Source organism: Talpa europaea, assembly GCF_964194135.1.
Source record: "Talpa europaea genome assembly, chromosome: 1".
In the NCBI taxonomy this organism is placed as follows: Eukaryota; Metazoa; Chordata; class Mammalia; order Eulipotyphla; family Talpidae; genus Talpa; species Talpa europaea.
The window spans coordinates 63001270-63289627 of record NC_140073.1 but is presented as its reverse complement, the minus strand read 5'-3'; the positions used below and the strand labels follow the sequence as shown (position 1 = coordinate 63289627).

The 288358-nt window shown below is 45.0% G+C and overlaps 2 protein-coding genes across 2 annotated transcripts; one reads left to right on the top strand and one right to left on the bottom strand.

The window, feature by feature from the left end:
• Positions 1 to 53156: 53156 nt before the first annotated feature.
• Positions 53157 to 86858, top strand: HS6ST1 (heparan sulfate 6-O-sulfotransferase 1; the record flags this gene model as incomplete). The annotated part of the gene is made up of 2 exons (XM_084241105.1): positions 53157 to 53683; positions 86150 to 86858. 2 exons carry the CDS (start codon positions 53157 to 53159, stop codon positions 86856 to 86858), a joined length of 1236 nt encoding a protein of 411 aa, XP_084097231.1.
• A 70823-nt stretch (positions 86859 to 157681) lies between these two features.
• UGGT1 (UDP-glucose glycoprotein glucosyltransferase 1) lies at positions 157682 to 267767 on the bottom strand (the record flags this gene model as incomplete). The annotated part of the gene is made up of 40 exons (XM_084253196.1): positions 267542 to 267767; positions 262420 to 262502; positions 260209 to 260339; positions 254352 to 254464; positions 252244 to 252418; positions 250201 to 250297; positions 249261 to 249339; positions 247291 to 247391; positions 246458 to 246557; positions 245300 to 245360; positions 242524 to 242615; positions 241123 to 241273; positions 237979 to 238098; positions 236647 to 236732; positions 232110 to 232245; positions 230330 to 230461; positions 221449 to 221613; positions 209082 to 209202; positions 206220 to 206318; positions 205460 to 205483; positions 204817 to 204911; positions 202786 to 202992; positions 201899 to 202030; positions 201029 to 201159; positions 196903 to 196998; positions 193049 to 193151; positions 191776 to 191855; positions 190542 to 190731; positions 188449 to 188607; positions 187851 to 187936; positions 185482 to 185566; positions 184021 to 184109; positions 183347 to 183451; positions 181741 to 181825; positions 180622 to 180804; positions 179425 to 179585; positions 177861 to 177975; positions 173190 to 173306; positions 172582 to 172747; positions 157682 to 157869 (listed from the first exon to the last, which is right to left on the bottom strand). The coding sequence occupies exons 1-40, from the start codon at positions 267706 to 267708 to the stop codon at positions 157682 to 157684; spliced, it is 4806 nt and encodes a 1601-aa protein (XP_084109322.1). The 5' UTR covers positions 267709 to 267767.
• Between the last annotated feature and the right edge of the window lie 20591 nt (positions 267768 to 288358).

Genomic DNA, 288358 nt, shown 5'->3' with positions numbered 1-288358 from the left:
TGAGGGGAGGGGGGCGGGCTGCCCCCCTCCAGCCAGCCCCTCTAGCCCTGGCTCCCCTGGCTCCCCAAGCTCCCGACAATCTTGGCCTGGCCACTGCAGGGGCAGAAGGGGCAACAGCTGTGGGCTCCACCCTCTCTGTGCCTTATTCTGACCTGTGCAGCTCAGAAGCCTGAAGAATTAAATGTAGCAAGGACTGAACAAGAGCAAAAGCATGAGAACAGGGGAGACAGCATCCGTCTGGATAGCCAGGGCAGCTGTCCTTCAAAGAAGTCAGGCCCCTGCTTGAGGAGGGTGCTAGGTCTGCTTGGAGCCCCACAGAGGTGCACAGAGAAGAGGGGAGATGAGCCCCACGGTCTCGACTGCTGGATGACCTTCTCCTCGATGGCACAGACAACGGGAGTCAAAAACAGGGCTCTAGAGGTGCAGCCTGCAGCTCTGAGGCCAGGGAGCCGTCCCTTCCAGAGCAGCTGAGGTTCAGCACAAAGAGGGGGGCAGTGCCAGAGGACAAAGGCCCAAGCTCCCACCACGTGGGAAATGTGAACCTCACTTGAGTCTCCAGACTCCTGGGGCTTCAGCGACCCAGCTGTGTGTCTCCCGTCTCCCTCACTCTGACCCTAGATCTCTGTCTGGCCAGCCCGTGAACTGCACACGAAGCACCATTTTGAAAATGAAGCACGGGGTGTAAGCGCTGCCCGCGAGCCCTGGACACATCCTGCGTTGAGGACATGCACCCTGTTCAAAGCCTTTTCCCATTCGTTGTTTATACCTTTTCAACATTCCTGGGAGGCGGTTTGGGGAAAATTCTATTTTATCCACTTAGGCAGGTGAGAAAATTGAGTCTCCGGTAATTAATGGCAGCTGCGTAACAACCCAGCACTCTGCTTAAACACAACACTGTCTCGCTTTTCATTCATGCCAAGCCCAGCGCCATGCTTTTTGGTCTATGACTCCCCTAAGAGCTCAGAGATCACAGCTCCCGCTCTTTTGTGGGAACACTATCCTCAGGGCTCTGGGCGCCCCCTTACCCAACCGCCCCGCCCCCCTGCACTCTACCAGCCAATGCCTGCAAGTTAGAGACCTACCCAGCATGTGCTTTGACCAGGTCCGCAGGTTGGCACGCCTCCTCATTTCTGCCCATCTCCCATTGGTCAAAACAGTCACATGACCTCTGCTGCACTGCAAAGGTATCTGGGAAATATAGTCCAAGCGTGCCCAGGAAGAAGCCAATTCCCTCCAGCATGGATTAGATGCCCAGGCTCCCCTAGCCCAGGCTCCCTTGGTCCGGCCTCGCATTCTCCATGGGGCTTCCAGGTACACGTGCTCCCGCGACCCTCTTCGAAGGGGCTGAACCAAGACTGTTCAGATTGAAACACTCGAATGTAGCTTCAGTTACTGGATGTTTGATCAATTAAATACCAGAGAATTGTAAAGAGACAGGAAGATATTTCCTTTCACTTAAGAGGAAATTTCAAGGAGGGAAATTAAAACCACACTTGAATTATAAAAAGAAAATAATTGGCAAAGTTCCTGGAATCCAAGTGTGTTCCTGTAATGAGTTGCTACGGGTAGAATTCTTTCCCCAATTGCAAAGTAACACGGAGTTTTCGATTCCAGGAGGCCCGACTTAATTACAATCTAGGTGGATATTAAAACTGCAGCTACTCAAGTACAGCAACAGTTGCCTAATTACGAGGTCTCAGGAGGGGGTCTATAATCAGTTTTTAAAATAATATCTCCTACACGTTGCACCTTTCCACAGGGGGCCCCTGGAATCTTTCCAAACATTAATTAGGGTCCCTTCAGGAGGTCCTAGGCATGTGGACTTTGGTGATTGACGAAACTTGGAGTCTCTATCAGCAGAATAGGTGTGACTCAGACACAGGAGCTCTGGGGACATTGGTTCAATGTCCAAACTCCGAAAGAAGAGGAAAATATTTAAGTTGCCTAGGGCAGAAGGGCGAGTGCATCCCAAAGGGCCCGGTGGTGTAGTCGGGTGAGGGGGAGCAGAGGTCTGTCTCAGTTCTGGCATCTTCAACTCCAAAATAGCCTGTGTTTTTTCAAAGAAGTGCCTCAAAGTGAGTCAGGGATCATCCCTCATTGGGGTGTCTCAGAGCAGCACTAGGATGTGAGGACTCAGGACATATCGAGGGCCATAGAGCATGGCTCACAGCCTCAATCTGGAAGGAGAGCCTTCCAGAGTGACAGGATATAAGCCCAAGAGAGGCGGAAATGCTGCCAAGCAGGAAGGAGAAGGGTGGGGTCCCTCCATCTCGGAAAAGAGACACCGCACACTTAACAATGACAAGTGTTGGTCCCAGGATTATTCCAAGGGGTGAAACTGCAAGAGCAGTAACGGCCAGGGAGGGGATTGGAACTGGAGCATCAGAGCCTCACAGTCAAGCCAAGCCAGGGGGTTTAGGCTTCCCCACACAGGAGCGCTTCCCAGGACTAACCCACCCCTCTCAGCACTTCGGAACAGCATGGAGATGGCCCAGCATCCTCATTCACCCATCGCAGCCTCTAACAGGTACCCAGTCCTAGATACCAAAAGTCTCTCAAGAAAGTTCACCTTCGGCTCCCAACACCTTCCCACCCCCGAGGGAAAGTCAAACAGCCAAAGAGAGAGCCTGAGTCCACAGCCCCCTCCCAAGTGTCCCCTTCTTCCCCCAGTCTCTCCACCTGCACCTCCTTGCAGGCGCTCCCAGAAAGCCTTCCTCCATGGTCTTCCCAGGCAGGACTTATGGTCCCCTCTCTCCTACCACCTTGACCTCCCCCATGTAGAATGCTCTTCCACCTGCCTCCCCCTGGGCCAGCACTGAATGTTGGGATGTTGGCCAGAAGATGTTGAGTGGATCACATGAAGGAACTAGTGAGCCAGTGGGGAACTGAGAATCTGGCTTCCTGGTGTGGAAAGTTTTCACAAAAATACCACTTTCTTCTTTCCTAAACTCGCTTTCGAACCATTTTTAGTTTCTGTCTCTATGACCCAGGCTTTGTTTGGAGCTATAAGGCAGACAAAAACAAGAAAACATAGGAAAGAATAGAGCCCTCATGTTCTCTGTGGACAGAATATGTGGGAGCACCATGAGTTCAAGCACTTTTTTTTTTTTTGGCAAAACCGTTTGTGTTATGCAATGTTGTTAACAAGTTACAAAATTAATAGCTTCGAACAATACATGTTTATTATCTCAGTGGGTCAGAATCTAGATTCAGGCTAGCTAGGTGCTCTGGCAAGGGCTCTCACATATAGGTACTGTCAAGCTGTCAGCCAGGGCTGCAGTCTCATCTGAAGGCTTGACTGGGGACCTTTGCCTGCAAACTCTGTCTGTGGTTTTTATAGGACGTGGTCCCTTGCCATGTGGACTTCTTCACAGAATTGCTTCAAGGCATGAAGCTGGTCTCCCCAGGATGAGCTCCCAACAGAAAACAGGAGGAAACACCAAAAATGGAAGCCACAGCTTTTTTGTGACTTCATCTCAAAAATGATATCCCATAATTCTGTGAGTATAAGTGAGTCAATGAGCCTGACCCACATTCAGGAGAAGGGCTTATACAAGGGCACAAGTCCCAGGAGGAGATGGGGTCATCCCTGTGGCAGATCTTGTTTTCCCAAACTAGTTGCAATAGTCTCTCATCCCCCCGCCCCGACACCATGTAGAACCTGGCTACCTCCCCATCAAGAGGGAAGTCAGTTGCCGCAGACCAGCACAGCAGTAGACGATGAGGCCACCTCAGGGTTGAGAGAAGCGTGCAGGGTGGTCAGGGAGTCGGCGAAAGAAATGACAAACAGACACACTTCAAGAGTGAAAATCTGAGTGTAATTTTCTTTGAGTTTGTGACCAGTATATATATGTTTTCCAAAAGCACAGGAGTGAATATCAAAGAAATTAGCTTGCTCATGGGCTCAGTCTATCACCATCAGGGAGGTGATCTACATAACAAACAATGACCATTGTAGAAGAAAGGAGGAAGTTTAGAAAGACAGATAAGGGATTAAAGTTTTGGGATAAGATTTTTTAGCATTCTTGTAGTGGTTCTTGGTGGTAGTTATCTATTGATAAGCTTCTGCCTTTTCAGGGAACTTCCGCTGCACTTCCTCTGCTTCAGGCTGTTCTCTCCCCGCGCGCTGGGCACCAGCCGGATCTAGGGACCGTGGCGAAAGCCATTCCTAAAGATCACTGCGGAGAGAGGTGCAGCAGGTAGGGTTTTGCTGTTCCCCCCCTGCGCGCTGGTTGCCCAGCTGGACCTAGGGACGGTTAGCCCTAAAGGTCACTGCAGGGGGAGGTGCAGCAGTCAGTGACCCCCTTCTTGCACCTGGACAACCCTTTGTGGATTGGTGGAAGTTATGTGATGTGGCTTTGAAGGCTTCTACCCTGTTTTCTGGAGATTCTCACTATTGGAACCCAGCTTTCCTGCTTCTAAGAAACCTAAACAGGCCGTGGAGAGGAGTGGAGACCAAAGCTAATGGCCAGCAACAAGTGCCATTTTAGCACATGACCAAGGGGTAGCCCCAGGACCTCTAAACTTGCACACAGTAAAGGGGTCCAGCCATTTGTGTTGACAAAGGCGAAACAGACTCTTAGTGTGAAATACCTAATAGAATTATTGTACCTGGAGAAAGAAAAGAAGAAAGAAAATCCCAAATGAAACACCCCAAACAACCCATCCCCTCATGGGTAAATGCCCCACCAAACAGGGTGAACCCCAAACAGGCCTCACGAGGGCAGCCTCTAGCAGATAACCACAGTTAAGGGACAGAAGGGGCCAATCAAGTCTGGGACGAAAGGAACAAAGTCAAAGCACCAATCAAGATAGTGCCTGCCATTGTGTGCATCCCCAGAGTCCTCTCACAACGTGCTTCTTCCAAGTGTCTCTATATGTCACTCTCCATGTGTCCCCTCCAAGCCCCCCCAGTCACTGGTACAAGTCCAAAGCTGAGAAGCAAGCTCCCCCTTCTTCTTCACTTGTCTCCCCCTGAGTCCACCGACCTTCCAAGTCATATGACAACTGATCCCACCCCACCCCTCATTCAGTGGGGGCAGGGAACACATCAGCACCCCTAACACCATGAGAGTGCAACATGTAGGAAAAGACCCCTTCCTATTGCCACAAACAGCACAAAATGGAGCTTCACGAGAAAGGCAAAGTATTGTTATCTTTAAACTACTAAATCTTAGGGTGGCTTGTTCCCCAGCAATAGAAAACCAGACAGTTCCTCAGGGGGAGGTGGGCGATGCTAACAGAGCCCAATCTACCCCCGAGGGGCAGCACGGGCAGGAAGACATCCTGAACCTGGCCAGGAAGGAGTGGCCGTAGAGAGTCCCACACGTGCCAGGCTGCGATGCCTTCAAAGGAGGAGATTCTGCTGGAGAAAGGAGTGAGGTGTCACCCGAGGAGGCACCCTGGGAGGTCATGACTGGGGCAGGCAGGGTCATGCAGGCAGCAGGAGGAGCCCAGTGGGAGTTTTTGTGCCCCTGGGGCTAGAGTGGGCAGGATGTGGCTCAGGAGTGTCTAAGGGACACTCAGATGCCACCTGTGGCAGGTGGGGGATGTCAGAGTCCCTCCACAAGTGCACAGCCCCCGAAAAGCCGCCGTGGAAGGCAGCAACATTCAGGTGGGACAGAGGAAAGAGGGGCCTTCCGGGCAATATTCAGGCTGGCCAGGCACAGAAGCACGGGGAGCATGGAATCTTAGGGGAGGCACAAGCCCCAGGTTCCCTCTATCCAAGTCTTCACACCCGCCTCCCCACAGGTGGCAAGAGAGCCAAGGTCAGGTTTCAGGAAAACCCTCTCACTTCTCCCGCATCTCACCAGGGGCCCAGTGAGACATCAACACATGCAGATGTCCTTGTGTCTCACCCACCTCCCAAATCTTACAAGAAAAATGCAGGGTATGCACCACATCTTCTTGATCCAGTCATCTATTTGGGGCATTTGGGTTGTTTCTGAAGCTTAGCTATTGTAAATAGTGCTGCTATAAATATAGGGGTGCAGGTGTTCTTTGGAATTGATGTTTCTGTGTCCTTTGGGTAAATACCTAGGAGTAGCATTGCTGGATCATAGGGAAGCTCCATCTTTAGCAGGTTGAGGAACCTCTACACTATGGAATATTACTCAGCGATCAAAAAAGATAAACTCATGCCATTTGCAGCAACAAGGATGGAGCTGGAAGGGATCATACTCAGTGAAATAAGCCAGAAAGAAAAAGAAAAATACCAGATGGTCTTTTTAGGGGGCAAAGATGTTCTGAGCTAATTCCACGCAGGCTTTGTGGACTCCACCCCCACTCCAGACCAAAGTCATCAAGACTCTGGGAAAGACAAATCCCGTCACCACCAAAGGGAAGGTGGCTGGGACCTGAGGGTGGAGTTAAGCAGCCAGGTTGGTTATAAAAACCAAACACGTGGGCCTTGGGAGGCTCTCTCGCTCTGTCGCTCGCCTCCTGGCTTCACAGCTCCTGGCTCGCGGCCAGCTCTCAGAGCTCCATTTGGGATTCCAGATCGGCGGATTGGGTAGGACGCATTTAAAACTTTGTCTCCCACTTTTCTCCCTGAGTTGTACATGCCCTCATTTGCCCTTCCCTTGTAAATAAACCTTTTATTAACCTTTCATGTGTGCCTGCAGTGGAGTATCGATAAGTCCTTTAAAGCGAGCGGATGAGGACCCACAGCCAGGCAACCAGTTTTGTATCGGGGCTGCCCTATAACAGTCTCACTCATAGCAGGAATCTAGAAAACCTAAATAAGGGACCAGGAAAAAGACTAATTATAATAAAATCAAAATCAAAATCAACAAGCAACTATAAACCAGAGACACACTACGGGGGGCTCCAGATGCTGGAAGGGCTTCCCCCACCTCTCGTCACAAAGAGAGAGAGAGAGAGTGAGAGCGAAAGCAAGAGCAAGAGAGAGAGAGAGAGAGAGACTGGTGGGAGGACTGGGAAGGGCTGGCAGGGCAGAACAAGCTTCATCTGGCAACATTTTGGAAAGATCCGCCTCCATACCTTTGGCCAGAGACTCCACAGGAGCCTGGAGCCAACAGCCTGGAGCCAACAGCTCTGCATAGCTCCTGAGCAGCCTGGAAAGGAAGCAGACTTGCTTGGAATTCCAAAAATGCACCCCTGTCTCTGGCCTCTTTTGGCTTCCCCAGCCTCTGGGGACTGAGAGAGCCTGGCTAGCAAAGCCAGCGCACTCCCACCCCAGTCTAGCTTGGGGATTTCCTCTGCTGCCCAGCTCCAAAGCTGCCTGTGTGCCTAAGGGACCAGCTCCAGGGAGGAATGAGGTTCCCTCGTTCCCCAATAATTCAGCCCACCCCAGGGCTACGATCTTCAGGAGGCACCCCACCCAGGCCATCCGCCTGTGCCCAGAGCAGGCACAAGAGAGAACGCTCGAAGGGCCCCTTCCCCAGTACAGCCCCCTCTTCCTGACACCTGGCAAATTCCCGTTTCCCTGAAGAGCTCCCCTAAATTAAGCTCATCCAAAAGGCCTCCTTGGCACTGGCTCTGAGAAGTCAAGGTCAAGAGAAGGTCTCATTCACCAGAAGTCACATGTCCCTGATTAACCCCCACGAAAGGCATCTGATGCTTGGGATGGGGCGGAACCAACCTCTGAAAATGAGTTATGGACCTGAGACCTGGCTAGACTAACTGCAGTGGGTAGGCAAGCGCCTAACACAGCAGACGCGGGAGAGCAGACAGGGTGTGGGGATACGGCCACCCACGCAGGCCTTCTCCTGGCCTGGCATCTGCGCCTGGGGAGGTGGGAGATGGAAATTTACGCATTGAGCTTATTGCCTATGAGTCTGAAGTCTATGGTTTGAATACAAATGGTTTTATTTCTTCCACTCACTGCTTTCAGTCATGTGTGCCAAATCGCTCTTTGGACACATCCAAATATTTAAAAATCTAGTCCAAAAGAAAAGTGTGCATGCTTCATGTATCATCAATACTCGTTCTACTATCCATGTCTCCCTCACTCCAGAAGGCAGAAGATTAGGGCTGAAGGAAAGGGCTCCTCTCTGAAGAAGTGCCCAGCAAAGCTGCTACTCCTAGACTGTGTGGGTGCCCTTCAGGGAATTGGTCCCAGGGATGGCCTCACCTCCTCCCGATCTTTTCCAGAATCAGCTTTCCTGGCCAGCTCAAGGCCAGCCATGTTCTCTGAGGCACACAGACTTGGGAAGTCAAGTCCCCTCCCATGCCAAAGGACAGCCCCTGGGTGCTGACCCTTCATTAATCCTCTCTTTGCTCAGAGAAGCTCAGACCAGAGCGTAACGCATCTCCTGCCACTAAGCATGGAAGGTTCGGATCTTTCCTGCAGGGCCCTCCAATTTCCGTGTAGGATCCTCTTTCCCTCCAAGGGCACTCTATGTAAAAAAGCTCTAACAGTTCTCTCTTCTGCTTGTCTTGAAGCATTTGATAAATAAAGTAATAAAAAAAAAAAGAAAAGAAAAATGGACATGGAGTCATCACAAGGCTGGGTAATAAGCACAGCGAGCTGGGCTTTTATTAGGGATCAGGTCCCAGGCGGGTCCAATAGCCCAGGCATTTGGGGACATTCATGGACAAAGTCACCACGGAGAAGAATGAAACCACGCTGGCCAGCCACACCCAGGACTGAAATTCAACTGAGCATCTCTTGGCAAACTTTCCACCAATCAGCACTGCACAGACTGAAAGTCCCATTTGTGTAAAACATCTAGCCCGCCCCTTCTGCCTGCCTATGTAAGTGTGCTCCTCAGAGATCTTCTCCAGCATGGAGCACAAATGCTTCTTGAGTGTATGTCCTGGAACTGAAGACCTGCAGCACTGCTACTGTGTTACGGAATCCCAAGAACTCAGTATTGTGGCAGGCAGCTTCAAGCAGCCCCTGTGGTGATCCCCATCAAGGGAGTACATTTAGGGGTCTGTCTTACCCTGCTGTTATAAAAGAATACCAGAGACTAGGGGCCTAGAGAGGATATTGATTTCTCACAGTTCTAGAGTTTGCAAGTTCAAGATGAAGGCAGATTGGGTGACTGCTGAGGACCTGGTTCTCAGATGGCTGTCTTATTGCGGTGTCTTCACATGGCAAGAGGAGGAGAAAAAAGGGTATGGGGAGGGTGGGGGAGAGGTATTGCCTCTAGCGTCTCTTTATAAAGACACTAATTCCATTCATGGGGCTATACTCTCCTGCCCTAATCACCTCTCAAAGGCTCCACTTTCTACTACCATCACGCTAAGTGTTGCAGGAATTGCACAACACAATGGGTGGCAGGGAAACACATTCAGTCCATAAATATTGTAAAAAATTACGATGAGCACATCACAATGATAATACATCATATCGGTTAATATGTCATAAAGCGAGGCTGTGCCCCACCAGCCATTCAGCCATGGGCTAAAAGACTGACCCCCTCGTGCAAGCCAAGGTCTGGCTTCGGCATTCTACCGTCTTGCTTCTATGGGCCTCAGAAAATCCCCATCACCCCATCTCACAGATGAAGAGACCCTGTTTCCTGGTTAATGGACAGCTGTCTTCTTGCCATCAAATCACTCAGTCAGCTGGGGTAATGCAGAGTCTGACCCTCATCTATCTGACTCTGTACTGGAGATTCTCAGAGTATGGCCTGGGCAAACCTTTGTGACTATTTCAATGCATATGGAATGGCAGAAGTGAAGTGACGTGGTTTGTAAGACCTCTGCTCTGTTCTCTGGAGATGCTAACTTTTGGAACCAGCTGCCCTGTTTCAAAGAAGCCCAAGCAGCCCACGGAGAGGAGTGGCGCCCCTAGCTGGTGGCCAGCACCAATGTGCCATGTGAGTGCAACATGTAGGAAGAGACCCCTTCTTAGTGCCACAAACAGCACAAAATGGAGCTTCACGAGAAAGGCAAAGTATTGTTATCTTTAAACTACTAAATCTTAGGGTGGCTTGTTCCCCAGCAATAGAAAACCAGACAGTTCCTCAGGGGGAGGTGGGCGATGCTAACAGAGCCCAATCTACCCCCGAGGGGCAGCACGGGCAGGAAGACATCCTGAACCTGGCCAGGAAGGAGTGGCCGTAGAGAGTCCCACACGTGCCAGGCTGCGATGCCTTCAAAGGAGGAGATTCTGCTGGAGAAAGGAGTGAGGTGTCACCCGAGGAGGCACCCTGGGAGGTCAGGACTGGGGTAGGCAGGGTCACTCGGGCAGCAGGAGGAGACCAGTGGGAGAGCCCCTGGGGCTAGAGTGGGCAGGATGTGGCTCAGGAGTGTGATTCAGGTTCAGCTCAGACGCCATCCCCAGACCCCGTGGGGGTGTCAGAACTCCCGTGTCTTGGGATCATGAACCTTTCCAGGACAGTTGAAAGGTCAAAATTATTTTCATAATATTACTGAGATCCTATTTGTCTTTTTCATCCTCTGTCCAGGATTTATATGAATAAATGAACATATTCAGAGGTCAGTGACTTGTAATACATCCTCGCGCTGATGGTTAATGTGATTCCTAAGTTTTAAAATGTCTCAATTTTGAACTGGAAGATAGTGATCATAGAGCAATATAACCATGATCTGCTAGTACACGTTGACCAAGTCTCCAAACAACTAAACCCTGATATGTTGCAGTTGTCAGTTTCCAAGTATATATATTCTCACCGTGGCTGATCTTAAGCTACCAAAGGAATGTCCATGACCACAGAGGGGCCAATGAGAGAGACCCCCAGCATAGCATCCTCTGGTTGGAACACACATACATAGGAATCTTCTGGCATCCTCAGTTATTTTTAAGAGATCCTTTTATTTTAAAGGGAGCCTAAGATCATAAAAGTTTGAGAATCACTGCTCTGCGTCACCTCTGACCAAAAATGAACAAGAGTTGTTTTGGAGAACCTCCCCAGTGGCGCAGCGGGTTGAGTGAGCACAGCACTGTGACGCTGCCCACAGCCTCTGCAGCGCAAGTTCAATTCCCAGCCGGCCAGGGAGCTACCCATATGGCACAGCAGACCTCTCCTGTCTCGCCCACTGCTCCCCTCAGCAGTGTATTTCAGTCAGTCTGCCTGTTCTGTTCCCCACTCTGACTCTAGTGAATCCTCTCACCCTCCTGAGCATCTGGCCTGTACCCCAGTTCTTGTATAAAAATAAATGAATCTTTAAAAAAAAAAAAAAAGAGTTGCTTCGGGTACCATGGGGACACGGGTGGTAGAAGGCCAGTCCCCACTTCCCAGAAGCTCCAGCCTAAGGGGAATCCCTGGCAGAAGACACAACCAAGAGAAGGGTCAGTTGAGGATCAGTCAGAAAGTGCAGCAGGAGGGCTACAAAGGGGGTGACGACCACTGTGGCAGAGTAAAACCCCAAGAGCAGGCCCACCGCTAGGCGCTGGCACTGCAGGAAGAGCATGGGCTCTGCTGTCAGGTCAGCCTGATGAAATCAGCTGTGACCTGCCCATGGGTATGGCTACCCTGGAAGCTCAGACCCACATTCCTCACAGGGGTCCCCAGGGCCTCACTGTCAACGGGCTTATTGAGCCAGAAAACAAATGGAGCATCAGGAAGCCTGGTGGTTTGGTGACGATTATCAGGGGAGACCTCTGCAAAAGGTAGCTGGGCTGAGCCAAACAGGAATCTTAAGTTTATCTCTGACCCTGAAGCCACACTGTGGCAGGAATGACGCTCTAGAGCCCAAGGGCCAGGGGGCCCCCAGACCATCCTGACCTTGCCACTATTACTACAGTTTTTTCCTAGCATCTCTAGCCCTGGTCTAGGAACCCAGTGTCCAAAGAATAGAGGAATAAAGTTGCCTTGCCCTTGAGCTGCTGGAGAGACAGACAGGAAAACCCACCCAAAGGACAGAGAGCAGCTGAGGGTGCCGATAACATGGGCAGGCCCTTTGGTCCTGTGGGTGCAGGAGGGGCTCCCCAGTGGAAGGAACACATGCCTGCTATAAAAAAGCAGCAAGAACACCCAAGCTCATGAGGATGAACTCGGGCCCACAGGTAGGAAACAGCAAAGGCACAGGTGTGAAAGGCACAGATGTGAAGCGGCTGTGAGACAGGATCTAGATGCAGCTGGGCCACAATAAGGCTAGAAAGGCACAGAGGATGAAGCCAAAGCAGGGCATGGCTGAGGGACACCTTGTGCAAGAGACCATAGCTGCTCGACGTGCATTCCTTTTCTCACTCTGTCACTCTAAGACGCCTAGGAGTAAAATGACCTGGTCCTTGTTTGGCTCACAGGTTGGGGTGGGCCCAGAAAGTTCTGTGCCCTACTTCCAGGAGAACTATGTGGGCATGACCTTACCCCCACATAACTCTCCTCACCTAGGACTTTCTATACCTCACTCTTGTGGGTCCAGGCTGGGAGATGGCAGCCCAGCGCTGCTGATGGCCCCCTTCCCAGCTACAAGGAAGAAGTAAGAGCAGCACAAAGGGCAAGGCAAATGGGAGGGCCCCGGTGAACCCAGACACCACCCACATAGGCACCTGACTGCTGAGTCCTGGGTGTCCTGGGTGAGAGCCAGTGATGCCCTTTTTGCCCAAGCAGTGTGAAGGCATTTGGTTTTAGGCAAGGGCTGCTTGGGCACCAGCTGGTCTTCCTGCAATGGAAGACAATGTTGTTAAAATGTCAATACTCCTCTGATGGCTGTACAGCGTCCATGCTCTCCCGATCAAAACTCCAACTTCCCTTTCACAGAAATGGACAAGCTGTTCCTAAAATTTAACAAATGGTACTGGGACATCCATATGCAACAGGACATCCATATGCAAAAGAGAGAAGTAGGATCCCTACCCCACACCAAATACAAAATCTAACTCAAAGTGCATAAAGTCCTAAATATAAGTGCTAAATACAAAATCCTAGAGGAAAACAGGTATAAATCTTCATAACCTTGAACTAGGCAACTGTCTTTTAAAATGACATCTAAAGCACAAACAACCAAATGGGGGAATAGGTAAATTGGAAGTGGTAATTTGGGCTTCAAATTAAAGATTGTGTCCACCAAAGGACACCGTCAAGAAAGTGAAAAGAGGCTCCCCTCCCCCGCCCACAGAGGCAGCACTCTCCGACCGGCAGAGAGGAGGGAAACAACAAACCAAAACGGCCACCAAGAACAAACGACGCAGCAAGCGGGACTGTGAGTGGAAAGGAACTATTGCAGCCACCACACCCCTTGAACGGGAGCTGAGGCGAACCCTGCAGGATTCGCCGCGGCGGTGAGCGAATGGCTCTGGGCGCCATTAGAGAAGAACAAAGACCCCGGGAGACGTGCACACAGCCCGGGCTGCCGGTAAGCTTGCGCGGAAAAGGGCGCGCGGCGCACTTGAAAAGCAAGTGCAGACCAGGATAGCGGCTGCCCAGGTCCCCGCGCCTGCGACCTAGGCTTGGGAGACGACCTAGGCTTGCGGGGAGACGCGCGGAGGTCCTCACTGAGGTGAAGGTCCCTCCCTGAGTAAGCAGGAACCAGGCGCCCAGGCACGGGAGCAGTGCAAAAGGCGCCATTCCCGCGCCACTGAACTGGGCTACAGCCCGCGTCCTGGAACTGAGGGCTTTGGAACTGAGACCCGGGGCACGAAATTAGGGACGTGGGTTCCCCACGACGGTGGGGCACAAGGCAGACACAGCACCCCAAAGCCGTTGAGGTGTACCCTACCATCCCCGCTCTGCTCCCTGTCCCACGGGGTGGAAAATCAGCTCCCCAAGGGCTCTAGGAGAGATCTCTGGCGCCACCTAGCGACTTGAAGCCAGCACAGGCTCCTGAAGGAGCTAGTGGCCAGCTGGGGAGTTAGCCCACACCCGGCCCCTTCCGAACAAGTAGTCTGAGCCCACAGGGAGAGCGAGCACCCACAGCCAGGGCAGACCAGGCACGCAGAAGAGTGTGCCTGACACCGGACGCGCAGGGAGTGTGTCCCACATCACCATTTTAGAACAGGGACATTTCTTCAGTAAAGACTATCTGCAGAAGGCTTCCTCAGGAGCCAGAGGTGAGCGGGGGAAGTTCACCCATGACAGACCCCCTCTGGCCTGCAGTCCAAGCCCAGAGGGGGAGCAGGAACCTACCGCCGGGGCAGACCAGGCGCACAGGGGAGTGTGTCCCCACATCGACATTTTAGGACAGGGACCTTTCTCCAATAAAGACTGCTTGAAACTGACAGATGACTCCTGGAGGAACCAGAGGGGAGCAGAGAAGTTCACCCAAGATGCCGGCCAGTCCCAACAACACAGTGTCCCAACGCATACGGCAAATTAGAAAACAGACAGTAGGGAGGAGAAGAACCACACGCAACCTAGCAACTCTCCAGAGAAAAAGCACACCACAAAAAGAAAACCAGCCTCCAGATTGCAACGACAGTAACTTGGAAGAACTTCTGAGCCTTCCAGAAAGAGAATTTAAAATTGCCGTGATTAAAAAACTGACAGAAGTCATAAAGGAAAACAATGATAAGGGAAAAATAATCAACGATCAGAAGAATGAAATTGAGTCCCTAAAGAGGGAAGTAAAAGAAATGCAGGAGATCAAAGAATTAGTGGAAGAACTAAAGAATTCTGGGAAAAGCAATGAAAGCAGAATTGATGAAATGGAAGAACGAATAAGTGCTCTTGAAGACACAGAAATAAAAAGAACCAAAACAGAAAAGGAAAGAGAAGTACGAAGGAAAAAGAATGAAGAAAGACTTCGGGAACTATCTGACTCCATGAGGAAAGGAAATATAAGAGTTATAGGAATACCAGAAGGAGAGGAGAGAGAAGTAGGAACAGAGAAAATATTCAAAGAGATAATTGAAGAGAACTTCCCAAATGTGAAGAAGGAGCTGAAAATTGATATACAAGAAGCAAGAAGAACACCAAACTTCCACGACGAAAGAAAAAATACAGCAAGACACATAATAGTAAAGCTCCCTAGAATCCAGGACAAGGAAAAAATAATGAAGCTGGCAAGAGGGAAGAAACAGATAACATTCAAAGGAAAGCCAATCAGGCTGACATCAGACTTCTCCGAAGAAACACTACGGGCAAGGAGAGAGTGGAGGGACATAGTCAACAGACTCCAAGAAAACAGATGCCAACCAAGAATACTCTATCCCGCAAAGCTCTCCTTCCTCTTTGAAGAAAGAATATGGACCTTCCCAGACAAACAGAAACTCCGGAATTTCATTGCAACTAAACCCCCACTCCAAAAAATACTACAAGGAGTCCTAAAGCCAGAACTTCAGAGGGACGAATAACAATGAAAGAAGGCCAAAAAAAAAAAAGTTATTAAAAGAATAAATAAATAAAATCAAAGGAAAGACAAACACAATGGCAAATACAGATGTTAACATATCAATATTAACTCTAAATGTAAATGGACTAAACTCTTCAATAAAAAGACACAGATTTGCATCCTGGATTAAGAAACAAAACCCAACCTTTTGCTGTCTCCAGGAAACACATTTAGCTACAAAAGATAAAAATAGGCTCAAAGTTAAAGGATGGAAAACAATCCTACAAGCAAATGGACCAAAAAAGAAAGCAGGAACAGCTATACTTATATCAGATAAAACAGATTTCAAACTCAAAAAGATAAAAAGAGACCCCAATGGTCACTACTTTATGATCAAGGGGACAATACTTCAAGAAGAAATAACACTCATTAACATATACTCACCAAACAAAGGAGCACCAAAATATATCAGACAACTGTTGTCATCTCTGAAAACAGACATCAGAGAAAACACATACGTAGTGGGAGACTTCAACACACCGCTATCAACAATGGATAGATCAACAAGACAAAAAATAAGTAAAGAAACCAAAGCTCTAAATAAGGACCTAGAGCAATTGGGCTTAACAGACATCTATAGAACACTAAACCCCAAAAAAACGGAGTACACATTTTTCTCAAGCGCACACAGATCATTCTCCAGGATCGATCACATACACAAGACAAACATCAACAGATACACCAAGATTGAAATCATATCAACCATCTTTTCTGACCATGAAGGCATCAAACTAGAAATAAACCATAAAAAGAAGGCAAGGAACTTTCCTACCTCATGGAGATTAAAAACCACACTACTGGAAGACCACTGGACTAATGAGGAGATCAAAGAAGAAATTAAAAAATTTTTTGAATTGAATGACAAGGAAGACACCAATATCCTAAATGTATGGGATGCAGCAAAAGCAGTAATAAGAGGAAAATATATAGCAATAGAAGCTCACATCAAGAAACAAGAAAGAACTCAAAGAAACAACCTAATCTCAAAGCTCAAAGATCTAGAAAAAGAACAACAAAAAAAACCCAAAACCAGTAGAAGAAAAGAAATAATAAAAACCAAAGCAGAAATAAATGAAATTGAAACTAAAAAAACAATCCAAAAGATCAATGAAACCAAGAGCTGGTTCTTTGAAAAAATCAATAAAATAGACAAACCCCTAGCCAGGCTCACAAAGGAAAAAAGGGAGAAAGCACAAATAAACAAGATCATCAATGAAAGAGGAGAAATCACAACGGACACAGCAGAAATCAAAAGAATAATCAGTAACTACTATGAACAGTTATATGGAAACAAATTTAACAATCTAGAGGAGATGCACAAATTCCTACAACTCTACAATCACCCAAAGCTAGATAAAGAAGAAATAGAACACCTAAACAGACCAATTACAATTAGCGAAATTGAAATGGTAATCAAAAACCTCCCCAAAAACAAAAGCCCAGGACCTGATGGATTTACAAATGAATTCTACCAAACATTCAGAGACGAATTAGTGCCTATCCTTCACAAACTCTTCCAAAAAATTGAGAAGGAAGGGACAATACCAAACACATTCTATGAAGCCAACATTACACTAATACCAAAACCGAGCAAGGACAACACAAAAAAGGAAAACTACAGGCCAATCTCCCTAATGAACACTGATGCAAAAATACTCAATAAAATTTTAGCCATCAGAATCCAACAATGTATCCATAAGATAATTCACCACGACCAAGTAGGATTCATTCCAGGGGCACAAGGATGGTTTAACATCCGAAAATCAATCAACGTTATCCAACACATCAACAAAAAGAAATATAAAAACCATATGATAATATCAATAGATGCTGAGAAAGCTTTCGACAAAGTGCAACACCCATTCATGATAAAAGCCCTTGAAATTCTTGGGATACAAGGAACATACCTCAACATCATAAAGGCCATCTATGACAAGCCAACAGCCAGTATCATTCTCAATGGTGAAAAGATGAAAGCAATTCCATTAAGATCTAGAACAAGACAAGGATGTCCACTCTCACCACTGCTTTTCAATATAATACTGGAAGTCCTAGCCAGGGCAATAAGACAAGAGAAAGACATCCAAGGAATCCAAATAGGAAAAGAAGAAGTCAAACTATCACTATTTGCAGACGATATGATATTATACATAGAGAACCCCAAAAACTCCACAGAAAAGCTAATTCAACTCATCAATCAGTTCAGTAAAGTGGCAGGATACAAAATCAACACGCAAAAGTCAGTAGCCTTCCTATACACAAACAATAAATCTGAAGAAGAAGAAATCAAAAAAACCATCCCTTTTGTTATTGAAACAAAAAAAAATCAAATATTTGGGAATAAATCTAACAAAAGAGGTAAAGGACCTATACAAAGAAAACTATAAAACACTGTTAAAAGAAATAGAAGAAGACACAAAGAAATGGAGAGACATCCCCTGCTCGTGGATTGGAAGAATAAACATTATTAAAATGGCCATCCTTCCAAAAGCAATATACAGATTCAATGCTATTCCAATCAAAATTTCAATGTCATTCTTCAAAGAAATACAACAATTATTGATGAAATTCATATGGAATCACAAAAAAACCCGAATAGCCAAAGCTCACCTGAAAAAAAAAGAAGGGAATGGAGGCATTACACTCCCAGACTTCAAACTGTACTACAAAGCCATAATCATCAAAACTGCATGGTATTGGAACAAGAACAGACATACAGACCAATGGAATCGAATAGAAAATCCAGAAATAAACCCACAGATTTATGGTCAACTAATCTTTGACAAAGGAGCAAAGACTATGCATTGGAGCAAAGAAAGTTTGTTCAATAAATGGTGCTGGGAAAACTGGGTCGCTACATGCAAAAGAATGAAGCTTGACCACTACCACACACCATACACAAAAATCAACTCAAAATGGATTAAAGAACTAGACATAAGACCTGAAACCATAAAATATATAGAAGGAAATATAGGCGAAACACTACATGATTTGCACATCAAAGACATCTTTACAGACACATCACCCAAAGCAGTGATAGTGAAGGCAAAGATAAACAGCTGGGACTACATCAAATTAAAGAGCTTCTGCACAGCAAAAGAGACAATAACAAAAACAAAGAGAAACCCCACCAACTGGGAGAACATTTTTGCACCCAACACTAATGATAAAGGACTGATCACAAAAATCTGCAAAGAGCTGATGAGACTCAACAACAACAAAGAAAAGAATCCAGTCAAAAAATGGGCAGAAGAGCTAAAAAGAAACTTCTCTGAAGAGGAAATGCAAATGGCCAACAGGCATATGAAAAAATGTTCAACATCACTTGCCATCAGGGAAATGCAAATCAAAACTACCATGAGATACCATCTTACACCAGTGAGAATGGCACATATTAAAAAAAACTAGCAACAACAAATGCTGGCGATGGTGTGGAGAAAAAGGAACTCTTCTGCACTGTTGGTGGGAGTGCAAACTGGTCCAACCACTGTGGAAAGCTGTGTGGAGATTTCTGGACCTACTAAACATAGAGCTTCCATATGATCCAGCAATTCCACTCCTAGGTATTTACCCAAAGGACACAGAAACATCAATTCCAAAGAACACCTGCACCCCTATGTTTATAGCAGCACTGTTTACAATAGCTAAGCTTTGGAAACAACCCAAATGCCCAAAAATAGATGACTGGATCAAGAAGATGTGGTACATATACACCATGGAATATTACTCAGCATTCAAAAAAGATAAACACATGCAATTTGCAGCAACATGGATGGCGCTGGAAGGGATCATGCTCAGCGAAATAAGCCAAAAAGAAAAAGAAAAATACCGGATGGTCTCACTCATAGCAGGAATCTAGAAAACTTAAATAAGGGACCAGGAAAATGAATAACTATAAGAAAGTGAAAATCAAAATCAACAAAAAACTATGAACCAAAGACACTTTTAGGGGGGCGGGGGCGGGAGGGGAGGGATTGGGGTCAGAATGGGGGGGGCTGAAATTGTATGGGGAATATAACAATAAAATTTATTATAAAAAAAAAAAAAGAAAGTGAAAAGATAACGCATAGAATAGGAGAAAACATAACTCACCCAAGTGAGCAGGGACCACATCCAGAGCATAAAAAGACAGCCTGATTTAGGAAAAAAAGACATTTATCCAAAGAAGCTCCGTGAGGACCAACTGCACATGAGATGCCCGATGTCGCTGTCATTAGGAAGATGCAAATCGAGATCACAGTGACATCCACGTCGCACCCGCTTGGATGGCTCTAATCAGACAGTAACCGCTGTTGTGAGGATGCGCGGAGGCTCAACCTTTGTGCACTGATGGTGGGAAGGTGAACCGGTGCAGCCACCTTGAAAGCAATCTGAAGCTTTTTCCAACAGCTAGACAAAGAGTTAACTAAGTAATCCTGCTCATAGGCCTACATTCAAAGAGAAATGAAAACTTGTCTACACAAACCCTGTACAAAGATTTTCACGCCAATGTTATCCATTCACAAAAGCCAAGTGTCCATCAGGTGGCGAATGCACAAATGCGGTATATCCATGAAAGGGAATATTATTCACCAACAATATTGCCTGCTGCATAGACAAGCCTTGGAAATCTAATGCTAAGTGGATGAAGCCAGACAAAAGTCTTTTCTTTTACAAGAAACATCCAAAGCAGATAAAGCCAAAGAAACAGAAAGGGGACTAACGGAAGAAAGGAATAAAAGGGGCTGCCGATGGGCACACGTTTCTCGGGAGGTTGGTGGGGGGAAAGATATAAAATGCTCTGCAATTAGTTAATGTGATACAATTAATAGTTGCACAATTCTGCGAATAGACTAAAAACCACTGAATCGCGTACTTTAAAAATGGTAAATTTTTTGGTATGTGAATTATATCTCAATTTTTGTAAATGATCTCACTATTTAAGTCAATTTGAGGTAGATTTGCTGTTTCTTAAAAATAGCAGCCTCCTCTCTGCCACTTGGTGGGGCCTGCTTTCTGCCTTTTTTCTCTGCCATGGAGGTAATCAGCTTTCTCCTGGAGCAAGCATGGGTTCAGGCCCCACTGTGACTGCCTGGGCCAACAGAACCAGGGACAGCCTGGGAAGTTGCTTGTAGACCCAGAAGCACCCCCGTCTTCTCAGAAGGAATAATGTTCCAAGCTTTTCTGCCCAAGTTTCCTGGGCCTTGCTGCCCCGGGGCTGTGCCATCTCTGGCTCTGGAGGAAAGAGAGAGCTGCCCCAGGTGCTTGCCCATGTGGTGCATGCAAGGACCTACCCTGAGCCAGAACAGCTGGGGCTGCCCCCCTGAGCAGAGGGGCATGGAGGCACACCCAACATTGGCCAGACGGCCTCCTCAGCTTGTTCCACAAGCTTATCCTGAAGGAGACAGATTTCACTGCTCACATACGTCATGGACACGCACACTGAGCGGCTCCTTTGGCCGTGGGGCAATTGGCAACTCCAGCTTTGGAGTCCTGCCGAAATCCCCCACAGTCATGCTCCATGGCGACAAATATCCGGGTCCCCACGTGCACAGGGTAGGGGTGCACAAACCCAGCAACATCGACCCCACAGCAGGCCTCCTGGGCAGCTCCCATTCAGGGCAGAAGTAGACATGGAGTCAGGTGAGAAGCAAGCTGAGACTCTCTGCCTTCTCGGGTGAAACCCCCCCGCCCCATTTCACCCGTCTCTAAAGTGGGAGCAGCAGCCTCAAGTCCACCAAGCCAAGGGGAGGACTCCGGGTCTCTGGAGCGCACGCTAAAACTCCATGCTCCAGCTTTAATCAAAGGGGAATTATTCACACAGGGTTGCCTGAGAGCCCACATTCCATGGACTCCCAGAAAGCACGCCCACCAGGGAGCCGCAGGCCGACTGGGCTTGGCCCGTCAGGATTGTCTGCTGAGCCACACTGAGAGCTGTTGAAACAGGCCCATGAAACCAGGGTTTTAGTGTTATTAGCTGTATTTGTTGTGCTTTTTAAAAAAATTTTTCCAACTATGCATTCACACAGACAAAGGCCCAAAAGAAAACATGCGCAGATAGCGTAGTGTCAAAAAAAATTGGGCCAAACAAAATTAAGTGTGTGTATTAAAGGATCAAGAATAAGGATTCAAACCCAGGAAGCAGTGGAACAGATTTTCACTCTGACAACAGTTTATCCAGCAAATGTAAGTTGGAATTCACTTTATATGGGGAGGAACAGTGAGTCATTAAAACGTAGATGTTGATGCTGTCTACAGGCGGAGAGAGGTAAATGCTTCCCTGGTTTCTAAATATGCTTGGAGATGCACAGGGCTCGCTCCCCATCACTAAGTCTTTATCTGGCTCTTGGTCATCAGTGGGCTGCAAAGCGGCTTTGGCTTCAGGCAGCAGATTCCTGCGCTGACTGCAGGTCAGAGCCTGTTTAGTGTGTGCACATGGCTTCGCACTCTTGCCTGTGGCACTAGGGAGGGGAGGGTCCCAGAAAGTTTTACAACATGTTCTCGGCAGTGGACACCCATGTAACCGTCACCCAGGTAAAGCAACAAAACATTATCAACCTCCCAGAAGCCCCTGGGGATCCCTCGCGCCACCAAGTCACTTCCTTTAATCAGAAGCATACAGTTCCCAATCCTTCCTGTGAGGCTTCTTTCACCAAAAGCTTCATGAGACCCAGTCGAGTTCCTGCACGCAGCGCCCTTCGTTGGTTTGCATAGCTCGTAGATTCCACTGCAGTGAACTGGGGTGGATGTGGGGGTCCGTTTCCCATTGGGGCTGTCACGCATCTGCGGTTAGGAGCACAGTGTGTGTGCATCCTGGTGTGCACGTGTGTGTACCCGTGTCTGCGGGGTACGCTTCTGAAGGGGACTGACTGGGTCACTAGAAATGGATGTTTTTAATTAAATCAAAAATAATAGAAATAGAAATACTACCAGACTGTTTTCCAAAATGGTCAAATGATTTCCACTCTCACCGACAGCATGAATGTTTCAGGTGGTGTTCATGTTCATCAACATTTGCTGTTGTCAGTCTTTTTGATGTTAACCTGGTGCTTAATCCTGGTGGTAAAGGGTCTTCATCATCTTTAGCCACGCGACAAATTACCCAAGGCAGCACACATTTATGATCTCAAGGCTCCTGTGGCTCAGGAAGTGGGAAGTGGCTTATCCAGGCAGCTTCACTTCAGAGCCTTCGTGGGGTCTCAACCGCACTCGCAGAGAGGACTGCAGCCACCGAGGGCTTGACAGGGCTTGGCGACTCTTTCAAAGGTGACACACTCGCCCGACGGGCAGGATCCTCAGTTTCTACTGCAGGGTCTTCCCACGGGGCTGCTGGGCCTGCGGGCACCAGCAGTGATTCCTCCTGCAAGTGAGTGGAGGAAGAGAGGGGAGAGGAGAGGAGGAGAGGAAGTGGGGGGAGGAGGGAGCAGGACAGATCAGTCTTCCTCCTGGTGAGTTTGCATCCTACTCCATGAAACTATTACTATTGTCTTATTGCGGTGGCTTTTTTGGCGTATCCACTTGACCGGCCTGAGCTACCATCCTTGCAATGCCCTTTCAAGTGATGCTTTCAATGAAAGGTTCCCTAGGGTGGGGATGACTCAGGGTATCCTCTCCTGAGACTTAGAGGGCAGGGGGACAGCAGCCATAGGGTGCACACATGCCATCTCCGGGACCCTCGTCCCACTGCTGGCCTGGGTGCTGCTGCAAAGGGACCACGCATGTGATCAGATGTGGTTGCAGTGCCCCAGGGTACTGACAGCTGTTCGCAAGGGATAATCTTCCACTTGGGCCTGACACAATCCATGGGAAGGCCTTTCAAAGAGGGTTTTGCCATTCCTGGCCAGACTGTACTAGCCCCGGGGGCTTCTTGCCCTGACCCTCAGGGTAGGATGCAGACAAGGTTAGCCGGTCCACGCAACTGCGGAAGTCGAGTAACACGCACCCGCACACACACGTGCATTCACCTGCTGCTTCTGCTTCTCTGGTCAGACCTGACTGATCTACGAATACTGCCTCCTGAAGCCATACTACTCTGCCTTTCCCATTTGAGTCTAAACCCCCACTGAGCTGATATTTTTGCGTCTTCTATGAGATGGTGGTCAAGGGCTTGATTTGGTTTTGTTGTTTCCATTATTCCATTATGAAGCACTCAGTACCCCAGCGCTGCTCGCTCAGAAGCCCTTTTCCTTTCCTACTGTTTGGCCAGCTTTGTCATAAATCAAAAATCCATGTATTCACGGACCTAAGTTTTCTACATTGATCTGCTTTGGCCACCAAGAAATTTGATTTCAAATTTGTACCCCACTTTCAATAATTGTCAGCCCATGCGACGAGGTTCCCGAGTGCCAATTTCTCACTCACTGTAGCCGAAAGCCGCGCCTTCCCTTCACCCTGTTGCACGGCTCACGCTCTTGCCATCTCAAGTTCCACTCTCGTCGCAGCCGACCAGATCCGCATGAACGTGGGGCCTTTTGCATGGTGTCACCTGAGCCAACGCACCCACCTTGTTCTCCTTCAGCAAACATTGTAACCAGGGCTTTTTGGGCTCCCGGCCCCGGGCCCAGACACGGTGCTGGGCACATGGGGGGAGATGCACCCAGGACGATGGACAACTGCATGCACCTCTGGCTGGACAGCATGATTCCTCCCTACCGGGGTTGTGGTGGAGCTGCAGAAATGAAGAAGGACATTCCTCACACGCTGACACAAGGGGCTCTACGACCCTGATGAGCAGTGTGCTATGCATGGATATTCTGTAGACTTGAGGAAGAGAAACACATGGATGCTTTGCTTGAATATGCAGAAAAGTGTGAGACCAGCTGCCAAAGCGGGAAGAGAGGCTGGTGGGAAGGTGCAGGAGGGGCCCACGCTGGGAGTTTCTGCGCTTTTTGGCGTTTGTGTCCTGGGGCTACTCTGTTCACAAACTCTCAACAATGATTTTAACACAGAAAAAGGTCAAGGCATCGCAGGCCTGAAGGAGCACAGCTCCCTGCTGGGCCTGAGGCCGGGAGGGTGAGGAGGAGACTGTGCCCCCCCCGGGACAGGAGCCCAAGCCTGCCATCTCCCCCTCCCCCGCACGGCCACCAGGCGGCCCACCTGCCCCTCCAGACACCTCTTCCCTCAGGAGCCCCCACAGGAAGGCCGCAGAAGCCAGGCTGCCAGGCCACACAGCTTCTCCAGTGTTTCTCCCCGCCTTGGCTGCTGCCAGAGAAGCTTCTGTTTCTTGGCAGGGCACCGTCAGTGAGAAACATGGTGGCTGAGGGGCTGTATCTGCAGACAGTGGTTTAGACATGGATTGAATTGGGAAAAAAATCTCTCTTCACCCCTGCACTCCACACCCTGCTCCCTGCCGCAGCCAAGCCAGCACCGCCTAAGGGAGAGGGAAAGAAGCAGGCCCTAGAAGCATTCTGACACAGAGGCGAGTGCAGGCTGAGTGGGATGCTTGCCCAGAACACAGAGACTTGTAATCCAGGTCAGTGTGGGAGCCAGGCTGCGCGCGTGATTGAACACATACCAGCATAACGGATGAGTGTGTGTGTGCATGTGTGTGTGTGCACGTGCGCTAGACTCAGGTATGTCCAGTGGGCACCTGCACCTGGGGTCCATCCCTCTGGGCCTGCAGGCCCAAGGTTGGAGGCAGGCGTTATGTGATCCACCTGAGGATTCCAACCTCTCTCCTCCCCTTACTAGCTGGACCTCTGGAAGATTCTTCTATCCTTAGCTATAGTTGCCTTTTCTGTAACGCAAATTAGGGTGGGGACTCGATGGAATAATGTGGTGAAGGCTACACACACCTTATCAGCAAGGACACCCAACAAAAATAATGGACTCCAGGAAAACCCTAACCAACATACTCCCTGCCAAGAGCTGCTCTTGGGCCTCAGACTCCACCTCACACCCCAAGTCAGGGAGATTTGGGGTCCTGGGAGGCCCACCCTGACAAGGAAGTGGGCCTTGACATGGAGGCCAAGAGTAATCCAAATATATGGCAGTTTCACTCAAGATATTCTTGGAGAGAAACGAAAACTGAAAATGCCGAGAAAACAGGCAGCAATTCAGCAGCTACAGCATGGAGTGGGGCATGGGTTTCTTTTTCTGGCTGACTCTGGAGCCACTGATGGGCCTTTCTGGTTCTGAAAATACACAGCCTCCCCCATGGCCCAGTGGAGACAGGGCTTGTGGCCCAGGGCCCTGGCATGGGACAGGTGGACCAGCACCAGGGTGAGGGATTAAGGGTCTCGCATCACCCTCTGGATTGGTATGGATCTGCCATACTAATTGGGCATTTGTGCTGAGCCTTTTGAAGTCCCATCCAGCTCCAGCACCCTGGAAGAGACCAGACACCAGACCAGAGTTTTCTCCAATTTGTTCCCCTCCTGGCCTTTGATGTGCACATGCAGAAAGTGAGTCCACCCTCCAGGACCCCCTTCTTCTTTGAAAGAAAGCAGGGCTCCAGGGAGGACAGGACCCAGAAGGAGCACCTACATGCAGAGACTCTGGGCCAGGGGTGTTGTCCAGCTCACCGGCCTCTTCTCTCTGACCCTCCTGGTCTCCCTCTTCTGGCGGACAGACAGCCCCGCAGGCTCCCTAGCCCTCTAACTTCTTGGCATCTTCAACCAGTGGGAAGTACTGGCAGGTCAGGTAAGAACAAAGAGAGATCAGACACTGAATCCACCCGCCCCTTCCCCATGGGGGCCCTAGGGAAGGGGCAGCTCTTTGGCACCCCTAGGTGCTGTCCTCCAGCTGCTGCCTGGTCTCCTGGGCTGACCACACAAAGTTCCAAGCTATTCTTCAACTTGCCTCTGTGTGTCTAGCCTGAAGGAGTCTCTGTTTATTGCTGTGTGCCTGAGACATAACCGACCTGGGGGTAGATGTCTGGGGATAAATGAAGCAGTCATTGCTTTCCCCTCTCTTCCCCTCACCCCATAGGGTCCCTTAAGATGGCTCACATCCCTCCTGCACCTCCACCACCACTCTGCACCTTTTAGCTGGCTGTGACCGCTATCTGGTCGTCCACCCCGCACCACCTGGCTTCCACACAGCAGCTCAGCAGATCACAAACTTTTTTTTTTTTAAGGAAGAAACAAAGGACAGAATAGGAGAGGAGGCTCTGTGTGCCACAACACCTGCGTTTGTTGGGTGCCAGGACTTGTGCACCCCTTGCCGAGAGATCCCCAAAAGGCCTCCTTATGAAGACATCACCCCCCCCAGGCCTCCCTGACTCCCTCAAGGTGTCAAGGAAAGCTCCTTCCTCTGCCTGGCCCCCTGAGTCAACTCCACCTGTCTTCTTCTGTCCAGTGGGTGGTGCATTTGCAGCTGGACAGAAGACAGTGGTGAGGGTCTGGCACTCACAGCCACTGTCCTACAGGGTGGCCAGAGGGGAGCAGGTGCTCTGGACTCCATCTGGACCAGACCCTCTGTGGGGCTCGGTGCGTGCCCACCCACACAGCACGACGGCCTCCGGTCAGCCTTGCGCTGCACAGGGAGGACTGTCAGATAGTGCTGTAATTATCCTTCTCACTTGAGGAACAAATGAGGCGCAACGCCCTGATTTGCCTGACTTGCTCAGGGGCCAGCTCTTCCAGGAGGACCTCCTGGAAGATTCCTAGGAGTCTCCTGTCTCCAGGTCTCAGACAGGCAGGCGCAAGGACAGGAGCGATGGCTCCCAGCGCCGCTCAGCCCATTCCACAGGGCCAGCTTCAACACAGTCCGATGGTGCCTACCTCCTGACTGCCCTTCGGGGGCTCCTTACACTTCCCAGCCCCTGCCTGGCCACTCCCCAGCCACCATCTGCCATGACTGGGGAGGGCAGAACCCAGGTGAGCCCCAGCCCTCTGCAGTAGAGCCTCCCGCTGGCCTTTCCTGTGTCTGGATGAGCCTCCTTCCCCCGCCTCCACCTCACCAGCCAGCTGCTCAGCTCAGGAGACCCAAGCCACACATTTCACATCTTCCGCCGGCCTCACAGCATCACCCCCATTATAAAGACCCTCGCTTCTGCCATGAAATGTTTAGTGTTTGTCTACTCACCACCAACAACCATACTATGAGCTCCTGAGGACAGGAACCTTGTTGTTTCTTTCAGCAATAAAGCCCAACCCCCAGAGAAAGAGTGTCCTGAAAACTTTGTTGAATGAGCGAATGATGGATGAACAAGCTAAGGTAAACCCCAAGTCTCTAGTCTATACCTGATCTCACAGTTGGCAGGAGAGACCGAGGTCGTGAGGAGAAGAGTGGCTGAGAAAGCAGAATGTGAGATCTGGAAACTTCCTCTGCAAGGACAAGGGTGTTGTTGACAAAATTGTCCCCTTAGTGATCAAGTGGAGACCAGCCTTGGGCCGCGGGGGCACTGAGTCAGCCACCAGGCCCCACATGCAGGAACCCGGGAGCACTTGCTCAGGATGGTGGTGCAGGGCCAGGTCATGGCAGTCCTGGGCCAGCTCAGAGCCAGAGCCAATGTGCTCCCCTATAGCATGGGGCTCTAGTCCCCTCCAGCCTACAGGGCCAGGACCTGTGCTCATGGCTTAGCACTGCTAGAGAGCTAATATTCTGGGTCGCACCTTTCCTTGGGCTTCAGACCTATTCGGAGGTTCTTATCTGGACCCCATAGGCCCACCTCTGAGGTCTGAGGCCAACCCTCCACTGGAGTCACTGAGGTTTGGGGGACCCACACTCTGCAGAGAGGCCAGCCCATCACTCAGAAGCCACCCTGGCCCCGGCTCCCCCTCTACCTTTGCATCCTGGACACTGCAGCACTAGCAGGGCGGGGACCGGGTGATTTGCACACCTCCTAGGGTCCCCCGAGCCAGCACTGTCCCAATCATAAGCAGCCACTCAGTCTGTGTGCAGACCCCCTGGGCCCTCTGCACAAGCCGGGGTAATGGGAGGCCACCTTATCTTTTGAAGCACCAGCCAGGACTCCAAACTTGGCTGAGCTACCAAAAAAACACAGACAGGGGCTGGGGACCCCTGCTACCCACAGGTTTCCTTCCAGAGGGAACAAAGCAAAGCCAATGACCACCATCCCCAAACTCACTGACCACGATGACCACTGCCCATACTTCTTCCTCCTCCCTGCTCAAACAGGCCACACGCCCCTCTGCTCTGGACAGTTGGGGTTTCCTCAGTGTCTTGTAGGGACTAGCTGGATTTTGAGGAGATTTGCTGATGGATGGTGATTACCCCTTGAAAGTCAGCCCTATGCACCACAAAGAGAATTGGGGGGGGGGGGTTTCCACGGCCAGGTCTTGGAGCCCCCTCCAGCACTGGGTAGAGTGCTAGCCTCTAGCTGGATTTTACACTCATGGTGACAATATCAACCAATTTGCTTCTCTATTTAAAAAAATCTTTAACACACAAAGAGGTATTTCCTAAATGTTGAACATGTTTAGATTTATCATGAGCACTTTTTTTAATTTGCATTTTCTAAAGTGCTTTCAGCTTTTTAAAAACACTTTCACACTTACATTATGTCAAACGACGGCCCTGGGAGAGCTATGGCCATTATTAATAATGCCATGATGTAAATGAGAACGCTGAGGGAAACAGCACCCAGCAACGTGTGGGCAGGTGGAGCAAAGAATCCAGCCTCAGTGAGTGAGCACAAGACAGGCATTGGGACGCTCGCTAACGAGCAGTCGTGTCTGATTTTATCCTTTATAATGGGAATGGCATGGTGGCCCATTTCACAGATGAGGAGACTGAGGCCACAAGGGGAAACTGTCAGCCTCTCACTCGGTCCAAGGACAGTAGGACAGACCCGCAGCTTGGGGTACGGAACTGCCAAGCTTTGTCACCCCTCTGGGCTGAGAAAGATCATTTCCTCACTCAGGAAGTTCTGGTACCTATGGTAGGAGCAATAGGGCTATCCATTTTGAAAGGAATGAAAACTGTCAAAGAGAAAAAACAAAATGGTAAGGCCTATCTCACAGTTACACATGCATGGCACAGTCTGGGACCTGAGAACTTGAGCACCGACCACATGTCCCTTCTTGTCAGACTGCAGGAAATCCCCCAGCCATTCTAATGTAAAATGGAATCATCAGATTTCATGAGGGTCGGTGTAGATGACTGTGGTTATCGATGCTGTTCCCGAATAGCCTGGGTCTCCTTTACCAGCACGTGGTCAGAGGCCATGCCCCTGGCCTCTGGATGAGGTGTGGTCCTGTGACTCACTTTGGTCAGTGAGAGACTTCACCACTTGCAGGAGGAAGTTTTTCCAGTCACTCTGAAACCAGATGCCTGCAGCACAAGCTGCCTGCAGGCCTGGCTTTCTCCTGCCGCCCAGCAGCTAGGCACATGGGCTCCGCTGGTGCCTGGGGGGTCCCTGTGGGGCAGCCAGTACAGGCAGCTCTGAAAGCAGCAGAAATGGGGGGCTTTTCACTACCCAGACCTCCCACATGAGCAGCCCCACTGGGGCTCCACAGTTGACCTCAGAATATACCACCTGGAGGCAGCTCCCAATCAGTGTGGACAACCTTAAGTCCTGTGCTGCTGGTTCTGGGCCAAGGGTAAGAGTCTTGGGCCTCACTGGGGCAGCTCCAGTGCTGCAACCCCCTGAAAGGTCCATAGCACGCCAGACCAACATCCTGGGCTCCCGAGGGCAGCCCACACTGCAGTCATTGGGACCCAAGTCCCAGCACTGCTGCATGCCCCCTGAATTGAGAAACTCGGCCCCACTGAGGGGAGCAGGGTAGAGTGCACCTAGGGCCCCACTGAGGCTGATCTGAGCCCATGAGCCTGCCCTAGCTTCACTACAGGGCAAGTCTTTGCTGATGCCAGTGTTTTCCCTTTTCTATCTGACACCAGGATCATAAATGGGCCAATCAGGCTCAAGCTTTCCAGTTATCCATCACAGGCTTGAGCTCATTATGTGGGCTGAAAATAGAGCACGTATGAAGAGTGCTTAACTTCCCAGTGCTACTGCCTCTGTTGCTGTCGAGTAAGGCATGCAGCCCTGTCCATCCTGACCTTCATAGTTGCTATGGACTACTGTGGTGTCATTTCAGTGGCCCCATGTGTGAGCAACTCCAGTCTTTATCATAAGTTGGATCATGATCTACCGTGCCAGCAGCTCAGGCCCTCCTTGATGGGACAGTGCCATCTTACAGGAATGTAAGACTACTTGTTTGGGACTGCTGGGCAGTGTGGATCCCGCTGGGGTGAGACAGGCAGCCACCTGAGGCCTTAGAAATTCTTTTGTTTCCCCAATCTCCTTTTTGTTAAATAAACTCCACTGGAGTTGTTCCCTGAGCCTGAGTAGCCTTGCAAGTATCAACTCATGGGCGAGAACACACAGACAGTGCTCCTCCTTGGCACTGTCCTTGCCACTGTTTTAATGCCACACTCACTTCATAATCTCTTCTGTCTTGCTTTGCTGATAACAAAGACAAAGTGATGGAGCCTGGGAACTTAAGTAAAGATGACAGCTTCCGGCTGATCCCATTTGGCCACATAACAGAAGAGAAAATATGCTGTTTTTCATTGTTGAGATTTGGGGAATATTTGCTCCTGCAGCAAACTCTAACCCATCCTAACTAAACAATAATATATTTAAAAACCATATACATTCCAGTCAAATTCTTTATTATAATATGTATCAGTCTCATTGTCTCAGCTATAAAATTGGGATATATGTCAGGAGGACTAAATGAATAAGGCATACAAATGAGTGTGTGTGTGTGTGTGTGTGAGTGTGTGTGTGTGTGTGTGTGTGTGCTTGGCAGGAAGTATACACTATATATGCAACTATCCTTGTTCTTGTTTCTCTTTTAGTCTTTTCCCCTTGTGCCCCAATCCCTAAGGACAACCAATACAGAGGTGTGTAAGGGGAGGTGTTGGGTCTGCCTGTCAGGACTGACTATGCGGAGCAAGCAGACGGTCAGCTCTAGAGGTGACCTCTCTTTGGTGTCAGTTGCCTCATCTACCACCTTTAAATCAAGATCTGTTATAAAAGTGATGCAAACTCTACTTTAAAAACTAAGAAAACATATAAAAGTATAAATACAAAAGTCAACACAATTCATAATCCCACTCCACAGATAAGTTCTTTTAATATATCTTGCTGAATATAGGCCTCGTGTGTTTTTCTTTCACTATTTCATTATTCCAGATAGCACTTAGAATGCACATAGCTGTCAAGAACCTATGTTGCCTTTCTTGTTTTGTTTTGCTTTTTTACTAAAAATATGTCAAGAACATTTTCTCGCTTTATTAAGCATTACTCTACAAAATAATCTTAGTGCAGCTTAACAAGGCACATATGACAAAGAGATGGAGCTTGGGTCCTGTGCAACAATTAAACTGCCAGTTTCTAATTTAAAATTCAACCACAAAATTATGGAGCACTGACTTCGTGCCATGCTTTGTGCTAGTGCGACCCGGATCAGTTCTCGAGCTCTTGTCAGGCTCTTGTCATCGGGGAGACATGAACGCTTTTATAAACAGTGGCCCAGAGGACATTCTTAAGCCTAACTCTTGTGCCAAACATGTCTGACTTGTGATTGTGCTAGAAGTTGGGTAAAATACAAATGACACCTTCTTAAGTGCGCAGCTGAGTTCAAACAGAAATGAGAACAAATAGCAGAGACCCAAAATGGTCAGAGACATGGAAAGCAGTTACCTACGTAGGTGTCAGTACTTCAGATGCCTGGTGGAGGAAGAAAGGGCGGTGGGGCCATGTCCCCTCAGGCTTGGGTTCCTAGCTACACATGTATACAAGGAGACAGGCCATGGGCCCATGGGGGAGGGAGATGGGGTGCTGGGGTGCTGATAGCCCTGCTTAAGGTAGCACCTCAAAATCTCACACTTGACAAAAGAGCAGATCGCACCTTGCAAAGACCGACAACAGTGATGCTTGGCTGTGTTAGCTCCAAAAGGTTGCGGGGTGCGGGGGAGGGGAGATGATCTCTGAGAATTTGTAATCTCAAGACACACCTCACATAGGCTTAGGGTTCAAATTTATTATACCTTATGGGCACCATACAAATCAAGGAATTAACTTAGAAAGTATCTCAGAGTTGGGGCCTCCTGGTGGCGCGGCTGGTTGAGCGCCACACTGTGAAGTTGTCCACAGCCTCTGCAGCACAGGTTCGATCCTGGCCGGCCATGGAGATACTCACATGGCACGCAGACTTCTCCTGACTTGCCTGATGCTCCCCTCAGCAGTGTCTTAAGTCAGTCTGCCTGTTCTGTTCCCCGCTCTGTCTCTGGTGAATTCTCTCACTCTCCCACACCTCTGGCCTGTACCCCAGTTCTTATATAAATAAATAAACCTTTAAAAAAAAAAGTATCTCTGTGCTGGTTGCACTATGGACTCCTGGTAGAAGGCAATGTCAGTTCTTTCTATCCAAGCCTCAAAGAGGTGCCATGGAAAAAGGCCAAGTTCACTTGCCTTTACAGAACAGTCAGGGAAATGAACCATCAGGAACAAGAGTCAAAGAAGCAGCAAACAGAACCAGGCCGCAAATACTAGGTTGTCTGAGAAATACTAAAATTATTAAATGTATGAAGAATTGTAAATTATACAAAAAGAGCAGAATATTGTATAAAAAGTGAGGGCAGGTATTCAGATGAACATTGAATGTCACATGTGCTCACAGCAGACGCTTCCTGTTTTCCAGGAGGATTCTTCTCTCTGCTGTGTTTGACTGCAAGTAACAGAAAACCCACCTGTCCAATGATGGCTGACACAAACCAGGATTATTTTTCTCATATAATCATAAATTAAGTGGTGAGCTTCTGTTGGGGCTGGTTCAACTGTTCAACTGTAGTACCTAGGGCCCAGTCTCTGGCCTTGCACCTGACTTCTCTTTAGTGAGCCATTTTTTATTCTCATCCTCGCTGCCTATGTGTTACAGGAGTGGCTGTTGCCGCTTCAAATTTATGTGACTGAAGAGGAGGGAGAAAGAAGGCAAAGGGTGAAAAGTCAGCTACATCTGTGCCTGCTTCCCAAGAGCCTCCACCACCATTGCCTCCATGACATCATCACCACCATCTCCATCATCCCACCATCTCCATCATCCCATCATCTCCATCATCCCACCATCTCCATCATCCCACCATCTCCATCATCACCACCATCGCCATCATCCCACCATCCCCATCATCCCACTATCTCCATCATCACCACCATCCCCATCATCCCACCATCCTCATCATCCCACCATCTCCATCATCCCACCATCCCCATCATCCCACCATCACCATCATCCCACCATCTCCATCATCACCACCATCCCCATCATCCCACCATCCCCATCATCCCACCATCCCCATCATCCTACCATCTCCATCATCCCACCATCTCCATCATCCCACATCTCCATCATCCCACCATCTCCATCATCCCACCATCTCCATCATCCCACCACCTCCATCATCACCATCATCACTGCCACTACCGTTACCATCACTAGCACCTACCTTTACCACCACTGTAACCACGTCACCACCACCAGCAACCTGCAGAAGACTTAGAGTGTGTCTCACTGACAGGAACTGTGACTCATATTCATCACTAACTCAAAGGACAGTAAGCAAGACAGTGTGTCACCTGAGAATTGGCACATCACTGACCCAAAGCTGAGATTCTTTTTGCTGGGAAAGATGCTGATGAGAGAAAACAGAGTGCCACAGGTCCTAGGTCTGACTCCCAACACACACACCGTAGGTGCTTCTGGTGATTTGGGTGGTGGGAGGCGGTATGGGACTAGATCAGACTTTTAAGAGGAATTTTTCAAATTATGTCCCCATCTTCACAGCCAAGATTCCACAATACCACCTCCCAGGGTGTGTCTTCCAAGCTCTGAGGACACACCAATCACCAAGATACTGAATTCGTAGAGGCCTCAGAGACACCAGGGCTGGTGTGAAGGTTAAAGTCATGCATTTTAACCAGTCCAGGAGGCTAATGTGCAGGTCTCATGGCACCACCTCAGTCCTCCACAGTCCCTCTGACTCTCAGAGATGCCTCTCCACTTCCCCTCAGGGACACGTCCTTCCAGATGACTCCAATGTGGAATGGTGTTGGGCTGGACTTTCCCTGACTAAGGCTAATTTAGGGGCCTGCTAAAGAACAAACAGTATATCAAAGGCAACAGCAAAAGGCGTTTAACCAACTCAGGAAATCACACTCTTCAATCATGATCACAATCGCCATTAAAGTACAAACCACATGTGAGAGGAGAACTTACAATAAAATTTCTGGTCACAAGTTCATTGTTGGCTATTATTTGAAAGTCATAAAATTTTATAAGTAGTTACTACTTTGGCTGTCACAGCTTTGGCTTAAAATCGTGAGATTTGTTGATCATGGAGATGCTATTGAAACTTCATGAGAAAGTCCAGAAACTGGCCCACAAGCCTCACTGGTGGTAGGAACAGCTGCGTACATTCACCTTGTGTCCAGGCCACAGCCCTTCATGGAATTAGACTGTGAAACCCAAGGCTATTTTCAGATGTGTGGGAGCCTGAAATCTGCAGGGAATTAAGCGATGGGCCACTGGGTCATTAAACAGCAGTTTAATTTTTTACAAAGTACGGAAGAAACTCTATCAAAGGCAGGACAGAGCAAATGAAGTTCAAGGAGAAAAATTCACTTGCTGGAAATGCGGAATGCCTGTGTCAGAAAAGACCTTGCCTGCTTAATTTTCACTAGCATTCAAAGCCTTTCTATTTCCATTTTTAAATATAAATTTCATGGAATTCTGGCTGGTAATGAGTTGAATTTACTTCCCACAACTGAGCACAATTAAGGCAGTTCTCCACGCCAAGGCTACGAGTCTGATGCCTGGTGGATTCGGAGGGCTGGGGCTCTTCTCAATAGCCCGTGTGCAGGGCTCCACCCTGCCCACTGCAGCAGCAACTCCAAGCTGGTGGCAGGAGAGGGGCAGTCCCGCCAGAGAGGGGTGGGCAGTGGCAAACAGGGACAAGCAAGATAGGGATTCAGGTAGGGGCAGAAGTAAGAAAAGTGGCCCCCTGGGCTTCCAGCTGGTCTTAGGGATGGCCCCCCCACTTGCCAGGTAGTCATCCAGGGGCCAAGGAGCAGCAGCCTAAGGGGTCCTCCTTCCATGCAGATAGTGAAGGCAGTGGGCAGCGTGTCCCACCCACAACATGCCCAGCCCCATTGCACTAGGCAGTCTATCCTGCTTCGCAGAGGGGACTTCATTGACCTCCCAGCACCCCACCCCAATCTGTAGGAGGGGCTGAGACTTTTCCTTGGACTTCTGAATGGACAAGGATCACACACAGCCTGCGACAGTTTAGCCAGTGACTGTGGCCAGGGCACCTGGCTTCTCTGGGCCTGCACTTCCTCTGTCTGTAAGGACTAGAAGCATTCCTCACCACATAGGACATTTGTGTGAAGGCCCAAAACAGCATCGGGTACTATGAAGCAGCCCCAGATGTGTTAGCTCGTATTTTTGTCATCCCCATTCACAGAGGGGAAAACTGAGGCCAAGAGAGGTTACGTGCTCTAAGGAGTCACGGCTCACAAGGGGTGAAGTCAGCCAGCAAACCCAGGCTCTTGCCGCTTTCTCCACAGCAGGGAGCACAGGCAGGGACCCCTCGTGGACCTCGGAAGCCTGGTTCCTGCCACCTCACTACTGTCCCCAAGGGGCAGGCTTGATGGCTGTGTCCCACCCACACTGACACCTAGACCTGGAGCTCACCTGTAGTCAGGTTCGGAGGCGGGCCTGGAAGTTGCCTGGCAAAGTCAGGTCCGCTTCCCCATGATTCCTCAGCTCCCCTCACACCCAGGACCTCAACCGCTCACAGCCCGCACCCTCATACACAGTCACCTTCACTCCAGGACACGGCACCTTCTCCATTAGCTGGGCCTGGATAAGGCTGCAACGCCAGTGGCATTGCATCTTGGCCCCGCAGCTGCCAAGTGCAGCGCTCACCCACACTGAGCCTCAATAAGGGGCGTGCCGGTTCCCTCTGCTAACATTAGTCTCACCGCCTAAATTATTTCGATGTATTTCCCCAATGTTTCCTCAGACAGGACTTTGCAGGGATTCTCACGGCTAGGGAGGGTGAGGTTTCCACCCAGGGAAGAGGACATGAGTGAGCACAGCCCCGACTGCATGAACACGCCCTGCGCATAGTGGGGCTGGGAGGCTGGAAGAAATGTGAGGCCAGGAGGGCACAGTCAGCAAACTGCAAGGAGCAACATACCTTGCATCCCCAGGAGAAGTGGTGCTGCTTCCCCCCAAGGAGAGAGGAGGTCCTGCAGAAGTTACTGAGGGGGTCATTTTTCCTGGGAAGTGCCTGTGGTCCACTATGAACGCACTCTCCAATGTGCTTTCTTCTTTTGCTTGTTTCTGAATAAACCCATTTGTTGCTGGAATAGCTGGTTGCTTTTGTTTGAGGTCCAGTGGCTGGGCATCGAGTAACAGGGATCTGCCAGGTAGATGCGGGCTCTGTGGACTTAATGGGCTGAGCCATGCTAAGCCTTTGCTTTCCATGCCTGAGCTCAGTGGTGGCCAGTGCTGAGAGTTTCGTAAAGAGAAATGAGAGGAGACAGGTGGCTGTGCACATGCGTCCCTTTGTGGGAAGGGACCATACAGACGACTCTTGACTTCATTTCTTTGTCTTACTAAGCATCAAGTGCATGTAGGTGCTGCACCAGAGCTCTAGACAGGTACGCCCCCTCCCCCAAGCCTCACATCCCCCCCCCCACTACCACCTGGCACCCAGTGCAACAAGAAACACTCAGAGCCTGACAAGGTTAGCGAGTCTCTTTCCCATCTGATGGCATGTTCTCAAAGGTTTCTGTGTGACTTTTAAGATAATCTTGTACTTGAGCTCTGCATTCCTACAAAAAAAAATCCTATATTGTCCCAGCGTAATGTTACTAGATCTAGTTTTCTACACTTAGTGTTTTTATATTTTCATTCAAAAATGGTCTAATTATGTGTGTGTGTGTGTGTGTGTGTGTGTGCTGCGCACGTAAGCACACACAAAACTTTACCAAGTTTTGACATCAAAAAAGTAGAATGAGAATTACTTATTAGAAGTTGGGTAGACTTTGAGTATAAAATTGCCTAAACCAGTTAGAAAATGTAAGAGGAAAAAATATTGCATATAAAACAGTAATAAAAAATAGATACCTAGATATAAATTTCTCTCCACAGTGTTTTTTTTTAATTGATGTATAATTTACTTATGAAAAAATGTACAGATCTTCACTTTGCAGTTCAAGAATTTGGACAGTTGAAAATTAGACAATCAAGATGTAAAATATTTCCATCACCCCAGTTTCCTTCTGTTCTTTTCCTGTTGACAACCCCCCCAAACACTCAGAATCACTCTTCAGATTTCTATCACCAGACATTAGTTTTGCTTGTTCTAGAAATTCATGTAAATGAAACATACTCTATGAACTCGTCTGTGTCTTTTTTTCATAGTGTGTATTTGTGAGACTCAATCATGTAGAGCTTTGTTTTGCTTTTTCCATTTTATTTTTAAGCAATATTCCATTGTTTAAATATATCAAAATTCATTCGTGGACTGATAGTGTTTCCAGTGTTTGATTACTTGAGTAAAACTGCAATGCACATTCGCATACGATTCTAAGGACTCTTGGAAAAATACCTAGGAGTGGAATTGCCACATCCTAAGATTACTGCATGTGTGGTTTTAGGAGGACCTGCTATCCTATTACACATGTCCAGCAACAATGTAGGAGCGCTCCAATTGCTCTATGCCTTCACCAACAGCTGCTTCTGTCCATTGTTTTCCTCTTGCCATCTTAGTGGGTATGTTGTGATAGTTCAATGGTTCCCATTCAATTCCCTGATGTCTATTAATGTTGAGCATCTTTTCCTGTGCTTATTGGTCACATACATCTTCTTTTGTGGGTTATCTGAGTCTATACCCACTTTCAATGGATTGTCTCTTTATTAATGAGTTTTAAGAATTCTTTACATATTGTGACTATAAAACCTTTATCAGATACCTTCATTACTAAATACAGATATATATTCAGATAATATATTGTGTGAATATAATATTAGCAAATTAAATGTACTAATATCTTGTTAATATTTTTGCTTCTATGTTTATGAGGCCTATTAGTCTATAGTCTATAAATATCGTGTCAGGTTTGGGTATCAGAGCTATGTCAACCTTATAAAATGAGTTGAGAAGGAATCCCTCCTTCCCTATTTTCTCTAAAGAGTTTTGTAGGTTTGGTATAATTTCTTCCTTAAATGTTTGCTAGACTTTCCTGGAAAAGTCACTTGGGCCTAGACTTTTCTTTGGGATGGTTTGTAAATATAAGCTTAATATCTTTGGTAAATAGAGAGCTATTTAGACTTTCTATTTTTGTGTGAATTTTAGTAATTTAAAATGTTCAAGAAATTTATCAATTTCATCTGAGTTGATAAATTTATTGATATGAATCAATCACTTTCATACTTATATGATCTGAGGTGGAAAGGATTTTTCTTTTTTTCATTGTTTTATTTTTTATTTCAGCACTTAATATTGTTCCACCATTTACTGGCTTCTGTGGATTCTGATGAAAAATCAGCAAATTATTTTCATTGTTCCTCTATATAGGATTTCTTTTACCTCTGGCTGCTTTTTAAGATTTTATCTTTATCTTTGGGTTTTAGCAGCTTGACATTGATGCACAGTTTTATTTGTGTTTGTGTTAATGAGGGTCACCGAGATTCTTGTGGGTTGGTCTCTCCCATCGATCTTGCTGTTATCCCTGCTAAATATTTTTTTCTGCCTCAGCTTCTTTTGCCTCTCCCTTACACATATATTAGGTTATATGCTATCAATCTTGGGTACTTTCTTATTTTTATATTATTTGCTCATTATATTGCAGTTTGTAGATTTTCCTTGAACCTACCCTCAAGTTCACTGATTATTTCCTCTGCTGTTGATAAACTCGGCAAATAAATTTAGCATTTCTAAAATGTCCATTTGGTTCTTCAATATAGTTGCCAGATCTCTGTTGAAATTCCCCATTTGTGTGCTCAGTTGTCTGTCTTTTCTGGTTGATCCTTTAATGTAAGTGTCTGCTGTATTAAAATCCCTCTCAGATAATCCTACACCCAGGCCATCTCTGGGTCTGCTTCTATTGATTCCTTTCTCTCTCAACCATGGCCACATTTTCTGGTTTCTTTGTCTGCCTCATTGCTTTTTTGTATTATTTTAATTTGGTTATTTGTACACTAGACTTTGTGTAGAAAGCAATAGTTGAGACAGAAGTAAATGATAGTCCCTTTCCCAGAGAGGACACCCATGTCTTTTGTTGGGCCTGTCTGGTGGAGGATTAAGCTTTAGCAAAGCTTTCCTTCTCAGGAGGGCACAGACCTCCCCTATGATTGCACAGCTCAGGATTCTAATCCACTCTGCAAGCCCAGAAGCTGTTTTCTTTTCACCCCCTTGATCTGACATTTTTCTGTTTTCTATTTATTTCTATGCATTGTTCAATTTTATGTTTCTATTTATTTGGTTGTTTTCTTCTTACCCCCATGTACAACACATTTCTTCCCTTCCCCAAGCCATATTCTATCAGGGATATTCTACCATCCGTACTTCCACTTTCCAGAATCTGCTTCATTTAAATTTCTCTATAACCTTAGTTCTCTGGCGGTTATTTTTAAACAATGATTTTTGTAGTGTATTTATTTGATCTCACTGTCAGAATGTATTACTCGATAAACGTTATTGAAAGAAATGCTGCGTGCTCGGTTGTCTATCTTCAAGCAATGAGGGGAAGCACTGACGCTTGTCCTCTAGCAGAGAATGCCCAGGAGTGGTGCCCAGGAGTGCAGATGTGGTGCCCAGGAGTGCAGGATCCACCTTGTATCTGGATCTCTGAGTAAAACAAAATGTTACAGCCAAGTCAAGCTTCCCTGAGATAACATAAAACAGGCCAGATGGCCCCAAAAGGAATATATATTACCAATTGTAAAAAGGAATTTAGATGATGTCTGGGAAACACTGTCAGACCTTCCACTCCTCCCCCTCTCCCCCCTATTCCTCTGCCAGTGAGGGAAGGGGGAGGGACTTGTGCACTAGGGTAGAAAAACTAAATGGAAATGTGCTTCTGTGTCCTTGCCTGTGTGGCTCCACCTGCCCTAGCAAGGAAGTTCATAAAGTCTTACTTCTTGTGCCCTCCTAGGCTCTGTGCCTGGTCTTTGCACTTGGACAGGTGAGTTTGTCTCTCAAAATTACTGAGAAAATCTACTCACAATATGAAAAACAACTTATCTCTGTCGCATATATTAGAGCAAAATAAATTCCATTTCAATTGACATTGAAATCAACTAAAGTAATAAAATAAAATAAAGTTAGTAAAAGAAAACAAAGATGAATATCATATAGTCTATGCACGTGAGAACACAACACAGAGGTGAGAGAATGGATGGATTTGACTGAACAGAAAATGAGTGCTTTTATGTGGCACAAAATACAAATGAAAATGTATGAATAAAATGCAGGTAAAAATTTGTGAGAAATTATTTCTAAAATCTATGATGGGGGCTAATGCATTAATATCTAAAAAATTATTGCAAAGAAATAAACAAGTAGAAAGATGAACATATGAATGGGTAATTTGCAAAAGAAGAAAAAACAGGCTAAACAATTGAAAAGTTTATTTTAATTTGTGATTGAATAAATGCAAATTGAGACACTGCTGAATACCACTTTTCACCTATCAGCCTACTATAGTTTTAAAATAACAATTGTCCTTCATTCAATTACTATCAATTCAGCATCCCTTCTTGTCAGCTCTGCAAGTAGGCCCAGAGAACTGGAATCCAGAAGGGAATTGGCATCTAAGGACCTTGAACTTGGTGTGGGAGGAACAACGCGGTGCGTATATGGGGGAAGGTCCAGGAATGGGAAGGGGTTCAGGACCAATGATGAGGAACGATTGTCCTTCAATTGTACAGGAGATGAACAGGGGAGGCAATTCTAATCTAATTCTGAGCAGAGACCTGAAGAAAGTGAGAGCCATTTGGAAATCTGGGGGAAAGATTTCAGGCAGAGGGATCAGCAAGTTAAGGGCCCCAGGGGGAGGTGTTGGTGCACACAGGACAGCCCTAAGGAAGGCACTTGCGGTAACAGTGTAAGTTCCACCCCCACTGGAAGGAAGGGAGGAGCAGGGCGGGGAGGGGAAGCTAGAAAACAGATGGGGGAAGAGGACTGAGAGGAGCAGAAGCAGAAGTGGAGAGGCTGGAGGAGCAAGAAGATTGGCGGAGCCTCGGAGCAGAAGGAGGTGAAGAGGCTGCACCTGCTTCTCGGCCTTGGACTTGTGCCAGGGACTTGGGGGACACGGAAGGAGACATGTGAAACAGACATGGGTGCGAGACCTGGGGGGAGGCTGACAATGGCAGCCTTTATCCTGATATTGATTTGGCTCTTTCCCTTCCAGACCTCTTGTGCCCCTTTCCTATGGCCCCACCAGATGGTGCCTTTGACCTGTGGCAGGCTTTTGGGCCTCACAAGGGGATGGGTAACTTTGGGTGCTTGATTTGGAAACTATACTCTCTTTCTCTTCTCTCTATTGCACACTAATTGTATTAAAGCTCTTTTCTACTGACGGTCTTACATACAAGGTTATGCTTAGTTTTGATGAGGCAGGTGGCAGAATCCATTTAGAACCTGGGGGGTTCCAGGGTGCCCCTCACTGTGCCCAGTAACAGTGTCTAGAACTGCAGGGGGGGATGCAGAGATGGAGTCAGAGAGCTGGGCTTCCAAGAACTAGTGTCTTCATAAAGTGCTGGGGGAAGTTACCATCGGAACGCCTTTTTGAAGAACAACTTGACATTAATTACCAAAACCTTACCTCACATACAATATCCTTTGACTCCAAAATTCAAAACCTATGACTTTATCCCAAGGCGATAAATCAGATGAGTGCACAAAGATATACATATAAAAATGCTCATCACAGTATTATTTACAACTGGAATCCAGGTGACCTAAATTTCCAACATTCGTGATTATTTAAATGATGGTATATTCATGCAATGAAATTTTATACAGTAATTAAGAATAATGTTGTACATTTCCGGACAAGGAAAGATGTTCACAGCATGTTATAAAATAGTAGATTAGGAAAGAATACGTATCCTATGATACCATTTTAGCTAAAATGTTAATTCAAATGCATTTTATACATAGAAAAAAAAGTCTGGAAAAAATAAATATGAATTTATTGATGGTAGTGCCTCCTAAGGGATGGGATTGCACTAATTTTTATCTTTTTTATGAATAACATGCCTAATTTTCTTGCAATCACCATGTATTTTTACATAACCTAAAAATAATACTTTCAAAATCATACAGCGAACCAAAATGATAAAGGGAAATGTCTTTAAAAAAAAAAAAGACTCAGGCAAACGCAAAGAAAAGAATTCTTCTGGCTGAGATTAAGAATTTCCTTTGTCAGGCCTCCCTGGTGGTGCAAGGGGTTAAGCACTGCACTATGAAGCAATCCGCAGCCTCTGTAGCACGAGTTCGATCCCCAGCCAGGGAGATACCCACATGGCGCAGCAGCCCTCTCCTGACTCACCCGCTGCTCCCCTCAGTGGAGTATTTCAGTCAGTCTGCCTGTTCTGTTCCCCACTCTGTCTCTGGTGGATCCTCTTACCTCCCCCCCATTTCTGACCTGTACCCCAGCTCTTGTATGCATAAATAAATAAATCTTTAAAAAAAATTTCCTTTGTCTTTCATTTTCACTACTTTAATTACAATGTCTCCTGATGTGAATTTCTCTGGGCTTGTCCTGTTTGGAGTTAACTCATTTCTCAAATCCATCAGTGTATGCATCTTACCAAATAGGAGATGTTTTCAGCCATCATTTCTCCAAATACTCTTCTATCTCTTCTCTCTCCAATGAGGCTCCGCAAATCCATGATACCTTTTGCTCTTATCTCACAGGTGTCTACCGCTTCGACTTTGTTTTTGTCTAATTTTCCTGTTGCCCATATCGGGTGACTTCTCTTATGCTGGCGTCAGGTTTACTGATTGTGTCTCCTGTCATCGCCACTCCACTATTGAGCCCCTCCAGTGGGTTGTATTTTTGTTTGTTTGTTTGTTTGTTTGTTTTTTTGGTTTTTTGTTATTTGAGACTTCTCTTTCTTTGCTGAGATTTTCTATTTTTTTTTTTTTTAAATTTGCTTCAAGAGCACCTGTCGCTGCAGAGAAGAGCACTTCCCTGGCCACATGTCGTCATCTGATCTCCCCACTCACCTGTGCCACCAGGGTCCCCTGTGGCTCAGCAGTGCTGGCGCCCACACTGCCAGACACTGGGCAGGAGCCACCAGCTTTGTTTCTTCTGTCCACGGGGTGGGGTTTATAAGCAGCCTTGCCGCTCTGGTGTTCTTCCTGTCCTGGAGCTCAGTCACCTTCCAGATTCCTCCACGGGTTGTCTCTTATGCCACATCCAGCATTTGTAGCTGCACTTAGCACGGACAAGCAGGGAGAAATGGGTCTGGGCCCCCTTGTTCAACCCAGAAGCCAAAACATTCTCCATCTGATCTGCCTGAGAGTTCTGTCACAGTGTGTAACAGACAAAACCTGATTTAGTCCCAGCCTGTCATTCCAATCTGATCTAATTATTCTTAGGGCTTTATTTTATTTCTTAGCTTTGGCTCATAAAAAAAATTTAATCCAAACAGAAAAACACGGTGTCATAAAAAGCCTGCACCTGTCCCCGCCCCCAGGTCTGCAACAGCGCCCATGCCCCTGTTCCAGGTCTGCACCTCCCCACCAGAGCAAGCAATACAAAGGCTTCAGTTTGTGTGTCTCATTAACAGTGACCCTCAAACCCTTGGTCAGCCTGGTCTCTACTCATGAGGCTAAAATACATGCTTAGTCTTCCAGAAATCTGAATTCTACAGGGATCCGAAAGGGTCCCAGAGCTAGAGGGCAGGCAAGAGTCCTTTAGGTAGAAGCTGCCACTGGCGGAACAGACACTGTTCAGTACTGGGTGAGCCTGCAGCACGTGCATGGGCAGAGGCCTTGCAGCAGCCCCAGATCTGTGATCCATGGGGAACACACAGGCCCTGCACAGACTTTGGTTAAGTTCTGCATTCCCACTTCAGGCATCAGGGCCCCTGGGCCCCATCTCAGACCATTGATACCATGGTATCAATGAAACCAAAAGAAACCAAAAGTTGCTTGGGACAACAAACCCAGACAGTCGACCCCCCTGCCAGTATAGCCCTCCATGTTCATCCTTCGGGGGCCTACCCCTGGAGGTGCAAGCTGCCCTAGACAGCAGATGGCACCCCTCGGCGCCAAACAGGCCGGGCACCTCTGTATTCAAGAACAACTTTTTCTATCTTGAAATATTTAGAGATAAAAGATTGAGAGAATCCTGTCTCTCAACAAAGGCTGCCTTTCAAACCAACCAGCCAGGTGCAAACTCAGAAAGCCGCATTTTGGACTCTGAAGCTGCAAGTTTGCTCTTGGAGCCCAAACCGCCGGAAGCGAAGGGATGCCTCCAGCAGGAGAGGGCAGTGTCAGGACCAGGAAACGCAAATGAGACGGGTGTATTAACATATTTGCAAAAATATCATTCCCATAAAAAGTGATGAGGCTGTGTGAGGGGCCCAGAGGCACACACAGGCAGGTCCCAGGGCAGAACAGCAAGTCCCAACCCCTCCACGCCAAGGAGAGCAGGACCAGGTCGGGGATGGAGGAGCGAGGCCCTGCCCCAGCGGCCCTAAGGGAGGGGCAACCAGAAGCAGGGAAGTGGAGAAACCCAAGCCAAGACTCGCCAAGTCCCTTGCTTGCTCCCAGGGGTTTCCTCATCTAGGAAACAGGCCTGGGGCGAGAACAGAATACATTCCCACACCGAGGAGACCGCACAGAGCTCAGCACAGGGCCGGAGCTGATCAACTTCTCTTATTCTGTTGCTGTTACTGAGGGTCGGCCCTGCCCTTCACCCTGTGCATACGTGGCTCACGTATTCCCCACAACGACTCTGTGATGTCGGTCCTGTGACTACCCCAGGCCGGAAGCCGAGGCGCAGAGAGGTGGAGACACTTGCCTATTTAGATGGAGCTGAACTGGGAGCACAGCAACCTTCCTCCCAGCAGCTCCTCTTGACTCCGTTTTCACGTGGACCCCCAGACCAGCCTCAAGGTACCAGGCTGATGGGGAAGAAGTGTCCCGAGCCCCAGTCACCCAAAAGCCAAAGTGAGCAGCCAAACACTGACAAGGAAGCCCTTGCCCAGCCTCAGGCCAGACCAGGTTAGAGGAGACAGGTGTTCAGGACAGGCCCCCACCTGAGACCCTCCTCGCCTGAAGGACAGCCTCTCCAGGCCTTGAGGCCTCACCTCTGGAGGCAGAGGGCTCTGAGCACCCTCCCCTAGTTAGTTCTGCCGCCTCAGCAGTGGCCTGGCCTCCCGGGGCGGCAGCTTCTCCCCTGTACAGATGGCCTGGCCACAGGGCCTACCCGCAGGGCAGCTGTGTGGGGGCCTGATGAATTACATCAGAGTCGGTGTCTTGTCACAGACAGGGTGTGAGGTCCAGAGTCGACCTTGGCTCTTGGCTGCACTCACCACCCTGACTGCCCCTGGCCCCTTCCTGCCAAAAAGGTGCCTCCCACCCACCGTTGTGGATGTGCCCCGGCAGGGCCTGCCACCAGCCCAGGCTTCCAGCAGGTAAATGCGCCCCTGGCGTGACTCCTGCCCCTGCGGCCCCGCAGCAGGACTGGTGGAGGTGCTGGGGCTCCCTGCAAGCTCCTCATCACCCTTGTGACAGCCCAGAGGGGGTGCAGCTCTCCTCCGAGGGCTGCACAGCACCCCTGGGCCAGCACCGACTGGGTCTAGGTGGCATTACTACTGTCTTTAAAGGGGGGCTGTTCAAACAAGACTAGAAACCACGAGGGAGAAAAGAGGGAGAGCAGGGGGTGAGCACAACAGGCGACTGTGGGAGGTTACGGGGGACCCAGGGTGGGCAGCCATGGTGACCGCATCTAAGGGGAAAAATTCTTTATTGTGAAATAAATGAAAAATTAAAAAAAAATGAAAAATAACAGCAGTTCAATCCAAAAACATACTCGAGAAAAATTAAAAAAAAAAATAAGGGGCGGGAGAGACACGCACACTACAGCATTCCCCCTTGCAGCAACAAGGGCGGGTGCCCGCGGAGCCGGAGCAGGTGCCGGCGCCCGTCCAGGGGGCCTGCGAGGCCTGGTTTTCAGCGTCCCCTCCCCACGGAACCCCAGACCCGCAGGTGGCGCAGGAGGCCACGGCCGGGCCAAGCCTGAAGCCGCGTCCCTACGCCCCCCCCCCACACCGCACGCCCCCCCCCACCCCGCCCGAGAGGCGCGGCCCTCAGCAGAATCAACCCCAGTCAAGCCACCCCGGGCCTGTTGGGAGGGGTCTTTATCCACCCTCCACTTGAACTGAGTCGAAAAGCGCCCGGCTGGCGCGGGAGGCCGCCCCTCCCGCAGGGCAGCACCGCGAGGGGAACTGCGTCCTCACAGCCCCGGGGCACCGCGAGGCCGTGGAGCAGGCGCTGCTCACGCCCAGCGGAGCCCGGGGACAGGGCGCCCGACCTCGCTGCCCCGACGCCCCCACAGCGCTGCCAGGCTTCGGGGCTCCTGGACAAGCCCCCGGCCCCAGGCCCACCCCAGCGGGCTTCCAGGGGCAGGACCAGGCTAACTCCCCGGTCTCCACAGGGTCCCCACCGGGGGATGTGCCCCTGGCGCGTCTCCCCAAGGCTCCGCTCGCGCTCCCCGGGGCAGCTGGGAGGGCGACCCTCTGGACAGAGAAGAAAATGACCCCCTCGGGTGAGGTCGCCCGAGCTGGCCGCCCCATGCGACGCCTCTCTCCTGCCACCTCAGCCCCCCGCAGCCAGGCGTGTGCCCCCCCCCCCCGGCACGTCTCAGGGCGCGCCCAACAGGAGAAGCCCCAGGTGTGGGAAGGAAGACAAAGCCCACATGGTAGCATGTGCCCATCCACGCCCCGCCAAGCGGGCAGAACCCCTGCGCAGTCCAGGCGCTGCCCGGCCAGCCAGCCCGTCAGCCGGGCGCGGGGACGAGGACGGTGCGCCCCAGCCTGGCCGCACCATGGCCCATGGCGAGGAGGGCCCGACGCAGCGCCCCGTGCCCGAAGGCTGGCCCCGGGCCCAGCGGGAGCCAAGCAGCCCCCAAGCAGCCCCTGCCACCGCCCGCCGGCCAGGTCCCGGAGGCGCGGAGGCTGGAGAGGGCAGGCCAGGCCCCCGGGGGAGCAGCCCCGGTCCTGCAGGGCAGGCGCTGGGCACCGGCCACGTGGGCCAAGGCGCCCCACTCGGTCAGGGCCTCAGCCTGAGGGCGCGGGCAGGCGGCCCCCCCGACGACCAGACCGGAGGCACCGGAGGGCAGAGGCAGCACCGGGGCCAGCTCGGGCGGGAGGCTCTGCTCTGCCCGGGGCCCGCCCACTGCCCGCCAACCACTGCCTGCCGCCCGCCAACCACCGCTCGCCAACCACCACCCATCCACCGCCCACCGCCTGCCAACCACCGCCCGCCAACCACCGCCCACCGCTCGCCAACCACCGCCTGCCAACCACCGCCCGCCAACCACCGCCCGCCAACCACCGCCCGCCAACCACTGCCCACCGCCCGCCAACCACCACCCGCCAACCACTGCCCACCCCTCGCCACTGCCCACCGCCCGCCAACTGCCGCCCGCCAACCACCACCCAACCACCGCCCACCGCCCGCCAACCACCGCCCACCGCCCGCCAACCACCGCCCACCGCCCGCCAACCACCGCCCACCGCCCGCCAACCACCGCCTGCCAACCACCGCCCGCCAACCACTGCCCACCGCTCGCCAACCACCGCCCACCGCCCGCCAACCACCGCCCACCGCTCGCCAACCACCGCCTGCCAACCACCGCCCGCCAACCACTGCCCACCGCTCGCCAACCGCCGCCCGCCAACCACTGCCCACCGCCCGCCAACCACCACCCGCCAACCACTGCCCACCCCTCGCCACTGCCCACCGCCCGCCAACCGCCGCCCGCCAACCACCGCCCGCCAACCACTGCCCACCCCTCGCCACTGCCCACCGCCCACCAACTGCCGCCCGCCAACCACCGCCCGCCAACCACCACCCAACCACCGCCCACCGCCCGCCAACCACCGCCCGCCAACCACTGCCCACCGCCCGCCAACTGCCGCCCGCCAACCACCGCCCGCCAACCACTGCCCACCCCTCGCCACTGCCCACCGCCCGCCAACTGCCGCCCGCCAACCACCGCCCGCCAACCACCACCCAACCACCGCCCACCGCCCGCCAACCACCGCCCGCCAACCACTGCCCACCGCTCGCCAACCACTGCCCACCGCCCGCCAACCACTGCCCACCGCCCGCCAACCACCTCCCGCCAACCACCGCCCGCCGCCCACGGAGGGCGAGCCCGGGGGAAACACGGCGCCCGCGCGCTGGACGAGCGAGGCCAAAGGCTGGAGGGGCCGCCGCCGTGGGGGGGGGGAGGGCAGGAGGGGAAGGGCGGGGGGGGGGCGCGAGCCGGCCCTGTGCAGGGGCACGGAGGGGGACCCCAGCCCCCCGCGGGCAGGCCGAGCCGCGCCAGAGGGGGCGCGCGGAGACCCGGGGGCCAGAGCGGCGCCCCCACCCTCTGGGCCGCCCCGGCCGGGCACCGCGGCCAGACCAGGCCTTGAGCCCCGCGGCCGGGCCCGGGGCCCCCTCTGCCGCGACCCGGACCCTCAAAAGTTTGTCCCCACACAAAACCCCCCTCCGCGGGAGGCGGCGCTGCCCCGGCGTCGGCTCCGAGGACAGACCCCGCCGCCCTCCTCCACCCCTTCGGACGCAGCAACGCGGGGCGCGCCGAGCAGGGCCGCGGGCCCGGGCGGGGAACCCCCAGCCGCGCGCTCAGCGCGGGGCGAGCGTGGCCCAGGCCGGCGGGGCCCGGTGCTGCCCCCGCGCGTCGGGCCGCGGCACTGCAGCCCCGGGGCGGCGGGTGGAGGGGGAAGGCTCGCTCGTTGATCTTCTGGTTCGCAGACCCTGCGGGCGCGTGGCGGGTCGGGAGGGAAAGCTGGCCACCCGGTGGCGAGGCTATTTTAGATTCAAAGGAAATTGTATTTCATTCCTAAAACTGGAATCTCATGGCGACTCGCACTTTCCAGGAGCAGAAGTACAATGACTTGTGTGTCTTTGATCCTCAGATTCTATCAGCGGTGTTTTCTTTTCTCGGATGTTTCAGCCGGAGAGCAGACTCAAAAATGTGGGCGCTGAACATTTGAACACTGAGGTGAACGTTCAGGAGAGAGCCAGGGAGCAGAGGCGCTGCTGCCGCTTTGTTCTGAACTCTGAAAACACTCGGCTGCCAGCAAACATTTAACTCTCCTATTCACGCGCAAGCTTGGGGCTGTGGGGGAGGTGGACTGGGCGATCAAGCAAGGACAGGGAGGAAACTGCAAGGGCCTAGAAACGAGTGTTGGCGGCTTGGCTGTGCTCTGTGACCTCGCCTGAAATCCACAGCTGTCCTTTAATTCGAGGGGTGCATTTCTGTCCATTCGTCAGGGGATGACGCTAAAAGCTTCAGGCAGGCAAGGAGGCGCACAGCCTGCATTCCGTCCTGCTCCCCAAAGTCCATTCGTTCACTGAAGCAACTTGACTCGTGATTAGTGGCTCATCAAACTTGACTCTGAGATAAGAGACAGTTGCCTACAGTCTGGGGTCTCCACGCACAGGTGCAGTGCTTGAAATCAAAGGCGGAGACAGTAAAATCCTATAGTCAACTAGAAAGGGAGACTTTCTTCCTCCAAAAGAATTCTGAATAAAGGGGTCCCTTTATTCAACACCCCTTCTGAAAACAGAATAAAGGGGCTGGGTAGGGGGTTCCCTATGAGTCATCTGGCAGGTGCAAAGCTGGATTAAGCAACATCCCACAGAGCAGCTCCTTCGTGGGCCAGGCTGCCAAAGAGCTCTCAAAGCTCATGGGAGTGGCAGACCCCATTGCTAGGCCCTTCTTCCATTTCTGGGCCTCAGTTTCTCTATTGGGACAGTGAAATTGTCACAAGATGGGGCACAGGCAAAACCCACATGGTTTGGATGTCTTCAAATGCTCCAGTTGGATACTCTGGACCCACATTGCTATCTCAGCAGAGACTGTCTTGGTAGCTTAGAAGCAGCCCCCTAGACCCTAACTGCCCCCCATTCTAGCCATCACTCTGGCCTGGGAGTGCAGGGATGAGGGAGGGCCAGCTCTGGAGCTGGGCTACCTAGGATTAGAGCCCCTGCTCTGCCAACTCACAGCCTGGCTGGCCCTGGTGGACTCTTTCTGTCTTCAACCAGGGCTGAGGAGGCAGGGGCACCAGGAGGGAGACTTTTGTTCAGGCTTTATCCTGCCTGCTCTCAGAGGTCAGGAAGAGGAGAGCACCAACCTGCCATGTGACCTTGGGCAAGGTCTCCACCCCTCCAAACCTGCTTTGCCCTCTGTAAAATGGGTATCAGTCTACAGTGCGGGCTTGCTGAGGGGGTGGAAATGACACCTGTACAGTACCTGCACCCCACAGCTCTGAATAAGGAGCAGTCTTCGTTGTGAGTTATCACTGGGCAGAGGATTGCTGCAGGGGAAGGAGGCCTAGAGGGTAAGCCAGGGCAGCGCCACCCTGCAGGTCTAGACTGCTGACTCATGCCACAGCGTGAGTATGGACAGAGGTGAGCAGAGGCAGGTACATAGCTGTGCCAGCCGCCCCCTCCTGCCCCCTCAACTGCAGGCAAGAGTGAGTCAGGCCTGCAAAAGTCTGACCCAGCTGCCCCCAACCTCTTTGGGCCAGGGTCAGTTTTAAAACAGCTCCAGGATGAACAGGGAGCAGTGGGACTCCAGATCTCATAGAGAACACAGCACCCCACCCCACCCCCACCTCAGGGGGTGCCACCCTCCTTCTAGAGTGGATGTTCCTCCTCCCCTTCTGAAAACAGCAGGCTCCTCCTAGCTGGATGTTGGGGGGGGGGTTCCTGGGTTGGTTTGTTTTTTTTTAATGTGTGGGTTTTTTTCCAAATGTATATATACATCATTTTTCATTTTGTAAAATACTTTATTGCTCCCCTGAGGTGTAATTCCCACCACCAATCACCTGTGAGCTATCACCACAGTCCCTTGTGCTCTTCCACCCCTTCCCTGCTGTATGTCTCAGACCTGTAGTTTGCCTGCTAGTTTTGTTCAGGTTTTTTTCTGACCCCTTATTTGGTTTCCCTGTGATCCTCCTATACATGAAACCATCTGATATTTTTCTGTTTCCTTCTGGCTTATTTCACTGAGCATCATTCCTTCCAGCTCCATCCATGTTGCTGCAAATGGCATGAGTTTATCTTTTTTGATTGCTGAATAGTATTCCATGGTGTATACATGCCACATCTTCTTGATCCAGTCATCTATTTTTGGGCATTTGGGTTGTTTCCAGGTTTTACCTATTATAAATAGTGCTGCAATAAACATAGGAGTACGGGTGTTCTTTTGAATCAATGTTTGTGTCCTTTGGGTAGATCCCTAGGAGTGGAATTGCCAGATCTCATGGTAGCTCCATCTTTAGTAGACTGAGGAGCCTCCACACAGCTCTCCATAGTGGCTGGACCAGTTTGCACTCCCACCAGCAGTGCAGGAGAGTTCCTTTTTCTCCACGTCCTCGCCAACATTTGTTGTCGTCAATTTAATGTGGGTGTTGGCGAGTCTTTTACGAGGTCTCTGAGTTGGCCTGGAGACGGCCTCGGCGCGGCTGTACACACAGCGGTGCCCGGAACGAGGCAGCCGTGACCCTCGCGGTCCACTCTCCACCCGACCAGGCCCGGGCTCCGGCAGCCCCCGCCGCCGCGGGTGTGTGGACGCAGGCTCCGGGAAGCAGCCCCTCCCACGCCGCGCGCGGCCCGGCTGTTCCAGCAGCAGCTGGGGTCCTCCCAGCTCCGGGGCTGGGTCCCCGCGCCCGAGCCCTCTCCAGCAGAGCAGAGCCCGGCCCTCCCGGGCGCGGGCGGGGCCGCAGCTGCCGCGGAGGCCTGGGCTGCCGGCCCGGGCGGGGGCTGCCGTGGCGGGGCCTGACCCGGCCCGCCGAGGCCGCAGACCCGGGGGGGGGGGGTCCCGTGGCGCCCCCGCGGCCCTCCAGCGCATGGACACGGGGGACGCGCGCTCGGAGGAGGGGCCCGCAAAGCCTACAGTCCGCGGGCCGCGCCCGCCGCCCCTCCCTTGCCGGCCCGCGGGGTGAGCGCGCCCCGCACCCCGCCGCCCCCAAGTCCGGCTGGGCCCCCGGCTGGGCGCCCCGAACGCCGCGTCCAAGGTCGCGGCCGCGCCGTCTGGTGAGGGGAGGCGGCGCGCGCAGCCGGCCCCGCGCGAGGGTTGGGGGCGGAGGGGCGCCGGGGCTGCAAGCGCCCCCCCCCAGCCCAGAAGCGGCGCTCGCGCGGGGCCGGCGTCTCCCCGCGCGCCCCCGGGGCCGCGCAGCGCCGGAGCCGGCCGGGGGCGGAGCCTGGAGCCGGGGGCGGGGGAAGGGGCGGGGCAGGGGAGGGCCTGGATCCGGGGGCGGGGCTGGGGCCGGGGGGCGGGCCTGGAGCCGGGCGGGGCGGGGGCGGGGCCGGACAGCGGCGCGGGCGGCGACGGCAAGCGGCGCGGGGCGGGCGGGGGCGGGGGCGGGGCGGCCGGGCGGGCGGGGCGGGGCGGGGCGGGGCGGCGCGGGCTGCGGAGGCCGGCGCGCGGGGCGGCGCAGAGCGTTCTCGGCGCGGCGCGGAGCGGAGCGGAGCGGCCGACGGGGCCGCGGGGGGCGCGGGCCGGGGCCGGGGCCGGAGCCGAGCCGGAGCGGAGCCCGGGGTCGGGCCCGGGCAGCCGGGGCCGGGCGGGGAGCGGCCCTGGCGCCGCGCCGGGCCGGGGCCCGCGGCGCGCCGGGCGGCCTGGGCGCCGAGTAGCCGGGCCGGGCCGGAGCGCGGGCGGCGGCCGCCCCGCGCCCCCCGCGCCCCGCGCGCCCGCGCCCCGCGCCCGGCGATGCTGACACATGCGGCGGCGGCGCGCCGGCGGCAGGACCATGGTTGAGCGCGCCAGCAGGTTCGTGCTGGTGGTGGCGGGCTCCGCGTGCTTCATGCTCATCCTCTACCAGTACGCGGGCCCGGGGCTGGGCCTGGGCGCGCCCGGCGGCCGCGCGCCGCCCGACGACCTGGACCTGTTCCCCACGCCCGACCCGCACTACCAGCGCAAGTACCGCTTCCCGGCGCGCGAGCTGGCGCGCTCGCTGCGCTTCGACATGAAGGGCGACGACGTGATCGTGTTCCTGCACATCCAGAAGACGGGCGGCACCACCTTCGGCCGCCACCTGGTGCAGAACGTGCGCCTCGAGGTGCCCTGCGACTGCCGGCCCGGCCAGAAGAAGTGCACCTGCTACCGGCCCAACCGGCGCGAGACCTGGCTCTTCTCGCGCTTCTCCACGGGCTGGAGCTGCGGGCTGCACGCCGACTGGACCGAGCTCACCAGCTGCGTGCCCGGCGTGCTGGACCGCCGCGACCCCGCCGCGCTGCGCGCGCCCAGGTGAGAGCGCCCGCCCGCCGGCGCCCCCCCCCCGCGCCCCGGCGGTGCCCGGCCCGGGCTCCCGGGCCTTGCGGGAGTGTCCCCCTGCCCCGCCGCTTCCCCCGCGGCGCGAGGCGGAGAAACGGGGCGCCCCCCCCCGCCCGCCCGCCGGCCCCGGGGCCCGAGGAGAAGCCCCCGGCCGCGCGGGGAACAAAGGCCGCGGGGGCCGGGCCGCGCGCCCGCCGAGTTGGCCGGAGCCCGGCGGCCGGTTCGAGGGCTCCCGCACCTGCCGGGGAGAGGCGGGGCGCCGGCCGCGGGCTCCCCAAGAGGCGGCGCCGCCGAGGGCCGGGACTTCCTGCGCGCCTTTTGTTTATCTTGGGGCTCGCCCGGGAGCGCTGGTCCGGGGGCTGCTGCGTCCCGAGCTGCGCGCACCAACTTCTCCTGGCGGGAGAGCTGGCCCCGGGGCGCCCAGGGGCGAAGGGGGTTCGAGCGCGCTGTGCCGTGTCTGCCTCTGCTTCACGCCGCCGAACTGTCAGGAAATTGGGGTGCTGGAACGGAGGGAGGGTCTCCCCCTTGCCCTGGGGTGCCCATCCGCACCCCGCTCCTGTGCGGCGGGCCTGGGCGCTCCGCTCCAGCCGACTGGACGGCGCAGCCCCCCCCCTCCCGCCCTGGAGCCGGGGCGCCTGCGGGTCCGCCGGGGCCCTGCGGGGGCGCGTTCAGAGCCGCCGGGGCGCTGGGAGGCTGCAGTGTGCAGAGGGGTGAGCGGGGAACCCAGCAGCCCCGGCGAGCTTCTCCTGCGCCCCGGGTCCTGAGGCGAGGTCCCTCGGGGTCCCCAGGGCCCCCCAGCCCTCTCCCCCCCCCCGGGGCGCGAGGTGCTGAGCTCAGCAGCACGTGGCCCCCGGGGAGGAGGGCGAGGGAGGCGCTTGGGCCTCAGCAGACCCCGCTGTCCTGGGTCACGGCCTTCCGGCTGCTTCCTCCCTTCCCCGCCCTTCCAGCGGCGAGACCCATGCCCGCTCCCTCTGCCGGGGCAGCCTGGGCCCCGTGTGTCTGCAGGCGAACCTGCCCCAAGCGCCCCTGCGGTGTGTGCCCCTAGTCCGCACTGTGCACACAGGGGTGTGATTTTCCCACCTGCCCTGGAGCCCAGCACTCCTCTGGTGATGCCCAGCCTCCGTGGGGTGCGTGGTGTCAGGACCTCGAGGGTCCCCCTCACTCTCCTTCCCTCAGATCCAGTCCTACCCTCTTTGGAGCCCGAGGGTGTGGGGAGAAGGCTGGGGCTGGGTGTGGTTCCCCAGCTGCCCTCACTGGGTGTGCTAGCTGCTGGGCCAGGGCCTGGGCCCTCCTTCCTCCTCTCTGTGTGTCCCCAGGGCTGAGCATGTTGGGGGGAGGGGGTTGGCAGACTGCCCCCCCTCCTGAGGCCTGCTCTGGAGCCCTCTCCCAAGCATCTCCCCGCACTCGGGCACTCGGTGCCGCGGGCTGTGGGGCCTGGGAGAGGTGCGCCTCTTGCGAGGAAATGGGGGTCTCGCTAGATCGGGCACCCCCTGCCACACACATCTGCCCAGGTCTTTCTGAGCTGGGTGTGCTGTGGAGATGAGCCATGCCTTCCCGGAACGGTTTGGAACTTGTAGTCTTCCTTAGAGCTTTCTGATTGGGGAGAGAGGAGTGGGGGTGTGAGAGAATGCTGGCTGTAGGCGGGTGACCTGCCTCACGCTGGGCCACTTGGGTTGGAGCCTCTCCCCTGCTCCTGACTGTGCCTCCCCCCCCCCCCCACCGCCCTCCTGGCATGGCCGTGGCCTGTGGCTCTGTCTGGGGGCATAGTGGGTGCTGCCCGCCTCTGGCACCCATGAGAGCAGTCTCCTCGGGTCCAGAGCCTCCCCAGGAGCTGTGCTCTGCCCACCTCTTCCCCACCACATCCTCTCCAGGGGCCCAACCTGGAGTGCAGTGCTGAGCCCAGAGAGCTTTGGGGGCCCCCTCAGTGGGGAGACTTAGATCGAAGGCTGCGGCTGCTGACACTTTCCACCTTGACTTCATGATTACCTTATTTACCGCCACGGGGCACAGTCCACGCAAGCCCGCCACGGGGCAGGGTCCCCAGAGCATGTGACTAGGGCCAGGGACCAGAGTCCGGCAACCCAGTGGTCCTGATTGGGGCTGTCAGCGTGCCCTGAATCGCCTCAGGAGGCCCTGCAGAGGCAGGCTGAGGTCAGGGTGCTCAGAATTAGATTTTCGTTTAAAGCGAACATCTCTGCTAGCTAAGCAGAGGAACAAAAAGGCAAGCTCCCGGATGGCTGCCGGCGGTCGGGGAACATGCATCGCTACGGTCTGCACTGCTCTGGGACTCGGGTTCTCACTCTCCCAGGACTTCTGGCCCACGCCCGCCACTGCTGCAAAGCCTGGGCCGTGCTGGGTGGGCAGGACCCCGGGTCGGGGAGCTGGGAGGGGGATGCGCACGCAGCCCTGACCCATCGTCTCTGGGCGTCCTGGGGCTCCTTTCCGGGCGGGAGGTCTGAGAGGCTTGTGGTCGGCGAGGCCAGCTTTGTCCTTTTCTGTCACGTCCCCGCCCATTGCGTTGTGCGGTGACAGCCCCGGGAAGCGGTAGGGAGGAAAGCACAGGAGAGAAGTTTTATACTAAAAAAAAAAAAAAAGTTCCTGGATTCTTCGCACCCCATCTTTTTTTCCCCCTTTGCTGTAACCAAAACCGTAACACGCGCTGCTCATAAATGTCACTCTGCATCGTTAAAGGCTTCAGAGCCCCAGACGCCCCTGGCTGCGCCGCCGTGGGTCCTGTGCTGCAGACGAGTAGGTGTCCCTGCCTGCTCTGGGGCGACGCCGCACGGGGACGTCTGCGTCATGCTTTGCATAACTCTGATTTCCTCTGGAAGTTCCTAGGAGTGGAATTTTTTAATCGAATAGCCTGAAAATGTAAACGCTTTCAGTGTGAATGTTAAGTTCTCTTCCAGAAACCCTGCACCTCATTTGGCTGCCACTTTTGATGCTTGAGGGCCCAGCAGCACCCTTGGGATACTCAACATTGCCATGGGTTGAAGAGTTTATTAGCATAAATCAGCACAATGTGTCAATCTGTGTTTTTTTCCCAAAAAGTCCCACCTGACAAGCACAGCCTTGGGAGTGGCTGTGCCGAGGCACCCCGCCGGCCCGCCCATCTGCTCACTGTATCTGCCCAGAGGCACCTTGAAGCACAGAGGTGAGGGATGGGGTGCAGCAGCTCAAGGGGAGGGTCCCCACAGCGCTCAGCATGTCATCTCCCCCGGTCCCGCCAGCCCACCAGGCAGGGCTGTGACGACCAGCTGCATTTCCCACATGAAGAAGGCCGAGCCCAGGAACGTTGGAGAACCGACAGCGCCTCTCAGCCTGGGAGCCGGGCAGCCAGACCTCTGTCTGTCCTGAGGCCGGGTGCCCCACCAGGCCTGCTGGATCTCATAGGTCTCTGACTTGGGGAGACCACCCGCGGGTGAGAACGGCAGCCTGACTGCCCCTGTGTAGAGCGTGCAAGCTGCCGAGACTCCGCAGACCCAGCAGCTTGCTCTCCTGGGAGATGTCTGGCAGCCTTCACCCCAGCAGCTGCAGGATGAGAGCCAGGGCGCCAGCCACGTCCTGCCGAGGGGGTCATGACCCCTTCTCCTGAGCCGTTGTTTACAGCCACGCAGACGCCCCCGCTGGAACCTCAGCCTCACTGCCAGCGCTAAGGTGAAGAGATGAGTTTGCAAGAAGGTTTTGTCTGTAGACTCTTGCTCTGGTCTTTTCTGCAGCTCAGCTGGCATTTTCTCTTGCTATTAAATTTTGTTGTGTGGTCGGGGGAGGGAGTCAACATGCAGACAGAAGGTTCTAAGTTGGACTGGAGTTTCCGGGCTTGCGATGCCGCCCCAGTCATGTAACCAGCACACCTGTGAGTGGTGACAGCGGGTGTGACCTACAGTGTCTGAGGCGCTCACGGAAGTTACCTCCACACAGTACTGCAGGTTGGGGACGAGTATGGACAAGAAGCTGCACTCCTGAACTACAGTGAGGTTTCATGCATCAGCTGAGGCCCACGGGGGTGGATAGAGTGAAAGAAGGCTGTAGGGACAGGGACAGCGTGTGCAGAGAAGGGCTCCCCTAGGGGGACAGGTCGGGCCTTGGTCTTGGTATCCAAGCAGCTCCTAAATGCAGGCCGTCCCTTTGTGGGTGTCCCTTTCTTGACTTGTGGCCTAATCTGTCTTTCCGCCCCACCCTGCTCCTTGCTGTTACGGTGCTATTCCAGGTCCCCATCGTTAAGGACTTCTGATTTGGGGAAAATGTGGCACACACATCGCCACGCATCAGAGAGAGTTAAAGTGCTGGTCCCAGACTGCCTGGCCTGGTGTGGACATAGCTAGAGAACAGCAGCGTTAGCCAGGCGACCCAGGGAGGAGTCTGTCTGGCCCTCCTAAGGCCGCCTGTTTGTGGCCTGCAGCGCTGCCTACTTGCATCTCTCTCCGGGGAGGCTGGCAGTATGAAGGCCTTATCTCTACCCCAGCTGTTGGCCTATTGGGTCACTCAGCCAAGCACCCTGGGTCTGGGGCCTACCTCACCAAAGGCTGTCTATGGGGCCTGACACCCTGAGCTCTACAAGGCCACTGCAAAGGCTTATGGGCCCTCCGTAAACAGGGCTCTGAGGCCCCCCCAGAGGGCTGGGACTCATGGGGACTCAGCCCTGGGTTCTTTGAAGGCACAGCAGGAAGCCCGAGGGGAGACAAGCCCTGGACAACCTCTCACCTTGCACCTGGGCCTCGTGGGCACAGGGAAACTGCTCCCTAAAATGGGGTGTTTGCCATTTGTTTCTATTAAGGATTTCTTGACCTGTCACCCATGACTTAATTCCAGCTCCAGGTTGTGCCCGTGTCTTGCCGTTGGCCCTCAGTTCTGCCGTCGGAGTGGTGCAGGCCTCTCCATCCCAGAGTGGGCCAGGTCCTCCAGGGAGTAGGCTCTGGGGCCATGGAGCGTTCCATGGGCCAGCTGCCAGGCTTCACTGAGGAACCCTCACCAGCACATCTGGTCTGTCCACCAGCAGCTGCCTCTATTGTTTGCGTGGGGAGCATTAAAAGGCCCAACAGGGGGAACTGGAGTAAATCAGTAATTGTCTGGAAAGACAGTAACCAGAAAGGTTGAAACTCTGGAGTTAGTTGTTTACAAAGCTGTGGAGTCTAAGAGAACCTGTGGCCATGGGGACCTGCCCTTGCTGGTCACAGGCAGGGCCTTGGGGGACGGTTGGATGCCTGGGCGCTTAGGTCAGGCTGGTGTGGGTCTGCCCATGGCCTCACTGCACATGGAGATGCTCAGAATGCTACGGGCCTCATTGTTTCTCTCTCTCCTGTGAGGGAGAACTCGAGGCTGTGCCAGGACCCAGGAGGAAGCTCCCCTGCTCCCTCCTCAGCCGGGAAGGACAGGGGTGGTCCATGGGTGGCCCAGTGGTGAAGAACCAGCCTGGGAATGGGGCACAGGTGCAGTTGTGATCAAGGCCTGCCTCAGAGACAGAACCTCAGAACTGAGGCATTACCGGCCAAGGGTGGGGCCCAGACTTAGAACCAGGGCAGCTGGGTTGAAGAATCCCTACTCACCAGCCGCCTTCCTGTGCCTCAGTTTCCCCAGCTACAAAATGAGTTTCCTGATAGTACTGGCCTTGTGGGTAGTACCGGCCTTGGAATTACGTCTGGTGTTGGGCCTCCCCCCCCCCCCCCCGCAAGAGGCAGCAGTGCCTCCCCCATGGGGACAGCAAAGAGTCCTCCAGCTCCAGCTGGCAGTTCAGTTCCCGTCTCCACTTGGAATTGGTCAGCTTGAAGGCCAGCAGAGCATCCTCCAGGCATCACTGCCTTCTGACATGATGACCTGGAACGTGCTGTGCTTCTGCCGTAGGGGTCTCCTGCTCACCCCGGGTTGTGGCATTGGGAGCCACCCTGTTCCTTCCCAAAGCACCAGGAAACCCATGTCCCTCTCGCCAGTAGCACAGATGCAAGAGATTGTACAACCACGGTCTTCTGGGAAAGCCTGGGCTGTCCAGGAATCTGTGGCCTGTGTTAGCAGCAGCTTGACCCACTTGTCCCTGTGAGAACCCTTGGGACCCAATCAAGAGGAGCTCTGTGGTGAAGAGAGGAGGGGGGGAGTGTCAGCTGTCTTCAGCTGGGCACAGAGCGGCCCTCCTGGCTGAGCTCTCAGGTCTTGCTCTCCTCTCCCGATGCCACCCCAGACACCTGGGGTGCGGTGGCTCTGCCCTCTTCCTGGACCCTCACGCCTGGGCCTGGGCTGTGGTCACCCGCCCACGGGGCGCAGAGGAAGGTCTCCAGTGACCCCTCCCCGTCACCATTGCCCTTGTGTTTCTGTACCTTTTCATACTGTTGGGAACCTGCATCAGACTAAACTCAACCTTCTTCACTCATCCTCACTGTGGAGATTGATCCGTGTTGGTCCTCGACTTGCATATTTAATCTGTTGAGCGCTTGTGTTAACGGCAAGTTCTGTCTGGACCCGTCTGTTTTTTCCCCTGTGCTTTGCTCTGAGAACACACAGGGGGTTTCACAGACCAGGCAACAGTGGCCGGGCCTGCCGATGCCTCCTCACCTGCCCCTAGGAGTTCACAGAGTGGGGTGGCCAGTCTCAGCTTTCCTCACAGGACCAGTGGTGTCCTCTGGCCTTGTGCCTTTGACTCCTGCCTGAGGCCACCCCACATACCTTGCCCAGGGTCCAGGGACCAGGCTGTGCTGGTGAGTGGGGCATGGGTGTCCTCACCGCAAAGGCGAGGGCAGAGTCCAAGAGTGAAGTCCAGTTGTATGGGACGGCCACCCTCACCGCTCCCCGAGGGGTGCGTCCTGCCCCTTCCGGGCCTCGCTGTCAGGCCCAGGCCTGCAGGTGAGGAGCTGGAGCTCAGAGAGCCTGGATAATGTTGTCTGGTGTCACATGGCAGACCCAGGGCTCCTGCAGGCCTGGCATGTGGTGCTCCAGGGTTCCTCCTAAGCCCTGCCCGTGACAAGGAGCAGGCGGGGCTCGGGCCTGCCACGGTAGAGGGGACCGTGGCTGGTCACAGAGGGACTTCCTGGGGCCTCTTGGACATACAGGCACGCTGGGAAGGTTCCGCCCACCTCCTGGGGGCCCTGCCGGAAACAGCTGAGTCATCAGGTCCGATGTGTGGCTTCCTTGAAAAAATTGAGGTAGAATGGAGGCAAAGCAGATGACCTCCCAGGGAGTCTGGCTGTCCCCATGAGGAGAGGCTCTGCCCAAGCAGGCACAAAGCCAAGGAGTAGGTAGACTAAGGGGTGAGCGCAGTTCCTGCCCTGCCTGAGAGCCGGCCCCTCGCCTGTCCAGCCTTACCTCTTGCCCAGGCCACTGCTCTCTGGCGGGTGGGTGGGCAGGCAGGTCTGGGTGGTTTGTTTTGCTTGCGCAGGTCCCGACAGCAGGCTTGCCTGTTGGTGCACCGCCTGAGTCCTGCTCAAGTGCAGGGCCTGCTGTAAAACCTGCTGGCGTAGGTGGCCAGGAAGCTCAGTCCGGCTTTGTTCTTTGCTTTCTTGGAAGTGGGGCTGGTAATGTGCCAGCAGAAAACACCGTTTTATCAAGTGAAAGATGCTCGGGTTTCAATCAAGTTGGTACAAGGTGGGTGATGGGGTGAGGAGGGGCTCCCCCAGGCCAAAGCAGACGCCATCCTCAGGCAGCTGAGTAGAAGGGGAACCCTGCAGTCTCCGCGCAGGGCTCACTCAAGGACACAAATGCACATCAGGCCAGCAGAGTCCCAGAGGATGGGCACCTCGGAGGCCCTGGCAGCCTAGGTGTGTGTCTTCTGGCTCGTTGTGTAGCATGAGCCTCCCCCTCCCCGTGGAGCCCTCAAGTTTGACCCATCAGATGCACAGAGGACCCAGCAAGTGCCTTGGGCACTCCCTCACCACACCCCTCCTCTGTCCTAGTGGTCTTGAACCAGCAAGCACACCCCTACAGACCAGGGGACCCAACTTTGGCTAGGGAGGTGGCCTCGCTTGGCACAGCAAGGCTGATTGGGTTCCTTTATTCCCTCTCCCTCGTCCAGCGCACCCTCATTTTCTGTGTCCTCCCCCAGCCTGAGCCCCATCGTACCTGGTCACTGTCCCTGTCTTGGATGGACTAGAGGTGACTCAGGGTGGTGCTAGGGTTGCCAAGTTGGGGTGCCTGACTTAGATGGTCCTCACTCGTGCAGCAGACGTGGGGAAGGGGCAGAGCTGCTGCCCATTGCAGGAGACCCCCTTGGGCCAGCGGCTACTACTTGCTGCGATAAGGTGGCCTGGCTGCTGCGCTTGGGGTCCTTGAGAATCTAACTTGGTTAGCAAGTGTTTACCCACTTTCCTTTTACAGTGTCTTGAAAGAGTCACTGAGATGGGATCCTGGCGCTGGCCCCCTCTGATAGGCCGCCTGGAGGTGCGAGGACCTAGAGGGCTCTGCAGTGAGCACCTCCTTGGGTCACTGGGAGCCTACCATGTGTGGGTAGTATTGGGGCCTTGGTCCCCACGGTGATACATCAGCCAGGCTGGATGCTGGCTTCTCCACGTGAAATCGGGTCAGGTCCAACCCCTTCACATGTGTCTTAGTTTGGCCTCAGTCTGGATGTACTCTGGACCCCCAGTCACTCTTTCTGAGGCTTGGGTCTGGCCTATAGGGGCCTGTGGGCGTTGGCATTACTCAGAGAGGCTGAAGTGGGGAAACAGACTCAGGTCAGGCAGTTTGCCGCAGGCCATCAGCATAGACAGGAGACCTGGTACTTGAACCTGGGCCTCCTGAGTCCCATCAGCCCTGCCTGCACCAGCCTGGCCATCGTCATTCCGGAACCGGTCCTCAAAGAGGAAGTGGGGCCAGGAAAGCTACTGAGGACTGTCTGTCAGGGGCTCAGCCAGCATCCGGGGTGGGGGCAGGGTTGCCCAGAGCCAGCCCAGTTGGCCCCACATGCAGCCAAGAGGACGCTCAGGGCCATGGAAAAGTTAGTGCTGGACCTGAAAACTATTTTTTAAATATTTATTTTCATTCTTTCTTTCTATAGCAGCAGTTTGTGCTGTAGCTCAGTAGCTGGCTGACGAGTTGGGCCTGGGATCTGGCGGCCCCCCCTTGAGGCCCTTGGGAGCAGCAGAGCCAGCTGCGCAAACAGGCCCTGGCGAAACCTCCAAACTGTGGCCACACTATGCCCTCAGGGTGGGCCGGTGGGCAGTCCCGGACAGGGCTCACAGGGCACTGGGCTGCCTCCCTGGCTCTGATAGGGATGGCTTGAGGCCTGAGTTTATCCAGAAGCGGGGAGCAACCTTTTGCCCTATCACCCGAATGGAAGCGTTGTCTGGGGAGGCGAGGCCCGCAGGCATCCTCTGCTGCTCATGGGCTCCAGTCATGTGGGCTGGCAGGGGAACAGGCCGTCCAGAGCAGCCGAGCCCTGAGACACTCGCCATGGCCCCACCGGTGAGCAGGCGCATTGTCTGCGGCACCCAGGCTCTGGCAGGCTGGGCCTCGGCTGGTACCTGCACCCACGTGTCCCCAAGGTCAGGACAGGTAGCTCACCTCCCCTCTGTGTGTGGATTGCATGCGACAGGCTGCCAGGGCTCTGACAACCACTGGGTCCCCGTGGGCTCCTGCCCCCCGCCCTCCTGCTGTGTACAGCCTCCCAGAAAAGGTGACTAGTCGGGGTGGCCAACCCCCCATATGGCTCGGCCACCTTTCCATTTTGATGCTCGTTTCATGTGATCGTGTTAGCACCAGCCACAGATCATCCTCAGCGGCCTCACAGCAGCAGCCTGGTGCTGGGGTTGGACCCCAGCTCACCTCAGGGGTGCCCGCCCCTCCCACAGCAGGATTCCCCTCCCCGCAGACTGGAGGCTGGAGACCCCCAGGCTCACCGCTGCCTGCACAGGGCACTCAGCCATTCAGTCACACCCCCACACCGCCCCCCTCACACCTGTACACCCCCGTACACACGCCCACACACACAGCCCCTATGCACACTCGCCCGTGGCTCCTGCTCCACAGCTAGCAGTGACTCAGAAACATGCTGGAACGAGAATTCCTGTTTTCCTTGCAAGTGGTTGGCACTTTGGGGCATTTCCTCCCATTTGGAATTCCTTCCCACTAGACGATTTGAGGAACTGAGCAGTTTTCCACTCTGCTGGACCACCCTTCCGTCCACCCCCTCAGAACAGGCCACGGGACATGAAGGAAATATGTTTTCATGGAAGATTTGCACTCGGCGCAGAAACAAGAGCGGAGGGAGGCCATCAGTGGCCCCGGAGGCTTTCAGGGTGAAAGGCCTGATGCCTCAAATGACTGCACCCCAGGAGAGGGGTCCCCCTCATATCCTAGGAAGGCCACATTGGTGGGGGTGCTGGGGTGCTCCGTCTGTCTGCCTTCACCACCACCACCACCCTGCCCCCGACGTGATGGCAGCTCTCTCTCTGGAAGGAAGGCTCAAGGCTGGGGCCGTGGGAGGCCGACCTGCCGTCACCCTGGCCATGAGTGGTGGCCTCCTGGAGTGGCTATTGGAGCGCTGAGCCCCGAGGGACCTTAGTGTCCTGGGGGCATGTGGGGGGCCGTCAGACGGGATCCTGACCCAGTGTTGCATCAGCCTGTCATTCCAGTGACCTGACCACCCCTCTGCTGTCCTCCCCCCAGCTGTGTTTCCAGTGCACCTGAAGAGGTTAGTGACAGACAGGGCTGCTAGGTAGACAGCTGGGTCAGGGGGCAGCCTGAGGGAGGGGCTGCAGCTTAAAGCCTCTAAAAACACCCACAGGCACAGTACCCCAGCTCCATGTCAGCCCTTTAGGTAGACCAGAGGTGGTTCTGCCAAAACTAACTGGATATCAAAGTCAGCTTGGAGATCCCTAGAAAAATCCCCCATTTTGCAGAAGGTGCCAGAAGGAGGGAGCCCTGGAGTCCATTTGCCCAGTGAAAGTGGCAGAGCCAGGCTTCGTTTTCCCTGACGTCTCCTGCTGCCTTGCCCTGGGCCCGGAAAGAGAAACCTGGGTATTGGTTACAGCAAGGATGGGGTGATAGGTCCTGGTCCCGAGGAGAGCTGCCACCCTCTGCCTTTGGGGCTGTGTGGGTGCTCGTGCTGCAGAGCTCGTTCCCCCCTCAGCCTGGCAGATGGTGGGTCATAGTACTGGGCGTGGTGCAGGGGCAGTGGGCTTGTTCTCTCCTCCCACCTGCTGTTGCCCTCTGTCCCGCCGTCAGCCAGGGTCCTTCCGCCAGGCATGGGCTGCTGTGACTCACCTGTGGGTCCCAGCTCTTTGTGGAGGACCTGGCGGGATAGGTCATGACCTTTGGAGACAGCCTGGCACAGGCGCCCATGTTTCACCTCTGTGCTGCCTCCGCTTCCTCATCTGTGCAGGGGGGCTGGTTTCGTTTTCCCGCACGCTCCTGGGGTGGGTGGGAAGTGCAAGCTGCTGAGGTAGCTGGTGCCCCAGAGAGGGTCCTGGGGGAGTGGGCACACACCCGCTGTTAATTCTATGCATCCTCATTTCACACCAGGTTCGAGACCCCCAGAAGCAAAACTGGTCATTCCCTATCAGCCCACTTTGGGCCCGCAGTGCCGTGCTAACTGGCGGTGTGAAGGTACTAGGAGGAGCCTGCAGGGCGGAGGCCGCCCTCCCGCTGGAAGAGCCATCACCAAGAGCAAGGCGGACTAACCTCACAGAGCACGATTGTCCACTGAGCCCCAAAGCCTCAGTGGCAGGGTTGGGGGTCGCCATTGTGGACAACAAGGTGGTGTGCGCTCCCTACCCCCATAGCGGGGGAGATTGCCTGCTGAGCCCCTGCTCTGTCCAACCGAACAGAAATAGGGTTCTTGGCCAGGTAGCCCCTGAGTCCTGGGCATGTCCAGGTGCATCTCTGCCTTGTCGCAGGCTGAGTCTGGTGTCTGTAGTCGTTTTGGTCCTGTCGTTCCCCCTGAGAGCTGAGGAAGTGCCCCGGCCACCCAGGGTCGGGACAGATGCACACTGGGTGCACTCACGGTCGTGCACGTCCCTGTAGTGGCTGTACCCAGAGAACGGCCTTCCTGGGGCACCTGCTCTTTAGCGCCCGTGTCTGGGGCTGGCCGCAGACACTCCATGGGAGGAGAGCCTTCTCCTAGGGGCGATACAGGCGTGACGTAGGATTCACTGTTCAACTACTTGTCAGCGCGTTGCTCACTGCGTTGTGTGTTCACATCATTGGACGGACATTAGCGCCGTCTGCCTCCAGAACTCCCCCCACAGCTGAGAGTGGCCAGGGAGGCAGTGACTGCCCCTCCACTTTCTGATTCAGTCCCGACCCGACTCCCGTACCTCCTGCGCCTGTCCTCCTGGGACGGGCTGTTTGCGCTCGAGTGGGTGGGTGAACCGAGCATGCCTCTCTGCTCACCTCCCAGGCGCCCTGGGGTTGCTTCTGCTGTGGCTGTGAATGGGGCTGCCGCGTGCCGGGGCGCAGACCTTCTCGTTCAGGTCCCTGCTTCTGGCCCTTGAGGACATTTGTCTGAAAGTGGAATTCCTGGCTGAGGAGGGGGAGCTGATAATCTGTGGGTGGGAAGGGGTAGGAAGCTAAGAAAAGTAACTCAGTTGCTTCAAGTTCCCCTCTCCCTAAAAATGTTGAGTAAAAGTAGAATCCCTGGATTATATGGCAGTTGCAAGTCTGAATTTCCAGGAACCACAAACCTTTCCACACCACCGTCTTATGTTCCCGCCAGAAATGTACCAGGGTCCCGTCTCTCCACGCGCTGGGTGGGAGGTGCTACCATGAGGGCTCAGACTTGGGGACTGGCATCTGGCAAGGCCGGGTTCAGACTCTGCTCTTCATGGTGAGTGTGGCCCAGCGGTGGTCGGAGGTGGACCCCCACTTGGGGCCACCCCTGGAATTCCAGCATGTCTGTCCAGCTTTGGCCTGCCCCAGCAGAACCCTGGTCCGAGGCCAGCTCTGCCATGACCACAGAGCCTTACTCGTTTAACATGCTCCTGGGCCACCTCCCTGTCCCTCCAGTCTCTGAGATTAATCCAGCACATGGGCAGCCTGGAAACAGCTGTGTCTGTGCTTGGGTGTGCCCCTCGCCTCCCCCCACGGGCAGCCTGAGGCTGCACGCGCGTGGGTTTGTGTGCAGGGCCACCCTCACGTCCTGTCTGCCCGTCTGCCGTCCCGGCAGGCTAGAGGGGGCGGGAATGTGTGGTGAGCTCTTGTGGCTCCGGGAGTTGGGGCTGTAGCCCCTGCACGGGGCTTGGAGGGACTCGGTGTGCCTGTCCCAGGCATGAGGCGCTGCACTGCACGGGTGCTAGTGGCCTGGCCTGTGTCCCTGAGGTCTTCACACACCCGCATTTCCTGACTCCCACCCAGGTCGGGTCCAGTTGGGGGCAGTGCCAGTGCCTCTGCCTTCTTACCCACTCCTCAGAGGGGTCCCCACCCAGCAGGGGGAGCAGCAGGAAGGGCCATGGCGGCCTGTGGGAGGAGAGGCACGGTGCATTGGCCCAACCTCCAGATGCGGCTGGGTCATGACTTCCACTCCGCTTTAGGAGTGGTGCGAGTGTGTCTGTGGTCTTGCTTCCGCGCCCCCTGGGACTTGCCTGACTTGCCAGGCAGTGGGACCCGGGCTCCGCATAGACCCCTCCCCTCTCGCCCCAGAGCCCATGCAGCACCAGCAAGGCCTAGAAGAGGCCTGCAGCAGGCTTCACGGCGCTTCTGAGACCCCATGTCGCAGTGCCATCCCCACACAGGCCCACCCCGCTTCACCACCCAGGCTGCACATACCTCAGGCTGTGGCCTCAGTGAGCAGGGAGATCAGTCCCCATTCCTTGGGCCCACATTTTGCTGCTGCTGCTGCTCCTCCTCCAACCTGGAAAACCCCCTCCCCCCGGGAGAGGAGGAACTGTGGTTTCTGGGAAGTCCGGAAGCTGCCCTGCTGACCTCCCCAGCTCTGTGCCAGGAAATTCCCCTGGCTGGGTGAGGGCCGCGGTGGTTACCACCACTGACCGCCTTTACTTTGGGCTTTATGGAGCGGATGTCACGCAGCTGTGTTCCAAGCCTCAAAGCCATAGCGGCCTGTTCTCTGAGTCCTCCCTCCACCCGGGCCTTGGGCTGGCCTGGCCAGCTAGAGGGAGACCGGCTAGGAGGAAAAAGCAGTGTTGGCTGATGTGGTGATGCCTCAGGTGAGCCAGGGTGGGGGGGTCCGAGGGGAAAGAGTAGGTGGTTCCGGGAAACAGCACTGGGAGGTGGGATATGCGGGGGGGGGGGGGGGGCGGGTTGGGGGGGCGCCACAACATGCACAGCAGAGCTCGGCCCTCAGGAAGGACACCCCACTGGTGGAGGGTACTGAACAGGAGCACAGCCCTGCTGGGACCCGCGGAGATAGAAACCCACAGGCCATGCAGAGCTGAGGGTCCTGCAGTCACACAGAGGACCCTGGACCATGAGTCTGGACAAGCCCCCAGGTGGTTTTGCTGGGCCCCCAGGAGCCCACTCCCCTGGGGGCCCAGCACATGAGAGCATTATAGACCATGGCCAGTGGCATCAATGGGGGTTCCCCCTTGCTCTGTCAGTCCTGGCTTCTTGAGGGGTGATGCAGGCTGAATAGGAACCTGTGACTTCGGTCGTAAAAAGGAGACGTGTCTGCAGATAACTCACAGGACCCCAGGACCCCTCAGAAATGCTGTCAGGGCCCAGGCCGCGGTGGGCAGGTTCAGCCACATGGATAGAAGGAGTTAGCCAATGGGGGTAGGGGACTGTTCATAGAACCCCCAACCCCGAAGTGTGGGAGACAGATGTGTCTCCTTGGATGGCAGTCTGTGACCGGAGTGGTAAGGGGTCCACCACCAGGGCACGTGACTGTCCTACAGCCCCTTCGTCTGGCCTGTGGACTCCCTGAGTGTCTGACACTCTGGAGTCAGGGCCCCATAGTGTCCTCATCTTAGGCCCATATTTCCACCCTGCTGCCCCAGAGACCTGCACCCACTAGTTTACACCCTGTCTGTGAGCCAGAGAGGGAGACCCCTGGGGCTCCAGTCTGCTGTCACCAGAGGGAAGGCTTGTTCTCCATCGCAGAGCAGGAACCCAGGGGCATTGATGTGGCCAGGCAGAGGGCACCTCCCTCACGAGCCCAGAATCTCCACCGCCTAAGGCACCCTTCTGTGTGAGTCAAGCTGTCCTTTCCATCTAGAGCCCATCAGCTGACAGCACCCTACCTGCCCTTGCACCCCCACCATGTGCCCAGGGAGTCATTGGCCCTTCCCCCTTGCACCATATGCCCTGCATTACAGCCGTGGAGGGGCACCCCAAATCTGGGCCATGCTAATTTCCTTATACTGCTCCCTGCCCCCTCCCACCCCGGCCCCCAATGGCCAGCCCATCCCCTGCAAGACAGCCTTTTCAAAGTACCCTTAGAGAACCGTGGACCCCTGCTGCCACCGTCCATTCATGGAGGCATCTCCCCACGCTGTGCAGGGGCTCCATTAGACTGTCAGCCTTCCCCCAAAGATAGGGTTCTAGGCCCAGACCCACCTCCAGGGCCTGGGAAGCAGGTCCCAGAGCTCCAGTGTGCAGAGCACACTGCCCCACAGTACCAGGAACCCCTGATGGTTCTGTGTCCAGGCTGGAATGGGGAGCCCTGTCTGGGGCTGAGGGAGTATGCAGTGGCCTGGCACCTCCAACCATAGGAGTCTGTCTGAGCCAGTGTCTTGCCGGCCTTGGACTCCTTGGAAGGACACCAGGTACCTCGGCATAGTCCCTCTCTCTTGCCCCCACCCCACCCTAGCTGGTCCCTACGACGGTGGAGGCCTGTGGCTAGCTCAGCCCCACCCCACTCTCCTCCTGCCCAGTCCACTGCTGTCCTTGCTACCCAGTACCACCGCCCCACCCACCGGCAGGCTCCCTCCATCCCCAGACAAACACACTCTTCTGCCCGCACACAAGGCCCTTGTCCTGGGCCAGACCCTCCCCTGCACAACTATCTGGATTCAAGGAGTTGGGAAGGCCTCATCCAGGTGGGCCACGGGAAGAGGAGAGTGCATCCAGAGCACCCTAAGTGGTAAGGTCTTTGATGGTAGGAAAGGGAGGACCTGGAGGGTCAAGTTCACTTACTGGGAGCTGTATGTGCTCAGGCGGAAATGCCTGCAGACCTCTGGCTACAGTTGATGGAAACAGAGCAGGCCTCACGGCCCTGGGCCCTTTGTTCTCAGGGCTCCCTGCAGGGCGGTTTGCGCACATCCTGGCAGGAATTGTTCTCCTGCAGGTCTGTCTGGAGACCGCCCTCAGGATCCCACTTCGCTGCCTCCTGTTTCCGCAGCACACCTACAATTCCCAAGGACGGAGAAGGGCCAGCTGTAGGCAGCGAGGAAACCTGAGACTAGGAGAGGCCCATCCGCCTTCGTGTATGCTTTCTTGGCCTGCCCTTCTCCAGGTCAGGCACAAGCCTCTGGAGGCCCTGGGTGGGGCAGCCAGGGGCGCTCCCTGGGGACCTGACGCCAGCCCGTGTTGCTGAGCTCATTCAGAAGCAGGCACTTGGGCTTACGCACCTGCTGAACTCACCTGGTGCTTGGGGCCTTTCCTGCCAGAGGCCTGGCCCCCAGGAGGCTCTGCACAGCACAGATGCCAGCGGATGAGGCCACTGCTTCTGCTTTCCTCCGATGGCTGGCTACCCCAGGGGGAGGCCCCTCAGACCCCAGTGCTCTGATAGCAACATAGACCCCTGTCAGGTGCTCTGGGACCCAGGCCAAGCGCAATGGATGTGGGAAGTAGCCTCTCTCAAGGCTGGAGTCCCAAGGGTAAGGCCTCCAGCCCATACCAGCACGCAGGGGCTCAGCAGAAATGGGTGGACACACAGGCTGCTGCTCGGCATTTCACTGCCCTAGCTGAGAGCCCAGGCACTGGAGAGTCGCGGCGGGAGAGGGCTCGTGTCTGCCCACCCTTCCTCAGGCGCGTTCTTCCCTGGGAGGACTGTGTGGGGTCTCAGTTATTCTGGATCCTTCATCAGGCTGAGGGAATTTTCTGCTCCTCCACTCTGCTGGTTTTTATCGTCAACAGGTACTTCATTTTTGCAAGCACTTCCGGTCCATCTGTATTTCATATGTGCTCATGGGTTTGACTTGATGAGATTTTTGCTTGGATTTTTTTTTTTTCCTAATCCCCATGCTTACTGAGGAGGGCAGTCATTTTCCTTTATTTTCATGTGTGTGTCTGGTGGTGTTAGAGTGATGTTGGCCTTACAAAAATTAAGTGGGGCACTGTTTTTACATCTTTAGTGTTACTCAGGAGAGTTTGCACAAAGTTGGATAATCACTTTGAAAATATGGTAGAAACAACTTGAAATTCTGTCCACCCCAATACTTTTTATTTCTATAAAATGTCAAAGCTGTAGAAGAGTTAGTATAGTAAGAAGCCTCCACCCAGACACACGGACTGTGTCAGTGTTTGCCACTTTGGCATGCGTGCCTGCACATCTGTGTCCTCTCGCGCTCTGCTCCGTGCACATCTGTACACGTACATGGGCTTACGCTTATGTGTGCACAGGTTTATACACTTAAGTGCTTGCTTTTTAGTTCGGTTTGGGTTTGTTTTTTTTCCCTTGGTCTTTTGTTTGTTCTTTTTTGCTTTTTGGCAGAACTGTTTGAAATTCAGCTGCAGGCGTTCCTCAGTATTTAAATATTTGTAGGAAAATCTTGAATCACTGCTTTGATTTCTTTAAGGCTGTAGGGGTATTTGTGGCTTTCATTTTTGACATGACTTTTCTGTTTCTGTCTCTTGCATCTTCTCCCGTCGCCCCGACCCCAACTGGCGCGAGCGTGCTTGAATTCAGTCTGACCGTTGCCTTCTGCAGTGGCCTGCCTCTCCCTCCCTCAAGTCTGGGCCGGGGTCCCAGGGCTGGGTTGCCCGTGTGGGGTGCCGCGCTGTCTGTTTCATGCAGTGAGGAGACGGAGGCTGGAGACGTTCCTCGGGGCTCTTGTCTGGCCACACACCTGCTAAGTGGCAGGGCTCTTTCTTGACAAGTTAAGACCCGGATCCTGGTTCCCCTGCCAGTTCTCAGGGCGCCCGTGCCTGCTCCTCCCCAGGGCAGACATGCATTAGGTGCAGACTCCCTTGGTACCTGGGAGACTTTGGCCACCTACCCTGAGCTTCAGTTTCCCCTCCATGGAGTGCTCTGAGCGTCATCCCCACCATGAGGGTTTGTGGGGTGAAGTGAGTCGTGACTGGCTGCTGTGCCCCACTCCCTAGACCAAGCCCCAGCATCCCTTCTCCTGCGTCCCAACCACAGAACTTGATAGCGGTGCTGGGGTCTTCTGGTTCTGGAAAGGTTCATCTTACCCAGCCCCCAGTCCAAGGGTGAGGTGACAGGTCTCCTGCACGCCCGCAGGAAGTGGTTCTCCCTCAGTAGAGCTGAGCTAGGGCGCCAGGGCCCTCGGGATGAAGAAGTGGAACATCAGTGTTAGTGTCTGGAGTGCGCTGCGAAGGCTCTGAATTTCTCTGGGCAAAATAATCTATGTTAAAGAGCACATGAGGCTGCCTTCCCCGGCCTGCTCTGTACTTGTGCAGACACTTGTGCAACACAGGATGGGATTCCTGTGGGGTTTTGTTCAGAAACTCCATTGGCCCATGTGGTAAGTAATCAGGACTCGCCTGAGCTGCAGGGGGGAGGGGTGTGTGGGGCTTGGAGCCAGCGACATGATAACTGGGTTCTCGTGGCTGTGGGGACGTCTGTAAGCCGGGCTCAGGGGAGGGGGGAGAGCCTGTAGCCTGTGACTTACCACCTCTTGTAAGATGAGATAGATCAGGGACATAAAAGACTTAATCAGTTTGTTTGTTGTGTAATGCATGCTTGGTTATATAAAATTGGGAGGGGGAAAAAGAAATACAGCAAAGCAGAAGGAAAAGTTGCCCCCGAGACGAGCCCCTTTGCATTTGGCACATGCTGTGCTTGTCTTGCCTCTGTATTTAGTCTTTTCCAGAATTGGCATCCAGTTTGACATAAACTTTGATGTGGGCTCTTGCTGATGGAGCGCGCAAGGGTGCTCTGGTGTCATTGCAGAGTTCGGCTTGCCAGGGAGGCCCCGGCAGAGATACGTCATGCTGTGACACCCGAGCTCGAGTTGTACCCCGAGCTGCTCTGCCCTGACAGGTGTGCTCCACAGTCCTCTGCCCTCAGGCCTGGCTGCGTGTCCCTGGCACGGAGACCGAGACCCAGGGGCTGGCATGTCTAGCGAAATTCGGGAGCAGGTTGAGCCGGCACGTGTGCTGCACAGTCTGCTCAGGCACGTCGCTGCCAGTTTCCTCACCCACAGGCCTCTGAGTCCCTCCATGGGCCCCGACGGCCATGTCAAGTCTGCAGATTCCGAGGTCATAAACAAGGAACAATTCAGATCCCTGGTAATATCCTCAGCCAGGGCCTAGGCAGGGTGAGCCCGAGAGCATTTGGCCAGGATGCAACGCTGATGACGAGATCCCCAGCTTCTGGAGGCAGGTCAGGCGGAGTCAGCTGGCACGCAGCCCCACCCAGGGTAGGTCCAGGGTGGCACGCTCACCACCCCTTTACCCCAAGGTGTGAGTGCGTTCAGACGGAAGTGAAGACTCATCTGCTGGTGTTGGGAGCCAGGAAGTCCCAGGCAGGTGGGCGTGGAAATGAACAGAGCCTTCCTGCCCGGTGAGCGGCCCTGTGGGCCCTAGAGACCTGCTGTGCACTGCCAGAGAGCCGGCAGCAGCATGTGGTAGAGTTGAGGGGAGGGGAGGGGCATAAGAAGGTGGCTCATACCCCCTGCTGCTCTCCCAAGACGCCCCATAGTGGTACTTCTGGGACTCTGTCAAGAGTCCAGGGCTGGAGCTGGCCTGGCCATGGTGGGTTTGGGAATAGCGGGCAGGCTTCCAGGAAACCAGTCCTTCCCTCACTAGAGAGGACATCTCTGCAGAGACCTACCTGACCTCACTGGCTTCCCTCACCCAAGGTCTTTGCCATATGTCTTCCCAGACTCTGACCTTGGGCAGGCTTGCAGAACTCCTAGCAGCTTTAAGGGGCATTTCCTAGGAGGTCTTGATATAACAGCCCCTCAGCACCTAGCTCCAGCTTTGCTCAGTGTCAGTGCAAAATGGCTTCCCAGTGCCCCCTGCTGTGGGGTTCCTGCACCCTCTCCATACATGGTGGTCTGTCCCTGCATACGGCTGGACTTGCATCTCCAAGGAAGGAGGCCACCCGCACCTTCATGGGCAGAGCACCCCGACCCAGTTCCTGTCCGTGAGGTGCTCTTGCAGGGGCCAAGAATTGGGAGCAGCCGGCACTAGTCCAGGGCCCAGTAAGAAGAACCCGTCTGTAGCCACATCTGCCCCTCACGGCACCCCAGCCTGGCTTGTGACCTGGCGCATGCTGGCCTGGTGGGGAGTCTGCAGAGTGCCTTGTGAGAATCCAGCGAGCCTTCAAGGCCAGGGAGGCTGGGAGAGAAAGCTGCAACTTCCCCCAGACATGGAGCCCCCTCCCCGGTCACTTGTAGGGGAGAGGAGGGCTGCAGGCCCCTGGGGGGCCCACCCAGCTGGGGTCCCCCGGCCTCCTCAGCTAAGCAGGCGCACAGCCTCAGCGTCTGTCTGCCGGGGTCTCCAGGCCGCGGCGTCTCAGTTGCTGTTCTCTGTCTTCTGGTGCTTGCCAGCTTGGTTGGTAAAGTGAGGAAGGTTTCACCCACCACAGAAGTGCGGGTGCTGCCAAGGGAGCAGGAAGGGGATTGTTAAGGTATTTCCTAAACCGCAACTCGTAAGGCTTGTTTTTCTTGATATTTTTTCAACAACTTGGAATTTTGAAACAAGGATGGAAATTTCATTTTTCCCACTGCTTTAAAACAATGTCCTTTCCTTATTGAAACCACAGCTTCCTTTCCTCTCTTCACGGACCCCTGCACTTGGATGCGCTCCAGCCTGCAGTGTGGGGCGCGCCCCCGGCCTCCCGCCCCGAAGCCTTGGCTCACCTCCACACAGCCCCGCCTGGCCCCGATCCACTTTGGCATTGGCCTTCATGCCCTTGATTATCTGGGACCTTCAAGCCCACGTTTCTTCCCCTTCAGATGCTGCAAGAGGGGCTACAGGGCTGCTCAGCTGGCGCTCCTGAGGCGGGAGAAGGGGAAGGAGCCCGGGCAGGTGGTGAGCCTGGAGGCACAGCGGGGAAGCCAGGCTCGCCCTGTACCTGCCCCTGCCCAGCCTCTCCTGGCTGCTGGGCTGTGCCGGCCTCACCTGCGTGGGTTTCTGTGCTGTGAGCTCTCTCCCCGAACCCTGGCAGGAGCCTAGGAGCTACGGGAGGGAGAAACTGAGACTCAGAGGAGCCAGTGATTTTCTGCAGGTGGGGGCGCTGGCAGTCGGACACTGTACCCACCCCTCCGTGAGAGCACCTGCGTGTGCGCCCCCGCCTCTGCATTCTCCACCTGCTTACTGGGCAGCTCTTTGGGGGCTCCCAGCACCACCTCTTCTGTGAGAAAGGGCCAATCCTGAGCCTACACCAGCAGATGGGCACCCCGGGCTGCCTGTATGGCCAGGAAGACAGCATTTGAAACCAGAGGCAAGATTTACCCAGCAGGAGGTGTGCAGGTAGGGGAGGCCTGGGGAGGGGCCTCCTGCTGTTGGAAGTTGCTGGAATGCCCTGTCTCAAGGTCCTTGGTCAGACAGCCCCCCCGCACACATCCTCCCCCTATGGGCCTGCTGGCACCCCTATGTCGGAGCTCAGCTTACATGTCTCTCTGTTCTGCTGGCTTCTCCCATCAGTGGGGGCCTATGCAAACCACCCCTCCGGTGCACGGGGTGCACTGCATGCTGGGGCCAGACCACCACTTCTCTGTAAACCCTGCACAGCCTCAGACCTTGGAAGTAGGAAGGTCTCAGGCTTGTGTTAGGGGCAGGGGGAGCTCCTGGGGGGACACTGGCTTCTCCCTGTAAACCGGACTGTGTGGCAGGGTAGGGAAGGGTGAACCACAGCCACTGAGGAACCAGGTGGGGTCTCCCCACCTTGTCTTCGTGGGAACACACAGGCCCCGTGAGGCTCTGGCACGCTCCCTTGACGCTGCCTCGGGGTCTCTGTCCCCCAGCTCTCCATTAGGAGTCAGGAGTGTGTCAGGACCCGCCCTAGCTCTGTGCCTTCTGCTGTCTGGGAGGGTCAGGGAGGCGGCACCAGAGAAGAGCCCTTCTGTCCTTCTGGGCTGGCCAAAGGCCAGGACCTCGGCTCTGCCCCAGCGGCACGCTGGACTCCCGGGGCCCCGTGTCAGGACAAGCAACGCATCTGAGCTCAGGGTCCGCGCCTCCTACTGCAGGCCTGGGGGGGTGTGCTCTTGCGCACAGCGCTCTGGCTCCTCCCAACCCATTGCGCCCCAGGACAGGTGCTGTGACCTGTGTCCGTAGCTCAGTCTAAAACGCTGCTGTCCGGGCTGTGCTTGGTAGGTGTTCAGCAGGTGAACCTCCTCAGATAACAGCCTGGGTGCAGGGGGGACGGGGCTCCAGCACCGCCGCCGGCCAGCTCTGTGGCCACGTTTGCCTTTTAACCTCTCTGGGCTTCAGTTTCCTTATCTGCAAATGGAAATACGTCCTTTCTACAGGGCGCTTGGCATATAACATGTGTCTGCAGGACGTACACGGCATGACCAGAGAAAAGCTTGGAGGGTTTAGTAAATTCATTGGGATATTACAGAGCCCCTGGCACCCAAGTCCCAACCTAGGCCTGGCAGGCCCGTCCCTGGAGCTCACCCCTGACACACCCAGGTCCTGAGCGCTTTAACCCTGAGCCAGATGGATTCGTTCCAGCACCCAAAATGGGTCTCTTTGAAAGGCCAAGCTCTTGGGCCTCCCTGGTGGCGCAGCGGTTGAGAGCTGGGTTGTGAAGCTGCCCACAACCTCTGCAGCACCGGTTCTATCCCCGGCCACCGGGCGAGGGTCCCACATGGCGCGCAGACCTCTCCTGCCGCCCGCTGCTCCCCTCAGCAGGGTATTTCGTCAGTCTGCCTGTTCTGCTCCCCACTCTGTCTCTGGTGAATCTTCTCACCTTCTCGCACTTCTGACTGTACCCAGTGCTTGTATAAATAAATCTTAAAAGAAAAATTTATGAAAGACCACACTCTTCAGAAGGAGCCCAGCATAGGCAGGCCAGGCTGCTGGCGTAGCCACAGGCCGTTCCTGGGCCCCAGGCTGTCAGCTTTCACCCCAGAAAGCAGGACTTCGTGGTCCAGAATGAGTGCTGGAGCTCAGACCTTCCATGCCCATCCCAGCCAGCAGGTGGACAGAATGAAGACAGTGTCTCCGAGGACATCTTGATGGCAGAGCTAGTCACAGCCACAGCTGGCTACAGAACATCCTGGACTGCTTCCTCCACAGAGACTTGCATGCTGCATACTGAGCCCCTGGAGTCACCTGGGAGCCCGTGCGCCTGTCGCCACCTGTGACTGGACTGTCTTCCCATTGTCTGAGAATTCCTTCAGCTCACTATGAGCCCAGGCGCCCCCCCCACCTTGCTGGCAGCAGCGAGGCAAGGAGCACAGCCTCCCCCTTGGGGATCCAGGTGGTCTTGGACCTGTCTCTGCCTCCCCACCTCTCCAGCTGGGATGGTGGCCCAGACCTCCCAAGATGCTGTGCAGGGTCAGCCTTTGCCCACCCAGAGCGCGCATGTACATGCTGGTCTTCTTCCAAGGGCTGTCGGCTGCGGGCTCTGGCTGCCCTGGGGGCCCTGAGGGGCAGCACCGTGGTGGGGAGAGGGGAGAGCTGCCCACACCTGCCACTATGTCTGCTTTCCAGACCCAGGTATTTTTGGAAGGAGAGTAATAAAAGTAACAACAGTTACTTCAAAGTAATGATGCTAAGTTCACAGCTGCTCTGCGGCCAGCTGCGGGGCAGGGGGCCCTGAGGCCAGTGCTTTCTATGCTGTGCTTGAAGAGCACCCCCAAGCTGCCCCTACCAGCTCAGTACTAGAGGCTCAGGTTTTCCTGCGGGCAGCAGGGGTGATGGCCAGCAGAGACTCTTCCTGCATCAGGCCCTGATTCACACTTGCGCTGCCCAGGAACTGGCCCTCCTCCCGCACCTTCTGGCTGGCGTGGCTGCCTCTCCCACAGCCTGCCCCTAGACAGGCCCTCCTGATTCAGGGGACAGGTGACCACTGCTGATGGCCAGCAGGGAGGTTGACCTCTGGGCCCCTTCCTGTCAGGAGCGAGAAGGGCACCAGCCCCGCCTAGGGCATTCAGCTACTTCCTCCTCTCCGTGGGAACCAGAGCTAAAATCAAACTTCTGCTTTTCTGAGACATGTGGTCTCTCATCCGGATGCTCTGCTGGGGTGTTTGACCACCTGACACATGTGGTCTGGGTGCCACCAGGCGGGGGCGCAGTGTCTGACGAGGTGGTTTGTGCTGGGCACCTGGTTCTGGCCACCCCCAAAAGTGGTTATTTCCTTCCCATGGCATGGAGCCCACAGGCCCTGGGGTGGGGCAGTCCCCAGAGCAGGACACGGGGTGCAGGGGCTCCCCAGGCAGGGCTGGGGGACACCCGGTCAGCACCCAGACACCAAGCACCCCTCTGCATTTCTGGGTGCATCTGAGAGTTTTTAAACACTAGCCATCTAGGTCCTGGCTTCAGTTTGACTTTTGACCTCAGGAAGACGTTAGGAGACCGAAGGACACAGGAAGGGGCCTCAGATGCCCCACGTAGAGCTTCCCTGGCTCGTTGGAACCCCACACACTCCTCCAGGGAGAGCATGGCAGCAAATTCCTGTTGCTGACTTGATGCCAGAACCCAGGACTCTCCTGTGACCATGACCCAGGCTCCTCCTCAGCGCGTGTCTGTCGGAAGTGACGCAGCAGTATTTCTTTCCCATAAAAAGTGTTTGTGATTCCAGCTCTAACACTGTCCTCACCCATAATTAGGCAGCGATCACTCGGGGGGGCTGGTTGAGAGATCCACCGTTGTTTTGGAGACTTGTTCACGAAGCCCCTTCCCTCCCATCCCGCAACCCACAAGAGGAGGGGGGGGGGCCGGGGAAAGGAGCGGGACCAGGTGAGGGGGGCGCTCACTGAACTCCCAGCTGTTCTGTCTCCTATGATCCCCCTCCTAATACAGCCACTTGCTAGCCCTGTCCATCCTGGTGGCGGTCACAGCTTGTTGCCACCTGCCTGGGTGCAGCCCTGTCTTCAGTGTGGAAACCACCTGACTCTTCGGGACACCCTGCTGCGCGTCAGCGCCCTCCCATAGCCACACCTCGCCTCGGTCGCCAGCGCATAGCCCACATCCTGCCTGGCTTCACCACATCCCGGCCCTTACTATGGGGACAGCCTCCTCCTGGAAGTGGAATCACCCTGGAGCCCCAGATTTCTCTGCACCCACCCAGTTGTGGACTTTGCACCGCCTGGGCAGGCCAGGCATAAAATTGTGCTTCTGGTTGGAGTCCTGGGTTCAAAGTAGAGTCAGGAGTTAGGGAGTCGGCGCACCCTCAAAGCAGGGAAGGCCCCAGGCCTGGCTTGGAGCAGCCCCGGTTTCTGCAGCCCCCTGTGAGGCCACATACCCCCTAACTCCTCCCAGCAGGAGCTCGAAGCCCATCCACTGGCCTTGCAGGATTTCCCAGAGGCCGGTGCACGTAGTGTGATGGAGCTGGGGCTCCCGGGCCAGCCGTCCCATGAGCGCTCAGACTCCTCAAACTTAAAAATGGGCCACTCCCATCAGTAGTGTTTGGACCTAAGAACCAAACACAGCCCTTGCCACTAGGATGGGGCGTTGGCTGGGTGCGCTGGACCAGCGCACAGAAGCATCACAACAGCTTGGGTTGCAGAAAGCTTGGAATTGGCGCCATTGGGTCACAGTCCACAGCCTGCCTTCAGAGCGTGCTCCCGGCGTGCTGGGGCAGGAGGGAGGCTGAGGTCTCTAGAGATGGCACACGTGGCTGCACACAGGTGTGCACACGGCTACCAAGGGGTGCCTGTGGGAGGGCCTTGTACCACATCTTGCCATCAGACAGAGGAAGACGTGGGCACAGCCTCAGTCGTCCCTCTGGCCCCAGCATGCTCTCTGTGAGGGCTGGGACACTCGCTGACTGATTTCTGGGCCTGTCCCAGGGTGTGGTGGGCAGTAGTGCTCCACAAGGCCTTCCTGGAGGTCAGGGTGCCACAGACACCCCCTTAAGCCAGGACATGGTTTAGGATGTGCTTAGAGAAAGTGCCAGAAATTGACCACTCTGGAAGTGCATCATTTGCCCTAAACCCCTGAGTTGGGATGGGCAGCAGTGAAGGGGTGCTGCCCCAAGTGCAGCTGGCCTGTTAGCTCTCCCAAGATCCTGCTGGATAGGAAAGCATTCCACAGAGCAGCATGTTTGTTGGTGCAGTTACCACACGGTCACCGCAGGAGACCCCTCCCCCCATCCCTCAGTGGCCCTTGCCCTGCTTGCTGCTGCAGCCGAGAGGGGCAGGGAGTAGGGGCGGAAGACTCCTGGGCATGGTGGGTGCCAGAGGCGGGAGGAGCATTGTGGACAGAGGTTTGTTCTTTTCTGTTGCTCCTGGCATCAGAGCAAAGCTAGGGGCACTAGGGAGCTTCAGGGAACCCAGAACCCCTGTTCGTGAGGATGCCAGTTCACCTGCAAGGCACGCTGGAGCCTCTTAGACTGCCCTCAAGAGTCAATTTAAGGGCCTCTCTGGTGGCACAGTGGGTTGCGCACAGCACTGAAGCTGTCTGCAGCCTCTGCTGTGCGGGTTTGATTTCCAGCCAACCCCAGAGATACCCACATGGTATGGCAGACCTCTCTTGTCGCGCCTGCTGCTCCCCTCAGCAGTATACTTTGTTAGTCTACCTGTTCTGTCCCCCACTCTGTCTTTGGTGAATCCTCTCACCCTCCCGCACCTCTGGCCTATACCCCAGCTCCTGTATAAAAATAAGTAAATCTTTTTAAAAAAAAAAGAGTTAGTTAAGCTCTTTACCTTATCACAAAGTGTCTGGGACACACAAAAGAATTTGGCAGGATGCACACTACAAGTAAATAAAAACAACAACTGTGCTCCAGCCGCCTGCCCTGACAAGGAGTTGAATGAAAGTGCCACCAGAGCCCCCATGCTGGTCCCGTGTGCCCTCCCTCTCCGCCCAGAACACCCCGAGGTTAACCTCTGGCCTGACTGTTCCTGGGTACCATCTCCGCGCTTTTTAAAATAAAAAGCATAGGTGAATATCACTGGGTTTGTCTGTTTGAAACAGCAGGGGAGGACACTTGCTTGCAGTTGGAATCACAAAGCTTTTTTTATTTAAAAGAAAGACTTTGACACCACTGCAGGAGAACTAGGGTCGTGGTCACAGAAGAGCCCCAGGGACGCTTCAGTTTTTACAAACTGCATTTGATAAACGGTATCTTTTACTCTTATACTCCTATTTTCTTAATTTGCTTAATTTTCTCTGCAATATCTCACTCATCAGCAGGCGGGGGCACAGTGAGTTGTGTTATTTATTTATTTATTTATTTATTTATTTATTTATTTATGCAAGCACTGGGTACAGAGGTCATCAGCAGCACCTGAGTTGCTGTGAGCAGCTGAGTTGGTTTTTGGTCACTGAGCAGTGTTCACCGGAAGAGCAGACCACCCTGTGGCCTGTGGTGGCATTTAGGGGCATCCCCAGCCCCCCACCGCAGACACAAGGACTTGAAAGTGCCGCTTCCTGTCCTGGCGCCCACCGGGTTTGGAGGTGGGGGCCTGGGAGCGGAGCCAAGGTCCTGGGTGAATGTGTCTGCCTTTAGCTTTTCAGGAGAGACCCTCCAGGATGCTGTCAGGAGTCACATCCCAGAGCAGTGTGGAGAGCTGGCAGTGCCCGCGTCAGGGCGCGCGTTATCTGTTGCCAGCCCACGGGCTATCCCATGGTGGCTTCGTGCTTCCTTTCCTCCGTGACTAGTGAAGGGAAATATCGTTCCTTAGGTTTCTGGAGACAATCTCCTCATTGTTTATGTTTTTTCAGTTAAGATAATTTATACACATGCTTAAAAACAAATAGTTTTAAGAAGCTTGTGATAAAAAGCTGCAGATCTGTTTTTCCTATCCAGCCTCTTCCAGAAATACATGCAGCTCTTTGTCACATTCTTCATGTATTTGTCCATGTTTCTAATTTATGCTATTTTCTTTAAAGATTTATGTATTTATTTATTTGTACAAGCACTGGGTGCAGTCAGAAGCGCAGGGGGTGAGAGAATTCACCAGAGCCAGAGCGGGGAACAGAACAGGCAGACTGACGAAGTACACTGCTGAGGGGAGCAGCAGGCGGCAGGAGAGGTCTGCGCGCCATGTGGGACCCTCACCAGCTGCCAGGGATGGAACTGGCGCTGCAGAGGCTGCGGACAGCATTGCAGCCCGGCGCTCAACCACTGCGCCACCAGGAGGCCCTGTACTGCTATTTCTTAACTCAGTGGTGTTAGTATTACCTGTTTACTGGCTGTTTTTGGTAGATGGAAATCCAGTGTCCTTATATCGTGTCTGTGCTCCCCAGCTGTCCTCCAAGCAGAGTTAAAGCTCATGTTAGTTAAATCAATAATTTACATAAAGTCTCTAAAACCAGCATTTAATTTTCAGTATAGCTGTACCCCTCATTTTTTATGTGACTTTTTCCTGGAACTAATGATTGCCTTTCTTCCCTTTCCTTCCTTTTCTAGCTTCATGGACTTGCTTTTTCCCAAGCGACTCCAGAGGGCTGCATGCACCTGCCCTTCTTCTCCCCACAAGGCTCTGTGTGTCTTGGTGCCGTTCCCTCCAGGCCCCACCACCCCTCGGCTCCCAGCACACCCAGCGGACTTCACAGCAGCCTTCGTGGCTCTCCTGGTCGGGGGCTCCCAGCTCCCTTGCTTTGTTTTCTCACTTAGTAAAATGAGACACACACTCCAGTGTCTTCTGAAAGTCGTGTTCATGGAAAATAGATTGTCTGAATCCTTGCATGTCTGAAAATATCTCCCCCTCCCTGCCCAATGGTTGACTGTTTGACTGGGTTTGACATCTAGTTGGTCACTTTCCCTCAGCCTGTGGAAGCCATTAATCTGTTGATTTTTTTTAAGATTTATTTATTTATTTATTTATTTATACAAGCACTGGGTACAGTCAGAAGCGCGGGAGGGTGAGAGAATTCACCAGAGCCAGAGCAGGCAGAAGGACCGAAGTACACTGCTGAGGGGAGCAGCGGGCGGCAGGAGAGGTCTGCGTGCCATGTGGGACCCTCCTCCGGTGGCCGGGGAGCAGCCGGGGATTGAACCGGTGCTGCAGAGGTTGCGGGCAGCTTCGAAACCCAGCGCTCAACCGCTGCACCACCGGGGAGGCCCAATCTGTTGATTTTTAAACTATGTTGTTGCTATAGAGAAGTTCGGTCCCATCTGATGACCAGTCCTCTACCTGCTCTGTTTTTTTCTGTCTAGCTGCTTCTCTGCAGTCCTATGTCTGTTCCATTATATGCTCCAATCCGTGGTTTCCTATATCACCTCCTTCCCTTTTCCTGGAAACCTTGTTGGTTAGCACTGGCATCACCTGGCAGATCCTGCTGGAACATGATGGGCAGAATACCCTATTTTATGGGGGGTGCCAGATGTCAGCACAGGAAGCGCTTTGCTCTGGAGCAGAGACCCTGCTGTGTCATGGAGGCTGGGGCAGAAGCTAGATTTGTCTGGTGGCAGGTGCCTGGCACTTCTAGGCAGGGTGTGGGACACCGTTGAGTTTGCAACTACTTTGACCCCTGCCCAGTCTCATAGCTGAGTCCTGCGCATCTCGGAGAACACACATCAGGTCGCGTCCTGGACCCGGGGCTGCCCGAGGTGGGGGGTCGGTCTTCTGGGGGCTTCTGATCTATGCTGTCCCCAGCTGCCTTCCCGCTCTGATCACTGCCATGCTTCCTCTTTAACAGACAATAGGCCCAAACCTAATGCTTTGATGTTTCTCGTGCGTGTGATGGGCAAAGAGAGCAGATCAAGGGAGACGGGAGAGAGGATTTCTGGGCAGAGCCGTGTGGACACGGGCCATGTGGCTACAGCAGAGCAAGCGAGAGCCAGGGTGGTTGAGGCAGTGGAGGCAGAGTCAGGTGCCTGAGCTCCTGAGGAGGTCGACAGCCTACAGGTGCCCAGCGGGTTCCCTCGTTGTCCAGGTAGAAGCTGGCAGTGACCTGGCCCTTCATATCCACTGCAGGCCATGTGTGAAGGACAGAACTGGAGGGCCTGAACAGAGAAGGTGCAACATGCTCCATCCTAACTCCCCTCCCGGTCACTGCAGCCATGGATGTGCTCCTGTGCAGCCCAGCCAGCATCCAGGGATGCTGTGAGCACCAAGGCCAGTCCACCCGGCACTCACAGAGAGCTGCAAGGGTCAGCATGAGCCCCAGCAGAGGGATCATGTCCATCACCTGGAGCCTGCCCAGTAAACCAGCACAGGGAGACCCCTCCGCAGTCCCATCCAGAGGGCACCAAGCCCTCAGCGACCCAGCGCGCTCTGCCGAGGCACGGGCGGGTCAAGTCCGCCAGCCTGAGCTCCTCCCCTCCCCGCCCACCCCACCCTGTAACCTGCTAGAAGACGAAGTCACACACCCGCTCTGGGCTATGAGCAGAGGAGCCTGGGATACAGACGCGTGACCCCGCCCCTTCAGGCCGGCTTCCCATCAGTCACACCCGCCCTCCTCTGGCACACAGGAATCTGGCGGTTATGGGGACAGTGAGGGGCCAGTAGCTGCCCAGACCTGGAGCCGTCCTTTAGCTGCCTTCCCCCAGGCCCTGCAGGGGGACCCAAATACCCAGGAAGGTGCTTCAGCACACCCCTGCAGTTTTCCGCATGGGCCTCCCTTGGGCTGGAGTGGCTGCCTTTGCCTTCGCTGAGTACCATGCCCCACCCGTCAGGGGCCCCTCCCCGGAAGATGTAGTCAGGTCAGGACACTGACCTGACTCTGTGCCCCCCAGAGCCCTCCCACAGGGCGAGGTTTCACTGCTCAACATAGGGAGAAGCCAATAAAATGGCACTGGTTCTTGAGGAAAGCAAAAGTTTTATTGAGCAGTTGACTACAAAGAGGCAGAAGGAAAACCTCAAATCTGCCTCTGGCCTGAAGTGGACAGAGGCTTTTTGAGGATTAAAATGGGGTTAGGGGCCTCCCTGGTGGAGCAAGGGGTTAAGACACAACCTGTGAAGCTGTCTGCAGCCTCTGCAGCACGAGTTCAATCCCCGGGCAGGGAGCTACCCACATGGCACAGCAGACCTCTCCTGCCTCGCCCGCTGCTCCCCTCAGCAGTGTATTCCAGTCAGTCTGCCTGTTCTGTTCCCCACTCTGTCTCTGGTGAAGCCTCTCACCCCCACACCTCTGGCCTGCACCCCAGCTCTTGTATGCATAAATAATAAATTTTAAAAAAATAAAATGGGGTAAGGAACCCCATGAGATCTTGGTCCTTTCACCAAGCTTCCTCGTTGTTGCACCTCAGTTTTGAGTGAACTCTGGCTTCGCCGCCGCCGGTGTTCCTGCTTGTGTTCTGGCTGGTGTGCTCTGGTTGCCCCTGGCCGAGAGGCAAGGTGTCACCCCCCCCCCGCCCCCGCACATGGTTCACTGGCGGTTCTGCTTTGCTGCATCTGTGGAAAACAAGCCTTTTAAGGCAAGTTAAAGAAATTGGGTCACCTCCCCTGTGGTCCAGGGGTCTGAGGGCAAATTTTATGGGGCTTACAGCAGCGATGGGGTTGGGTGCTTTTGTTGGGCCTTAATGGGGGGGGCAGTGTGGACACCCCATGTTGGGGGTCTTCTTGTGAGGCCTGTCAGGGCCATGGCCGTGTTGTTCCGGAGCCGTGGGGTCAGTACCTGCCACACAGAGGAGGGGGGCGGAGCCTTCTTGAGTCACGTCTCCCCCGGTGCAGACACCCCTTCGTGCCGTGTGGGGCAGTGCTGTCTTGGGGGCTGCCTGACTCCACGAGGTTGGAACAGGCCCTGGAGACAACACCGATGACGAATTGCAGTTCACCAGGGGCCCTCCACTAGGACACCACTTGTGCCCTCCCACTGGAGCCCTGGGTGGGCCCTGACACACAGTGGGGGGCCCCGACCACAGCCTGTAGCCTAGGACTGCCAGTGACTTCTGCTGAGTGGCCCCTTGGGGGCCCGAGCCTGCCGTGTGAGTGTCTATAAACCAATGGCTCCAGGCAGTGTGGGCGCTGGGCTACCCTTCTGCACCCCAGCAGGGCAGTCGGGCTGTTCCCCTTGAGGAGTAAGCAGGCAGGAGTACACTGGGGGCTCAGGGGAGGGCCCCCATGGAGTCCCTGGGCCAGGACAGCATAGCCAGGCCCTGCGGACACTGGCGGTCACACTGCAGGGCAGCTATTGATGAGGCCCTGTGTCTGCGGCAGGTCACCCCAGATGTTGGGTGTCTCACTCAGAAGTGGTCATTTTGAAAGTTAAATGTACTTTCAAAGGTGAAGCCACTTCTGGGGTCCCACAGTGTAGACCTAGAGCAGTCAGACTTGGGGCGCTCGCCCGCTGCCCCCTTCACTGCAGAGCATAGCCTGCTGCTCCCCGTGCACACGCCCTGGCCGCCTCGCCTGACTTCTGCCCCTCTCGTTGCAGGAAGTTCTATTACATCACCCTGCTCCGGGACCCGGTGTCGCGCTACCTGAGCGAGTGGCGCCATGTGCAGCGGGGGGCCACCTGGAAGACCTCGCTGCACATGTGCGACGGGCGCACGCCCACGCCCGAAGAGCTGCCCCCCTGCTACGAGGGCACGGACTGGTCGGGCTGCACGCTGCAGGAGTTCATGGACTGCCCCTACAACCTGGCCAACAACCGCCAGGTGCGCATGCTGGCCGACCTGAGCCTGGTGGGCTGCTACAACCTGTCCTTCATCCCCGAGGGCAAGCGCTCCCAGCTGCTGCTGGAGAGCGCCAAGAAGAACCTGCGGGGCATGGCCTTCTTCGGCCTGACGGAGTTCCAGCGCAAGACGCAGTACCTGTTCGAGCGGACGTTCAACCTCAAGTTCATCCGGCCCTTCATGCAGTACAACAGCACGCGGGCGGGCGGCGTGGAGGTGGATGAGGACACCATCCGGCGCATCGAGGAGCTCAACGACCTGGACATGCAGCTCTACGACTACGCCAAGGACCTCTTCCAGCAGCGCTACCAGTACAAGCGGCAGCTGGAGCGCCGGGAGCAGCGCCTCAAGAGCCGCGAGGAGCGCCTGCTGCACCGGGCCAAGGAGGCGCTGCCGCGGGAGGAGGCTGAGGAGCCGGGCCGCGTGCCCACCGAGGACTACATGAGCCACATCATCGAGAAGTGGTAGTGGCGCAGCAGCGGGGCGGGCGGGTGGGGGCAGGGGGCGAGGCACGCAGCCCAGCACACCCGGGCCGCCTCGAACTCTGCGGGTTGAGCTTCCCAAGTTATTTTGCTCACCTCGAGGTAGATGCGTCCTGAGAGAGGACAGAGCCGGGAAAGCAGGGGATGGGCAGGGGCGGTGCTGTCTTCCATGCCGGGGCCTGAGAAATCCACCAGTGCCACGCTGAGGAGCGCGTGCCAGAGGACACCCCAGGCCGCCCGCACAAGCCAGGGCAGCGGCGCCCTGCCCCTGGCCCCCCCTCCACAGCTGATGGTTGGAAGAGAACAGGATGGTCCAGGTCGAGAGTGGACCTGCCAGGCAGGCGCACACCCCACACCCACTATGCACACCCCACTCTTACTCCCCAGACCAGTTTGACACCAACTCCAAGCACCTCCCCCGGCTCAGGCCTCTTGGGCAATGCCTCAGCGCCCTGATGCCGCGGGGCCTATGTGAAGCACCCGCCTCCCCCAGCACAGTCAGCTCCTGAGGTGTCATCAGTAATGGAGCACCCCGGCTTGCCCACCTGACAGGTCAGGGCCCACCCTCCCGAAGCCCAGGTCTAGTTCAGCCCCTAGAAGTCCGCTCTCCTCCGGGCCAAGATCAAAACCCAGATCTGGCTTTGTGCTTTGGGCCAGGAGAGCAAAGCACACCTCCTGGGTGGCCCTGTCCCATCTCCCTCGGTCCTCAAACTGCAGGGAGGTGAGCCCCACACTGCAGAACCCCAGGCATGGAAGGCTGTGGCCACGGATGCTGGCACCTGTGTCTGAGGCGCCCCCCATCTGGTGAGAAGGGACTACACACAGCTCCCTATGTCCCAGCCGCCTCTGACCTTCCGCTCCACCACTTGGGCACTGTTCAGGGCACATGCCCGCTGCGTCAGGTCCCTGCGTGTAACCATCAGGCCTCCTTCAGCTGGAGCACCATAGGGGCACCCCCTGCCCATGAGCCATATTTGGAGCGATGGACGGCCAGGGAAGGGGACTCTCGCTTTCAGATTCTCAATTAGGGTTGGAAGAAACAGCTCTGGGTGGCTCCCTGGTTCCCACATAGACAACCTTCCTCCACCCCCTAGGCGCTCACCAAATTTCCCTGCACCCCCACCCCAGCTGGTCAGGACCTGTTCCTGGCCGCCTGCAAATTGGAGAAGCCATGTTCCATATCCTAGTAAACCCGCCCCCAGGCCCTGTCATTTCTGTGCTCAAGGCCTCTCCCGGGCCTGCCTCACCAGAGACAGGCTGGGTTCTGTGGGCCCTTCCCACCCGAGCTGGGTGGCACCTGTCTCAGGCGGGGCAGTAATAGCCACCTGGAGAGAACAGAGCCCACCAAGGCTCTTTTTCCCTTCCCGGCACCACACTAGGCCCAGTCGTCCCACCCTGGAGTGAGGGCCTGGGGGCTGGGAGAAGCTATAGCGGTGAAGGCAGTGGCTGCTGGCCCAGGAGGAAGCACTTTAGTCTCCTCTAGCGTAAGGGCCCTGTCTTCCAGTTTCTTACTGGCCCTTTCACCTTAGCCCACAGAGGGCAGTGGGATTGGCAGCCCAGCCCGGGCATGCCCCCAGGGCAGGCGTGTGTCATGCTGAGGACACCCCAGTGGCTAAGTGACTCTCGGAAAGGAGTGGAGGGCAGTTTGGAGAGCTGCTCTGATGCTCGCCGGGGTGGGTGTGCACCTGGGAGAGCGTGGGTGTGTTCTCCAGAGCTCTGGGCTCGCAGGGACGCCTAGGGCCTCCTGTCATGCGGTGGCAGCTCCAGGTGCAAGTGGAAAGCTCAACCCAGTTCTACCCAAGCCCCTGGGCACCTGGCCTGCAGCCTGGCTCCCAGCACCCTTGAGGGACTGCCAGTGTGTGGGCCTGAGCAGAGGATCTGTTTTGTACATATTGGAATGTTTTAACTCATGGCCTGTTGTCCCAATTCACACAGAAACACCGTCTCTCCTCGGTTGTTTTGCAGCATCCGGAAAGGGGCCCCATCTCGTGCAGCACCTAGGTGCATGGGGCCCCAGACAGAACGGCTGGCAGGGCGCCTCAGCCCTCGAGTCTCAGCCAGCACTTCCACTCAGGCTGCCTGCCTGGCAGGGAAGCATCCTGCAGCATCGCCCACAGCGCCGCAGGCTGGGGCGCCGTGGAAGGGACAGCCCCGCCCAGGGCTGAGGACAAGTGGACAGCTCGCTCCCCTCGCAGGCCTGCCCGCGTGCTCAGGGTCCTAAGACGGCAGAGTTGTCTGAGCAATGAGTCTGTGAACATTTTGGGAACTGGAAGAGTTTAACTTGAACCCAGGAGCATTTAAAGCTTTATTTATTTATAGCTTCTTATTAAAAAATAAAAAAGTGTTGAGAAGAAATTTTTTGGTTATTCATAGGGAAAAAAATGAGTTGATGGAAAAGCAAGTCATAATCATCTAAGTGTTTCTGTCGAGGTCAAGAATGGATGCTAGCACATGAAATAAACCCTGGAAAGGAGGTGCTGGTGTGCTGTGGTCTGTGGGAGCGCCACTTCTGCGGGGCGTTCAGGGGGGCATTCAGCTTGAGCACGGGGCACAGACCATGCCTGCTCGGGCGGGCGGGGCCCGCTCTCGGCCTGTGCAGGTGTGCCCTCAGGAGGGTGGCCCGTTCATCGCGGTGCTTGAGAGGTGAGCCCGCTTCAGACGAGACCGGGAAGTGCAGGCACGTGGTTCTGCGACGGGTGAGGGCAGAGTGTGGGGGCACCCATGAGCCCATCGCCGCTTAGTTTCGCCTCCATTTGTCACACAAGCTCTCTGCCTCTGGACACACGTGAAGACACAGCCCACACACATGTTCTCCTGAAACCTTGGGAAGTTGCAGCCCACAGAGCCTTCGTTCCTCAGTGTCCAGTATCTCCGAAGAATGATATACCCAAGGTAGCCCCACTATACCCCTCAAATTGAGCGTTGATGCAACAACGTCAGCTAATAAGCAGTCCACATCCAGGTGCCTCGAGTGCCCCGCGGGGTCTTCAAGCCCTTCCGCCCCGAAGGCCTGCAGCGCTCAGCTGTCATTCCCCTGCCCACTTTGGCATCGTTGTTTTCATTCAGGCCGGTCCACTTGTCTGTTGAGGACTCTGCACAAGTGCCAGTGTGAGTGGTGCTAGCTGTTGGCACGTTGCATCCTAGTTCTCTGCCCTGTGGGACAGGGAGGGCCCTTCGTGCTTCTGAGGCCCTCCTCTGATCGTGGGGCTACTTGCTTTTTCATGGAAACGGCTCCACTATGCTGAGGTGGAGCTGGCTAGGTGGGGTGGTGGTAGGGCCAGAACTCTGTGCTAGACCCTGTGCTCCCCATGTGGGGCCGCCCAGCCTTGAAGTGAGCAGCGGGCTGACCTGGTGTCTGGTGATGTCACTTGCAAGACTGAAAAGCTATGTTGGAGCCAGTGGCTCAGACCGCAAAGCCGGAGGGTCTGTCCTTCCCCTGCCTTCTCTATCTGGAAACTCCGATGTTGTACCTGTCCTGGGGAGGCTGCACTGCGGACCCTTGCTTCTTGCCACCAGCTGCCTGGAGAAAGGAAAAGAAAGGGCAGAGCAGAAAGCCCAGAGGCGGTGGTCACAGCTCAGGGGCCCAGGGGACAAACATGACCACTTCCCAGTGACTGGGGCATTCTACATATGGGGGTGTGGGGTGGGTTAGCACAGAGCGGGAGGCAGACACAGCTACCCTGTAGAACCCCAGCCCTCTTTCCTGACCAGTTCTCCCTTTTAATAACAAAGCGCGCTCCACCGAAGGAGCACGTGCAGGTTCCAGGAGGAACCCAGCATGGGAGGGCCGGTGCTACACCCTCCCAGCCACAGCCCCTTCCTGAGCATTTGCTGGGAGCCTCAGCCTGGCTCCTCCCTGGGGAGGCTGTAGCAGAGCCCCTCCCCTCTGGGTGGTCCACTCAGTCCAGCATGATAGTCTCGGTCAGACTGCAGAGGAAGTTTCCTGAAGTTTCTCCTACAAGTGGGGTTCCCCTCTGCCTGCTTCCATTTATAGTCGGAGGCCACTTGTAAGCCTCACGGAGCCTGAGGCCTGCAGGTTCCCAGCCCCGCATCACCCTCCCTGCACTTGGCTGTGTCATTCCCATTTGATGCCAGCCCGTAGGCCCCATCCACTGCCAGGCACACCCATGCGCAACTGACTTGCTCCTCAAGTCTCTGGATTTGGACACTCCCTCCCAACGGTGTGGCAGCTGCCACCTAGCCCTTCCATCCCACCCCTGCGTGCCCCTTGCTGTCCCTTCACACCTGACGTACCAGCTATGACCCCCTGCCACTTCCTGAGGTGGGCCTGCTGGGCCTGCTACCGACATACTTCAGCTGGACCCTCACCCCCAAAACCTTCAGGGGAGCACTTGTCCTCACATGGAGCACTGTGCGGTGCCACTCTGCTGGGGGAGTTGGCTGGAGTTGTCCCAACTTGCCCTGCCTGGGGGTGGCCCCCTCTGCTGCAGCTCAGAGAGCACCCGCTCTGGCCCCGAGCGCTCCCAGGAGAGTCTGAGAAGATAAAGAGCCCCAAGTGCCCTCCCAGGAGAACACACCTGGTCTGGGGGGGCCACCAGGCTGAAGGCCTCTGGCAGGACATCGGATGCTTTGAAGTCCCGCAAAGCCTTACCCAGCACTCCCTTCTGGTTGACCCTCCCCCCACACATTCTTGCTCTAGCAGACCAGTCAGTGCCCAGCCCCCTGACGAGGCCTGGCTTAGAGGGTTTCCCCTCATGGGTCCAAAGAGACCCCCCGCCTTGCTGTGGGCAGCCTGGTCTTCACACCCCACCCCACCAGCCCTCCATGCTGTACCAACAGGCCAGGAGCACAGCTTTGTTTTCAGACCAGGTTCGGATTCTAACTGGACCCCTGACCTACAGCCGGCCCTTGGCAACGAAGCAGAAAGGTTGCTAGAAGGATCCGGGAGCCAAGCCCAAGGACATTCACTGCATTCACCCCTCCCTCTGGCTCTGAGGCCCTGCCCACGGACAAGCTGTGGAGGCCGTGCTTCCACAGGACCAGAGTCCCGACCTTCCCCTCTACCACCCCCCATCACACCCACTGAGGACGGGCCTCTGCTTTTCCTTTCCCTACCAGCCTCTTCCATCCCCACCTGGCCAGCGCCATCTTGTCTCCGGCCCCAAGGAGATGGCAGGTCACCTGCCCCTGCCTTCTCTCCGGAGCCACCAAGCAAGACCCCCCACCACAAGCCTGCTGGGCCACCCGCTTTGCTCCACCCCCACGCGGCCTTCTGAGTGGTGGCCTGAGGCTTCCCTGGGCCCAGGCTTCCTGGGCAGGCCCGAGGAGGGTCGGACTTTGCAGCACTGCTCGGCTGTCCCCAAATGTGACCTTATTTTTCATTTTTTTCTATACTTACACAGTTATTCATGGAACATGACGAGCCTGCTCATGAAACGGGTCACCCAAAATAGAGACGGCATCAAATAAGCGGCCAAAGACTCACTCCTAAAAAAAGGGGCGACTTTTTTCCAGGATTACCTTTTTTTCATCTGTCACATTTGTAACATTTTTTCCAGAAAACCAGGGTTGCGTCATTCTTCTCCACAACCATCCCTGGCGCCCTTGACCCTGTCCCGCTCCTTGCTCTTAGCTGCGGCAGCCGCACATCAGTCATTATAAGTTCTTTCCTTTGTCCACTGGACTGCCGGGTCGGGGCTCCAGGAGCCCCAGCCTGGGATCCCGAAGGCTCTCAGGCTTTCCCATGTGCCTCCAGGGAGGTGCTGAGGCACGCAGCCCCCTGAGGGGCTCCCCAAGGACTTCTATCCAGCCCCCAGAGGACCGAGCTGTGAGGTTCCGAGGGCAGCTGCACGGGGCTCCAGGGAGCAGTTCGGAGTGCGGGCGGCTTCCAGGACCTTCTCTGAAGCACCAGAGAAGGGGCCCGGCCTCCGCCTGATGCATCGGTGAGGAAAAAGGCCCACAGAGAGTGAGGGCCCCTCCCAAGAGCTTCCTTTTCCCTCTTGAGTCTTGATTTGCCCCTTGTTTACCTTCCATGAAACTTGGGAAGCACAACCCCTCTCCCCGGCCCCGGTAGCCAGCAGACTTTCCACAGACTCTGGGGATTGTTCTTGTTGTCTTGCCGGGTCTTCGTGTGCTTTGGGGTTATTTATAGTCCACAGGAGTGAAACCCTCCAGAAACTGTCTTTCCCTTTCTACCTATGTCACTTCTCATAACCATCACCCACCCCCACAGCCATCCGCGTTGTCCACAAGGGCAGTATTTCATCTTTTCAGATCGCCGAGTGCTGCGCCGTGGCGTGCGTGTCCCACAGCCTCCTTAGCCACTTGCTCGTCCCTGGGCCTTGGGTGGGCTCCCTGGCTCGCCGCCAGGATCCATGCCGCGGTGGGCTCGGGAGGCGGGCGTCTCTTGGCGGTGGCGCCTTCACGTTCTCTGGGTAAATATCTAGAAACAATATTGCCGGGTCATAGGGTCTCTTCTGATGGAGTCAGGTATTTCTAGAAGAGTTTCTTTTTCCTAGATCTTATTTCTCTCTTTTCTTCACTTAAGTCATTTGTACTTTTGTGTCTTCAATTTCCAAATTCTCTCTCTTGCCAGCTTAAGTCTATTTAATATGCTTTCCATGTTTGTCCCCATTTCATCCAACATCTTTTTTGCATTTTTAAATTATCTTCAATGTCTTCAGTTTTTGCTCCTGGATCTTTTCTAAAATCCTGTGCCTAATTTCTGTGTTGACTGCCCTGCCAGGACTTCATTGAGTTTTTAAAAAGTTGTGACTCTAAAATCTTTGGCCCCAAGGTCCTTGAATTCTGCCTCCTTTATGCAGGTCTCCAGACTTCTCCGCCTCAACTTTTCCATCTTGTGTTCAGATGTTCCTTGTCTCCTGGGCCTGCGCGTTGCCTTATTTGCTTTGTCTGCTTGGGTTGCTGTGCCTTTAATTGTGCTTGTTTGCCTCTTTTGGTAAACTGGCTGCAGGTGAAGGGTGTAGCCCACGGAATCCAAAAAGTCAGCCTCAGTCTGGTAAGGAGGGAGGATATTCCAATCAGAGAGAGTTGGCTACCTCTGCTGCCCTTTCTCTGCAAAGCAGTACTGTCACTGCCTCATTGGACCCAGAATTCAAGGCCCCAACTCCTTGCTGCTTCTGTCCATGGTGTGGGGTACATGGACAGGGTGCAGCACTTTGCTGGGGTGCATGGTGCTTGCGCTGCACAATTGCCCCTCTCTCAGATCTCCCAGCAGATGGCGCGGGTTCCACCACCTGTGCCACCAGCACCCACAATTTCTGCAAATAAACCCAACAGTCCCAGTGCTGTATGAAGCAGTCTGTTCCCCGCTCACCTGCCTTGCAAGGTCCATGGGCGGGCATCATCTGTGGCAAGTCCCCAGCTTTTCTGCTCACTGGTAAGGCTTCCACCCTGGTGGCAACTCCCTCACCCTCTCCCTCTCCGCCCCATCAGAGGGTCCTGTCTAGGAGTAAGGCATCCATGTTTTGGTTCCCCGTTGCTGGTGATGACATGGTGACATTTTCTGAGAACAAATTTTAGGTTTTCTATAGTTGCCTTTGGAGAAGAGGTTTATGAGAACCTCCCGTCTTCATCACATGTGATAACAGTTCAAAGAATTTAAAACTCAGGCAGCACAGAAGAACCTGCCAAGGTCAAGCAAGCCTGCACTTGCCGGGCCCCTCACAATGAGCTGTGTCCGACCACTGAACTCCCGACAGCCCGGTGCAGGCGATGACACTTGCAGGTGCTGGAAACAGTCAGAAAGAGAGGCGCTGGGCGGCCCTTCCTCCTACCTAGTGAGGATGTGCGGCTGGAGGGCTGAACTGTGTTGAGGATGGGCCCCGCAGGAATGTGGCAACATCCCGCCAGCTTGGGGCTGCCTGCCGCAAGGATTGGCCAGTGTGAAAGAGAAAGAAATAGACATATACCTTGTTTATGCCACTACTGCTTAGGTTTCTGTCACTCACAACCGAAACTTAATCCTAACAGCGATGGGCCACGCGGCACACGCAGTGTTTCTGCAAAGGGAACACAGCTGGGGGCGGCAGCTCCTGTCCCCCGGGGCCAGGGAGGCGCTGCTCTCTCACTGTCCGCCACCTGCTCCCCGCTCCAGCGCGGGCAGGGGCTACAATGCAGGCAGGAGAGGCTTCTTGCTGAGTAACTTGTTGTTCCTTTTGAATTTTGAAACACATACATGAATTATCTGCTCTAAACAGATGGCTGCAAATAAAAACAAAAGTGAACAGAAAACACATTCAGTGATTCATGATTGATTTTTCTGAGTTCCCAGAGCAGGGGGAGGGCAGGACCCGGTCTGCAGGAAGAAGGGAAGCTCAACGTCTTAACTGCTAGAGTCAGACACCAAGCTAAATAAAAGAGGAACAACTCTTGCTCGTCGGGGGTCGCTACGCCCGGGTTTGTCCTGTCATTTATTGTAGTTTTCAGTATGGTTTTATGATTCTCAAAATAAAATCATTGAAAAAACAGTCACAGGAGGCAAGCACAGACGCTTGGGCACGTGTAACTCGGGCTCCGGCTCCTGAAGCGGGAGGGCCCCAGCGCCAGCAGCAGGCCCAGATCAGCCTGGGGGGGGGGGAGGCGCCAGGGCACATGTGCCTTGGCTTCACACCATTTTGCTGGATCGGCCACAGGACGCCAGTTCTCTCCCCGTGTGGCCCCAGCGTTCCCTTGCATGCGTCACCAGCGCCCCGGGAGCAAAGGCCTTCCTGAGAGGGTCCTCGCCAGGTGCCACACCACACCGCGCACTGTGTCACCAGGATGAGCGGATTCACACCTAGGCCGGAACAGACCGGGGGGTGGGTGGGTGTGTTTGTGTGTGTGTGAGTGAGAGAGAGAGACACACACACACAGAGAAAGAGGGAGAGAGAGAGAGAGAGAACCGGAGCTCCCTCTCTGCCTGTAGGCCTCGGTCCAGGAGGGTAATGGGGCCAGGCCCACTGCAGCCTGCCCCCAGGCACAGGGACTGGCCGTGGGGGTTACGTGATTCAAACAGAAGCACCCAGGTTCGTTTCCTGCAGGAACTGAGAACCAGGAATGCCGCCTAAATCCGGGGAACTCCAAAGAACCCACTTTCAGAGACGGGGTGGGAGGGTCAATGGCCCGCCTGAATGATGATGGAGGCCCTGGATCCTGCTGTCCCCAAGGCCGTGTCTCCCCACCTTCCCAAAACACAGCTGCTTGAGTTCCTATACGGCACTGTTGAGCTTAAAAACTTCCCGCCTGTGGGATTCTGATGCAGGGTCTGCGGGCATAACGAGGAAACTGGAGAGACCAACTGGCTGGGCCACCGAGACATCCCAGAATTAGTCATTCTTCCATGCAGACCTTTCCCTCCCGGGCAGAAAGCCAAACCACTGGATTTTATTCTAACATCCCTTCGCAAAAATCCATTTCAATGGGATGAATTCCAGGATCAATCAATTTCAATTGCTCTCCTTTCTACAGCTTGAAGCTCCTCCCATCCTCCTGAAAACACATTAATCACAGGAGGCCAACCTGGGGTACTCTGTTGTTCTCCAGTTTTCAAATTCATGGATTTGTGCTCTTTATTGTTTGCTTCCTTTTGTTTATTAGTCTATTTTATTCTTCTTTTCCTGGAATCTTGAGATGAGAAATGAGATTATTGATTTGAAAGTTTTCCTCTTCTCTGAGTACATGTTTAGTGCTATTAATTTCCCTCTTAACACTGCTTTGGCTATGTCCCACAATTCTTTATGTTGTTTTGTTTGTTTGTTTGAACTGACACAGATGCATTATATTCTTTGCAGAGGTCCAACAGCATACTCCAAACAATGCATTTTTTGTGTGTTAAAGTACTTTGGACATGTAAACGGCTATGGAATCCTAAAACATTGCTTTTCCATTTTAGCACCTCTTGAAATCAGCAAGAATCTGACATGGTACATTTGATATCTGTTTTTCTTTCTTCATGGTACATTTGATAATGTGCCTCTCATATCAGTAGCATCTTAGAGTCAACTAAATGTGATCTTTCCTAGCCACTTCTTGTAGAAAAAAATAATCTTTGATGGAAAAATATCACTACATTTAAAAGCACATGATCCAATTATTTTACTTGAGAAGTTGTTTAAACTCTCCTCTTAACAATGCATACCATGGATTTAAGTATGTACACACATATCAAGTATAGATGAGGACCCTTCTGATTTCCCTCAAGACCACTAACACTTTTTTAAACAACCATTTTGTTTTAAATATTTTCCACATTTGTTAGGCCTTTTTGTCAGTAAGACAGCATTTCAGTGCTCGGTAGGAGCCTCAATTCCCACTCAGGGTGAAACTAAGAAACAAATTTCTTCTGTCTTTTTTTCCATTTACATTCCCAGGTACTTACAGATGGAATAACCAAGGATGATATTCACAATAATTAAATTTTTAAACCTAAAAATATGCTATATTTTTCAGGTTTCTTGGACCAGAGAATTTAGATGTTTTCAGTCAAGAGTTCTAGTACAGTCATCCTGTGATTACAAAAGGAAAAATGGCAATGAAAATTTAAAAACTAAAAAGTATATAAAAAGAAAAATAACGGGCCTCCCCTGGTGTCACAGCAGTTGAGCGCTGGGCTGCGAAGCTGCCCGCAGCCTCTGCAGCACTGGTTCGATTCCCGGCTGCCAGCGAGGGTCCCACGTGGTGTGACAGACCTCTCCTGCAGCGCCCGCTGCACCCCTCAGTGGTGTGCTTCTTTGGTCTGTCTGTTCTGTTCCCCTCTCTGGCTATGGTGAGTTCTCTCACCCTCCCGCGCTTCTGACTGTGCCCAGTGTTTGTATAAATAAATAAATATTAAAAAAAAAAAGAAAAAGAACTTTACTAGTAGTATTTTATTTTGTGAGGCAAATTATCCCTGAAGTTATCAGGAGTTTTGACATATGTATAGTTTGAGAAGGCAGAAAAGTAGATTTGTTTTATTTAATCTCCTGATTTCTAGTCAGTCAGTAGATGAAAGAGAAAGGCAGTCTGTTTTTTCTTATTGATATATAACTGACACATAACATTATATTAATTTCAGATATACAACAAAATTCAATATTCTTATATATCATGAAATAATTGCCACAAAAAGGCTGGTTAATATTCATCATGACACAACATTACAAAAAAATTTTTCTTCCATATGACTTCTAAGATTGGGCCTTCCCGGTGGCACAGTGGTTGAGCGCTGGGCTGCAAAGCTGCCCGCAGCCTCTGCAGCGCCGGTTCAATCCCCAGGCACCAGTGAGGGCCCCACGGTCCCACATGGTGTGCAGACCTCTCCTGCCGTGCCTGCTACTCCCCTCAGCAATGTATTTCATCAGTCTGCCTGTTCTGCTCCCCGCTCTGGCTCTGGTGAATTCTCTCACCCTCCCACGCTTCTGACTGTACCCCGTGCTTGTATAAATAAATAAATAAATATTTTTTTAAAAAGACTTCTAAGATTTACTCTCTTAGCAAGTTTCAAATATCAACATAGTATTATTAACTTTAGTCACCATGCTGTACATTATAGTCCTATGACTTCTTTTATAACTGTAAGTTATAAGTCTCTGCATGTTGTTACAAGTGGCAAGATTTCATCCTTTTTTTTTTTTAAAGATTTATTCATTTATTTATTTATACAAGCACTGGGTACAGTCAGAAGCACGGGAAGATGAGAGAACTCACCAGAGCCAGACCGGAGAGCAGAACAGGCAGACTGACGAAGTACACTGCTGAGGGGGGCAGCAGGCGGTAGGAGAGGTCTGCGTGCCAAGATTTCATCCTTTTTAAAGGCTGAATAATATTCAACTGCATGTATATATGCATCTTTATCCAGTCATCCACACATGGACACAAGTTGCTTTCATGCCTCAGCTATTGGAAATAATGCTGCATGAATGGATATAGCTTTTTAAGTTAGTATTTTTGTTTTTGACCTATTAATAGCCAAAAGTGGGATTTCTAGATCATATGATAGTAATAATTTTAATTTTCTGAGGTCTGTTCATACTGCTTTCTACAATGACTGCCCAGTCTGTTACCACCAACAGTATACAAGGATTAACTTTTTTTCCAAATTCTTACCAACATGTTGTTTCTTGTCCCTTAGGTAATAGTCATTCTAACACCAGTGGGCTGATATTGGCCATCTGTATGTCTTCTTTAGGAAAACATCTCTTCAGATCCTTTGCCCATTTTTTAATCTAACTGGTCGGGGTGTTGGCTATGGAGTTGTGTGATTACATTATGTAATTTGGATATTAGCCCCTTGTAGGGGCAGGATGGACCAGAGCAGGATTTCTATGATCCGAGCAGATGAGACCGGTGAAGGAGAGTCCTGGAGCCCTGGGTGGCTTTCTCAGGCTTTTATTGAGCTTGTAGTGTGGCAACCAGGTACACGGCAGGTAGGGGTGCCAGGAGGCTGGCAGGCCTCCAAGTCCCTGGCAAGTCTTCACTCTGGGCTTCTTGGGCCTTCTGTTACCTTTCTCTCTCCTGCCTCTCTCCTGCCTCTGCTTCTCTTGGGGAATATCTCAATGCTGCTGCCATGGCCCACAGAAGGAAATAACACAACTGAATATAACAATGTCACAACTGCAGGTGCCCCATCAGGTGAGGCAATCCTAATGGCTGGAGGGCAGTAAAGCCTGAAACCATTCACCCTACCCCCTTATGACATCTATGATTTGCAAATATTCTCTCCAATTACACAGGTTGCCTTTTTAACTGCTTCATGGTTTCCTTTGCTGTGCAGAAGTCCTTAGCTCGGCACAGTCCCACTTGTTTGTTTTTGCTTTTGTTGTCTTTGCTCTTGGAGACAAATTCAAACAAATAATTGTCAAACTGATGTCAGAGAGCTTACTGCCTTTGTTTTCCTCTAGGAGTTTTATGGCTTGGAGTCATGTTCCAGACTTTAATCTCTTGAATTAATTTTTTGTATGTAGTGTAAGATAGCGGTCCAGTTTCATTCTATTTTTCTATGATGTTTTCCCAGCACAACTTATTGAAGAGACTGTCCTTGCCCTGTCGTATATTTTGGCTCCTCTGTTGTCTGTGTGTGTGTTTATTTCTGAGCTATCGATTCAGTTCCAACCATTTGTCTGTTTTTATGACAATACCATGCTTGTTTGATTACGTTAGCTTTGTGATACAGTTTGAAACTAGGAAATGCATCCAACTTTGTTCTTTCTCCATGTTGCTTTGGCAATTTAGGGTCTTTGTTGGTTCCATGAAAATCTTGGGTTTGTTCAATTTCTGTGAAAAATGCCATTGGAATCTTGCTAGGAACTGCATTTGAAAGGGACTGCTTTTGGGTAGTATGCGCATTTTAACAATATGAGCTTTTTCCAATCCATGAGCACAGAATATATTTCCATTTATGTGCATTATCTTCAATTTCTTTCATCAATATTTTGTAGTTTTCAGTGTGCAGTTCTTTCACCTTCTTGATTAAATATATTTTAGTTATTTTATTGTTTTTGATTCAACTCTAAATGGGACCATTTTCTTAATTTCTCTATTTAATAGCTTATTAGTGTATAAAAATGCAACTAATTTTTGTATATAGATTTTCTTTCCTTTTCTTGTTGAGTCTAGCTAAATGTTTGTCATTGTTTATCTCTTCAAAGAAACAGTTGTTTTATTGCTTTCCTATTGTCTTTTTCATTTCTATTTCTGCTTTGATCTGTCTTATTTACCCCCTTGTACTAACTCTAGACTTCAGTTGTTCTTCTTTGCTCCTATTCCCTTAAGGCATCAAGTTATATTGTTTGAGATTTTTCTTGTCTCTGATGTAGGCATTTATTGACATGTACGTCTTTCTTAGAACTGCTTTTGTTGCATCCCATATATTTTCATATGTTGTATTTTCACTTTTACTTGTCTCAGTGTTTTCTTTTGATTTCAATGGGTCAAAGTAGCATATTGTTTAATCTCTATATAATTGTAAATTTTTATTTTTCTTCTTGTAAATAATTTGTTTCCTACCATTGTGGTTGGAAAAGATGCTTGATATGATTTCAGTCTTCTTGAGTGTATTAAGATTTGTTTTGTGTAACATATGGTCTATACCATGGAATGGTCCATGTGCTCTTGAGCAGATTAGGCATTCTGTTGATTTTGGATGGGATATTTTATTTATATATATATATTTATGTATGTGTACATATATATATTTGTTAAATTCATCTGGTTTAATGTATTATTTAATGTGTTATTTAAAGCCAATATTCCTTGTTGGTTTTCTATCTGGATGATCTATCCATTGATGAAAGTAGAACATTAAGTTCCCTTACTATTATTGTATTTTTGTCTATTTCCCCTTGAAGTCTATTAATATTTACTTTATGTATCTAGGTGCCACAATTTTAATTCGCTACAATGTCATTTCATGCAGTTCAGCTTTTTCTAAAATTTCATTGAGCACATCTGTTTGACCAATGGGTATTAGATTTTGTTTAGTTTCCACATGTTTGCAGATTTTCCTGTTATTTTTGTTATGCGTTCCTAGTTTGATTCCATATGGTCAGAGAACACAATGTGTAGAATTTAGTTTTTTAAAAATTTTCTGAAAATGTTCTGAAATTTATCACCCAGTCTGTATCATGTAATTTCCATGAATATTTGAAATGACATATATTGGGCCTCCCCGGTGGCGCAACATTTGAGCAATGCGCTGCAGCGCCAGTTTGATTCCCCGCCAGCCAGAGAGAACCCCACATGGCACAGCAGAACTCTCCTGCCTCGCCCACTGCTCCCCTCAGCAGTGTCTTTGCTCCGTCTGCCTGTTCTGCTCCCTGCTCTGGCTCTGGTGAATTTTCTCACCCTCCCACGCTTCTGACTGTACCCAGTGCTTATATAAAATATATAAATATATCTTTTAAAAAAAAAGACATATATTGCTATTGTTGGGTGGAATGGCTTATAACTTTGCCAGTTTTCCATTTGCCCTATCAAATTATTAGACATTGAACTCTCCAACTAATTGTGGATTTCTCTATTTCTCCTTTCTCAGTTTTGTTTCAGGTCTTTTGTCGCTGTCTTGTCTGGTGGATACACATTTAAGATTGCTGTGTCTGGCTGGATGTTGACGTTTTATCATTATAGAATGTCTCTGGTAATTGTCTTTGCTCTGAAATCCACCTTTGATATTAATATAACTACCCCTGCTTTCTTTTTATTAGTATTTTCATGATACATTTTTATTCATTCTTTTACTTTTAATGTTGTTATATTTGAAACGAGTTTCTTCTAGATAGTATGTGGTTGGTTTATATTTTTCATTCATTCTGCCAATCTTTGTCTTTTAATTGGTGTCTTTGGAGCACTTAAAATTAATGTAATTATTGATATATTAGGGTATACATCTACCATTTTATTTATTTTTGTTCTCTTTTATTTTTCTGTTTTATTTTTCTTACTTTACCTTACTATGAGTTGCTTGCTGTAGCATTTCTGTTTATTTTTTTTTTAAGATTTGTTTTATTTATACAAAAACTGGGGTACAGTCCAGGGCCATGGGAGGGTGAGAGAATTCACCAGAGACAGAGCGGGGAGCAGAACGGGTAGACAACCGAAAACACTGCTGAGGGGAGCAGCGGGCAACAGGAGAGGTCTACCGCACCATGTGGGTATTTCCCTGGCAGGCTGGGAATCAAACCCGCACTGCAGAGGCTGAGGACAGTTTCACAGCACTGCTCTCAACCCACTGCACCACCAGTGAGGCCCAGCCTTTCTGTTTATATGTAGTATTTTCTAATGTTATCTCTGTGTATATAGTTTTTGTAGTAGTTGCTCTAGTATTATATTATATATAAATAACTTATTACAGTCTACTATTGTCATTATTTACCAGTTTAAATAAAATACAGAGGCCTTATGTCCCTTTCTGTTCCTTTACTTTTACCCACTTATAATTATCTTAATAAATATTTCTTCTACATACATTTAGAACAATATAAGACAGTTTTATAATTTTTATTTCAGCCATCAAAGTAAAACTTTGGAAACTCCAGAAGATATGGGAAACCCAGAGTACTTACTCTTATTTTTGCTTACCGTTTTTTTTCTTCCTGATGTTCCTTACATCATTTCCTATCTATTTAGAGAATTTCCCCTAGTCATTCTTTTAGGGTAGGTTTGATCGTGAAGCTTCTCTTAGTTTTCCTTCACTGAGAATGTCTTGATTTTTCCTTTATTCCTAAAAGATATTATTGCAATACTCTGGTTTCTCTTCAGATCATATAGATCTTTTGCCTTTTACTAAAATATATTATCACACAGTACAATTCTGGGTTGGTAGTGCTTTTCTTTCAGCACTTGAAAAATATTATGCTGCTTCTTTCTGTCCCCCAGGATTTCTAATGAAAAATCCAGTCATACAAATTATTTTCTCCCCTTTAGATAATGTGCTCCCCCCATCCACCCATCCAGCAACTTTTATGAATTTTTTTCTTTGTCTTGAGTTTTTAGAAATTTAAATTACAATGTGTCTTGGAAAGAATATTTTGTGCTTATCTTGTTGGGCATTCATTCGGCTTCTTGAATCTGTAGATTTATATCTCTTGCCAAATTTTTTTTCTTCCACATTTTATTTAAATTTTATTTTTTATATTCCCCATACAATTACAACCCCCTTATTTTGACCCCAAGCCCTCCTTTCCCCGCCCCCACCTCCCATTGAGTGTCTCTGGTTCATAGTTGTTTGTTGATTTTGATATTTTCTTTCTTACAGACCTGAAACCATAAAATACATAGAAGGAAATATAGGCGAAACACTCCATGATATGCACATCAAAGACATCTTTACAGACACATCACCCAAAGCAGTGATAGTGAAGGCAAAGATAAACAGCTGGGACTACATCAAATTAAAGAGCTTCTCTTGCCAAATTTGAAAGGTTTTCTTTTTTTTTTTTTTTTAAGATTTATTTATTTATTTATATAAGCACTGGGTACGGTCAGAAGCATGGGAGGGTGAGAGGATTCATCGGAGCCAGAGCAGGGAACAGAACAGGCAGACTGACTAAGTACACTGCTGAGGGGAGCAGCGGGAGGCAGGAGAAGTCTGCGCCCCATGTGGGATTCTCGCCAGTGGCTGGGGATTGAACCAGTGCTCCAGAGGCTGCAGGCAGCTTCACAACCCAGCACTCAACTGCTGCGCCACTGGGGAGGCCCAAATTTAAGAGGTTTTCAATCATTATTTCTTGAAGTCTTTTGTCAGCTTTGCTATCTTTCTTCTCTCCTTACAGGTCTCAGATGATATTAATGTAAATTATTCTATTGCAATTCCATAAGTCTCTGAAGCTTTTAATCTTTTAATTCCTTTTCTTTTAATCTTTTTTTTTTTTCTGTGTTGGTTGGATTAGGTAATCTCTATTTTTTTGCCTTCCAGTTCACTGATTCTTTTCTCTGACCCCTCCATTCTTCTATTAAGCTCACCTATTAAGCTTTTGGTTTTAGTGATTGTGTTTTCATACCTGAGATTTTCATTTGGTTCTTATATTTCTATTTTGGGGTTGAGATTCTGTGTTTGTAAACCATGTTTCAAGAGTGTTCATACTTGTTCACGGAAGCATCTTTATTATGGCTCCTTCAAAAATCTTTGTCAGATAATTCTAATACCTCTGTCATCTCAAAGCATGATTCATGATTTTCTATTGAAACCTGGACATTTTAATGTTATATATATCATCTGGATATTATTGAAACTTCCTATTTTAGCTAGCTTTCACTGACATTGCTCTGTCAGGGAATAGAATGGTGCTGCCTCATTACTGCCACATTTAGATAGGAATCTACTTTCCCGTGTGTCTTCTGTTGACACCTGAAGTTGGGGCCTCCTCATTACTTACTCTTATAGGGAAGGAAATTTATTGGTGGCCAATGTGGATAAAAGTCATGCTCTCTAGTTGGCTTTATCTGATCCCACCCTACAGGGAGGTTAGAGTCTTTTTCTCATCTAGGGTCCTCACTTGACCTTTGATAGTGGAAAATGAGGTGAGGCCATGGATTTTCTGTTGTATTTGGCTGGAGCAGGGTGGTTATTGCCAGAGTTCTTTCTTTTTTTTTTTTTTTTTTTTTTATAAATTTTATTGTTATATTCCCCATACAATTGCAGCCCCCCATTCTGACCCCAATCCCTCCCCTCCCGCCCCCACCCCCCTAAAAGTGTCTCTGGTTCATAGTTTTTTGTTGATTTTGATTTTCACTTTCTTATAGTTATTCATTTTCCTGGTCCCTTATTTAAGTTTTCTAGATTCCTGCTATGAGTGAGACCATCCGGTATTTTTCTTTTTCTTTTTGGCTTATTTCGCTGAGCATGATCCCTTCCAGCGCCATCCATGTTGCAGCAAATTGCATGTGTTTATCTTTTTTGAATGCTGAGTAATATTCCATGGTATATATGTACCACATCTTCTTGATCCAGTCATCTATTTTTGGGCATTTGGGTTGTTTCCAAAGCTTAGCTATTGTAAACAGTGCTGCTATAAACATAGGGGTGCAGGTGTTCTTTGGAATTGATGTTTCTGTGTCCTTTGGGTAAATACCTAGGAGTGGAATTGCTGGGTCATATGGAAGCTCTATGTTTAGTAGGTCCAGAAATCTCCACACAGCTTTCCACAGTGGTTGGACCAGTTTGCACTCCCACCAACAGTGCAGAAGAGTTCCTTTTTCTCCACACCCTCGCCAACATTTGTTGTTGCTAGTTTTTTTAATATGTGCCATTCTCACTGGTGTAAGATGGTATCTCATGGTAGTTTTGATTTGCATTTCCCTGATGACAAGTGATGTTGAACATTTTTTCATATGCCTGTTGGCCATTTGCATTTCCTCTTCAGAGAAGTTTCTTTTAAGCTCTTCTGCCCATTTTTTGACTGGATTATTTTCTTTGTTGTTGTTGAGACTCATCAGCTCTTTGCAGATTTTTGTGATCAGTCCTTTATCATTAGTGTTGGGTGCAAAAATGTTCTCCCAGTTGGTGGGGTTTCTCTTTGTTTTTGTTATTGTCTCTTTTGCTGTGCAAAAGCTCTTTAATTTGATATAGTCCCAGCTGTTTATCTTTGCCTTCACTATCACTGCTTTGGGTGATGTGTCTGTAAAGATGTCTTTGATGTGCAAATCACGTAGTGTTTCGCCTATATTTCCTTCTATATATTTTATGGTTTCAGGTCTTATGTCTAGTTCTTTAATCCATTTTGAGTTGATTTTTGTGTATGGTGTGAGGTGGTGGTCAAGCTTCATTCTTTTGCATGTAGCGACCCAGTTTTCCCAGCACCATTTATTGAACAAACTTTCTTTGCTCCAATGCATAGTCTTTGCTCCTTTGTCAAAGATTAGTTGACCATAAACCTGTGGGTTTATTTCTGGATTTTCTATTCGATTCCATTGGTCTGTATGTCTGTTCTTGTTCCAATACCATGCGGTTTTGATGATTATGGCTTTGTAGTATAGTTTGAAGTCTGGGAGTCTGATGCCTCCATTCCCTTCTTTTTTTTTCAGGAGAGCTTTGGCTATTCGGGGTTTTTTGTGATTCCATATGAATTTCATCAATAATTGTTCTATTTCTTTGAAGAATGACATTGAAATTTTGATTGGAATAGCATTGAATCTGTATATTGCTTTTGGAAGGATGGCCATTTTAATAATGTTTATTCTTCCAATCCATGAGCAGGGGATGTCTCTCCATTTCTTTGTGTCTTCTTCTATTTCTTTTAACAGTGTTTTATAGTTTTCTTTGTATAGGTCCTTTACCTCTTTTGTTAGATTTATTCCCAAATATTTGATTTTTTTTGTTTCAATAACAAAAGGGATGGTCTTTTTGATTTCTTCTTCTTCAGATTTATTGTTTGTGTATAGGAAGGCTACTGACTTTTGCGTGTTGATTTTGTATCCTGCCACTTTACTGAACTGATTGATGAGTTGAATTAGCTTTTCTGTGGAGTTTTTGGGGTTCTCTATGTATAATATCATATCGTCTGCAAATAGTGATAGTTTGACTTCTTCTTTTCCTATTTGGATTCCTTGGATGTCTTTCTCTTGTCTTATTGCCCTGGCTAGGACTTCCAGTATTATATTGAAAAGCAATGGTGAGAGTGGACATCCTTGTCTTGTTCCAGATCTTAATGGAATTGCTTTCAGCTTTTCACCATTGAGAATGATACTGGCTGTTGGCTTGTCATAGATGGCCTTTATGATGTTGAGGTATGTTCCTTGTATCCCAAGAATTTCAAGGGCTTTTATCATGAATGGGTGTTGCACTTTGTCGAAAGCTTTCTCAGCATCTATTGATATTATCATATGGTTTTTATATTTCTTTTTGTTGATGTGTTGGATAACGTTGATTGATTTTCGGATGTTAAACCATCCTTGTGCCCCTGGAATGAATCCAACTTGGTCGTGGTGAATTATCTTATGGATACATTGTTGGATTCTGATAGCTAAAATTTTATTGAGGATTTTTGCATCAGTGTTCATTAGGGAGATTGGCCTGTAGTTTTCCTTTTTTGTGTTGTCCTTGTTCGGTTTTGGTATTAGTGTAATGTTGGCTTCATAGAACGTGTTTGGTATTGTCCCTTCCTTCTCAATTTTTTGGAAGAGTTTGTGAAGGATAGGCACTAATTCGTCTCTGAATGTTTGGTAGAATTCATTTGTAAATCCATCAGGTCCTGGGCTTTTGTTTTTGGGGAGGTTTTTGATTACCATTTCAATTTCGCTAATTGTAATTGGTCTGTTTAGGTGTTCTATTTCTTCTTTATCTAGCTTTGGGTGATTGTAGAGTTGTAGGAATTTGTCCATCTCCTCTAGATTGTTAAACTTGTTTCCATATAACTGTTCATAGTAGTTACTGATTATTCTTTTGATTTCTGCTGTGTCCGTTGTGATTTCTCCTCTTTCATTGATGATCCTGTTTATTTGTGCTTTCTCCCTTTTTTCCTTTGTGAGCCTGGCTAGGGGTTTGTCTATTTTATTGATTTTTTCAAAGAACCAGCTCTTGGTTTCATTGATCTTTTGGATTGTTTTTTTAGTTTCAATTTCATTTATTTCTGCTTTGGTTTTTATTATTTCTTTTCTTCTACTGGTTTTGGGGTTTTTTTGTTGTTCTTTTTCTAGATCTTTGAGCTTCGAGATTAGGTTGTTTCTTTGCGTTCTTTCTTGTTTCTTGATGTGAGCTTCTATTGCTATATATTTTCCTCTTATTACTGCTTTTGCTGCATCCCATACATTTAGGATATTGGTGTCCTCCTTGTCGTTCAATTCAAAAAATTTTTTAATTTCTTCTTTGATCTCCTCCTTAGTCCAATGGTCTTCCAGTAGTGTGGTTTTTAATCTCCATGTGGTAGGAAAGTTCCTTGCCTTCTTTTTATGGTTTATTTCTAGTTTGATGCCTTCATGGTCAGAAAAGATGGTTGATATGATTTCAATCTTGGTGTATCTGTTGATGTTTGTCTTGTGCCCCAGTATGTGATCGATCCTGGAGAATGATCCGTGTGCGCTTGAGAAAAATGTGTACTCCATTTTTTGGGGGTTTAGTGTTCTATAGATGTCTGTTAAGCCCAATTGCTCTAGGTCTTTATTTAGAGCTTTGGTTTCTTTACTTATTTTTTGTCTTGTTGATCTATCCATTGTTGATAGTGGTGTGTTGAAGTCTCCCACTACGTATGTGTTTTCTCTGATGTCTGTTTTCAGAGAGGACAACAGTTGTCTGATATATTTTGGTGCTCCTTCGTTTGGTGAGTATATGTTAATGAGTGTTATTTCTTCTTGAAGTATTGTCCCCTTGATCATAATGTAGTGACCATTGGGGTCTCTTTTTATCTTTTTGAGTTTGAAATCTGTTTTATCTGATATAAGTATAGCTGTTCCTGCTTTCTTTTTTGGTCCATTTGCTTGTAGGATTGTTTTCCATCCTTTAACTTTGAGCCTATTTTTATCTTTTGTAGCTAAATGTGTTTCCTGGAGACAGCAAAAGGTTGGGTTTTGTTTCTTAATCCAGGCTGCAACTCTGTGTCTTTTTATTGAAGAGTTTAGTCCATTTACATTTAGAGTTAATATTGATATGTTAACATCTGTATTTGCCATTGTGTTTTTCTTTCCTTTGATTTTATTTATTTATTCTTTTAATAACTTTTTTTTTTTTTTGGCCTTCTTTCATTGTTATTCGTCGCTCTGAGGTTCTGGCTTTAGGACTCCTTGTAGTATTTTTTGGAGTGGGGGTTTAGTTGCAATGAAATTCCGGAGTTTCTGTTTGTCTGGGAAGGTCCATATTCTTTCTTCAAAGAGGAAGGAGAGCTTTGCGGGATAGAGTATTCTTGGTTGGCATCTGTTTTCTTGGAGTCTGTTGACTATGTCCCTCCACTCTCTCCTTGCCCGTAGTGTTTCTTCGGAGAAGTCTGATGTCAGCCTGATTGGCTTTCCTTTGAATGTTATCTGTTTCTTCCCTCTTGCCAGCTTCATTATTTTTTCCTTGTCCTGGATTCTAGGGAGCTTTACTATTATGTGTCTTGCTGTATTTTTTCTTTCGTCGTGGAAGTTTGGTGTTCTTCTTGCTTCTTGTATATCAATTTTCAGCTCCTTCTTCACATTTGGGAAGTTCTCTTCAATTATCTCTTTGAATATTTTCTCTGTTCCTACATCTCTCTCCTCTCCTTCTGGTATTCCTATAACTCTTATATTTCCTTTCCTCATGGAGTCAGATAGTTCCCGAAGTCTTTCTTCGTTCTTTTTCCTTCGTACTTCTCTTTCCTTTTCTGTTTTGGTTCTTTTTATTTCTGTGTCTTCAAGATTACTTATTCGTTCTTCCATTTCATCTATTCTGCTTTCATTGCTTTTCCCAGAATTCTTTAGTTCTTCCATTAATTCTTTGATCTCCTGCATTTCTTTTACTTCCCTCTTTAGGGACTCAATTTCTTTCTTCTGACCATTGTTTTCCCTCTCTAGGGACTCAATTGCATTCTTCTGATCGTTGATTATTTTTCCCTTATCATTGTTTTCCTTTATGACTTCTGTCAGTTTTTTAATCACGGCAATTTTAAATTCTCTTTCTGGAAGGCTCAGAAATTCTTCCAAGTTATTGTCGTTGCAATCTGGGGGCTGGCTTTCTTTTTGTGGTGTGCTTTTTCTCTGGAGAGTTGCTAGGTTGCGTGTGGTTCTTCTCCTCCCTACTGTCTGTTTTCTAATTTGCCGTATGCGTTGGGACACTGTGTTGTTGGGACTTGCCGGCATCTTGGGTGGGCTTCTCTGTTCCCCTCTGGTTCTTCCAGGAGTCATCTGTCAGTTTCAAGCAGCCTTTACTGGAGAAATGTCCCTGTTCTAAAATGCCGATGTGGGGACACACTCCCCTGTGCGCCTGGTCTGCCCCGGCGGTGGGTTCCTGCTCCCCTCTGGGCTTGGACTGCAGGCCAGAGGGGGTCTGGCGTGGGCGAACTTCCCCCGCTCACCTCTGGCTCCTGAAGAAGCCTTCTGCAGGTAGTCTTTACTGAAGAAATGTCCCTGTTCTAAAATGGTGATGTGGGACACACTCCCTGCGCTTCTGGTCTCAGGCACACTCTTCTGCGCGCCTGGTCTGCCCCGGCTGTGGGTGCTCGCTCTCCCTGTGGGCTCAGTCTACTTGTTCAGAAGGGGCCCGGTGTGGGCTAACTCCCCAGCTGGCCACTAGCTCCTTCAGTAGCCTGTGCTAGGGTCAAGTCGCTAGGTGGCACCAGAGATCTCTCCTAGAGCCCTTGGGGAGCTGATTTTCCACCCCGTGGGACAGGGAGCAGAGCGGGGATGGTAGGGTACACCTCAACGGCTTTGGGGTGCTGTGTCTGCCTTGTGCCCCACCGTCGTGGGGAACCCACGCCCCTAATTTCGTGCCCCGGGTCTCAGTTCCAAAGCCCTCAGTTCCAGGACGCGGGCTGTAGCCCAGATCAGTGGCGCGGGAATGGCGCCTTTTGAATCCCGCTCCCCTGCCTGGGCGCCTTGTTCCTGCTCACTCAGGGAGGGCCTCCGCCCGGGTCTCAGTTCCAAAGCCCTCAGTTCCAGGACGCGGGCTGTAGCCCAGATCAGTGGCGCGGGAATGGCGCCTTTTGAGTCCCGCTCCCCTGCCTGGGCGCCTTGTTCCTGCTCACTCAGGGAGGGCCTCCGCCCGGGTCTCAGTTCCAAAGCCCTCAGTTCCAGGACGCGGGCTGTAGCCCAGATCAGTGGCGCGGGAATGGCGCCTTTTGAATCCCGCTCCCCTGCCTGGGCACCTTGTTCCTGCTCACTCAGGGAGGGCCTCCGCCGTCTCCCCGCAAGCCTAGGTCACAGGCGCAGGGGCCTGGGCAGCTGCAATCCGAGCGCTGCTTTAGCGCAAGCTTACCGGGCGGCCGGGGCTGTGTGCTGGTGCTGGTCTCCTCCTGGGGGGCGGGGCTCTCTTTAATGGCGCGTGGAGCTCACCTCCGCGGTGGATCCTGCAGGGTTCGCCTCAGCTCCCGTTCACGGGGTGTGGTGGCTGAAATAGTTCCTTTCCACTCACAGTCCCGCTTGCTGCATCCGTTTTTCTTGTTGGGCGTTTTGGTTTGTTGTTTCCCTCGTCTCTGCCGGTCGGAGAGTGCCGCCTCTGTGGGCGGGGGAGGGGAGCAGGGTTCTGCGCTTCCCTCCCTTCTCGTCCTCTTTTATGGCAACTTTCTTCTTCGGGCAGTTTGCTGGAGTCGTCCGTTTATCTTCCGTGTCCCAGTTCTCACTGGGACCTGCCGCTTTTCCTCCCTATTAACTTTTTTTAATGGGAGATCTTACTCGCAGCGTCTCCTCGCCGCCATGTTGCTCCGCCCCTCCTTTATCAGTGCCAGAGTTCTTTCTATTAGACCTGACTGCCTTTTCCCTTGCTCTCTTGACTAAAAAAAAAAAAAAAAAATACTTTCTTGGGAGTTTTCTGTTTATGCCCATTGACATTTCTGCACTGTCAGATGCTTCTGCTCCAATTCTGAAATGCATGAGCAAAAAGAAAGTCCACGAAAACATTACCATGCCATTCCTTGGTTTTCCATGTGTTTTCTTTTCTTTTCTTTATCTTTTAAACTCTAGATAAATCAATAAAATATATATAACATAGAGATGTATGTTCTCTATATCTACCTCCAGATCTAGAAAATATCTAACATTTTAAGTTTTACTTAGCAGGAAGAATAGGGAAAAGATGTCTGCTCTATATTCCCAGAAGCAAAAGCTCCTATCTAGAGGAATATGTTTACCATATGTTTATGGATCATGTGAATATCTTCTCTTGTGTGAAATATGGTTTTGTTCATTTTTTAAAATTGAGTTAGTTGTCTTTTCTTATTAACTTATAGGAATTCTTTAGATATCCATTATCAGAATCCTTTGTTAGATATATCTTCTACATATCTTCTCCCCATCTTTGGCCTGCCTATCTATTCTCTTGATGAGCTCTTTCATGAAAAGATATTCTCAATTTTAATAAGTCTAAATTATTAACTTTTGTTTTGTAGTTAGTGCTTTTTATGTCTTTTTAGTAAAAAAAAATTATAAGCAAAAATATTATTTAATACTTTCAGGAACTCTCCTTTAAAAAGATAGGGTGGGACCATCACCTTTCTTTCCTTTGTCCTGCTGCCTGGAACACATATGTGATGACTGATATACCAACTTCCATTGAGACAATGGTGTGATCTTGGGAGTAGAAGTTACAAAGGAGACTGAGCCTGAAATCCCATGAAAACACCATATTAGCCTTAAAACTACTTCTGAACTTCTTTTCTATGAGATAGAAATAATCTTTCTCATATAAGCTTTTATTAGTCACTACTTTTTCTGAACTTTATCGTAACTGATATACAAGGAAAACTAGCAAACTTATTGATTGCCCTTCTGTTTTTACTTGTTTCAAATTTTATTCTTATGTGCAAATTCTCAGTTTCAAATTTTTCCTAAATCAGTAGGTCTTAAAATTGCCCATCAGAGTCATCTAGTGAGCTGACAAAAGTAGAATACCCATGATTTAGGAGGACCTGAGTAAGAGGCCTAGCCACCCTGTTTTTTAAATAAGATGTGGCCCCTAGGGACTTTCCACAGACTGTCAATGTTGAGAATTTGTGCTTCAAATTAATACTTTGTTCTTAGCTGGAAAGTGACTGAGCTTTGGTTTCTGGTGAGAAATTGACCAATGCAAACATTCTTAGGTACAAATAGAATTGAACTCAGGAGTTTTAACTCATGCGTTAACGTATAGGCAAAGTCTCCAGTCAACCAAACACATAAATTAACTTATTTAGAGCACTTGGAATCAGGAGCTAGTTGGTCTTGGCTCCTGAGGAATGACCCTGGGTCAAATAAATCATCTGTGAGCCTCAGTTTCCTCCTCTGAAATATGCCTATTAGAGGTAGACTGTCTGGCCCCCAGATTGCTGTGAGGACCAAAGAACAGAATGGATTTTGAAAGGCCTGGGATGTCTCCTCCAGGCAAGTGTCCAACATCTCCACACCACAGGCATAAACAGGTGCTGTTCTCAGTCATGCAACATCCTGAAAGACCATGCACCCAGCCCTGCTCCCTGTGGAGCTTACATTGAACCAACAGATGGAGGCCCATGCCTCCCAGATACCCAGAGCAATGGTTTTTATTTTCTTTTGGACCCAGAGGACTCAGAGAATCAGGTGAAAGCTATTGATCTACTCCTTGGAAAAAGCAGAACACACACTCACACATACATACACAAAACATGCATATTGCCTGTGTGTTACGCTGTCACCAGGAAGCCTACCAAGGACTTAATGTGAGCACACTTGCTCTACAATGTGTCACCTCCACTCTGGACAAGAGAGAGTAGCCACTCCAGGCAGTGAGACAAATGCAAATAATGGAAACAAACCTTGAAGGAAGTAATAAAGGTTAAATGAGGCCCTAAGGCTGGGGCTCTAATCTTATCAGACTGATGTTCTTAGAAAAACAGAAAGAGGGGCCTCCCCGGTGGCGCAGCAGTTGAGCGCTGGGTTATGAAGCTGCCCGCAGCCTCTGCGGTGCCAGTTCGATCCCTGGATGCTCCCCGGCCACTGGAGGAGGGTCCCACATGGCGCGCAGACCTCTCCTGCTGCCCGCTGCTCCCCTCAGCAGTGTACTTCGGTCCCTCTGCCTGCTCTGCTCCCCGCTCTGGCTCTGGTGAATTCTCTCACCCTCCCGCGCTTCTGACTGTACCCAGTGCTTGTATAAATAAATAAATAAATAAATAAATAAATAAATAAATAAATAAATAAATCTTTGGAAAAAAAAAACCAGAAAGAGACATTGGGGATACATACCCACAGAGAAAAGACATGTGAGGACATAGCAAGAGCGCAGCCACCTAGAAGCCAAGGAGAGAGGCCTCAGTAGAAAGCAAACCTGCCAACACCTTGATCCTGGACTTCAGCCTCCAGAACTGTGAAACATATATTTGTGTCTTTGAAGTGGCATTATGTTATGGCAGGCACAGCCAACTAAGACATGCCCGTGCAGCCAAAGGTTGGCTCTGGATAGCTGGGTTGGGGCCCAAACTCGAATGAGGTAGAGTCCCCCAAAGCAGACCTCCAAAGCAGTTGTGGGTCTGCTTAAGTCCCCCAAGAACTTAAGTCCCCCAAAAACTTAAGTCCCCCCAAAGCAGTCCCCCAAAGTAGAGTGTCTTTCTACCTCTCTACAGCAGGATCATGGCTCATGCCTTCTGGCCTGGCAGAGGAGGGTCCCTCCAGCATTGGCAACCCCAAATCCAGGCCCTTATCATCCCATCCATAACATCTACACATCTTTCATTCTCCTGCGTCCAATTTGGGACCCACAATTTCTTCCCTGGTTTTTAAAAGGTAAATTTACATGATAAGCTGCACCCAGAAGGAAATTATAACCCCCTTTTAGAAATAAACACTCAAATGAGAGCAAGTGAAGATTACTTATTCAGAGCTCACCACAGCAAAGAGTCAGTCACAATCACTCGCATTTTGAGAGACTCCAAGGCAGGGAGAAGAGTGAGAGAGCTTTATCATGGACTCAAGGGAAGGTTTTGGGTACGCCCCGATTGCAGCAAAGGCTAAGTGCTAAATCTAGGTAGTAAGTATATCGTTCAGTTAACAATTTTTTCGACTAGTATGCAGGTTATTAAAAATTCAAATGTTAGAGAAATACTGGCTCTTCAGTTTTATTTAAATATGGTGCTGACAGTTGTAGAACACAAATCACCAGCTTAATCAAAAAGTCTACAACTTGATTTTTATTAATATGTTCGTAGGCCTCCCCGGTGGCACAGCGGTTGAGTGCTGGGCTGCAAACCTGCCTGCAGCCTCTGCAGCGCCGGTTCCATCCCCGGCCACCGGTGAGGGTCCCACATGGCGCGCAGACCTCTCCTGCCACCCGCTGTTCCCCTCAGCAGTGTACTTCGTCAGTCTGCCTGTTCTGCTCCCTGCTCTGGCTCTGGTGAATTCTCTCACCCTCCCGCGCTTCTGACTGTACCCAGTGCTTGTATAAATAAATAAATAAATCTTTAAAAAAAATATGTTCGTATATTTCTTTTCCAAGGGTGGGGTCCAGTCAGTTGTGGCCTGTCCATGCTGGACAACCATGTCACTACACTCCAGGGGGTCCCGGATGGCCAGTCCCTCCAAGAGTGACCACCCTACTTCCTGGACCCAAGCATATATTATATTCACACACTCCACTGAAAGCCTAAGCAGTGTCCTGTTGTTCTAGCCCCAACACCCTCCTCTCTCACACATGTACACTTGGCCTCCCTCTGGGGTGGAACTGACCATCACTCCTCTGGGAGGCACCCACTCCTTCTCCAGCCACAGCTGCCCCATCACACTTGAGAGTTAACCAACTCAGCACCTGGCCCTGGGCTTTTTGACCATCATTCCAGAGTCCAGACAGTTAACCAGGAATCATTTGTGTTTCTTTCTGAGTGAATTAATTCATCAACCATGACTAGCTTCAAAGCACATGCAGGGCCCAGTATACCCTCGCACCCCCATCACTACCACATCGGTCCCCTAGATCATAGCAAGGACTTCCTCCCCAGGCTACTGGCTTCCCTCTGAACGTGTGCACTCCACAGTGGTCTGAATGCCTCTGTCAAAACCGAACCAGCCAGCTTATTTCTTTGCTCAAGTTTCTCCAGTGGCACTGAAGTTCTCTCAGAGGAAAAGCCAAAGCATAATCATAAGAGGTCAGCAACTACACCCCATGAATGTAATCTAATCCACAACCTATTTTATAAAATTTTATAAACTAGAGCACAGCCACTCCCGCTCATTCACTATCACCTATGATTGCTTTTCTGCCTCACTGATGAACAGTGGTTCATCAGGAACTGTTCTAGATGTTGCCAGAGATACACAAGTAGTCCCATGGAGAGACCTACTTAGAAAGCAGCCAAGGCCCCCAGACAGCCAGCACTACACCGCCAGTCATCTGAGAGTGCCGCCGTGGAAGGAGGGTCCTATAGCCCACCCAGCCTTTGTGTGACTATGGCCCAGCTGACATCGACACCAAGAGGAATTGGCTGGCTGAGCCTCCCACAAGTGCCTGACCCATAGATTCTATAAACATGATCTATGGTTGGTCTATGCCACTGTGTTTGCAATAGAATTGCCTATAATTCCATTCCGCCATGTTCACATGGTAAACACATCTTTAATTACATAAAAACATCTGTACACACATGTGTAAGAGGCAATTAAACACTACAGAAATACATAAACATGGGTGTATTTTAATTTTTTTAAATCCTTTTTATTTTTCTTCTTTGCTTGGCTTTCTCCTCACCCATCTATAGCTTGTCTCCCACATGTTGTCTACTAATAACCTAGTTTGTTTTTCATATATTCTTCATATTTTCCTCCATACTTATGTGTAACAATAGTCAGGCATATATGCTTGTTAATACATATGTCCATCTATACATATGTGTAATAGTTTTGGATTTCTTTACTGCAATACGGGATCCTGTCATAATTTTTGTATCTTGGTTTCCTTACTCAGTGATGTCTCATGAAAAGCCCTGGGAGAGAGCCTCCCTGGTGGCGCAAGGGGTTAAGACGCAGCCTATGAAGCTGTCCTCAGTCACTGTAGCACGAGTTCAATCCCCAGCCAGGGAGCTACCCACATGGTGCAGCAGACTTCTCCTGCCTCGCCCGCTGCTCCCCTCAGCAGTGTATGTCTTCAGTCTGCCTGTTCTGTTTCCCACTCTGTCTCTGGTGAATCCTCTCATCCCCCACACCTCTGGCCTGGGCCTCAGTTCTTAAATGCATGGATGAATAAACCTTTAAAAAAAAAAGGGGGGGGGGGAAGGGAGGGAGGGAGGCGGGGGAGGGAGGAAGGAAGGAAGGAAAGAAAATCTCTGGGAGCTGGGCAACGACTTTGCTCCCTCTGTGCACACAGACTTGCTAGCTATCGTTTATTTCTTCAAGATGGCCCAAAGTAGCTGCTGGGCCTGGGGTTAGATATATTTTGAATTTTAATAGTTGCTTCTCAACAGCTTTCCAGGTGGCCTGATGGACTGTCCTGGAAACACGTGAGGTTTCCCTTGCTGTGGACACAGGCCCCCTAGTGTACAGATCTCTCACTGACAGTTGTAGAACACAAATCACAGCTTGAATGAAATAGTGGGGACCTGGGGCCTCCCCGGTGGCGCAGCGGGTTGAGCACAGTGCTGTGAAGCTGTCTGCAGCCTCTGCAGCACGGGTTCGATTCCCAGCCGGCCAGGGAGCTACTCACAGGGCACAGCAGACCTCTCCTGTCTCCCTGCTGCTCCCCTCAGCAGTGTATTTCAGTCAGTCTGCTTGTTCTGCTCCCCACTCTGCCTCTCACCCTGCCGCACATCTGGCCTGTGCCCTGGTTCTTGTATAAATAAATAAATCTTTAAAAAAAAAAGTGAGGACCTGTTTGCTCCAGGTCCAGACCTGCTCAACACAGCTCTCTCAAATCCACATCCCATTGATTCTCCAACTTTCCTCAGGACACTGCTACATGTGAGGGTGGGGTGGGGAATCCTCCTTAGAGTTTTGTTTTCAGAGAAGTAATACCCCCTCAGTGGTCCAAGAGACAAGGGCAGCTCAGGCCTTCACTCCCATGCTGCCCATCCACATCCAGGTCCCTCTGGATCTTCCTTGCCCAAAGAGAATGTCCAACACACACACAGGTCACCTCTCCTGAGTAGGGCTGTTCCTTTCCAGAGAGCCATCCAAACCAGAGGTTCTGAAATTCAAGCTCACAAGCCCTTCAGTTCTCAGAAGTTTTTCACAGAAGAACCACCTGAGGGATCCATTTCAGCAGTAGGTTTAAGTCACTTACGTGCACATGCACTGCTGATTTCATGAAAAGTCAAACATAAGTGAATAAAGTGCTGGTTTGTTTCATTCTTTTTTTTTTTTTTAAAGATTATTTATTTATTTATTTATACAAGCACTGGGTACAGTCAGAAGCGCGGGAGGGTGAGAGAATTCACCAGAGCCAGAGCGGGGAGCAGAACAGGCAGAAGGACCGAGGTACACTGCTGAGGGGAGCAGCGGGCAGCAGGAGAGGTCGTTTCTGCGCGCCATGTGGGACCCTCCTCCGGTGGCTGGGGAGCAGCCGGGGATCGAACCAGCGCTGCAGAGGCTGCGGGCAGCTTCGCAACCCAGTGCTCAACCGCTGTGCCACCGGGGAGGCCCTGGTTTGTTTCATTCTTAAAGAGCTGCTAGACTCTGCACAGTTTACTTCTCAAATCTCCATCAGACCTGAACACACCTGCCCGAGGGGGCATAACCATGTGATACCTGTACCTACCTTTCCCAAGGTAAGCTCCTCAAAAGGACTTAGTGCCTTCTAAAGGACATGCAAGGAGATTATCCAGAACCCAAGCGGGCTAGGGTTCTGCATCCCTGGAACAGAGAGCCAGCAGCCCAGCAGCTCCTCAGAGGCCCTCTTTCTAGGCCTGTCCACCATCAGCCTGTCACCCCAACCCAGAACCTGCAGGAATCAAGAAATTTGGGAAGTAGAGATGAGTCCTGGCCTGTGGTAGTGGCTACCCAGGGAAGAGCAGGGTTCAGGGGTCACCTTCACATAGATCAGGCACTGGGGTCTATGCACCAGGACCCTAAATAGGTGTGAGAGTGTCCTCCAATGGTTGTTCTCAGGTCCCCATAGGTGATCAAAAGCCCTTAGGGAGGGCACCCACAGTGGGAATGGGCCTGGTAGTGGGACACCAGCAGCCACGGACCCCCACTGTTGTACTGGCTACCACGGGCACTTTAACTGCAGGAACAGAGACCAGATTCCCTCCATCATGCCCAGAAGCCATGGCTGAATCCTAGGCTATCTGTGGCCTCTGGGGCCCTGGGACTGGGGTCCCACCAGGAACAAGCTGGGGGTGCAGCCAATGTACTTTAAAAGAAGGGTAAAAGCAAAATAACTCAAACAGAGAAAGACAAATAACATATGATATCACTTAAATGGGGAATACAAACAAACAAAACAAAAATAAGATCCAGAGACTGGTGTGGTCGTTGCCAGAGCAGAGGGGACTTTGGAGGTTAGGTGAAGGGGTCAAGAGGTAATCCCATGATAAATTAGTCCTGAGAGTGTCATGTACAGCAGGGCACCTCCAGTTAATAATACTGTAGAACAGGCCAAGTTATCAAGACAGTAAATCCTAAAAGTTGATTTTGTAACATAGCAGATGTTAACTAGACTTGGAGAGATCATTTTGTGATATATACAAATATCAAATCTCAATGTTGTACACCTGAAACTAATATGTTACACATCAATTATATCTCAATAGAAGATTTTTAAGTGTTCACAGCTTTTACAAAGTAAAAGTATGCTTATGTAAAAATAAGTAAGTAAAAGAATGAATAGAAAGAAGAAAAGGTAAATAACATTAACAGTATTTATTTTTGAGATAGGAGTATGGGTTCATTTATTTTTTCTGCATGTTTCAGATTTTCTCAAATCTATTGTTCATAGTATTGGAATTCCTAGCTAGAGCGGTTAGGCAAGGGAACCATATAAAAGGAATCCAACTTGGGAAAGAAGAAGTAAAACTATCATTACGTGCAGATGATACAATAGTATACATAGAGAACCCTAAAGACTCCATGGAAAGCTAATTAACACAATAAACCAGTTCAGCAAAGTGACAGGCTACAAAATCAATCAACAAAAATCAATCGCCTTCCTATATGCAAACAATGAGCTAGAAAAAGAAGAAATAAAGTCATCCCATTTACAACTTTTTTAAATTAAATACTTAGGAATAAACCTAACAAAGAGGTGAAGGATCTATGCAAGGAAAACTATAAAACATTGTTAAAAGAAATAGAAGGCACAAAGATATTCCCTGCCGATGAATTAAAAGAATCAATGGTGTCAAAATAGCCTTCCTGCTCTGTGGGAGCCTGTATTATTGTGTGCCTCAACTATTCTGTGTCTTTGCCTTGATTATTCTTTGCTTTGACTGTTCTGTGCCTCTCAGTGTGCAGAAACAGGGAAAATTGATAAAGAATCTCTCAGGGCACAAGTCCTGGCATGAGGAGCTATACATGGTGAAAAAGCATGTGCAGAAACAGCAATAGATGTTACGGCTAGAGTAGCAAAAACACTGAGGCTTCCTTGTCTCTCTCCCTCTTTTCCCAACCTTGGCTGGGGCCAGCTGTTTCCCATTCGCCTACTTGCTTCTTTAATCTGTCTGATTCTAAATAAAAATGATACTGCCCTTGGAGCTGAGCTGCACCATCATGGTGTAGTCCCTCTAGGCTTCTCATTGTTCTGCACATGGACTCTGAGTAATCCTTTTTTCATCCCATCGTCACACATAATGAGACACTACTCAAAGCAATTTACAGATTAAATGCAATCCCAATTAAAATTTCAATGGCATTCTTCAAAGAAATGGAACCATTATTACTTAAGTTCATGTAGAACCACAAAAGACCCCACAATAGCCAACATTCTCCTAACAAAAAAGGGGGGAAATAGTGATATTACACTTCTATACTTCAAACTATAATGCAAGGCCATAATAATTAAAACAGCATGGCATTGGAACAAAAACAAACACACAGACCAATGCAATAGAATTGAGAGCCAAGAAATAAAAACATATATGGACAGCTAATCCATGACAAAGGAGTGAAGGCTATACTGTGGAACAAGGAAAGCCTCTTCAATAAATGGATGGAAAAATTGTACTGCTGCATGCAAAGGAATGAAACTAGACCACTATCTCATACATACATGAAAATCAATTTAAAGTGAATAAAAGACTAGGGTGTAATACCTGAAACAATAAAATACATAGAAGAAAACATAGGCAAAACACTCCATGACATAAGCTCTAGAGATATTTTTGTGGATTAGTCCTCACAGCAGAGAAAACAAAAGAAAATATAAACAATTGGGATTACTGACAGACTGAAAGGCTTTTGCACAGTGAAACAAAATGTAAACAAAACAGAGATACCCTACTGAATGGGAAAAAATATTTTCACACCTGTAGCAGCAGGATGGGCTGGAGCAGGATCTCTATGACCCAAGCAGACAGGATAAGCAGGAGTCCTGGAGCCCGCATGGCTTTTGCAGGCTTTTATTGGGATTTACCAGGTACACCGCAGGCAGGGGTGTGGGGGGCGGGGGGGAGGGTGGTGGCAGGAGGCTGGCAGGCCTCCTAGCCCCTGGCAAATTTTCACTCTTCCTGGGCTCTCTGGCATTCTCTCGTGGCCTCTTCTTCTCTGCTGGTTCTATTCCCGTTTCTCATTTGTTCTCCTTAGAGTGGTTCTGCTGTTCCACTGGTGTCCCCATGACACCACCTTTTTTATGCCCAATCTCTCAGCCCAGGTGTATCCACCTACGCATGCCCACACCCCACTCCAGGTGCCCGCCATCAGGCATGCATTCAGGACCGCAGATCCATCATCAATCCTGATGGTGGGAGGGCAAAAAAGCCTGACACTTTTTTACCTTACCCTACAACACCATACTTTGATGAGGAGCTGGAATTTACAATATAAAAAAAAAATCATACACCTAAACAAAAAGAAAACAAATATTGAAAAAATGTGCAGAAAAGCTAACTAGGCATTTTTCCAAAGACATCCAGATGGCCAACAGGTGCATGAGAAAATGTTCATCATCACTTATCACCAGGGGAATGCGCATTGAGTGAGACACCACCTCACACTAGTGAGAATGTCCATATTAAAAAGAGCAGAAACAACAATTGCCAGCAAGGATGTGGGGGGTAAAAAGGAACCCTAAGAGTTTCCCATTGATGGGAATGCAGACTGATCCAACCCCTATGGAAAACAGTGTGGATGTTCCTCAAAAGACGAAAAATGGATCTGCCATGTGACCCAGCCATTCCACTCCTAGGGATCTACCCTAAGAAAACAAAAACACTAATTCAAAAGGAAATCTACACTCCTATGTTTACTGCAGCAGTATTCACAATAGTCAAGTTATGGAAACAATCTAAGTGGCCAAAAACAGATGACTGGATCAAGAAGATGTGGTACGTATACATAATGGGATACTACTCAGCATCAAAAAAGATAAACTCAGGCCATCTGAGCCATGTGGATGGAGCTAGAAGGGATATGCTAAGCAAAATAATCCAGAAAGAGAAAGATAAACACCAGATGGTTTCACTTATATGTGTAATGAAAAGAAATTAAACAAAGACAAACATTAAAGCCAATCATGGAGAGCTGAGGCATGGGGAGGGGGCGGTGAGAAGGAGGCAGGAGAGCACAACGGACTGGGGCGCAATGGGGTCCTCTGGCGTCCTCTGGCGGTGGGAGAGCCACAGTAATCACACTTGAGGGGCAAGAAATCCGATTACCCTCAAAATCTGAACAAGGCTGTAAAACAATGGTAGGTCATTTTTAAAAATTAAGTCTAAAACAAAGGAAAAACAAAGCACATGCTTTCTCTGTAATAGCTTTTCATCAGCATAAAAATCTCTTGCTCTGAAAAAAAAAAAAAAAAGTTCACTATTACCACAACAGTGATTGCCTCCCAACACCCTGCATTCCTCTTCATCTCAGAGGACAGAAGTCCAAGAAGGGGATGCTCAAAAAATCAGATGCCTCCAGATACCTGGTGAGTGGGGCAAACCGAGAGCAGAGCTGAGCACAGGGAGTGGTGGCGACTTAAGAAAACCAACCACTGTAAAAGAAGCAAGCACCGGGGCCTCCCTGGTGGCGCAGGGGTTGAGCACAGCGCTGTGAAGCTGTCCACAGCCTCTGCAGTGCCGGTTTGATCCCCAGCCCCACGGAGCTACCCACATGGCGCCACAGACCTCTCCTGCCTCCCCCGCTGCTCCCCTCAGCAGAGTGTTTCCGTCAGTCTGCCTGTTCTGCTCCCCGCTCTGTCTCTGGTGGATCCTCTCACTTCCTGCATCTCTGGCCTGCACCCCAGCTCTTGTATGCATAAATAAATACATCTTAAAAAAAAAAAAAAAAAGAGGGCCTCCCCGGTGGCGCAGCGGTTGAGCGCTGGGTTGCGAAGCTGCCCGCAGCCTCTGCGGTGCCAGTTCGATCCCCGGCTGCTCCCCGGCCACTGGAGGAGGGTCCCACATGGCGCGCAGACCTCTCCTGCCGCCCGCTGCTCCCCTCAGCAGTGTACTTCGGTCCTTCTGCCTGCTCTGCTCCCCGCTCTGGCTCTGGTGAATTCTCTCACCCTCCCGCGCTTCTGACTGTACCCAGTGCTTGTATAAATAAATAAATAAATCTTAAAAAAAAAAAGAAAAAGAAAAGGTGTGAACTTCATCACAATTTAAAAATAAATAAATAAACAATCACCTCCTGGCTCCAGCTGCAGCCCTGGTAAGCTTAAAGCATCATTTAAAAAAAATAAAAATAAAACCAACCCTGGGGCGGCTTGAAGGGAGCATGGGAGCGGCCCAAGGTGATGCGGAGGGGCCTGGAGTGTGGCCAACGGGCTGGGGTGCCCCCTGCCGGCCGTCCCACCCCCCAACCTCCCCCCACCCCCCCTCCACCTCCTCCCACCCCCCTCCACCTATAAGGAGAGACTCGTGGTGAACGGGGCGCCTTCAGCCCATCCATCCTGTGAGTGAGCCTGGAAGGGATCCGCATCTCAGATTCCTGCAGGCCTGCAGGTGCCCCAGCGCCCACAGCTGACCACCGCCTCAGGGGACACCCAGCCAGGGGCAGCCCTAAGTGGCTCCTAAACTCCTGACCAATGTTAAAACAATAAATTTTTTTTATTTAAAGTGCTGTGTTGGGGTCATTTATTATGTAGCAACAAATAACTAACTCTTGCCTTGGCAAATGGCTTAAATATGACACAAAGAGCACAAAATATACCAGGGGGAAAAAAATCTATAAATCGGGTTTCATCAAAATCAGAAACTTTGCTCTTTGAAAGAAGCTGCAACAGGATTCCAGACAAGATGATTGTAGGGTAAATGCTTCCGTGAATGGTTTCCAGGCTTTGCCGCCCTCCCACCATCAGGATTGCCCTGCCTGATGGGGCACCTGCACTTGTTACATTGTTATAAACTGTCTTGTTACTTCTCTGGGCCATGGAAGGGGTACTGAGAGAGTCACCAAGAGAAGCAGAGGCTGCAGAGAGGCAGGAGGGAGAAGGGGAGAAAGAAGCCAGAGAAGCCCGGGGTGAAGACTTGCTGGGGGCTTGGAACCACCCCCCCACCCGGCACCTCTGCCTGCCGTGTCCCTGGCTGCTGCACTGCATGTAAAGCTCAATAAAAGCCTGAGAAAGCCGCCAAGGGCTCCAGGACTGTCCTTTACCCATCTGCCGGATCAGAAAACCTGCTCTGTGCCTATCCTGCCTGTAGAGGCAGGACACAGTGCAGGTTTTCTGACCTGGCAGACAGGTAAAGGAGAGTCTGGAGCCCTCAGCGGCTTTTCAGGCTTTTATTGGTGTTTACCAGGTACACAGCAAGCAGGGGTGCTGGGGGGCAAGGAGGCTGGCAGGCCTCCCAGCCCCCAGCAAGTCTTCACTCTACCTGGGCTGTCCGGTCTCTCTCTCTCACAATGATGTGACACCACTTCTTGCTGTTCCTTCCACTGAGGACAACTGAAATCCTGGCCATAGCTCCCCTGTCTCGGGGCTGCTGTAACAAACACCAAAGGTTGGGGAATTTAAACAACAGATGTTCTCACAGTTCTTGGGGCTGGGAAGCCCAAAACCCAGGCCATCGGCTCTGGCGAGAGCCTGCTTCTAAGTGCAGCGGCTGCCCGCCTGGGGCTCTCCCTGCGCCTCTCCTGGTGTGGGCTTCTGAGAGGGGAGGGCAGAGGGAGAAAGGGGGTGACCAGGAGGGGAGAGTGTAAGGGCAGGAATGGGCACAGTGCAGGTTTTCTGATCCCATGCAGACCGGGTAAAGGAGGAGTCAGAGTCCTCAGTGGCTTTAGCAGGTTTTTTATTGGGGTTACCAGGTACACGGCAGGCAGGGGTGCTGGGGAGCCGGTAGGCTGGCAGGCCTCCCAGCCCCCAGCAGGTCTTCACTCTGGGCTCTCCAGCCTTCTCCCGGTTTCTGCTTCTCTTGCTTCTCTCTCGGCTTCTCTTTTGGCTTCTGCTGGTGTCCCCGTGACGCTGCCCTTAAAAGCCCAGTCTCAGCCCAGGTGAATCCCATCTCCCTCTGCCCACAGCCTACTCCAGGTGCCCGCCATCAGGCATGCATTCAGGACTGCAAGGATCCATCATCTATCCTGATGGCAGGAGGGCAGAAAAGCCTGACATTTTTCCTTACCCTACAGAGAGTTCTGGTATTTCTTCCCAGGTCAAAAGGATTCTGAAAGATGGAAGCTACTCAGTGGCAGCCGACAGCCCAGGGCAGCCCAGAGACAGCACTTTCCTGCCTGGCAACTAACAGTGGACAATGGTGGGGAGACATGTCCCCCCTCACCACCCCCCCTGCCAGCCCAGCAGCAGCAGCAGCAGCAAGTGGCTCTGGGTAGAAGGCTCCTCCCCACACACGGGCCAGCAGGCGGCAGCGCCCAACTAGTAGCCACCCGCCCAGCAGATGCCCCACAGGTATGTTCTCCCCCGCCACCCACCTGCTGCTTTAACCAAGGGGAGGCTGGGGAAGTTCGGCTTCCACCCACCACCTTGTAGGGTAATTGTCAGGCTTTTCTGCCCTCCCGCTGTCAGGATGGCTGATGGACCCCTGCGGTCCTGAGTGCATGCCTGATGGTGGGCACCTGGAGTGAGGTGTGGGCGTGCACAGGTGGGTGCACCTGGGCTGACACTGGGCTCATAGGGCAGCGTCATGGGCACACCAGAGGAACAGACCACCAGAAGGAGAACAAGCGAGAGAACCAGCGGAGAAGCAGAGGCTACACAACAAGGCCCGAGAGCCCAGGAAGAGTGAAGAAACCCGGGGTTTGGGAGGCCTCCCCAGCACCCCTGCCTGCCGTGTGCCTGGTGAACTCAATAAAAGCCTGAAAAAGCCACCGAGGGCTCCAGGACCCTCCGTCACCCATGTAGGGTAGGTAAAAGGTATCAGGCTTTTCTGCCCTCCCGCCATTAGGATAGGTGAGGGAACCCTGTGGTCCTGAGTGCATGCCTGATGGCGGGCACCTGAAGTGGGTACACCTGCGCTGAGAGCCTGGACTTTTAAGGGCGGCGTCAGGGGCATGCCAGCAGCAGCAGAAGCCGAGAGAAAAGCCAAAGAAGCAGAAGCCGAGAGAAGGCCGGAGAGCCCAGAGTGAAGACCTGCTGGGGGCGGGGAGGTCTGCCAGCCTCCCGGCCCCCCAGCACCCCTGCCTGCCATGTACCTGGTAACCCCAATAAAAACCTGCAAAACCACTGAGGACTCTGACTCCTCCTTTACCCTGTCTGCTGGATCATAGAAAAACCTGCCCTGTGTCCTTCCTGTCCTACCTCTACAACCCGTCTGCTCAGATCAGAGATCCTGCTCTGTGCCTTCTGCCCCTACACACCTATGAACAGCTGAGACTCCAGAGTTTTCCCACCCCCTAGATAGTACTTGTGGAGAACAAGTAGGAAGTTTGGCTTCTCCCAATCTAGGGGCAGCAGGCAGTGCCTCTCCATCTTCCAAGCTAGAGGAGGTGGGAGGAGCTGGGGAAGAAGGAGCAGCAGAAAGTGACCCTTGAAGTCTGCTTTGGATATAGTGGGCAGACAGCTGGTTGAGCCACATGAGAAGCAGGCCGGAAACCCGCATCAAAGGTTTAGACCCAGGTTTTCAAAGCAGCCTTTGAATAGCACACGAACAAAGTAGACCAGAGTCGTGCTATAAAGACTCAAAAACAAAATTGTCATTAGAACGGGAGCCTGAAAGTAGGCCAGACGCAGCACAGTGACCTCACCAGTGACGAAGGGAAAATCCAGGATTGGCGTCTCTTAGGCTAACATGGAGTCTTGAGGGCCAACAAAGAGTAATAGAGCACAAATTAAAAGCCACAAGGGGGCCTCCTGGTGGTGCAGAGGTTAAAGTCTCAGCACTATGGAGCTGTCTGCAGCCATTGCAGCCTGAGTTCCATCCCCACCAGGGAGCTACCCACAGGTCTCAGCAGACCTCTCCTGCCTCCCCGCTGCTCCCCTCAGCAGTGTATTTCAGTCAGTCCACCTGTTCTGTTCCCCACTCTATCTCCGGTGAATCCTCTCACCCCAACCCCATACCTCTGGCCTACACCCCAGTTCTTCTATGCAAAAAAATTTTTTAATAAAATTATATTAATTAAATATATGATACAGAGGAAACTGAAACTGCCAGGCTCCCTAAATCTAGCAGACACTTCTGTGAAATTGTGTGTTGGAGCACTGAGAGACTATTGCCCACCCTTGTGGAAAAGCACCTTGCAAATAGAAGGACCATCCACCCCATCACCTGAAGGACAATGGACATGTGGTGCACATTTAAATGTCAGCCAATCATCATTTTGACAAACAACCTCTGTGCTGGAAATCCCCTCTGTGGGTTTTAAAGCTGCCCACAATTTGGAGCTATGATCAAGTGTCTGCAGGATATGGTACACCCAGGCTGCAGTCTTTAATTTTGACTTGAAATAGAAGTTTTCCCTTATTCCTAAAAAGGCCTGAATTTTCCTTAGGTAACTACTGGCAACAGAATTAGGTAACCCAACTAAGACTTCCAAGTAACAGTCCTCACAACACTCACTTAAATCAGGAGAACACCCTATTAAGAGCCATACCCATTGGCTGCAGGTACTTTACCATCACTATGCAGTATCATTTTTAGACCCAACCCCCATCAAAGGAATTCTGACCTCTCCAATGTCCCAAACCAAGAAGATTATGGAGATTTCTCAGCCTCACAGGATATGTCAGGCCTGGATCCCTGGATTTTCCTTACTGGCTAAGGCTCTTTATCAGTTTCTTAAGCATGAACAGTCTAACACTATTCCATGGACCTCCAATGGTGAATATGCCAAAAAAAAAAAAAGTGGCAGAGATTGATATATGTATATCAGATAACACAGATTTCCAGCTAAAAAGACAACAAGAGATTTAAAGTGATTAAGGAAACAATATGTCAGGAATATTAACATTTATCAATATATATGGTCCAAAATAAGGAGCATCAAAATATATAAGGCAACTATTGTCCAATCTGAACACAGACATTAGCAGTAACACAATATTGGTTGGGGACTTTAACACTCCACTTTCATCAATGGACAGATCAACCAAACAAAAAATAAATAAGAAAAAAAAGTCTTAATCAAAGAATTAGACTCTAAGGTGTTAATATTTATACTTATATATATTTCTTTTGTACTACAAAAAAAAAGTGCTCATGAGACATTCCCCAGGATAGACCACAAAACGAGTGTCATTAAGTTCATGAAGATTAAAATAATATCAAAAATGTTCTGTGATCACAATGATACTAAACTAGAAATCAAACACAAAAAGAAAGGGGAAACATTTCCACGATGTGGAGATATGGAGACTGAACAACTCTAGACTGAATGACTATTTGGTTAATGAGGAAATCAAAGCAGAAATTTTAAAACACCTTGAGACAAACAAAAATGAGACAACCTACCAGAACCTTTTGGATAGATCAAAAGCATTATAAGCGAGAGCATTACTAAGCATTACACAGCAATAAGAGCCCATATCAAAAAAGAAGATAGAGCTCAAATAATTAATCTTACTACTCACTTTAAGAAACTAGAAAAGGATGAACAATCAAAACCAAAACCAGCAGAAGGAAGAAAATAATAAAAATTAGAGCAGAAATAAATGAAACAAAAATTTAAAAGGCAGCCCAAAAAGATCACTGAGACCAAAAGCTGGTTCTTCAAAATTACAAATAAATAAATAAAATAGAGCCTCTAGCTAGGGTCAAAAGAAAAAAAGGAAGAAAACTAGTAAATAGAATCTGATGGGAATGCAAAATGGTCTAACTCATCTAGAAAATCATTTGATGGCTTTTTTTTTTTTAAATCAGCCTAAACATATACTTACAAAACAATCTAGAAATTGCACTTTTGGACATGTAGCCCAAAGAAATGAAAAATTTTGTTTACATAAATGATCATTCAACTTTATTTGTAGTAGGCAAAAATCTAAAAACAACTGAAATGTCCTACAATGAATGAATGGTTTCAAAATATCTGCTACATTTATGCAATGGAATACTATTCAGCAATTAAAAATAACTACTGATACACACATCAACTTAAATGAAACGCAAGGGAATTCTGTGTAATGAAAAAAGTCAATATCATACAATATGATTCCATTTTCTGTGTGATAACATTTTGGAAATGTCCATGCTATAGAAATGAAATACAGATTCATGGTTGCTAAGGGACAGGGGCCAAGGTGGTGGTGGTGAGAGTGACTGTAAAGGACAGTACAAGGGAATTTCTCATGGTGATGGAACAACCCCACACCCTGATGGTGCTAGTGGTTAAATAAACATATGTGAAATCAAATTGATGTAACTACACACACACACACACACACTCAGGTGTATATCAAACTAGTGAAAGCAAAGAAAGTCTACAGTCTAATTAACAGTACTGCACCATGTCAGCGTCCTAGTGTCAATATTTTACTGTAGTTATAAAACATGGCGCGGTACGTAGGGGAGAGGGAGAAAGGTGAATGGGACTCTGCATTATTTTTCAACTTCCTGTGAGTTCTATTAGTTATAAGTTATAAAATAAAAAGGCAAATCACAAATGAGAAATATTTGTTACAAATGTTTGACATGGGCCACCCTGGTGGCACAGGCAGTTGAGTGCCGCACTGTGAAGCTATCTGCAGCCTCTGCAGCACGAGTTCCATCCTTGGCCAGGGAGCAACCCATATGGCACAGCAGACCTCAACTGTCTCGCCAGCTGCTCCCCTCATCAGTGTATTTCAGTCATTCTGCCTGTTCTGTTCCCCACTCTGTCGCTGGTGAATCCTCTCACCCCCCACCCACATCTCTGGCCTACACCCCAGTTCTTGTATTCATAAATGTCTTTAAAAAAAAAAAAAAGTACATTTTAGAGAACAAAAGAGTGTATCCGGAAACTAAAAGGAGGATAGCAGAAATAGAAAATTAGTGGTATAACTAGAAGTTGGGGAAATCTCTCAAAAGTAGAACAAAAAAACAAGGACATAGAAAATGAGAAAGAAAATTAAAGAAATAAGGCCTCCCTGGTGGCTCAAGGGATTGAGACGCAACCTATGAAGCTGTCCACAGCCTCTGCAGCACGAGTTTGAGCCCCGGCCAGGGAGTTACCCACATAGGGTGGCAGACCTCTCCTGCCTCACCCGCTGCTCCCCTCAGCAGTGCATTTCGTCAGTCTGCCTGTTCTGTTCCCCACTGTCTCTGGTGAATCCTCTCCCCCTCCTGTGTCGCGTGCCTCTAGCTTGTACCCCAGCTCTTGTATAAAAACAAATATTTTTTAAAAATGTTTGACAAGGACTTGTGTCTAGAGGAAATAACTACATCTCAGAACTTAGTAAGAAGACAAACAGTCCAATGTTTTAATAGACACCTCAGCAAAGACGACCTTCAGATGGCAGCGAGCACATGAAAAGAGACTCAGCATCACTAGCATTAGGGAAATGCACTATTTACAATAGCTAAGCTTTGGAAACAGCCCAAATGCCCAAAAATAGATGACTGGATCAAGAAGATGTGGTACATATACACCATGGAATATTACTCAGCATTCAAAAAAGATAAACACATGCAATTTGCAGCAACATGGATGGCGCTGGAAGGGATCATGCTCAGCGAAATAAGCCAGAAAGAAAAAGAAAAATGCCGGATGGTCTCACTCATAGCAGGAATCTAGAAAACTTAAATAAGGGACCAGGAAAATGAATAACTATAAGAAAGTGAAAATCAAAATCAACAAAAAACTATGAACCAGAAACACTTTTTGGGGGGTGGGGGGTGGGGGGCGGGAGGGGAGGGATTGGGGTCAGAATGGGGGGTTTGCAATTGTATGGGGGAATATAAAAATAAAATTTATTATTTAAAAAAAAAAAAAACCTTGCTCCCTGCTGTGGGAATTTAAAAAAATAAGAGAGATCATTTTAGAAGCCGGCTTTGTAGATTGGCGAGTGAGCAGACCTGCAGGAACGCCCCAGCGGCGGCTCCCCCGCGCCCGCCCGCACGCGCAGGGCCCGGCCCGGCGCCCACGGCGCGACCGCAGGGCTCCCCCGGGCGAGCGGGGGGGGGGGGCGAGGGCTGCCCCCGGGCCGCGGGCCGGAGGCCGGCAGCCCCCGCTCAGCCCCACCGCCCACCGGCCCCTCTCAGGGGACGGAGTCTAGAAAGTTCCACCTTCCACCCTCCAGCTCGCCGTCTGCCGCAGGCGGCGCGCACCGTCCGGGACTCCGCGGGGACGGGGCCGGGGCGGGCAGCGCGGGGCTGGGAGCCGGGGGCGCGGGGAGCCGGGGGCGCGGGGAGGCCGGGATCGCGCGGATCAGGCGACGGAAGGAACGAGCAGGCGGAGTCGGGGGCGTCGGAGGGAGGGCGCGCGCCCTGCCCGGCCCGGGAGACCCCCGGAGGCGCAGGTGCCGGCCTCGCCCGCAAACCCGGCCGGGCTGAGGTCGGGGGCCCCGCCCCGTCCTTCTCACGGCGCGCCCCGCGGGAGGCCGGCCCAGGCCCGACCCCGGCGGCCCAGCGCCCCCTCGTCCGCGGACTTTCCTCGCCCCTTTATAAAAACCCTGCAGGTCTACGCAGGAGGCGGTGTCGCCTGCGCGGGGCGCCCCCCTCCGCCCGGCCCGGCGCGCAGCCTGCGGACCGGACGGCGCTGCCCTGGGGCCCAGACGCGCCCGCGCCCGCCCACCTCTCCCGGGTCCGCCTGCGCCGGGGCCTGCGCCGGGGGCGGGGTGGGGCCGGGGCAGGCCAAGCCGCGGGGGCGGCGCTCGGGCCCCCTCCTGGTCCTGGAAAGGGGGCCTCGTCGCGCCCCAGTGAGTGCAGCGCTCGCCCTTCGGCCAGGACGGTGGAGAGACGCAGCGCCCGGCCAAACCCGCAGCGCCCTCGCCGGCAGCCCAGACTTCCAGAGCCTCCGGCATCATTTCCCTCCTCAAACTGGGGAGCAGTTGTTTTTTTTTATTTTTTAAGATTTATTTTTATTTATTTATGCATACAAGAACTGGGGTGGAGGCCGGAGGTGTAGGCGCAAGGAGGGGCAGAGGGTGATGAGAGGGTTCGCCAGAGACAGAGTGGGGAGCAGAACAGGCGGATCTGCTGAAATACACTGTGGAGGGGAGCAGGGGGTGAGGCAGGAGGGGTCTGCTGTGCCATTTGGGTAGCTCCCTGGCTGGGCTGTAACTCGTGCTGCAGTGGCTGGCACTACCTTGAAGCGCTGAGACTTGAACCCTGCACTACCAGGGAGGTCAGCACTTTTTTTTTTTTTTTAAGATACTCATTTATTGCTATTTCTGGAAAACATTTTGCAACATACATTGATTCTAAACCTTAAAAATTTGCAAACCTTTTAACCCATTTTAGATTTTACACTAGGAAAACAATTTAACTGTTTTTTTTTTTTTTAAGATTTATTTATTTATTTATACACGCACTGGGCACAGTCAGAAGCGCGGGAGGGTGAGAGAATTCACCAGAGCCAGAGCGGGGAGCAGAGCAGGCAGAAGGACCGAAGTACACTGCTGAGGGGAGCAGCAGGCGGAAGGAGAGGTCTGCGCTCCATGTGGGGACCCTCGCCAGGGGCTGGGGATCTAACCGGAGCTGCAGAGGCTGCAGGCAGCTTCACAGCCCAGTGTTCCACCGCTGCACCACCAGGGGAGGCCCTTTAACTGTTTTTTAAAAATAGCACTTGGCAAAGTATTCTGTGAAAAAGTGGAAATAATAAAACATGTTCAACAAAATATAGGAGAAATACGGGGACATACTCCCAGTCTCAAATGCCATAGTCAGTCAAATATCTTCAAGAGTCACAATAAAATCAAAACATCCTCTGGCATCTGAGGGCTCAAATGCACTCTCTCTCTTTTTTTTTTTAAGGAAATAAGTGTTTTGGCAAAACAAGTAGGAATTGAGTGAAGGGAAGTGGAGGGGGACAGGAAGCCCTGAAGGCCAGGACAGAGGCCTCCAACAGCAGAGAGGCACAGGGGAGACCCATGTGTGGAAACAGGTGAATAAGCCTGGCCTGCGCCTCTTCAGCTGGTACTGTGGATGGAAGGTTGCAGGGCAAGTATCACAATTTGAGGTTTGCACACATTCAGGAGAGAACTGGGGGAAGAACAGCACATGGGGGAAAACAAATTGTGGGGCCAATGCTTTGAAAGTTTCAACATGGAAAACAGTCATAATACACAGCTTGTTGCAGCAGTCAGTGAATTCAATTGCTGTTGAGTTAGTCAAACAATTAAATTACTGCATTCATCTTCTAGGGATACCATAAAAAATACCACAGACTAATTGGCTTAGACAACAAAAATTTATTTTCTCACAGTCCCAGAAGCTAGAAATCCAAGGTCAAGGTGCTGGTGTGGCTGGTTCTGGCTGTAGACAGCTGCCTTCTCATCGTGTCCTAATGTGTGGCCTCTCCTCTGCACATGCACATTGCTGTGTATCTCTGTCTTCTTATAAGGACACCCATCTCATTGGATTAGAACCCACCCTCATGCCCTACTTTAAGTCCCTGTCTCTAAGCACAGCCACATAGGGGTCAGAGTTTCAATATGTTAATGAAAGTGGCAGTCACCATACTTGGTGACGAAGATGGGGAAGGAGGCAGGCAGGAGCCGTAAACTAATCCTCGGTTACCACGAGTATCAGAAATAATGTGTGAATACAGCTGAAGCTTGAGCAATGTGAAGATTAGCTTTGTCGACCACTGTGAAGTCAAAAATGTAGTTTGTGGCCGGCCTTCCATATGCCTGGGACCCACATCCATGGAGTCAACCAACCAACATCCATGACTGACCGCATTCACAAAAGCAGAACCCACAGACAGAAAGAATTCCAAGTATAAGTGGATCCATTCAGTTCAAACCTTCACTGTTCAAGGATCAACTGTTTATTCTTGAGAAACTTGAGGTGGAATGAGGAACAATCACTAGTTGAAAGATATTTGTTTCTGGATGGAGCAGAATGAGCTAGCAACCCGCTGGTTGTCCGCATACATTTTTAAACACTATGATTTTTTAAACTTTTGTAGTAGACACGGTGGTGGACTTGCCAAGAGTCACTCCCCGTATCACCCAGCTCCCCTGAAAAAGCAGCAGTAAAACTGGGGAATTTACTTCAGTTCATGGAGTGGATGTAACTGATTCCCAGTAACTGACTTTGGAATAGGAAGGCCTGTCCAGTCTCCCGGAAAGGACCCTCCTGACAGGGCTGTCAGTGTAAGAAGCCACATTCTCTTCCCATGTGGACAGGAAGTAGGTAGCCCCAAATGCTATGTGTGGCTCGCTTGATACAAAGCAGATGTGGCTGACAGCGTGGAAAGACAGGGAGAGCCTGGGGCCTTCATGACGTCTTTGAACACCCAATCACTCTGCTGGGAGACTGGCCACATTCTGACTTCTCATGTGTGATCAAATACATTGTCTTATTAAGTAGCCAGCCCTGGTTCCTCCTATCTGCTCCTAAAAGCACCTTCAGAGTTTAAAATTGCTATAATTAATAGTAAAACTGTCTTTTAAAAAGTAGTATACAAGGTTCTGGTATGTTGACTGAAATACTTACTGCTGTGATAAGAAAAGGTAAATAAAGGAGCTTGATTTTCAGCATCAAAAATGAGGACTAGAGAGAGTTCTGGCCAGCCTTCCAGCAAGGTGGTGAACAGGGAAGACCTTGGGGCAGCTCCTCCCCACAGATACAACAAAACGGTTTACATATATGTAAACTGTCCTCAGAAAAGGGCAGAGGACAGGAGGAGCAGCATTTTCACAAGGAAAAGCAAACGAAGACATCGGAGAGGCTGGGAAATGCTGAAGGGTAATCCCACCTAGAACACCAGCAGGCACCGCAAACCCAGAGATGGCAGGGCAGCAGGGGTCTGGGGCCACTTTCTGGGGGCTAAAGGACTTGCCCCCACGTTGGACACCCTGGTCCCTCGGAACCACATTAAAAAGGGAAGCACCAAGTGTGAAAAACAGAGTGGTCTTCCTGTGGGAAATAATCGGACTCTGGGGAGCAGACTCAGCAGCACGCCGGGCGTAAAGCACACGCCTTGTAAGCAATGGATTTGCACTTGGTGAATCTCCAGGAATAAGGAGGAGGATGGTCTCCCAGTGAACGGAGATGCTGCTGGTGCCCTTTTCAGGGCCTGGACGTGCTCTCTTCTGCTTGCATGGCAGATACCGCACTGGTGGGAACCAAGCAGTAGCCAGGGCAGAGAACAACACACCCTGTAACCCTGTCATCAGATGCCCCTGAGCACTGCCAAGGGGGCGCTCAACCAGGGGCATCAGCAGCTTGGGCGCACCACCCTCAGCTGCAGGGAGCAGGGAGCAGAGTGCGGCCCAAACTTGGTGGTGGAGGGGATGGGTTGTCACCAGAGGGCTTCCTTCTGTGTTACATGAAACATCTTTCCCAGCTCCCAAGGCTATTGCTGGAATTTTGTTCACCTGCTTTCTTGCTGCCTTTAGTCCAAACTTAAGGCCCCCAGGTCCTTGCAGTTCGAGCTTGCATCTCTGGGACAGGACCGATCGCGGAAGGTGTTGGGATGCCGTCTAGCTCCCTCCCAGCCACAGCTTCCTCCCAGGACTGAGGCAAGGGAGGCAATTTTCTATGGTTGGATTCCACAGTCCCTGATAAATGCCCACCCTAACAAGCCTGTGGCCATGGCCGGGACTGCTGGTTCTGAACCAACAACTTCCAGAACACATCTCCCTGCCTCTGGGAAAATTCCAGTTTGCAGAATCTACTGTGATGGGAGCTTCTTTGTAACTGAGTGTTGGGGTTAGCCTGAGGCTGCAGCAAAAGCGCTGACAAAGGAACTTTGGAGGGGTGAGGACAGAGTGGTTGGACATCTCTTTCTCAGCTTGATCACCCATAGCCCCTAAAGAGGCTTGAGCTCTTGGCATTTTAAATAGTGACTCATTCACTTCCCACGGCCTGGGCTTCCTAATGCCCCAGCTCCTGCTCTGTGCCAGCACCAGAGGCCCAGTCATTCAGACAGGTGCAGGCGCATCAGCCTATAAAGTAAGAGATACCTGGTAATCCAGGCCAACACCTTAGAGTGTTGCAACCTATAATCTTACTACAAAGTCAGCACATTAAAAAGAAGGACGGAAAACTGTTTAGCCTAACCTATAGAAATAAACATAGACTATCAAAGTAGAGAAACAGAGGATTATACACATCTGGGGTGCAAATGATGGAACAAAAAAAGCCCCAGGGAAAAAATATTAATGCTGCAGAATTAGGTAACCTAACTGAAGACTTCCAAGTAGCAGTCCTCACAACACTCACTGAAATTAGGAGAACAATTGATAAACAAGATGAGATAAAAAAAAAAATACAGAGGAGGTTTCAAACAGAAATAACAGAGCTAACTGAAAAATTCAATAAAGGAGCTCGATAGCAGACAAGAAGTAGCAAGAGAACCGGTGAGCTGGAAGCCAGGGTGGTGGAAAATACCCATGCCGGCCAGAAAAAAAGAAAAAAGAATTAAAAAATATGAAGACAGCATATTGAATATCCAGAGGAACAACATTCACATCATAGGACTTCCAGAAGAAGGATGGAGAAAGGAGTAGATATCTCATTTGAAGAGATAGTAGCTGAGAATTTCTCTAACTGGGGAAGTAAATTCAAAAGAGTTTCAAACAAAGTAAGTCCAAATGGATCCATGCCAACACGTATTATGATTGAAGTGGCAAAAATTAAAGGTAAAGAGAGAATTTTAAAATAATACAAAAGATTAAAAATAATTTGTTAATGGATACACAAGATTAAAAGATGTAAATTGTGACATCAAAAAAAAATGGATGGGAGTAAAATTGTAGAGTAACATGTTGTTATCAACTAGACTACTATAAATATCATTTGTTTCTTGGTAACCACAAAGCCAAAACCTATAATTGATACACAAAAAAGAAAGGAATCTAAACATATCACAACACAAAAGATCATAAAATCACAAAGGAAGGGAGCAACAGTAGAATGACAAAACAGGCAGGAAAAAACATGTAATGTGAGTAAGAACACACCTCCCAAAAGCTACTTTAATAAATAGATTAAATTCTCCAAGTCAAAGACATAGGCTGGATGGATTTTTTAAAAATTAAATAAATAGCTTTTAAAAACCTGTCTACATGCTACCTGTAAGACTTTCACTACCTGTAAGTGACTGAAATTGAAGGGGTGGAAAATATTATTCCACACAAATAAAAACTATAAAGAAAACTAGAATAGCTATAGTTTATCACACAAAAGAGTCTTTAAAACAAAGACTGTAATAAAGGACAGAGAAGGTCATTATGTAATTGAAGCAGGATCATTCCAGCTAGAGGATATAAAACTTGAAATATGTATGCACCCAACACAGAATCGTGTATGTATGAAAACTGAAATTTTGTCAAGCATCTTTTCTGACCACAGTGGTATAAACCAGAAGTCAACCACAAGAAGAAAACTGAAAAAAAATCCCAAACACCTGGAGACTAAACAAAATGCATTTGAATAAGTCTTGGGTCAATGAGGAAATCAAAGGAAAAAGCTACATGTAAAATAATGAAGTTAAACCCGTGTTTTATACCATATTTAAAACACTAACTACAAATGAATCAGAAGCCTAAATATAAGAACTAGAAACAGTAAAACTCCTAGATGAAAACATAGAAGTAAATCTTCATGGCTTTGAATTTGGTGATGGAATGTACGTTTGACAAAGTATATAAACAACCAAAGGAAAACAGATAAATTTAATACCATTTAAAGCTTAAAAAGTTGTTGCTTCAAAAAACAAAAGCAAAAGGATAACTAAGAGAATGGAAGAAAATATTTGCAAATTATGAATCTGATTAGAGCCTTGTATTTAGAATATATGAAGAACTCTTTCAACAAAATAATTTTTAAAACTCACAATTTTAAAAATGAGCAAAAACTTTTTCCAAAAAAAGATATACAAATGACCAATAATCATGTGAAAAAATATTTAACATCATTTGTCATTAGGAAATGCAAATGAAAACCAAGATGAGATATCACTTTATACTCCTCAAAATGGCTGTTTTATTTTCTTACATCGTTGTTCATTTTTGTACAATATTTGATTTCTCCCTCCTAGTGTAGCACCCATAAATCTCCCACGACTATATGTGCTGTGAACTGTCACCATAGTCCCTTGTGCTCTTCTTCCCTCCCGTTTTGACCCCTCTCCCTCCCTCCTGTCTGCCTGAGATCTATGGTTTGCCTGAGCAAGTTTTGTCTTTTTGACCCTTGATTCAGTTTCCCTATATTCCACCTATGAGTGAAACCAACCAATATTTTTTTTCCTTCTCACTTATTTCGCTGAGCATGATCCCTTCCAGCTCCATCCATGTTGCTGCAAATGGCATGAGTTTATCTTTTTTGATTGCTGAGTAATATTCCATTGTGTTTATATACCACATCTTCTTGATCATCTATTTGGGGACATTTAGTTTGTTTCCATATCTTAGCTATTGTAAATAATGCTGCAATAAACATAGGAGTGAAGATTTCCTTTCAAATTAGTGTTTTTGTGTCCTTTGGGTAGATCCGTTGGAGAGGAATTGCCGGGTCATATGGTAGCTCCATTTTTAGTAGACTGAGGAACCTCCAGACAGCTTTCCACAGTGGTGGGACCAGTTTGCACTCCCACCAGCAGTGCAGGAGAGTTCCTTTTTCACCACATCCTCACCAACATTTGTAGTTGCTAGTTTTTTTTTTTAAATATGTGCCATTCTTACAGGTGTAAGGTGGTATCTCAATGTGGTTTTAATCTGCATTTCCCTGATTATAAGGGAAACATTTTTCATATGGAGCATTTTTCATATGCCCATTGGTCATTTGCATTTCCTCTTTGGAGAAGTATCTTTTAAGTTCTTCTGCCCATTTTTGATGGGTTTACTTTGTTTTTGTTGAGTTGTGTGAGTTCTTTGTAGATCTTTGTGGTCGGTCCCTTATCAGTTGAACGGTGTGCAAAAATTTTCTCCCGATCAGTGGGAGAATGTTTTGGTTAATGTCTCTTTTGCTGTACAGAAGGTCTTTTACTTATTGTAGTCCCAAATGTTTATCTTTTCCTTCACTTTCTTTGCTTTAGGTGATGTGTTTTTAAAGATGTTACTGAGATGCATGTCATGTAGTGTTTTGTCTATATTTTTTCTTCTATATATTTTATGGTTTCAGGTCTTATGTCTAGTTCTTTAATCCATTTTGAGTTGGTTTTTGTGCATGGTTGAGGTAGTGGTCAAGCTTCATTCTTTTGCATGTAGCGACCCAGTTTTCCCAGCACCATTTATTGAACAAACTCTCTTTCTTCTAGTACATATTCTTTGCTCCTTTTTCAAAGATAGTTGTCCACAAATCTGTGGTTTTATTTCTGAGTTTTCTATCCAATTCCATTGGTCTGTGTGTCTGTTTTTGTTCCAGTATCGTCAGTTTTAATTATTATGGCTTTGTAGTATAGTTTGAAGTCCAGGATTGCGATACCTCCATTCCCCTTCTTTTTAGTCAGGAGAGCTTTGGCTATTCGAGGTTTTTGTGTCTCCATATGAATTTCATAAATATTTGCTTGATTTCTTTGAAAAATGTCATTGAAACCTATTGGAATAGCATTGAATCTGTATATTGCTTTTGGTAGGATGGCCATTTTGATAATGTTAATTCTTCCAACCAATGAGCAGGAGATATGTTTCCATTTCTTTGTGTTTTATAGCTTTATTTGTATTGGTCCTTCACCTCTTTTTTTAGGTTTATTCCCAAGTATTAGATTTTTTTGTTTCAATTATAAAAGGGATTTTTTTATTTCTTCTTCTTCAGATTGATTGTTTGCATATTGGAAGGCTACTGATTTTTGTGTGTTGATTTTGTATCCTGCTACTTCACTAAACTGGTTTATTATTTTGATTAGTTTTTCTGTGGAGATTTTGGGGTTCTCTATGTATATTATCATATTGTCTGCAAATAGTGATAGTTTTACTTCCTCTTTCCCTGTTTGGATTCCTTGTATGTCTTTTTTTTTTTTTTTATGTTTTTTGGTCTTATAGCTCTGGCTAGGACTTCCCACATTATAGTGAAAAGCCATGCTGAGAGTGGTCATCCTTGTCTTGTTCCAGATCTTAAGGAAAAGAATTTCAGTTTTTCACTATTGAGAATGATACTGGCTATGGGCTTGTCATATACGGCCTTTATTATGTTAAGGTACGTTCCTTCTATCCCAAGAATGTCAAGTGCCTTCATCATAAATGGATATTGAACTTTGTTGAATGCTTTCTCAGAATCTATTGAGATAATCATATAGTTTTTATTTTTATTTTTGTTGATGTGTTGGATTACATTAATTGATTTTTAGATGTCAAACCATCCTTCTGTCTGTAAATTTCTTTTGGTATTTTGATAATGGAATAAATCCTACTCAGTCATGACTTTTTGATGCATTGTTCGATTCTGTTGGCTAGGATTTTATTGAAGATTTTTGCATCAGTGTTCATTAAAAAGATTGCCTGTAGTTTTTTTTTCTTTTTTCTTTTTCTTTTTTTACATGCTGTCCTTGTTTGGTTTTGGCATTAGTGTAATGTTGGCTTCATAAAATGTGTTTGGTATTATTCCTTCCTTTTCAATTTTTGAAAGAGTTTGTGTAGGACAGGCACTAGTTCGTTTCTGAACGTTTCTGAACGCTTAGTACAATTCATTTGTAAAGCCATCTGATCCTGGAATTTCTTTTTGGGGAGGGTTTTGATTACTGTTTCAATTTCACTGCTTGCAATTGGTCTGTTTAGGTATTCTGTTTCTTCTTTATCCAGCTTTGGATTATTGTAGAGTTGTAGGAATTTATCCATCTCTTCTAGATTGTTGAACTTGTTTGCATATATAACTGTTCATAGCAGTCTCTGATTATTCTTTTGATTTCTGCTGTGTCTGTTGTGATTTCTCCTCTTTCATTTATAATCCTATTTATTTGTGTTTTCTCCCATTTTTTTCTTTGTGAGCCTGGCTAGAGTTTTGTCTATTTTGTTTATTTTTTCAAAGAACCAACTTTTGGTTTCATTGATCTTTTGGATTGCTTTTTTAACTTCTATTTCATTTATTTCTGCTTTGATTTTTATTATTTCCTTTCTTCTGCTGGCTTTGGGTTTTTTCACTGTTCTTTTTCCTCTTCTTTAAGGTGGTAGATTAGGTTGTTTCATTGAGTTCTCTCGTTTCTTGATGAGCACCTGTATTGCTATATATTTTCCTCATATAACTGCTTTTGCTGTATCCCATATGGTTTGGAGAGTTGTGTCCTCATTGTTGTTCATCTCAAGGTATTTTTAAATTTCTTCTTTGATATCATTGATCTCATTGATCCAATGATGTTCCAGTAGGGTGGATTTCAATCTCCATGAGGTAGGAGTGTTTGCTTTCTCTTCATGGTTTACTTCTAGTTTGATGCCTTTATGGTCAGAGAAGATAGTTGGAATGATTTTGATCTTAGTGTATCTGTTGATGTTTGTCTTGTGACCCAATATGTGATTGAGAATGATCTGGAGAATGATCCATGTGCACTTGAAAAAAAATGCATACTCAGATTCTTTTGGGTGCAACATCCAATAGATGTCTGTTAAGCCCATGAGGTCTAGGTCCTTATTTAGAGCTCCAATGTCCTTGCTTAGTTTTTGTCTCTTTGATCTACCTATTGGTGAGAGGGGTGTGTTGAAGTCTCCTAGTCCATATGTGCTTTCTGTAATGTCTGTTTTCAGAGATGATAGTAATTGTCTATATTTTGTTGCTCCTGTATTTAGTGAGTAAAAGTTGATTGTGTTATGTCTTCTTGATGTATTGTCCCCTTAATCATAATGTAGTGACCATCTATGTCTCTTTTTACCTTTTTGTTTGAAGTCTATTTTAGCTGACATAAGTATAGGTGTTCCTGCCTTCTTTTTTGGCCCATTTGCTTGTAGGGTTGTTTCCCATCCTTTTACTTTCAATCCATGTTTATCTTTTGTAGTTAAATGTGTCTCCTGTAGACAGCAAAAGGTCGAGTTCTGTTTTTTAATCCATCCTGCTACTCTGTGTCTTTTTAGCGATGAGTATTGTCCATTTACATTTAGAGCTACTATTGATACAGTGGCATCCGTATTTGCTATTTTGTTTGCCTTTTTGTGATTTTAGTCCTTACCTCATTCCTCTGTTGGTTTTGACTTTAGGGTTTCTTGTAATATTTTTTAGAGTGGGGGTTTAGTAGTAATTAATTTCTGGTAGTTTTGTTTGTCTGAGGTTTTTATTTTTCTTTCATAGAGGAAGGAGAGCTTTGCAGGGTCAAGTATTCTCAGCTGGAATTTGTTGACTTGGAGTTTGTTGAATATGTCACTCTATTCTCTTCTTGCCTGTGGTGTTTCTTCGGAGAAGTCTGATGTCATCCTGACAGGTTTTCCTTTATAGATTAACTGCTTCTTCGCCCTTATCAGTTTCATTATTTTTTCCTTGTCTTGGACTCTTGAAAGCTTTACTATTATGTGTCTTGCTGTAGTTTTCCTTTCATTGTGGTAATTCAGTGTTTTTCTCACTTCTTATGTGTCTATTTTCATGTGCGTCATCATTTTTGGGAAGTTCTCTTTGGTTATCTCCTTAAATAGTTTTCCAGTTCCTTGGTCTCTCTCCTGACCTTCTGGGATTCCTATAACCCTTAGGTTTCCTTTCCTCGTGGTGTCAGATTGCTCTCAAAGTGTTTCTGCATTGTTTTTCCTTCATATTTCTCTTTCCTTTTCTTTCTTGGTTCTTTTTATTTCTGTATCTTCAAGAATACTGATTCATTCTTCCATTTCATCAATTCTGTTTTTATTGCTTTTCCCCCAGTTCTTTAGCTCCTCCATTAATCTTTTTTTTTAAAGATTTATTTATTTATTTATTTATACAAGCACTGGGTACAGTCAGAAGCGTGGGAGGGTGAGAGGATTCACCAGAGCCAGAGCGGGGAACAGAGCAGGCAGAGTGACGAAGTACACTGCTGAGGGGAGCAGCGGGCGGCAGGAGAGGTCTGCGCGCCATGTGGGACCCTCGCTGGAGGCCGGAGATATAACAAGGGCTGCAGAGGCTGCGGGCAGCTTTGCAGCCCAGCGTTCAACCACTGCGCCACCATGGGAGGCCCCTCCTCCATTAATCTTTTAATCTCCTGTATTTCTTTCATTTCCTTCTTTAGGGACTCAATTTCATTCTTCCAATCATTAATTATTTATCTCATATCATTCTTTTTCTTTTTGTCTTCTTTATGTTTTTAATCATGATTATTTTAAATTCTCTATCTGGAAGACAGAGTTCTTCCATGTCATTGTTGTTGAGTTTGGTGGCTGATTTTCTTTTTGTGGAGTGTCCTTCCCCTGAGGTCTTGCTTGGTTATTTGTGTTTTTCCTTCTCCCTTTTGCTTCTTTCTTAATTTATTCTATGCATTGGAACACTGTGCAGCTGGTACTGATGGGCATCTCTTTGGGGTGCTCATTCTGGGATGTTGGAAACTGGTGGCCAGATCGAGTCCAGCACCGTCACACCAAAACTCCACTAGGGCAGTGGTACTATGGCTATGGTGATGGGCGCTGTCCCTAAAAATTCCCTCCCTCTTTATTTACTTAGTCTTGAGGTCCCTGTCCTGCAACTCCCTGTCTTGCAACAATGGCACCTGGGGTGCACTTTCCAGGCACCCACCTTTGCGGCGGATCCCCCACTTGGCTCCAAATCACTGGATGGAAGAAAATCACTCACGTGTAGTTTTCAGCTCACCTCCGCCTGCAGAACTTACCCTCTCAGTTCCGCAGAGGTTTTGTGGGGTCCCTGATCAGTAACTCCCTGTCTTGCAACAATGGCAGCTGGGTGTGTTTTCCCAGTGCCCACAGTCCACCTTGGCAGCGGATCCCTTATTTGAGCTTTCCCCCTTTTTTTCTTTATGAGACTGACTAGAGGTTTGTCTATTTTGTTTATTTTTTCAAGAACAAGCTTTTGGTTTAATTGATATTTTGGATTTTTTATTTCTATTTTGTTTATTTCTACTTGAATTTTTATGATTTCCTTTCTTCTACTGGCTTCTGGGTTTTTTTGTTGTTGTTCTTTTTCCAGTTCTTTGAAATGGGAGATTAGGTTGTTTCTTTGGGATCTCTCTTGTTTCTTGATGTGGGCTTGCATTGCTAGATACTTTCCTCTTGTTTCAGTTTTTGCTGTGTTCCATACATTCTGTGAAGTTGTGTCCTTATCATTTGCCTCAATGTATTTTTTAATTTCTTTTTTGATTTTATCACTAATCAAGTGATCTTTCAGTAGCATGTTCTTTATTTCCATGTAATGATGGGTTTCCTTGCTTCCTTTTTGTAGTTGATTTCTAGTTTGCTGCATTTGTGGTCAGAGAAGATAGTTGGCATGATTTCATTCTTCATGAATGGATGATGTTTGTCTTGTGACCCAGTATGTGGTCTATCCTGGAAAACAGTCTATATGCACTTGAGAAGAATGTGGATTCCGTGCTTTTGGGGTGCAGTGTCCTACAGATGTCTGTTAGGCCCATATGGGGTAGATCTTTATTTAGGCCTATTGTGTCCTTATTTATTTTTTGTTTCATAGACCCATGTCTTGGTGAGAGCGGGGTGTTGAAGTCTCCTACGACATATGTATTTTCTCTAATGTCTGTTTTCAGAGATGATAGTAATTGTCTAATGTGTTTTGGATCTCCTTCATTTGGTGATTGTATATTAATGTGTGTTGTGTCTTCCTGGTATATTGTCCCCTTAATCACTGCATAGTGACCATCTCTGTCTCATGTCACCTTTTTAATTTGAAGTTTATTTTATCTGATATAAATTTGCTACTCCCTGTTTTCTTTTGGGGGTCATTTGCTTGAAGAATTGTTTTTCAACCCTTTACTTTCAATCTATGCTTATCTTTAGCAGTTAGGTGTGTTTCCTGGAGATAGCAGAAGGTTGGATTCAGTTTTCTTATCTAGGCTTCCACTCTGTGTCTTTTTATTGGTGAGTTTAGTCATTTACATTTAGGGTGATTATTGATACATAGATGTCTGTACTTGCCATTTTGTTCATCATTACATGGTTCTATTCAATACTTTGTTCAGTTCTTCCTGTTAATTCTTCTGTTGGTTTACATTTTTAGATATTTTTTGTAATAGTTCTTGGAGAGGGGTTTTAGTAGAAGCAAATTTATGATGATTTTGTTTGTCTGAGAATGTCCTTATTTTTCCTTCATAAAGGGAGGAGAGCTTTGCAAGATAAAGTATTCTTGGCTGGCATTTTTTATCTTAGATATTTTAAAAAATATTACTCCATTCTCTTCTTGCTTGTGATTTTTCAGAGAAGTCTTATGTCAGCCTAACTGATGTCCTTTATAGATTATCTGTTTCTTCTCCCTAGTCAGCTTCATATTTTTTTTTTGTCTTGAACTCTCAGTAGCTTTACTATTATGTGTCTTGCTGTAGTTTTCCTTTTATTATAGTAGTTTGGTGTTCTTTTAGCTCGCTGTATGCCTATTTTCATTTCCTTCCTCAGATTTGGGAAGGTCTTTGATTATTTCCTTACATAAATTTTCAGTTCCCAGGTCTCACTCTCTTCTCTTTTTGGAATTCCTGTGATTATTATATTTCCTTTCCTCATTATGTCAGATAAATATCTAAGTGTTTCTCCATTCTTTCCCCTTTGTATCTCTCTTTCCTTTTCCCTTTTGGTTCTTTTTATATCTGTGTATTCAAGAGAACTGATTGGTTCTACCATTTCATCTGTTCTATTATCATGGCTTTTCCCAGAATTTTTTAGCTTCTCTATTGATGTTTTAACAGCCTATATTCTCTTTAATTCCTTTTTCAAAGATTCTAATTCTTCCCTTTGTGTCTCAAGTCATTTTATTTATTTATTTATTTGCTTTTCTGCATTTACTTTTAAATCTTAGAGTGTTTTCATTATGACAATTCTGAATTCTTTATCTGTCAGGTAGAGAAATTCTATGTCAGTGTTGCTGGTTCCTGGAGACTGACTCTCTTTCAATGATGTATTGTTTCCCATTGTTTGCTTTCAGGTTAGTTCTATGCTTGGGGCCACTATGCCACCTGTCCTGGCAGACATGACTTCTGGGTGCTCTTACCAGTGTGTGGATATATCTGCCTTGTGCCTGAGGCTGCTGATGGCTGATGTGGGCGGGTGGAACTCCCAGGTGCTCCTGATGGACACTAGGCATTGACACTGGGGTGGGGCTTGGGCATAAAATGGCTATTTTAAAAAGGAAAATAACAAGTATTGGTGAAGATATGGAGAAATTGGAATCCTAACTCATTGTTAATAGGAGTGTAAAATGATCTAACTGCTATGGAAAATAGTATGGCAGTTTCTTAAAAAGTTCAAAATAGAATAAGCACATGATATATTTTTTTTAATAAATATTATTTTTATATTGCACATACAATTGCAACCCCCCCCCATTCTAACACCAATCCCTCCCCTCCCCCACCCCGCAAAAAGTGTCTCTGGTTTATAGTTTTTTGTTGATTTTGATTTTCACTTTCTTATAGTTATTCATTTTCCTGGTCCCATATTTAAATTTTCTAGATTCCTGCTATGAGTGAGACCATCCGGTATTTTTCTTTTTCTTTCTGGCTTATTTCGCTGAGCATGATCCCTTCCAGCGCCATCCATGTTGCTGCAAATGGCATGTGTTTATCTTTTTTAAATGCTGAGTAATATTCCATGGTGTATATGGACCACATCTTTTTGACCCAGTCATCTATTTTTGGGTATTTGGGCTGTTTCCAAAGCTTAGCTATTGTAAATAGTGCTGCTATAAACATAGGGGTGCAGGTGTTCTTTGGAATGGATGTTTCTGTGTCCTTTGGGTAAATACCTAGGAGTGGAATTGCTGGATCACATGGAAGCTCTATGTTTAGTAGGTCCAGAAATCTCCACACAGCTCTCCACAGTGGTTGGACCAGTTTGCACTCCCACCAACAGTGCAGAAGAGTTCCTTTTTATCCACACCCTCGCCAACATTTGTTGTTGCTAGTTTTTTTAATACGTGCCATTCTCACTGGTGTAAGATGGTATCTCATGGTAGTTTTCATTTCCATTTCCCTGATTACAAGTGATGTTGAACATTTTTTCATATGCCTGTTGGCCATTTGCATTTCCTCTTCTGCCCATTAGCTCTTCTGCCCATTTTTTGACTGGATTATTTTCTTTGTTGTTGTTGAGTCTCATCAGCTCTTTGCAGATTTTTGTGATCAGTCCTTTATCATTAGTGTTGTGTGCAAAAATGTTCTCCCAGTTGGTGGGGTTTCTCTTTGTTTTTGTTATTGTCTCTTTTGCTGTGCAGAAGCTCTTTAATTTGATGTAGTCCCAGTTGTTTATCTTTGCCTTCACTGTCACTGTTTTGGGTGATGTGTCTGTAAAGATGTCTTTGATGTGCATATCATGGAGTGTTTCGCCTATATTTCCTTCTATGTATTTTATAGTTTCAGGTCTTATGTCTAGTTCTTTAATCCATTTTGAGTTGATTTTTGTGTATGGTGTGAGGTAGTAGTCAAGTTTCATTCTTTTGTATGTAGCGACCCAGTTTTCCCAGCACCATTTATTGAACAAACTTTCTTTGCTCCAATGCATAGTCTTTGCTCCTTTGTCAAAGATTAGTTGATTATAAATCTGTGGGTTTATTTCTGGATTTTCTATTCGATTCCATTTGTCTGTATGTCTGTTCTTGTTTTAATACCATGCAGTTTTGATGATTATGGCTTTGTAGTATAGTTTGAAGTCTGGGAGTGTGATGTCTCCATTCCCTTCTTTTTTTTTTTTTTCAGGAGAGCTTTGGCTATTCGGGGTTTTTGGTGATTCCATATGAATTTCATCAATAATTGTTCTATTTCTTTGAAGAATGACATTGAAATTTTGATTGGAATAGCATTGAATCTGTATATTGATTTTGGTAGGATGGCCATTTTAATAATGTTTATTCTTCCAATTCATGAGCAGGGGATGTCTTTCCATTTCTTTGTGTCTTCTTCTATTTCCTTTAACAGTGTTTTATAGTTTTCTTTGTATAGGTCCTTTACCTCTTTTGTTAGATTTATTCCCAAATATTTGATTTTTTTTGTTTTGATAATAAAAGGGATTTTTTTTTATTTCTTCTTCTTCAGATTTATTGTTTGTGTATAGGAAGGCTACTGACTTTTGCATGTTGATTTTGTATCCTGTCATTTTACTGAACTGATTGATGAGTTGAATTAGTTTTTCTGTGGAGTTTTTGGGGTTCTCTATGTATATTATCATATCATCTGCAAATAGTGATAGTTTGACTTCTTCTTTTCCTATTTGGATTCCTTGGATGTCTTTCTCTTGTCTTATTGCTCTGGCTAGGACTTCCAGTATTATATTGAAAAGCAGTGGTGAGAGTGGACATCCTTGTCTTGTTCCATATCTTAATGGAATTGCTTTCAGCTTTTCACCATTGAGAATGATACTGGCTGTTGGCTTGTCATAGATGGCCTTTATGATGTTGAGGTATGTTCCTTGTATCCCAAGAATTTCAAGGGCTTTTATCATGAATGGGTGTTGCACTTTGTCGAAAGCTTTCTCAGCATCTATTGATATTATCATATGGTTTTTATATTTCTTTTTGTTGATGTGTTGGATAACGTTGATTGATTTTTGGATGTTGAACCATCCTTGTGTCCCTGGAATGAATCCTACTTGGTCGTGGTGAATTACCTTATGGATACATTGTTGGATTCTGATAGCTAAAATTTTATTGAGGATTTTTGCATCAGTGTTCATTAGGAAGATTGGCCTGTAGTTTTCCTTTTTTGTGTTGTCCTTGTTCAGTTTTGGTATTAGTGTAATGTTGGCTTCATAGAACGTGTTTGGTATTGTCCCTTCCTTCTCAATTTTTTGGAAGAGTTTGTGAAGATAGGCACTAATTCGTCTCTGAATGTTTGGTAGAATTCATTTGTAAATCCATCAGGTCCTGGGCTTTTGTTTTTGGGGAGGTTTTTGATTACCATTTCAATTTCGCTGCTTGTAATTGGTCTGTTTAGGTGTTCTATTTCTTCTTTATCTAGCTTTGGGTGATTGTAGAGTTGTAGGAATTTGTCCATCTCCTCTAGATTGTTGAACTTGTTTCCATATAACTGTTCATAGTAGTTACTGGTTATTCTTTTGATTTCTGCTGTGTCCATTGTGATTTCTCCTCTTTCATTTATGATCTTGTTTATTTGTGCTTTCTCCCTTTTTTCATTTGTGAGCCTGACTAGGGGTTTGTCTATTTTATTGATTTTTTTCGAAGAACCAGCTCTTGGTTTCATTGATCTTTTGGATTCTTTTTTTAGTTTCAATTTCATTTATTTCTGCTTTGGTTTATATTATTTCTTTTCTTCTACTGGTTTTGGGGGTTTTTTGTTGTTCTTTTTCTAGATCTTTGAGCTTTGAGATTAGGTTGTTTCTTTGAGTTCTTTCTTGTTTCTTGATGTGAACTTCTATTTCTATATATTTTCCTCTTATTACTGCTTTTGCTGCATCCCATACATTTAGGATATTGGTGTCCTCCTTGTCATTCAATTCAAAGAATTTTTTAATTTCTTCTTTGATCTCCTCATTAGTCCAGTGGTCTTCCAGTAGTGTGTTTTTTAATCTCCATGAGGTAGGAAAGTTCGTTGCCTTCTTTTTATGGTTTATTTCTAGTTTGATGCCTTCATGGTCAGAAAAGATGGTTGGTATGATTTCAATCTTGGTGTATCTGTTGATGTTTGTCTTGTGCCCCAGTATGTGATCGATCCTGGAGAATGATCCATGTGCGCTTGAGAAAAATGTGTACTCCATTTTTTTCGGTTTAGTGTTCTATAGATGTCTGTTAAGCACAAATGCTCTAGGTCCTTATTTAGAGCTTTAGTTTCTTTTCTTATTTTTTGTCTTGTTGATCTAGCCATTGTTGATAGTGGTGTGTTGAAGTCTCCCACTACGTATGTGTTTTCTCTGATGTCTGTTTTCAGAGATGACAACAGTTGTCTGATATTTTTTCGTGCTCCTTCGTTTGGTGAGTATATGTTAATGAGTGTTATTTCTTCTTGAAGTATTGTCTCCTTGATCATAATGTAGTGACCATTGGGGTCTCTTTTTATTTTTTTGAATTTGAAATCTGTTTTATCTGATATAAGTATAGCTGTTCCTGCTTTCTTTTTTGGTCCATTTGCTTGTAGGATTGTTTTCCATCCTTTAACTTTGAGTCTATTTTTATCTTTTGTAGCTAAATGTGTTTCCTGGAGACAGAAAAAGGTTGGGTTTTGTTTCTTAATCCAGGCTGCAACTCTGTGTCTTTTTATAGAAGAGTTTAGTCCATTTACTTTAGAGTTAATATTGATATGTTAGCATCTGTATTTGCCATTGTGTTTGTCTTTCCTTTGGTCTTATTTATTTCTTCTTTTAATAACTTTTTTTTTTGGCCTTCTTTCATTGTTATTCGTCCCTCTGAGTTTCTGGCTTTAGGATTCCTTGTAGTATTTTTTGGAGTGGGGGTTTTGTCATAATGAAATTCCAGAGTTTCTGTTTGTCTGGGAAGGTCCTTATCTTTCTTCATAGAGGAAGGAGAGCTTTGTGGGATAGAGTATTCTTGGTTGGCATCTGTTTTCTTGGAGTCTGTTGACTATGTCCCTCCACTCTCTCCTTGCCCGTAGTGTTTCTTCGGAGAAGTCTGATGTCAGCCTGATTGGTTTTCCTTTGAATGTTATCTGTTTCTTCCCTCTTGCCAGCTTCATTATTTTTTCCTTGTCCTGGATTCTTGGGAGCTTTACTATTATGTGTCTTGCTGTATTTTTTCTTTCGTCGTGGAAGTTTGGTGTTCTTCTTGCTTCTTGTATATCAATTTTCAGCTCCTTCTTCACATTTGGGAAGTTCTCTTCAATTATCTCTTTGAATATTTTCTCTGTTCCTACATCTCTCTCCTCTCCTTCTGGTATTCCTATAACTCTTATATTTCCTTTCCTCATGGAGTCAGATAGTTCCCAAAGTCTTTCTTCGTTCTTTTTCCTTCACACTTCTCTTTCCTTTTCTGTTTTGGTTCTTTTTATTTCTGTGTCTTCAAGAGTACTTATTCGTTCTTCCATTTCATCTATTCTGCTTTCATTGCTTTTCCCAGAGTTCTTTAGTTCCTCCATTAATTCTTTGATCTCCTGCGTTTCTTTTGCTTCCCTCTTTAGGGACTCAATTTCATTCTTCTGACCACTGTTTTCCCTCTTTTGGGACTCAATTTCCTTCTTCTGATCATTGCTTTCCATTATGAGTTCTGTCATTTTTTTAATCACGGCAATTTTAAATTCTCTTTCTGGAGGGCTCAGAAGTTCTTCCAAGTTACTGTCGCTGCAATCTGAGGAGTCGTTTTCTTTTTGTGGTGTGCTTTTTTTCCTGAGGAGTTGTTAGGTTGCGTGTGGTTCTTCTACTCCCTACTGTCTGTTTTCTAATTTGTCGTATGCATTGGGACACTGTGTTGCAGGGACTGGCCGGCATCTTGGGTGAGCTTCTCTGCTCCCCTCTGGCTCCTCCGGGAGCCATCTGTCGGTTTCAAGCAGTCTATACTGAAGAAAGTTCCCTGTTCTAAAATGCCAATGTGGGGACACACTCCCCTGTGCGCTTGGTCTGCCCCGGCGGTGGGTTCCCGCTCCCCCTCTAGGTTTGGACTGCAGGCCAGAAGGGTCCTGGCATGGGCGAGCTTCCTCGCTCACCTTTGGCTCCTGAGGGAAACTTCTGCAGGCAGTCTTTACTGAAGAAATGTCCCTGTTCTAAGATGGCAATGTGGGACGCTCTCCCTGCGCGTCCAGTCTCAGGCACACTCTTCTGCGTGCCCGGTCTGCCCCGGCAATGGGTGCCCGCTCCCCCTGTGGGCTCAGACTGCTGGTCTGAAGGGGCCTGTGGTGGGCTAACTTCCCAGCTGGCCACGGGCTCCTCCAGGAGCCTTCTGCCGGTTTCAAGCAGTCTTTTCTGAAGAAAGGTCCCTGTTCTATGGGGTGTTAGTGACTTTTTTTCTGGTCGCTAGGTGGCGCCAGAGATCTCTCCTATTGTTCTTGGGGAGCTGTTTTTTCACCCCGTGGGACAGGGAACAGAGTGGGAATGGTAGGGAAAACCTCGACGGCTTTGGGGTGCTGTGTCTGCCTTGTGCCCCACCGACGTGGAGGACCCATGCCCCGAATTTCATGCCCCGGGTCTCAGTTCCAAAGCCCTCAGGTCTAGGACGCGGGCTATAGCCCAGTTCAGTGGCCGCAGGAATGGGGCCTTTTGCACCCCGCTCCCGTGTCCGGGATCCTGGTTTCTGATTACTCAGTGAGGGACTTTCACCTCAGTGAGGGCCCCCTGCACATCTCCCCGCAAGCCTAGGTCGCAGGTGCGGGTACCTGGGCAGCCGTGATCTGCGTTTGCTTTTCAAGCACGCCGCTTTTCCGCGCAAGCTTACCGGCCGGCCTGGGGCTGTGTGCAGGTCTCCAGAGTCTCTGTTGTTCTCTAATGGCGACCGGAGCCGTTCGCTCACCTCCGCGGCGAATCCTGCAGGGTTCTCCACAGCTCCAGTTCATGGGGTGTGGTGGCTGTAATAGTTCCTTTCCACTCACAGTCCAGCTTGTTTGTTCTTGTTGTTTGTTTTAGTTTGTTTTTTTCCTCCTTTCTGTTGGTCGGAGAGTGCCAACTTTGTGGGTGGGGGAGGGGAACAGGGTTCTGCGCTTTCCTCCCTTCTAGTCCTCTTTTATGGCAACTTTCTTCTTCGGGTAGTTTGCTGGAGTCGTCCATTTATCTTCCATGTCCCAGTTCTCACTGGGACCTGCCGCTTTTCCTCCCTATTAATTTTTTTTTTTAATGGGAGAGCTTACTCACAGCATCTCCTCTCCGCCATGTTGCTCCGCCCCCATGATGTATTTTTTTAAAACTGTTTATATTCCACCAACCTTATTTCCATTTTCTGTTTAAGATCCTTTGGGAGAACATCTTGACCCCTCAGTAGTTGTTCCTATACATTCAATGATCAGAGCATGGGAGCTGCAGAGCTGACCTCGATGGCAGGCTGGGCACCCAGTCTTCAGTGGGGCACTGCTGAGTGGGCACAGAGGGCACCTCACACCTCCCGACCCATCTGCAATCTCAGTAACTTCAAGAGCTGGAGCCATCTATTTACCCTAAATTCTTCTTGGGTCACAGCCTTTTCGTCAGCAGCCGGTGCTTATTTTTAAGTCTCTTCAGAATGTATTCTCTGTGGAAATGGCGATCTTCGGAGGGTGTTCCAGGAGATGGAGCTACATATGCACAAAACCTCCCAGCCAGCATCCACCACATGAGACCCCTGAGTGAGCTCCTTATTGCTGCAGGGGATGGCAATGTTTCCACATAGCCTGAAGGTCTGTCACACAGCAATGGTAACAGGTTAATATGAGGTACCTCTGAGCAGCCAAATGTCACCCAGGGATCGGTGACCAAGAGAAGACTTGGCTCTTGGAAAGCCTCCTGCATCTGGTTAGTGAAGATTCCAGGAGAAAGTGGCCAGCAAGAGGCATGGCTCCAGGGGCAGCAGCAGACTTCAGCACAGCTCACTGGCCAGTGTTCCTAGACAATGTGACACTGATATCATCACACAGAGAGGAGCAGGGCCGTGGTCCCTCAGCCCAGTCCTAGCCTCCCCCACAAAATAAATAGGATAAGCTGGCAGATACCAGACACTGTCCACTGCCCCACCCGGCAAGGGTCAGAGGGATGGGCCAAGAAGCCCTGCTCCCAATCAGGGAATGGGCTCTTGAGACCCTCTGGTCAAGACTGAAAAAAGGACTCAATAGACACTGGTGAGTACGGGTGAGGAGTCAGGCTTTATTCATTCATGAAAGAAGAAGGAAGAGCATAGGTCTGGGCATGAGAGACAGACGTGAGAAGGTTCCAGGGCTTAGGCATCTGTAGCTTTTAGGACTTGGATTTGGCAACAAAGGAAATAAACTTTCCTGACTGAGAAAGCAAGACAAGGGGACTTGGCAAAAGTCCCTTTTGGTTGCTGATTGTAGGTGCCCATCAGCTGCAGCTCAGAGGTCATGCAGTGTCTGACTGTGTCCAGGTGGCATCTCCTGGAGGCCGTGTGCCCGCAGATCCAGGTTGAAGTAGTCTGGTCTCAAGGACTCCCTTTTCTTCTCGGTCTTTTAACTCCCTTTTTCCCAGGCAGCAACTTTATAAGCTGTGGAAAGATGGCTTAGAAATGCCCAGGCTGGAGGAAATTTGTGTGTGTGTGTGGGGGGAACCACATTGAACCATGTAAACTTACAGCAGAAGGTGCCCAGGCCTGAAGCCATCAGGTTTTTAAACTCTCCTTTACCAGCCCAGGCCAGGAAAGGCCTTGCAAAAGTTTTGTCCTTGGTTCCTGTTTTGTCCTTGTCTTTCCTATCCAGGACCCTTCCTGTCTCAACCAGGTTTTTGTCAGCACCAGTGGCATGACTGGTTCTCTTCAAATTTGAGGTAAAATCAATTCACACCAGAGCCAGTGGGAGGAACTTCCCTGTCAGAGCCTGTCGGTTAGCGGAACTCTGCGGAAAATCTGCCCCCAGGTGCACACTGTTCTGTCAGCACGGGCAAGGGAGACCCTGCAAGCTGAGAGGCAAGATGTCCTTGAAAGCCCTCTTCCTCCAGCTCTGCCTCAAAGAGGACAAGAAGTACCAAATCCTCTGTCAATGTAGCCACATTCTCCAGGAGATGGAAGACTGTGTCGGCTGAGGAGAAGTCCAAGTTTGAAGATATTGGCAAGAAGTGACAAAGTTCATTATGAAAAGGAGATGAAAAATTCTCCTCCTCCCAAAGGTGATATTAAAGAAAGACAAAAGAATCAAGTGCTCCTGAAAGGGCTGCATCTGCCATCTTTCTGTTTCTTTTTGTTTTTATACAAGAATGGGGTACAGGCCAGAGGCGCCGGAGGAGACAGAGCGAGGAACAGAACCAGCAGAAGGACCGAAACACACTGCTGAGGGGAGCAGCAGGGAGACAGGAGAGGTCTGCTGCGCCATGTGGGAATCTCCCTGGCCGGTCAGGAATCAAACCTGCCCTGCAGAGGCCGCGGACAGCCCCACAGCGCTGTGCTCAAACCGCCTGCACCACCAGGGAGGCCCCTCTTCCTGTTTTGCTCCAAACATGGCCCAGAGATCACAAGTGAGCACCCCGGCCTATCCACTGGGGGACGGCAGAGAAGTTGGGTGAAATGGGGTAAATACCTATGAACAGAAAGCAGCTAAGCTAAAGCATAAGTATGCAAAGGACACAGCTGCAGACCATACCTTTCACAACGGTGAAGCAGGAAAAAAGGGCCTGCAGCAACAGGCTCAAAGAAGAATGAACCGGAAGGTGAGGGGTGAGGAGGGGGACAGCGATGATGAGCAGGAGGCTGTCCCTCAGTGGGCAGGCCTGGGCCAAGAATGTGAGCTCAGTATTAGCTTCAGTGGAAAAACTACAGATTTTGTACAGCTGATAAGATTATTTGTACAGAAAGTACTTTTTTTAATATTTTATTTTATATAATTCTTACATCATTTTTGCACAATGTATGCATTTTCATTTTGGTTATATTCCCCAAACAATTGCGCCCCCCCTTATTTTGACTCTAATCCTTCCTTCTCTCACCCCCAATGGAATATTACTCAGCCATCAAAAAAGATAAACTCATGCCATTCATGCCAACATGGATGGAGCTGGAAGGGATCATGCCCAGCGAAATAAGCCAAAAAGAAAAAGAAAAATACCAGATGGTCTCACTCATAGCAGGAATCTAGAAAACCCAAATAAGGGACCAGGAAGTACTTTTTAAAAAATGCAGGTTGTAGCTTTCTGAGATGCTGCTACATGGTTAGATCTTAAATTTTCTGATGTTGAATGTTTCTAAATAGTGAAGGTTCCTTTAAGAGCTTGCCCTATGTAAGGCAGCACAGCAAACTTGTTGGAATGAGTGATGATAAAAAATGTTGGGTTTTTTAAAATGTTACATTTGGGTTTTTTTTTTAATTTGAAATACAATTAGGTCTATAAAAACTTGTGCCATAAATGCTGCCACTTTTCCTTTTGTGGATGTTCAGTTCCATTTGGAAGACAAGACAGTGCCGTGTAAGCGGGTTGCTGCCACAAGGATTTTGAAGATCTCCTCCTACTTCTTTGGTGGGACTTCAAGTGCTCCAGACAGTGTGAAGTTCCCCTTTCAGTTGCCATGGAACTCACAGCCACACACTGTGGACCCCGCCCAGGGAAGTGCAGAGAGGCCATTCCTAGATTTTTACCTGAAAGAACTCAAAACTGAGACTTAACCACACATGTTCAAAGCAGCATTGCATGTAAGAGCCAGAAGTCAGAAAGAACCCAAAAGCCCATCAGCAGATGAATGGATAAAATGTACATACACGCAACAGAATATGATGTGTCCTTCAAAAGGAATTTAACACTGTCACAGTTATATGCTGTGGATTAAATCGGGTCTCCCCACACCAAATTGCTGTGCTGAAGCCTCCCCTGGAGTGTGATGGTAATTGTAGGCAGGGTCTTCAGGAAATAACTAGCTTTAGATGAGGCCCTAAGGAACCTCTTCATGGCGTTATGCCCTGCAAAGTGAGAGAGAAACTAGAGCCCTCTGCCTGCCAGGTGAGAACACAGTAAGAAAGCAACCACCTGCATGGCAGGAAGTGTCCTTAGCAGAGCATGACCTTGCCAGCCATGGTCTCAGAGTTTTCGTCCAGAGCATGCTGGGTGATGGATTCAGTTACGGCAGAGCAAGGTTTCTAAGACACGCTCCCGAAAGGGGCGGAGGGGCCGGGGGACGAGATCCCAGGACACACCACAACGGCCACCCACCTGCCGGGGTCGAGGGCAAGAGAGCCGCCCCAAGCCCCTCTGCTGCGCCCTCGCGCATAATTGCAAGAGACCGCAGGCTCCGGGAACAACAACTATGGGGTTTATCTTACAAACAGGGGAAACAGAGCTGACTGCAGCCCCAAGCAGCTGGTGTCTCACCCAGATAGTGTCCCCCAGAAGTGCAAGCAGCGTGCCGGCCACCTGTCAGCAGGAGAGCTGGACAGCACTGGCCGGGAGAGATGGTCCCCGTTGGGCCCCTGAGGTGGTGTCACAGACACCCAGTGGGCACAGCTCTCCTGACGCCGGCCCAGAGCGTGGGGCGCTCCTTCCAGGAGATGTCAGAGACAGGACCAGAGGCCCAGCCCCTGACAGAGGCCTTCGGCTTCTCTGCCTCCCTCCAAGGTGGGATGCGGGATGTCGGCTGCTGGTCCTTCTTCCCTCCTCTTTCTTCAGAGGCCACGAACAGAGTCTGGAGGCTGGTTCAGAGAGTCTCCCAGCGCCGTCTGACCCCGGCTTACATCCTCTTTCGGGGTGCCCCACCCACAGGTCTGATTGGACCATTTAGCTCCAATTGGCTCATACCTCACACCAGATCGGTCCAGTCCATGATCCGGGCAGCGAGGGCAGTCGCTGGGCTCTGAGGAGCCACAGGTGAGGGAGCCAGTTCCAGCACCGTAGACGGACACTGGGGATATTCTCCTGAGTGAAATAAGTCATACACGAAGGGGTAAATACTGTGTGATTTCTTTTAGTTGAGATACGTAAGAGAGTCAAATTCAAGAGACAGAAAGTAGAGTAGAGGTTGCTAGGGACTGGCGGGCGAGGCTCGTCCAAGGGTGCCAGTGCCCGCCTGGGGTGTAGAAGGCCCGCACATCTGCGGTGGTGATGCTGTCCACCTTGCTGATATTTTCACAGAACAGCATTGATTTTTCCCTATTGTTTTTCTACTCTGATTCCTTTATCTCTGCTCTAATCTTAATTTCCTTCCTGCTGCTTGTTTGAATTTTGGTTTGCTCTTCTTTTTCTAGTTCCTTAAGGTTAAGTTGTTATTGGGCCTCCCTGGTGGTGCAAGGGGTTGAGCGCAACCTATGAAGCTGCCTGCAGCCTCTGCAGCAAGAGTTCCATCCCCTGCCAGGGAGCAACCCACATGGCACAGAGACATCTCCTGTCTCGCCCCGCTGCTCCCCTCAGCAGTGTATTTCAGTCAGTCTGTCTGTTCTGCTCCCCACTCTGTCTCTGGTGAGTCCTCTCACCCCCCATCTGCACCCCAGCGCCTCTGGCCTGTGCCCCAGTTCTTGTATACATAAATAAATGAATCTTAAAAAAAAAAGACCAATCTTATTTTAAAAAAAAGATTGTTATTAACTTCAAATTTTCTACATTTACTGCTCTAACTTTCCGTCACAGCACTGTATGCCATATGTTTTGAAATACTGTGTTTTGATTTTTAATCTCGCTTTTAATATCCCTTGATATTTTTCCTTTGACTCTTTGATTTCTTAAGAATACGTTGTTTACTTTTTGTGAATTTCATTATTGTGAAATTTCCATTTTCCTTCTGTTGGCTTCTAGTTTCATTTCATTGTGATCAGAAGTAACTATGTATGATTTAAAATGCATGAAGAATTGCTTGATAGCTTAACATATTATGTGTCCTGGAGAATGTTGCAGGTGCTCTGAGAATATGTATTCTGCAGTTGCGTGCACTGTTCTATTTATGTCTATTAAGTATATTTTGTTTACAGCGTGCAAGTCTTCTGCACTCTTGTAAGTCTATCTGATCTATCCACTTTTGAAAATAACTATTGAAGTTTCCAACTATATTTACAAAACAGTATTTCTCCTTTTAATTCTGTTCATTTTTGCTTCATATATGTTGGGGTCCTATTGTTAGGTGTGTACAAGTTTCTCATTGGTATGTCTTCTTGCTTAGTAACAATTTATCAACATGTAATATTCCTCCATGCCACCTGTAAACTTTTTTGAATTAAAGTCTATTTAATCAGACTGTAATGTCTTCTGTTTACTACATGCATGAAACATCTTTTTCTATCCCTTTACTGCCAACTTCTTTGTGTCTTTGTATCTGATGTATGTCTCTTGTTGACAATATATAGATTATGGTTTTCCCCAATCTGTTTCCTCCTTTAAATAGGACTTCAATCCATTTACATTTAGATATTTGTTTTGTTATAGGTTTCACTCCTGAAATCCTCTACTACTGAGTTTTTTTATTTAGTTAAACGTTTATTAGTTGTTTATTTGAAGTGTCCATTTTATTTCCCTTCTTTCCTTTTCTATATCTATGATTTTAGAAGTATTTTTATCATGGTTATCTTGGGGGTTCAAATCACACTTTTTTAAAAAGATTTATTTATTTATGCATACAGGAACCGGGGTACAGGCCAGAGATGCTGGGGGTGAGAAGATTCGCCAGAGACAGAGTGGGGAACAGAACAGGCAGATTGAAGTACACTGCTGAGAGGTGCAGCAGGTGAGACAGGAGAGGTCTGCTGCGCCATGTGGGGAGCTCCCTGGCAGGCTGGGGATCCAACTGGTGCTACTTTTGTGCATTTCATTATTGTAAAATTTCCATTTTCCTTCTATTGGCTTCTAGTTTCATTCCATTGTGATCAGAAGTTACTATGTATGATTTAAAATGCATTAAGAATTGTTTGCTAGGGCCTCCCCTGGCGGCACAGCAGTTGAGCACTGGGCTGCGAAGCTGCCTGCAGCATCTGCAGCGCCCATTCGATCCCTGGCCACTGGCGAGGGTCCCACATGGCGCGCAGACCTCTCCTGCTGTGCCCGCTGCTCCCCCTCAGCAGTTTATTTCGTCAGTCTGCCTGTTCTGTTCCCCACTCTGGCTCTGGTGAATTCTCTCACCCTCCTGCACTTTTGACTGTACCCAGTGCTTGAATAAATAAATAAATAAATCTTTAAAAAAAAAACACAAAAACAAAAGGAATTGTTTGCTAGTGTAACATCTTATGTGTCCTGGAGAAGGTGTCCTGGAGAGGCTGCTGATTGCTTCACAGTGTGGTGCTTAACCCTTTGCGCCACCAGGGAGGCCCTCAAATCACTTTAAACAACTTAGTTAGATATATGTTACATAACAACTTAGTTTGATTATACAAACTTAGTTTCAATAATGTACACCCTGCTCCTTTATACTTCTCAGTGTCTTCCCCTTCATATAGTTCTATCACAAATTACACTTTTTTTATCTGCTGTGCTTATTAATGTAAATTTTATTTATGTTTGCCTTTTAAGTCATGAAAGAAAAGTTATAAAATAAGTTTTTATAATACTGGTTTTTATATTTACCTAAGTAGTTACCTTTACCAGTGTTTATTCCTATGGCTTTGAGTTACTGTCTAGTGTCTCATTTCAGCCTAAATATTCTCCTTAGCATTTCTTGTAGGGCAGGACTAGTGGTGATGAACACCCTCAGCTTTTATTTATCTAGGAATACGTTCGTTTCTTCAACAATAATTTTGCTGAATATAGAAATCTCAGTTGACAGTTGCTTTTTTCTTGCGAGACCTATTATGTTGTCTCGTGCCTTTGGCGTCCATGATTTCTGATGAAAATGTGACTATTAGTCCTTTGAGAAACTTTCAGATGATGAGTTTCTTTTCTCTTGTTTTCAAAGTTCTATCCTTGGGGTCTCACCATTTCAACTGTGTGCCTTGCTGTGGGTGTCTTTACATTTATTGCTAAGCTTCTTGAATGTGTGGATTCAGGTCTTTCATCAGACGTGCATGTTTAGGGCCATTATTTCCTCAGTAACCTTTTCTGCATTTCCTTCACTCTTCGCCTTCTAAAATTCCTGTAATGAATATTTTGGTACACTTGATGTATCCTATAGGTCCCTCAGAATCATTCTGAGACCACCATGGAGACAGTCAGGCAATCCGATCAACAGCGGCCTTGGTGTCCCGGGCCTGCCTCGTCGTGATACCCGCACTACTGCATGAGGAGTCAAGGAATTCTCTGCTGATTTGTGGTTAGCAAATAGGTCACAGTTGCCCACAAGTGGCCAGCTAATAACCAACCCATAGGAACCCACAATCAAGCAGTTATCTAAGAACAAATTCTTCACATTTATAGCCCCAACAAAGGAAAAACAGAGCCCTCTCTGTACATCTCCTGGCGGATGACACAGGATAAATTACTGCCACATAGAACCAAAACCGGGGCAGTGTCTGTGCCAGCTCCTCAGGCATCACCGCAACAGCCCAACAACACAGATCAGTACATCTGAGGACAGGTTACCACTGCCCACCCTGGCATTAGCCAGCTGCTCCAGGACTGTAAACATTCAAGGTCATTTTGAGGAATGGGAAGCATTAGTAGGCTCCCGTATGCCGCTCATTTGGAAAAGGTCAGTGCAGCCTCTCCCTCCATGAAACACCCCTGCTTGTGTGTCCAGATCCCAGAGTTCCAAAATAGTTGATTCCAGTTGCTCTTTCCAGCCAGTGGCTCCCCCAGTGGAGTAGCCCACCTCTGGATCTTTGTGCTCTGCTGTTTTCCACATCGTCACTCCTACTCCATGTATCTTTATTTCTTTAATGTTATGAAAATACCATTTGTCCACATCCTTGCCAGTGTTTTCTCAGGTAGATGTAGGCACCACGGCACTTCCACCACCAAAGCTCCCACAGTTCTCCACCAAAGTCCACTGTTTTCTCACACCCACACTCACCCCTCCCCCTCTAAAAGCTGCAGATTTGCAGTAAGCTTTCAAGGGTTAGTTTTAAAGTTTGTTTTTGTCTGACCCTGTGTTTGTTTTTTCTATATCACACCCGTAAGTGACACCACCCATTATTTCTCTTTCTCTTTCTAGCATATTTCACTTAGCATTATGCCCTCTAGCACCACCCATGTTGCTAAATGGCATGAGTTTCTCTTTCTTTATCACTGAGTAGTATTCCATTGAGTAGTATTCCACTGAATAGTATTCCAGTGGGTCCTCTTGACCCACTCATTTCTTTTTGGCACTGAAGTTTATTTCTATACCTTGGCTATTATAAATAATGCTGCTATAAACACTGGAGCAAGTTTCCTTTTGAATTAGTGTTTTTGTATTTTGGGGGGTAGATACCTAGGAGTGGTATCATTTTTAGTCATTTCAAACAACTCCACAGTTTTTCATAGGGGCTGAACCAGTTGGATGTCTTCCTGATTGACTTCAATCATTATGTTCTTTTTTTCCTCTGGTAATACTCATTGTCTGATTTAAATAATCACACCAATTTTCTTGATATTAGTGTTTATTATATGGTATATTTCTTAACTTTAAATTTTTGATTTCTATTTAATGTACATCCTTGTATATTGATTTTTAAAGGTCATCAATAATGGAATTATCGATATATTTATTTATTTTTAGAGATTTGTTTTTATTTATACAAGCATTGGGTACAGTCAGAAGCGCGGGAGGGTGAGAGAATTCACCAGAGCCAGAGCGGGGAGCAGAGCAGGCAGAAGGACTTAAGTACACTGCTGAGGGGAGCAGTGGGCGGCAGGAGAGGTCTGTGCACCATGTGGGACCCTCCCTCTGGTGGCCGGGGAGCAGCTGGGGATCGAACTGGTGCTGCAGAGGCTGTGGGCAGGTTTGCAGCCCAGCGGTCAACCGCTGCGCCACCGGGGAGGCCCGAATTATTAATATTTTCCAAGTTTATTATTTCTTTTCTTACTATTTGCCTTCTCTGTAGTTGTTCCTTTGTGCCTCCTTTGCTGCCTTTATTGGAGAAATGAAATTTTAAGATCTTTAATTTAAAAATTTTAAGCATTTAATTCTATCTCTTTTTTGTTGTTTTGGTTATAAGTGTTTTTTTAATGGTTGTCTAGACAAAACAATATGGTTCCTCAGCTTATCATAGTTGATGATACCATCATAGTTCATTTACCATCATAGCAATTACATATTATGTCGGAAACTTTCAACTCCCATCCTTTGTACAATTATCATACATTGGGCCTCAGCATTGTAAATCTCATAGTATATAGGCATCACATCTGTTTTAAGCAATCAGTGGTTTCTTGTTCCCAAAATTGTGGCTGCATCTTTTCCTTTTTATCAGTTTGAAGAAATATTACCTTGAAATTATTTTATTTTTTTCATTTTTTTAAAAGAGATATTTATTTATTTATTTATTTATTTATTTATTTATTTATTTATTTATTTATTTATACAAGCACTGGGTACAGTCAGAAGCGCGGGAGGGTGAGAGAATTCACCGAGCCAGAGCGGGGAGCAGAGCAGGCAGAAGGACCGAAGTACACTGCTGAGGGGAGCAGCGGGCAGCAGGAGAGGTCTGCGCGCCATGTGGGACCCTCCTCCAGTGGCCGGGGGAGCAGTCGGGGATCGAACCGGTGCTGCAGAGGCTGCAGGCAGCTTCGCAACCCAGCGCTCAACTGCTGCGCCACCGGGGAGGCCCTCATTTTCATTTTTGAAGATGATTAACTCTGACAGCCTTTTTTTCTTTCAGCACTTTAAAGATGTTATTCCACTGTCATCTGTTCTCCATTTTCCTCATGAAAAGTTAGCTATTGGGCCTCCCTGGTGGCTCAGCAAGTTGAGTGCAGCACTGTGAAGCTGTCCGCAGCCTCTGCAGCGTGGGTTCGATCCCGGCCAGCCGGGGAGATTCCCACATGGCGGAGCAGAACTCTCCTGTCTCACCCGCTGCTCCCCTCAGCAGTGTATTTCAGTCAGCCTGCCTGTCCTGTTCCCTGCTCTGTCTGTAGTGAATCCTCTCACCCCCACACATCTGGTCTGTACCCCAGTTCTTGTATGTATAAATAAATCTTCTTTTTTTTTTAAAAAGTTAGCTATCATTTATTTTTCCTGGTTATTTTTTAATGATTTTAAGCATTTGCTTATGACATGCTTAGGTGTGATCTTCCTTTTTATCAACCTGCTTGCAGGGAAGGGTATAGAGGAAGTGAGATGCAGCTCAAGAGAGAAGCCAGAAATGTTAGTTTGTCATCTGCACAGTTCACACCACACAAGAGCGCTCAGGAGCACTGGGGCTGGCCATGGGAAGAAGGCAAGGTGCGAACTATGGACAAGAACCTTTATGGTGGTTTATCCAAAATAAACGGGTACGGCAGGATGAGGAGGCTTAGCACGTGCTAATTGTAATAATTTAAGCAGGCTTTGGCGCGTGGGCGCTGTCCCTGGTTGACTGGTATCTGGCCTTGGGGCTGTTAGGGTGCGTTTACTGGGCCAGAATGTGAGTCCAGTAAGCGAGGTGGCTGACGATATGGACTTAACTGGCTGTTTGAGAAAACTGACTAGGCTCTAGCCAGGGTCTCAAAACTAGGTCAAGACAGATTTTTTACAGGGGTCACTGAGGATCTTGGATCCATTAGTTGATGTTTTTGATAACCACTTTGAAAACTTTTGGACAATATTTCTTCAAATTTTATTTCTCCAAATATTTTCTTTTCTCCTAGGTTACCACTTAATATTTGTTATACCACTTGATAATGCCATCAAGGTTATGTTTATTTTTACAATTTTTTTTTTGCTTTTCAGCTTGAATAATTAACATCATTAGTCCTCAAGTTCACTGATCCTTTGTATTGCAGTGTTTAATCTAACCCACCCATGAAATTAGTTTTTTAAAACTTCATCTCTCCTAAAATTTCCCATCTCTTTGTTCTTTGACTCTTTTCAAATAGATTCATTAACATATTTGTAATTATTTTTAAATTCTTAATTTTAAAATCTTGATTGTCCATGGGTTTCTTTTGAATTTTCATGTCATATATTCCTGTTTATTTTTTACATCCACTTTTATGTGACTTTAAACTGGGCAACCTGAATGATATAAAGTTTCAGTAGGCAGTTATGTTACTAACGGTTACTAGCTACCTTGATTCTTGGGCTTGATTTTTAGGACTTATTAGAGTGGGACTATTTTAGTGTTGCCCTTAGTCCTAAGGGTTAGAACTAAATTCTGCGATGAGGTTCTAATTCTAAGGGATGGCTCTCTTAAGTCTCCAATCGAAAGCCCAAAATATTTAACTGCCTCTTTACCTTGGTAGGACATAAATCCCAAACTTCCCTCACCAACACCAGGTATTTGTTAAAATCTCTGCTGAACTTTTCCAGCCTTCCAGCTATTGCTTTCCATTGGGCCTCTAAGGAATCTTGCGTTGTTCAGGCACTATTTAGTAGTCAGCTGAAGATGTGAGAGGAATATGTAAGGCAAATTCAAGGTTCTTTGTCTTTCTCCTTTCTTGGATTTCCCTCTTCAATTTTCAACTGTTCAGATAGCCCAGAACTCTGGGCTCCTCCGTATAGTAAGACTGCTACTTTTTGTTTTATTCCCGATGTTTCTCTTCTTTCAGCCCCCTCCAGTTTTTGCCTGTGTCTGATCACTTTCCAGGGCATTTCATCAGTGTGTGAATTATCAACAGGACAGTTAATTTGCCATTAGTGAAATCCAGACTATAATTAGATGTTCAGTTGTTGTACAAAATAAAATCCAGCTTTCCTTCTATTTGTCTGGGTGATGGTGACAAAGGTGTGTTCACGTTGAGCAGTCTATCAAGGTGGTGTGCACGTATGTACGTGTGCTATATATATCAATCCAAAAGCAATTTCATGTCTCCCAGCTTAAAACTCCTCAGGTTTCTTGTGGTCCTAGGATCAAACTCACTCACTTTCCGGACCTCTCCTGGCCATGATAAAGATTCTCTGTTTCCTCCCGTTCTTCCCAGCTCCCTCATCCTTCATGGAGAACTCTTCTTCCTCAAGCCAGCTTTACTTGGCCACCAAAGCCACCACCTAAAGGGCCCTCTGCTGTGCTCTCGTGGCCCCAAGTTCCCCTCCTTGACGTCCACCTCAACAAGAGTGCTCATTGCACTGGCTGGCAGGAAACAGAGCTTCCACTCAAGATGTATCCCCAGAACAGGGGTTACAGAGAATCCCCAAAATGAACAAATTCCATGCTGCCCATCCTGCTACGGTTAGCACTGCCGGGGATTTTTCCAAGGTTGGGAATCTAGAAGAGGTATCCTGAGAATCCAGAGAATCAGCTGCAACAGGCCCCCATACCAGCATCAGATGCGAGAACTGCTGCTCGGGCAAAACCATTTTTTCCCATCTGGGCCAGTTTCTTCTGCAGGTGAAGAGGAGGAACTCTGAAAAACAGAATGACTGCCCAGACAATTTTAAAGAAGAGAATGGAAAGTTTATTTTGTCGCATAGATCTTATTTTCATTACAATACCAGAAAATTCATTCTCTGCTCATGTCAGGTACAGAGGGCTCTGCAGACATTTGGAGCCTGATGCCTTTCCCAAGTAAGGGGCAGCACCTGGACCCATGCTGCATTTAATAAAACAGGATCACAGTAAAAAAGAAGTTATAAAGGAAGCTTTTTTAAGTATAGTTTCTTTAAAAATTTTAACATCTTCATTTTTTCATGTTAACCTTATTACCAAATATAATTGGTAGGAAAACATGGTACTTGATAACCTTTTTCTCAAATCCCCTTCGGTGAATGTATTTTGCTACTTTGATTTTGAAGAGGAATTATGCCCAGTTCCCTTGAGATCTAAATGATGACAAGTAAGGCCATGCACACCTTATAGGTGGGAAGAAGACCTTGGATCTTGGTGAAATCTTTCACATTTGATCTCGGCCTTGTTAGGTAATTGGGAGACTCAGGAGAAAGCCTCTTGTGTGCAAAATCATTACCATGGAGTTTAAACTCTGTGGACCACCTCTGGGGAGCATGCAGCTGTTTGGAGCTGATTTTGTGGTTTGTTTTTATAAATTGTCAGCACTCAATGAAACCTGAGGGGAGAGAGCTCGCCTCTCAATGCACTGACCGACTACCACCCAGAAGTGTCTGTTCTGTATTAGATCAAGAGATCAAAGAACAAATAATGAAAGAGAATTGGTATTCTCCAGATACTTTGAAATATCAATAATAACCTGAGTTCACGGAGCCTAATTTGCTTGAATTCAATCTGATAATTACCCACGTCCTGATTATGATCTTTTCCTTACTACATCAAGCAGGAAAAACATGAATTTAAATAAAAAAATGTTACCCACCAAACTCGACATGTGATTGATGTATTTGATTAACTAACCATTCCACAAGTGTCCCCCTAAAAATCAAACACTTCAAAAAACCAATTATTAAAATCACACAATGGAATATTACACTTAAATAACTTCTCACCCTCCATTTTTTTGTTACCAAGAAAAAATTCCCATAATGTAGTTTTACCAAAATATTTACATTTCCATGAAATTTGATAGCACGGTACTTGCATTTTATTCAGGAAAAACACATTAGACATTCACTTCTTAACTCTTGAATTATTTCTTTTAATCATTCATGACAATCTTAGAAAAGGGCTGCTTTCAGTACCGAGATTTACTCATCATGGGGGAGTTGGGGAAGGAGGAATCATTTTATACTCATTGCTCTGAGGATGGGGCCTGACCCATTCTAAAAGACCATGTCAGTAAAGCATATCCAGCTAAAGAAACTGAGATTTCCTTGCTCCCTATGATCTAGGCCCTATGATCTATGTTCAGAAAGCTGCACCACCAACCCTTGCTCTCAGCCCTTCATACAGTGGGGCTCAGTCCCTGCAACCAGAGAAGAGTTGCATTCAGGCAGAGCCTTAACAGGATTAAAATATGAGAACTTAGGGACAGCAGAGTAAATTAATCTCCATTCTTGGAAACTACTTCTCAACATAGATAAAAAATTTGCTCTTCGAATAGCTGAGTTTACATAAGGGCCTACAGGGACAGGTGTGCACTTAGTAGACATGTAAACATCTGTATGTTTCCATTTGAAATGCCACACTTGACAGACTCAAACTTTATCAGCCTTAAAGAAAACTAACACATCATCACTCTCAACGTGTAAGTACTGAGTACAATTAAAACAACTAAAAACCATAGCCCCGCAGTCCTAGCAGCAGGCTGTGTGCCTGAGCTTTGATCTCAATCAAACACTGCTGTTCACAGAACATAAAAGTTCACACTGCAGTATGTTATTCTGATGTGTCACAATGTTTCATTTCACTCTGGCACGGATTCACAAAGAAAATTTTCCATTATGGCATGATGAGAGAAAAATAATTCATTACATTTAAATGACAGCTAAAAACAATGCACTGTGAACAGTTTCCAGATCGCTGATTATTTCAGTGCAGCCAACTTAGTGCTTTTCAGTCACAATTTGCTTTCATATAGCAGGGAAAAGAGACAAAGCTGACCAAGACTAGATCTTAGACATAACTATTTCATAGAGCAGTAGAAGCTTATCACTTGAACCAAGAATTACTGGCAGGAGGAGGACCTTAGATCATTCCAGAAGCATTTGGGTCTTGCAAATTCAGATTCAACTATTAATAAGACCGACATTTCAGATGGTGACAGGTAAAGGGCAATGAGGACATACAAACTACACAAAAAACAGGCTTTGCATGGCACCTTCTTCACATGGAACAGGCATGAAAGATCTGGTGGGAAGATATGGAGAAACGTGCCCAGTCCCATATCCCAAGGGAACCAGCATTTTAAAAGCACATCCAGTGACTTCAGTATTTCCTGCTCAGCCTCCCAGGATATCATCTGGGAAAATGCCCAAGTCTGCCCATGGTTGTAGACAGAAGTGCCAGCAGCAGAAACCTCTCTAAGGCTTAACTAAGCCTAAGCTGAATCTTCAGCACATGTTTTCCACTCCCACTGACCCTATACCTTCAGTTGCTCTGACCAGTAAAGGACAGGGGGAGTGAGAGGGTGGGAGGTGGGTCATGCTACAGTCTTTGTCAAGAGCAATGATTCTGAAGGACCTTTCTAGCCAAATTATCTAATCTTTTGAGCTCTCTCTCCCTAATTTTTAAATGGAATTTATGAAATCAAACTCAAAAGCTCCTTCAGAATGACAAGGAGACTCCTAAGCTATATTGTATGCATGAATTAGAAAAAATATATTACTTGACATTTGTGGTAAGACTCGTTATTTTTTAAAAGACCGTAAATCAGTCTTTTTGAAGAGTGGAGTCACAGCTATCCATGTGCACCCCCTCTTCAGATCTTTAAAAAGAAAGCACAATATGAAAGACAAGAACTCCCATGTATTAGGAGGCACAGCCCTTGAGTGCTCTCCCTTCAGCCTGAGCAGGTGCAGGAAAGGGCCTAGGGTGTCAACCCATGTAGGCAAGAACACACCTGAAGACTCCTTGCAGATGTCTCCCAGCACTGCAGCAGCAAAGGCTTCCCCAAGACTATTCTGGACTATAGAAGTAAAAGGCAAAATGCAATGACTTAATGAGCGTGTGGCATCAGAACAGGTGGAGCACAGCTATTTCTGCAAGCCAAAGGCAGCCCACGGCACTAAACTAAAAGAACAGTGTCTAGAAAAACATGACACACAGTCAAACTCTCTCCTGTTTCAGATCTGGGGGGATTTTGTAGAGGAAAGTCAGAGCCACTCTCCCCTGGGGCAGAGAGAGAAAATTCTACAGCGGAGGAGAGGAGGAGAAGGCAAATGCTGTGGTGACCTACCTGAAGAGCCGGAGCCCTCTACGTCAGACCACCTGAGTGCTTACTATGGCTGTATCCAGGAAGGAAATCCATAACAGACTTTTTTTTAAGAAAGTGGGAAGAAATAGCACAGACTTTCAAAATAGAAAAATTGTTTACAAAACAATTACCTAAAAAGTTTGCCATGGTTGGGTGGGGAATAAAAGTAATGTTTTCCTCTCAAATGAGTCACAAATGGATGGTATTTAAAAGAGAACGACCAATTTCTGGTCTTCTTCACTGTCCCGTCACCCCCACCCCCATCCCCGCCTGAGGCCCCAGAGCCCTCCTACTCCTAATATTTTGCCTACATTCATCCCAACCCACCCCCTATCCTGTCTCAAAATTAATTTGCCCCAAGTCAACCCTGAAGACAAATGATTATTGGTTGGGTTTCAATTCAACAAAGAGCCTAATGCTTGGGAAGAGAATGCAGGAAGGGCCCAAGAGCACTGGCTGGAACCTTGAGGCGCATGAACCTTGGACAAAGCTTCTGCAGGCCCAATAGAGGGCACACCCGTGCCACTGTGCCAGCTGCAGACTGAGCTCCAGGCAAGTGAACTGAGGTAAGAAGAACATGGTGGCTCCAGCTGGCGGCCTCCTTACTAGCACAGCACCTGCGTGCTCATGGGCGTGGGTGCCACAGGACTCACTTCTTCCATTTGCCTTGCTACTTCCTCTCTGGTGAGAAGACTGCTCTTTACAGAGTCCCAAAATATGGGCCATTTCTTCCTCTGAGGTACAAATTCCTATAGAGTCTTAATCCCAAAGATCCAGAGTTCATTGGTGTGCAAATGTCAAAATCAAATGCTCAGAATCAAAAGGTGTGGCACACCTGTCCAGCCAGTTTATCAGCAGTTGTATTAGACAGATCAGAAAAAAAACTAGCATTTAATATAAAAACTGTTTTTCAAATGGTGTCATTTCCTATCCTCAGCAGATCATAATTCTTCACGTGTCTGAGGTCCTATGGGAAAGAAATTTGATTATTGTCAAATTATAAAAAATATAGGTCAGGCATTTTCTGGCACTGTAACCTATCACTTGTGCCCCCACCTTCGTTTTATCTCTTTTACAAATGTTTAGAAACACTGCTTTGACATGTATGTTTAATATTTTGAAAAGAAAAACAAAATAAAAAATTTTATTTTTAAGAACACTGAAACACTCTGAGTGGTCTTCACAAGCACAATATTTATTTCCAATAAAACTGTATGCATTTTCAGTAAGGATTCTTCTTTTCCCATTCAGTAATATATAAAGATTCCCTATATAGAACTGTATTTCTTTTATTATTCTCTATTCATAGATGCTTAAACTATTTTTTAATGCTTTTATTTATAAATAATAAATTTCTCCGTGTACATAACTTTTGTGTTGATTATTTCTTTAAAATACATTCTCAAGAGAGGAATTAATAAAAAATAAGCAAAAAAAGAGGAATTACTAACGGCATCAATACTTTAATGGCTTCTGATGACTGACGTAATGCTTAACAAGGATAGTTCTAATGCACAAAGCTTCAGCAAGGTTATTGGACACAAAACAGTTTCAACACCATCTCCCTAACAAATGGCATTATCAGTATGTATATTTTTCTATGTTTTACATATTAAAGATAGATTCATTTTATTAGTTTCCTCAAATTTGTTCATTTGTATTTATTTATGTCTATATCCTTTGCCCATTTACCTATGGAAATCCTTGAGAGTTTAATACGTATTTATTTTTATGGTGAATAGCCAACATTGTAGTTACAATATTTAATATCTTGGTATATTCTTCCGGATGTTTAGGTGAGTAACTCAAGATCATTGCTCTGTAATTGCTTTATTAGAATTAGTTTTGAGCTGAATAAATGTTAAAATTCAGAGCTGAGATTATTAATAGTTTACAAAAGGTCACTAATGTATCTGAATTATTTTTTTTAAGATTTATTTTATTTTATTTATTTATTATTTATTTATTTATTCATACAAACACTGGGTACAGTCAGAAGCGCGGGAGGGTGAGAGAATTCACCAGAGCCAGAGTGGGAAGCAGAGCAGGCAGAAGGGCTGAAGTACACTGCTGAGGGGAGCAGCGGGCGGCAGGAGAGGTCTGCGCGCCATGTGGGACCCTCCTCTGGTGGCTGGGTAGCAGCCGGGGATTGAACCGGCCCTGCAGAGGCTGCGGGCAGCTTCGCAACCCAGCGCTCAACCACTGTGCCACCGGGGAGGCCCTCTGAATTATTTTTTTCAACTAGATACCATCTGAGATATATACATAAGAAGGAAAACACATGAAAACTTAGTCCTTTCTAGCTTTGGCCTAAATTAAATACAACCTCTGCACCCCCACCCCAATGTATTTGTTTAAAAGAATACGTTTTTTAAACTGGTATGCACTTTGTCTTGATTCTAAATGTGTTCATTTACCAGTGGCTAGACAGAAATAATGAAAAACTAAGGAATCTTAGATCCTCAAAATACTGTCAGGTTTGGCTTATGTATCATAAAACTTGTGAACCTAAATAACAATAATCAAAATCACAGCATCCTTCCCTCAAAAAAATGGAAAAAAAAAATAAAAAGGGTGGCAACTGCATTAATAAATCTGTTAGAAGACCAACTGAAAAAGTAAAGTGAAAAATATACACTAGTTGCTATCAGCATAAAAGAATTAATGCATGATTCTTTTTATTCCTTTCATTCATAATTCTGTCATCTTTCCAAAAAAAATCAAAAAGTAAAAATGTGAAGAAGTACTTAGAAAGTCACGGCTTTGGACTTACCTTTCTGACTTGGCTCTTTTGTTGTCTCTATATATAGTGCTCCTTTTTCTTTCTCCTCCTGAAAACGGATCTGTAGCTGTTTGATCTCTTGATCATAGTCCTGCCATTCTGGGACAATTCGAACAGCAGCTTCCAGCTTGGGTTCTTTGGTCATTGGATTATTACACTGTGAAAACCAAAATAATATATTTACACTGAGTTGAAGAAATGGTATGTTATATAGAAATTTAAAGATGTTTCTGTTCTTGGGTTATAGGTCCTAAATAGGCCAATAAAACAATAATCTGTAAGCAAGTGATATACAAGCAGCAATAATCTACAGTAGTGCTTGTATAAGCCTCTACAAAGAAACTGTGGTAAGCTATGTGAAGGCAAAAAAGAAAGTCATTTGGAAAAAATCACATGTCAGAGAGATGATGTGGAACACAATGGCATCTCCAGGGGTTGTAAACAGTCAAAACAGCCCCATCAGACACTAAGATTCGGCTTCCTGATGCAAGTTGAAAAGAGTCCTTAAATATACAGTTACAGACAAAAACTAAAGAGTCTGTGTTTCTAGTCATACATCACACTGGATCGGGATGCAGGAGAAGCCACAGGCAACTTACCAAATCAATGGTTTTCGCCCTTTTCTTAGAGGCGTCATCACACCATGTTTCACACCAAAGCCATTCTTGAGGGAGGGACTTAATTGGCACTTGATGGATCATGTTATTGGGCAAATCCTATTTGGTAAAGAAAACAAAACACAATAATCTAAAGTTTGGGGGGGAAACTCAAATAAATGCATAGCAAATTAGTGATGTTAGCTGTTCGTTGCACTTTCTGATCACCAATTTTTAAAACTGGAAGACTTCAGTTCTAAAACCCTAGATAAGCTATAATATTTATGGTGTTTTAACCACAAAATTTAGAGGACACATATAACATCTAACCATACTAAGTACCTAAAAAAATTTATTTGCAATTGGCAAATAGCCCACACCTAGACTGCCCTCCTTCAGGGCAATCTGAAGAAAAATATTGTTGCCTTTTGAAAGTCATCTAAAAATGGAGTGTGGTTCTCAATTTAACTTCCTTCAGTTCTGAATCCACCTTGCCTACAGAGGCTTGTTCCAAGTAGATGAATTCAGCCCAACATGTTTTCTATGCAACTCTAATCTAAACATTGAAGCTTTTTTATCAAGAAACTTTTTGAGTTTGGCACAAAAAATGTTCCATTGTCCTAAGACACAAATAACCAATTTGATACAGCAATTCCATGCCTGGGTATATACACAATAGGAACTGAAACAGAAATTTATGTCCCAATGTTTATAGAGGCAGTATTTGTAATAATCAAAAAGATGAGAAAAGCCAGATATCCATTAATAGATGAATGGATAAACAAATATGGTATATACATACAAGGGAACATTATTCAGTCTTAACAGGAAGAAAATTCTAATACATGCTACAACATGGATGAAACTTGAGAACATTATGCTAAGTAAAAAAAGCCAAACACAAAGAAAAATACTACATGGTTCCAAAAGTACGTAGGATAGGCAAACTCATACAGACAGAAAACAGAATGGAGGTCACCAGGAGTTATGGGAGAAAGGAGAAGGAAGGATTTATTATTTAATGGGTATAGCATTTCTGTTTGGGATTATGAAAAAATTCTCAGATGGACAGTTGTACAACACTGTAAATATACTTAACACCACCAAACTATACATTTAAAAATGGTTAAAATGGAAAATTTTACATTATGCATATTTTACCACAATAAAAATGATAAAGTTAAAATAAAGACACTTTCAGACAACAAAACCAAAGGCTTGCAGCAACCTGAGGACTATCTAATTATCAATAAAAATGGCTGGATGTCTGTAAAAACAGTGAGTTTTATGGTGTTTTAATTAACTGTACTCCCATTCTCATGCTCCCCGTGAGCCTCAAAAAAAAAAAATTCAGCTTGTATTCCCAAACTGGAGAAAAGAGGACATGGCTGCTGGTTTTCTGAAGCTTTATTCCTAAGCAAAGTCACTATTTGACTTGATGGTGTGGCTTCCTGGAAGACTGCACTGTAAAAGGCTTGTCTACTCAAATTCACTTGAAATTGTACAATGCTAAAAGTGTCCCCATGGCAGCATTTGTTGGATATATTAAGCTTCCTGAGGTTGCCTGAGGTGGAACAAAGAATAAGTTAATTACAAATCTTAAAAGGAATGGCTGAGGGCCTCCCCGGTGGCGCAGCGGTTGTGCACTAGGCTGCGAAGCTGCCCGCAGCCTCTGCAGCACCAGTTCGATCCCCGGCTGCCGGGTGAGGGTCCCACATGGCGCGCAGACCTCTCCTGCCACCCACTGAGCCCCTCAGCAGTGTACTTCGGTTCTTCTGCCTGTTCTACTCTCCGTTCTGGCTCTGGTGAATTCTCTCACCCTCCCGTGCTTCTGACTGTACCCAGTGCTTGTATAAATAAATAAATAAATCTTTAAAAAGAAAAAAAAAAAAAGGAATAGCTGAGCAATGGGATGCTCACAGGAGGCGTGAAAAGAATCCACCTATTGCTGGGAATCTAAGTCATGTAAGGCTGTCCACATGCTCAGGGCTGTGTACATAAGAAAGACCTAAAAAGGCCCTCTCTAACCAAGAAGTAAAAACTAAGGTAGAGATGTAAACAACCTGACTGACTACTGAAGCTGTCTCCCAATATGCACACAGAGGCCTTTGCCAAAGACTAGGAGTTGTAGTGGTTCTGAGCACTTATGGAAATCTCTGTCCAATTCACAACCTGACCACTAAGTTAATGAGACAGACAAAAACACAAACTTCATAGAACAAGATTAGAAGTTACAAAACAACCAACCACTAAAACAACATTCAGCAACAACAAACTCTGTAGTTGTTACACTGCGTTATTTGACATGTTCCATTTTCAACAAAAATAGACATAAAAAATGGGAAAAAATGGAAGCAAGTATGATACATAAAGGGGAATGAATGCAATCAACCGAAACTATACTTGTGGAGGCCCAGACACTGGGCTTACATGACAAAGACTTTAATTCAGGTATTTTAAATATGTTGAAAGGGTCAAAGGAAACTACGTCTAACAGAGGTAAAGGAAAGTATATGTTTAAAAAAAAATTCTCTTAATAAAGAGAAAAATATAGAAGAACTAAATAGGAAATCTGGAGTTGAAAAATTACCAAAATGAAAAAATCACCACAGGAACTCAACCACAGAGTTGAGCAGGCAGAAAAAGAATCAGCAAACTTGAAGACAGTCAACTGAGATTCAGTTGAGTGAGAAGCAGAAATGAAAATGAAGAGAAACAGAGAACTTCACACACCTGTGGGAAAGGATCAAAGATACCACATACACATCATAGGAGTCCCAGGAGAAAAGAGAAAGGGGTAGAAATAATATTTGAAGAAATAAAGAAAACCTCCAAACTTGATGAAAAACATTAATCTACATATCAAGCAGCTCAATGAAATCCAAGATGGGAAACTCAAAAAAGACCTACATCTAGACCATCATAATCAAATGATAAGGAACCTTAAAACTTGTAAGAGATAATAACCTGTCACTGACAAGTGAGCCTGAAAATTTACATCTAATTTCTCTTCAGAAACCAAGGAAGCCACAAGACTGACATTGTTTCCAACATGCTGAAGAAAAAAACTGTCAAGGCAGAATTTTATATCCAGTGAAAATATTCATTCATCAAATAAAAAAAAGAAGAAATATACACATGCTCTAAAAGTTTGTAGCTAACAGAGCTACCATATCAGAAATATTATAGGGAATCCTTCTAGCTTAAAGAACATGAGGCAGTAACTTAAAACCACATAAAAAGTACTTCATAAAGAAATAAGGAATACCAGTAAAAGTATACAAATAAATATAAAAGATATAGCTACATATTTTTTGTTTGGCGATCATATCACCCCCCACCCCAAATTTGTAGTTTAAAAATTGTAAAAGCAAAAATCATAAATTCATAAATCTGTGTCAATGGGCATTATAACATGTAAACTGTATGACAATAACATTATAAAGATAGGCAGTGGAGTTATAGAGGAACAAAGTTTTTGTATACTACTAAAATTAAGTTATCAATTAAAACTATTAGATTATCATAAAGTGTCAATGATAATCATGAAGACAACCACAGAGAAAATAACTAAGTAACATAGTGTAAAAGAGACAAGGGAATTAAGACAATACTCTAGAAAATATATATTCAACATAAAAGAACGCAATGATGTAAAAAAATGACAGACACAAAAGACGTAAGACATTTGGAAAACAAAAAGGAAATGGCAGAAATAAATGCTATCTCACTAAGCATTACCCATGGAAGACAAAAAGGAAAATAACCCAAATGTAGACTAGATAAATACAACATAGCATCACTTCACACAACAACATGGGAGAATCTCACAATTACAATGTTGAGTAAAAGAAGTTAGAATTGTAAGAGTACATCTTTCACGAGGCCCTCAAGATAGGGCGAAAACAACAGGCAAAACTGTATTTAAGGAGACGAGTTTAGATAATAATTCTATAATGAAAAGCAGTGGGTTGATCAAAAAGACAGAATGTCAGATAAATTTGTTAGAGATGAAAAGTGGCCTCTGGGATGCTAGTAATGTTCTATTTCTTAAACTGGGAGGTGGCATTTCCTTTATAGTAATTCACTGATACATATGAATATGTACGTATTTGCATATTTTTGAAAATTTTTATGGGTGCTACATGTCGCAAGAAAGTTTTCAAAATGTATAAACAAAACAAAATATGTGAAACTGTATCTAAAACAAACAATAATCTCACCTCTAAAAATTGTTCAACATAAGCAATAATTCAGCTAAATCTCTTTAAAAAACACTATGGTTTCTGACATAAAAGGGAAATTGTGATACTGTATAGTGAATACTGTATAGTGAATACTAAGCTAGTTAGTTCCTAAAGAGAAGCAAACTGACCCTAGAAGGGAATGAAACCAATTAGTTTTATTAGCTTGGGTATAAAATGAAAAGATATGGTACTAATTTGGAGAGGCAACATCCTCCTTCCACCTCCCTTCCCAAACAGGTCTAAGACATTTTTCACCACTGTCTTCTCTTGAGGACAAATAAAAATATCATACATACACAATACATAATTCATTTCCATGAAGTAACAAAACACTGTCCAAGAGGACTGAGGTGCACATAACACTTTATTTCTGATACAACATTGTGCTATACTGAAAGTGTAAACAAAAAATACAGCTACTACTTACTTGATCCAGATTTGAAAGGCTGTTAGGATCCTGACTCAGACCTTGGTACTGTCCCCTGAGTCTGTCTCCAGCAGCTATTTTCCTAAATTTCTTCAAATCCACGACATAAAGTGCACTGAATAAAGAAGATCCATTTGTTACAACCATGGGGCAGAAGAAATAACTAAAATGAATAATGGATCAGATCACTAGACAAACACTCTTGCTTAACTCTGAGAAGCTGAGACCCTACAGTGGAATTCAGGGTCAGCATGTGCTACTTCAAGATGGCTAAGGAAGTTACCATAAAATCCATACTCTTGCGACCACAAGCTCATTTTGTCCTTCTTCTTTTTCTTCCAAAGGAAATAATCTCTGACAAAAAAGATTTCTAGAAAATTTCAGCAGATTAGGTAGTTACAGTAAGTGATAATCATTAGTCAACAATATTCTGATGTCTTCAATGTTGCAGAGAGAGGCCTCCCTGGTGACGCAAGGGGTTAAGCACAGCACTATGAAGCTGTCTGCAGCCTCTGCAGCACAAGTTCGATCCCCGGCCAGGGAGCAACCCACATGGTGCAGCAGACCTCTCCTGTCTCACCCACTGCTCCCCTCAACAGTGTTTTCAGTCAATGCCTGTTCTGCTCCCCACACTGTCTCTGGAGAATCCTCTCACCCTCCCGCACCTCTAGCCTATACTCAGTTCTTGTATGCATAAATAAATAAATCTTAAAAAAAAAAAAAAGTTACAGAGGGAAAAGCCTCCGTGTTGTAGTAGTTCTTTTAGAGCAAAAACATAAAGTTTAACACTATAATTGCCATAACCCAACATTTTCTCTATACACGCTGCTTCCTACAAACCCCCTTGCCCTCCAAGTCTGCCAAGTCACATTTTGGTCAGGTAATATAAATTGATAATGAATCTAACTAAGTATTCATTAGAAATGTAAAAAATGCATATACTGTCTGACTAGAAGTTCTACTTCTAGGAATTTTTCCTCCAGGTATACTTGCAATATACAAAATAATTTGCTATGATATTACATGCCATAGCAAAGGACCATAAATAACACATATATGGGAATAATAGGCAGTCTCCCTCTGTATAGTGATAAGATCCAGTAGAGAGATTTAAGTAACAAAAAAGCAAGGTACAAAACTATAAATAGGATGATATATTTTGGGTGTAAAAATAACTTATATTTTGTGTAAAAATGAACACAGTTGTTTATGTAAGAATTAAACTCTGGAAGGACATACAATAAATTAATGGACGAAGTTTTACTGTGGGAGTAAGTAGGTAAGAGACAGGAATGCTTTTTCACTGTATATTTCTCATAATTCTTATTTTTGGACCACATTAATGTATTATCTATGCACAATTTTAAATACACAGAATTTTTAAAAAAGGAATACCAAATCTGACTGTAAAATTGAGGCCAAGAGTAGGGGAGAGAAAGGGTGGAAAGCAAAACAGGGAAGGTGCCCAAAGGATGATGGTGAAGGACTGTGGTTAGTGGTGGGCATGGTGTGCTAACATACTCTGAAGCAGTGTGCAGTATTGGGAGTACTCCCTTTTCAGTACCTGATATGATACTTTCGTCCAGCTAAATGACTGGCCCAGTATCCCGATTTCCAGAACCGGTATCCATCCATTTCTCTTCGACTATCACAGAAAGGAGTATAACCATATGGGGCACCATCCAAATTGAAATCTCTTAACTCTTTCAGATCTGTTCGTACAATCTGGATTAAAGAAGATCATAGCCATTTGTTAAACAGTCACGTAGAGAGCAGCTTCCTTGAAATGTACTCTCATAGAAGGCACCGTGGAGGGGAGCTCAGCTCATAGAAAGCACAGGGCCCAGCAGTAGACCCTCTTTGAGACTGAATTCCTCTTGCCCTCACTAACATGTAAACTACTCAGACTAGACTTGGCACAGCATTTTAAGTAGCCAAAAGAGTAGAAATTAAAGAAACTTACATTGCTTAATATCTCTGTGGCCCCACCTATGAAAGGAGATCATGATAATACCTATCTCACAGTATTGTTAGGAAGACTGCATGAATTAATATATGAATCAAGAGGCACTGTGATGCCTGGTATATAGTAAATGCTCAACAAGAATTAATTTTCCTGATATTAAAATCAGGAAAGCATGCTTCAGGTTGAGCAAGTATGACCGAAGCGAGCCAGATGAGGCAGTGATTTCCAAAGAGGTGCACAAAGCCTTTGTCCGAATGACTTTTACACATATTATACCACTCCCAGAGGATTCGGCCAGTTCAGGGGAAGTGGGAAAGCTGTAGGGCAAATTTGTATTTATACTTTTTTCGAGCTCACCTGCTCAAAAACAACAGCGTGTTTCCTTTAAGTCAAATCCTGACAGCAGGAAGATTATCTGAAGAATTCCATGTTATTAAGGCCAGGATCTACCTGAATTGCTTCTCTCTTACCCATGTCAATAACTCCTAGCTTTTGGGAAATAACTGGAGATGATGGCAAGCAATGTTAAACCTCAACTTTCTAATTTTCAGTTCTTATATGTTAAATGAATTAAACAAGATACGAAACTCCATGATGTAGTCAAAACTATGTAAAAAGGCATAGAACAAACAACAGGAGATATGACAAATGTAAATTTTAAAAGTAAACACATCTGGATGATAGCTTTCCACATTATCTAAATAATGTAAAGTAAGCACGAACTTTTCTATAACTGGAAAATTTTAAGATCATTTAAGAAGGAAAACTGCTCAAGCCTGGCCCTTAAGAACTTACCTGATCAGCATCCACAAACAAGAACTTGTCAACAACTAGCGGAAAAAGCACATCCAAGAAGAGGATCTTGTAACCCCAGATGATGCGTTGCTTTTCAGTCTGTTGATGAAGCCACCGGGGCCATTTGTACTGAACAAGCTCATATTGGAAGTTGTATTTATTTGCCATGTAAGGTATGAACTCCTATTTTTAGATACAGGGAACCACAATCATTTACTTGGTTAAGAAAACTGACTTATAATGTAAGTCAACAACCATCACAATTTTGAAACAAGTAAAACACATTTACTGTAACAATGGACCTATCAATGTGACCCCAACTCACCTGTGACTCTTAAAAATGGACACATACACACTTTTGCCAAATCCCCATTTCTTTACGATTTCTGATCATCACATAAAATGACAGAAATATTTAAGTCCTTTAGATAACTAATTTATGTGTGTGTAAGGGAAATAGCTTTAAATTTACTTGTCTAAGCATAGTTTCATTAAAACACTTTTTGAGCTTAATTTTAAGCCTTTCTCAAGGCTAGGTCTAACCCAGGGAATGACATGGCAAAGTCAAATACTCTGAACAAATCTGCTGTCATTAAGTCCTTCAGATTCTACGTACAAGTACTTTCAGGGGACCAGAAGAGAACTGCTTCTATGAGAGATGTTACTGTACATATTAAGATCTACAGAATAACAACAAAAGAAGATGCAGATACATCCATTTAGATGACAAACACTAACATTAAGAATACAGAAAACTTTTCAACTGTGTTCTCTGTTCTGAATAGATGAAGCAGGACTTCATACATGACTGAGTTCACGATAAAACTAAGCATTGCCCTCAAACTAAGATGGGCATAATTTGAGGGAAACAAAGTCACAGCATCGATATATTGCAAATAACAAAAGACTTTCCTATGTTATCCAAGCTTCAAAAGTATCATATTTTGTGTTCAGTTTTATAATAGCTGTTACCCCCAAATAGACCAGTCTGAAAGAATAATCAACATAGAAATTTACATTTGAGTTAGTATATCCTAATAAAAGGAAAATCTGCAATTACACTGATAAAAGTAAAAAAAGGCATATTATACTACATTTTTCTTTTCCTGAACAACAAACCTTAAATGTGGGGGACAAATAATTCTTCAAGAACCAGAATTTCACAGGGGTCTTGGTATTCTTCAGTACTGATAGCATCATTATGCTGTCAAACAAAAGCAAATAGCAATAATAACTACCTCCAATACTTTCAAATCACAAGTCAAGTCAATCATGAGACCACCAAATGTTCTTCAGGGCAGAGCCAACTCAGTTGGGGGGGACCCTTAAGAACGGCAAATCGCACTTACTCCTTCCTATGAGGTCATCACTGAATGGAAAATGGGGAGTATTTCTCACTTGTAAAAATGTACCTAACCAATAAAAGCAAATGTTTTAATTATATTACATCTTTAAATAAATTGCTTGGGGGCCTCCCGGTGGCGCAGCGGTTGAGCGCTGGGTTGCGAAGCTGCCAGCAGCTTCTGCAGCGCCGGTTCGATCCCCGGCTGCTCCCCGGCCACCGGAGGAGGGTCCCACATGGCGCACAGACCTCTCCTGCTGCCCGCCGCTCCCCTCAGCAGTGTACTTCGGTCTTTCTGCCTGCTCTGCTCCCCGCTCTGGCTCTGGTGAATTCTCTCACCCTCCCGCGCTTCTGTCTGTACCCAGTACTTGTATAAATAAATCTTTAAAAAAAATAAATAAATAAATTACTTGATGAACTGATCTGTTAATTATAGTACAAATGAACAATGGAGATTGTGGTTAACTATTTCAATCTAAAAAAGAAACCCACTAAGTCACAGCAGCTCTGTGTGATGCACTCCTCCCAGGGCCTACACTGGCGAACCCTGAAGGGAGGAGAGCAGCGAGTGGTGAGGGGGCAGCAGAGAGTGCCAATATCAGGATTCCCTATTTTGCAAACAAACAGAAACCACTATTATGTCAAGAAGTTTAATTAAATTCCGTTGTTACTAATGTATGATATTACTATTTAGGTCAGATACTATTTCTTGGAAATAAAGGGTTCCACATGATTAAAATATCATTATGATTTTTTGCTATTTTACATTTGTAGTGAAAAGTTCAAAGTAAAAAGAACCTTGGCCATTAGGAAAGTCCCTCTCAAGAGAAGGCACATCTCACAGCCCAGCATTTTAGATCACTAGCCACAGGCACTCCCAAGGGCCTTCCTCTGGTCACTAGCCCTACAGACTAAGTGTGGCCTCTACTGACTAAGTGACCTCAGGTGAGTCCCTTCACTCCTAAGTCTCAGTTTGTCCATAACATATAGATCTTCTAAGGTGAGAACTAAGATCCCTCCTGGGTACAAAATCCAGTGAGTCCTGGGAGGTCCATGGTCCTGTTCCACTTCTCTTCTCTATGTCCCCATCCCATTTCTGGTTTGAGCAGTGCTTGGTAGCCAATTAAACACCATCACTTACAATGTGGGCGCAGTGCTATTAAAGGTTTATAACCATGTAATACGCATAGAGATGTATTTACTGCCTAGACCTATACCACAAAACAAACAAAATCGTATGTGGTAATCTACTCACAGTCCTCAGAGTGCTTCAAATACACAGTGGGCAAAATCCCATAAAATTTTTACCACTAAGAATATTATGATATTCATATTCAGTTATATTCATTTATACATATATACTGACTAACCAACAAGACTAACCGAAGAAATCGTTCATAGAGATGACCAGATGCAACAGAGAAAATATTGATGATGTCATCTTTATCTTGTTTTATATCCTCAGTCTTCTGTCCTCCTGAAAAGCCCCTATAATCATAAACATAAAAGCAAAAACATTTGAAATGGTGATGCAGATATACACACCTTTAAGAGGAGAGATACTGGAGATGGTGCTTTCCATTCTTGTTCCCTCCCTAGAAGGCAGTGCAAAGGTGGGGCACAAGATAGCCCCTTGAACTCGAAAGTGTGCACAAGAAAGCAAAACCAGCTCCCAAGATAACAAGGATGTGGTCCACAAGATCCTGTGTTGCTTCAGAAATAGACCAAGCACAGGCTATCCCTAAGAATGCTATCAGTACAATGCAAAGTAAACCCAGCAGCTATCAATCAGTTTCCAAAAAGGAATCACCCTCTCATGAGGGTGACTTCTTAAGAAGTATAGAGTAGAAATTACATGGCCATGAAGGGATATTAACCTCTTCAGGTTAGTCAAGAAATATTCATTTACTTTTAGCTATACAGAGTAGAATTCGGCCACACAAGAGCAGAATCTAAAAAGCCCAGACATGATTATTATACTCACAAGAAGGAAGACTGGAGCTTATAGCTCAGTTTTTCCTTAAAAAGTATTACTTTTTTAAATGATGCCAGTTTACCATTTGAAGGAGTCCCAAAATCCAGCTTCATTCTCATTAGTTCCATCACTCAGCAAATCTTCATTCACCATATCTGCCTTCTTCTGAACCTGCAATCACAGGATGAGTATTGTCAACATTACGGAATTCATTCTTCCACAAGCAAGTACAACCACGCAGAGTCTAGACAGAGTCAACAGTCATATTAAAACCTATAGTAAGGGACAGCAACCTCTTTTATTTAGACAATAACTGTTTTCAGCTTGAAAGTGGACAAAGAGCAGCAAATTCAACTGTGTAGGAAATACAATCCGAGTGAGAACAGAAGCACAATTCACTAAGCTCATGAACTCTAACTGTCATGAAGGAGCTATTTCATGTCACAGCCTTTTCCCAGGGCTCACTAGTACAAAGATAGGTTGAATCTTCTCTAGAACTTAGAGACTATTTTCTGCTCAACCATGAGCGGCTGCTTTAAATTATACCATGTATAGCGATTCCAGTATCTTGAATTTAAGATACTGAATGTCAAAAGAAAGACAGAAGTAAGTGAAAAGAAATAAATAGCGCTACCATTTATTACTGTTGTTGAAATTTTCATTGGTATTGTCCCAATTTTCTGAGAATAAAAGTATCCATAATAATGTGAGTCATGGCTATATTAACAATAATCTCTAAGAAAACTATATATATATATATATATATAGTTTATATATATATATATATATATATAAGGGATATATATATATATATATATATATATATATATATATATATATATATATAAGGGATCCTCCCTGATGGTGCAAGGGGTTAAGATGCAGCACAATGAAGCTATCCACAGCCACTGCAGCACAAGTTCGATCCCTGGCCAGGGAGCTACCCACATGGCGCAGCAGACCTCTCCTGTCTTGCCCACAGCTCCCTCAGCAGTGTATTTCAGTCAATCCACCTGTTCTGCTCCCCACTCTGTGGTGAATCCTCTCACCACCAACACCTCTGGCCTATACCCCAGTTCTTATATGCATAAATAAATAAATCTTTAAAATATATATATATATAATAAGATTTGTATTGCTCACTGTGATTACACAAAAGGTATAGTTTCTCAAGCTGAAGAAAACACAAACTCATATTTACAACAGACATTTTACATTTAAAGCAACATTCCTACCAATAATACACTAAAATTCCAAAATTAAATTAAAGTTTTAGGCTGATTTCTTTTTTTCCTCAGCTTTACTGAACTATATCAACAAATAACATTGTATAAATTAAAGGCATGCAACCTGATGATTTGGGATGGGGATATACACTGATATAATTACCACAGTATTATTACTGAAGTTAACACATCTATTACCTCTAATAATTTAGGTCTGGTTTCAAGATACATATGTCTTCATAATAGCTATCAAATACCAGATTTTTGCTACTTTTCCTAACTATAAAAGAGTGGCTACCTTTAAATGTCAAACTCACCTTCACTTTAATAATTTTACTCTTAAAGTTGTTGAGGACAACAACAACTTCATCAGCATCAGGTGGAGAATCTGTACCATCATGACTTAGAGAGAAAAAACAGAAAAAATAAGATAGATGTCAGTTAAGTCATAATTCTCAAAATGCAGTAAATGGTCTGTCATCAATCTGCCATATCTGTACACCATCTTCATCATAAAGAAGCTTTGCAGATTTTATGGGCCTCCCTGGTAGTGCAGGGGTTAAAGACACAGCGTTATCAAGCTATCCCCAGACACTGTCAACCACTGCAACATGAGCTCGATCTCTGGCCAGGGAGCTACCCATATGGTGCAGCAGAACTCTCCTGGCTCACCCGCTGCTCCCCTCAGCAGTGTATTTCAGTAGATCTGCCTGTTCTGCTCCCCACGCTATTTCTGGTGAATCCTCTCACCCCCCACACCTCTGGCCTGTACCCCAGCTCTTGTATGCATAAATAAATAAATCTTTAAAAAAAGAGAAGCTTTTCAGATTTCAAATTATTTTCTCACAAGCTGCAGGAAATCCCTTCAAACTATATAGAGGCTCTCAATGAATATATATACATATATATACACATATATATATGTATATATATGTGTGTATATATATCCATTCACAGTACAAAGTTCAGTCTAGAGTCCTCCTTCAAACTGCCTTTCACTTTGTGAAGAGCATCAGTGCTAGAGGCACAGATGAACACTAAACCACCATTGGTCTGAAATGCTACCTTACTTACAAACTAAAAAAATTAGTTTTAGCCACAGTTTATAAAAACACAATTGATTTCATAAACTAACCTTGTCTCCTACAACTTTGCTAAACTCATACTTTGGTTATCATGTTTTGTTTTGTTTTTTAATATAATGCTGAGGAATTTCTATAGGTGATCATGTTGTCTGTGAATAAAGTCATTTTTCATTCTTCCTTTCCCAAAAAAAAATAAAAACCATCATTGGTATCATGAAGTCTCCAGTGCCTTCACTAACAGGATGCCTGGGGCGCCTCGGCACTGGAAATACTTCACTTCTCTTTAACGGGCAAGCACCAAAACAGGGCTCTATCTTGGAGTTTTGCAAAGGCATCTACCTATTCTTCTGTCTGGAGGTACAATACTCTAGAGTATGCCTGCACTCAATATGGTGCCAATATTTTGGAGGAAGAACTATCATAAGCTCTATTTGCAGGCAGACAGGACAGAGGAGCAAAAAGATAAATTTAAAAAAACAGCCAACTGCAAGGTCTCAAATTTCCAGTAAACAATTTTCAAGATGTTAACTGCACAAAGCCACAGTAACAATTCACTAGACTCACTGTCATCCAGCTGAGTTCTCAAGGATAGGTAAGATTCTGATGGAGAGCATGAAATAGCCAGAGACCTGGACTCTCCAATGGGAAGCACAGAAGGAAGGAAACCCTAGACAGAAGAGTGGCCAGCAAGGGCACGCAGAAGGGACAGGGTTGAGGCGGACAGCAGATACACTTTTTATGACAAATTCTGTCAAACCATGTCTGGGGGAAACATTATTTGGGAAAAAATCTACTATAAACAAGGAAGATGTTATTGTAATACAAGTGTTCAATATCCTGGGTAAGAAATATGCAGAAATCTACATTGCTTTCCTGGGTGTTGACTAAGATCCGATGGAGCTGAGATGAAGACACATGAGGGTGTTTTAAATAAACTCACATGGAAACCACTTCCTAAGTAAATTGAAATGAAGTCTGTTCACATAGCTTAAAATTAATTTAACTTATGTTAAGCAGAATTTAGACTGTATTTTTTAAAAGGCAATGTAATTTTTTTAAACTAACAGTCACCCGCAGTAAACCTTAAAGCAAAAGCCTGGTTATTGAAAAGATGCTCTGGGAACAACCCCCTATCACAGACCAGAAAAGTGCCAAGGTTTGTTAATCAAACCATACACGTGCTGTGGCCCTCCAACTCATCAAGGGTAAGCAATAAACTATCTGTGTACAAAAGTTTGATTTTTTTTTCTCCTTTTGTTTGTTTTTTTTTGTTTGTTTTTCTCCTTTCTTGAAATGACTCAGTCCCTTGTCTGCCTATGGCTTTCATCATTGTGACAGAATGCTTTAATAATAGCAGACAGCACAAGAAAGACTAGAGCGCAAAACTTGACTTCTTACCAGTATTTATTCCACTTATTATTCAATTATACACCCTAACAATTATTCCATATTTAATTTCCTGAAAAAGCACTATTTCATACCATTACAAATTAAATTCTTACTACCTGGCTAATTGCCAGTGCAGTCTTCAATACATATTCATTCTAATTGCAAAATTTTCTAGAAAAAAAAAAAAAAAGACCTGTATCATTTAATCTTACCTGTAGATTCTGTAAATATCTTCAGAACGTCCCTTCCTTAGTCTGAGAATCCAAGCTCCTGGATTAGCTTTTAACTGGAAGTAGCCCTAGGACAAGAAGATAAATTTTAGTTCACTTTGAAGCATCAATTTCTGTGGGGCACTTATTTTCTTTCCTGAAATATCAGTCATCCATATTTTAAGATAGTCAATAAATCAGTGCAACTCTTAAAAAGAAATGTAAGCACAAGAAATACTAGCAAAATACAGGCCAGTCATTCAAGAAGCCCAGTTGTACTTGGGTGAAGAATCAGTGTGTGATATGTGAGTTAAGTTTTGAACCTCCAAAAATAGAAAACCACTGTCAACTCCTAAGCAATGCATTTCAGGGGACAATGTGGTTAACACAGAATATTCCAGCATGTTTTCTTTTAAGTTGACATGTATAAGTTTCTTTTATGTGGAATGTTTAACTTTAAGTGAACTAATGAGTTTTATATTGACCAAATTCAATCATGAATTTTTATGTCACTCATGCTCACAATGCTAATGGCTCCGTCAAAATTGTAGTACCTGAATTAACATGATTCACTATCACCATCTGAAGTACGACTATTTACCAGATTGGCCATAACAATGGTATCCACGATGACGGGGTTGGTTGAAGTTCCTAATGTAAACTGCAATCCTCGTGGGGGCTGGCCCGTGGTGATGTCATAGCAGTGACCTTCTAGTAACAGGTACTCCAGCTCATATTCAGCAGCCACTATACTATCCACCTGCAAAATCAAAATTACATTACATTAAGACTTCTTAGAAATAAAAAGAAACTTTTTAAAAATTTATTTATATACATTTTACATTGTCATTCATTCTCCTCTCAGGTGTAATCCCCATAAAACGACCACCACAGAAATACCTGTGGACCATCACCATAGTCTTTTGTGCTTTTCCCTCCCATGTTTTGATTCCTCTCTCTCCCCCTCCAAATGTCTCCAAATTATAGTGTGCCCACTAGTTGTGACTTTTCTTTTGCTGATCCCTTGTTTGTTTTCCCTATGCTCCTCCTGTAAGTGAAACCATCGATATCTTTCTCTTTCCTTTAAAAACTATTGATACATGCAAAAACATGGATGAACATCAAGTACATTAGACAAAGAGGATGAAGACAGACATACAGTGCAACCCACTATATGATCACCTTAATAAAAATTCAAGAAATGACAAAACTATAGTGACAGAAGGCAGGCCAGTCATTGACTGGAGCAGAGATGGGGGAGTGGGTCTGCCTGCAGAGGGACTGTGGGAATATCTTAGAGTTATAGAAATGCTCTGTCCCTTGATTGTGCTGTATGTAATTTTAAAACCAGAGGTGGGATAGAAAGAGAATCGGGAAAAAGGAGGTTATTTAAGGAATTTACTTTAAAAGTACGTAAGTATAAAAGGAGAAGACAAGAGTCTGATGTAGGAAGGTGATTACCAGGAAAAAACACACAAAACTAACTGCCTAAAGTATGAACACAGCTAAAGGCTAAACAATGGACAAAACCAAATTCAATCCTACATGGATTAACTTAAACAAGGAAAAGGGAAAGCAATGCAAGAGATCAGAGAAAAATGCAGACTCGTTTTGGCCTTCAGAATACAGCTGAAAATATCACTGTTCTAAATGCAAAACTCCAAAGTGTATTTAATGGTTCCAAAATGATATACAATCTTTCATGTTCTGTAGCAACAGTTGACATTATTGCTGATTCCTTACCAAAAATATGATATAACTGCCAGGTTTTAGGGCAGTTTAGCTTTAGGAAATTAAAGAATTTATATCCCAAGCTAGTTCATATTTGACTTTATAACCCTATTTAATGCCAATAAACATACTCTTTAGAACTTAACATGTTACTGCAATACTAAACTCCAAAAGAGTAATAAGAGCTAAAAGAGAAATCTCCACATGCCCATCACATCTTAGGCTCCATTTTCAGTGGAAAGCAGAGAAACAGGAGGAAGTCTAAGAACAGCAAAGACACAATCTATTAGCTGAATTACAAAATATGTGATTCTATTTTTTTTTAAAGATTTATTTATTTATTTATACAATCACTAGGTACAGTCAGAAGCACGGGAGGGTGAGAGAATTCGCCAGAGCAGGGAGCAGAACAGGCAGAAGGACCGAAGTACACTGCTGAGGGGAGCAGCGGGCAGCAGGAGAGGTCTGTGCGCCATGCGGGACCCTCCTCTGGTGGCCGGGGAGCAGCCGGGGATTGAACCGGCGCTGCAGAGGCCACGGGCAGCCTCGCAACCCAGCACTCGACCGCTGTGCCACTGGGGAGGCCCAAATATGTGATTCTATTAAGATGAAATGTCAGAGAAGGCAAATACACAGGGATGGAAAGAGAAGTGGTTGACAGGACAAGGGGAATAGGGTGGGACTACTAATGGGCATGGAGCTTCTTTTCAAGGTGATGAAAACACCCTGAAATTAGACAGTAATGAATGCACAACTCTGTGAATACAGTAAAACTGCTGAACTGAATTCATTAAAGGGATGAATTTTATGGTTTGTGAATTAGATCTAGATGAAACTTAAAAATGCAATACCCAAACAGTGACATCTCAGAGGCCCACCCAAACTGTGGTTCAGTCAGTCCATTCAATCAGACTCAACAAATACATCTTAAACATGATTAGACACTTGGAAGCATATTCTTACCTCTTCTAAGTAAATATTATCAAGATCATATGGCGTCCTGACAGACTCTACCATCCAGCTTTCAGGGGTGTTCAAGTTCAGAGTAAACAAAGGAGACTGTGGCATATCCAAAAATTTTGCTATTGGACCCTTAGCAAAGCTATGTTCTGAGGTGAAATAAATCTCTGGTTCTAATACGTAACGGTAAAAGCTGAAATTGAAAAGAAAAATGTTAGTTTTTTGGTACAATCACAGTCCTTGCGTTTACTGGCATCCATCCATATGTTTGCCACACAGGTAAACAACTTAAGACAGACAAGGTTTGTATGACTAGAAACTAGATTTCCAGGCTAAGAAAAGTGTTTCCAAAACCATCTCTTGCCCTAATTACACTTCCTGTGTTTGTTACAAATGAAGAGTAAGGTTATAGGACTGAGAGAGGTCATTTCTTCCAATGCTACTGTGTGTTGCAGCAGTTTAGATCACAAGCATTTCCTGGTAACTTGCCTTGCTTTGACAAAAACATCTCATTTTTATCTTAAAATCCTAAATAGTGACTGGGTTCTCAGGCAAGCCCTGAAAACACAGTATGTAAAAGTTTAAATATGTCTCTTATACAAAGACAATGGTAGAGCTGTGAAACTTTCAGTCACTTTCAAACAGTTTTAGTTCACTTTGAATCTAACCTATAGAACCAGCACATATTTTATAGCCTCAACAAGTGCCACACTATTACTATAAATGGTTTTTATTAGCTCTTTTCGAACATGACCATTCCAGACAGCATATAGCTAGCCCTGCCTTGCTTTTCAAGATTCATGCAAATGAGCCTTAGCAAATTCCTTCTGACATATATTCAGATTTGAAATGCTCTTCTTTTGACATGAGAAAGTATAGGTATCTGTCTTTCTGCACCATAGCATGTTTTAACTTAGTAGGTAATTTTAATAGCTACATTGATCTAAATGTTTTAAATTAGAGAATTAAATGATTCTAACACCACCTCACCCCCTCACCCAGCAGCACAGTGCAAGCAGTCTGGTTGAATACCAACTAAAGGTGCCCAAGTCCATACTCAGTTGTCAGAAATTTTGATTGAGCTAAAATTTAGCAAAAGTGAGCATTCAATAAATGATCCTTTCAAACATGGTGTCCACAAATAAACTCATTTGACTCATTTGATCCATAATATTCACTATCAGCTTTCAAATTTAGCATATTTTTTTATAATTGATTTCTTAAGCAGTTTGTTTACCTTTTCAAAGGCATGTCAGAAAGTTTTGATTGGCAGTTCATAAATACTCTTAGATTCATGTTGATCAGCTGAGTTAAAACCTAAAAGTAAACCAAAATACAAAACATAAAATTTTCCCCATAGAGACAATGGTTGATATTTGAGACATTTACAGTTCTCTTCAGAAATTTATCATTTGACACTGACCTGACAGGCTGTTTCTTAATATCTCAAGAAAAGATATAAAGATAATAACTGCACTGGAGAAATTTCTGGCAACCACAACTCTAATACACAATGTGAATCATACATATCATTGGGCCAAAAACATAGGAAGGAGGTTATGGTATATTTTGCTCCCCACATGTGCAGCGAAGCAACAGATAAAGGATAGCTACATACACAAGAAAAACTTAAAAGGTTCATCGGTGCAGCTTAGATACTGCAAGATAAAAATGTATACATATACACATGTACACAAATATCCACAAAAAAAGGTTGGCTGACTATACTTCAACAAAACTTCACCTTAAAAAAATACAACTAAAAAAATGTTGAGGCAATTGTGTGTGGAAGAGCTCTTTTGAATCTTCTTAAAATTGTAATAGCTTAAACGTATTTAAAAGACATAGTGCAATTAAGAAATGTGTTATAAAAAAGCGAAAATAATAAAGCAGAATTCGCTTGCCTTTTTACCTCATTACCATTATAAATCAAAATGTGGCATAAGTCAATTTCATTCAAAGACTTCTTCTAAGTGAGGATGACATACTTTTTAAAAATTTACATGCGGGGACCTCCCTGGTGGCACAGGGGTTAAAGATAGCACTATTAAGCTGTTGCCAGCCACTGCAGCACGAGTTCAATTCCTGGCTCAGCCAGGGAGGAAACCACATGGCGCAGCAGACATCTCCTGCCTCACCCGCTGCTCCCCTCAGCAGTGTGTTTCAGGAGACCTACTTGATGTGCTCCCTACTCTGTCTCTGGTAAGTCCTCTCACCCCCCATACCTCTGGCTTATACCCCAGTTGTTGTATGCATAAATAAATAAATCTTAAAAATAAATAAATAAAATTACATGCAATAGCCAACCAAACTTGTATCAACTTTCTAAGGTTATGAAGTTGTTCTCAGAACCATTCAATTTATAAAAGCCATATCTTCTGCCCAAGTTGCCAACACCATTTTCCAAGGCCCTTTGGAGAGAACTAAGGGAACAGTGTCACTCCCAGAGAGGTTAGGCCATCTGACCACTGCAGAGTGATGATGTCAACTGCCTCTGCAGCTGTCCCTACCAAGAGCAATGGGGCAAGTCTCTGTGCTTCTCTGGTGACAGGGTCAATGACAGCCACGACATCAAAGTATGTCTCCCTTTCCTTCGGGCTCAGTTTAATTGCGCTGCAGAGATCAAAAAACAAGAAACATTAATCTAAAGGAAAACAAGAAACCAAGTTAACTTGTTTTTATTTTTATTTTGGTCCAACACCACCTATTAGCCCTTTTGACATTTCAAAAATAACTTCAGATCTAGAATGACGAGGCTATGTAGTAGTCAACTATGTGATCATGTCTACTTCAAAGTTAGCAAAATCCTCTAACAATGCAGGTTCACTCAAAATGGATCGAAAAACATGTGAAGAGAGAAAAATCAGCTTGAAGTTGTATTTAACCAAACACTGTTAGAAGCTTCTGGTGTTAATTTTTGACAGTTATAGAACATTTTGCCAATTTTTATTTTTTGGCAAGAGGGTATGAGGAAAGTAAAAATAAGCTGATCTTTTTTAATAATCAAAAGGAGCACAGGATAGCAAACTTGCAAGACAGGAAAAGGAAATACTCAGAACGTCACCATCTCTACCCAACCACTTGTGGCGTATTTCTGAGTCCTCAAATGTCTACATAAAGATCAGCAAGGGCCTCCCCGGTGGCACAGTGGGCTAAGCGCCATGCTGTGAGGCTGTCTGCAGGCTCTGTGGCGCCAGTTCGATTCCCAGCCAGCAAGGGAGAATCCCACATGGTGAGGCAGACCTCTCCTGTCTCACCCGCTGCTCCCCTTAGCAGTGTATTTCAGTCAATCTGCCTGTTCTGCTCCCTGCTCTGTCTCTGGTGAATCCTCTCACCCTCACACGACTCTGGACTGTACCCCAGCTCTTGTATAAATAAAATTAAAAAAATAAACTTTAAAAAAAAATAAAGATAGCTATAATTTGAGAATATTGCAAATTTTATATAAATTACCTTAATTTCCCCATCACTTTATCACAAAGATTTTTTTATTTTTTTTTAATTGAGGTAACGTTGGCTTACATTATTATTGGTATTTTGTAAGCATAGAATCCACATTCCCTCGGGTGTCGCCACTGTAGCCTCACAAAGATTTTTTCCATGCTTTTGCACACAAGATACCCTAACTAAAAAGTGATCTTCTATTTTTGCAAGTGAATCTGCCATAGCTTTACTTAAGTTATTCCTTGTTGCTGATATTTAAATTACTTTCAGCCTGTAAATAATTGTGTACATCCAGCTTTTCTTATACTTGCAATTTCTTCAACACTGACCAAGGCCTAGACATGAAATGACTAAGTCACAGGACACAAATACTTTTGCAGCCAATATGTATTGCCAACCACATTTTCTGAAGAATTAAACTAATTTACCCAAGGCCAAGAAATGAGTTTCACCACATCACTGTAAGCATTCAGACATAATTTATCTGCTCTTAGTCAGTGAAAACCAACAACTGGCTGATTTCAGGTTGCACTTCTAGGATTTCTGGGGAGAATGTTTATTTCTGCATTCTCCAGTTATAAAGCCTCCTTTTCTTAAGTTACAGTAAGCAACTTAAGGGGAGCAGGAGGGCCTCCCTGGTGGCGCAGGCAGTTGAGCACCGCCCTGTGAAGCTGTCCACAGCCTCTGCAGTGCGGGTTCGATCCCGGCCAGCCGGCAAGAATCCCACATAGCAAGCAGACCTCTCCTGTTTCACCTGCTGCTCCCCTCAGCAGCGTATTTCATCAGTCTGCCTGTTCTGTTCCCCGCTCTGTCTCTGGTGAATCCTCTCACCCTCCCGCACATCTGGTCTGTACCCCAGCTCTTGTATAAATAAATAAATCTTAAAAAAAAAAAAAAAAAAGGAGCAGGAGCCTCTGATACATTTTAAAATGTATCCTTGAAGGATTTAAAAAATACATCCCATTTTCCCTAAACATTGTTTAAATCAATGCTTATTTTTATTTACTCTGAACAATATAATGTACCAATGTTAACCACTACTCTTACATGCAAGAACATTTACTTACCCAGTGGGATAAGAAAAAAAGTACGAAATAGCATGTAACTAACAAACTTGGGAAATAATAGTTTAAATGGTGATAAAGTTACTGCTTTGGAAATACAGCTGACCCTTGACAACAATGGGTTTGAACTACATGGGTCCATGTAGACATGGATTAGCTTTCTATCCAGAGTTCCACATTCACAGATTAAGCCAACCCTGGTTATCCAGGTTAAATCCATGGATGCGGAGAGCCAACTATAAGTTATGTGAGGAATCAAGCGCTCAGGGGCTGGTGCCCATAACTCCCACCCGCTATACCACCTTGTCCAAGGGTCAATCATCATCAGAAAAGCTTTGTGAATGTACTGCAGCAGGTGTCATCAATTTTTGGTAATATTAATAGTTCCATTTGTCAATTATGGTTCCAAACAATGAATTATATTTTACTCTAATATAGCCATCCTCAAGAGTAAACTGAGAAAGCACAGGCCAGTTTAACTTACGTTGAATCTATTCTAGACTAAATCAGAATGTAAAGCAGCAGGTTGCAGTCTTGTGCTCCTAAAGCCTCCTTGGTGATTCTAAGCTTCAATCAAGATCTATACTTGCCTGGTAAGGCAAAAGTCGCATACATCAACTGTGAGAAGTTCTTCCTAGAGACAAGTTAATCTGAGGTCTAACCATGAGGAAACAACCCAGATTGTGTAACACCTCACACGACTACTGGCTTGGACTCTTGAAAAAGTCATTATCATAAATCCCTCCCCACAAAATTTTTATTTTTTTGTGGGACCCTTGCCAGCGGCCAGGGAACGAACCGGCACTGTAGAGGCTGTGGGCAGCCTCGCAGCCCCGCAGCCCAGTGCTCAACTGCTGTGCCACCAGGGGAGGCCCTCCACAAAAAAATTTTTTAAAAAAGAACTCTTCTGAATTAAAGGAGACTAAAACTAAAGAGACACAACCAACTGCAAGGTGTGAACTGGACCAAAAAACAAACAAACAAAAAAACATATTTAAAGGCCATTATCAAGGCTTTGGACAAATATGAACATGGCCTATGTATTACTGAGCATCACTGTTATCAAGGTAAAATTTCTAAGGTATGCTAATATACTGAGGAGAAAGTCCTAGTACTGAGGAGATATATGTGCTGAAGGATTCAGGTACCATGTATCATGAAGTCTGCAACATATTTCAAACAGTTCAGAAAAACTGAGTTTGTGAGCATGAAAATATACAATTGAAAACAAAAGTTTCCGATGATGGACATGTATTGTAACAATTGGTTTATTCCTTGATATCAAAAAATTACAACCGGGGGGCCTCCGCTGGTGGTGTAAGGAGTTAAGGCAAGGAGTTAAGATGCAACCTGTGAAGCTGTCCGCAGTCACTGCAGCACAAATTCGATCCCTGGCCAGGGAGCTACCTACATGGCGCAGCAGACGCCCGCTGCTCCCCTTAGCAGTGTATTTCAGTCCCTCTGCCTGTTCTGTTCCCTGCTCTGTCTCCGGTGAATCCTCTCACTCCCCGCACCTCTGGCCTGTACCATAGCTCTTGTATGCATAAATAAATACATCTTTAAAAAAAAAATTACAACTGATGTGTTTCATTAGATGCCTTCTAGTTCTTAAAAGGGTGCATTCAGAACTATTTCAGATCTATTTAAAAATAAATTGCAATTGCAATTTTTTGTGCAATTGAGATCTGTATATGAATTCTCCTTATGATTATGTATATAACTGCAGACCAGATAAATTTTCCCATCCTGTAGGAACTTACATATACATTTTATATGGAAAAATAATGGAGCTAAAGTCAAGTTAATCAAGAGTTTAATATTCAAAAATATGTACAAATTCATTATTAATTCTATACCTGTGTTTGTCTTCAAAAAACTGGTATTCAATCCTTGTATCACCTTTCGGTTGAGCTGACAGGAGAGCATCCACCTTCATTACCAAGTTACTAGCCCTGCAAGAGTAGTTGGTGAAAATTTAGCATCTCTTTGACTGAAGGTTTTCCCAGTTATTGCTGAACACAGTATCATTAGCCTAAGAACTGAACAGCAACAAGGTGGTCTCTGAAAAAAGCACAAACTTTGTCCAAATAGGCATGAAAAAAAGTGCCAATTTTATAACTAGTAGTTTTAAACCCATGGGAAAGGTACTGGCTTTTCTATATGTGAACTGAAGAGAGTACCTACTCCAAATGGCTCTTGTAAACGTTGCACTGGCTAAACATATATAGCAGCTAGCTAAGGGTTCAGCCTATAACAGCTATTTATATTCTCCCTCACCCCCTTCTACCTAACTCTATTACTTTTTTCACGATTATTAAAATAATTCACTGGGAAAACATTCAGGAAAAAAATACATCAGGGGAAAATTGAGATACACATAATACACAATACCATTAAGAAATAAGCATTAATAATACGTTGGTGAGTATTCTTCTATATTGAAAAACATGTGTAAGAAGCTGTAGTATATATGCACAATGGAATATTTTTCAGCAATCAAAAAGATAAACTCATGCCATTCACAGCAAAGTGGATGGAGCTAGAAGAAATGATGCTCAGTGAAATAAGCCAGAAGGAAAAAGAAAAATATCGGATGATTTCACTTAAAGCAGGAATATAGGGGAACCAAGTAAGACATCAGTGTAAAAAAATAATAACAGTACAAAACACAACAAAGCAAAAACAGACAATTATAAACCAGAGACATCCTGCAGGGGAGGAGGGAGAGGGATCAGAGGGAGGGAGGAAGGAGCACGGGGGACTGAGGTGCTGGAGCATGGATGCATTGGAGAAGGAAACTCTACGGGGACTATACCTAGGGGGAGGGGGAAGCAAACATTGTTTAAAAATGAACAATGATGTAAAAATACATAAAAATATACAAATATAAATATAAAAAATGATAAACGTGTACATATGGAAACAAAAGTAGGCTTGTGTTATTTGGGAACCTGATTATTTAACAAAATACTATAAACGTGTCTTTGTTGATAAATAAGTACAGGTGTATATCTATATTTTTAGTAATTGCACAAAACTGTATTTATGCTATTGAATATCTAGGTTGTTTTCTATTTCTCTATTATAATCAGCACTGTCGTAAACAACTTAGAAAAGCTTTCTCTGTTCCTTCTAAAGTTGGTTTTTAACCAAAGAAGATCTTGAACTAAATCATGAGAGGTTGAAAATAAAGCCTTAATCTCTTTTTTTTTTTTAATAGAGGCATGTTTTATTTATTTTGTTTGTTTGTTTGTTTGTTTTGTTTATACATGCACTGGGTACAGTCAGAAGCGCAGGAGGGTGAGAGAACTCACCAGAGCCAGAGCGGGGAGCAGAGCAGGCAGAAAGACTGAAGTACACTGCTGAGGGGAGCAGCGGGCGGCAGGAGAGGTCTGCGCGCCATGTGGGACCCTCCTCCGATGGCCGGGGAGCAGCGGGGGATCAAACCGGCGCCGCAGAGGCCGCGGGCAGCTTCGCAACCCAGCGCTCAACCGCTGCGCCACCAGGGAGGCCCTAAAGCCTTAATCTCTTAAGCCAAGTACTAAATTCCAAGAATTCTAAGAGTACTTGTGAATATAGGGGGAACTGGAATCAAGCCCATTCCCTCTGAATCAAACAATTACATCAAATTACCTCTTTTGGTTCAACTTCTCAATACTGAATACGTATAATACAAGTCATTTGTTTTTGTGATGTGTTAATACTATCACAAAACATGTCAAGGGACATTCTGTTATGTGGCCCAAGGTGAACAGGCAAAGACAAAACTTCCTAAAGGCTCATGAAACACCATGATCTAAAAGCCAACAGCTGAACTTTAGGAGTTGAGGACAGTCTTGTGGCCGCAGCTCTGGGGCATGAATGAAAGCTGTGGCTGTCATAGGGCACCACTCCAAGGTGGAGCAGCTGTGGCACTAATGAAAACTCTAAACAGGTAAGGTCATTCTGAGAACCTTAATAGTTTTAGCAGTAATCTTCTGGGAGTCCCCAAACTACCTTATTTCCCCTAAATTCACCCAGGACAGACTCAGAACCATATCTGCTTGATAAAAGGCAACTCTTTTGTACATGCCTGTTAACTCTACAGTCCATAAAAACCCCAAAGGGTTCTCTCAAAGTCTCCACAGGGAGAGGGAATAACTCAATGGCACACCATACCCAGTCTATGCCCATGACTTCAAGTCATGACTTTATTCCAAGTCATGGAATACCTCCTGGCCTGCACCAAGGAAGTACTCCACAGGCCAGACCAATAAGGTAAATGGGAACCTCAAGACCAATAAGGTAAATGGGAACCTCTTTGTAGTCCCAATAATGGCTGAGATGAAAACATGTTTCTTCCCATATCACGTAAGACTTGACAACAGGACTACTTTGGCAGCTACCAAAGTCAACATTTCACTAAGACACATATTTTGAACTCTGTAGCATGATGAAATCTGGAAAGGGGAAGAAAAAAAAAAGGTAGAACTTAAAATTTCATATCCTGAAACTACGCATCAAAAGAGACCATCAAGAGAATGAAAAGTCGGGCCTCCCCGGTGGCGCAGCGGTTGAGTGCTGGGTTGCAAAGCTGCCCGCAGCCTCTGCAGCTCTGGTTCTATCCCCGGCTGCTCCCCAGCCACCGGAGGAGAGTCCCACATGGCATGCAGACCTCTCCTGCTACCCACTGCTCCCCTCAGCAGTGTACTTCGCTCCTTCTGCCTGCTCTGCTCCCCGCTCTGGCTCAGTGAATTCTCTCACCCTCCCGCGCGTCTGACTGTACCCAGTGCTTGTATAAATAAATAAATAAATCTTAAAAAAAAAAAAGAGAGAATGAAAAGGCAATGCACAAAATGAAAAAAAAAAATATTTGCACACTATAATCTGTAAGAATAATATCTAGAATGAGAACTCCTACAGCTCAAAATCATTTAAAAACGGGCAAGATATTTGAATAGACATTTTCCAAAAGATATACAAATGGCCAGCAAGCACTTAAAAGATATTCAACATCACTAGTTATTAAGGAAATGCACATCAAACCACAAGGGACAACACTTCACACCCACTAGGACAGCTAGTATCAGTAAAATCAAAAAACAAGTATTGGTATGTACGTGGAAAAATTGGAATCCTAATTAGCAATGCTGGGAGGAAAAGGTGAGATGGGCAAAGATTCTGGAACAGGTATGGCTTTGGTACCTTAAAAATTAAACAGAAATACATCCTCTAACCTCACTCTGACTTGATATTTAATGCAGAAAGCATTTTTTTGTTTAGGTATATGATTACAGGTTCCAGTTGTGCATGAACCAGTTACATGAACCAGTCAAATAATTTACTTTCTCCATTAAGAGAAGTAACTCATTAAAATACATTGGCTGGTAGTTACACTGAAAGAATAAAATGAAAACAAAACCAACAATAACTGACTCATTACCACCTTTAGAGCATATAAGAGAAACAACTCATTGTTCCACACTGGGAAGTAAAGAAAAAGAAGCATTTAACTTGCTTTGCCTTTTCTGTGTGAAATAAAGCAGAAAGGTAACCAAACAGATAACGAGGGAAAGAATCTATTGATATAAGTATTCCAAGGTAATAAAGTAATTTGCCACTCTACTTACATGTTTGAAATTTTTCACAAAGTTAAAAAAAAAAAATTAAAATGGGGAGAATTAATTCAGTTCTTTAAGCAACTGGCTACAAAATAAATTACTTTGTTTCAAGAGTAGCATAAATAAATACTTGAACAACATTTTTTTTTTAATTTTTACTTTGTATTAATTAGTCTTTTTCCTGGTCCCTTATTTAGGTTTTCTAAATTCCTGCGTGAGACCATCTGGTATTTTTCTTTTTCTTTCTGACTTATTTCACTGAGCATGAACATTATATTTTAAAGCTGGAATAAAACATGTTGAAATAGATAGCATGAAGAAAATTCAATTAACAGAGCCCCTATAACACAAACTCAGTAATTTCTTCTATGGAAAAACTTACACATCTTCTTCTACCCGGAGTTGCTGAATATGAGATTTGATCTTCTGTCCTGAAGTTTTTAAGATGATATTTTCTAGGAGGTGGAAATCATCTTGATTAAAGAGTTCACTATCCTCCAGTGGCCCAATGATCTATAGGGAAGAAGAGCAGGATGATTAGTGCTGGGGGGCTTTCTGAACTCAAGAAGCAGTTATAAGTCCTCTGCCGTCCTCAGGCTGTCTTATAGCCAGCCAAAGACCTGAGACATATATACATCTAAATAAAATTGCAATAAAGTAAAAATGAAACCCAAGTCAATTGCTCAACTACATGTCACAATATTTTTACAATAAATAAACTCTGAAGTAAAATGAAACAGCAACAGTTTTAATTAAGTCTCAATGACTATACATAACAAAGCCAAAATAGAAATATAATGGTAAACATCAGAAATTTTACCCTAAAAATTTAAAGTCTGTTTGGTATGTCTACCACAGTCTCATTTCAGTGCCTCAATGAAATATTCCAAGCCTAAACCAATTAAATGTATAGCGGTTGTACAAATCATAACCATGGTTCCCACAGGGGACAAGCACTTCACGTACAAAGGCCTTGCTGATTTGCATTCTGACAGCCACCACTCATCATCTTACAATGGCAGGACAAAATTATACAGCAAGAAGGTTTTACACAAAGACCTTTATGTCAAAATGAGCAAACTTCCTTTGAAATAAGGGAGCAGAAAAATATCACCAGCACTGCACAAGCCCTAATCACCTTGGGAAAAAGAGTAGCTGTGTTTGAAGAGTTACTAGCTTCAGAGGAGAATGCTGCCAAGACTGTTCACTGATCTATTTTGAAGCCAAGCTTGTCTCAGGACAAAATCCTCACCCGTCCATTGCTGACCACGGCCCTCTGTCCCTTCTTCATTTTCAGAACATCCCTGCAGTACATGGCATGAGACAAAATGAAATCCATTTCGGAAGACTCAAAGACCTCTTTAAAAAGACTGAAATCCATGCCCTGGGAAAGTAATTGTTATTAAGGAAAAGTAACTGTTACTAAGCAAGCTGTAAAAATGCATAATCATGATGAATGAATAAATACACTTTTTAATGGAAAGTAACAACTAATTTTAATAACTAATATTATGATGTCTCAATTCTCCATTTTCTCTTCAATTTTCCCCCACATTCCCACTTATCAAATAAAGATTATTTCCTTTCATATCCTAATGTCAGTCATTCAATCAGCAAACTATTCTTCATGATAACCTGTATTCTGCATCTTAAATTTGACTAATTACATGTGAGTCTTTTTTCTAGCATAAACATCAAGTATAGTCATCATTTTATAAGCAACTTTAAAATTATAAAATGTTTAGTCCAGATATATGTAACATACAAATAAACAGGAGTATTTACTGGAAACATATTAAGAACTCATATGCCTTTACCTTGTAAGAGGATTAAATCTCAGTTTTTTTGCTCTATAAAAAAATCAACTATGGTCTCTCTTTTAAAGACCATATAAATAAATCAAAGGTTTTGTGCTTAAAATACACAAAAACTTACATCATGCACATCTTGAAGCCTAGCAGTTTAGAAGTAATAAAGGGAATATGGCAGAAATGTTATTTATTGGAAAGATTCTTCCAAATTAAAAAATTTCCTCTGGGACTCAGAACTAAAATCACAAATCCTGATCATGAATAGGACATATCAACCCACAGGAGTAATTGACAGAACAAGGCCACCTCAAGCAGCACAGAGACTTACCCCAACAGAGAACTCCCCAATGTCAGCTCCTGCAGCCAGAGCCTCTGCAGTCTCCTCTTTAGCCATTTTTGTGATAAAGTTCTTAGCAGAGTTGGAGGTCTGCGTTTGGAGAGCTGCCCAGATTGCTCTGGAGATTTGAGAGTTTTCATAGCTCACATCTTCACTGGGATTATTGATGATGCTTATTCTAACATTGTTACTGGATTTCTATTTACAAAATAGGAAATAAGTTATATGGCAGATTTTTTAACTTCAAAAACAACATTAACATCAGTTATTTCCTTAAGCAGTACATAATACCTCTCCAAAAGCCTTCAGTAGTTCCCTGCATACAGAATAAAATTAAAATGCTGTCTAGCCAGGTATTCAAACTCCTCCTACATGAACTGGGCCCCAGTACCTTTCCAGCTTCATGTCTCACCATCCCTGAAAAAGGACTATTACATACCATCAGTCAGTATTTCCCCAACACATTTTGATTCTAATATACACGATGCCTCCCAATGGCACAGAACCCCATCTTTCCTTTTTTAAGGCCCAACTATTATTCAGGACTTTGTTTAAACCCTTCTTTAGGGGAGGGAGGGAGAAAAATAAATCCTTCTTCATTCACACAGCCTTTCCAGATTTCTAAAAACAATCCTTCCTTGGGTAAAAAGACAAGAATCCATATAGGAGAAAGTATTTTGAGGCCCATAAAACTAAAAAAGGGCTTGTATCAAGAACATAAATTCTCAAGACAAGCAAATATATTTACAGCAATCTTCAAAATAGCCCCAAACTAGAATTACCCCAATTGTCCACAAAATAGATTATACAAACAAAACTGTGGTAGACATAAGATACAACACTACACATTGCAAACTAATTACCACTACTTATAATGAATTTCAAAAATGCTGAGTAAAGAAACCAAACACAAACAAACACATATTACAAGAGTCCACAGAAATAAAGACACAGAGGCAAACCTACACTGCGATGCAGGTACAGGGAAAGTGTTGGGAGCAGTGATGGGCCATAGGCGAGTACTTTCAGGAATGGTCATTTCCTATTACTTGACCTGGGTAGTGGTCACGTGGGTGTGTTCACTGTGTGACACTGTATCTCATGGCCTGTGCACTTAGTTTGAGCTTGTATTTTTACTTCAATTAAAATATTTATTTAAAAATTTCAACTCTACCTCCCCGTAGCCCCCACCCCCGCATCACACAAGACTCACGCAAGCAATCCCAAATAACAGAGTCCATTCGAGTAGGACTGTCTTACACATGCAGCAACTGTTCTTCGCTACCCCCACTGTGGATTTAACTTAAAATTACGCACAGAATCTACTCTGTTCCCTTCACAATGAAGGCACTCAGCATATTAGTGAAGTCAGAATCACCTGGATATGCCAGTATTTCAGTAAGCCTTCTTGGAACATAAGGTTTCTAGGGGACCCCGGAGGGCTAATGAAATCTGGATGAAGACCCACTCTGAAACTACTCCAGAATAGGAATTGTAATGTCTCATTGTCTAACAATGACACTGCTAGAAGAGTCCATTTCTTCTCAACTATTCACCATTGAAATTCACTCAAGTTCTACAATTTATGTGCTACCTATCAGACCATCCATACATGCAGATGCCTCTGCATGCGTAAATCAACTTCTCTTATGCTCGTACTAATGTGTCTATGTGTATTTACCCCACTTCCGGCCCGCACTCAAAATAAGGACCTCATCTCTCCCATACAATATACAACATAATGTTTGCAGCATCTCAGTAGCAAGAATATGAACAGTGATACAATGAAAATTGGTCTATAAGGACTGCATTTTCCCCCATTCCCTTAAATAAAACCAGAGTACTGCAGTCTCCTCTATTTTCTCAGTGGCTGGCAGATCTCTGCAGAAACAAAAACTCCTTACCCTCAAGGACTAAGAAAGCAGGAATCCCACCATCCCATATGTCAATAGCATCATCACACAGATGTTCATGAGGACAGCTACAGTCTCAAAGATACAGAATCCAGTTATAGATACTTGCCTGATGTTTAATAGCATCATACAATAATTGTCTTCCAGAAGGGCTATCAAAATCCCCAACAATCCAAAAAGTTACTGGCCTAATAAAAGAATCATCTGTAGAAAATTAAAAAAAGAACAAAACACCATACTGAGTTGGTGGGGGCGGGGGGGAGCATTTCTGTGTTTCAATGCTGTTATTAAGCCAAACAATTTCCAAAAACCATGCATAAAATAAGAAAATGTTAAGTTTAATAAAGATTAAACAAAACCAGTGAAATTTCTATATTAGAACAAAAGCAGGATAATCTATGTGGCTTAATTGCAAACTAAGAACATGCACTTAATATTCTATTATGGTTTGGGCATCTGTTAGAATATAAATTGAAAAACAACTTTTGAATGTCTGGATAGCATATTAGCACATATTAATTATCATATCATATTATCACATTATCACAAATTAATCACATTAATTTATAACTTTTTGAAATATAATTCTTTGTAAACATATATACAAAATTTATCTACATTGATAAAATATCCGCTGTTACAGACAGGTTTTCAGAAACATTCCAATGAGTACCAATAAATTGTGAATTACAGTGATGCCTGAAACCACATAAAATAATTAAGGAATAGGACATTCTGAAGTTGAAAATTACCATAGATTTCCTTGGAGGACATTCCTAGACAAAGGTAAAGGAAAAAGAGTAGAAGGAAATAAAATGTCATGTCTATAATCGATGCCTATTACTAAGAGCCAAAAGTTTAAATAATGATTGACATATTGGTATTACAGTACTGTCCAAACCCCTTAGAAATAAATTCTGTGTGGAACTAAATGGAGCAACTATCTGTACTTATGCATACCTGGGAAAACAGAAAATTTCTGGGGAAGAAGACTGAAAAAAATAACTTCCTTAACAGTCAGCACTTTGAAAGGACAAGAAGTATGACCAGAGGGGAAAGCACCAGACAGTCATTAAAAAGATAGTGTTTATACAAATTGTAGCCTACATAAATTACTCCACAATGAAATCAGTTTAAAAACTCACATAAGGATTTCTAGAACTAAATTTATCTTATAAACACTAAAAAAAAACAAAAAAACAAAAAACCAACCCAAGATTATCAGTAAAGAAGCAGGTCAAACCAATTTTCAGTGTATTAATTCATTTTCACATCTATTTTTTTCATTTTAAACCATGAACACTTTTTCCTTTTGACTTCACTATCTAATATCTAATGTATAAATATAACATTTTTTAATTTTTGAAACTACAGAAAGAATTAATTTTAAATAGTTATAGCCTAGATTCAAATCATAGGAAATAATAAAAGAAAGTATGGAATCTCTGAATTATTTTTAAAAATACTAAAAAATAAATTCTTTTAATTCAAGATAATCCTAAGGTATATTACCTTTTTTTGTCAGATATTTCATACTATTGGTTATAGCAGCAGTCTTGTCTGGGGAATCCAAGACAGAAAATCTAGCATAATGATCCACAAAAAAGTTATCTGGAAAAAAAATTGAAAAGATTTATAATTAATATACCTAAATTCAATCTAATATTAATATTCAACTGATCATCTAATTTGACCAGAATATGGGATTAATAAAAATACATAAGCAGAATAAATTTCATGTTATTGAAAAGGTTCACATGATCCTATACCTCATTAATCGCATCTAAAGAAAAAGCAAATTAAAAAATGTACCCATCTCACATAATTTGCATACATGTACCTGTCAGTTTAATGGTTCAAATTTATTCCATTCCCACTCTCATCACTCTACAACTAGAGAATGATTTCTTAAAGAGATCCCCAACTCCTTGATTCCATTTCTCCTTGCCATAGTCTACCCACCCAAGTGAGCTCTTTCCTATCCTACTGGGAGATGCGGGGAAGAAAGACTCACTAGAAGAGAATATATAAGAAAACTCTGATTTTCATGTCTAACAAAATAATGTATTTTTAACTTTAACTGAAACAAAAAGTCATTTGCATTATTTTAGAGATCTATCTTCTCTGATTAGTGCCACAGGCAATACTCTTATTAATTATTTTCCCTCACATTGCTCTTGCTAAAATTCCTATTTCATCAAGTTGTTTCTTTGCTCTAAACTACCCAGTAATTTCTTCCTACCTATAAAATGTCTCCAGTCTATTATCATAAAACCTCTATTCAGCAGTCTACTCAAACTTGTGCATTATACCCCAATACAAATACCACTCTTCTCCCACTTTCCTCCAAGCACAGCTTGCTTGCCCAACCTCCCATCAACTTGTGCATTCACTCACCCATCTATCCCTTCATTCAACACATTGAGAGCTTACTATCTTTTTACCCAATATTCTAGTATAGGAAAACAGGGTAAATGAGGTAGACACAGCCCATGACAGGAGGAGAGAGCAAGCACTGAGGCTCTAAAACTGAGTATCCGTCTAAAAAGGTCCCAGGACACCAAGGCCAAGAGCAGTGAAGGTGACGGAGGGAGGAGCACAGGGTCAGAAAGACCGTCAGCTGCTCTTTCACTGATGCTGCAAATGCTCGCAGGCAGGCTGCACCTTTGCAGCCATAGGTCAGCATTGTCTCATAGCTGATTACCCTAAAACTCAGTGAATAGAGACATCCAAAAACACAGAACTATTTATGTCCTTATTCATGAGTACCCCAAAGATAACTCTTCACAGTTTAACTTAAAATGATGGAGACAACAAAAACTCATGACAAGGTCTCAACACTGCTTGCCTTGCTCTACTAAAACATGTGATAAAAAGCTAAATCTAGCTGTGTAGAAACAATTTAACTCCTTTCTTTTTCAAATATGAGCATAGATGTGTCTTTCTCTCAGCCTATGAACATTTCCCTCTTACTAAAAGAAAAGGAATTCTGAATTAAGTGCATTAAAGATAGTTGCTATAAATAGATTTATGTATTCATTACACTCAACTACAACAGCAAATGTACTTGGTTTTGACTTCATCATTATTCTCGTAATTTCTTCCCCAGTGAGATTTCCTGGGCAAGTGATAACAGCTCCAACTTATTTCTAGCTATTTGCTAAAGTGGCCATCAGCATCTCCAGAGAAGTAGCAAGGAACAAACTGCACCTGCACTTAACATATCTAGCTTGCAAAAGACAATCTTGTGGAAACAACTCACAGCGATCACTTGAAGAATAGATAAGCAAAGTGTGGACCATCCATACAATAGAATGTTCATCAGCCATAAAAAGGAATGAAGCACTGAGACAGGTTATCCATAGATGAACTTTAAAAACAATATGCTAAATGAAACCAGTCACAAAACCTTTCAATTAATGAAATATCCAGGATAGAAAAATCCATAGAGACAGAAACTAGATTACTGGTTACTGGGGACAGGAGATGAGGGAAATGGAGAGCAAATACTAGAGGGTATTATTTATTTTTGGGGTGATGATCACGTTCTAAAATTAGATAGTGCTGATGATTGCAAAACTTTGAGAATATGTTAAAAATCATATACTTTAAAACTGAATACTTTTAAAGTTTGAGTTTTATGCCATATACACTATTTTTCAGTGAAGCTTTAGCTTAAAAATAAGGCGCTCTTAGGTTCTCAGAGTGAATGGTTGAGATATGTTGACTGATTTCAAAATGAGGATGAAGAAAAAGGTAGCTGCATAAGTGCTTCTGAGTGAAGGAAAGTCAACAATTCAGGATCATTTTTATCATCTAATGCCTGTGTAGTTGGCATTTAAATGGCACTGAATATTTTATAAGGATTTTCTTTCCCTTTGGAGTACACACTTGTGAATTTAGAAGATTCTATTATAAAATCAAGGCTCAATAAGTTTAAACATAAATCTGTACCACAATTTTGAGTAATCTTCTGAACATTACAATGCACTAAATTTAAAGACTTCAAGCAAAAATCAAAAAAAGTCCAAAATTGGGCCTCCCCGGTGGCGCAGTGGTTGAGCGCTGGGTTGCGAAGCTGCCCGTGGCCTCTGGGGCACCGGTTCGATCCCTGGCTGCTCCCCGGCCACCGGAGGAGGGTCCCACATGGCGCGCAGACCTCTCCTGCCGCCCGCTGCTCCCCTCAGCAGTGTACTTCGGTCCTTCTGCCTGCTCTGCTCCCCGCTCTGGCTCTGGTGAATTCTCTCAACCCTCCTGCGCTTCTGACTATACCCAGTGCATGTATAAACAAAAAACAAACAAACAAATAAATAAATAACCATGCCTCTATAAAAAAAAAAAAAAAAAGTCCAAAACTGTTCCTAAAATGCTTACTGGTTGCTGTTAAATCCAGGTATTCTCGCTCTGCTGTCAAAATCCTAGAATTGATTCGTGGAACAACATTTGGTTGATTCATGATATACTCTACCACATCTTGATCATGAGATAGTTCACCCTACAGGAAAAAAAGAAAACAGGGTGGGTGTGGGATGAGCATTAAAAAAGGGTGATCATTAATAATTTATTAGAAACTAAAAAAAATCATTAACTCTATAATACTTTCTTATTTATTGATAATAGCTAAAAACAGAAGTTGCCATATTGCAGGTCCTTGTCATTGCCAAACATAGCTTAGCACATTATGTATAGTATCTCTAAGTCTTTCAATAATGTGAGGCATATGTTATTGATATTCATTTTAAAGAGGAGAAAGCTGACACAGAAAGATAAATTAACTTACTCAAAGTAAGGGATAATGAAAAGTGAATATGAAATGCAAAGTCAAGTATATTGGACCTCTCCACACACCACTGTGCTTTGCAAATTAGTTAACATAAACAGAAATTCATTTTTAGAGCTGCTCATACTTAGCTTTTCTCTAAAGAAGAAATCCATGGCCTTCTCTCAAGCAGTTAATATACTTTGTAAATAAAAATCATTCCAACAACTTGGATGGAGGTGGAAGGGATTATGCTCAGTGAAATAAGTCAGAAGAAAAAAGAAAAATATCAGATGGTTGCACTTATAGGACAAATAGAGGGGAACCAAATAAGGAATCAGGAAAAAAATAACAATAATAAATAAATAAACAAAATCAGAGGCATTCTGCAAGAGTAAGAGACCATGGTGATGGTCCATGAGTGAACTGGTGGTGGGAATTTTATGGGGTCTACAACTTAGAGGAGAAAGCAAACATTGTACAAAAATGAAACAATGATATAAAATATATATAAATAAATTTAAAAGATTAAAAAAATAAAATCACCCCAAGCTTTTTTCAATTTTAGGCATCCAAGTGACCCTAAACTTTCGGGGTCACACTGGAAGTAAGAGAAATCCACTTATCATTAATTCTTCCTTTTCATATCCCTCATATTTTAGAAATAGCTGTACTTCATGAAGTAACCTCAGAGACAAGAATAAATGGCTGTGGAAATTTGCAAGTTGTCCACACTTAAAGTATCTTAAAATTATATATTTAAATGACTTTCAAGGGAAAGAGATATGAATCAAAGATACAGTCAACTCTAAAGGATTCTAATTAGAAATAGTGGTTATTTATCCCAAGAGCGATCACACATACACAAATTCTCAAATTATAAAATGATAATGAGCACATGAACACATAACTCAAGAAACTTACAAAGGTACTGAGATGACTCAGTAGAGGAGGAAGCCCATGTATACAGCTCTGATTTCTATTACAAGTCACACTAATTCCAGTCAGAATCTCATATATCTCATGGAGAGCAATCTGACAAATTCTATCAAAATTGAAACTATTCTACATAACTTTCGAAGTAGCTCATCTATACTGTGCAAGGTGCACACACACATATGCACGCACTTTTCAGAATAGGAATAGCCAAAAAGAGAGCAGAATAAATGGTTTATAGTTTCCCTTTATTTATACCTCTATAACCATTTTCAATTTCACAGCATTTACATATCATATCTTTTTACAGTGATTTTAGTTCAAAATTTTAAATGTACCTTACTCTTTACCACAACTACCTCAATAATTGGTACTGAAAGAAATAAGGTACAATGATATAAGTAGGTAGGTAGGGAGAGACAGACAGATATCAGAATATTCACTGTAAATAGAAGAATGAGAAAATATTCCATGCTCATGGGTTGGGAACATTATTAAAAATGGCTATATTATCCAAAGCAATACACACAGATACAATGCAATCCCTATCTAAATTCCAATGGCATTCTTCAGAAACAGAACAACAAAAAAAAAAACACTTGAAATTTATTTGGAACTACAGAAGATCACAAAGAGCAAAAACAATCCTGAGGGAAAAAACTGGAGATGCCATGCTCCCCGCATTTTGATTATATTACAAAGTGTTATTAATCAAAACAGCATGGTCCTGGAATAAAAACAGATACACAGATCAATGGAATGGAAATGAAATGTGAGAAATAAATCCACCCATATATGGACAACTAACTTATGAAAAAGAAGGCAAAAGCACACAATGGAGGAAAGAGGGGGGATAAGGAAGAGGAAGATGAAAGAAGAGGAAGACCAATGAAGACAAAGAAGTAAGAAGAGTCAGCATTTTTTAAAAATATTTATTTATTTATTCATACAAGAACCGGGGTACAGGCCAGATGTGCGGGAGGGTGAGAGGATTCACCAGAAACAAAGCAGGGAACAGAACAGGCAGACTGACGAAATACACTGCTGAGGGGTGCAGTGGGTGCAGCAGGAGAGGTCTGCACGCCATGTGGGACCCTCACTGGCACTGCCGAGGCTGTGGACAGCTTCACAGCGCAGCGTTCAACCACCTGCACCACCAGGGGAGTCCCAAGATTCAGCATTTTTAATAATAGTAAAAATCTAAAAGCAACATCCAGAATTAGAGGAATAACTGCTCATTCCTTAAAATGGGATACTATGCCACATTCTAAAAGTACCAGGAAAGAATTGCTTGTTCAGAAATGCAAAGCTAAGATATATTACTAGAAAGGTCAGGTAAAAATGAGCATGTGAGTATACGCAAATACACACACACACTCAAAGATACATGACAAATTTCTCTATAGATTGAGTTAGAGAAGAACTTTCTAATTACATACTTTAATATTTTCCAGAATTTGGTATTTTCTAACTCTGTATAATAACAAGTTATTTTCCGTAACAATATTTAAAATTAAAACTTTTTATCTAGACCAAATTGAACTTCTCACTGGCAATACAAGGGAAAGCAGAGGACAACTAGATTCTATGTGGGCATGATATTTGAAACATCATTCTTTTTAAAAAGAAATATGCACATATCTGAAAAACAAGATAAAAAATCTTCCGAATTTTTACATCCAACAATGTTGAATTAACTTTTTAATGGGGGCTAGAGAGCATAAATTTTTTAGCCATCTTTATCTTTTCACTGATTATCACTTACAGAAAGGAAAAATTTCCTTAACAAAACTGCTAGGACCTATCCTTATTCATGAGAAGATAAACAATGGGATTTAGCCAATGACTTCTTTTTCTGTGTGAATGTACTAACACTTAGCACAATCAACAGCTACTTTTAAAATTCTTTGATAACTTTTTTTATCAAAGAAATCTAACTTAATGTAGGGCAAACATCTAGAGGCAAGGTTTTGTCACATGAAGTCATGTCCCCCTCACACCCCCTCCCTCCCTGGTGCCCCAGGCCCCTGAGAACAGGCTGTAAACCCCTGGTTTGCTCCATTTACTTTAGAATTTACAGTCATGTAAATTCTCCACATGTAATTAAATTTGATGTTTTTTTCTCCTACTAATCTTTCTGATGTTAATTTATTTGCCTGTCCAACTCTAGAAGTCAAAGAGCCAGAAGAGTGGGGGAATTTTCCTGAGCCCTGACAAGACCTGAAAAACGGGGGAAAATATGACTGTGGCCAAATTCAAAATGAAAACAAAAGAAATGATTAGAAATAACACTGTAAATCATGCATGTATATGGTCAGATTATGAAAGAAAATGTAGACAAAGGGGAGACTCTGGGAACCCCGAGGAGGAAGCAGCCATAAGGGGATGAGGAGAGGCTCAGCCCTGCCGCCCCCGGAGCCGGCGCCCACAGGAGGATGATGAGGACGACAAGAGCCAAGCACCGACACGCAGGGCAAGGGTGGACAGATGCCCGGGCCGGGGTGGACAGACGCAGGGCAGGGGGTGGACAGACACACAGGGCAGGGATGGACAGACACTCAGGGCCAGGGTGGACAGACGCAGGGCAGGGGGTGGACAGACGCACAGGTCAGGGGTGGACAGACGCGCGGGTCAGGGGTGGCCAGATGGCGCGGGTCAGGGGTGGACAGACGCGCGGGCCGGGGTGGACAGACAAGCAGGTCAGGGATGGAGAGACCTACGGGGCCGGGGGTGGACAGACGCGCGGGGCAGGGAGTGTACAGGAGCCGCTGCAGGCCCTGTGCCCGCCGTCGAGGAGGACACGGACCCGCTGAGAGACCCGTGAGGAGCCACGGTCAGCCGTCGGGGCATGGGGAAGTCGCTCCAACAGCAGAGGGGCCGCGGCTGCCCAGGTCCCCGCCCGAGGCTCGAGGGGGGCGCGGGAGTCCTTGCAGCGGTGAACCGCCCCCCTGAATGTCAGAGCCAGGTGCCCGGCATGGGAGAGGGCGCGGAGGGCGCACTTCTGTGGACACTGACCTGCGCTCCCGCTGCACCCGCACCTGAGGGCTTCGGAACTGAGTGCCGGGCACGAAATTTGGGCCTGGGATCCCCACGACAGCGGGGCACAGGGCAGACACAGCACCCCATGTTCTTGAGGCACGCCACACCACCCCACTCTGTTCCTCGGAGACCCACGGGGGAGACGCAGTTCTGGAAGGGCACTAGGAACGATCTCTGGTCCACCTGGTGACCAAAACACAATCACCGACTCCCTAATGGTTGGAAGCCAGGGACCCCAAAACAATCTCGGGCTCTGAGAGGGTGGGCCACGCAAACGGGGTGAGGAGGGAAACAAGGCAGGGAGCAAGACCCCCTACTGGAACGGAGAGCCAGGCGCAGGATCCAGGCATGGGGCGTGCCATAGCAGCAGGCACTGCACAGAGTAGCAGCTGGCATTTTGGATCTGATAGCCATGGAACTGAGATCTAGAGTGCAGAATTCAGGGTGCGGGATCCACAAAGCTGCAGGCACAGCACCGGGTGAACATGGGCAGACACAGCACCCTGCATAAGCAGTAGCCCCTGTGTTGAGGTTCCCCCCCTCCCATTTTCTCAGAGAACCACTGGGAAAAAGCACAGGTCAGCAAGTACAGGTCTCTGGCGTCACCTAGTGACCAGAACAAAATCACTAACTAGCTGATTCCCTGCTGGAACTGAGTAAATACAGAGGGAGGGAACTGTAAGGCACACTGCCCAGCCACACAGCATCAACTCCCTCGTGAAGCTTTGGCCTACCAGTGCCAGACTCCGTCTGGTAAACAGTTTCCGACACCACTGCAGGAGCACCCCAAAGAGATGCCCGCCAACACCAGTGGCACAACGTCCCCACTCATAGAACTAATTACAAAGCAAACAGCAGGGAGAAGGAAAAATACAAACAGCTAAGCAAGCCCGCAGGAGGAGGCCACACCACAAAAAGAAAAAATCACCACAGCTCAACAATGACATGGAAGAACATCTCGGCCTGTCAAATAGAGAATTAATGATCATCATAAAAAGCAGAAAGAAAACAAAAAGGAAAAAATGATTTGAGACAAATAATCACTGAACTGAAGTACAAAATTGAGACCTCAAGAAAGGAAAGAAAAGAAATGCAGGAGATTAAAAGATTACTAGAGGAGATAAAGAACTCAGGGAAAAGCAATGAAAACAAATCGATGAAATGAAAGAATGGAGTAGTACTATCGAAGATACAGAAATAAAGAGCCAAAAGAGAAAAGGAGAGAGAACTGCAAAGGAAGAAGTATGAAGACATTCTTCGACAATTATCAGACTCCATGGAGAGAGGAAATGTAAGAGTTATAGGAATTTGAGAAGGTGAGGAGAGAGACAAAGGAACTGAGAAATCATCCAGGAGATAATTGAAGAAAACTTCCCAAGCATGAAAAAATAGACAAATAAAGACATACAAGAAGCGAGAACACCCAATTACACAATGAAAAGAAAACTACAGCAAGACACATAATAGTAAAGCTTGCAAGAGTCCAAGACAAGGAAAAAATAACGAAACTGGCAAGGGGAAGAAACAGATAACTTACAAGGGAAAACCAATCAGGTTAACTTCAGACTTTTCTGAAGAAACACTACAGGAAAGAAGAGATGGAGTAACATATTCAGCAAACTTCAACACAGCAAATGCCAACCAAGAATACCTTACCCTGCAAAGCTCTCCTTCCTCTAGGAAGAAAAAATGTGGACCTTCTCAGACAAACAGAAACTCCAGAAATTCATTACCGCTAAACCCCCACTCCAAAAAATTCTGCAAGAAGTCCTAAAGCCAAAACCAACAGAGGAATGAACAAGAAGAACAGAATAAAGCAAGGAATAAAATCACAAAGAAGACAAATCAATAGATGCTGAGAAAGCATTGACATGGCAAATACAGATGCCAACTAGTCAATATTAACTCTAAATGTAAATGGATTAAATTCATCAATAAAAAGACACAGTGTAGCAGGCTGGATTAAAAAACCAAAAACAATCTTCTGCTGTCTCCAGGAAACACATTTAACCACAAAAGATAAACACAGACTAAAAGTAAAAGGTTGGAAAACAATCCTAGAAGCAAATGGGCCAAAAAAGAAGCAGGACAGCTATACTTATATCAGATGAAATACACTTCAAATTAAAAAAGGTAAAAAGAGACAAGACAGACACTACATTATGATCAAGGGGATAATACACCAGAAAGAAATAACACTCATCAACATATACTCAGCAAATGAAGGAGCACCAAAATACATTAGATAATTACTATCAGCTCTGAAAACAGACATTAAAGAAAATACATATATAGTGGGAGACTTCAACACTCTACTCTCACCAATGGACAGATCAACGAGACAAAAAATAAAGACACTAGAGCCCTAAATAAAGACATAAAACCCATGGACTTAACAGACATCTATAAGACACTGCACCCAAAAATATCTAAGTACACATTTCTCTCAAGCACGCACGGATCATTCTCCAGAATTGATCACATACTGGGCCACAAAACAAACATCAACAGATACATGAAGATCAAAATCATTCCAACTATCTTCTCCAATCATAAAGGCATCAAACTAGAAATAAATCATGAAAAGAAAACAAGGAGCCCTCCCAATTCATGGAGATTGAAATCCACACTACTGGAAGACCACAGGACTGAGGCGATCAAAGAAAAAATTAAAAAATACTTTGAGTTGAACAACAAGGAGGACACCACTTTCCAGAACGAATGGGATGCAGCAAAAGCAGTAATAAGAGAAAAACATAGCAACACAGGCTCACATCAAGAAATAAGAAAGAACTAAAAGAAACAACCTAATCGCACATCTCAAAGAGCTAGAAAAAGAACCACCAAAAAACCCTAACGCCAGTAGAAGAAAGGAAATAATAAAAATCAAAGCAGAAATAAACGACATGAAAATTAAAAAAAAAAAAATCCAAAAGATCAATGAAACCTAAAGTTGGTTCTCTGGGGGGAAAAAAAAAAAAAACAGAGTAGACAAACCTCTAGCCAGGCTCACAAAGAAAAAATGTGAGAAAACACATATAAATAGGATTATAAATGAAAGAGGAGAAACCACAACAGACTCAGAAGAAATCAAAAGAATAATCAGAGATTACTATGAACACTTATATGCAAACAAATTCAACAACCTAGACGAGATGGATAAATTCCTAGAACAATATAATCATCCAAAGCTGGACAAAGAAGAAACAGAACAACTAAACAGACCAATTATAAGCAGCGAAACTGAGGTAGTAATCAAAGCACTCCCCAAAAGCCCAGGTCCAGATGGTTTCACAAATGAATTCTACCAAACATTCAGCAGTGAATTAGTGCCTATTCTACACAAACTCTTTCAAAAAATTGAAAAAGAAGGAATACTACCAAATACGTTCCATGAAGCCAACATTACACTAATACCAAAACCAAACAAAGACGGCACACAAAAAGAAAATTGCAGGCCAATCTCTCTAATGAACACTGATGCCAAAATCCTTGCCAACAGAATCCAACAATGCATCAAAGGGATAGTACACCATGATCAGTGGGATTCATCCCAGGGGCACAAGGAGGCTTATCATATGAAAATCGATCACTGTGATCCAACACATCAACAAAAAGAAAAACAAAAGCCATATGATCAGATCAATAGATGCTGAGAAAGCATTTGACAAAGTCCAACATCCATTTATAATGAAGGTCCTTGAAATTCTCGGGATAGAAGGAACATACCTTAACATGATAAAAGGCATATACGACAAACCACTACCAATATTATTTTCAATGGTGAAAAGTTGAAGGCCTGTCCTTTAAGATCAGGAAAAAGACAAGGATGTCATCTCTCACCACAGCTCTTCAATATAATACTGGAGGTCCTAGCCAGGGCAATAAGACAAGAGAAAGACATACAAGGAATCCCGATAGGGAAAGAAGAAGTAAAACTATCACTATTTTTAGGCAATATGATAATATACATAGAGAACCCTAAAAACTCCACAGAAAAACTATGAAATAATCAACCAGTGCAGTAAAGTAGCAGGAAACAAAATCAACATGCAAAAAACAGTAGCCTTCCTATACACAATCAATCTGAAGAAGAAGAAATCAAGAAAACCATCCTTTTTATAATTGAAACCAAGAAAATCAAATACTTGGGAATAAACCTAACAAAAGAGGTGAAAGACCTATACAAAGAAAATTATAAAACACTGTTAAAAGAAATAGAAGACAAAAAGAAATGGAAAGACATCCCCCGCTCATGGATTGGAAGAATTAACATTATTAAAATGTCCATCCTACCAAAAGCAATATACAGATTCAATGCTATTCCAATAGAAATCTCAATGACATTCTTCAAAGAAATAGAACAAATGCTGATGAAATTCATATGGAACCACAAAAAAACAAATAGCCAAAGCCCTACTGATGAAAACAAAGGAGAAAAGAGGTATCATACTTTCAAACTTCAAGCTATACTACAAAGCCATATTAATTAAAACTGTTTGGTATTGGAACAAAAACAGACACACAGACCAATGGAACCAAATAGAGAGCCCAGAAATAAAACCGCAGTTATATGAACAACTAATCTTTGACAAAGCAGCAAAGAATATTCAATGGAACACAGACAGTTTGTTCAATAAATGGTGCTGGGAAAACTGGACCACCACATGCAAAAAAATGAAACTAGACCACTACCTCTCACTGTGCACAAAAATCAACTCAAAATGGAGAGAACTGAACATAAAACCTGAAACCATAAAATAAATATAGGTAAAACACTACAAGACATACATCTCAGTAACATCTTTAAAGACTCTCACACAAAGCAAAAATAGTTGAGGAAAGGATAAGCACCTGGGATTACATCACACTGAAAAGCTTCTGCACAGCAAAAGAGACATTAACCAAAACAGAGAGACACCCCACTAACTGAGGAAAAATCTTTATACCCCAGACAACTGATAAGGAACTGATCACAAAGATATACCAAGAACTCACAGAACTCAACAAAAATAAAATAAACAATCCAGTCAAGAAATGGGCAGAAGAACTTAAAAGACATTTCTCCAAAGAGGAAATGCAAACGGCCGACAGGCATATGATAAAATGTTCAACATCCCTTATAATCAGGGAAATGCATATCAAAACCACATTGAGATACTACCTTATGCCAGTAAGAATGGCACATATCAAAAAACTAGCAACAACAAATGTTGGCGAAGACGTGGTGAAAAAGGAACTCTCCTACATTGCTGGTGGGAGTGCAAACTGGTCCAAGCACTATGTAAAGCTGTCTGGGGGTTCCTCAGTCTACTAAAAACGGACCTACCATATGACCCAGCAGTTCCACTCCTAGGGATCTACCCAAAGGACACAAAAACATTGATCCAAAGGAATACCCTATGTTTATTACAGCACTATTTATAATAGGTAAAACCTGGAAACAACCCAAATGCCCAAAAATAGATGACTAGATCAGGAAGATGTGGTACATATACACAATGGAATATTATTCAGCAATCAAGAAAGATAAAATCATGCTATTTGCAGCAACGTGGATGGAGCTAGAAGGAATGATGCTCAGTGAAATAAGCCAGAAGGAAAAAGCAAAGTATTAGATGGTTTCCTTATCATAGGACTATAGGGGAATCAAATAAGACATCAGTTGTAAAAAAAATAGTAACAGTACAAAACACAACAAAGCAAAAACGGACAATTATAAACCAGAGACGTCCTGCAGGGGAGGAAGAGGGAAAGAGATCAGAGGGAGGGAGGGAGGGAGGAGCACAGGGGACTGAGGTGATGGCGCACAGGTGTACTAAGGAAGGAAACTCTATGGTGGCTACTTCTGAGGGGGTGGGGGGAAGTAAATATTGTTTCAAAATGAACAATGATGTAAAAAATTTTTAAAAATTAATAAAAAAAAAAGAACAGAAGAATCAACCATGTAAAAAGTGGGCAAAGGACACAAACGTGCATTTCTCCAAACAAGTTATACCAATGAACAATAAACACATGACAAAATACTTAGCTTCACTAATCATTCAGGAAATGCAAATCAAAACCAAAATGGGATAGCACTTCACACCAACTAGAGAGACTGTAATAAAAATAATAGTGTTGGTAAGGATATGGAGAAAATGGAATTTTTGGAATGTAAAATGATATGGTTGTTAAAGCATATAGAAATGTGCTTGGCAGTTCCCCAAAATGTTAAACATAGAACTGCCATATGATCTAGCAATTCCACTTCTAGATATACATCCAAAAGAAATGAAAGCGGGAACATGAACAGATATTTGTACACCAACATTAAACATTACTCACAAAAGCCAAAAAGTGTGCACACCCAAATGTCCATCAACATATGAGTGGATAAAGAAAATGTTGCGTGTGTGTGTGTGTGTGTGTGTATATGTATCCTTCAAACTTTACAGCAGGAAAATTCTGACACATACTACAACATTTATGAACCTTAAAATAAGCAAGATACAAAAGGATAAATACTGCATGATGCCATTTATATGAAGTACCTAAAACAGACATACCCTTATAGATAGGGATTAGAATAGTGGTTAGCAGTGACTTCGAGTAGAGAGCAACGAGGACAGATTACATAATGGACAGTTTCTGTCTACGATAATATAATAAAGGAATAAATATTCATGATGCCTAATTGAGCAACAGTTTCTTAAATAGGACAAGCAACAAAAGAAAGGAAGTAAATTGAACTTACATGTAATTAAAAATATTTGTGTTTTAAAAATATTTCAATAAAATGAAAAAGACAAGTGACAAAAATGGGAGATGTTTAGAAATCACACATATAGAAGGGACTGGTATCCAGAATAAAGAACACTTACAACTCAACAATAAAAAAAGCGAATAACCCAACTAAACACAGGTGAAGAATTTGAGTTGACATTTCTCCAAACAAGACATAAACAGTCAATAGAACAGAAAATATTCAACGTTATTGATATCGGAGATGTGCAAATCAAAACCACACCGAAATACCACTACACACCCACTAAACTACAATCAGAGACAGACTGGCTAGAATGTGGAGAAAGTGGACCCTGCATACATTGGTGGTAGGAATTTAGGAAAGGTGCAGCCACTTTGGAAAACAGGCTTCAAGCTATTAAAGACAGAATTACTACACAAGTAGGCAATTACACTCCTGGGTATATACCTGAGATAACTAAGAAAATATGTCTACACAAAACTGTGTACACAATTAGCTAGAGCACCATTATTCATAATAGCCAAAAAATGGAACATTCAAATATGTATTTATTGATAAATTGATAAACAACATGTACATATTCAAGGAGTTATCACTTGCCCATAAAAAGGAATGAAGTACTGACACATGTTCCAAGAGGGAGAAACCTTGAAGGCACTATGCTAGGTAAGGAAAATCAAGCACAAAAGACTGCAAGTATGAATCCATGCATATAAAATGTGCAAAAGAGGCAAATCCTAGAGACAAAAAGCAGATTCACTGTTGCCAGGGGTAGGAGGAAATATGCAAAATAAGTGCTCCTGGATGTGGAGTTTCTTTGGGGGATGTTAATAATTTTTGAAATTAGACACAGATGATAGTTGCATAACTCTATATACACTAAAAACCTCTGAATTGTTCACTTTAGAAGGTTCAGTTTTATAGTATGTGAATAGCTCAACTATAACTACAAAAATCTTTCAAGAGTCAAAATTCCTAACAATTAAAACAAATGTATCTTATAACTAAGTTCTTTAGACTCCTTTAACATTTAATCCTAAAGCCAATAAAATTAGCAATTTCAATTACAATGTACTGAAGGGTTCATTTGTATTTTCTTTATCACAGAAATTTCTGGAAGTCTGTAAACCAACCATAAGTGATAGTTCAAAAAAAAAGAAAACAGTAATATTTTAAAAGAATTTTACTGCCTGCTACAGAAACTACAAAAATGTGAGTAAACCATTCTCTTTCAAAATCAGGCTTAAAATACCACTCACCAAGTATACTGCTCTTTGGAAGAAAGTGGTAGTCTCCAGGATCTTGTGCATTGTGATGGTTTCCAACTCATCAGGATCTAGTTGTTCCTTTTCAAAGGGCATTCCATTGAACAGAACAACAGGCAATGGACCAACTCCAGTCTGCTCATAGTAGTTTCTTGCTTCCTGAAATGCAAGAGACCACAAATAGCACATTTTTGCCCTTCATGAAATAAATGAAACAAAGGATATTTTTCACATATACATGCCCTAGAAAGGGAAAAAATAAAGAAAAAAAAAAGACAAAAAACAGAAACATGGTCACCAAGCAATAAATAAAGAAGTGTCTTTTTTTAAAAATCCAAAGTAAGGGCCTCCCTGGTGGCACAGGCGGTTGAGCACAGCGTTATGAATCTGTCCGCAGCCTCTGCAGTGCTGGTTCGATCCCCACCAGCTGTGGAGCAACCCACATGGCACAGCAGACCTCTCCTGTCTCGCCCACTTCTCCCCTCAGCAGTGTATTTCAGTCAGTCTGCCTGTTCTGTTCCCCGCTCTGTCTCTGGTGAATCCTCTCACCCTCCCACGCCTCTGGCCTGTACCCCAGTTCTTGCATAAATAAATAAATCTTAAAAAAAAAATCCAAAATAAAATCTTTGTTAACATTTTACTAGGTAACTCTAACATAGAATTATTGGGTTTTCAAAAAACCACAATGGGATGGGAAAGGCAGATAATTTTAAGCAGCCTAAGCTACACAACCTGAATTACACATACTCTAACCTGGACTACAGAAAGACTGTCCTGCCATGATGTAAATATTCTCCCTGGTCTGTAGCCACTAGACACAGGTGGTGATTTGGTGACTGAGCAGTTGAAATGAATTAATTTACACTTAAAAAGGCACACATGGCTAGGAACTATTACAATAGGCAATATAACTACAGACTACCATAAATTAGCTTCTGGTTTATCTTTTAAGTATCAGACATTTATAAGTATTAATAGCAACATTTCTTGCTCACCCAAAAATAAAATCATTTCAAAAGAATCTATTTTCCTAGTTTTACTTTCAATGTGGAAGTACCACTCTCTAATTATTAGATCCTCAGGACATTTGGGAATCTCACAACACCCTTGCCTTGATAGTATAGGTCTACTTGAATAGTTAGGAAATTGAGAGGCTTAAATACAAATAGCACAGGGCCTCCCTGGTGGCGCAGCGGTTGAGCGCTGGGTTGCGAAGCTGCCCGCAGCCTCTGCAGCGCCGGTTCGATCCCCGGCTGCTCCCCAGCCACCAGAGGAGGGTCCCACATGGCGCACAGACCTCTCCTGCCGCCAGCTGCTCCCCTCAGCAGTGTACTTCAGTCCTTCTTCCTGCTCTGCTACCCTCTCTGGCTCTGGTGAATTCTCTCACCCTCCCGCGCTTCTGACTGTACCCAGTGCTTGTATAAATAAATAAATAAATCTTTTTTTAAAAAATAAATAAATACAGATAGCATGATTTGTTAATATGGGAAGAGCCCCTAAATCTGTACAGACATTGAAAATAGCCACATATGAAAAATTATTGAGGAGTTAATCCAATTTGATTATTCAGCAAAATCAAGATTTCAATACATAAAAGACATGTAAAAATATCTTTTCCCAATTTATACACTATATTCAATGTTTTTCAAGTAAATTTTTCTGCTGAAACAATCATCCACAATTTTGAAAAGTAATATATGTACTCTTTCTTCAATGGGATGAAAGAAAACCATGGTTAGGGCCTCCCCAGTGGCACAGCGGTTGAGCGCTGAGTTGCAAAGCTGCCCGCAGCCTCTGCGGTGCCGGTTCGATCCCCGGCTGCTCCCCGGCCACCGGAGGAGGGTCCCACATGGCACGCAGACCTCTCCTGCCGCCTGCTGCTCCCCTCAGCAGTGTACTTCGGTCCTTCTGCCTGTTTTGCTCCCCGCTCTGGCTCGGTGAATTCTCTCACCCTCCCGCGCTTCTGACTGTACCCAGTGCATGTATAAACAAAACAAACAAACAAACAAATAAATAAATAAAACATGCCTCTATTATTAAAAAAAAAAAAAAACCATGGTTAAACATTTTCTAAATATGAATTAGAGAAAATTCCATTAATTTCCTCTCAACCTTAGTCTGCAAATTTTATAGTCCCTGAAAATATTGTCTTAATCATCCACATTTGGGTAATTCCAAGTTTTTTTTAATTTTGTAATTCCAAGTTTCCACAGAAGTTCCAGCACACCACTGAAGCAAAAAAATATGAGTTTGGACATGCTGGAGGGTAAGAGGAACAGTCTGACTTCATTAACATCACCTTTACCTGAAGGCAATGCAGCATGGCCATGATCAAAAGAAAAATCTCTTGGACTTGGGATTTCTCCATGGGGGATCAATGTTAGCATGCTACCTCCCAACTATGTGGGATGCTATCAAAAAACAAAGGCCCATTTCTCTCTCACACCCAACCAGAATACTGAAAGAAACTGCATGATTGGGGAGAGGGACATAGAAAGAGGCTGGTAAGGCTGCAGATGGTTCTCTCAGAGGGGATTTAAGGGAGATGTGGACTCTGTCAAGAAACATACTCATTAGCTGCTAGTGAATAAAACCCATACACAGATCCATCTGGCCCACTGGCACCCCCAATGTTTCTATAACTTCACCCACACACATCCCCCAGCTTGTGGCCAGCTCCCCTTGTGCATTTCCAACAGTGGCAGTGAGTAACCTTTCCCAAGGAAAGTAACCTTTCCCAAAAGACTAGTGATCACACACAGAAAGTCAGCTCAAATCTGTGAGCCAGCCCAGATCTTTAAGACAGAGAGCAGAGAAAAAAAACTTGTTCTTCAGTGCTACTTTGGAGAAAACACAAGGCGGTAGTTAGTACCAAACCTGTTGCACTATAGAATAAAGAGAAATCACAAATGTTTAATAATTCTGTGCAAGCGCAAACAAGTATGGAGCATGTATATCTACAGACAAAGTTTCAGAATTCCTCGCAGGCTTGAAACTTCCAAAGGCAGTTAACGAATGGAGAAAGTAAGTGTTAATTCAAATGCAAAGAAAAAGCAAGCAAAACTACAAGAAATATACAAAATCAAGAATGCCTGACACCACCAAAGGGTCACAATAATATTCCAATAACCAATCCCACAGACATGGAAACCTGAGATTCACTCAACAAAGAATTCAAAAAAGCTGGTTTAAGGGAAACAAATTGAACTATAAGAAACACAGAAAGATAATTCAATGAAATCAGGAAAATAAAATTAGAAGTTTAACAAAGAGATAAAAATCATAAAAATGAAGCCAAAAAAAGGTTGGATTTAAAAAATATAGTGGGTGAAATTAAACAACATTAACATCAGAATGGATCAAGCAGAAGAAAGAATTTATGAGTTAGAAGACAAGAACTTTGAAATTATCCAGTCAGAGAAGAAAAAATAACGAATGAAAGAAATGGTAGATAGTAATACCAACTGAAATCATATGAAAATATACAACACACGGGTAAAAGTACAGTCAAATTCTGAAATTCTAAAACTGTAAATATGGTGGCATGCTAGCACTTAACTCAAATAAAAAGGTTAAAGAACAACAGTATTTTAAAAAAATAACTATAATGATTTGTTGATGAATACACAAAATAAACTGTGACTTCAAAAACAGAAAAGGGTGGGGAAAGCAAAAGAATGCAGTTTGTAAATGCACTCAAATTTATCTATGTAAAATACATTTTTTTATCTATAAGATTTTTTCAATGAAATATTTTATGTAAGCCTGATAGTAACCACAAAGCAAAAATCTACCGTAGATTCACAAAAGATGCAGAGGGAAAAAAATCAAAGTATAAAACCACGGAAAACATCAATTCACAAAGAGAGGAAGCAACAGAGGAAGAACGGAACAAACAAGGAAAATTACAAGAGTAAGACACTAACAAGATGACATTAGTAAATTCTTTCCTAGCAATAAATACTCTGAATGTAACTGGATTAAATTATATAATTATAAGACATGGAGTGGCTACAAAGGTTAAAAAAATTAAAAAGATAAAAATACATTCTGCCCATAAAAGAGTCACTTCAGCTTTTTTTTTTTTTTTTAAGATTTATTTATTTATTTATTTATTTATTTATACATGCACTGGGTTCAGTCAGAAGCGCGGGAGGGTGAGAGAATTCTACAGAGCCAGAGTGGGGAACAGAACAGGCAGACTGATGAAGTACACTGCTGAGGGGAGCAGCGGATGGCAGGAGAGGTCTGCGTGCCATGTGGGACCCTCGCGAGCAGCCGGGGATCAAACCGGCACTGCAGAGGCTGCAGGCAGCTTTGCAGCCCAGCGCTCAATCACTGCGCCACCGGGGAGACCCGAGTCATTTCAGCTTTAAGGAATCATGAAGAAATATAAAATCTGGGTACATCATTAATAAGTAATAAGTCTGGATCAGTAAACAAAAACCTCCCAAAAAAGAGAAGTCAGAATTAATTAGTTTCTCTGGTAAATTCCCCCAAATACTTAAAAAAGAATCAATGACAAAACTCAGACTCTTCCAAAAAGTTAAAGAAGTGAAAATACTCCCAAATTCATTTTATAAGATAAGCATTACCCTGATACCAAGGACAAATAAGGACATTACAAGAAAAATGCAATCATTACAAGGATCATAAAGTCAAGTGGGATTTATCTCTGGGACATAAGGATGATTTAAAACACATAAATAAATCAATGTGACAGATCACATTAACAGAATAAAAGATAAAAAATCATATGTTCAATTTTGTAGTAAATTCATTCACTTAATGAATCGGGTTTAGGAAGAACATACTTGCACATAAAAAAAAGACTACATATGATAAACCCACACCACTCTAAAAATTAACTTGAGACTGAAACATAAGATTGAAACTATAAACCCCTAGAAGAAAATATAGGGAAAAAAGCACCTTATCTATGCTCTTACCACAATTTTTTAGATGTGATAAAAAAAAGAATAAGCAACAAAAGTAAAAACAAAGAAGTGGAATTATATCAGACTAGACTGCTTTGATACAGCCAACAAAATAGTCGATGAGAAGGCAAAAGAGAACATTTGCTAATCATGGATCTAGCAGAGTTAATAAAAAATACTTAAGAAATTCACGCAATATGAGCAAAAGAAATGGAGATACCTTGCCATTAAACAGCCAACAGGTTTATTAAGAAGTGTTCACTATCACTATCATCAAAGAAATGCAAAGCAAAACCACAGGGAAATATTTCACAGCTGCCAGAATGGCTCTCATCAAAGACAAGAGGTAACAAGTGCTGGCAAGGAGGGGGAGAAAGGAAATCCTTATATATTATCAATGGAAAAGTATGTTGGTGCAATAAAATGGAAAAACAGTATGACGGTTTCTCAAAAATTTTTAACTACAGTATGACCCAGTAATCTGACTTTTGGGTATGAATCTAAAGGAAATGAAGTCAGGATCTCTTAAGAGATATCTGTACTCCGTTATTTACAATAGTCAAGACATGGAAATGACCTAAGCAACTTAAATGTCCATCAGCAGATGAGTGGATAAAGAAGATATGCTACAGATATACTAGAAATATTATTCAGTCATGAGAAAGAACAAAGTCCTGCCATTTGCAATAATATGGATGGACCTTGAGTGCATTATGCTAAGTGAAAAAAGTCAGACAAATCCTGTGATGTCACCTATCAGGAGTCTATAAATACCTCAACAGAAAGTAGAATGGTGATTGTCAAGAGCTGGAGATAGGGGACGGGGGTAAATGCTGGTCAAAGAGCACAAACTTCCAGTTATAAGATGAGTAAGTTCCAGAGACCTAATACACAGCAGAGTGATTATACTGAATACTGTATCGTTACTTGAAATTTGCTAGAATGGAAACCTTCTAGCTGGAAAAATAGTAATTATGTAAGGTAATGGAGGCATTACGGAATACTACTAGACAATCATGTAGCAAATCAATACACTGCACCTCAAACTTACACCATGTTACAAGTTACAAGTAAATCAAATCTCAATGAGGAGAGGTGCAAACCCCTAATCAACTGCTTAAAAAAAAAACCCACAAACACTAGAGCATATAATCAAAAGCAGAAAAAGGAAAGAAGGCAAACAGCTGTGATCCTTGTGGAGCCACTGGCTCCTGGTATGAAGTATTGACAGAAAGCCAGTTTTTAATTACCTTTGTACTCAGTATCAATTTACACGTATAATAAATCTAGTTTTTTTTTTTTAAATTTCAGTTATCCCTGTAAAATCTTTTATCCACAGGGTAAGCAGGTGTCACCGCCCACCCTCTCTAGAAAACCTTCAATAATCACCAGTTTCAAATTGTCCCAGCTGGCAGAGTTGGCCCTCCTTCCACGGGAGTTCCACCTGCAAAGCCCAACACTTCTCACCCCATGATCACCAAAACCCTACTACTGTCAACATGTGTACTCCCCCACCCACTCCCTAGGCCTTGCGATGCCCTAAAAATAGGCACCACCTCTTGTTCAACTTTCTTGATCAAGGCTGAGATCACCTGTGTTTAAAATTAAAACTTTATTCCATATTTCAAAGTATTTCAGAAGATTCTCTAATTGTTAAATTCTTCTGTTTAAAACCTGAAACCTGAATACTAATGCATGCTGAACTCTTGCCTTGGTGAGCTACTCTCATGCACTTCTGCTCCCTCATCTGAACTATATGCTTTACCAAACATCAGTTGTATCTATTCCCAATTACCTTTCTTAGTGAATTAACATAACACTAAGCAAACTAATAAAATATGAATGCAAAAACAAAAAGTCTCCCCAAGAAAACAAAGGACTAGAAAAACTCAAAAAGGTGAGAGGCTTAAAAGAAGTGCTGCCGAATTAGGTGTAGTCAACTATAAAAGACTTAGAAGAGAGATTATAAAAACCTAGAAGAATGTTGTTATCAGATGAAAGAGAAATTATAAATAATTTATGAGTACAGATTCTAAAGAAATGATGGCTCAAACCTCTAAACAGAAGAACCAAAGGCCTTGGCCTTCACTTCAAATAACATGGTAAATACACTTTTATTGTTCTAAATTTAAATGTTTCAGAAATATATTTTGATGCCTTAACAGTTTTTTTCTCAATAAGCAGATGATCACATTCTTGCTTATAAAAGAAACAGGCACTGATTGGAGCAAAGAAAGTTTGTTCAATAAATGGTGCTGGGAAAACTGGGTCGCTACATGCAAAAGAATGAAGCTTGACCACTACCTCACACCATGCACAAAAACCAACTCAAAATGGATTAAAGAACTAGACATAAGAACTGAAACCATAAAATACATAGAAGGAAATATAGGCGAAACACTCCATGATATGCACATCAAAGACATCTTTACAGACACATCACCCAAAGCAGTGATAGTGAAGGCAAAGATAAACAGCTGGGACTACATCAAATTAAAGAGCTTCTGCACAGCAAAAGAGACAATAACAAAAACAAAGAGAAACCCCACCAACTGGGAGAACATTTTTGCACACAACACTAATGATAAAGGACTGATCACAAAAACCTACAAAGAGCTGATGAGACTCAACAAAAACAAAGAAAATAATCCAGTCCAAAAATGGGCAGAAGAGCTAAAAAGAAACTTCTCTGAAGAGGAAATGCAAATGGCCAACAGGCATATGAAAAAATGTTCAACATCACTTGTAATCAGGGAAATGCAAATCCAAACTACCATGAGATACCATCTCACACCAGTGAGAATGGCACATATTAAAAAAACTAGCAACAACAAATGTTGGCGAGGGTGTGGAGAAAAAGGAACTCTCCTGCCCTGCTGGTGGGAGTGCAAACTGGTCCAACCACTATGGAGAGCTGTGTGGAGATTTCTTGACCTACTAAACATAGAGCTTCCATATGATCCAGCAATTCCACTCCTAGGTATTTACCCAAAGGACACAGAGACATTAATTCCAAAGAGCACCTGCACCCCTATGTTTATAGCAGCACTGTTTACAATAGCTAAGCTTTGGAAACAACCCAAATGCCCAAAAATGGATGACTGGATCAAGAAGATGTGGTACATATACGCCATGGAATATTACTTAGCATTCAAAAAAGATAAACATATGCAGTTTGCAGCAACATGGATGGGGCTAGAAGGGATCATGCTCAGCGAAATAAGCCAGAAAGAAAAAGAAAAATACCGGATGGTCTCACTCATAGTAGGAATCTAGAAAACTTAAATAAGGGACCAGAAAAAAAAAAAAATAACTATAAGAAAGAATATATGAAAATCAACAACTATGAACCAGAGACACTCTATGAGGGTTGGGGGAGGGGGCGAGGAAAGCAGGGCTTGGGGTCAAAATAAGGGGGTTGTAATTGTATGGGAAATATAAAAATAAAATTTAAATAAAAAAAAGATACAGGCACTGTATTGGAATGTCACAAGAAACACTTGTCTTTAGGTAAAAACTTTTAACTACTTCCCTATATCCTCATTACCACACTTTGCCATTTTATTATATTTATTAATACGTTTCCACCTTTAGCCTAAAGAACCAAATAAATGATACACATTAAGTTATATATATCCTGGCAAGCATGTATCAAATACTTTCAGACATTTTATTAGGACATTTCACACAGGTACTACCACTACATCAAAAAAAGGAATTTATTTTCAGCATAATAGTTAATAGTCCAGCTAAAAATCAATGGTATCTTCACAAAATATAAACCACATTTACTAACACAGAAAAGTGGTCTGGTTTTGAACATACTAAATGGTACATACCTAAAATACTTTAACCACCACACTTTCATCAATAGCCCCTGCAAAGAGAAGTTAGTATGGTGTGGCAGTCATGTAAGAAATGCTGAATGATTTTCTTACCTTCCGATTCTGATCGTAAGCACTATCAATACCCAAAATGCTGTTCACTTCTACATATGGATATTTCTTCTCCAGGACACTGACTACATGTTCAACTTTCACTTTTTCACCTGTCCTCACTTTGTTATATATCTAAAAAAAGAAAAACCAGGTATTAATCTTTTAAGTACAAATTTCAAAGTGTTGATCATAAAAGATTCCTTTATGAAGAGGAAATATGGCTATTTTTAAAAGGTCAAATGGGACATGTTAGCAACTCTCCCTTTTCCATATACCTTTTTAAGATGCCTTCCTACATTAGAAATTACTTATTCCTAGTGACCCAGTAAGTTCACAGACACAAAATCCCAAATGTAAATATGTAATAATACTTATTTTTTAAATTAATAGTTACAAGTAATTTTTGAGTATTTATAAGTATTTCTTGATAAAAGAATTTATGCCCATGATATTTAAGGGGAAAAGTTGCAAAATATGTATGGCTTCATCGATTTTTTAAAGGCTGACATAAAACAAACAATAAAACTATGTCTGAACATGTTCAGTTACACATTGAGGCCACAAGGCACCTTTGAAGGGTGGATGCCTTTAAACAGTTCTCACAATCCCTCTGCCAAAGTCATAGTGACAACATGCAATCATCACTACTGATCTGCAGACTCCCCTTTTTCCTCCTACACTCAACTTCCCACACAAAACTGTCCATGGTCGTTGGTAAAGTGAAGTCCAGGAGCAGCCATAGCCAGCGTGTTTCCCACACTGTATTAATGTCATCTGGGTGGTGGTGCTCCCTCTATACTGTAAGGTCTCTGAGGACAGGGATAAGGCCTGACTCATCTTTGTATCCCTCACAGCTGGCCTGGCAACTGGTGGATCTATAATACATGCTAGCTGAATAAATGAAAACATCTTTAATGAAAATACCCCTGACTGAATCTCTAAATAATAAACATAACATACAAAACAAATAGCAGGTTGACACCGTGCTTACAGATAAAATATAAATGATGAAAATTAACTGCTTTAAAGATGGTTTTTCAATAATTACCACTAAGCCATAAGCAAAAGAACTGCTATTTATATTTTTATGTTCAAAACTAGGGAAAACATAAAACAAAGAAAGTTCTTTGTTTAACCTACAGTAAATATCTTAAATATATATATATATATATATATATATATTTTTTTGTGTGTGGGACCCTCGCCAGTGGCCGGGGATCAAACTGGCACTGCAGAGGCTGCGGGCAGCCTTGCAACCCAGAGCTCAACTGCTGTGCCACCAGGGGAGGCCCTCTTAAATATATTTTTTAAAAATCAGAGCTTTTCAGAGTTTCCAGTTAAAATGGAGAGAAACGGGGGGTGGGGGAGGGAAGGGGGGGTGGAAGCCTATTTTATAAAACAACATCACATTTACCATAAGATATTAAATAGTGATCTCAAATTACAAAAGGCAGAAGACCTTAGACTTAATACATTAGCAGGCCTCCTAAAGAAGCTCAGCTGAAATTACAGCAATCTGTTATTAATGTCAGTGAATCAATGAAAACAACTCCTAAAATATAAAACTGAATTACAAATAAGTCACCTTATTTTTTAGCTTAACAGAAATATAGAATCCTATTAACATTTTATTTCTTAGAGAGAGTCATATTAAATTAGAAACATATCTGATATTTTGAATGAAAACTTAAAGTGTCATCTGAGGGGAGAAATCAAATGCTATACAAAAATTAACAACAATGTAAGAAACAAATTTAATAATGCAAGTAAGAAAATTTACATGTGTCAGAGTTTGGAAGGCATGATAATCATCCACTTCTTGGGCAACATAATTATAGGCTCTCAGAACAGCCACTCCAGCATCTTGCAGCCCATCAATATCTTCAGCATCATTAACCACAAATATCAAACCAAGTCTGGGGGAGAGGAGGAGAGCAAAAAAGAAGAAACTTAGCTCAAAGAACATAACCAGTTAACAGGAATGGCAAACACTTGTATCCCACTCATAAATTGTAGCTAATATAGGAAGCTATCCTCCGTCAGCACTTTTCGCGTCCTGCTCCAATACAATCAGTAAAGAAAGACATCCATCACTTACTGAATAAAAACGCAGGTTCTGAAGGGTAGTTTTAACTTGTCAATTTTTAAAGTAAACTGTTTTTTTTTAAAGATTTATTTTATTTATACAAGAGCTGTTTCCACATTGTGAAATAAAGCCTTTACTGACAAGAAGGGAGAGTACATTTACAGTTTTAGACAAAGATTTTGTTGTATTTTCAAACAAAAGTTAGCAAAAAATTTTAGAATGTGAAAAACAGAGAGGGGGGTTGAGATCTAACAAGCAATGTGAGAATCATAGGTAAATGGAAAGCATAAAAATATTTACTACTGTCCTTCAGCAAAATGTTGCAACTAAGATTAAAATTTCTACATTTTACAATTTTAAATAAAGGAATAAACCACAAAGAGATACTATTACAAATCTGCAAACTAGGAAGAAAAAAACCTGCACCGGCTAATAAAGCTTCCATGTTAGAGCAAGAACAACGCAATGGACAACAAATGGGGAAAGCAACTGTACACCCTTTTGTAAAGTAATAAATCTAGACAGAGACCATGTCCGCTTCACAGAAACTAACTGAAAATGAATCTTAGACATAAAAGCAAAATATGAAACCAGAAAATAATATAGAAGAAAATTTAGATGATCTTGGGTTTGGCAATACTTTAAAAAAGCACAGTCCAGGAAAGGAAGAACAGACAAGTTAGACTTCATTTAAATTAAGAACTTCTGCTCAATGAAACTATTATGAGAATGAAAACAAGTCACAGGCTGAAAAGAAATTTGCACAAAACATCTCTGATAAAGGACTGATCCAAAATATACAAAAAATTCTTAAAACTCAACAAGAAGTTTAAAGGGAGCAAAAGATCTGAACTGGGCAAAAGATCTGCATCTGAATTGGCACCTCACTAAATAAGACACAGAGTTGGCAAATATGACCAAAAAAGATGAACCGTATCATCTGTCATCAGGGAATACCATGGTTAAAACCATAAGGAGATGCCACTGCACACCTGTGAGAATGGCCAACACCCAAACACCTTAACAAACACTGGCAGGAAAACAGAAGCGCTCATTCACTGCTGGTGGGAATTCAAAGTGGCCTGACCACTTTGAAAAGCAGTATGGCAGTTTCTTATAAAACTAACCACATTTTTACCATCAGATAAAGCAGTAGTTGCCAAAATGAGTTGAGAACTTCTCTCTACACAAAAACCTCACAAAAATGTTTATATCAGCTTTATTCATAATTGGCAAAGGCTAGAGAAAAGGACAGCTGTTAACAAGTGACTCAATTTTTTTTAATTGAAGTAGGTTTTACATTGTAGTTAGTATTTTGGAAGTACAGGATCTCCCCCTTCAGATGTAGTCACAAATATGATATATCCAATAATGAAATATTATTCAATGAAAAAAAAATGAATTATCAAATGCCGCGGACCAGCACAGCAGTAGACGATGAGGCCGTCTCAGGGTTGAGAGACTGCGCAGGGTGGTCAGGGATTCGGCTAAAGAAATGACAAACAGACACACTTCAAGAGAGTGAAAATCTGAGTGCGCCTTTATTAAGCTAGTGGTCAGTATATATATGTTTTTTCTAAAGGCATAGGAACAGTGAACATCAAAGAGATCAGTTTGCTCATAGGCTTAGCCTAACTGACAGGGCAGTGATTTATGTCCGAAGTTACATCTGGACCTAGCCTCATTTCTAATTGGACAGGCTATAAATTCTTTCTACTGTTCTATATAATTATTTTCTAGTTGCACTAACTATCACTATTACCTACTCATTTTTACTCATAATTGTCATGGGTGAATTTATTTTATAATGCAGTTAATATCATAGGTACTAAAGTCAAGCACATAATAGAAAGATTATTAAACTAACAATTCTATTATTACACAGTGTTTAGTAATGTTTCATTTGCATTAGCCTAATTATTAAACTATGTATGTTTTTTAATTAGCAATCAATGACCAGAAAAAGGAAAGATTTTAGAGAGACAGTTGTAGCAGAATAAAGTTTGTGGGCCTTGAGAAAGCGAGATAAGGTTCCAGGTGGTCAGCATTTCTTTTAACCATCTTTGTGGCGGCTTCTGGTGGTCGTTATCTCTTGGCAGGCATTCGGCTTCTCTGCATCTTAGGGAGTTTGCTGTTCTCCCCCTGCGCGCATGGTTCCTTGCCCACGCCGGACCTCAGGGACCATGGCAACAGCCATTAGCCCTGAAGGTCACTGCAGGGGGGGGGGGGGTGCAGCAATCAAAGTGCAAAATAACATAAATAAACTTTAAAATCACACTGCTAAAGTGAAAGAAGCCACTTAAGACATATCAAAATTCTGGAAAGAGCAAACTATGGAAAAAAGATCAGTGGTTGCCAGGAGTCAGAAGGACAGAAGAAGAGAAGGAGGTACAAACAAGAGAAGCACAGGGAATTTTGAGGGCAGGGAAACAAATCTGAAGATACTGTAGTGGTAGGAACATTCGTCACAAACCACGCAATTTAAAAATGAGAACAACAGACAACAATGAACCCTAATGCAAACTACGGACTTTAGTTAATAATAAATAATACTGGTTAATTAATCAACACTGCTCTAAAAATAATGGCATAGCCTAAAAATTTAAATAGTTAATAACATACCAAACATCACATTCTCAGTAAATAAGTATAGAGTATGTGTACGCATGAATGGGAGTGGAGAGAATGTTTGTTTTAAAATAAAATTGTCTTGGGGATGGTGCACGGGTACACTGGTGAAGGAAATTCTACAGGGACTACACCTGAGGCGGGGCAGGGGGCAAATATTGTTTAAAAGCAATGATGTAAAAAATAAATATTTAAAAATAAATAAAATTGTCTTTTTTAAATCCCTCTTAAGACAGATATCATAAAGTAGGCTCCAGACAGAAATAACTAAGTATTATTCTCATCAAAATAAAAATAAGGGTTAAAATCGCATTATCTCCTCACCAAGTAATTCCCCTTCCCAAGTTTCTAATTTCTAAAACCACCATCAAAGTTTTTCTGTAGCTAAGCTACAGAAAACAGACTTCTCCAGTTTCTCCCAGGCCCAGTCCCTAATCAACCACCACCAGGGAATCTCTCAGAAGTATCCCCTTTTCTCCTCAGCATATGTCAGCACCTGAGCGAACCACATCAACTCAAAGAAAGGGTAAAACTATAGCCGATCCAACCTGGGTCTTTCCACCAACAGTTCACAATGTGTCTCTCTACCCGCTGCCCATGAGTAAGCACCTCCCCCTCACATATGCTGGTGATGTGAATGCCACATTCCCTCTTCTTGTCCCTCAATGCAATTCAATAAGCACTTAGAGCCCACTGTGTAGCAGGAGCCATTTTCTCGTGTTTTATATTTCCCCTTTATACATGAAATTATCATTAAACTCAAAATCTCTACATTTCCATCTATTTTCTTCAAAGCCTATCTGAAATTCATCTTTTCTGTGAAGCCTCTGTCCTCATGTCTTTCAGTCTATAATCTTTTATTTCCCTGAAATTCAAAAGCACTTATAGCTAGTAAGAGATAACTTAGTACTTGAGCAAATATTTTCTTAGTGTCTCAAAGTACGCAGTGTTTTTTCCCAAGAAAGTGAGAATGTAGCTTATGTATCATCCACAACATTTAGCTCAATGCTGGGTATGAAACATGTATCTTTTGTAGTCTAAAGAATGTTTTCTTTATTTTCATGTTTTCTAAGATTCGAATTTTGTTGACATGTAAAGGTAGCAGATATTATTTAGAAGATAAAGTAGACTATCTTAATAGTTACATGTGAAACCATAAAATATTTTTAAAAGGCACAGTTTTTGGTAGTCAAGTGAAATACAAGGTATGTTTGCATTAGGAAAGGATATATATACATTTAGTCCTTGACAGTCTATCAAAAATTATTGGCAAAGTTCTTTGGCTCTACTGAAAGCATAAATAGGCTTTTGATGTGGACAGTCACCTAGAAAAACTGCCTTTCACTGCAAAGCAAGCTGAGACCACAAACTATTTGTACACAGGCTATTTATTAACAATTCATTGGCAGTAAACTTCTAGTCATTGATAATCAAATTTTCTATACTAAAAGATACTGCCTTCATAGTGAGTAAAAGATAAACTTGCCATTACGATCCCCACTATTAATTACCCTACGATTCACTACCATCACACTTGTATTGCAGAATGACAAACAAAACCTCAGCTAAATTAGCCATATCATCAAGTCAATACGAGTGTTACCTTAGTGGTATATGATTACTTAGGAACATCTCAGCTGTGTTAATCAATTCTGCTGTGGTATCATGAACAGGATCAACTATGAAAACCTACAGAGGGAAAGGAAACATGAATGATATTTAAGGCAATGTCACAATATACTTAGAGCAATCTTCAGGCAGCCACTCTTGAACAACATAAAAGAGTTCTACAAGAGCAGTTAGTTTATGTTCAGAATGTGGGGCTGAATGGTGAAGCATTTTTTCCTCATGGTTTTATGTCAGTAACATGGGAAGGGTATGGCAGATGGCTAGTAACTCTTCTTGTACCACACCTAACAAAATCTAAGTTTTATTAACCCTCCCACTTTAGAAAACAGAAATTACCATTTTGTGTATTAAGGATCTCTGATTTAAGAATTCATTTAAAACTCAAGTTTTAGACCACAATAACTCACGTACTAAGTTCTCATGGTGTGTTTAAAATGTAAAAATGATAGTATCTTCATTTAATAAAGCTCAGACAAATGGTAAAAGAGAAATTTAAATTTTAAGCAAGAAAAAAGGGGTTTCAAAAGTGAGGAAAGTAGGACAATTTCCCACATAAGTCTAAGGAAGCCAACCTTGGTACTAACCTGGTCCCTATCTTCTAAGGAGCCCCATGAGGGAAGAGTAAGAAATGAGAGGGGAAAGGGTCAACTAAGAAGCCTCTTCCTCTCTGAAGTATGTAAGTAGATACTTCTTATCTCTAAGAGATAAAAGCAACAAGTAGGAACTGACACAAAGTTCTCTTTAAAAGAACAAATTGAGGGCTTCCCTGGTGCCGCAAGGGGTTAAGACACAACCTATGAAGCTGTCCACAGCCTCTGCAGCACAAGTTCGATCCCCGGCCAGCCAGGGAGCTACCCACACGGCGCAGCAGACCTCTCCTGACTTGCCCGTTGCTCCCCTCAGCAGTTTATTTCAGTCAATCTGCCTGTTCTGTTCCCCACTCCTGTGAATCCTCTCACCCCCACACCTCTGCCTGTACCCCAGCTCTTGTATGCATAAATAAATAAATCTTTAAAAAAAGAGAGAGAATAAATTGAGCTATTAAATTTTAGGGAATGAGATATTAAAGAAAAACAGTAGCAACATCTTCATTTTATCAGTAAAATAGAATACTATCCTAAAACAACACAGGCAAACCTTCAAGTCAAGGAGGAGAAACATTCCTGACGTGTTTTTAGAGAAAGGACACATTTACTGGTGATAGTGGTATGGAGCAGCTAGTAAAGATGTGAACATTCTAGATATGACAAAAAAGGTAGGGCGAAGGCAAGACAGTTCATGGTCAAACAACAGGAGTTTTACTAACCATGTTATGCAAATTTTTCCTGATCTGCCGAATAACACCAGGAAAGGTAGGTCGAAGCAACTCTTGTAGATTAGAAGGCCATGAATTATATCTGCTATCAACCTCCAGGTTGTTGATCCACTAAAAAATAAAAAAAATAAAAAAAAAAATACAACCTGACACATACATTTTAGTCACCATTAGTGAAGTTTGCAGAAATAACAATAAGATTTTTAAATTATTTTTAAAAAACTCAAAGGAAAACACCATTTTCAAAAATAAACACATTTTCAAAAAAAAACCACCATTTTCAAAAATGAAAGCAAGTCACAGAACAGAAATCTGTAATCTACAAAGCCCATTAACGCTGGGTTAAGAATAGGTACTGAGGGGCCTCCCCAGTGGTGCAGCGGGTTGAGCGCAGCACTGTGAAGGCTGTCTGCAGCCTCTGCAGCACGGGTTTGATCCCGGCCAGCCGGAGAGACTCCCACATGGCACAGCAGACCTCTCCTTTTTCATCCGCTGCTCCCCTCAGCAGTGTGTTTTGGTTGTCTGCCTGTTCTGCTCCCCGCTCTGTCTCTAGTGAATACTCTCACACTCCTGCACCTCTGGCCTATAACCCAGCTCTTGTATAAAAATAAATAAATCTTAAAAAAAAAAATAGGTACTGAAATTTAATATATCAATAAAAAAGGCAAATAATCTACGAAAAATGGAAATGAATCAATAATCTAAAGCAGAAATATACAGAAGTTCAAATGAGCAATTAACACAAGGAAATACATACTTCTTTTCATGAGTAATCTGATAAACTAAAACAATGAAACTTCACACTCATTAAACTAAAAAAATTTAAGTTTGTTAATATACAAGAATGGGCAAATATACTAGGTGGTGAATTTTCACCCATTGATGGTATCTGAAGGAGTGAAAAACCTAATGAAACTGAAGATTTTATTAAGACCTACCACTAAGTAGTCCAGTTGTAGGGGTCAAGCCCAAATAAATTCTCACAAGTATGCACAAAGAGAGAAATATAAAAACAGCACTTATAGTATTGCTTATAACAGCAAAAAGTCAGAAACAACTTAATGTCCACAAAGAGAACAAAGGATAAAGAAATAATATGCACCATTATACAAAAAGGTCAGGAAGTAAAAGTGTGTATATATTCTCTTGTTCATGTAATCAAGAGAGTTTCCTGGAAGCACTCACATGTAATTGGTAATACTGCTTCTGGGAAGAAAAATGGGACAACCAGGGTATGAGACTTAATATATACCCTTTTGAATGTCTTAATTTTTAAACTGTGAAAGTATGGATGATTTGTAAAGATAAGTAAAATATACGATATGCTATGATAAACAAAATTAGTATGTGTCAACCTACACAAGTCTTGAAAAAAATCAATGAGGAATAAAGGAAATTGATGAAGGATACTGATGTGGCATTATTTAAGTTTTTAAAACATGCAATGGGAATAAAATGATAAAATAAGAAATAGAGGAACACACACCCCATTTCAGAAGAGGAATTACCTGCTGGGATGAGAGAGGTAAAATAAAGAATGCTTTGGCTAAAACATTTTCCCTCCAGGAAAACAACAGATTGACACAAATGATTACATATTTTTTAAAGATTTATTTTAATTATTTATGCATACAAGAGCTGGGGTATGGGCCAGAGGTGTGGGGGAGTGAGAGGATTCACCAGAGAGAAAGTGGGGAGCAGAACAGGTAGATCTTCTGAAATACACTGCTGAGGGGAGCAGCAGGCGAGACAGGAGAGATCTGCTGCGCCATGTGGATCACCTCCCTGGCCAGGGGACAAACTCATGCTGCAGTGGCTGCCCTATAGCTTGATAGCGCCGAGACTTAACACCCTGTGCCACCAGAGAGGCCCCAATTAATACGTTTGGTAATATGGTTAATTATGTTAATACTTTACTATTTATAATTAAAAACATTTTAAAGAGAAAAATAAAATAGTATTCATCAAATTAACAATTACATAATCAAGTAAGACTCAGTGATCTATCGCCTACCTAATTTCACTTTCAAAAAATTTCCTAGGGCCTCCCCGATGGTGCGGCAGTTGAGCGCTGGTTATGAAGCTGCCCGCCGCCTCTGCAGTGCCGGTTCGATCCCTGGCCACCAGGCAAGGGTCCCACAAGGCAGGCAGATCTTTCCTGCCACCCGCTACTCCCCTCAGCAGTGTATTTCGTCAGCCTGCCTGTTCTGTTTCCCGCTCTGGTGAATTCTCTTACCCTCCCGCGCTTCTGACTGTACCCAGTGCTTGTATAAATAAATAAATCTTTAAAAAAAAAAAAAATTTCCTTAACAGGGCCTCCCTGGTGGCGCAAGGAGTTAAGCACAGCACTATGAAGCTATCCGCAGCCTCTGCAACATGAGTTCAATCCCCAGCCGGCCAGGGAGAAACCTACATGGTGCAGCAGACCTCTCCTGTCTCGCCCGTTGCTCCCCTCAGCAGTGTATTTCACTCAGTCTGCCTGTTCTGTTCCCCACTCTGTCTCTGGTGAATCCTCTCACCCCCTGCATCTCTGGCCTGTACCCCAGCTCTTGTATGCATAAATAGATAAACCTTTAAAAAAAAAAATTTCCTTAATATAAATGCAGTACAGAAACCAAGAAAAAAGAACTCATGTGCCTAGATGTGCTCAGCACATCTTGAACATTAATCTCATTTTTATCCAACCGCCTGAAAGAGCCCCATTCCATCCAGCCTCTATACAGACAAGGAGACTCACAGAGCAGACACTGATTTATATAAATCCTTTATAGAGAAAATGTCAAAGTCCTTTTAAAGAAGGCAATTGGCTGAATCATAAGGACATAATACTTGTATGTAACAGGGAAACTACAAACAAAACACTTTCCCAAAAGATATTCAATTGAATGACAGAGTGGCTACAAAAAAGTGGAAATATCACTATATCACATTAAACATTTATAATTCAACTTTCTGCAGCATTTAAAGTCTACTTTATTATGAAGACATCATCCCATATAAGCAGTTGTTGAAAATCTTTGATGCCAATGAAAGAAATGATTTAGTAATAATTCACCTCGCATAAAAGACAAAGGGGAAAATCATAATAAAGCAACTGGCCAGAATGCCCTTTGGACACTCAACCAGAATACCTACTGAAATAGCAGGACTCCTGATGTCCACGGCGTAGTCGGCATCTGAGGGCTGGATGTTCAGTTTCAAAACATTGTGTAGAGAAAGGCCTTCTATTCCCAATCTATGCAAACCTTCCATTACCCGAGCTTCATTCCTCAATATATCAAACAGACTGAAAAAAACAAGCAGATATTTAGTAAAAAAGACTTTTTTAAAAACTCTTCACCATGAAAGAAATGTATCCATTCAACTTCAATGCCATATCAAGTTAACTGAGAACTCAAAAAAGGATGTTTTTTCCCCCTTGCTTCATATTGTCAAAGTATATAAAACAAAGGAGGCAGGATTGGCTTCTTGGTTCATTTTTATTTTTACTGTATCAGCATATACATTGTTGCAGAAATTATCTCTAAATATAAACACCTTCTTTGGAATGAAATAATCCTAAATATGCATTTTACACTGTTTTTTAAAAAACTACTATAATATATTACTTCTTACAGTTACACATGAATGTATAATTATCTCAAAATAAAAAGTGTACTCAAAAAAATATTACAATACATAAGTTTAATATATATTTCAATATCAGGTCCCATGTACACAGGCACACACACAAGATGCCACAGAAACAGGTATGGGGGAATTGACAACCACTTAAAGGTTTTGCCAGGGGAGGTAGAAAAGAAAGGGAAGAGGAAGAAATAGGGCAGGATAAAGACTATTTCCTAGTTTCTTTATCTTTGCATTATTAAAAACCACTACAATGAGCAAGTATGTAGTTTGTAATACTCTGAAAAAATAAAGATACACTGTTTATTAGAAAAGATAAAAGCAAATATGGGCAATCTTTTTTAAAATGTCCTTGGCTAACTTTTCACTAGCTCTTTAAAGCAATGATGTGAAAAATATCTTACTATGGAAACTGCTTCTTCTGTAGCATTAGCAATAGCTTTTGCTTTTATTATTATGAACCTATAGTGTTAACTATGTCGACTGATTCTAAGGATAATATCTGAATTCTACCCTCGTGTTCACAAACCATTCTCTCAAAAATTCCTAAGGATAATTTAGAGCAATTTTCATTTGTTTTATTTTGATATATGTAACACAGAAGATCTGCCAAGATACCAGATGCAACATTTTAAATAAATCTACCTCACTACCCAAAAGCAAAAAAGAACTTGCTCTTTTCTCTTTATATGGTTAACAGGAGAACTATGGCTCTAAAAGTGTGTATTGCAAGATACCTGGGCCTTAAATGTTCATTACGATAAAAAATGGTAACATGTAATCCTGTCCACCCCTATCAGAATACGAATTACCTAAACACACTCTCTGGACCTGGTAAACCATCAAAGAGGAACAACAGTCTGAACATGTCACATTATAAAAACTTCTGAGAGAACAAAAAATTCATACCTGAATATATCCTGTGTATCTAAATCAATATGCAGTCCATTGATAAATAGTGCTGAATCTCCAGGCTGTAATCCTAAAGTTCCTTTGAAATACTAAAATATATATAAAAAAAAAATTATTAAGCCAATAGAGAATATTTAACAAGATTTTCATGTTTCTGGCTTTGTTCTATGTGCAAATGTTGACATCCCCTTATTTACTAGAGGAAACCCTAAGGCAGGGCAAAGAGATATTTTACGACCTCCCACAGACCCTTCTTAGCATTCACTACACTAGTGAAACTGCCACTTGCTGTGACATCTACCTCTCTGTTGGGAGTAGGACACAGAGAGAGATAGTTAAATAAGACAAGGGTTGAAGGTCATTTTTCATAAAAGAAGACCTGTTACTCCCCCGTTTGTGTTGCCAACCAAGGTTGTAACAGTAGTGAATAATAACTAGACCTTCTTGATAAAGTCAAGGAATCTAATCTAAGAAGATTTTAAAACCCCACACCTCCCTAAACCTTCAAAGCGAGGTACATGTAGGAACACTGAGTTGCTATTCAAAGAACAGCACCCTAAATGCAACCTAGCTCTCCAAAATTGGTCCTTCAACTGCTGCTTCCTGAGGAGGTGGCCCCTAAGTAATCTCGGCAGCTCAAGACCTGCCTGACCCATCAGAAACACAACTTTGACACCAACTTCTGTTGACTTATATAGTTTAACTCCTCTTTCTCTACAGGGAAACTGAGACTGTTACTTATTATTCTAATCCACATAGTAGAGAAGAGAAGAAACTAATCGATACTAGGGACAGAATTTAGTTGTCTAAGGGCTGTGGAAGGAGGACAGGGACTGTGGAGCTTCCTTCTTTTCTCATTAGTCAGTAGATGAAAGGAAATAAATTTTAAGAACTGGTATTACATGGGAAGAAACACAAAACCAAACAATAAGGAAGCCATGGCTTTTCTTTCTTTGTCCTGCCAGCATTAAAGGGCAAACAGATAAGAGGATAACAGACCTTTATGCCAATTGAGAATGAGTATTTCTTACCTGAGAGAGAAAAACTCATGTCCAATAAACTCCCAGGTTGCAAATACAGCACCCTATGACCGTAAGAAAGACTAGTTCTGAGCTAGTAAACACAGCTCAAATCTATTTCTAGATCTGGATGCTGGTAACATATTGGTAGGTACATAGGGTAAAAATTCATCACAATAAAGATTTAGGATGTGTACAAAAAATGTACAGTAGAGAGATTTTTAAGGCATATCAAACTGTGAAATATCAGAGCACTAGGGTCAAAGAAAAAGTACCTAGATGATTGCAGAAAGAAACACTAGATCACACACAATGGCTTCAGACTTAACAGCCACAGTGGAAATCAGAACTCCTAGAAACAATGCCTTCAAACTGCCAAGTGACTTCCAATGTGCAATTCTACACCTGTTATCAATAAAAACAAAAAAATAGAAAACTGATTTCTCAAGATAGTGGAACTGACCTCACAAGTAACACTCATGAAGAATGATGTGCTGCAGCAAAAAGGGGAGTAAACAAAAAACAAAGAAGACCTGAAATCCAAGAAATACAAGATCCAACAAAAGAAAAGAAATGAAAGGAAGGTCCTAGGATAGGTGGTACCCACCAAACATAAAGAACAAGTCCATCAAAAAGCAGTTCAAAAACAGATAAAATCGGGCCTCCCCTGGTGGCGCAGCGGTTGAGCGCTGGGCTGCGAAGCTGCCCGCAGCCGCTGAAGCAACGGTTCAATCCCCGGCCGCCAAGCGAGGGTCCCGCATGGCATGACAGACCTCTCCTGCAGCGCCTGCTGCTCTCCTCAGCAGTGTATTTCGTCAGTCTGCTTGTTCTGTTCCCTGCCCTGACTCTGGTGAATTCTCTCACCCTCCTGCGCTTCTGACTATACCCAGTGCTTGTATAAATAAATAAATAAATCTTTAGAAAAAATACAAACACAGATAAAATCAGGGGCCTCCCTGGTGGCACAAGGGTTTAAACACTGCACTATGGAGCAACCACAGCCTCTGCAGCATGAGTTCGATCCCCGGCTGGCTAGGTAGAAACTCACATGACGAGGCAGACCTCTCCTGTCTCACCTACTACTCCCATCAGCAGCGTATGTCAGTCAGTCTGCCTGTTCTATTCCCCACTCTGTCTCTGGTGGATCCTCTCAACCCCACCCCCACAGCTTTGGCCTGTACCCCAGCTCTTGTATGCATAAATAAATAAATCTTAAAAAAAAAAAAAACACAGATAAAATCATGCCCCCCCCCCAAAGAAAAATACAGGGAATGTGGAGAGATGGGAAAAGTGTCCATATAGAATAGTGGTAGACATGAGAGAAGCAATAAAAGAAAGCTAAACCTCAACCTATCATTATACTAGGAAATCAAAATATAAGATCAGAAATTAAAAAATTAAAGTACCAATTTAAGCTAGCTAGGAGTCTAGAGATAAGTATCAAAAGAAGAGTTAAAATCTGAAAGCCGATGATTCTGGAAAGGGGACGTAAGACAGAATGAGACAGGTTAGGGGGTGCTATTTTTCTAAATTAAATGGTGGCATCTTTTGGTATATATTGGATATATTCATATCCAACTTTAACTAATAACTAAAAATACTTCTTAAAAAAGATTACATAAATGAATCAAAATACCACCATCTTTGATAAAAGAAGAATCTAACTGTTAAAGGTCACTGATAGAACTCAGATTGCCTCATCTTTAAAGATACACTACAAAACAAAATTTCACTATTTTTCCACTGGTTTATACCTTCTGATTCTCTTCCACTTCAGTTCTAAGTTCTGAACTCACAGCTGTTTTAGTTATTGCTCTAAAGAAATAAAAACATTGTCAGTGTTTAGCTTAACATTTGATATAATTGTCTTCTTTCCATATATTTTAATATGAGACAATACATTGCTCGATAAATTACCAAAAATGGGGAAAAAAAACATTAAAACTTTACAATTAATATATCTAATATATCTAATATATCTCTGTGCTCAAATGTGCATATTTTTTCATTATTGCAAAATTTAGCATCAATGGCATTTCCAGCCAAGTGCAGTAATTTCCAAGAGCTTAGTTAAATGCATGTAACTCTATTCCTGTATCGCTCTCTACTGCTCATAGGCTAAAAGATAATGCTAAATAAATTAAAGCAACAAAATGAAATATTCATGCTACTTAAGCACTTATGGTAGAGGCAAAACCCTATATACATATCTTCAATACATGCTGAACACTAAATGAGAATGTACTGTGACTTTTAAGTTCTGACTAAGACTAACCAAATAAACTTATTTATAAAATATCTCACATCAGAAGACAAAACACTTCATTAAGTGACTCAAGGAAAGCACTGGCATGCAAGTCATTAGTTTCTACAAGGCTGATTTTTAAAACAATTTTACCTTGAATTTATGAGATATGAAAGACCATTTTACAATTGAAGGCAATATCAGAAAAGATGCTATTAAAATCTTATTCTGTTAGTATGAACAAGTCAGCCTCTATGACTCGTTTTTTCGAGATGAAGATGACATATAAGAAACTTTAAAAAACACTACAGTCCACCCCTGATGCTAGATGAGTTACATCTGCACACATTAGACTTTGTTAATTCATTCAATCCTAAAAGGTAGGTATTGTTATTTCCATTTTACTGTTGAGGAAAGTCAGGTAAGAGAGGTTATTTATTTGCAAAGGTCATACAACTAGCTTAGCAGTACCAAGAGCACAACCTAGACCAGTCTCTTCAACAGCAAAATGGAGGGTCTTGCCTTCTCAGAGAGATAGCACCATTAGCGGTATAGTGCTGGTAATAAGAAAACTTTTACTTTCTGAACATTTTCATATTTTTAATTGCCTCATTCTTCACATAAACTTGAAGATAATTAGGCTGTTATTAAGAGATGAACATCTTACCTGGCTTTGGTAGGAAAATTCTGACTAAGATCCTTCATCACCACCAAAGCCAACTCAATAGGAGCAGCCAAGATTCGTGCAGCAGTCTGGAAACTTAGATCTGAAACAATGCCAAATACAATTTAAAGTGTATTAACCCAATGCAAGAAGAAATGGGAGAAAATTACATATATTTTCACTACTTTCTTGGTAATTAAGAATGCTTTTGAACACTACCATTTCAGAGTGCACAAGATTTAATTTCCCATTAATCATTTTATAGGTCACGACAATGTTTATTGTTCCTTGCCATTCCTTGATCTACCTGCATAAAACACGAGGACATAGAATAACAAATTCAGCACAGGATAAATCCATCTCAAATCCTTTTCTTTTTTCTGAAGTTACAATATATCACCAAGTATAGCAAAACACTTTAGAAGTCAGGTTGGGGGAAGAAAAAAACTTCGTAGTTTTGGAGTAGAAAAAGAGGTATGTAACTTGCCATACCGACATGCTTAGAACATTCAATAGACAGAATGTTTAAGAAATGTATTCATACAGAAATGTAAAGACTAAGACAAACATGTTTCTAGGACTATAAGCTTGTGGATCTGGCCACATAGAGGAAGATTTAAGACTCATTTATGTACAATACTTCTGCACAGAACTATCTATCCACAAAGGACTTACTTCCTTTCTTTACTGATTAATCATAATCACTTTATCCTGAAAATCTGTGGTTCCTCAGAATCATGAGTACAAAGACAATAAAATTCAAATTCTACCTTTCTCTTAAAACCACAAAATTAAGTCAAAAAGTCAAGTCAGTGATTCCTCCACGTTTTTACTACCTTGCAATTGCCAAACTTTTAAAGGTGCCATTTCATTGGTGCTCTCCACAAGATGCTTTCTGAGTTCTTTCAGCTCTCCCGCCAGGTGAGGGTGCAGGTCTCTAAAAGACATACACAGTCAGTCCTTTTTCATGTGTCTTTTCTTTCTGAACACAAACATAAAGTTGGTACCACCTTGTCTTCAGGATTTTCACCTCCTACCAACAGGAAAATTCATACAATAAAGGAGGGAAATTAAAGTTTTGCTTCTCTTAAAAAATAATATGGAAAATTACTAAAATTAAAAACCATAAAATTTACAGATGAAAAAATGAGTCGCTCTAATAGTGGGTTCTCTGCGGGGAGGGGGGTAGAGCGCAATGGGACTGAGACTGGGGAACTGAGGGGACCTCAATTCTACCAGTAGTATATTACTCACCTTATCTCATTTCTTAAGTAAAAGAAGGTGTACCCTGGGGAAAACACTTGATAAATAGTACTTTGGAACAGAAAAGCAGGATGATAGTAACAATCAATTCTGGATGGTAAGAACATGAGTGTGTGTTATTTTAATCTCTACACTTTTCTGAATATTTTTAATTTCTCAAAATAAATCAGAAATACACTGCTGCCAGTCTCAAAAGAAATTTCTTTCCAATAAATCTTCATAAATCCTTCAATAAAGCTAGCCAAGATTATTAAATGTTGCTTAGCTTTACCTTGAAATATAGTACATTCTACTGAAAGCTAGTAAAGCAGATGATCAGAGGCAGATACACATCATTTAGATCTGACAGACAGCCGGTTGCAAGGGCAGTTCTGTTCTAAATGCTACAAACTGAGAAATTCTTAAATGTAACATGCAAAAAGGTTAAACAATTACTCAGATCCATCATCTTCCAACCAATCCATTTCTAACAAGTTACTACAATATTCTTCATTAAAAAAGCCCAATTATTTAGGATAACTGAAAAACTACTCTGTCCTAAAAAGAAACTGTCGACAACTTCCAACATACTACCTTGTACCATAAAAATGGATCATAATGCTATCAAAAAAATAAATAAATTATGAATATGAAAAGGGACTCTGGAAATCCAGGTCCAGTAACAATGAAACCTGATTAGATACTAATGACACCAAAAACCGAGGTCAAACACAAAGAATTATACACACTTAGGATGATCTCAACATGTCAACACTAACTCATTACAAACTCAAGTGATAGCATGATCAAGTTATTTGACTCAGCCAAATATAAAGATGTGATATATGAGACTAAGCCTTCGTATACTATTCTATATGATTCCTTTTCTAAAAGGCACACTCTAGCTGTCCTAACATTTTCAGATAAAACAAGCACAATTCAAGGTTCTGGACATTTACCAAGTCATAATGGAAATAAGTATATTTGAAAAATGATCTGAGAGGACTTTTAGCTATAAAATTCTATGATGCATTCATAAAATGTTTATGGAATTTTCTTCTGAAAAAAATCTTCCATCCTTTCACACAAAGCAAATTCTGATAAAACGTATTTCCATTGAAGTTGCAGAAAATCTATTTCACATTCTACTATACCTCGTCTGAGTTTTTTCAAACTATGTTTCGCACAAACAGCCACGACCTCTAACTCAAAATACATTTGATTTTTTTCACAAAAAAAAAATTGGGTGAAACAATTCAATTTCTCCTACTACACTAATCAAAAATGGTACATAACTTTATGCCATCAAAGGTAAGGCCCAGAAAAGGAAATCAATCTAAGTGATAGGCAGGCAATCATAGTATCATTTAAGAATAATGCAATTCAGGACAACTCAAAGTCATAAACTATATTATAAATTAAATGGCAATCTCTTCATGTCAGGTTACAAATATAAAATGCTGTTAGCAGAGTTTTAACCCAAATAGTAATAAACGAATACTTACAGTGAAAGGAAACTCAGAAATTTAGAGAATAAGGGTATTTGCTAAAAAAATATCTATACCTTAATTTTCCAAAAAGGAATCCTTGAACTTCATCAATAGGATCATTTTCACCAATCACTGTGGTGTTTACTTCAGTTCCTATAAAAGCACAGCAAGTTCAAACCTAATCACTCAGATTAAAAGTTATTAAACTCAAAAAATTTGAATGTAAAACGATTAGAAACACCTGAAAGTATAATGCTATTTAAAATGTTGAAATTCTTTTGTAGTAGTTCTGTAAATATACAAAATAAATGTTTTACCATTTCCTTTGTTCATGACTGAAAAATGTGGGTTATTTCTTTCATATGCTAAAAATTTCAAAATAATTTTAAATTATGAACAATGGTTCAAAATTCTGCAGAATATGCAAATAAGACAACTTGCTAGTAAATAAAATTATTGAAAACAGAATGATGTGGAACTAGGTTTTCTTCCATTTTCCCAAACTGATCATTTTTATTTAAAATGACCTAAAAAGGAAACTTAAAAGACCACACATAAAATTTGTGATTAAAATAAGGAATTCAAAATGACAACAGAAAATATCCACTGTAAACAGCTCCAGTACAGAAAATGAAAACCTAAAATTAATTGCTAATGGTTAGGAGAGTTTAAGATTTCACACTGGAGAACATATTAATGGCTATTTGTGAACTACGTTACAGCAGTAACAACAGCTACTACTTACTAAACTTTTTTGATGCAAAAACTGTGCTACATTATTTATACATCTTTTCTCCTCACAAATACTTGGAGAAGTTATATGTCACTTTCTGCACTTTACAAAGGAGAAAATTAGGATCTACAGTATTTGCTTAAGGCCCTCCAACTCAGATGTACCAGAACCAGGAATCAAACAGTGTCATCTTACTCCTAAATTCTTTTTCATTAGGGAAACAAATTCCCCTTTAACACGTATTTTAAAGAAAACACATTGGTCTTAATTTACAAATTCACCTTTCACCTGAGTATCATCCTTGGCCTTGTACTCAGTGCTCTTAATGGCCAATTCCACACCATAACCAGAGAGATAAACGGGCTCCTTCCTGGGATTCTGCAATTAGAGCAAGTATTCCACCATTACCACCGAAATCTGCACGTCTTCACATGTCACAGTGTACAGGCTGTGACAGTTAGTGTCACCTAGTCACCACCGAGGATTATACACCCAAAATGCACTTAAACTTCCATGGAAATCCTACACTCATTCAGATTTTTGTATCCTGCCACAAGCATGGTAACGGGAATTGCAAGGCTGAAGCAAAATCAGATGAAGGAGCAGGTAAAGGGAAAAGGTAACCAAACCATGTAAAGACATGGAAAAAGGAGGGGAAATGTCAAAGAACCTGACAGCATGGTTGAAAAATGCTAAGACGTCAAGCCCAGAAGTGATTTACTGGGATCAGTGTGTGCACAGCAGCACCCCCTGCTCAGCACAGAGTAGCTTTCAAGGGCCACAGCAGATGCCTAAAACTGAAAACAATGTATTTCTTGGGTTTTTTCCTATACATATCTATGATAAAATGTATAAATTAGGCCCAGTAAGAAATTATCGACAGTAATTAATAATAAAATAGACCAATTATAAAAATGTACTGTAGTTAAGTTATATGTCTATGTGCTCTCTCTCAAAATACTTGATTGTACATAATATTTTCAGACTACAGTTGACTCTGGGCACCTGGAACTGCAAAAGTGAAACCAAATATAAGGGGAAACTGGTATATATATACGTTTCTTATTTAATTTGCATGTCTTCAGGCAGGTATGGTTTATTTTTATAATTTGCCTCCTCAAGAGGATGGTCACTTGCAGACCTAGCTTTCTGACATTTATTTTCAATAAATCTTTCTTAGAGATAACTTTTCAAAAAATCTATCACTGCTGATCTAATAATTTAACAAAAGTACTTCCAGACACAGACCTTTGGACCGACTATGAGACACCCTTACAGTTGTAGAGAATACTCTTATTTTATTATTAATACTTTGATTTGTGTTTTCTTTATGGTGGTTCTTTGCTAGCTCCATCTGACTGTAGGAGCAACCCTCTTTCCTAAGCACAACCACGCTGTTTCTCTGGGATTGGTGGACATGTGCGAACATCAAATGAGGCTGGCAATTACTTTTTACTGTCTCAGGGTCAGTCACTTCCTAAGACTTCATATCTAATTATTTAAATTTGAGAGTGGAAAAATGCATGGCATACCTAATTCTTAGAACCAACTCCACAAACAAGGAAAGGTTTGTTAAACACTTAAAGTGTGGCTTGTTAGTCTTAGAACGATGACAGGACATCACCCATCCACCCCACCCATCTGGCTTAAAATACCTTTTCTTTTTACGGCCTTCAGAGTAACTTTTATTTTCACTCTCTCTCATGAGTTAAGGGTGTTTAAAATAAATAAAATAAAAATTTTACACTACTTGCACAGACTTAGCACACAGTATTTACTGAGTTTATTATGCACAGAAACTTTGAAAGGTAACAATCTTTACATATAAATATTTTAAATACTATTGTTACATAAGATTTTAAAAACTTAATTTTCAATCAATTCTATCTGATTTCACCTCTGTAGAAATCCTCCCCATCAAATGACAAGATTCTAGAAAAGAAAGTTTGGAAAGGAACTGAATTCAAGAATTAGTTCCATAGTATGACAACCATATTAAATCTAGACCAAATAAAAAATAATTTACAGGGCCTCCCCTGGTGGCGCAGCGGTTGAGCGCTGGGTTGCGAGGCTGCCCGCAGCCTCTGCAGCACCAGTTCGATCCCCAGCCACCAGCGAGGGTTCCACAAAAAAATAAATAAATAAATAAATAATTTACATGGTTCATTTTGAAATAGAAAATAAATTTTATTAAGTCATTTTTTAAAGTATAATTGATATATATTTCTTCAGAAAGATAAGCAGAGTAGCTTCTATGTGCAAATATCAAACTTGATAAAGTACCCCAAAAATGTAGTTTTAGTTATAAAATAAGCAATACTTACAGATACATAGTGTCTGAGTATGTAATTGATTTTGCCTGCATTGCTTTTTGATATAAGTTGGAGATGGAGATTATAAAATTCCTCATAGCCAATCTCAGAGTAGAAAATCACCACTGGGCTTTCAGGATCAGCAGAGGGATATCTGTGATCTCCTTTGAACAATAAAGGTTTGGGTCTGAAAATAAATATTAAAAGCTTAAAACGTGAAACTTACAAAAAATCTATAAACATTAAAATTGGCACAAAATGTAGCTATGATGATAAACAAGAATTATAAGCATCTTATTACAGGGTATCACAGTCTTATTTTCAGTTAATAGGAATTAAGGCAGGGTTGAGTCTTACTTGCTCATGATTAAAAAACAAAAGTATTCATATAAATAATGGCTACAAAATGTAGACTTTGATAATTGTTACCAATTCCAATGAGGATAAGGAGGCAGGGGGAAGATTAAAGAAAAGGGATATGTATCCAAATCTCACCGCTAGAACTTTAGTAAATTATTCTACCATTATCAATAGGATATAATTATCCTTTCATCTGAAAATATTACAAAAAATGCATAAAAACAGAGGGTTAGTTAAGCAGATAACTTGCCAATGATATTGTCTTCACCTCTGCCATTTCTACTACTGTGATCTTCCCACTAATGGATTTAACATTTTCATTTTCTCATAAATTTTAAAACTCTCTAAGAATGGCATCACGATGCTAGTAGATTTAATGCAAAGACTTCAGGACTTAAGAATTCCACTTATAATAAGCCATTCAGCAGAAGGTAAAAATACATGAATAAAGATGTTTATTCTATCCTTACTAGAATAGAGAAGAAGAAAAAAACTTTTGGAACATCTTTAAAAACCATCAGTAAAAAATTTTAAAAACGGGATATTCTTACATTATTATGCATATGATAACAATGAGGTACACCTACATGTATGAAATGCAAGGTACTCTGTATAAAAATAACCACAGGAAAAAAGTTTAAAAGGATCTGTACAAAGCCATTTAAAACAGTTATCACTGAGAAGAAACACCATTAATCTTTATAAAGTTCTGCATTATTATTGTAACAAATTAAACAAAGAACTTTATTTTAAGGGCCTCCCTGGGGTTAAGTCTCACTGCTATCACCACTACAGCCTGAGTTTGATCCCCAGCCAGGGAGCTAACCCACATGGCGCAGCAGACCACTCCTGTCTCACAGGCTGCTCCCCTCAGCAGTGTATTTCAGTAGATGTGCCTGATCTGCTCCCCACTCTGTCTCTGGTGAATCCTCTCACTCCCTGCACATTTGGCCCACACCCCAGCTCTTCTAGACAAAAATAAAAATAAATGAAAAAATTTTTAAATGCTTATAAAAAATAAAAGAACTTTATTTTAATCAATCGATCTTGTTCTCTTCAATGGAACACCATTTTACCAGGCAACTATCTCCCAATGTCCAGGCCTCACCTGGACGTGCACTGTAGTTTTCAGGTGTGAGCAAAGGGACTGCACAGATCATCTCACTAAAGAAGAATCCTTTTGCCCTAAAAAACCCTTAGTGTTTCTGAAATACAAAGCAGCACTAGGGAGATTATTGCCACCATTTTTAAAACATCACTACAGGAGCTATGAATAGGTGACTACTCAAGGCAGACAGCACAAGGGTACAGACTCTGTCCACAACAGGAGGCCTACCTTTAAGTAAAAAAGCAGGTTTGCTAATTACCACTTTGATATTCAAATTAACCTTGTGATTATGTCTTAAACACTCTCTTTTGTCTGGAACTAACATCCTGAGAGATTATCATCATCACTTCAGGCACTGGTTTTAGTACAAAGAGTATTATTTACTAAGCTGATGACAAAGCCTACGTGATTTCTCAGATACAGTCATTACTAAATAATAAAAACATCAAGTAATTTTATCACCTCCATTTTGAAATGAGAAAATAATTTGCCAAAATTCACAAAACTATTTTAAGTGGTGAAAATGAAATTCAAACCTAGTCAGTCATCCTACTCTAAACCATCATACTTACAGACTACATAAACCCATAGACTTTAATGAAGAACTAGAAAATATGTGACATGCATGTATACAAAGAAACACACAATTCACCTTTCGGATGCTGTCAGCAGGAGAGTCTCAAGGGTATCAAAATCACAAGTCTTCTTTCCATGGACTGAAAAAAATGAAGTACATCCTTCTGGTGGAGGTTCATCAGTGGCAATCTGTAATTTAAGATACAAGTCATTTTTTAAAATCATATCTAACCTAAGGCAAGATAAAGACATGAATATTCTAAATAGGTAATTAAATTTTTTTAAGATTTATTTATTTATTTGTTTGTTTGTTTATTTATTTATACAAGCACTGGGTACAGTCAGAAGCGCGAGAGGGTGAGAGAATTCACCAGAGCCAGAGCGGGGAGCAGAACAGGCAGACTGACGTAGTACACTTCTGAGGGGAGCAGCGGACTTGGCAGGAGAGGTCTGTCGCACCATGTGGGACCCTAGCCAGCGGCTGGGGATCAAACCAGCGCTGCAGAGGCTGCAGACAGCTTCGCAGCCCAGCGCTCAACCACTGCATCACTGGGGAGGACCAGTAATTAAATTATAACAAAACATCAGTCAATGAAAGATCCTTCAATAAACGCAAATATGTGAACACACTTTATGTGACAGGCAAGTAAGAGATTTCCAAGTCAGTGTTAGCTCATTCCATTCTTCCCACTATCACCCCATGAAGCAGGTGTTATTATTATGCCCAAAACAGAACTTTAAAATTCTATCTCAAAAGATATCACAAGATTGTCAGGGAATACAGAACGTACCTAGTAAAAAACTGAACTTACAAATGTCAGTTTTAGGTGCCAAAGAATAACTATTCCAATATTAAGTAAGTATAACATCAAATTAACATGACACACCTCACAGAAATAGGAAGAATGACACAGAATCTAAAAAAAAAAACTGTAAAAAGATTACAGATAGAAAGATAAATGACCTAAAGAGCACCACAGATATCCAAAGGAAAGACTGAATGAGTTTATGTTTAGATTGAAATGTATTACTTCAAGGCATAAGACAGAAGTCAATCAGCTACTTTAATGAGAGGCACATTAAGAAGCGTGAGCATAATAAGATGGGAAAGGAAAGAAAATAATAACAGGCACTCGTGCATGCCTTGGTGTTATTTATGTAATATATTATGTAATATATTAAAACATCCTTCTCTATAAATGCAATTCAAAGAATTAAGAAAAATCAGAAAGAAATGGTAAGACTACTATAAAAAATTGACATTAAATTTCTTCACTGCATTCTTCATTTTTTGCAAACTATTACAAAATAATTATCAAAAAAGAAATGAGTAATATAATAAACTCTTATGTACCCAAGACCGAGCTTCAATACTCATCAACTAACATCCACTTTATTTCCCCCACTTTTCTACCACTCTGTTGGGTCATTTTGATACAAATGCCAAATAACATTTCATCTCATTTGTGATGTTCCAGTATGTTACAATAAAAGAGATTTTTAAAAAACATAATGCCATTATTACATTCAAAAAATTAATAAAATTCGGTATAGCTGTAACTGGCAGCAATTTTTCAATCTTCCCACATTACCCCATAAAAACAGAGCAACTAGGGCCTCCCCGGTGGCGCAGCGGTTGAGCGCTGGGTTGCGAGGCTGCCCGCTGCCTCTGCGGCGCCGGTTTGATTCCCGGCTGCTCCCCGGCCACCGGAGGAGGGTCCCACATGGTGCGCAGACCTCTCCTGCCGCCCGCTGCTCCCCTCAGCAGTGTACTTCGGTCCTTCTGCCTGTTCTGCTCCCCGCTCTGGCTCTGGTGAATTCTCTCACCCCCCCGCGCTTCTGACTGTACCCAGTGCATGTACAAACAAAACAAACGAACAAACAAAAAAAAAAAAAACAAATAAATAAATAAAACATGCCTCTATTAAAAAAAAAAAAATCAAAAAAAAAAAAAAAAAAAAACAGAGCAACTAAATAAGTAAAAACAAAACCAATGGCCCACATTAATGACAAAACTAGCTGAAAGAAAAACACAAAGAGCATGATCAAAGACGATGAAGAAAGCAGAGGGAAACAGAGATTTTGATGATCCTGAATATAAGAAAACCCCAAAACAGCTCACAAGTTTCCACTATAGAGTATGGTGAGCCAGAGAGCTTTTGTTCAGCCGAAAATTTGGTGAGCACAGAAAGTCATGGTAAAGTTTAAAGGTGTTAGAGCAGTTTAGACACTCAACTCTCAAAATTCACAAACTTGGACTCCTAGGAATCTCAGAAAGAGTAATAAACTTTGAGTAGAACAAAGCTGTAGAGACAAATGAAAGAGATAGTCCAAATAAAAGCACAGGTCAGGAAATCTCAAAAAGCAAGTCACCATTTTTATAAGCCATATTATTTTAACAATATATAAAATCAACAGAAGAGGGAGTCATGCAAACCTCTAAAAAATAAGGAAAACTAACGTCACATTAAAATGAGCAAGAAAGTCTCAATGTCGAATCCCCTACGCAGCTATTGTAAGAAAAGGAGCAAAAGAACACCCTTTTCCTTACAAATGAGACAGCTGGGCAGCTAGAGAATCTGTTACACCTGCACTGTCTAATACAAAAGCCACATGCTGCAGGTAACTACTAAGGTCTTAAAATGTGGTTATTGCCACTGAGAGCTAACTTCTTTTCTTTCATTTAACTTTAAACAATTTACATTTAAATAACTGCACATGACTAATGGCTACCATACTGGATAGTCGGACGCAACGGAAAAATCGTCATAGAAATGAAGACTAAATTAGAAAGAGCACAAAAACAAAGAGAATAAATAACCACTTTGGACAAATGGAAAAGGAAATAAAGAAAGATTCAAGAGAAAGTGACAAACAACAAAGTTGGACAAAGAAAACTCAACAGATAATGATAGGAGTTCTTTAAATATAAAATGATTTGAAACACTGTAGTAAAGAATCACATAGTATAGTTGAGAATATTGACCCAGAACTAGCTATCTCATAGATAATGACTATCAAAATCAGTAAGCTATATTATGACTATAAAGAAAAAAATCTTCTGAGCCTCTAGACAAAAAAAGAGAGAGACTTTTAAGGGAAATAAAATTAGATTATCATCACACTTTTCTGCAGAACTTTATGCTTACAGAAAATGGTATAATGTTTAAGACAGAAAGAAAACATGAAACAAAGACTTTATATCCAAACCATTGTATAAATGTGCAAAAACTGAGAAAATATGTTTCCATGAGCCCTTCTTGAGTAAGCAAATGTCAGGTAGATCAAATGAGCAGAGATGTTTGGCAAAAGCACTGGTGGTGAGTATTAAAGACACTAATTATTTACAGGAAAAAAAACTAAATGAGGCCGAAAAGGAAACAGTATAATGTTAAAGTAGAATATAATCATTTTTTAAATAGGAGGAGGGAGAATGGGAATCACTAGGCCAAAAGTAGTATTTTTAACCTTTCAGTAAATGTAGTTGTAGCATATATGACTATTATGACTAAGGCTACTGCATACATAACATGGAAAAACAAATTTTTTTTTTACATTTTTTTTAACATTTACAAAGTATTTATCTGCCAAGTTATTAATATCCGGAACACAACAAAAATAAAAGCCTATTCAAAATAGGTAAAGGTCTTAAATAGACGTATCTCCAAAGAACATAGGCAGATGGCACATTAAAAGATGCTCCACATTAGGCAAATGATAATCAATACCAGGAGACACAAGTTACCACCCATTAGGGTGGCCATTGTTAAAAAAAGAAAGAAAAAGAAATAGAAAATAACAAATAATGGCAAATAATGTAGAGAAAGTGGAATCCTGGTGCATTATTGGTATGGATGTAAAATAGTACAGTCATTGCGGAAAACATTTTGGCAGTTCCTCAAAATGTTAAACACAGAATTACCATATGATCTATGAATTACATTCCTATGTGCATGGCCAAAAGAACTGAATTCAACCAGATATTTGTGACCCAAAGTTTCAAGGCAGCATTATTCAAAACAGCCAAAACACAAAATCCTGATACAACATGAACTGATCCTCAAAAATACTGTGTTATATGAAATAAGTCAGATACAAAAGAAACAAATCATCAGATAATTCCACCTATATGAGGTATCTAGAAAGGATAAATTTATTGATACTTGGGGATAAAGGGCAATGAAGAGTTATTATCAGATGGGTATAATTTCAGTTTTGCAAGATGAAAGTTCTCAAAAGGACATTAGTAGTGGTTATAGAATAATAAGAACACACTTAAAAACTGTATACTTAAAAATGGTTAACATGATAAATTTTTCTGAGGTATATTTTACCACAATAAAAAAAAGTTGAAACAAAAATTAAATGTTCAAAGTAAAAGGATGTTCATTCAGACACCTGGTAAACCAGGAAAGAATCAAGCATGTATTCTACCTTCCCTGTGTGACCAGTATGCCAAATACCACCAAATGAGATGTCCCTTTTTATACCATATTCCAGTGACAAGTGGAAAATAAAAAGACAGAATGACAGTCCCCACTCTGCAACCTCCAAAGAATTAATGGATTAATAAGCATACAGTAATAATGGTAGCTAAATCAAAAGAAAAAAACAGACATGAGGAGCTCCTCAAGAAGAATGGAACACTACCAACAGACTTGCCAAAGGGATGAAACACAATTCTGATAAAGCCTCGGGATCCAGTTGCCAATTTTAGGGAACAAATGAATAGGTGAATTATATTCTAAGTAAGTGAAGAACAAAATATTGTTTAAAAAAAATTATAGGGCAAAGTCTATTATTCAACAGAAAAAGGATGAAGGGAGAACTGGATAGGACTAAACTTTTACTGTGTGAGATGCACTCTTGGGGGAAAAAAATAATAAACACAGCAAGTGATTCTAACAGAAATGGGAAAAGTGGTTCCTTTGGAGAACAAGACATCTGTGATGGGGACAGGATACCTGGCAATATTCTATCACTTGAACTGGATGAAAGTTACAAGGATGTTCACCTTGTAATAATTCATTATACTGTGTACTTCTTGTGAGTGGTTTTCATAACCATTGTATAACAAGAAGTGGTTTTAAAATTAACAATTCTCCTATATAAACTATACATTCAGTATACATACATCTTATTCTTTTTTTTTTTTTTAACAACAGGAGTTTGTTCAACTCAAGATCCACACCTTGTATTCAGTTGACATATTTTAAGTCTGTTTTTATTTCTCTTTGTAACTTGTTGAAGAAGCCAAATCACTTTACTACCAAGTTTCTGGCATTCTGGATTTTCTTGACTCTGTCCCCATGATACTACTTCCCATTTCTCATCCCCTGTATTTCCTGTGAACGGCTCTTAAATCTAGAGGCTGTGATCAGAACTAGGGTCAACTTGTTTAGCGAGCTTAACCTCCTAGACTACGTTGTATAAATGAAATGTGGCAGTCCCTTTCTGGGGTGGTTTCTTTTCTGAAGCAAAAATCAATGCAAATTATATGTTTAACAATCTGTGACTTGGGGCCTCCCCAGTGGCGCAGCGCTTGAGCACTGGGTTGCGAAGCTGCCCACAGCCTCTGCAGCGCCGGTACATGGCGCGCAGATCTCTCCTGCCGCTATCTGCTCCCCTCAGCAGTGTACTTCGTCAGTCTGCCTGCTCTGCTCTCCGCTCTGACTCTGATGAATCCTCTAACCCTCCCATGCTTCTGACTGTACCCAGTGCTTGTATAAATAAATAAATCTTTGAAAAATAATAATAATCTGTGACTTGAAGATTTAACATCAGATTTACTTATTATCCTTAAATTATAGATCTTAGAAAACACCAGGGAGGAGAATTACAGCTCTATAACAAAAGGCCAAGAGAACTGTAATATATGTGATCATGTTTTACAACCCCTAAAAAATACAGTTATCTGTAAACAATGAATTCACCTGCTGGAAGGCTTGAATCGTAGCCGAGTAGGATCGAAGAGACAGAGAAAATTTCAACAAATTCTGCTGTAGAGGTGTCAGAAATTGAAATGCAGCATCCAATATTTCATGATAATAGGAATAATCAGTACCTGCCAAGAAAGAATATCAACCAATCATATATCACTAAAGGTATCCAAATAAGATAATTCATAAAGTGTAGAGTTATATATTACAAAGATATGATGGCGAAATTTTACCACTACGGTGTCCTGAACTACTACCAAATGCTTAGCTTAGAAGTCTTTCCAGTACACTGTGCAATTGGACTGTTCTCTCTTCTTCCCTTTGTCCAGTCTATTCACCCCCTCTGGACTGCTATATTTCCACTTACCTGGATGGATAACCCTACCTATTTTCTCAGGAAGAATTCCTTAGTGAGAGCACCTACTCAGGGAAGTCACCCCCAGTCCCTACCTCATGTCTCACTGGACTAAGCGCATCTCTTCTTGGTTCCCGTACTTCTTCGCTCACCTCTTTTGTTTATCACAGCCTTTACTAAATTCACTAGCTAACCCATCCCAAATAGTCTGCCCCCACAGGCAGAAGCCATGATTTATCTTCATATGCCAGTGCCTAGCACATTATTTACTCAAATAACACACAAAACTGAACAGTGTGATACAGCAGTACAAGATATTAAAGGATGTTGATAACTGTAGTTTGGGGAGAAGAATTTAAGCAAACAATTGGAGCAAATTGTTTGGGGGGTGGGGGAGGGTTATCTGGGGAAGTTCACGGGACACCAGCATGAAAAACTCCCAGAATACATTGTTAAATGAAAACCACAAGGTACACATGTATATAGTAAGGTATCTTTTTTACTGTAAGAATGAGAAATAAGAATGTGTAAGTATTTGTTGTTAAAAAAACACTGAAGACTAAACAAATTGATCTAAATGGTTATAAAATGTGGGGGAGAAAAAGAAGGAATAGGGATAGGACGGGAACAAGATTTTATAGTCACTTCTATAGCTTTGACTATTAAATCACCTATTATCTATTGCAAAAAACAATTTAAGAAACATGTTACTATTTTAAAAAGAAAAATATAAAAGGCTCACTACTTCATTAGCATATTGTAAATAGAAAAAACACCAGAAAGAAATACCTCAAAATGTTGCCAGTGAGTATCTTTGGGTAGTGGCACTATGAATAATACTTCAAAGAAAATATTTAACATATTTTTATGATCACTTCCAAGAATTCATACTCCTGTAACTTTAACCACTTATAGTGAAGAAATCTCATTTTAAATGTCAGAGTTCAAATTACACTATAAACCCACTTTCACCAACTTGCTTCACAAAATTACATACTAAAAGTAAAATGAATTTTTGATAGCTGAAACAGTTCTAGTCAACTCTAACTTACATAGGTAAAACTGTCAGATGCTTGTTCAAGCCTTTACGTATTTATATTGCCAAAAAAAAAAAAATTCAGATTTAACTTTTAAAATATGCATTGTTACTAAAAATCAAAGCTAAAAATCCATTCAGTTAGATACTACTTTAAAATTTTCACATATTTCCTCTGCAACAAAGACTTTTACCTGTTGGTATAACAGTCAAGCTTTTAGTTACTCATGTATTAGCATCTTTGACTACTAATGTTTTTACTCTATATAGCTTATATTGAATGAGAAATTGGTCATGAGACTAAATTTCATAAACTGTAAGCAAGTGATAAGAGTTTACACTGTCATTAATTTGACACCCTGACACTCAAGGTGTGCGTGGATGGCAGGCATAATAATGGAAAACATTTTGGATGGCACTTACTTAATGATAGCAAACTTAACAGATAATAGATCAATTGTGCAATTAGTTAACAAAAAAAGAGTGAATTAAATCACATGGCTATTAAATTAATATTAAATGATTGTAAATGAATTTGACTTCCACATAATATTCACATGGCAATTTAATAAAAGAAGACAAAAGAACAAAGAGGGGGAGAGGAATCAAGGTAGTGGTTATAGCCAAAGTAACATATTGCTTCAAAAATAATTATTAGTTTGTGTTGGTGCAGCTGGAAACGATCACAATTCTAGTCATTAAAGATAAAAATGTTTTCCATTAACTTCCATGCCATACATACTGTGAAAAAAACAATGTTTTTCTCATATTTTCCCCGATACCAAAGTCAAAGAAGCATTTGCTTCAATTTTACCGTGATGATATGATGATCCAATATTTTGACTGGCTTCTACAAAATTCCAAAATTTCTCTTGACTGTCTTCTGCTAAAAACTCACTGAGAGAAAAGGGGGAAATATCAGAAATGAAACAACTTAATAAAATTTTCTAATATAAGCTATATCACTAAAGAGAGTAAAAATGTTTTTAGGTTTCCAAATGTCCAAAGTTTGACTTTTAATTTATGATATATATACTATACACAAAAATGTATAATATATATATCTTTTAATATAAGCACGTCTTACTAGCTTACTACTAATTAGTTTAGTAGCATATATTCACTTAATAGCTTAATACATATCCTTACGAAACCTAAATTAAAAAAATGCTCTAACAGGAAAGTCCCAATATAAAGACCACTTATGAACCCCATCTGTGACAATGCTAGCCGTTGTGGAAGCAGAACTGGGAACTGATAATCTAGTACTCGTCCTGCTCATTTATTTTCTTAAATACCTTAGAAAGAACAAAAATTATACTTTGCCTAAAGTTCTCCCGAGAAAAAACATGAACCCTAGAAAATTTTCTAGGAGACTAACAGTTGTAATCTTTTAACATCTATAAATGCACATTTTCTTTTAAAGATTTACTTATTTATATAAGAACCGGAGTATAGGTAAGATGTGCGGTAGGGTGAGAGGATTCAGCAAAGACAGAGTGGGGAACAGAACAGGCAGACCAACCGAAATACACTGCTGAGGGGAGCAGCAGGCAAGACAGGAGAGGTCTGCAGCGCCATGTGGGCATCTCTGCAGCCCGCAGGGATCGAACCAGCACCACAGAGGCTACGGACAGCTTCACAGCATTGCGCTCAACTGCCTGTGCCACCAGGGAGGCCCTATAAAAGCACATTTTCAAGATCACCAAATTTTAATTGAAAGTTAGCGATGATCTAATAAAATCATGTCTTTTTTTACTACTCACCTAAAATAATAGCCATTCTAAATTTGCCTTCATTAGCGAGGCTAAGATCCCTACAGAAAATGCACGTACTAATTGAATGACTCATGTATCATTATCTTCTGCTCTGAATCACAATATTAAAGCAGTGGTGATATTTCTCTGTCTTAAAGCAAACTACGGATCTGGATCTCAGCTTACCTAGCCAAAGGAAGACTCCCATTACTTGTTAACACTGGGATGTACAACTCTCACTCTACTCCACAACTAGACACAGAAATATGGAAAAAATAAGAAACACTTCCTGGTAATGCACAGGTCTCTAAAAATAGATTTCTGAAATTACCCATTATCATTAGTGTTAAAACTTATTATTGCCTCGAGTGCAGCATTCTTCTAGGCTTTCTGCAGTAACTGAGAGACACCACAGCTTTACAATAGCTTAGAATCTAAGAAAACAGGTATTAAGGCTAGACTAAGATCATGCTAAACAGATTAAGACTAAATTCATAAAGATGCATTCAGAAGATGAGCTAGCAGAAAGGGAGAAGAATAATATACTCATCAACTGCAGTGGTAAGAACAAGGATTCACTGAAGGTAAGACCCTCCTGTAAAGACCTTAAGCAAATAAATATACGCTTTTCAGATAATTACAGAAAACTATTTGAAACATATTTTTTCATCTGCATAACATATTTGTTCACTGCATAAGTGAAACATTTTTTCACTGCATAAGTCATATAACATTTAAGTCTTAAGTCTTAAGATCCACTGAACTAATCTAGGAACGATAAACACAATACACAGTACCATTAAAAGAACACTGGGAGCCGAGGAGGGCACTGGACTTTGGTGGAGAATTACTGGGTTCTTTGCTGATGGGTTTGTTGTGGTGACACACATCTGAAGAGGTGTGAACCTATACCCCTAAATCATAAAGTGGTATAAACCAACATTACTTCAATAAAAGATCATTTTTAAAAAAGAACACTGCCATTTCTTTACTGTAGACTTAAGTTTATTCACTTTTTGTCCTAAGTTGTATTCTGCCTCTTATACCTACTCCACTGAATAAAAAGTTCAACAGACTTACAAACGAACTATGTCACCTGGGATTTGCTTTAATACATTCAGCAGAGAAAGGGAGGAGGGTGGTAGGGGTGATGGTTATTCAACTTGAGTTTGCAATTTTTAAAACTCGTCAACAAGTGGAAGGAGAGCCCATTATACCATTCTCTCCATTCATAAGCACTTTGAAATGTCAAAAAGTTTTTATCTATGGCAAAAGAAAAGAAAAACTATTAACAACCTGAGTGTATATCAGGTAGCATAAATCAAGTATGTATAAACAATTAGCAAAAAAAAAAGTGAACCTGTTTTCCTAGATTTCCAAAGTTATTGTGGGAAATCAGAATTGGTCTTCCTTCAGCACAGAACTAAGAGGAGAATAGCAATGACTCTTTAAGGAGGGTCTACCACATGACAGGTGCTATGCTCAATATATTCACTTATGTCCTTAAATCCTCACAGTCACTCTGAGTTACAATCAGTTTTTGAATTAAAAAATTGGTTTTAGAGAAATTAATTTTTATGGGCAGAAGTGAGTAAATGAAAAATCTGAAGCATAAGCTCACATCTGTTTGTATCTGTACATGTGCATTCTTGGGCCATGTAATATCTAGTGCTCAAAAAGTTATTATTGGTTCCAATTTTAACAATAGGACTTAATTTACACAATATTTCTGTTAAAAATTATAGCCACTCACAACATATTCAGAGTTGTACTTCAATTAAATATAGTTCATGGATAACCACAAAGCTACAACACCTTCATTAGCATCATGTCCAAACTAAAAACAAGTATTTTTAGTTCCTAAGGGCTAGATGCAAGGAAGGCAGAAGGTATGTAGCAGCTGCATGCCTCGATGTGTGGAGAAAGACGGACCCCTACTCTCACCCAGTGCTGCCATCCACCATCATGACCTGCATGGGTTGGGAGGGATAACTGGAGGCCTCCCCAGCTCTGGAGGTAAATGTGGAGTGGTTTCCACAAGCCCAGCTTGTTTTTGAGTTGTCTACCTGTCCATAACCTTGCAAATTTTCTGCAAATAGTCATAGAAGAGAACTAAAAAATATGATCTAAAACTGTAACAACCTGGGGATATCATGAAAAGGGATGATGTTTGTGATGGGGAAGCTGCTGAAGAAAACAGTATACAATACTCTATGGAGATGAAAGAAACTGAAAAAAAAAAACTGATGATGGTGGACAATCCTAGCATAGTGTCTCAAAAGTCCATACTGATAGGCCATAATAGTCTTTTAAGACAATGTACAAAAAAAACAAAAAATTAGTGTGAGTGTAATGGAATGAAATTCACTTAAGAATGTTAAACAGAGTATCCTAAGTCACTGGTCATTGTTAACTGTACAAAACTGTTTAAAAGTGACAGTATCAACATGAATGGCGCTGGAAGGGATCATGCTCAGCGAAATAAGCCAGAAAGAAAAAGAAAAATACCGGATGGTCTCACTCATAGCAGGAATCTAGAAAACTTAAATAAGGGAACAGGAAAATGAATAACTATAAGAAAGTGAAAATCAAAATCAACAAAAAACTATGAACCAGAGACTCTCTCTAGGGGGTGGGGGGTGGGGAGGGGAGGGATTGGGGTCAAAATAAGGGGATTGCAATTGTATGGGGAATATAAAAATAAAATTTATTTTAAAAAAAAATAAACACACACACACACAAAAAGTGACAGTACCAGTATATCTCCATGACTTAGATTTACACCACACGAAACATCATAAATAAGATTAGCAAACAGGAAAAGAGAGCTGACTTATCAGAGTCCTGGCTTAGACAATCCAACATCTCAAATGCCCTTCGGTCAGTACACCTTGAGAACTACCCTAAATCTATAAAGTTCTAACATCTGAGGAACGGCAATCTATTTATCAACTTTATTATTATAACATGACCATGAAATACATGCATTGGGTTTCTTCTGTTTGTTTTTGCCATTTTGTCACTGAGACAAGGGAGGGAGGGACAGAGATGTGGAAGAAACAGAACAGAAAGAAAGTCTGTTCAGCAAAATGTCTGTGGGATCCTCAACAGGTCAAGACCAGCTCCCAAGTGTTCCACTCTCCCACTGGGCCTCTTATCAACACCAAATGAGGCTGTTCCTTAGGAGATGCAACTATTCATATACATAAGCAATGTAACAAAACTCTTCATTCACAGTTCTCTAGGAAGTAAAGGGTAGATATTAGAAGATGAAATTTTAAGTTGAAGATAACAAAGGTAAACTACAACATTAATGAAATAGTGTGACAGTTCAAATGCCTAACACTATCAAATACTTGCTATTTAACCTACAAAAATGTATGCTTTACAAAGTCTCTCTGTAAGTCCTAACTATATTTGAGATACAAAAATAAGCTCCCATCTACAAACATTCAAACACTGACTAAAAGTACTTGGTTATATTTATATTTTGAACACTAACTCAAGAGTACATTTGGAATACAAAATTTCCCAAGAAACCATCGACTAGATTGTATTTTATGGATTTTAAGACACTGTTGGTTTTAATACATATCGTCGTTTTATGAAACACTAAGAATGAAAAATACTCCCAATTTCAATTGTAAGATAACATCTGAGTTTGATTAACATGCATGCTGATTCTGGATATGTTCAACTGCAGAACATGGACACCTCAAAGCAGATAACATCTGGCCATTTCCTCAGCTTCCTCCCTATACTGTCCTCTCTTCGGGTCTTCCTCCAAGTTCTTAGGAGGAGATAACCTCTTTTGTCTACCTTGCCAAATTCTCTTCCTTTTATGAAACACCTCGTAAAACCTTCAAAGAGTAGAAAATGTCCCTTAAATTCAACTTCTATTTTTACCACTTTTATACTTTTCCTGGAAGACAGCATAATATTTTAAACATAAATGTATTAAATTTAAATTTAATACATCCGTCTAAAGAAGTTCCTATGTATCTCTGTGACTCAAAGGCCTAGGAGCCTTTGAACAGCACACAGAGCACAGTGCACACTGAAAGAGGCTCTTATTAAATGGATTCGATGATGATAATTCCCCTCCCTAAAAAGCTTCTGAATATTCACAAAGCCTATGTCTTTGGTTCAAACATGTGAAAGAGAAAAATGTCTTCTTACCTGGCTTCCAATAACAATGGAGTGGAAAACCATTTTGATGTGAGAGAGGTTGTAATGGCTTTTGAATCTGCCTTTACTGAGGAAAGCAGCCACAGTCCAATGAATATAATCAGAAGTCCCATTTTAAAGCAAATCCCTAAAAAGGAAAAAAAAAAAATTTTTGCCATAGAAATGTTTAAACCTGAATCTTAAGACTTAAGAGACATAAAGTAACACAAACATTACAGAAAAGAAATGTTTCCTAAATATAACACACCTAACATCTAGATAGTGTAATAGACATTTGCTGAGTGACTGAAATATCACTAAAGGTGCTATGAAAGTTACCAATATCCTGCTTGATATTAATACACAGTATCTCTAAAGAACAATGGTTAAATAAAAAATAAAATAGAAAAGTTACTTTTAGAAGTCTTTAAGTTCAGGTACCGACAGTTTCTTTGAAAATAAAACAAACAAACAAAAATTAATATGAACTTCACATTTAGAAATAGGTATTTTAAAAATCATTTGTAAAGACTGGAGCAAAGCAAACTAGACCATTAACAATGGATCCTGGCTTGGTGGGGGGAAGAGGAAGCAGAAGACATGGTTCCTTTTCAGAATCTAGCAAAAGTTACTGACATTGCCTGTAGTGATACAAGCAAGGACCAAATTTTATATACAACTTTAAGAACACTATCATGACTATTCATGGATACCCTCCCCTAAATCCAATGAACTGAAGCCTCACAAACCTGCTCTGCATGATAGAACAAACATGGTTAGTGAAAAGAGAAAACCTTTTAAAGTCAGACTTCAATCAATTCCTGAGAATGCTACTTACTACTAATTTAACCATAAGCATGTTACCTTATAACTTCTCTAAAATAGGGAAGGTACTTGCAGCAAACGAGTGTCACCATGGAAATGAAAAGGCAATATGAAAATTACTTTTAAAGTGCCAATTGCAAGAACAGAATTAATTGTTCCAGCAAAATATGTTATCATAAGGAAAAAAAGCAATCTTCTAAATTATAGAATAGTACACCATCATTATTACATGGCCTCAAAAATGCACCTTTGTAAATACAACCTATGTGATTTGCAGGGGTTGGAAAAAAAATCAAAGCACACCATTCCCCCCCCCCCAAAAAAAGTCATTAAGTTTCTAAACTAGTGCCAGAGTATGTAACTTATTCAAGAAATCTTATACTACCACTATGTTTATGATTTTTTCCCGAAGGGAGCTGAGGTGAGTGATGTCCCAAAGGCAGTGCTTCTAGATGAGTGAATGACACTACACAGCAACCTGAGGTGGACACTACACCAAGTGTGGAGAAAAGTCAGACAGTGACAGGAGGCCCCTGAGGAAACCTGGCATTTATTGAACAAATACTGTGTCAACTGCTCCAGTGCAGCTGATTATCCCCTTAGCATACAGACACCCTGGCAGCTGCAGTTCCTTGAAGGTGCTGCCCGGATGTAATTTGTCCAACACAGCTAATAGCACTGTGCCTGGCAAATAGAAGGTACTCCACAGATATGGGACAGAATGGCTGAAACACTATCATTCCCACTTTAAAATAAGAAAATAGATGCTCAGAGAGGCTAAGTAACTTGTCCGGCTAACAGCAATGCTTGGAACCCACATCTGTCTGTTTTTAAAAGTTCTACATGCTATCTCCCCTGATTCTCCAAGCTTAGAAGGGGTAAGAATTTATATTCTGATCCAGAGAGAGTAGTGTGCTTTATTTTCAGAGTCCAAGAATTTTCTAGGGACAGAGTCATTGGTACACAGGGAAAGAAACAGTTTCAACCTAAAAGCCAAGGTGTAGGTCTAATGCTGGGACCAACTTAAACTGAACCACCAGCCTGACACATCCATTCTTGGGCTGGCTTTGCAGACTGAATGTGAGTTCCTCATGAGCTGAGTTTTATCTGTCATGGTCACATACCTAATTTAACATAGGGAAAAAAAAAAAAAGAAAGAAAATAACAAAGTTCTCAAAATAAAATACACAAATCAGGCTTCATTCATTAAGAAAGGAATGAAAACACCTGGAAACAAAGGAGTGTGGCATCCAAAGAAACCTACAACTTAAGGGTAAAAATGAAAACTTGGGCTTCCCTGGTGGCCTAGGGATTAAGTGTCAGCACTATCTATCACCACTGCAGCCTGAGTTCTGTGGCCTGAATTCCAAGCCAACCAGTTCGCTAATCCACAGCAGACCTCTCCTGTCTAGCCCACTGCTCCCCTCAGCAGTGTGTTTCAGTAAATCCACCTGTTCTGCTCCCCACTGTGCCTCTGGTGAATCCTCTCACCACCTGCACCCCTGGCCAACACCCCAGTTTTTCTATGCATAATCTTTTTTTTAAAAAATGAAAACTCTACGTACCGTGACTCACCCAGAGATGTTGCACTGTTTTAAAACAGAGAAAGAGAATTCTTGGAGCAAGGTAGAGCACCATTAGAGAGGAGCAAAGAAGGAAAGTTACTCATCAGGTGCATATTTCCCACCCTGCCCCCACAACTGATTCTACAGGGCATGCCAAAGGAAAAGGTTGTACAAAGAAGCAGAGATAAGAGTCTCAGTGAAGTAGTCTTTTGTTTGAGGACACCTTCATTATATAAGTTACGTGATCACTCTGAGACTCATAGTTTTTTAAGTGTTGCTTACAGGTACGAATAGTCTCAGATATGGCTTCGGAATCTGCGGAGTGGCATTGCATGATCACAGGCATAGTACAATACTTGCAGTATGATGGGTTAAAAAAAAACAGTTCAAGTCGCAGGCCCAAATACATCTCGGTAAGATCTAGTCTGTGATTAGATTTTCTTAAAGTCACCCTCGCTTGGTCACTGATTTACAATAAAGTACTGGAAATAGCAATAAAAATTATGCTATGGCAAACACATTTCACCTTTTAGAAACAAAAGAGGCATAAAATCCTCACCAACTAAGTCATCACCAACTTTTTCTTCCTTTTTAAACTTAATATAGCCAACAAGCTCTTTTAACAAACAACTTGGGGGCCTGCCTGGTGGCGCAGCAGTTGAGCACTGGGTTGCAAAGCTGCCCCCAGCCTCTGCTGTGCTGGCTCCATCCCGGGCCGCCCCGAGGGTCCCACATGGCGGGCACACCTCTCCTGCCGCCCGCTGCTCCCCTCAGCAGTGTACTTCGTCAGTCTGCCTGTTCTGCTCCCCACTCTAGTGAATCCTCTCACCCTCCTGCGCTTCTGACTGTACCCAGTGCTTGTATAAATAAATAAATAAATCTTAAAAAAAAACACAACTTGGGGGTCCTCCCCGGTGGCACAAGGGGTTAAGTCTGAGCACTATGAATCTATCACAGCCACTGAGTTTGCTCCGCAGCCAGGGAGCTGACCCACAGGGCCCAGGGAGCTGAACAGGGCCCAGCAGACCTCTCCTGACTCGCCCGCTGCTCCCCTCAGCAGTGTATTCAGTCAGCCTGCCTTTTCTGCTCCTGGCTCTGTCTCTGGTGAATCCTCCCACCTGTCTGCACCTCTGATCCAAACCCCAGCTCTTGTATGCATAAATAAACAAATCTTTAAAAAAAATAACTTGCACCCTGTGAATTTACAGCCAATCATCCGAGTTTCAATATGTATGATAATGACAAAGAAAAACATTAGAAAGTATCTTTCTTGAGAAATAATTTCTCAAGTAACATACATTTATACCTGTTAGCAAAACCTTCTGCTGCAAACCACATAAATCTAATTTCTAACAAAGTAGTAACTATAATCTGATATGAAAATGATCTCAGGTAACTGCAGGAAAAAAAACTAACAGAATTTTCTCCACCGCTCAATTTATTTCCCTCCAGTTACACGTGCATGGCAAAGGCGCCAGTCTAGTACACAGAGCAATGTTTCATCTCCTTCATAAAACTGTTTCTGCTGAGCTTATTAAAAGCAAGTCAAATGGAAAGGCTGCCCCGCTCCAGATTCCATGATCGACCCTCACAAACTGCTATTTTAAACGCCTCCGACCACTGCGGATTCCCAGGAGAACAGAGCGGCGGGCGCCGACCCCGGCCTTCCCCAATCACGCTCGAGCCCGAAAAGTAGAGCGACCCGGAGCGCCCGGGGAAGGCAGCCCACACCCCGGAGCGGGGGGCGGGCCCCGACTCCCCCGCGCCGGGCCCGGCGCCCCGAGAGGGAGGCGCCCCGCGCCGCGTCCCGCTACGGGGAGGGTCTGCGGGGTCCAGCGCGTCTCCCGCCAGTTTCGCCGGCGGTGGTGTCAGCGCCCCGGGGTGAGGCTCGGCGAGCCCCGCGTTCCGGTGCCCCTGGGCGCGGGGTCCCAGGGACTCGGGGTCTCGGGGCGCGGCGTCCCGGGGCACGGGATCCCGGGGTCTCGGGGCGCGGGGTCTCGGGCGCGGGGTCCCGGGGTCTCGGGGTCTCTGGGCGCGGGTCTCGGGGTCTCGAGGCGCGGGGTCCCGGGGCGCGGGGTCTCGGGGTCTCGAGGCGCGGGGTCCCGGGGTCTCGGGGCGCGGCTGGGCGCGTCCTGGCCCCGCGGGGCGGGCGGCGCGCAGGGGCTCGGGCACCTGCGAGGGGGGCGCGGCGGCGCGCGGGACCGCAGGCAGAGGGGAGCTCAAGGTGACCGGGCCACGGAGCCGCTCGCACCCCAGACCGCCCGTCCGGACCCCACCTCACCCGGGAGCACCTGTCACCGCGCGGCCGCGGCACACGCTCCGCTCGCGCCTGCCCGCCCGGCCCGCCGGCTCCTGCGCTCCGCGCCGCGACGCCGCCGAGGCGGGGTGGGGCGGCGGCTGCGCCAGTGAGCGGCCGACACGCGCCTCTCCCGCTCCGCTCCCGGGCCCGGCACAGCGAGGCCCCGGCGCGCCGCCGCACTTCCGCTTCCTGGTGGCGCGCTCGGAGGACTTCCGGCCACCGAGTGGGCAGCACGGCCCAGAGCGACTCCGGCGCCATCTTGTGTCCTACGGCGGCCCTTTTGCCGTCGCCGCGGCTGTGGGGGCCCGCGGGTCCCGGCGGGCTGGGCCGGCGCGGGGCGCGCCGCTGAGCCCGGAGGCTTCCCAGGCGGCGACGCCGGGCGAGGGCCCCAGCCTGTGGCCGCTGAATTCGGGCGCTTCCCACGGGTTCCTTAGGTCCTCGGCGGGAGGCCCCTTCAAAAGTTCGTTTAAAGTGTCGAACTGGGGCCTCCCCGGGGCGCCAGGGCGCTCACCGCGAAGCCAGCCGCAGCTCTGCAGCGCGGGCTCGAGCCCCGGCCAGGGCGCTACCCCGTGGCGCCACAGACCTCTCCTGTCTCATAAATAAATAAATCTTCAAAAAAATAAAAAAAATAAAAATTTTCGTATGTGTCAACACATAATGCAAACATAAGGTACAAAAAAAAATAAAGCGTGAAACTGACTTGATTAGATGACACAAGCCTCCTTTCCCCCTGAGAAGGCGAGAACAAGGACTAAAAGTTCTTTCTAAATTTAAGGGCTGCATATGTTTGTGCTGTGCTTTAGAACTTCGTAGCTGACGATGGGATTTTCTGTTCCTCGCTGAAAAAAAGGAGTTAAAATTTTAAGGAATGAATGAAAGAGCATTTTAAGATCCATTTCTTAAGGGAGTTTTTGTGTTATCTTTTCATTGTGTTTTTTGTTCGTTTTAATCACGTCAAGTGATGCATTAATAAAAAGGATTTGGTTTTAACTCACCACATCACAGCTTTTTTTTACTTTTTTGTTTCTTTGTTTTACTTGTTCTTCATGATACATGAACACCATTGTTTGCTTGCTCACAACATACAACTGATAGTGCACAGCTTACAAGAAAAGTTGCCTTTCTCTCTAAACCTCTCTATGAAAATGCAGTGGTATTCATTTTAACAAAACTAGGTTTTGGATGTTTTTAACTTTGTATTTTCAAATAATTACAAATTCACAATAAGTTGGAGAGAGAGTACAGAGATCCCATGGGCCAGTCACCAGGCTGAAAATAACTACAGTACAATATCAAAACCACAAAATTGGCGTTGGCACAATGTATATGTAATGTTCTGACAGTTTATCACATGTATAGATTTGTGTAACCACCACCACAATCAAGATGCAAACCAATCCCAAGCCCACAAAGATCTCTGTTGAGTTAGAGGGAGGGAGGGACAAATAGGTGTGGCGGGTAGGATTTTTAGGGCAGTGAAATTGTTCTCTATGATATTCTAGCAGGTGCATGTGGTTGTACACTTGCCGAATCCTCACACAACCCTATACAAATGATCGACTTTGGGGAATAATGATAAATTAATATATGTTCACCAACTGTGGCAAACTCATAACTGGTGGGGATGTTAATAGTGAGAGAGGCTTAGGGTCTGTGTGGGTGTGAAGGGGTAGGGGTTAAGGTTTTATTGGAACTCTTTTCTGCTCAATTTTGCTATTAATCTAAAACTGCTTTTTTTTAAAGTATATGTAAAGGGGGGATTATAAATGTTAAAGATAAAAAGAGTGTAAGAGCTAACCTAATTTTTTATATTCATGTAAATCAGGGACAATAAGACTCAGACTTTTTAAAATAAGTAAGAGTTTTACGAAATAATTAAGCAAGTGGGTCTTTTTTCCCTTAAAATTTTGCCTTGGTAAAAAGTCTTGTAACAAAAAAAAAGGTCCAAAACCCAGATTGTTTGATTCTGAGATGAGGTTTATTCATCTGTAGCAACAGCGTTTTAATGAAACAATCAAAATGGTGTTTAGAATACAGTAGCTAGTAAGTCCCACAGCTCATGCTGTGACCTAACACTCATAAACGCATCTACAAAACTGAAAAATGTTTCATGAAACATAATTTACACTAGCACATTTGATCATGTAAGTTCATATCAACTATTATTCTATCCATATTGTAGGGTAATTTGAAAGTTATCAGGGTTTTTCACCCCTTCCTGCCACTAGTGTGGATGCCCAAGGCCAAGAAGAAGATGCGCAGGCACAGGGCGCCTGAAATGGTGGACACCTGAGGCCATAGAGCACAGGGCTCGCACATGTGTGAATGCTCATGCCTGTGCCTAGAGGAGGGGGGATAAGGGCAGCACGGCAGCAGCACGGCAGGAGGAGCACTCTGAGGCAAGCCCACGAGAAGACACAAGTCTGAAAACAGCAGAGGCGACAGAAAGAGGGCAAAGATGCGTGGGGGTGGGAGACAGGAAGGTCTGCCCCGCCCATGTCTGCCTCCTTGCATGCCAGCCTCCCTGCTTGTTGTGCCTTTGTACCTGCCTTCCCAAGAGAGCGGTGAAGTCTGTAAAATCTATCCAGGGCTCTCGTTTCCATCTGCAGAATTGACAGTGAATCTGCCCTGTGTATGCTTGCACAACATACGTGTGTGTATATATATATACACAGTGTATTTCAGTCAGTCAGCCTGTTCTGTTCCCTGCTCTGTCTCTGGTGAATCCTCTCACCCTTCCGCTCATCTAGCCTGTACCTGGTTCTTGTATAAATAAATATTTTAAAAAAATTTTGAAACACTGTAGTTAATATATATCCTTTGCACTGTCTCATTCTCTAACTTGTAACAATTGGTGTCAATATTTTCTCAGTACTGGCAGTTTTAGAGTAAGGATAAGTAAAATGTACTGATATCTTCTGTTCTTTTTTTTTTTTAAACACAATAAAACAAAACTACCAAGTAACAATCAATAGGTAAATGTATATATATTATCTAGTTTTATCTTTATGGCATCTTTTTTTTTTTTAACCAACCTTACTGGAAAGAATTTCTTCATGTCCCTCAAGTTACTCTTTTTTAAAGTTTGTACATTTCTCCCACCACCAAACTTGTATGCCCTTTTCCCTTTTCCTGCCCCCTCCTTCCTAATTCAGAGCTCTCATGATGTTTATTAATGTCCACTAGTTTTTATAAATATTTTATCAAATGGCTATGTAAATATCGAGTATTTATCATTCTGACTAGCTCTCCTATGCCTAATTCTCTTGAACTCCCTCCATTTAGTTAAAAACAGCTGAATTTCATCTTTCCTTATAATAGTATTGCACAGTAAGGATATGTTATTGACCTCTCCATGGTTGTTTTGCTTATTGCCCAGAAAAACCAAAGATTGATCCACAAGGAATTTTCATGAAGGAAGTTTTATTCCAGGTAGCCCTACCATAGGGCACATGCGGAGTTAACTCAGGAAAAAGCAGTCTCCCAGAGCCATCATTGAAGAGGGCAGATAAAGACAAAGACAGAAGGGTTTCTTGTACAAGCTCAAGGAGGCATCAGCTGGTTTAGTCAACTGACAGCTGTAGACGTTTTCCTTCTGAAAGGCTTTGTTGTTCTTTAACGGGGTTGTAACTACTCCTAGATGGTTTCTGCGGCACAGGTGTTGTTAATTACCTCAGATGGTTATAATTTCCCACCTTTCATTTTTTGGAGTATTTTAGTCCTAAAATTCAAGGGGAAATTGGGTTATCATTCTCTTTAGCTGCTTCCTGCTGAAAAGGGGCAACAGCCACCTGCATATCAAGTAAAATATGTGAACTATTGGATGTATAGCTGTAAAGGCCAGGAATGGCCACTGAGCAGGTTTGCAGATCCAGCAGACCGGGTAAAGGAGGAGTCAGAGTCCTTAGTGGCTTTGCAGGTTTTTTATTGGGGTTCACCAGGCATATGGCAGGCAGGAGTGCTGGGGGGGCCAGGAGGCTGGCAGTCCTCCCAGCCCCCAGCAAGCCTTCACTCTATCTGGGCTCTCCGGCCTTCTCTCAGCTTCTCTTCGGCTTCTCTTTCGGCTGCTGCTGCTGGCGTCCCTGTGACGTCACCCTTAAAAGCCCAGTCTTAGCCCAGGTGTACCCACTTCAGGTGCCCTCCATCAGGCATGCATTCAGGATCACAGGGTTCCCTCATCTATCCTGATGGCAGGAGGGCAGAAAAGCCTGATATTTTTCCTTACCCTACAGTCCACCCCTTCAGGGTTTTCTGCCATATAGTCTTCATATATACAATTTAGCAAACTTAAACAATGCAGCCATGGCCCACAAAAGCAAATACATCACAATATAACAACAAAATACAACAGAACACAAATAAGTCCAAGCAGGGCACCAACCTAGTGCAAAAGACAATTATTGGTACCAGCAGATGAGCCACTAAATCTGCTGCCAAAGGCACTGCTCATACGAGAAAGGGGAATCACTCACGGCATCTACTATATCACACCAGGAGCCGTCAGGCTTCCTGGTCTTCTCTGACTGTAGTCTCGGCTACAAGCCACACACAGCATCCACCCCCAGGATGCATTTGCTCTGGGATTGGTGATTCTATACTGTTGGGGGTAATCGCCAACCCTCAAGGTTTCTGTCTGCAGTCGCTCCAACACTCGGCCTTCATAGCCACCAATGCGACTCGCAGACCCCTGCACTCAGGCCAACCCACTGCACAAGCACCTGGGTCGGGGATCCAAACTCTACATTCGGCTTGGGCTCCACCCCAAGCCACGTTCCCCACCCATTGGGGCAAGGACGGGTTCCTCAGCATCTCATCCTCACTCGACAATGAGCAGAGGGCATCACCCACAGGTGATTTTACGAGACTCACAAGTCTTCAGCATACTCAGGCTGCTTATCAGCCACTCAGGGTGTAGGGGCCGGAATGGACCACTGAGCAGGTTTCCTGATCCCATGCAGACCGGGTAAAGGAGGAGTCAGAGTCCTCAGTGGCTTTTTTGCAGGTCTTTGATTGGGGTTCACCAGGCATATGGCAGGCGGGGGTGCTGGCAGGCCTGCCAGCCTCCCAGCCCCTCAGCAAGTCTTCACTCTATCTGGACTCTCTGGCGTTCGTTCTGCTGCTTCTCAGCTTCTCTTTCGGCTTCTGCTTCGGCTTCTACTGCTGCTGCTGGCGTCCCCGTGACGCCGCCCTTAAAAACACAGTCTTAGCTCAGCTGAATCCCATCTACCTATGCCCACACCCTATTCCAGGTGCCCGCCATCAGGCATGCATTCAGGACAAGGATCCATCATTTATCCTGATGGCGGAAGGGCAGAAAAGCCTGATATTCTCTTTACCCTACAAAGGGCTTCCCAAACTTAGCATCAGTACCAGCTTTTGCCTTCTCAGTTGGCTTTTCTCCTCTGCCTAGATGCTGGGCATACACAGGCTGCTTTTGGCCATCAAGGCCCACTGGCCACCCCCAGATTCCCCAAAAAACATAACCTGCCAAGGTCCTCCGCCTTATGGTGGAATTGTCAGTCCATCAGTCCAAGTCTATTAGGCCTCTCCTTGCATCAGCACTGGCGAGCTCCAAATCATGGTCCTCTCTATGCTGATGATTCTTGCTGCCTCAGGGGTCGTTGGCTGGTCCTCTCGGGTGTCTCCTCCTCCAGGCATGGTCTTGTCCTATAGATCCTGGACCTTGTCCATCTCCTGGGTCGCCATGACGCCTCCAGCGTCGTCATAGGCAGTCTTTTACTCCTTAGTCCCTCCAGGTCTTTGGAGGGCTCCATACCCATCTGCATGGATCATCTTGCCGACTTACGCCAATTGTAAAGGCCAGGAATGGCAGCTGAGCAGGTTTGCAGATCCACCAGACCAGGTAAAGGAGGAGTCAAGAGTCCTTAGTGGCTTTGCAGGTTTTTTATTGGGGTTCACCAGGCATATGGCAGGCAGGAGTGCTGGGGGGCCGGGAGGCTAGCAGTCCTCCCAGCCCCCAGCAAGTCTTCACTCTATCTGGGCTCTCTGGCCTTCTCTTCGGCTTCTCTTTCGGCTGCTGCTGCTGGCATCCCTGTGACGCCGCCCTTAAAAACCCAGTCTTAGCCCAGGTGTACCCACTTCAGGTGCCCGCCATCAGGCATGCATTCAGGATCACAGGGTTCCCTCATCTATCCTGATGGTGGGAGGGCAGAAAAGCCTGATATTTTTCCTTGCCCTACAATAGCCTAATATGTAGACATATTCATATCCTTATTTTGAAATAGTTCAGATCAATTAAACAGTGTGTCCAATTCCTGGAGGTAGTTTTTTGGTACGTGCAAACACTAATAGGAGGCATTTCCATGGAAACAAATGAAAAGCGAAAATATTGAAGGTCAAAGTGTAACCGGTGGCTGAAGCCAAAGACTGTTACAGGTGGTGCCCCCTGGAGGGGAGTGCTGGTGAGGATAGAGAGCCCCAGGGAAAATGCTAAAAAGTATTTGTAGGGTAGAGAAAATATCAGCCTTTTCTGCCCTTCCGCCATCAGGATAGATGATGGATCCTTGTCCTGAATGCATGCCTGATGGCGGGCACCTGGAATAGGGTGTGGGCATAGGTAGATGGGATTCAGCTGAGCTAAGACTGTGCTGCGGCATCACGGGGACGCCAGCAGCAGCAGCAGCGAGAGCAACAGTAGAAGCTGAAGCAGAAGCTGAAGGAGCAGCAGTAGAAGCAGCAGAACGAACGCTAGAGCACCCGGATAGAGTGAGGATTTGCTGGGGGCTGGGAGGACTGCCAGCCTCCTGGCCCCCCAGCACCCCCGCCTGCCATATGCCTGGTGAACCCCAATAAAAAACCTGCAAAATCACTGAGGACTCTGACTCCTCCTTTACCCGGTCTGCATGGGATCAGAAAACCTGCACTGTGGTCCAGTCCTGCCTTTACAGTATTGCATGTGGGGGGGGGGGGGAATGGAGAAGAAATATAAGGGACTGCAGAAGGGGGCACAGATTGATTCAGTCTTCAAGATTCAAGGCTATTTTGGATCTTCAGCATTTGGGGTCAGTGGATTCAGACCCTCACTGCGCTGATCTTCCAGAAGGCTACTGTGGGCCTGTTCAGCAGGAAGGGATGGAGCAGATTCTCTATGACCCGAGCAAACAGGTCAAAGGAGGGAGTCCTGGAGCCCTCGGTGGCTTTTATTGAGTTTACCAGGTACATGGCAGGCAGGGGTGCCAGGGGTGGAGGCTGGCAGGCCTCCCAGCCCCAACAAATCTTCACTCTTCCTGAGCTCTCTCGCGTTCTCACTCTGCTCTCTCATTCTGTTACTCTTTCTCTTTCGGTTCTCTTCCTTCTGGCGTCCTCATGACACCACCCTTATAAACCAGTCTCAGCCCAGGTGAATCCACCTATGTATGCCTACGCCCCACTCCAGGTGCTGGCCATCAGGAATGCATTCTGATAATCACTTACCTTACAGGGCCTCTGGATGTGGAGGCCTCTAGCAGCCAACCTCAGAGAGGAAAAGTTCGGAGGCTTTGAAAATAGCCAAGCAACTGAAACTGTTTCTGGTTTTGCTGCTGTTACAGCCTGGCAGAGAAGGCGAAGACCTGGAGCCAGGCGCCTTGCTGAGCTGCATGAGTGTGGCCATTTGTAGGGTCATTCAGCTGCTGCAGCTGCTATCTTGACTGTCGCTTCACTGGTGCTGCGCTGGAGCATCCCAGAAGCTCCAGGAGCATGTCCTGTTGTGTCTTCTGCTGTCCTTGTGAGTTGGAGCCTGGCCTGTAGCCTGGCTGCCACATGCTCCAGGTCAGGAGAGGTAGGAAGATGCCGTTTTGGGCACATGGCCTATTCTTCAGGAGAGGAGCTCTGCGTCCTCAGTGGTGGGAAGACACCATTTTAGTTGCTTTTGTTTAGGACTGAAAAACACTGAACACTGCTGCTGGTGAGGTAAATGGACATTTTTGGCCTCTGGGTTGAAATAATTTCAGATGGAGTTAAGAGTAGACAGGTGTTTCCTGTTTGCAGTTTGATGCCATCGGGTATTTAGGGAAAGAGCAACAGTCACTTATAGTCACAGCCAGATATCTGGTGGTCTCTGAAGTTAACAGTTTCTTTTTTTTTCCAGTTAGCATGGTTTCACAAAAAGACACTTTTAATTTTCAATTCAATCCAAGCCAAAAAGATTGGGAGTAAAACTATAAATGTTAGTATGGAAAGCTGTAGTCAGGTGTTACAAAAAGTCAGGCTACAGTGCAGTACACATATAAAAAGTAACCAAAAGGATTGGAATTTGAAGTCCATAAAAAGATTTCTTCATCTTCACTCCATTCTACCAAATGATCATAGTGAAGCTCATTTGCAAATTAGGTCTAGTTTCAATAAATTTCACCAATTATTGGGGTTTTTTACAAAAGCAAAATAATACTAAAGTATAACCATATACTTTTGAAAATCTTGCTGCTACTTTTAATAAGGAGTCTTAGGACTTGGCATCATACTAATGTCTCACCATCAAACACTGCCTGCAAAACCTGTGTCTTTATGTAAGTTCCACTACTCTCAGGGTATCCAAAATTTTCTGGGGCTTCTGAGCCTGCCAAGGAGTGAGCTTCCTTATCCTTTTCCTGGTAGACCTGGAATCCTGATAGTAAGGCATTTAGCCTGTCATCTCTTTGAAGACTCTAAGAGATGAATTCCTAAAAACAATCTGGTCTTAAATTTGACATTCTAATCAAAGCCATAAAAATACAACCATGTTTCCAATTCTATTATGAGAAAAATATATTCTTTTTTAATTTATGTAAATAAACACTTTGCATTGACAAATAAGAATATTTAATGAAGGTTTTCACATTTTTGCAGTGTCAGAAAAAAAGGCAAATGTTTCAGTTCTGCTCAAAAACAGATGCAATTTACAAAAGGTCCTAATCAGGTTTTTTTTAAGTCTTATTTCTGGAGACACAAAACAAAAACAGTAATATTTCAAGGAAAAAAAGTTAATTCTATTACTTCTCCACAGCTCATTTAGAAAATCTCAGTCTCTTGTAGCAATATTTATGTCCAGTTTTTCCATAAACACTGTAATTTTTCATTTTCATTTCCATGACAAACCTGTATTTCTAGAGTATTTGTCATAGCCCTTTTCTGCAAATTACTCAATACAAAATAAGTTCTGTAAATGTGTTGAGCTTCAGCAACAAGCTTGCCCTGTTATTGATGGCGGAAGATGAGAAAACAAGTCATGAAGCCCATATGTGGGGCCAGGCACAAGACTTTATTACAGCAACAGGAGACACATGGGTAGTAACAGCGGCAATGTCCAGCAGCAACAGCACCCCCCTCAATTGCCCCCCCGCGGGCTATAGCCCCCAACTCTCCCTCCCCCGCCCCAGCGAGTGTCCAGTGAGTGTCCCCTCCCCCAAGAGCATTGAAAGGAACATGGAGTAAATCAGGCTCTGTTCCACCTTCCAGAGGCCTTCCATACACCAACATCTGGGCCAAGAAGCTGATGATCACAGACTACCTCTGGGAGAATTGTACAACAAGCCCTATTAGCTTTTCTATTATTTTTAGACAAAGTCAGCATAAGGCCAAGTCTAGGCCGAGTTTACCCAAGTTTTCCGTAACACAAGTTAATTTATACATGTTTTGTGAACTGTACAGCAAGGTTACATATGTTGTACTGCTTTCCCCACATGCAGACCACATCTCAAGTTTACGTGTTATCGACTAGGCAGCCTGTGCTGGAAGGTCACAGCAAACAACACTCTGAGTAACTCTGAGAAAATTCTATTTTCCCATGGGCCCTACAAAATGGCAAAATATTTTAAATAACTGTAATTAAAAGCTTATTTTAACACAATTGATAATGAAGTGTGATCAATTTTGTGACATACAGTATTTTAGAAAAATCAAAATTGACAAGTGATGATCTTATATCAGAACTTATTAGACTTAAGAAGTTCATGTGATTTTTAGAATACTTTTCTTAATATTCACATACATGCTAAAAGAGTTTACTATTTCTCCTTATGACTATGCTTCCCATGAAAATTCAGTATACCAAAATTGGTCCAATTTAATATCTCTTCCCACGGGCAGCAAAACTGGCCAAGGACAGCACCCAAATAGTTTATGGGTCGCTCTCTGAGTTCTTCACCAACGCACACAATTGCAAGACTACTCAGGCTCAGAGTACAACAATAATGGGATTTATTTAACAAACCAAGGAAAACAAAGAGTTATTACCAAGACCACAAATGGCCACTTACCTCACCCAAAGCAGTGTACACTGTTTTAGGCCTTTTTTTAAAAAAGATTTATTTAGTTATGCATACAAGAGCTGGGGTGTAGGCCAGAGGTGCAGGGGGTAAGAGGACCCATCAGAGACAGAGTGGGGAGCAGCACAGGCAGATCTACTGAAATACACTGCTGAGAGGAGCAGCGGAGAGACAGGAGAGGTGTGCTGTGCCCTGTGGGTCACCTCCCTGGCCAGGGATCGAACTCATTCTGCAGTGGCTGCAGATAGCTTCATAGTGCTGACGCTTAACCCCTTGCGCCACCAGGGAGGCCCCAGTGTCCACTGTTTTAAAGGCCTAAACAGAAGGATCCCAAGATGGCTTCTTCCCACCACTGCGGATCTGGATTACGTGGCAGCCAGACTATAGGCTGCGTGCTCACAAAGATACCAGAAGACACAACAGGAAATGTTCCCGGAGCTTCTGGGATTCCCCACTGCAGCACCTGTCAAGGGACACTCAAAACAGCAGGAACAGTGGCCGAACGACCCAACCAGCAGCCACACTCACGCAGCTCAGCAAGGCATCCAGCTCCAAGTCTTTGCCTTCCCTGTCAGGTGGTAACAGCATCAAAACCGGATACAGTTTTAGTCATTCGCCTACCTGCAAAGGCTCCAAACTTTTCCTCTCTGAGGCTGGCTGCTGGAAGCCTGCAATAGCCTTCTGGAAGATCGATGTGTTGGGGGCAGAAATCGCTGACTCCAAAATTGCTAAATCTGGAATCGCTGAAGATCCTCAAACACTGAATCCTGAACACCGAATTCTGGGGCTTGCTTCTGCAGTCCCTTATATTTCTTATCCATTGCCACCTACTCCAAAATTCAATACTTTGTTTGCATTTTCCTTGGGGCTATCCATTCTCACCAGCACCCCCTCCAGGGGGCACCACCTGTAACAGTCTTTGGCTTCAGCCACTGGTTACACAATCTGCCACTAATAGTTGATTATAGTTTAAGAATACTTATGTCCTTTTAGCTAATGAGAGAAAATTAAAGTTTGGTTTCACATAAGTACATTATTGATATTAAAGTTTAATTTTTTGATCCTTGTAGGGAGTCATTTGATTTCATTCAGCTTGGCTACATAAAGTTTAAGATCCCATTTTCAAATCTTTATTTATTTTTTTTTAGAGGCATGTTTTTATTTGTTTGTTTGTTTGTTTTGTTTATACACGCACTGGGTACAGTCAGAAGCACAGGAGGGTGAGAGAATTCACCAGAGCCAGAGCAGGGAGCAGAGCAGGCAGAAGGACCAAAGTACACTGCTGAGGGGAGCAGCGGGCGGCAGGAGCGGTCTGCGCGCCATGTGGGACCCTCCTCGGTTGGCGTGGGAGCAGCCGGGGATCGAACCGGCGCTGCAGAGGCTGCGGACAGCTTCGCAACCCATCGCTCAACCACTGCGCCACCAGGGAGGCCCTATTATTTATTGTTTTTCCTTTTTTGGGTAGCAGCCATGCGAGTGACTATGCAGTGGCATGTCATGGTTTTGGTATACGTTTCCCTTATTCGTTATGTTGAATATAAGTTCATGTGCTTATTGGCTATCTTATATCTCTTTGGAGAAATATCTATACAAGTATTTGGCTCATTTTTTTTTGTTGTTGTTTTTATCCATATTGTTTTACATTGAATATGCTGACAGTTTTCCTTTTTTTCCCCCTTTCCTCATTTTTGAATTGGGTTGTTGGTTTTTATATTGTTCAGTCTTTTTTTTAAAGATTTTTTATGCATACAAGAACTGGGGTACAGGCCAGAGGTGCAGAGGGTGAGGGGATTCATCAGAGACAGAATGGGGAACAGAACAGGCAGACTGACTGAAGTATACTGCTGAGGGGAGCAGCGGGTGAAACAGGAGGGGTCTGCTGCACCATGTGGGGAGCTCCCTGGTCACCAGGGATCTAACTCCTGCTGCAGAGGCTGCGGACAGCTTCATAGTGCTGTGCTTAACCAGGCCCTATATTGCTGAGTTTGTAAATAGGGATATTAATCCCTTGTCAGAGACATGATTTTCTAATATTTTCTCCCATTTGTGGGGTTTTTTTTATTTTGTTGATTTTGTCTTTTGATGCACATTATTTTTTAAATTTTCCTTGTGTTATTTGTTTATTTTCTTGTTGCTATTGCCTGTGCCTTTGTTGTCTCATACAAAAAATCATTGTAGGGGGCCTCCCTGATGGTGCAAGGGGTTGAGACACAACCTATGAAGCTAGCCGCAGTATGAGTTCCATCCCCAGCCAGGGAGCTACCCACATGGCACAGCAGACCTCTCCTGTCTTGCCCACTGCTCCCCTCAGCAGTGTATTTCAGTCAATCTGCCTGTTCTGCTCCCCACCCTGTCTCTGGTGAATCCTCTCACCCTCCACACCTCTGGTCTGTACCCCAGTTCTTGTATGCATAAATAAATAAATCTTTAAAAAAAAAAGAGTGGAAGCCACTAGGTCTTTGATATACAGCTGTCTGCTAAATTTTGTTCACAACAAAGTAGTTTGAATATAAGCATTAATTTCAAATAAAAGATGGTGCTTATCTTTTAGTTTTTTTAAGTGTGTACACAACAGTGCTTATAATGTGCTTCCATCTCTATAATAATGCAAAGGAACTGCTGGCACACCCAGAGCTGCATGGGTTTAAACATATAACTTGTAAAGATAAGCAATCTTGGGAATGACACAAAAATAAAGCTAGTCACATGGTTTCCTCTGTGGAGGGGAATAAGGAGTTGAGAGACAGGCATGGGAGGGAAGCGATGTGCTGGACTCTCTTTCACACATGTGGATGTATTTCCTATTCAAAAGAACAAAATGCAAAACAGAAAGATCTGTGGGTTATTTGCGCCTGGGAAGCCCAGATCCTGAGTGTCTGGCTTTTTAAACAGAATCAAAACTTGGTCCAGGTGAACCATAGAAAAACAGCCCCAAGCAACCACCAGCACCTGGTGCCTGTCCCTGTTGCCACACCTGCCTGTCTCCCCGCTGAGTGACTTTGGGGCCACGTCCTTTGGAGGCAGGAACTATAAAAGCAAATCTTAAAGCATTAAAGCTTTGTAGGAAAAGTTCTTATTCTCAAGAGATGCATATTGAAGTACTTTAGCATGAATTTGCTTTCCAGTGGTCCAAGGGGAGAGACGGGGCTGTATAGAAACAAACACAATCTCACACACATGGATGGGCAAGGGCACGAAGTGGAGTGTTAGAAATTATTGTGCAAAATATAGAAAATGGGCCTCCCCGGTGGCACAGTGGTTGAGCGCTGGGTTGCGAAGCTGCCCACAGCCTCTGCAGTGCTGGTTTGATCCCCGGCTGCTCCCAGGCCACCAGAGGAGGGTCCCGCATGGCACGCAGACCTCTCCTGCCGCCTGCTGCTCCCCTCAGCAGTGTACTTCGGTTCTTCTGCCTGTTCTGCTCCCCGCTCTGGCTCTGGTGACTCCTCTCACCCTCCCGCACCTCTGGCCTGTATCCCGGTTCTTGTATGGATAAATAAATAAAACTCAAAAAAATATATATAGAAAATGGTTGAATCCAGGTGGGTGAAATGTATCTATTCATTATGCTTCTCTTTTAACTCTTCCGGGTGTTTGAAAAATTTCAAAATTTTTATTTTGAAATAAAGAAAGAAGAATAATGTGTCCAAGAGTTTCTTTAACAATCAGTTTAAAGGGAAAAACAAAACTAAACACAAAGTCAGCCTTTGTTTATTCTAGATAGAAGAGATTAGAGATTATCTCTAATAGATGAGATTAGAGATATATATTTGTCCTAGGCAGACTGCTTTCAGGACTCACCCACTGGACCTGTGTGCCAAAATCTAAAGCTCCCTTGAGGGGGTGTGTGCTTGGGTACTGGGGGTGAGGCCAAGCTGAGCCCAAGCAGTCAAGAATCTATCTGCATTATGACCAATATATCTGTAAATGTCAGGGGGCAGAAGCTGGTGGGAAGACAGACCCAATAGGAAAAACCCAGTAGGGTAACCCTGCCCGAAGTTGCCCAAAGGATCTCAGTATTGCATCAGCAACATCACATTGATAAAGAAAAGAAACAAGGTTGGGGGGCAGGATGTAGGATGCAGAATGCTGCCCGAGATACAAGTTCCTGGCCTTTTTATTGACAGAGAAAAGGGTAGGTCCAACTAAACACTGGATTTAGGGCTTTAGGGAGGGTTGAGTCTGATGATATACTCCAGACCCCCATGCATGACTCCAATCTTATTAACAAGGCATTCCACTCACCAGTCCCTGCTGCCCAAGTAGAGCAGTTATTGGACCCCAGGTGTCCCCGGTCATACTTGAGATTTACACTTACTGCCCCAGGGTGATCAAGTGTCCTGCTCTTGTCTAACTTGGAAGGAGCCTTGGACACCTCACATCAGGAAACTTAGGATATGCGGCCGTGACATTCCCCAGCACAGCCAGTGATCTAAGAGTTCTTATATTTCCTGCCTCTTCTTTCTCGTTCATGGGGATCCCTCTAGAGGTCAACATGTGCCACTGACATCTGGGCAGTGTCAGCTGAGCTAGCTGCATGCTCTTTGTAGGATAATCTCTCCACAAAAGGAGTTGGTTAGAAGGGATTCATTCAAAGGTAGCCCACCGGAAGGAAGCTATCTTTCTGTTCTTTGTTGAAGTGTGGCATTCCCGCTTGTTAGCCAGGCAGGCGAACTGCAGTGGGAGGGTTGTGTGCGTGGGGAACAACAGGGAGTGAGGGGATCACTGTGAACCCGCAGATGGGTGTGCAGGGACATGCTGTGGCAATGGACATGCCCCATCCGGCCACATGCTGCAAAGTGGGCAGTGGAAACTTGGACACGTGGATCTAGAGGGCTACAAATTCAGGACATGAGCCAGAGCCTCTATGTAGGAAATAATGTGGTCAGAGAAGCCAGTCAAACACTCAGGAGTGAGGAAGAAGTCTATTGGGCCCAGAACTGAAGGGTTCCCCATTCCGTGCTTATGCTGATAGTCAATGTTTTCTTTTTTTTTTTTTTTTCATTTATTTATACAAGCACTGGGTACAGTCAGAAGCGCGGGAGGATGAGAATTCACCAGAGCCAGAGCGGGGAGCAGAGCAACGGAAGTACACTGCTGAGGGGAGCAGCGGGCGGCAGGAGAGGTCTGCGCGCCATGTGGGACCCTCCTCTGGTGGCCGGGGAGCAGCCGGGGATTGAACCGGTGCTGCAGAGGTTGTGGGCAGCTTCGCAACCCAGCACTCAACCGCTGCACCACCGGGGAGGCCCGATAGTCAACGTTTTCTTAACAGCCCTTAGCTCTTTGGGGGCCCTTGTGGCCCAGAGGGGCTAACAGATGGGTCCTCAGCAATCTTGTGAGTCCATTTCCTGGGCTAGGTCCCAAGGCAGGGCCACTCACCTTGAGCTGCACAGCTAGTGCAGAGGGTAAGCAAAGAGGAGTCTTTGGGAAGATGCCAAGTCAAAGTTAGAACCAAAGAAGTCCTCAGTTAAAAAAAAAAAAAAAAAACTGGTCAGGAGAGTCCTAGTGATATCTAAAAGGAGGGAAACCAAAGAAGAAGAAGAAAAAAACAAACAAACAAAAAACAGAGAAGAGAGATGCCACATAGGGGAGTTGGGACCTGAGTCTATAAAATTATGGCTGTGGAGATGTTCTCCACTACCTGCTGCAGGTGCCCTTTAACAATCTCATGGGCATCTCGGAAAGATGCTCTTAAATGCATTAGATAAAATACCTAGGGTTCCAAAGAAAACAAACTATATACCAACATGGCTATTACCAAAATATATTTTAAGGGCCTCCTTGGTGGCGCAGCGGTTGAGCGCTGGGTTGTGAAGCTGCTCGCGGCCTCTGTGGCGCCGGTTCGATCCCCGGCTCCTCCCCGGCCACCGGAGGAGGGTCCTGTGGACTTCTAGTGAGT